The following is a 229,122-nucleotide window of genomic DNA, read 5'->3' as shown; positions in this document are numbered from 1 at the left end:
CATATTCCGAATTATCGTACAGCAAGCCTGAATGTGCCTAGGCGAAGACAACGAATCTTGTAGCATTACGGATCACACACGCAGACACGGTAATCCGTATATCACTAGCCAATGAAAATGTGTTTGTTTGTATGTCAATTAACTTTCTGTGGACGCCTTTTCCATTTAATCTCCGCGTAAAACTACTAAGTAGCCTCTGTATACGTTCGAATCATGGGATAGTTTGCCAACTGGTCCGTCCGAAGCGGACAAACCATCACTACATCAGATAAAGCTAGCATTGCCTCCAACTCATGGAAGAAGAGATCCCGCGTCAGTCCAAAGGATGAAGGTGGAACGAACCCGTCTCCCTGCTGCTTCCTATTCAAAATATGCGGGATAACAGCAGCTCTGTTTTCCCGTGTCTCATGCTCATGATGGACCGGAACCAAGCGCCTCCGTCCTTCTCCTGACGGACACAAATCTGCATCCGGGCATGCAAGTGCCACCGAAGACAAGTTTTATTTGGGTTGGAATGAGACGGCATTGACGAGCTTTAAAACAACAACAAACTTCGGAAGGAATAAGCTGGGACTCGGATGACGTGGGCAGCGTTCCACAAGACAGATGATGATACTGTCGCTTCAACCCTTGCCATACTCTATATGCCGTGCATTATAAAGAGGTATTGCTTATCAAAAAACGAATCATGTCCAGTTCGATTATTGTGCTATATGTTCGTCTGGTGGTAATTTACCAGCCGCTATTCTCAAACAATTATGATACACAGTGCCATAAAACGGCAAGTTCATCTCATCTATTTACAAGTAAATCATGCCAAATTCAAAATCACACAAGCCCTGTCTCAATTTTCCGAAGATAAGACACGTTTGCAATGAGTAGAGTTGAGTTATAGACCAAAGATAACCAAAACTTTCGGAACTACACGAATAAGAAAGAGCATGTCATTTGAGATTGTACAAACTGAGCAGACCATAAAGCCATCTACAAACGGAAGAGATTGGCAAGCATACCCCTGCGTTGCTGTGCCTAGAAATACAGCATTTTTGATCCAATCAACTGGTGACGTTTCTTAAGTGTCGGAGGCCAGCTTCGGAGTCTCAGACATCAATAAGAGCGATCTTTTATGCTCTTGGAGTTCCTCCGTGACTTTTCGAGTGTCCGAAGTCTGAGGCACCACAACACCAAAAGGCACGGCCTGTATCAGCAACAAAGACCATGAATATCGAACGATTCACCGAAAATCGCTGGACCACAGACTTGGTTCTTGTAGTCGCAGCTAAGATGCACTAGGAAGTTGAAAGCACTTCTTGTCCGGCCTGTTTATGGAGGCATCTGACAACTAGGCAGGATGTGGGCAAATGATTGAAACATGCTTAGCTCCTGCCAGATCCGGTACTCAGCTATCAGGCTCCGTCTAATTATGGCATTTCTGATCGAAGAAAAAAGTTTCCGATAGGGTCCAGACCAGCAATGTGGGCTGTTATTTCACCAACAGGTGGGGTGGTGACGATATTACAAGCCGTCCACATGTATGCAAATCATGGGGTTCTTAGGGGGGTGGTGAGCTCCGTCAAACCTTCAATCAGTAACTGAACTATGTAGCCTTGTTGATCACACTCGGAGAAAAAATTCGAATGAAAAAGTTCCTTCACACGGGGGGTCTTGTTTCGCCAACAGTCAGGAAGATGACGATATGATACTCATTCACGCGTAGGTGTGTGAACGTGGGGTCGTCAAGCAAAACGCTTGTCAAGGGGGCTGGACTCTGCACTCTGCACTGACAACTGCTAACTCTCCAATGAGGAAGGGTCGATCGTCGCTGTCAAATTTCCCCAGACGGAAACTGCGTCAGGGCCTCGTCCGTGTCGCTCTATCCACGAAACTGAAGGGCCTTTCAATCGAAGGCCATCGCAAACATCATAAGCCCCGAAAGGACGGCAGTTGGGCTTTGCGCTTCTGGCCGCCCCTAAAATCCATGCCAGCTGCTTTATTGTCGAATGGCAGAGATCCTACCAGCCCTGAAAACGACGACGGTAGCGCGGACCAACATCTCTCTCCCTTGCATACGTTACAAAACTCAACGGCCCGGAGCAAATCATAACTACACCGGGAAGGCGATCAAGGAACCACAAGCCGTTTTCCGAAATGTTTTTGGATTGCGGAAGGGCGAGGAGGCTCTCATAGAGTTGGAGATTCACTCCAGATCCGATTATAGGTTACATAGGGCGTTGGTGCTTAACTCGTATCCAAGCCTGGTGTTTGTTTGGGTCGCAACATGAGCCATGGAGTTTATTGACCGTGAACTGCCACCCTCAGGTGTGACCTCAGATCGTAGTCTAAGGTCGCTAAGCCAGACTGTGCCTCAAATCCGGTCGGGTTGGGGTGGAAGCCGCCTTTCCGGGGTTGCATCCCTCCCAGACTTGACAATTGTACGGTGCTGGCCAGCATCTTTCAAAACACTTCACAGATGTCCTGTGAACTGCCGAATAGCGTATCTGAATGCAGCTACATGGAGGGTCGCAGCATGCTGGCTGATAATCTGGGGAAACCTGGGAACAATTGAAAACATAATTTTATGATTTCATAGGTCTTTGGGGGCCTGAAAACGACAGGCATAGTGCCACGTCGCGTCGATCGATAGCTAGCAATGAGTCTGATGACTGCCTGCTTCAAGAAGTCATATTGAGGATCTCTCCATGCCAGACATAGCCACTCTAAGAAAATCATGTGTGCCAAAGTACAGAGGGACCATCAGTGTGGCAAACAGCCGCAGATCAACGGGCATCGTTTCATCAGTCACCATTTGGTCACAGCTCAATCTAAGTCAATTTAAACATGGCCATCACTTCCGACGTTGAACTCACTTGCTTCACCCCGAAAAGCAGGTGGATATCAACTCATATTACCGGTCGTATTTGATGCCGACGTTTTCGTGATGGCATCAAAACGAACTCAAGGATCCTGCGTCTCAGTGCCCAAATGTAGACTTGAAGTTGATTTGAGACTTCCATAACGGGCAGGCCAGCCGCGATCTGGCACTGCGCTGTACCAACCACTCCTAACGCAGCAATGGCACGTGGAAGTAATATACAATACTTCCTTTCTTCCGACGTGATCGACACGGGAGAGAAGCCGTCAACATGACAGCAGACAGCCATCATGTGACAGCAGCCTTTAGCTGCATGAGCCCCCTTTCTTTTAATTTTTTTTTTCGTTCCGAGGCATATCGTGATTGGTATACCCGCCAGCGCAATAGGCGTGTGTTATACGCAAGGGCTGGTGACCAGGTTCTGAGGGTCAACGGGGTATCAAAATCAGGTACCTCGCAGGCGGCACCTAGTTGACTTCGAACGGAGTTTTGGAGTGTGCAGCCGCCAGGACGTACTGCGACTGTATTCTGCCGCTTGGGGACAAAAAGGCCAGGCTCCTGGACAACGTAGCCCCCCACTGAAAACGACAATAGCAACTCATAGGTTCAGATATTTTTGTAACTGCGTAAACCCAAACTGGCTCGACCATCGAAGTGGCGTGAGTAAATCTCATCACGCTCAATTAGGAGGGAGCGGCTCCAAGACTCGACCATACTTCGGGGCGGCCAGCGCAGAAAGGTAACGTTGGTGAAAGTGAAAATTTTAAAGTGAGAATTTGGCTGACACCATATTGAATAACTTGTGCGGAAAGACCATACTAGGCTGGGTCCCATCGATACCTGGCTGAGATGAGGTGCTTGAAGTTGCTTGCCAGGGAAACTCGGTCCTCTTCCCGTTGACCGTTGCGGCGTCGATATTGGGTCGCATCCGAATCTCTTGGCAATGCCCTAGAAGTTTGTTGCCTTAACAGGGTAGAGCGAGCACGGCAATGTTAGCGACGACCCAGGGGACCAAAATTTCCTTGTCACTTCGTATCCGCCAAGGCGTCCTATCAATCCCAAACTCAATGTTACTGGCATTTGACCCGGCGGAATGGAGATTTCCGTTTCGTCGTGAGTTGCTTCGCAGTAGGCTTGCGGGGAACTGGAGCTCACCACTGCCGCTGATAGAACCACGTGGAGTGCGCATCAGACAAGATGCCGGAGCCTCCGCTTCGTAAAACCCAATAATTGTTTCCGAATGGTTCAAGAGTTTCCCAAAAACGATCTCATGTGCCCGGTGGCTACCGAACCTGGGTGGCGTCTGGGTAGATAGTTATGGTAGACTCGGTTGTTGGTGTGGCCGTAACCAGGTGACGTTACGAACAAATCGCCGTTGCCGAAAGGGAAATGTCCATCACCTGCCCCAACAAAATTGATGAAGTATTCCTCCTCTGATTTCCATATTGCCATGTTGGCGAACCGAGAACGTCAGACGCTGACATAACATAATGCCGTAGTGTTGTGCCATCTTTCACTGAGGACCTGAGGGCGTAGCACCAGATTGCTGGGCCATGAAATATGGACGGTTCCCGTGTGTGTGGTTGGGTGGTGGGTGGCAGGAGTTGGTTGGACATGGCCGAATAGGACAACACCATGGTCAGTGCGTGCTGCCTTTCATGACGGTCCCCATCCCATCCACCCGCCCGTTGTGATAGAGCGTTCTGCTTTCAACAACAGTCAAAATTTGACTGCGAAAGACTCATACATATGGTAGTTGGGCCACAAACATACTCGCGATTGGTTCGTGGATTTGGGGTTTCCTCATGCCGGAAACAAGATGCACTCAAATGCCACGAATGAGGGTTGAGGCCAGGTTCTCGACCTGTGTGAATGGGAGTTTCGGTCCGACCACCGCCATCAAGGCCAGGGAGCCACGCGAAAACAATGTTGGTGGCGCGCCAAACTCGATCCCATCTCCCACGGCCTTTGCATTGCGCGAACAAATGAAAGATGTGACTTGAAATAATGGCCCCAAAGATCCCAGTTGGTATTCGCTTGCTGGGCTTCCCAGCGGAATGCTTCGTCGCACTACAAGTTTGAATCACTGCTAAGCTCTGTGAGCGTGTAGGCTTCCGCCGGTATGAGCGTAGTGGTCTAAGAGAATCGCATGGCGTTGTGCTTTTGAGGTCTAGTCTGGCTTAGTAGAAACGCGATTCTAAATCGTGATAATTTGCAACGTCCCGGTAGTCTGTAGTCTGTCTACCCCAGAATCCAATATCACCATGTGGTATCGATAGGTCCAAGTTGCTCAGAACGCCGCGGTGGAACGACACATCCATGTGTGACCCACTATACTTCGTTGTGACATAGAAAATCTCGGGAAGTTCCGAGCTGAATCTTGAGGGGGATGTGACCTGATTCTCTATACTATGAATGGTAAATTCTGGAGCCAAGCAGAGATGACCGTGAAAATGGCCCGGAGTTGCGCAGTTAAGATGTGTATATAATACCCTAGGTTTGTCACTCGAGTTGGAGTTGGCTTCTGAGGGTGGGGTGCATCGGTCGGTACTTGGTTGTCAATGCCAAATTGCAACTCAACAATATAAGAGAGGCACGCTTTATCCGAAGTAACAAATACGACTGATGGAATTGCACAAACGTGGCCAGGCCCAAGTGGTAACCAAAGGAGGACACCGTGGTGCAATAGGGTGCGGAAGAGTTCCCTCGTTTCCAAAAAGTGACAACTGGGAACTGGTAGATGCTGGTAGATGGACGGAGAGCAAGACCAATTTCATGCGCCCGGTGGAGTATCGAATATGTTTGTTCTTTCGTCTCTCGACTTAATTTCTTTCCTCTTTGTTGCTTGGTTGGTTCGTTTCTATTTCGGCCGTTAACGCAATTTAATTAAGGCTGCTGCTGCCATGCTGCAGGCTGTGGCCGCCCTACTTTGCGCGTGGTAACACAGCGTTCTCAAGCTGCAGAAATGCTGTCCAACTCAACTGAAGCACAGCTGCCGGAGTCTTGCTGTCAGTAGCAGCGTTCCGTCATGCCGTCAGCACCACCCACATCAAGAGGTGCTGCAAGATCCAACCCGGAGCCTCGCGTAATACCATGGACGAAGTAGGGGGCCAACGATCTAGCCTGAGTTGTCGCGATATGCAATGACACGATGGTTTCCATTGCATTGGGTTTGACGCCCTCAAACAATACTTGGCCATCCAAGCTGTCTGTCTTGCCTCGATTGAGAAGTTGTAATTCGCGGTAGCGTTTACTTGGATACGACGTTGCGTATTGGCGAGGATCAATTGGGACCGTCTTCACCGGACCGTCTTGTTTCAACTTTGAATAGCAAAAGGGCAGGAAACATCTTGCAAAAGCGTCACAGACTTTGGTTAATCGAAGAGAGATAACACAGATGTACTTGCTTTGGAAGTAGGTTCCCGTTGGATAGCGTGGGAAAACTTCCTGTCAGAAACTTTGGCCACTGTGGTTGATTATGACGCTGAAACAAGCAAGTGGAATGACCAGCGTGCAGCGTAACTTCCCCGCCTTTCCGACTCGAACACGTTTTCCCCCCCCTGCTTTCCCCTCTGACCAGCCCTCACGCTGCGGAATTCGCAAATTTAACATGAACATTCTAGCAAAAGACAAGCCTCCTTACATCCCCGTACCCAACGGCAGGACTCTGCGCCCTGCAGCTCATCTTTTTATGGCATATTCATGCTTGCTCGGACCGTTAACCTGGTATGAGTTTAATCTACCAGTGCACCAGTACCCATGGGGTTCAATTGATGGCAGTGCTCATCACGCCCTCTCGCCTGTCTGCACTAATCCCCATCGATGATAGGGTTCATAAGTAATGGGACTCAAAGAGAACTATTCGACGCCGCCCGAGGGCTCTTCTCTGCAACATGCGATGAAGAAGTAGCTAATAAACTCGGGGGGCTGTCAAAGCTCCGTCCGTCTCCTCCGCTGGGGAACGCATAGGCGACGCTATAGTCACGGCACTTATCATTTTATTTTCTTCTGGGATTTTGTTCTGCCATGGCAAATTACAACGGCGTGTTCAGGTGCGTAGTCTTAACAAGAATTCTCGTGGCGGCGGGAAACGATGTGTCGCAGGCATTGCCTACAGGGGCCTGTGCCACTGCTATGGCTCGGCGACACTCAGACCGAACATGCAGAATCGGCCTGTCTTCCAGAAGATCAAGGGTAGACCGACATGCTGCCATGAATTGCTGGGGCCGGCGCAGTCCATTGACAGATGGGCATTGATTGTTGGCGCTTTACATCCACGACCCGCCTCGGGCAACCCAGCACCATCTTCTTCGAATGATGAGCCGTGTGTAAGTAAATATGCGACATGGATCGGAACTGCTCTGAAGGCACCGTTGAGCGGGTGTTGCAAGTCGCAAAGTGACGACATCGTCTTATATCATGTGGAACTATTGTCGAGAGCAACTCGGCTGGAATACCTTTGGACCACCCCGTCCTTGGTGTTTTCATAATATCTGATGTAAGATTGTGAGAACTCGTGGGTGGAAGGGCAGCAGCTCCACACAATGCCTTGTGCCAATCCGAATTCTCCAGAACTCCACTGGCAACCCAAGACAGGCTCCCCCAATGTGCAGCTCACCCATCATTCATCCCTGCGCCCTCGCAACCCCTCGGGCTTTTGACCCCATGGGCCCATGCCACTCTTGAGGAGACAGACAATGTGGGCCATATATCAGTTAAGCCCGAGTTGACTCCCCCAGACAACTACCAGAAACTTCACGCATCATATCCCCACTCGTCACTATCCTGTTTTCCCCGTTCGCCGTTCTATATTGTGTCTTCAATATACTAGCTTGACTCGATATTGCCCTCGTGAGGAGGGTTCTCTCCCCTTATCCAATTGGATATGGCCTAGCCAACAGAAGTTTAACAGGAACATCCTCTTGTACATGCATGCCAAGCCCGCAGACATTGTCTGCCTGCGCCGTGCAGGGACTCAGGAGGGAGTCTTTAGACTACCAGACATTATTTTGACCCGATCGGGACGGTTCTCTACTTCCTTTGGTCCTTGAGCTCACCTTGCTTCCGGACGGGCCACTCTCCATCCCCTGCTATAAGTTCAGAATTATAGCTTCCAGCCTGGGGAAGTCAGTGGCAAGTCTGGTTCACTCAAGGTTGCTTCGAGGAGCGTGGCAGGTCCCCTGGTACGTTCGTCTGCAATCTTCCCCATCCCTGTACCCTTCCCGTCCCCCAGTCACAAGTCTTACACCCATTCATGACCCCGCCACCCTTCTGCTTCCTCTGCCCAGAGCTGTGCCGTCCTTTCACAAAGGCGTTGATCAGTCTGCACTCTTTTGACGTCTATCATGCCTTCTCAGCCCAGCATAATGCTCATTCCCTTGTTTTGCGCAGGAAAGGCTTCCGGCCCATCCAAGTACCGTTGTACAAAGTAGCTGCCCCCGACTGTGAAGACCAGATATAGCTACACCTCCGGCAACCATATAGCTTTGAGCTACCTCGCCATCGGTTGACTTTTCGAACATATCTTACCGTCAATACGTAATCATACTTCAACCAACTGGTCTCGCTCGTTCGAATTTACGCATCAGTCATGATCATTGAGATCCAGGAAATCTCATGAATTCATAGCTCAATATCCATATCACTTACACGACAGCCCGTGTGTCATGATGCTGTCCAACCCACTGCAACGATTTTCACCGTACCATTCAATCCCCTCCACCACTCTTCTCTCCAACTCGCATGTTCCCGCGAGCCACCTTCACGGGGGAGGACTCGACTCTTTTGGTCATGCTTCCCAGTATGGTCTTCAACACTTGCAGCAACATGTCGGTATGCACGCGCCCCATCTCGCTCGTGCTCCTCCACCGAAGCACCGGCATCATCCATACGGAGGACCAACGACACGGGCAACAGGATCGGCAGGCCCAATACGGAGGAGAATTAGCAGAGCTTGCGATCAATGCAACCAATTACGAACCAAGTGCGATGGACAGCACCCTTGCGCACACTGTATAGGTATATATATCTAGGCATCAGGCGAGCCATCTCTTGTACTAAACATGTGCAGAATTCGGACTCGGTTGCGAGTACATTCGCGAGAGGAAGAAGCGAGGGAAGGCATCGCGGAAGGATCTTGCCCAGCAAGCAGCAGCACAAGCTGCAGCGGCAGCCCAGAGCGGTCAACAGTCGCCAAGTCACAGTGGTGATAACAGCTCCACTGGGGATCACAGAACCGAGACCTCCTCCTCAGTCAGGCAAGAACAGCAGTCGAACGCCAGCGAGAAAGCCCTCAACGACCTTAGTGAAGATGCTATGCAACGCAGCCAAAGGACAAGCAGCCTCGACAGCCTGGCCGAGTTGAGCTCACATCAATCCCATTTGCCCATGGACAGAGACCACCTTGACAGCCCGACCTCGTTGGACCTGAATGCCTACGCGAGTCTTCAGAACCCATATGATCGGCAAGGCATTAGCGCACACATGATGACGGGCGCTGCCCACAATCCGTACGGAGCGGGCCAAACCAATATGTCTAACTATCCCGAAATACCTTATCCGCTACAGACCCGGAGCGCCGCGACCTACCCAGCAAATGCGGCGGCATTTCGAATTGGAACCAGCCCTCTGGATGCCTATGCTATGGCCGGAGAACCCACATCGCCAGACTGGATGTCCATGTCGTCACACATACCGCAGAACAACTACCATCAACAGCTACGATACCCAGTCCTGGATCCTTTGATGCCACATCTGGGAAACATCATCCCTGCCTACTTGGCGTGCGATCTAATCGACCTGTACTTTGCGAGCTCCTCGTCGGCTCATGCCCACCCAATGTCGCCCTATGTTCTGGGTTTCGTATTTCGAAAGCGGTCTTTCTTGCACCCCAGCAAGCCAAGACAATGCCAACCCGCCTTGCTAGCGAGCATCCTGTGGGTGGCAGCACAAACGAGCGATGCCCCCTTCCTCGCCAGCATTCCGTCGGCGAGGGGCAAGATCTGTCAAAAGTTGCTGGAGCTTACCGTCACCCTGCTCAAGCCGCTGATCCATACTCAATCGGGAGAAGCTTCACCTATTTCTAGTCCTGTTATCGATGGCGTGGCCTTGGGCGGTCTCGGCGTTGCGTTACCCGGATCTACGAGCCTGGAGAACTTGACAGGAGAGTCTGGTGCATTCGGTGCCGCGGGAACCCTCGACGACGTAATAACGTACATCCACCTGGCTACTGTGGTTTCCGCGAGCGAGTACAAGGGGGCTAGCCTTAGGTGGTGGAATGCGGCGTGGTCGCTCGCTCGAGAACTGAAGCTGGGTCGCGAATTGCCCAAGAGTACGTCCGCTCCGGGACAAAGGAATGAAGAGGGCAATGGGATTGACGGTGACGGTGAAACCGAAGATTCGGATTCGGGCGTCGCCACAGAAGAAGAACGCGAAGAGCGAAGGCGCATCTGGTGGCTCACCTACATTGTCGACCGACACCTAGCGTTGTGCTACAACCGCCCGCTTTTCCTCCTCGATATTGAATGCGAAGGGCTCTTGCAGCCCATGGACGACACCGAATGGCAAAACGGAAACTTTCGCCCCGGCACCACTGACCCAGCCCTCTCGGGGGTTAGAGTACGAGGGCCTCACTTTGAATGTTCCGGCCACAGCATCTTTGGGTACTTTCTCCCCCTAATGACTATTCTAGGCGAGATAGTCGATCTTCACCACGCCCGTAATCATCCGCGATTTGGCGTGGGCTTCCGTTCCGGACGCGAATGGGATGATCAGACCGCAGAAATCACCCGCCATTTGGAGGCATACGAGCGGAGCCTGAAAATGTTCGAGCAACAGCACTTCCACGTCGAAGATAAGAACAATCAGTCAGGAAGCTTGGAGATGCCAGGGGACTTGGACCACATCAACTCGCCGTCTGTGCGCTCGGTCCATACGAGCTCCTCGCGGATGACGGAATCCGATATCCAGACTCGAATCGTTGTGGCATACGGGACGCACGTCATGCACGTACTGCACATTCTTCTCACTGGAAAATGGGACCCGATCAACCTCCTGGATGACAACGACCTCTGGATTTCATCACAGGGCTTCATTACGGCGACTGGACATGCCGTGTCTGCTGCCGAGGCAATCAACAACATACTTGAGTACGACCCCGGTTTGGAATTCATGCCCTTCTTCTTCGGCATATATCTTCTCCAGGGCTCGTTCTTGCTTCTGCTCATTGCCGACAAGCTGCAGCTCGAGGCATCGGCTAGTGTGGTTAGAGCTTGCGAGACCATTATTCGTGCTCACGAGGCATGTGTGGTCACGCTAAACACGGAGTACCAGGTAAGCCCGACAATATCTACTATTGTCTGGACAAGTCGCTAATGAATGAATAGCGCAACTTTAGCAAGGTCATGCGGAGTGCACTGGCTCAAGTCCGGGGTCGCGTACCCGAAGACCTTGGGGAACAACACCAGCGGCGTCGGGAACTTTTGTCGTTGTACCGCTGGACTGGGGATGGGACAGGACTGGCACTATAAGCTCTCTCAACGTTCAACACGGGGATAATTGGTCGTTACAACAGCCGTGGCTCGGTAAGCCTGACTGACGTTGAAGGCGATTTGCCATGTATAGGGCTATGGGTTCTTGTTTTGCGCTCGGGTGTTTAAAACAAAAATGGCTAGGAAGGCCCTGCCGGGGATCTCGGTACGGTGGTGGTCCTGTCTATTACTATGATTGGTTCTCTCTGAAAGATCTCAGACGGTGTTTTTGGATTTTCGGATTGATTGCGATGACGGATACGAACGGAGTTAAAGTCTTGTTGGAAAATTTGATGTTGGGTGACGAAGTGTTGGCATACAGACATACATATCGGCGATTGGTTGTGTGATGGGAGGCTTCTTGTCGTTCGTTTCCCTCCTCAGAGTTCTGAGTAGCTTCTACAATGGTTCAGGTCGTCAGCGCGAGACGCTGAGACTTGCTGCGCGAGGAGGCAGACAGAGGTTGGTGTGGGATTTGTTGCGAATAGTGGAATCGTGAGTGGATGAATGTGCTTGTAGATGCAAAGAGAGAATACAGATACACTCGAATTTGAAGGAAATGTCAAATCAGTTCCATGTCATTGTGTCATTGTTCGATGTCCGATCTGCTCATAGACACAACCTCGCTGTCTACCAACATGTGGCCTGCTGATTCTCGCAAATAGTGCCTTGGCTTCCCATTGAACCAAATGCTGCCAGTCGGCACTATTCCCAAATACAGGACTACCTATTCTACAAGGATTTTGGCTTGGCTGCCAGCCAGATCAAGGTTACTCGACCGTCAAATCAAGCCTGCAAGGTCTAAGCCGGGCGTACCTCACACTGGGGTGTTTGGCAACATCGGTATGTCTGTTGCCATGACGTTTTCGGCGACAATGGACATGATACGAAAGGTGGAAAGGCTAGTTGGGTACTTAGGCAACTGGGCGTAGAGAAAGTGGGTGTTCTAGTCGTATTGACACCGATATTATCCATGCAAATATCCGACTGGAAACACTGCCTACGTGCTGTCCCCATCATATATACCTTTGAGCAATGGCAGAAGCCACACGGGGCGCTTGTAACCTCGTGCCGGAACCAGTGGACGCAGTAACACCAAGTAACAGAGAGCCGGAGCGAAAGTAGGTAGAACGCACGAGTTTCACTGACAGCTTCATTAATGTCATCACGTGCCTATAAATATATACATCGGCCGTGGTGGGGAAAGAGCTCGTCCACAAAGGACCATCTATTGAGTTACGCAGAAAAGAGCAACCGCCGAACGCCAGAACCGCTCGCTGAGTGTCCATCCGAAACTACCAGAGACCTTGATCATGCAGAGTCCGAAAACAGGTATTTAGAGCCGGTGAAGTGGGGCCAAACAACTTTATGAAAAGGCAGGAGGAGCCATAGTACAGGTGAGGTACCATTACTATGCGAAAGGCCGTCAGGTAGGTTTGGTTTATATGCCTCGGAGTATTGTGACTTCATGTTGAGTTTTTCATAGTCGCAGGGACGCTTCCGAAACATGCTTCTTATGCTGCCTTAGTAGTCTCCTTGGTGTCGACCTTCTTGGCTTGAGGTCCATCGTTGGTGTCTTCTTCCCGGGGACGCTTTGCGTTCGCCTTGGGAGAGCCATTGCTTGCGTCTGCCTTCTTGGCATCGCTGGAAATTTGGATGACGGGACGTCCAGCATCGCGGGAGTCAATGGCCTTCTTCTCAACAACCTCTTCCCGGTCACGGTAACCATCGCGGTCCTCGCGGCCACGGTTGTTGCCTCCCCGTCCACGGCCACGGCCTCGGCCCCGACCCCGACCGCGCTGGTCACGCCCATTGCGACGATCGCCGTCAAAGCCATTCTTCTGGTCCTCCTCTCTGCGCTTCTTCCAATCATTGGAGTCGACGTCGCTGTTTCCTCCTCGACCACGGCCCCGAAAGTTCCCACCACGACCCCGGCCACGGAAGCTGCCCTTCTGGGGGTCAATCTGGCCATCGCGAATCAGCTCGTTCTTGGCCTTCATGTAGTCCAGCTTCCAAAGTATCAGTAGATCGTGCCCCTTCCACTGGGGCTTCGGGTCCAATGCCATGAACTTCTCGGCAGTCTCCTTGTCGGCCCACTCGACGAACACGGATCCTTTGAAACCCTTGTTGTCACCACGACGGAGTCGAACCGAGTTGAACTCTCCATGCTGGGCAAAGAAGGCCTCAATGTCGAATTGCGTCGAGGCTTCCTCGGTGCCGAAGCCCTTGGCGTAGATGCTCTGCTCATCAGCCTTTTTGCGCTTCTCGTTGTCGGGATCAAAGGGCTTCTGTCGCCGGATGGTCTCCTGGCCTTCCTCTCCTTCTATGACGAGCACCTTGCTCTCCTTGAGGGCGGCCACTACCGCAGAGTACGGCTGAAAGCGGCGCATGCGCTTGAAGGAAGTGATCTTGGACAGGGCGACGGGCTTGTTCTCGGCGCCGCCAGTGAGCTCCATCATGTAGTTATCAGTGGGAAGGTTGGTATCGCCGAAGTAGAATTGAACCTGCAATGGGGGTGCAATTAGAACGATGCTGGTAGGCCACAGCATAATCTGCATCACGTACCTGAGTGCGGATCTCGTGAGGATCGGAAGACTCGCCCTTCACAGTAGGGTCGAACTTGCTGGCTCGCTTCTCGAATTTGGAATCTCCGCGTTGTACTCTGAGCATGTTCTGGGGAGGGTTCAGAACGGACTGGGCCTTCTTCTCGTCCCCATCGTCCTTCTTCCCGTCCTTGGCTTCGTCCTTGGCCTCATCCTTGGTCTCTTCCATGACCTGGTCCTTGTCCTTGGCCTCGTCTGCAGCCTTGGTCTCGGTCACTGCAGCAGCAGCAGCGGGAGCATCTGTCATCTGGACAGCGGCTGTGGTTACAGTCTCAGCTTCTGGGGCTGGCTTGACCTTGGGAGCCTCGCCTTGGGCCGCGATGCCTTCAGCAGGCTTGGTATCTTCTGCGCTCATCTTGGCGGGCTGTTGACGCGAACGTGAGAACGTGGAATGGCGGGGCAGAGGAAAGTAGCGAAGACTGTTTGCGGTGATCAAAATACAGTTACTCACCACTTGATTGTGTCACGACAAGAAATAAACGTTGGTTCGAGCAGGCAGAAAACTTCTGCGCAAAATCACTCTTCTTGTTTCTGGCAATGTTGAAGGAGTGAGCAATTGTGAAAAGACATGAATGTTCCAAAAGTCAATGGAGCTCTCGCGAAAAAGGCTGGTAAACGGTCTGCATTTCTGCGCGCCAATTGAAGGGTTTTTCTGCTAGCCCACCCCGCAGTTTTCCAGGGTGCTGCGTGGTGGAGAAAGCTTTGTTGCATACAACCCGTGCATACAACCCGTGCATACTTACCCCTAAGGATCTCAAGTCAAGCCTGGTCGGCAAGAGCGTAGATGTCAACATGTACAAAGTAGGTTAAGACTGTACAATGGGAGGTGCGAGTGTGCCGTGAATTTTCGAGTTGGGACAAGCCTTGGAACGGCTTGATGGTTTTTATTTCCAAGTACTTATTCTCTATTTGCACCTCGGTCTCACTCAAAGCTCCCAGAGCCGGCCTGTCGAGTCATCTTTGCTCATGTGAGCAATTCCATTCAAACTTCTCGATATTGAGTAGGACCGGGTATTCGACGTAATTTTTGGGTTTCCTCGGTGATCTGCCACAAAAGTGGGCACGAAAGTGTCTCTGAGCTGCGAAGTTAGTTTGATTTTATGCTTGTGTTAGACCCATTGTGATTTGACCCACTTGCTAATTCACTCGCAGCTCGGCTTTGGCTTGTATCCTTCTCCTCCTCGAGCACTGAACATCATGTTGTGTATGTGAAATCAGTCTTGGCGAGAGCTGAAGCATAAGATACGAGACAATTGCGCCCGGCCCATGATAGCACTTGACGAGCGTACCGCTTCCGATATACCAGCCTTTTGGTTTTGTTATCCATCCCCACTGTGGGGTTACAGCAGCTTGGCCAAACTAATATAATACTATAGCGATAGTAGGCAGACTAGCTGTCACGGCTTCAACTGACAAGTCGACGTCTCTTATCTAGTTATCATGGGCTTGCCATCCGAAATCAAGGGGATTGGATCCGATGCGCCGAATGCTGGCTATCTATATAATGAGATCCTCCCGCTTTCCCACCCTTGGGAAATTGTGCTACAAGAGTTCTACGTACGATTTCTGGTTAGCAAATGCCTCTGATCTACGATGGCGAACTCCAAGATCATCTTGCTTTTAGGCGCAATTGCCTCTTGTGCTGCACATTTCACTGTCCCCAATGACGACCAGGATATGAGCGGGCTCACCGTCAACTCTCTCCCATGGGATAAGAGAGTGGAGTACATGCGCAAAACAAACCAGGCTCTATACAGCCAGAGTGGCCCGTAAGTAAACCTCTGCAACCCAGACGTCATGGCCACAGCTGGCTGAGCGTTTCATTGACTGCGTTAGATGTCCATTTGCTGCCTTTGGAGCAATAATTGTAAACCACACAGCCGATGAGGTAGTTTGCGAGGGGGCCAATTTTCGAACTGGGGATCCCACGAGTATGTTCACTTATTGCATTTGGCAGGTGGGAATCGAATCTCGGCTCACAAGAACTGCAGTCCATGGCGAAATTTCGGCCATCAATGCTTGCACTGCCAAGTTTACTGCAATGGGAATGACTCCGACGTAAGTGAGGTGTAGGGCCGGTAATGCCAGCCTTCTCCATATTAATGACGGCGGTACAGACAGATATATGCTGCTTGGGGTGAACTGTCCCTTTACACGAATGCTGAATCGTGTCCTATGGTGTGTTACAGACGTTCACGATTTAACCTACGACTTGCTGACGATGTTGCGTAATAGTGCGCAAGTGCAATCAGATGGGCAGGCTTCAAAGGTAACCACATCCCGCAACCCGCTTGACTTCGAAGGAGATTAACGTTGAGATATTGCAGAGTACATCTATGGGACCACAATTCAACATAACTACAACGTGGGATGGGGAGTTATGACACTCAGCAGCTATGACGTATTCCAACAGTCACGCCAATTGCCTGGATACCAGACCGTGATGCTTGGACAGATCCTCACGAACGAAACCGATCCTCTTTTCTCGTGGCAGTACAATGCATCCGCACCATGCCCAAATGGATGCTTCCGTATCCCAAGTGTAGCAAGGGGCGGCAGCACCTGCTCAAATACAACCGCCACAGCATGAAGGACGTAGATGCATTGAATGATACAGCAGAACATGGTTCACCTTCCCTAGCAGCAGGCTCACCCTATCACCCAGTTACATCTTCCGCGAAATTATACAAGACATATCAGAATTGTCGAAAAAGGAGGTAACAAGTCGGGGTACTTGGTCGATCTGAAGGGGAGGGGTTATCTGACCTGTCCACTCAGACAAGGTGTCGACCTTGTAACATTTCGCTGCTGTATTTGTTTCATTGAAACTCATCAAGGTAGAGAGAGGGGAGAGCAGGGGTTGGGTGGGCCGGAGACCGGAAGGGGCACTACATACCTACGCGTATTTCGCGATGGTCTGGGATTATTTGAATTAGTATACTATTGAAGATGGTTAAATTATTTGACTCAAACTGAGGATTAGAAGGTTTTCAAATCGACCAAGTTACCTGTTATTTGCCATTGTGGGAAACTCATTCAATTGTGCATTATATGGACAAGGTGAAGGCCTTGCCTGGCAACCGCCCCTGACCCGTGGTTCTGGGTTGGACCACCTGAGGCATCCATTACCAATTGCAAACGGAATCAAATAATAGTCAATTCCGACTTCTCAAGCTGTCCCAGACACAATTTGCCGGTGTTTGAAGAAGCAATATCCTGTTCTACTCCAAGCTTCTTCGTCTCCAATGTCATTATATGCCCACATCAGTGTCGGACGACATCTCACTGCAGGCCCATGGCCCTTCACACCCATGTTTCGTCAACAACGTATACCACTTCTTAGCATGTGCGAGCAAGCATCTAACGCACTACGTGTCAGGCGTCTCTTGGTCTTGCGTCTTTGAAGTGAGGAGGCCATCTGCTCTAGCACGAACTCATAACCAGCCCGACGGCTCTCCCGTCAAGCTGAGCTCCAATTGAACCCAGCGAGCTCCTGTTGGTAGGTTTCTGCTCTTACCCCACCGAGAGGTATAGTGTTGTTTGTGCTGATCACTTCAGACAGGTCCAACAAGCCTTTCCATCGACCCAACACGAATGAGCCAAGCTATGCCTAGAAGAAGATGTCCAGAGATCCAGGGCTGCCATCCCACTCTTGTTTTGCCGCCCATGTGGCTACATCACTCAACCAACTGGCCTTTTGACACCATCATAGGTCTGCTCAGCACCTCTCATGTTACCAGTGCGTTCGAAAGCACACAGTAACAGCCACCACCCATTGCCGTACTCGAAGAGGTCCGGGGAAGAACTTGGGAGCCATTCCTGTAGCCCATCTCATCATGTGTGCTCTCCTTAGGCAATGCCAAATTGGGAGCCCCGCATCATACAGCTTACATTCATCCTATGTGTGCCTAACATAGGACTTGAGGCTTGATCACGGCTATATGCAATACTGGCTTCAGGGGTGATTCAAAAGATTCATGCCCATTGAAACTAACCCAAGATCCAGACCAGGATCATTCAGAACCCGACAACCGCCTGCACTGTAGCCCATAGCAACCACACGCCAAACAGCGTCAACACAGCAGACGACGCGAACCACTAATTCCTCATAATCCAACACCCGGCGCTTTCGTCCGGTCTCCGTCCCCGGGACCGAAGGCATATACTCCTTTCCATACGCCTCAAGACTACTGCTCGGATACTTGTCAACCAGGGATCTCATGGCATCCCTGCAACTAACCGCACTTAGAATTCACGGATGATCAAGCGCTGAGGCTAGGCGGGGATGTATTTCTGCCGGTACCGCAGCCTCTCGAGCCATAAAGCCGAAGCCGACATTTCTATGCACTGTGTTAAGTTAGACATGTAGCAGGAAACGTTTACACAGTTATGGATGGCGACTTACACTTCGCAAAGCTTGAGCCGTTTGTCAAAATCCTCCACCGGCGCCGCTGGTGGGAAGCATCGCAGGTACGCCTGGATATACTCTTCGGTGTGATGATAGCGTTCGATACGCCAGTACCAAGGTCGTCTTACCTGAATCAGTCCTTGCATGAAAAATAGCGGGCCGCATGTCACTTGAATTCGTTACGTCTATAAGAACACCCAGCATAGAAATAACAGGCCCCCGGTCTTCGCATCTGTAGCACAGTTGTCACACCACATATTCCCGTGAATTAGGGCAGGTCTGGTGGACCTGAGCCAGGTCAGAAGCCGAGGAAGTCCTTGACATTGTTGAAGATAGATGCCGTCAGGTTGCTGAACTCACCGCTTGCTGTGCGGGTCTTGAGCGTACTGGCAAGAAGCTCCTCCCAAGTGTCCCGCCACCTATTGTCCATTTGGCTGGCGCCAACGAGGGCGTCGATGGAGAACCGATATTTCACATTTGTCGACGTGTTATTTTGGTGAAGCTCGGCCAGCTGCATGGTATACTCTTCCATGTCCGGGAGCCGCCCATCGACCAGATCGCTTGCAGGCAGCCAAGAGTCAACAGCGGGCCTATGTTTTCATTTCATCCTGCCCTAGAACTTGCTGGAAATCACAGGGAAAGCAGTGCGTGTTTTATGTATTTTGGAAAGGTTTCTATGCAATCGGTCTTGGGATGAAATCGGACTCGGCAAGTTAGAGCGTCTTCATGCTGATGAACTCGGCTCTGGCCATGTCGCATTGAAACCAACTACTGTACAAATGCCGTTGTTCGGTGCTATGACGATCTGATTTGCCAACATCCATACGGAAGTGGTGAACCTGGGAGGTATGACCAACAATGCCGAGAAAACAAAGAACAGACGACCATCCTGGAGTAGCTAACACTCGTTGGCTCTGGTCGATGTCCAAAAGCGTCTGTTAGGATTGTGTTGGTTCTAGACGACGCTGGGAAAATGCAATGGAGAACTTTGAATCTGAATAATATACAAACCCGAAACCATACAGAGAGCGTGATGTCGAATCAGACAGCAGCTGGTGTCATAGAAACATTGGGACAAGCCGAAGCCAGGCGTTCGGAATGGGTTAACTAAGTGACGTTGGAGTTTCCCCCGTCTTGTGGCTTGCACGTGGCTGACGCGACAATGCAACAATTGAAGCAAGACCAATTGAATTTCAAGGCCCTAGTTGCCAATTGGACTTGCTCGGCATCTTCCATTAACACAACTTTAGAACTCCTTCTGGGCTCTAGCTGATCGGTCTGAGCCAAGAGCAGCTGGCAGCAGCTGAACGTGCAACGTCACTGGAAATTTTCTGGTAGACGGCCCTCCTCGTCGCCGAAGCTCTTGGACAGGCGAAGCTGCGATTGGGCACCTCTTCAAAAGCAGCCGACACCATGAGGGGAAAGAGATTGCACGCCCTCAAACGGCCGGTGAGCAATGCCTACTACCAATACCGAATTGCTGCACCCAATTGCTGACAAGTCAACGGCCAGAAACTCCGGCAGAGCTGGAACAAGTACAACTTGTACAACTTCTGGCGCCAACGCGACCCCAAGATCGGCCTCAAGGATGACGAAACCTTCTTCCAGCAGAAATGGCGCGCCAAGGGTCTGCTGCGATCCTATCACGGTGAACATGTGCGCGAGCGCGACTGGGAGCGCATGTTCAGCCGCCGGTTGCTCTCCGTCGCCAACATGGATGCCCGCTACATGGCCGAGTGGGACGGATCTGAGCAGGCGGCCGGGCGCGGAAGCGGCCAGGACAAGCGGCCCAACTGGAACGCCCCCGACGTCAAGCCCATGACCCTGACGCCCTACATGAACATGGCATTTGCGCCGCTCGAACGACGCCTCGACGTGGCCGTCTTCCGCGCCCTGTTCGCCAGCAGTGCGCGCCAGGCACGCGGTATGTGTGTCCATGGCCACGTCAAGGTCAACGGCAAGGTGACGCCCCATCCGACGTACAAGCTCAACCCCGGCGACATGATCAGTGTCAACCCGGACATTGTCATGTTCGCCACGGGCCGTCCCAAGGGCAAAGCCTACGTTGAACCGACACCCAGCGGCACTGCCAGTGCTGCTAAGAACAAAAAGCTGCGAGAATTGTACGAGAGAGGGGTGTGTTACGCTTGCAGGAAGCCAGGGCATTTAGCCGCCCACTGCCCAGGAGCGGGAGCATCAGAGCAGGAGCTGTCAGTCGCCGAAGCCGAGTCAGACGCGACCGTGTCGGCACAACAAGCAGCAGCAGAGCAAGATCCCGACACAACCGACGCGCCTGAGGCCCCGGTAGAAGATATGAAGCCCACCCGCGAAGCCATCCAATCCCTCATGTCCCAAGCCAAGTTGGTCCTGGCTGCCGAGGCACCCACCCTCAAAGTCAAGCAAAAGCGCGACCTGCGCTCCTTCATCAAACAAGCCAAGCCCCTTTTGTCCAGAGCCGGTCGCCCCTCCGCCACCCCCAGCGACATCGCCTCAGAGCTGACCAAGATGGTGTCGGAACTCAACCTAGTCGACATCTCTAACGACACCCAAGAAGCCGCTGCTCAAGAAGCCGCCTCGTCATCCGAGACACGCGAGCCCCCCAAGTCGATAGACGACCTGACGACCGACGAGCGCAAGGCGCTTGAGCGCCTCATTCGCGAGGAAGAGGAGAACCCCATCGACCCTTCTAAGCCGTATGCCACGCCATGGCGGCCTCGGTCTTATATGGCGCCTTTTGCCTTTATTCCCAAATACCTTGAGGTGAACCAGAACGTGTGCTCGGCTGTGTACCTGCGGCACCCCGTGGCGAGGGTTGGCAGGGCCGAGGTACCGACCCCGTATGGTTACCGCATCAACCAACTGGCTTTCAACTGGTACTTGAGGAGACGTTAAGGGGGCCCCTTTGTGTTTCAAGATGAAGCAGCAGGAGGGAGGGGCAAGGAGTCGGTGGCGGTGTCGGTGGCGGTGTATCAAAGTACCAAGAAAAGTGCTTGTACTATGCCATGTTAGGCCATCTACTTTGCGTATAGGCAGAAAGGGGGCCTTGAGGATGTGTCGCAGTCAAGCGAAGCCAAGCGCGGCAAGAGCTGGTCCAAGGAACGAACACCTAACCAAAATGAAATGTGTATAGAGATGTATATTACAAGAACAATATGTATCACCACCACTACCACCAGTGTTTGTCCCTACGGCTCTTCATTCACAATGGCGTAAACTCTTCTCCCTAAACTACAGTCCCGCACTTGCAAATCCTCAAGCCCCCGATTTTATGAGTTGGCTCAGTGGATGCGTCGACACTGTAGGGTTCTAACCTTGAGTCCTCAACTGCCATCTCACCCTTGATAATGCGCAGTATTTACTCTCAGGCGTGCAATTAGAATCACCCAATGTCAAAGCAAGTCAAATCATTTGCAAATGCAATGGTGAAACACAATGGTCGCGAGCGGAACGCCTCAGAGAGTCTAAAAACATCATCCTTTTGATTCAGACGACCTAAACTAGAAAAACACATCGAGCTGAAAACGAAGCAAGGAAAATCAGACGTTTTGTCGACGTAAGGAAACCAGAGTGCGGACCACAGTTCGTGGCCAGATGTGAGTATGATGCGAAACCCCCCCCCCAATCGTCAGATGGCGCGAGCCAGCTGAGACTCGTTGGACCATGTTCCACCGCGTCAAAGATACCACCCTCTCCTAAAGTACATGCATCTCGTTGACTTGGGAGGGGGGCTCTGGGCGATTCCCTACAGACGTGACCCTTTACTTCCAGCACAAACATGCCGAGCATTATTGTCCCCACTCCAATTTCGGGTATACGGCCGTAATGAACAAAGAGGAAAACGAATGGTTGGGCGGTGGAGTCCGAGTGCTGCGTGATGCGAAGTATGCCGTCGAAGCCTGGAGTTTTCACCCATCAGGGTATTATATGCCTCTTGTGCCTATTCGCCAAATGTCATGCCTGCACCTTCTCTCCAAATCTCTTAGGATGTCGGGGTAGTGTGATGGACCATGAGATGGCAATATAGTATGGGATGTTGGGGGAAGGGGATGGATGCAGCTTGTCAAAACCCGGAAAACCAAGCATGTGTCGTGCATGTGTTCAAGACAATGAAGCCTGCTTCTTGGAGCGTTGCCCTTGGCCACGGAGACGAAGACCACCGTGTGACAGTGTCCCGCTTGCGACCGAACTGAGAGCCGACAACCTTTGCACCGGCCGAGGACTGTCTTGAGAGTAGTGGTGTGTATATTAGAGTGATTAAAAGAAGAGAGTGTAAATAGGCAGAGCAAGAAGCGAAGGAACGCGGCAGGCTGGTATTGTGTGGGCATCATCAAGGCTCGGGCATGAGTCGTAGAGAAGGGAGATGAGGGAACAAGGCATTCGTGACTGCTTAACGCAGCGAGAATCCCTTTCGCTTGCCCTCCTTCTCGATTGGCCGTCCGCTTTCGACTCTGGCCTTCTTCTCCTCGAGCTCTAACCGTTGTCGCTCCAGTTGCTCCTTCATCTCGCGATGGCGGGCGTACAGCTCTTCTTCACTCTGCTTCAGCTTGCTCTCCTTCTCGGCAACCTTCTGCTGGAAGACCATCTTCATCTCGGCCTCCATCTTGGCGAGCTTCTGCTCATGCAAGGTGCGCTCCTCCTCTTGCTTGACAGCGGGGTTGACCTCCTTGAAGACGCTTGGGTCCTGGGCAACGCCCATAGCAGTGAGCTTGTCGGTTCTGTAGTTCTCGTACAGCAGATTGTTGGTGTGCTCCTTGAGTTCCTCCATGTGGGTTCGGATAAGCATCTGTCGAAGCTTGACGAAATCGCAGTGTTCCTCGTTGTCAACTTCAATCACACCCCAAGGGTAGCGGCGGCCACGGACTTTGCGTCCATCGGCGTTGGTAATTTCGTTAGTGGCACCAACAACGGCGAAGGGAACCTTGGACATGATCTCGTTGTTCTCGGCAATGGTTTCCTCATCGTCGAGCTCGTAACGAGGGCCCTCGAAGATCTGGATACCATGGTGCTTGATGTCGGCAAGGATCTGGGTGGCATGTCAGTGTACTGCAAGTTGATTACGATCTCAGTGGAGTACGTACTCTGGCTTTGAAGCTGGCAATTTCTTCGTCGGTGAGAGTATCGGACTTGGCAATGACAGGGATCAAGTTGACCTTGGTGTGGAGACGTCTCATGACCTCAATATCGAGAGGCTTGAGAGCATGGCCAGTGGGCTGAATAAAAAAGACACAAGCATGGATGCGGTTGTCGACAATGTTCATGCGGTTCACCTTGTTCTCAGCATCTAAGTAGGCGTCATATCGCTGCTCGATGTTGTCAACAATGGGTCTCCACGACTCGTCGTTGTTCACAAAATCGCCGAAGCCAGGAGTGTCAACCACAGTCAGGCGTAGACGAACACCCGCCTCCTCAATGTCTGCACTGATGGACTGGATGGTAACCGTCTTGGGAATGATGTCGAGGCTAGGGCCCTTGCGCTCCTTGGGCGGGTACAATGATGTGTTGAAGAGGGTGTTGACAAGAGTCGATTTACCCAAGCCGGATTCACCTGCGAGCAGAGTCGTCAGTCAGGTGGGTTGATTAGTCTGGAATGCAGAGTTCACGTACCGACAACCATCACGTTGAAGTTGAAGCCTTTACGAACACTCTTTCGGTGCCATTGATTCGGCAGGTTAGCAAAGCCGACATAGCCAGTCAGCTTCCTTCGAACGATGTTTTTGCTTTCGTTCACTGATGAAGTCAACCCGGCTGACGCTGTAGCTCTCGAGTCAGACGTAGTCGGTGGAGGAGACGTTGGCAGCGGCGTTTGATCGCCGTTGGCCGGAGCAGGGGACCCACTGGCCGGGGGAGAAGCACTACCGTTCGTAGCTGGGAAAGAGATAGGTCAGCATATGAAATCCATAAGAACAGTCAATTTGGATTAGCAAGGTAGTAAGTAGTAAGATGCTGAGGAGCAAGCGGGTGCAAGAGACGCCTGGATTGTTGGCTACCATTGGACAGAGGTTGAGGCTCTCCCTGCGAGTACTCTCTCGGTGGTTGAGCATAGAGGCCTTCGTAGTCCATAGGTTTGAGAGGTGCAATGGAGGGAGCATCAACAACAAGCATGCTTCGGTAATGCCGAATAGCCTGGGCCTGGTTCTCCTGCTGCTCGGGCAAGCTGCTGTGCCTGGACGATGGTACCGGAGGTGTACAAACGGATTCCCGTGACTTCAGCGCCTCAGCAGCCACGGCGTCCGCGGCAAGGGACCTGTCCAGTTGCACACTACGGGCTCGTGCTTTAGAGTGTTTGCCAGAGAACATGTTGTTGTAGTTGTGAGATTTTGTGGTGTTCTGTACTTCTGGTGGTGTGGCAAGGGAGGCGGATGTTCCTAACAATGGCCAAATATTCCAAAGAACCAAAAAAGGAGCAGACCCAAGAAGTGATAGATCAACCAAAAACGAGCGTCGGGGGATGGTAACGAGCGAAAGTGGTGATGTGATGTTGTGGCGATGAGTTGGAGGAGAGGCGAGGACAAGAGTCGGGTTGGGCCAGGTAAAACACGTCGATACGGGGTCGAAACGTTGTGGACAACGAGGAAGGTGCGCCGGGTCGTTGGTATACATTCGTGGCAACAACAGCCCAGGCGTCTCTCGCACTCGCACTTGCTCTTGCTTGTTCTCTTGCAGTGCTTGCTCCTCGGAGCCGTCGACAGCGATGACGGTATCGACGAAGATGGTACTTACCCATGTTGAATGTTTCAAGATATTGCAGTATCTATGAAGGTGAGATGCCGAATCGAAAGAGGAAAGCCCGAGTCTGCCAATGTGGAAAGGTTAGTCGCGAACTTTGAATGCGATGCCCGTCAAATCGTCGTGGAGAGCGCGAAGATGTACCCGAAGGGAGCACTCCTGAGCCCAATCCAATGATGCAGCCGAGGTGGAGAGTCAACGTGTTGTAGATGCTACTGGCAACGCGATTGGAAGGGAGGGCAGGAAGCTTAAACTTGTCTAGACGGCTGAAGAAGAAAAAAAAAAGTCGGTCGTAAAGATGGAATCAGGGGGTCAGGTGTCGGCAAGCAGTGGTCAAGGAGATTCCAATGTTCTGTTCACATACCCAAAGTCGCTTTCTTGCGGAGCAGAACTTGATCTTCGAAGTCGCGTGTCAATAGGGTCGCAGGACTGGCCGTGATTGATGATGAGATAGTGACTGGGGGCGGCGCAACAACAAAGTAACTGGGTGAAGGTCTAGCGAATGCACGATCAGAAGAAGAGACGACAGAGAAACGGGGCTGATGTTGATGCCAGCGGAAGGTTTGATGATGCGGGACCGTAATGAAAGATTAAAACTGTGTGACCCGGCCTGCCATTTACTTTTTTTTGGGGTGCTCTCAATTTTGGCTGGGCATGGAGAAGCAAAAGGGGCTCGTCCTAAATTTTGGGCTGGTGGCATTACAGGCAAATACGCATGGGGGAGCGAGCACAGCGCAGATTGATGTGCGGGTGGTGGGTAGAAGTGCCAACGTGTGGTCGGGCCAGCCAGGAGAGCAGTACAGAAGGGAGGTGCTAGACAGGGGGTCTTAGAGTGCTAACGGGACAAAACGGCAGGGGGTTTATGCCCAGTGGAGCTTCTGATTGGCTGGGTGCTTTCCAATTGGCAGGGGACATGATCAAAATGACGCTTGACCTCAAGTTACCTGCTTGTTTGCCATCTCTCCCCAAATTGTTGTTGCTTGACGTCGCGCGACTGGAAGCTGGCAACACCAGACTCTGACCAATTCAAACATGCTCGAACTCTTATCGCTGGTCTCGAGAGATTCATTCAAGAATGCCAAGAGGCTTGCATGGATGAATCCGTTGATTTCAGTTGCCCAATTCCACGACTTGCGCAGCCACCTCATCAGCTTCTATCACGTTGTCTGCCGTTGGGCTCCACTGCTTCAAATTATGGGCAAGTAGCGGCCCGGCTAGAGCCTGGAGACTACGCCAATTGGCACTCTGATGCATTGACAACAAGTTGAGACCCTGAGTTTCAACATCGATAAAACAACGGATGATGTCTGTTTCTTTCGACGGCTGACCATGAAAGGTGATGAGACGTCACGATGCGCGATAGGCTCAATGGAAAGCGCAGAAGGACGTCGTGCTGCTATGCGAGCTCCAACACTCCACATGGCCAAAAATTAAGGGGTCTCGTGTTGGCAAGATGCAAATGCAACTTGTTGAACTTGCAGCTTTCCAGACGTGCTTCCATCAAGTCGCATCCAGAGCAAGCACGTCGCCCAAGCAGGCATAGTGCCTGTGGCTGTTGTGGGGAAACCCCCAATGTGCCTGCAGCCAATTTGGCCGGGGACCTGTTCCTAATTTTCCGTGGTCCTGGCCAATCAACTCGAGTTTGGAGCCCAATGGCCTTTCCTTTCGACTCCATGGCTTTTACTGAAGCGGATGAAGTCAAGCATCAAGTAGACAATGAGGTCGCCGTGATGTTCAGGTTGGGGTCTGAGGGATATTAGGCCTTTCACGATGGACTCATATGAACAAATTCTCATCCACAGAGCCGCAAGAGGCAGTTTTTGCTGCTCAATCAAGATCTCGTGTTTACGAAGTGGCAGCAAGCGATCAAAACTTCGCTGATGCCTCAGGGGTAAAACAACACGGTGACTAAGCTTTGCCATACCATGTCGACACCAGGGCACGCCCATTGCCTCTGGGTCCTGCGATGTATCGAATGAAACGATGAGGTCGCTGATATTTACTAGCATTGAATGTCAACAAGCGTGATAGTGTGGGCCGCTTCGGATCGAGGTGCATCAGTGCCAAGCTTGATATGTATAGACAGAACACGGTGAAACATAGCACCGCTTTCCGTCTCACCCAACGGTCTGATATGTTCACTTTGAACCGGATCCATTCACAGTACTGTCTCAGAGGCTTGCAACATCGCATGTTGAGACCTGGAGGCTCGTGAGATATATGCTGCTTTCCGCGGTGCAACGGGATCTCGTGGGTGATTTCATGTGCCCCATGTTGTGCACTCGGCTTGTGACAATAGCATAATATCCATGCCAAATTTTTACGCAACAGAAGTCATCAGGACATTATCCTCCTTAACTGGCCAAGAAATGTGAATCCGGGCAGACTATATACCTGATTATCCCGAATCTCTAGGAGCTTGAATAAGATGACTTGGCGTGGCTGACCAAGTCTCAGGAGATTGGAAACGAGTTTCCTCACATGGTCTCAGAGTTACAACATCGTGTCCTCATCAAGTCGATGACGGCTTTGCCGTGATGTCCAAATCATATGAAAACCGACGTCAGCGGCTGAAGACTTGGGCTTTGTCCAGCCTTCGAGTTGATTGCAGCATTAGGTAGCTTCGGGCCAACAACAACCATAGAAAGCCCATCAGTGTGCCTTTCTTGAACTTGCCGAATGCTGCTGTCAGAAGCATCAAACACAACACTTCGTGGCCTCAAGCCCCTGGGTGAGATTGCAAATAGATACGTCACGTACATTTCGCAACTGCTTAGATGGGGCATGTGGAACGAAGGAAGCTCGTCAATATCAGACGACTGGGTGGCACTTTTGTGTAAGATGGAGCCAAATGTACAAACGTTAGATAATTGGGTTGACTGTTTGCAGTTTTGTCTTTCATGAGGTGTGATATGAGGTGCGCAGCTCATCTTGAATCTGAAAGCTAACGCCTGCGGCACACCTTTGCCTACAATAAACCCCACAAAGTCACTACACAAACAAGCAAGTACTTATGTTCAGTACAGAGCACCCAGAGAAACAAAGTTCTGTGATGTAATCCTAATACTAAGTACCTTGATTGCTCAATGGTCTGAATCGACAATTCCCTCCGTAGAATAACATTGCTACTCCAATTTAATGCATATATCTCTCGGAGTGGTACATGATCAAAGATACACAGGCGGTCCTTGAAGAATAACACTGTTGGCTATCGATCAAAATCTGGCATCGCAGTGTCTTTAGTAGTCTTTTCGTCATCTTTGATTAGTCCTTCTCCCTTGAACTGCGACTCCAACCACGCTAACTCAATAACTTCATAGAAATTTTCTGTTTGTCAAGCTGACGATAGATCACCGAGAGACTTCTGGTTGTAACCATGTGTTCAAAATGTGCGTCTGATGAGTTTCTTTGGTCCAGCACCTCTGAATAGCTTGAATACAGAGTCCAGAACTCCTGTCTTTCGAAAGGCTCGGCCGAGGTTGCTCAACGCTGATAAAGTGCCCATTTCCAAGCATCCTCTTCCGATGAGCCGAAACTTCGTAAAACCGCTCTCAAGCGTCAACGAAACACTCTTGATGGTAATGTCCGGTGGCAATACTGCTCAATATTAGGAGCGTTGTATAAGTCTCATATCCAACTAGTTCCATGCTAATCAAAATTTCGTAGAATATGCTCTCTGCTTCGGAGAGCAGGCCAGTGTCGGCCAATAAAGCCGCAATGTTCTGACCAAGATGGTCTCTTGAGCCTTATTGCTGAGCATACGTATCATCGACGTTACTTACAAGCCTGGTTCCTTGGACCGCTAACTAACCAAGTTATCTCTAACCCCTAGCGGTAGTATGTTACCTAGAAGTCCTGCGCTCAGGATTGAGTCGCTAAATTCCGTAGTTCTCGGAAGATAACTGTGGAGTATTATAATCTAGTTGCGCTTATGATTAAAGAACAGTGGGAATTTCTCGTTATAAGGAGTGTATACATCGGGGTAGTTCCTATGATAGAGTATTCGTAGCTTCGTCGATCTAAAGACTGATATCGGTGTGTAAACGTTTAAAAGAGGAAGATAGTTCTACGGAGATAGTGTTACTAGCGACATAATACTCCGTAAACAAGGCCCTAACTAAGTTAATACGTCGGCGAAGATAATAACCTATCTTCGGAATAAACCATGTTGAGACCTGGTTTACCGGAGAGTCTAGGCTTTAGTTAGATAAGAAGGTGCACGAGGTGTTTAGGGCGACGATTACTATTTAGGCCCCTAGAGGTTTAGGGGCTATTGATTAGCGTACTATTGGTATTCCTGGAATCTATTATCATTGGTAATACTGTGTAAGCTTCTAGCGGTAGGTCGTTACATTCTTGAGTTCTTCCTAGTAGCTAATAGCTAGTAGGTAGTCTTTCTATTTAATATGGTACGCTCTTTAGCTATCCAGATTCTATAATTCTTCAACTTCATTCTCGCATTAGTCTATATACACGAGCGATGTCTATAGTGAACTACGTTTAGGTTGTCCCAACATCCTTTATCGTTTCCGGCGGCCCTTCTTCCACAAGTATATACTGCAATGACATCGCTATAACCCTCTTCAAGGACAAGTTTGGCTGGCTTGCGGCGGCATTAGTTTACATGTCTACTGTCCTGGCAGCGATGCAGATTGGCCTAGCGACGTCTCTGGGGGCCAATGGTGCCTTCCAGCCTACATCCTTGGAATTTGCTGTTTTATCAATGTTTTCCCCTTTCATTGTTATAGAACCTCGCTTTCTTATATTCTTTAGTTTTTTTTCAGTAATCACATCTCAACTATGGCTTACAAAAAGAGGGAACATCATTGATAAAGAGGTTCAGGGAAATCACAATCTCTACATGACACGATTGCTCGACAAAGGTTATTGCCTTTACTATAAACAAGTAGTCCTAGAACTTCCATTCCAAATTCGCACTTTCACTTTTGAATGACAGTGATAACCTACCGTTTCCAGCAATTGGTGTAGCAGGCGCGTTATATAACCTTTATCCATTGCCACTAATTTCGAGACGTTATAAATTTAAAATCTATGTGTTTCTCCATATTAAGTAATTAAACTAAGGATTACTTGATACTCTTCATTACGTGTAATACGTATCGGTTACAGATAGCAAGACATTACGTGACCTTGTAGAACCATGCCACATATCTTACATAAATCTATAACGCACATTTACTAACTTAGTCGTTAGAACATGTAACTCAGGCGAAAATAAGACTTCCTATGATATACATATAAGTCCCTTTTCAACCAAATATCAACCCCACTACCTTCCTGCGTGTCTCGTAAGCGAGGAACTGGAATTTCCTTAATAGTTGTTCGCGGAGTAGCTGCCTCACGGCATTGAGCCAAGTAGCGGATTTCTATTCTCTTAATGATTCCATCGTTGAGGGCCAAGTTGATGTCAGAATTGAGAGGCTGGCGTACCAGTTCTCGCAATAAACGCAGTAATGATAGTTGCGCTTCCCAGCACCGACTTGACTAGGGCTTGACTTGTTCAACTCGACTCCCCTACTTTTCGAGGGCGGGCTTGTTGACTGCGGCCGAAGGGATCAAGCTGATCGGTTCGATGAGATCGAATTTGGTGTGGACTCGGCAACGACCCTTCTGCAATCTACTCGGCAGAAACAGCAAACTTACTCATGCTCCTTAACCTAGCCCCAGTAAAATACAGAATCCAGATACCAACAATGCCAATAGTGCTCAAGCCTCCCAGCAAACTAGTTCCTCTAGCCACGCCAAGGTTATCAAACAGAGGCTTGGCAAACAAGATGCTAGCAAAAGCAAGGGCACTGCGGAAGAAATCGTTACCGGCAAACAGGCTGGCGGCGTATTGAGGGTAGCTAAGAGGCACGTATACAAAGATACACTGCATTACGACGAACACCGTGGCACCGTAGATGGTGATACCGATAGTGGGAGCAATCCAGTGGATATCAGGCCGTGCCGTCCATGCGAAGATGAAGAGGCCGATGGTTGGACCGAAAGCGGCGCCAAGTGCAGGGATCAGTCGGGTCTCCTGGATGGGGAATCCTTTGGCAACGATTCGGGGGTTCATGTAGAAGTACAAATACGACACATAAACAACGACTCCGATCAGACACGCCACAAGGACACAGAGGAAAACGAGGCCAACTTGACCATATCCCATGCCGTAGTATACGGGGTAGACAAGCGGGAAGACCTCAAAAAAGCTGTAATAGATGCCGTAAATTATAGCGGTATAAAGCTGGACGAAGAGGATAGCAGGGTCCTTGATAGTGATCTCCAGCGGCTTGATGAGGGCGTCCACGATGACGGCTCGGCGATCAAGGTCCCGCTGGTCGATCTCGGACTGCGACATGAAGCGGTTTGAACCCGTGAGCTTGCGCAGACGCTCGGCCCGGCGGAGGAGAAGGTTAGGGGTTGATGTCTCGGGGAGGAAAAGAAACATGACGATGAAGATAGGGATTGATGCCCACAGCACCTCGAGAAGAGACCATCGCCAGCCCTTAACAGGCACCGAGAATCCGGAAAGCAAAGGACCCAAGGCAGGGCCATTGTATGCGGCAGTAACCCAGCTCACAAGCGCGTAGGGAAGGCTCATCATCGAGTACATATCCCCCAACGAGGCTGCCCCATTCGCCAGACAGGGAGAGCCAAACAGCCCCTGAAGGAAGCGTAAGACCATGAGCCCGGGGAAGTTGGTCGCCAGCGCCGCAGGGATCGAAACGATAACAAAGAGAAACATGGTGTAAATATAGATCGGGTTCCTTCCCACGCTGGGCAACTCACTCAGGGGACTGAAGAGCAACGGCCCGATACCATAACCCAGTACGAAAAGCGCCAAGCCGAGCGAGGCCTGTGTGAGACCCACCCCGAACTCTTTCATCACGCCTTCCACGGACGTGACGTAGATAGCCGACGATGTGTACACGACGAACGTGTACAGACAGATAATCAGTGCCACCATGCCCCGGCGCAGATTGGACCAATTATGCGGGTTCTCGGGGTCGTCGGTGTAGTACCAGTCAACTAGAATGGCCCCGTCTTTGGTTCGGCGCGGAACGACGGGGATGGATCTCGTCTTTTCTATTTCGTGCTGCTGGTCGCCTTCATACCGGTCTGATGTGTTGGGAAGGGTCTCGGCGCGGCTGCGGGTCCGGGTTAGGGAGATGCCGTAGGTGGATGGGTCGGCGATGGTTTCTCTCTTTTGGCTTTCCTCGTCCTTTGGACCACCTGTATCTGAGGACTTCGAGGAGGCGGCGCCTTCTGCTTCTAGGATTGTGGAGTCCGTGGGCTCGTCTAGGTTGAGCATACGCTGCCATGGCTCCGGCAGTTGGAACTCGGGCTTCTCTTCCGGGTATTGCAGCATGCGGTTTCGGGTGACGAAGCGGATTATAGCCCCTACCGGAGCATCGCGAATGATATGGGACATTATGTTGAGTGTTGGGGGATTTTTGGAGTGGTTGACGAGTTAGGATTGAGATGAGTGGTATGGGATTTATTAGATGATGTATACAGACTGAACTTTGCAATCTTCCACTAGCAGTTCGAAGGCGATAGAAGAAGCTCTTCTTCAGTCCTGTACACTGTCACTACTTTATACTGAACCAAATGGTGATCATCAAACCTGGATGTCATGTCAACTTATACATCTCACACCCAGAACTTCCTTCCGCGTCAATACGGAATTAGTAGCTTGTCTCCTTGTTTACATCCACCTAGCAAGCCACTATATCATTTATTACTCAACACGCACATTAAAAATCCAGCCAATATGTTTCAGAGTTTCACGGGAAGGCCCAAATCTCAAATCGGGGATTACCAAGCACGGAAGTTGAACCTGCAAGGAATCATGGAAAAGAGTCATGTATCATACCTACTACGCGCGGGTGCCGGAATTTAGATGTGTGAATCTTGCAGTAGGTGCTCGATCCGGCGTTATGTTGCCATAGCCACTGGCTATGCACATGGTGAGATTTTGGTCAACGGGCATAAGTACCGAGAATGAGACGAGGAGATACCGATGTACCCCTTGGTAGTCGATGTTAACAGAAAATCGGTCTCATCCAGCAGTTTTGACCAAGAGTCTAATCATTGACCATCTGATCCTATCACCAGAAACCCATGAACTCCATTTTAAGCCCCTATCAGAGCAGAGGATGAACAGTCAGCAAATAGCGGCTGCCAAGACTGTCCCTGTTTGGTCCGAAGTTTATCTAGAGGCTCAACTAGCCTTTCCTGGGGCCAGCAGGATTTATCAGCGATATCTCCTTTTTCCTTTTCTTTAGAGTGCCAGAATTGTCTTCACCAATGAAGGTTAATATCTTCTCGTAGCATCATGCTTGGGCTATCTGGGAAATCTGTCTTCCCATTGTGACGCAATTCATCCGCGCTTATAAATACGGGTTGTCCTACAGAGACAATTTGCATAAATGGGGAATACAGCTGGAACTCATTCTTCGAGCTTTGAGCTAAGGGCCATGTACAAGTAGTAAATGACACACGTCATACTAAATGGTTTATTTTAAGATCCGCAAAATTGTGATAGCACTCATCATTGAGATTCGTCATACTAGCTACAAGAGTGATTGTCGTTGTCGCATTTAGATGACCAAAATCCCTGATACGGGCGGTCTTCCTCAGCTGAGAATAATTACGAATACCGGCGGACGTCCCCGATAACTCGGGCGATGGACTCGTGCCAATAGCCAAGGCCGGCAGATCCAGAAATGACTGTCATGTGTCTGATGTGCGACTGAGCGAAACGGTCCATACTATGTGGATGATGGCGAAGGCAGCATGCGCGAACAAAACCGTGGAGGTTAAATAGGCAGCACGCGAGTTTGTGGCATAAACTCGTCCAGAGATGAAGATGTCCCAGCGAAGCTAAGTAAGGAGGCCGTTAGCCGTGGTGGATACAGCTACAAGTGACGGCAAGACAAGTTGGACGGCCAGGATGGCATCGAATTGTCCCAGACCTTTGCGGACGGACGAGACGGCTGAAACGAGGCCATAATATCGTAATCCACGGGGTTACCTCCGTGTTCAACGTAGCCGGTATGGGCCATACCGTCGGCCACAGTCGCCGCCACCGCACCCTCTACCACGGTGCTCACGTCGGACCAATTTACTACTCGGCCGGTACCATTATCGACGCGCAAAGTGTGGAGGATCCACGCTAGATTGGTAAATTCTGGAACGCCTTCGCCGTCCCGCACCGGGTCCAGGGCGTGCATCCAGTCGAGGTCGAGCATTATGCTCTGTTCGAGGCCGGGGCACGCTGGAGACTGGGAGCCGAGCCGGGGAATTCGAAGCCGCCAGCCTTGGCAGTTGTGGTGTACAATCGTTTTCCGAGCCACTGTCCTAGATTGGCTCCGGCAGTCGTGCCAGTGGCCCACCTGGCACCTATCGAGCAGCCCAGAAGAACTCCGGCCGTCGAGGGGTTGGGTTAAGGAACTTGCATGTTAATATACCCACCGGAGACCCCATGGAGACCCCCTAATATGTCCTGGGCCGTGTCTATGATCTCGTTTTCCGGGACTGCGGGTGCTTCTTTGAGATGGATGGGCCATAGGGTGCCGTCATCTGCAACTAGGTGGAAAGTTGCCCCTCCCGCCGGCCAATCCGCGAAGTTCTGTGGTAACAAGAGCAAGGCGGAGGACAGGCCAGAGAATATGGCTATAATCTTGGCTCGTTAAGCCAGCCCCAAGAGTCCCGCTTGGCCAAACCAGAAGTCGGGAGAAACCAGAACGAGACCTCTGGGTACCGGATTGTGGCGGAGAGAAGGCCCAGTGGCAAGCCTTCAGACCCAAACAAGAGTTCACTGCGGAGAATATCCTAGACTATGACGGTTACAGATGCTACAATAACCAGCTCCTATTTCGCAGATTATGCCAATTAGAAAACACAAGGCTCGGGGGTTGGAGAGTAGCTAAGTAGGCTTTCTCACGGATAGCTTGGCCACGATTTGTAGTAGAAGTAGGTCGATAGACTGAGTCGTTGGGTCACTCAACCCTATATACTGGACGCCGATGAAGTATTCTCGGAGGGTGAGGGCTACCTGCACGCTGGTTGCGCACAAAGGTACGATGTGGACAGTAGTTTGCTCAGTGCTGCCGACAACTCTTCTCTCAAAACAGCGCTGCCTTTGGTCTTGTTATGCTTGTCTAGTAGCCACGTATATGTTTGAACGACCGATCGAGTCGCAGAAGAGCTACACGATTTGATCCGCACACGGACTGTGTGCAGCTTCCACTTCCAGCCCTGCAGCTTCCTTTGCCATCGTTCACCGAGAGTAATTCGATGTCTCCTCGCGGCTGAATTTGACATCAGCCGTCCTGATTCATGGATGGATATTTTGTAAGATAGACCCTTGTGGTAGTACGAAATCTGGATTCTAAATAAAAGGGCGATTTATTCGTCTCGGGTCTGGGAATCGGAAACAAAGACAATGATTTCGTGCCATGGGGCTTTAAAAGCATCTCATATGCTGACGATGAGGCTTCCCATAAAATTTCTACCTTTACAGTATAGCCTGAACTTCAGCTTTCGGCCACGGTGGTGGCGCAGCCTCATGATGGTCTCGTGGGGGCCGTGTTATTGCAGGTCCGTACAGGCTATAGTGCAGATAAAGCTCCACCTACGAACTGGCGCTCATAATAAGCAGCATCACAAGCAGCAGGCTGATGAGCTCACTAAATGCCGTTTTGCCAAAATTCCTTTTTCATCTCTGGGAGCCTGGGGACTTAGCTCAAGCAAATGCAGTGCGCAAGCACCGTTGAAACGGTCAGGATACATACACATGGTGTCGAGCAAGCCGAAAACGAAAACGGCCTGGAGCGATGCCCATGTGTTCGATTGCAGCCGTTTCACATACACTCCAGAACGCGAGGAGGAGGTATGAACCGCTTTTCACATGCGCCCTATTGTTGGGCAACGTTTATCTGCACAACTTGTGCATAAATAGGATTCCGAAGTCCGCTATCTGCCACTAGGCTGAGTAGCACATGATTAAGTTGATGCCCCTACTTCGCAGACCGGATCTTGCTTGCGCCATGTAAAGAGGAAATCGTGGAAGTCTCTCATGGGTATCGAATTCTACCTAAAACGCGGATGGTCCGGCTGAACGCAGTTGCGCAGCGCCAATAAAGATTTGTTATACAGTCAGATGTGACGTTATCCCGATCCCCACCACCTTCGAAGCTATGCTGGGTTACACCCAGAGCCCATGAAGATTTGATCAGGAATAGCTGCCCCCGCCGTGGCTCGAAGCAAAGGAATCATTACTCATTTGGCAGCCCTACCCATACATCGACTCAAGGTCTTCAAAAGAGTTTGTAGAGCTCGGAATGGGAGGTTCCACAGAGCGATCCACCCAGGGTTCCACCAACGGTCTTACCTGAGGCTTTGACTTGGGCTCACTTGGAGGCGCGGCTTTGTCAACTATAGCCGCTTTGTGTTGTTCCTCTTGAACTGCTTTCTTGGCTTTGTCGCTTTGCAGTTTCGCTGCGATCAGGACTCGAACTTCTTCGTCGACGTCCAGGCCTCTCTTCTTGCAGCCATCGAGAAGAATTTGGACCCGAGCATCTTCAGCAAAGATGCAGCCCCTAATGAATGCCAACGCTGTGCCTTTGTTTAACCACCACCCTCCTGATTCTGCTGCCGGGTCGTTCTGCATTTGTTCGAGGTATGAGAATGCATGATCGCGTAGCTTTTGCAGAAAGCAGACCCTTATGGCGTGGTCGTAAGTGGACTGATTCATCTTGATGGATAAAGTCTGCATCTCGGCCATAACGAATTTCAGGGACTTGTATACTGAGCAATGACTCAATAGTAAGTTGAATGTTGTGGTGTCTGGTCCGGCTGTACAGATCCTGCGCACGCTGCGATAGACATCTAGCCCATGTTTGAAGCCGTGTTGTTGGAGAGCTGCCTCGAGCACAACGTTGAATGCAGCAACGGGGACCCGATGTTCCAGCTGGAGGTTGCGTAGGCAAAACAAGGCGGGTTCTATCTCTGAGGGCGACTCCCGTAGCAATCGGTAGATGACACGAGTACTGGATAAGTCCGGCTGTAGGCCAGCTTTGTCGATGAGGCAAAGAGTGATGAAGGCTTTGCGTAGGTCGCCTTGCCCGGCGTGAATTTCCAGCAGAGGTTCGAAGTGATGCAGGTCTAACTTTCGTCCGCGCATCGAAAATATCTTCAGGGCACTCGAGGCCATGACGACATCCCCATTCCGTGAAGCAATGTTCAGCACGTTGAGAACAACACCATCTGAAGGAGTAAGCTTTCCTGGCCCCACCATTCGAGTCCAGATATAATGGACGCCTTCATAGAATGAATCTCTGCTGAAGGAGTCTAATAGAACGAGCCAGAGGTTCTCTCCCGTGTCGCTGGCTTCTGGATCCCTGAGCCTATGTTGCATGATCATGAGGGCTTCTTCACTGAAGCCCAGCTCGCCGAACGTATAGATGAACGTGTCGTAAGCCCATATTGGAATGGGAACACCACTTTGATACATTTCTTCCAGCTTTTCGAGCGCCATCTCATACTGTCCATCTCTTAGGAGGCCGATGGCAACGGATACGTGGGCGTTGAAGGTCGGTGTCAGCCAAGCTTGTCTCATGTCCTTGAGCACCTTGTTTCGAAGAACGTAATCTGGGTGTATAGCGAGAACCTTGGCTCGTCAGTGACTATAGGCAACGCGACTTCCAAGATTCAAAACTGACATCCAAAATAGCATTGTAGACACCAGCAGTGGGCAATACGCCTGTTGTCTCCATCTCCTTCAGTAAATCGGCAACGATCTGGGCGGAACCATGTTTGTAGTCCGTGTTGGCCCTGATGATGCACTCGTATAAGAAGGCGGTGGGCTTCTCACGGCGCTTTGTAATGAGATAATGGACAATCTTGGCAATGGAGTGGTACTGCTGCTCGAGAGTCTGTAGCTCTCGAAGGGTATCGAGCATGGTCTGAGTGCCGATGGAGTCAAGCATAGCATCGTCGAAGTTGTGCGCGCCTCTGAAGAGTGTGCGAGGAAGTTCACGGTTACGCTTCCATGCGCGGTGCATATATTGAGAGAACTCATCTTCGCCACTTGCTTTGTGCCGTTTGTTAAGTATGAATGAGCCGGATGGAGTGGCATTTACATGTCGAAAGACTAGCCCGCATTTCTCTAGAATGTGTGCCTTTCCGTTGTCTTGAGATGCTGCAGTCGAGACCGAGGGCGAGCGTGCCATCGCAGGCGCAGAGGTGGTATATCTACGTCGGCATGGCAGGTGCAAATGTCGTGGCCGCCGTAGAGGAGTGGTGGGCTTTTGCAGCGCCCTGGAGAGGGTAATTGCGTCCAAGGAAGGGCATAAGCAACGCCAGAGGCCATCTATCACAATGCACTCCCCAGGCATTGGCGTTGACGGCAAATTTGCGTCTCTACGTGTTATCGCATCGTGATATCCTTTATAGTAGATGGGTAACATTACTTGGCTCCGATAAAGTAGCTTTTGAAGCTCGGTCGGGTCGTTGGGTCCAGCCGACGCGGTTTCATCATCACGTGATCTGGCTACAACAGCGACTTCGGTCACGGGGAAAACACGGATAAAGGGACAGAATCACATATTTGTGCGGAAATTCGTAGAGTCAGATTATTTATGTAGGCTATCCCCTTCTTCGCTGGCTTCTCCTCCTGTGGGAGCTGTTGCCACAGCTGCCGACTGCAAGGACCAAACCTCTCCCGGTCTGGTGTCCCGGGTCTGTGTTTGGGACTCCAACACACCTCCAAGTCCTAGCCAAGCTGGATATCCTTGGGTATCTTCTCTTTATCTCAGTGATGCCTCATGCCGAATATGTCGTTCGAAAGTCCTGTCGACGTCTGACTGTTAGCCTCATTATGAGACAAACGCCATGTCTCGTGTCCTGAATCTCTCTTAGCATACCACAACCCCATCTTCATTCTCTACTCATGCACCGCGGCCTCGGCCTCTTCCCCTGCCCTGGCCACGTCCACGACCACCTCTGTCTCCCCGTCCACTGTGGTCTCCACGCTGGCCACCGCGTCCGCCTCTGAAGTTGCCTTGCTGTCCATGTTGCTGGTCTTTCACTTGGTCGATGATATCGTCGGGCACTCTTAGATATTTGATCTGGAGGACACGTTAGCCTCTGTCGCCCATTCCCATGTTGGTGATTCCTGGTGGCAACCCACGTTGTTGCCTTTGACGTAGACTTCGGGCAGACGGACGAACTTATCCGCTTCCTGCATCATTTCTCAGCCATTTGTGATCCCTAAATTGGTGTCCGAAGCGCCTCTCATACCGGATTCGATTGAACGACCTCCTTTAATGTCAAATTCATCCATGTGTCGCATTGTATCAGATGCCCGTTGAGCGTCTCTCCATTCTTGAGTTCCACCAGCATAGGATGGCCTTGCGCCGCGTTCAAGAGGCCGAGGGGCAACTGCGACGAGACTCGTTAGTGTCGGTAAATTTTGCAATACGATCAGTCGGTGCCTTGCCATCCTGTACAGCTAGTGCTAGTTGCCGGGTCAGTGTCAATGAAATATACGCAAGAGCGCACTTGCGAACGAGGATTTCGTAGCTGATGCCAACCTTAAAGCTCGGGTTCCAGTCAACGTAACGTGGGGCAGTGAGGCTCGTACTCTGTTTTCGGAGCGCAAGCTGAGCCACACAAACCGAGTCCTGTGTGCACAGACCAGGTCAAATAGAAAAGATGAATATGTCAAACTTGCATACAGTATTGGACAATTCGACTTCGCATCGAGAAATGGCTTCCATGGTTACACCCTGAATGCTAGGTAAATCCCATTTGTTACCGAACATACTTTTGGCTTTGAGGTACTCGCGCATCTGGCACTTATCAATCAATATGTCACGCATCTCTGCAATCTCTGCAACTCGAGCTGCGATTAAAAGACTGCGCAGCCTTTCGCTTGGAGCTTGGGAGCAGTCCCATCTTCAGGCTCTTAGCAATGCCGGAAGATTTGAAGCAACCCAATAACTCTCTATCAATTCGTTTATTTTAATAGGTATACGAGTTTCTCAGGGCTCAAGGATATCGCTGCGACAAAAGCGCAACTTACGGTGTAACCTCTGGTTGATGTCTATCGACGAAGCAAACCCGTTTCGAAGAACGTCACATGGGTCCTGGCTTCCCGTGCGGCGTCGGGGCCCTCGACTCAGCCCACTTCCAGATGGGTTAGAGGACTCGTCAGCTCGTTGACCTTCATTGGTCAGTTCCCGTTATTACCCTGGTTCTTGCTGGAGATGGGCTTGCGCAGCGTCAGGACAGCGGGTTCTCATTTCTGTCGCTTCATGAATCGAGTGATTTCATGAATTTCCTGTTTAATTGTGTTTCTATCCTTTGAACACCTCGGTCGACGAATTGCCCTTGCTCAATCGCAAGTGGATTGGCGGATTTACAGTAATTTCGAACGGGGCTGTTAGTCCACGTAACGCACCCCACGAATCGCGCATACATAGGACTCGGCCGCAACTGTTAATGACCCCCCCTTCCCGCACACTTTAGGCAGCCGTTTTGTTATACTTTTTTCTTACCTGTCAACCACACTTTCACTTTGCCATCATCAAACCAGTTTCTAGGTAGTCGTTGGCTGCCTATGCGATGATGCGCGGCCTTCTGAAGGCTGCGCTGTGGCTGACGCCGGCGCTTGCGAGAGCTTTCCAAGACAACCCACCTTCTGCCTTTATCCGACTTGACCTTGCCACTAAAGAGGATGATTCTCCAAGGGAAACCGTAGGTCATCTGAGCCGCCCCAATTCAATCCAGTCAATTTAACTTTGGCATCTAGTCACTTCGACTGAGTGTACTCGAGTCGGCAGAATCATGTGGTTACGGAAATGTTACTCTTAATGGCCACTCTTTGATCCAGGATGACGCCGGAATCGGCTCGGGATCTATCACAACGGATCAAGGTAACATCATTGTTGCCAGCTGGACATTTTCCTGCGTAGACTCGGAGACGAACCATCAAGAGCAGGCGTTGAGCCTCAAAGTGGACTTCATCGATAGCAAGCAAGTCGAAGGATTGGGATTTACCGTCCAGTTCCAGCAAACGAGTCCCACTTGGGTCACATATATCGAGGGAGCTGAGTCGGTCATCAAAGCTCCGAAGCTCGTTTTCCCATCCAAGGACTTTAAGAACAAGGACGTCAACAATGACCTGGAGAACGAGATTGCTGAACTTGAGTACATGAAGATGCAACTTGTCGAACTGGAGCAGGCGATATTCATGAAGGAACAGTTTTTGGCTGAGGCTTTTGGCTTCCATGACAAGATTTCCAAGGTCACCGACTGCGATAATCTCAAGTGTATTTTCCTGTCCGTCTACGACAGTGTGAAGGGCGCCGCCAGTAAGGTATACGGAGAAGGATTCGACTTTGGCGACCGACATCACAGGCATCACGGCCCGTACAGAGGTTTCGGTAAGGGGAAGCATGGCAAGAAGCCTCACGGGTTCTCTCAGGATCATAATAACCGCATGCACGGGAACGAAACCTCCCCGCATCCTCCGCACCACGGCAAGGCTCCCCCGTTCTGCCACTGCCCGCCACCACCGCATCACGGGTTTGAACACGGTGGACCGCCTTTTGACCATCATCATGGACCTCCAGACGAGAGATTCCCATTCCATCATCCTCATCATGGCCCGCCGGGTGAAGAACCCCCCTTCGGTCACCCTCATCATGGCCCGCCGGGCGAAGAACCCCCCTTCGATCACCCTCACCATGGCCCGCCGGGTGAAGAATCGCCCTTCGGCCACCCTCACCATGGTCCGCCAGGTGAAGAACCGCCCTTCGGTCACCCTCACCATGACCCGCCAGGTGAAGAGCCTCCATTCGACCACCAAGGCCCGCCAGGCGGGGAACCTGATTTCAACCATCCCCCGCCGGCGGATTACGAAGCAAGACCAGAGGGTCCTTATGGCAACATACCCCCACCGCCTCCGCCAAGAGAGAGTGAAAGGGAGCACCCGTTGCACCTCACTCAAGCAGGTGACCATCCTCCTCCTCCGCCTCCACCTGGCGGCGAACACCCGCCGCCTCCGCCCCCGCCAGATGGACGACATGGGCCTCCTCACCATGTTCATGGGCACCCCCACGGCCCTCCACCCGTAAGTACCATCTGATCCCTGTCCCTGAAACCTTCTAACCGATGCCAGCCATTTGACCTCCACCAATTCGCTGCGAGCGTCTCGGTCTTCCGAGTCCTCGCGACAGTAATAGTCCTCGGTTTCCTCCTCAGCATCCTGCACACCCGCTGCATTACGAGCAGAAGAAATTGTGCCCGCCGCCAAGAACGCTATGAACAGCGCATCGTACAGAAGACGAGGCTGATGAAGCTACTAAAGAGCCTCAAGAACTTGCTTGCAGGCCGCAACGCCGAAGATGAAGAGAAAGACGCCATCATGCGCCAAATCGGCCAGGAGAGCGACGAGGACAGCTTGCCCACAACTATGGAGGAGGAAATCGCCCAGTTCAGGAGTGCGGCCGGAGTGGTCGGCGACATGGTTGCCGCCGAGGAAGGCCGCGCCAGAGAAATGTTGCAGTGCCAACGCCAACATGCCATGCCCAGGGCCATTCCTTCGAGCCCCATATCCCCATTTCTGGACTACATGTCGGTCGATGAAGCGCTCCCAGCATACGATGACACAACGGAGGACTCGAGTTATGTGGCAGATGGCATGCGGGGTGGCTCCAGGTATACGCCGAGCGACAGTTCCGTTGCTGGGTCGCTGGATGATGTCCTGGGCCGAAAGGATTAAATTTAATATGATAGACACATGTGAGGAAAGAGGCAGAGCTCCCCGAGATGTTGGGATGAGATTACACGAACGCCGTGTACCAAATTTTCTTATGTTCCGAGTTCATTAACTTTGGGTCTGACCAGTCTAGCACGCCGTCGCAAGTAGACAGACGGTACTATCATTGGGTTGCGGGAGAGACCATACATGCTGTTGGCAATAATGTCTTCCCACCACTGTCGGGTTCTTTGGCGGTTTCTACATGTAGCGTTTAATACTACGCAACGTTGAAGCACTTTTCCTATGATGTGACATTGTAACCTTGCAACACTCTGAAATTTGCCCATTACTCCGTGGTTTATTTCAATTTTGAGTCAAGGAAGAATAATATTGTCCAATTACTCACCGCGTCCCCCGAGTATTTTATGGGGGTCGAGGTCCATCTTTTTCTGGTCTACATATATAGTTGCATCTGCAGTTGCATCTGTTCCTGCGGTAAATGTTAATCAAATGTTATTTTGATATGGTTGCAGTGTTGGCGGAACCATGCTATTTTGTACACGTGTAGTACTTGCAAATCCCAATGCTTTGACGACGCATGCCAGGCCAAACTAGTATAAGAATCCAACCCACGAATCCCCACATTCTCTCAGACCGAAAATCTCACGATAATCGTCTGACTATTATGAGATAACTTGAACACTGCCGAAAGGGCATAGTGTGGCCCACAATCCATTTACATTTACGATATATCTGTCAACTAAACCGGATTTTCACCAAGCGGGTTTAACTCAGTTGGGAGAGTGTCAGACTGAAGTCAAACTTCATCATGTAAATCTGAAAGTCGTGTGTTCAATCCACACAAGCCGCAATCTTTTGCCGATCTACCAGACAAGCTTCAATTTTGCGAGTTGGTTGGGGGTGCCCAGGTGACCGAAGCTCGGCTTGAGAATTGAGATCATAAATAAGAACGTCATGTTCTTATATTCTGTGTTGATTTTTCCCTCACGAAGTACAGGAATGATTTGTCCCCTTTGCATGTGTCCATCGAAGGAGTTTTTGGTCATTTAGGCAAGGTCTCACGATCATAAGACACAGAATGAAGTTAAATAGCACTACGCTGCAACAAGATGATGACTGAACAACATGATTTAACAAGAATAGATTCGACCATATCTCACTCCAGCACGTGTCTCCCACTCTCGGACATATTTATGTATGTACAATTTCAAGGCACTGTTACTACAAGGGGCTTCGAGCATGACATGTGCATGCATGCTGTGGTTGTGGATCTATCAGTTTGCTGTGTGCATGCACCTTCGATCACAACCGGATATGTAGATAAATAAAGCAAAGTACCTAAGGATCAGCGAACTACCTTTACTTTGACCTTTAGCTCTTGGGAGGGAAATAGAAAAAAACCTGCGTTCTCTGGGATATCCTGACCTGAAAAGCTGATAGAATGATGGAAGGGCGCGAGTCTGCGCCTCCCCCATTCCCCCCGACTGTCCTACATTGAGGCGCAACATAAAGGTCTTGCTTGGACCAGGATACCGAGTTTGCTCAGCCTAATTGAGACCGGTATATATTTGTACTACGTGCTATGGCAGGATATATTGTGTGTGACTGCATTGACAGTTCTGCCCCCATTTGGCGACTTTCGGGTTTCTGGTACGTTTAACTGAGCAAGGGTTCATCGTCTGTTCCATTCAGGCCTCAATAATCCTGACTTTCTCGGAGAGTTTTTGTCAAATTCTACAATGCGTCGTTCCATATTAGCTCCCTGTCCTTACCGAAGCTGCCTTACAATAATTGATGACAGGTCCTCATTGGGCGTCAGCATTTGTGCGCCCCAGGTGCGACAGTTAGGCAGTAAGCAATGTGCCAAATTTCGCAGAGATAACTTCATTTGTGTTGGAGGTTGAGATGAACCAGAGATACAGATATCCAAACCTCGGTAATCCACTGCATGTGGTCAATTATAAGGCTAACAACTGACGAAGCCCGTATATCTACGACACGGAGGCGCTTGCAAAGCCTCCAGTCCCAAAGGGCAAAGCATAAAACAGCATACGTCAGTTCAGGATAACATGCCGTACGTAAATACTAAAATAAAGATCAAGTAGCGTTTCTACAAGATAATCGAAGGTGTTGGCCAGTACCATCCAGCGGGACTTCAACAGTTAATCAACACAGGTGCTCAAGCGATGTTACTTGTTCTAATATAACTAAACTTTCGACGTTCAGTTTCAATGTTGGAAGTAAAATACATTCTTCGTTTCAATCAAGAAGTTCAAAACTAACCGATGCAGAAAAATAGCCCAGAGACAAACACCCGCTCCGGTCCCAACGCCAGGAGAATGGTGGATACGCAACATCGCCCAAACCAGCACACCTAGCGCACAAAGGAAAAACCAAAGATCTCAAATCGCCACTCCATCGCTATTTAGGAACTGCCAGAGAGCTCAGTGAAAGACCAGGAATTATTATATTGCTGTCGGCTGGTGTAGTTGGTCACTTCGCTGGTAGATAAGTCCCGATTTGAGCCTCGCCCACTTGGGTCGGTGACGAGTCGCGGGTTCGAATCCCGCAGCTGACACACAAGGGGGTTTAGTCAACCCTTACGGCGCGCTGCCCACCTTGTTGACTTCGCCTACCTAGCGATAATAGGGAGATTGGTGCAGTTTAGGATTACGAGCATCCTAGCCAGTCGACCGTCAAGCACTACGTCGGCGGAATATAACTCGACAGCCGGTCCAGAATTCGAATCGTTAATCCGACCCCTTATCGGACCTCGCCTATCCGACAACGCTCGTCGGCGAACCCGTCCCCTCACGATAGAAGGCGCGCAGCACGCCCCCTCGCCGCGATTCTTGCGAGCGTCTAGACCACGTTACGGTCTATCCACTTGAGCGTATGGTTGAGATGTATACGCTCGACGAGAACCCCAATTAGCAGATACTACGACTTGTCGCGACAAAAAAATAGTCGAGCATCTTCTGCACATCAGCAGCATCCCACCCCTGAGAACGAATTTAAGTGCCACATTACCACACTTATCGGTAGTTCAGGCAGGGGTTGTAGCACAGACTTAGGGAGGGACAGGAGGTTTAGTAGTCGTTTGGCTACAAGTTTACCTGTATAACCGCCCGACGCGGCTTAAGGGCTCGCTATATCATCTATAGCCCCTTAAGGGAGTACTTGTAGAGGTACCGAGGGTTAACACCTACGGCGTATTTAATATTTTTTTTATTATATTGCTATCTCTCAATGAAACTGATGCTGGTTTCAATGGTGCAATCATCTGGCTGGCACTCAGAAGCCAGCGACCTGTGTGGGGGGAAACCTGGGTTTGGGTCATCCAATTCAACGGGAAATTAATGTGATACTAAAAATGATGAGGCCTTGAAGATTTGGGAAGAGGATAAAGCCAACTTCTGCTAGGTACTGTAGCTCGCCTCGTCTTTGTTGACATTTGCACTTGTTGCTGCGCCAGTGCTCCTTGAGGTAAGTACTGGGATGACATACATGCTCGGGCGTAGAGATTCAGATAATTCACTGCTTCACCGAAAAGGACAATCGGCCTCGTCTAGCCAGCTAATAAACCCAGATTCGCATATCCTCTATTTATAGAAGTCCTCAGAAGATCTTATAAGTACATGCCAAAGCGCGTAATTCACGGGGGTTACACAACCCCGACCATGTCCCGATAAAAGTTTTGATCCACAAATTTAACAGAGTTACAATACTCGCGCTTGCCTTGCCAAGGTTGCGCCTAGGGTTTACGCTGATGAGTCCTTGTCCATCTAAGCTCTGTCATGACTGAGGCCAATGCTATTCTCGGATCGGTGGATGATCAAATTTCAGAGCAGGATAGCAAAATGCGTCCGATCTGCTAATGTTCCCAAAGATATAGAGTACTATGCTTTGCAGTAAGATGTGTCCCTCAATTCCGAGGTCATAAGGAGCGAGCATTTGAAATACTAGAACCTCTCGCTTGCGGTTGGCGATTGTTTGACCATCAACTTCCCTCCGAGTCAACCATACTGCCTTATCGAGTCTTTTTGTTATGTTCATTTCCATTACCACTGCTGGCTCATATGCTCGTGAGAACTATGACGTGGATTATGACGTGGATTATGACGTGGATAAAACACACGACAAGAGTGTCTTTGATAGTCTCCTACATGCGCTGTATGGGCAAGCTCATGCTTAAAACTCCCCGAGCCTTGATACGGCCAGTTCTGGCGGCGACACCACTACATGTGAGTAGGTTTCACAACCTCTTGGTGGTCAGAGTCGGCCCCATTATACCGTAGGTATCTTGAATGCCTTAAGGTGGCCATGGGCCTTTTCGTTGGTGGCGCTCACTTCCCTAATTATGCCTCGAAAGGGCAGCTTTTCGTTGATCATGCCAGCCACAGGAACGACGATGCCAGGAGGTTGTCTCCCGCCGGCCCGCCGAGTTGCTGAACGTATTGCCAAGTTCGTGACAACTTGCGTCGATTGTAAGCATCTTCAAACTTAGTTGCCTTCACTCGGTAGCATATTGAATCATCCCCTATTAAGTTGGTGGTCAATTACATTACAATTTCAAAGCGTAGGCATCAGGAGGTTACTTTCATACTCTCAGAACTTCAACAAGAGTGAATAACGGCTGGGACGCTAGATTTGTCTTCGAGCACGCAGGCAAAAACCTAGCTCGCCCAACCCGGTCCCTGGTATTTTTCTCGTCATACTGTAAATGCCAGCCTCGCCCATTCTTGTCACTCCGGCTCCACCTCCATTTGCTTTTTTGTCGCCTACGTGACGCATACCAGACCGCTCAGTTGATTTATTCCTCCAAGCAGAAGATACCACGAGTACTAGTATTAATAATGACAGCGCATTACAAGGAGAAGTGCCCGTACAGGTCTCTATATTTAGTATCCACGTTTCCGCCTAGCTTAGCCCCTTTCTTCTCTTAGCCGGATTCGGTCCTGAATTGCGATCTACCACTCACTTGTACATGTGGACTGTCAGGCATGTTGCCTGCAGTGGAATGAGGGTGTTATTTGGGCCGTGCATCTGTTGTACATGGTTTCTGAAGCGAATTGTTGAAGCCAACGTCACTATATACAACTTCTGGTTTTTGCAATCAATGCACTTTGTGACAGTTATTGTGGTTTGGCGTTAGGTTCGAATATAATATGACCTTGAAGAAGATGAGAACACTACTGGGGAGGAAATTCGGGTTGCGTTCGCTGCGCTACTGACAGATGTGCTGAATCTTCGAAAAGAAGTGAACAAACTCTGGAAACATATGAGGCGGGGACGTTTGGACTGCCGCTTGTGGCAATATTTCCAACAACACAGAGGCTCATGGGCCACGTTGCAGGGTCAGCATCACCCTGCCGATACTTCTGTGTGTCTGTACTACTCACAAGCTTTGCAACCCGTATCCGGTCATGCAATTGTAGAGTTCTCCTCCCGCCTAGCAGATGTGGCTTGTATTTTTAAAGTTCATCTCGGGATATGGTTTGATATCGTGGATGAATCTGACCGCGTCTGGTGCGCCCATTGCATTATTTACACGGAATCATTCAGAGACCAGTATGGACAGGCTGTGGGAAGGACTATATACGGAGGCTATGAGGGAAGTGCCCAGCAATCCGGAAAAGCCGGGGAGGAGGAAATGGAGACCATGAGCCACCACGCCAATCCGCTCATACGTCTTAGGAATTTGTCTGGCAGCTATTATCGCAATCAGTCCGGCCATAATTTGGCTTGATTGTCGCTGTATTTCTTAATTTCTCAATTTCAAAGTCTGAGGCGACAGTGCCATCTTCTTACCCATGCAAAAAATTGGCCCCTGAACGCCGTATTATCAACGGCGGGAAACTATCCTACAAGAGTTGTCATTATATTCTCCTTCGTTAATCTCGAATGCTACCGGCTCTTAAGCATGGCAGTCAGCACAGCTTTTATATATGGGTTCCTTTACACCTACAAGGAGGGCTTAACAGTACCCTTAAGTGTACATTTGAAGGTCATGTTGATTGACGCCATATTGATCTTCAGCTGCAGAGCGGTGGCCGAGGATGATGAGGGATATTAGGAGTGCGCAGAATGCTTTGATGGATCTTTCAGAGTGATCACGCAGTCTCGCTTTCCGATGAGAAACAAATCAGCGATGATGCCCACGATAAATCTAAGAACATGCCACCAGGGTCAGAATTATCAGCAGATGAAGGTAATGAAAGCGCTGGTGTTATTTTCTGCGTGCTTTCCCGATATTCGAGAAATGCTTTGTGATGGACGGCACCCCCGTATAAATATATGTTTTATTTGAAAGATATAATGACGTCTTACGATGCCGAATGTTACCATACGATGGGTCCAATTAGAGATGCCCTCCTCAATGTCATGTCAACACGTAGTAGCCCAGGAGCAACTAACCAAGTAAAATTATCATTGAGAGGTCATAGGTTGAAGCCTGACGCTCATTCGAGATCATTGTGGCCGAACCGCGATTTATTTTGAGGAACTGTCGGCAGATTCGGATCGTGAAGCCGGCATTTTCTCAAAATAAATCGGGGCAGCCAATACGGAATGGGAAGTATGAAAGAAGTTAAGGAATCTAGCTTGGATCGTTGAGCCAAATTTGGAGGGGTAGGCGTTGGTGGGGAGAGTAAGATGGTGTAGCGACTGCTTTGGCAGGAAATGGAATAGTCTTACTGCAAAATGAGGGTTTGAATCTAGACCTCTAGAATCAACTTCACTGGTATCCCGGCTGTAGCATGAGAGGCGAACCGATTCTAGATAAACAGTACTGAAATTATTGGAAATACAACTAGGCAGGTGTAATTCCCGGTGACCTCACTCACAAGGAACTCAAGGATTGTTTCCAAATACAAACCATTTCCAGTTCTTTGCCAATTTTCCAATGCCATCTCGCAATTCCCATCCTTTGATGCTGCAAATTTTCCGACAAACATCCTCAAGAGCCTGATCCATTTGCTCACCTGCGATGTGCAGATCACTCTCGATCAGTATCCTATCGTCAGGGACTGCGCGTATGACATCTTTTAACTTGTCGGAGCTACTGTTCCAGTTAACAGCGGTAGAGAAGGAAAAGTAGACCTGTGCCGGCACCGAAGGGTGAGTATACTGTTTTAGTATATTCACTGGGCCACTGAATGAGTGAAGACATATCCGGGGCGGATATGGTCTTTTTTTATCATGGGTGCCTGAATTTGAGGGGCCAGACTTGATTGGTTTTTGTTGAGTTGCCTCTCTCAATTCATCACCCTCTTCATCTGACATATCTGAAAAATCCTCAGCGTTCTTAGCAATGCGTCTTTTCTCTCGTCGAGACAAGACCTCTTTCTCGTGACCTTTCCAACAATCTGCGATAGCATTATACAAAGCTCCATGAACCTGAACACCATGCACACTGACTGCACGGTTCATCTCACCCGCAAGACGGAGCTGAGCTTGAAGTATTATCGTCTGATGTTCGGTTGATATACGAAACGGGCTCAGACGTCGGTCTTCTCGTCCACCTGGAGTAAGCCCATGGTCTCGTTTACTCTGCTCGACGGGAGCCCAATTGACCGGGAGTTTGAAGGCTTTATCGAGACCGATCTCGCCTACGAGAGCAAGTGAGTGCTTCTCCAGACGTTTTCGGGTCTCGTTGATGAACTCCGACAGCGGTCGGGGCTCCTCAAGGCCGGCACTAAAAGATGGGTCTCTCGAAGAAGGAGTCGGTGCTAAGACCTTGTCGTAATGTGCCTGTTTGCTTGCCTCTGAGCCATCATATGCAGCGGTCGAATCGTCGTAAAGCTGATGCGAGAACCAAGGATGCCACCCAAAGGAAGGGATGATGCGTTGGTTTGAAGAAGCCTGAGGTGAAAATAAGGTGTCACCATCCTTGACCCCGAGGTCCTGCGCGATACTAGAGACCAGGTCCTGGTCTTGTGAACGAGTGGACATGACGGTTAACGCGCGGACATTCATGCCAGGGACCAAGGCTATGGAGCCCATAGTGTCGGTTGGGTGACAGTGGGCATCAAAAACACCTGCGTCCCAGGGGAAAGGCTGAGTGTCTGAAACACTCTGGACGCCTCGAGCATGTGGAGGGAACTCCGCTGGTCCCTCGGAGTGATGCTGTTGACACATTGTGGAGTGCAGAATGTGAGGGCACATGGAAGTTCAGGGGCTCAAACTCTCTTGGTCGTTAGGCGCAACTATGGGAGGCTCTGAGCGCTGCTTGAGGTCGAAATGATGTCGGAGCCCAATGTCACAAGCCACCCTGTCAAACTGCGCAACTACCAAATGTTCGTAAGTCTACAGTGGGTTGTAGAGTGTTCCTCTGATAATGCGACTGGATCAACAGCGGTCGGTTTCGGACAGTAATTCCAACGTCCTAACAGTCAGACAATTGCTTCTAAGCAAGGAGCTTTTGCGTAATTGCCAATGACAAGACAGAGTATCCCAGTCTAGTCGTCTGGGCTTTTCGTTGCGCCGGTCCCCCAAGGTTCAACGCGGCGACACGCCGTCTGCGGACTATTAACTCTCAGCCTCTACAATGGCAACCTGATCATTACCAATGAGCCACGTTCTATTGATCTGGACACTATGATCAGCACTCGAATTTGAGTGGGCTAGAGGTTAAGTGGCGCTGTTCAGGAACCGTTCCATTCGGTTGCCAATACTGCCAAATGCTGAAGGCTTGTAAGGATTGTAGAAGAGTCCGATGAAGACAGAAGTCAAACCAGTCAGCATGTAGAGTATGTTTGGCGAATACGAACAAAACGCGTCAACAGAGTGTTGAAGAGGATGCAACTTAATATGTGCTTGGTAACAATTGCGTGACTCAACCGGCCAGGTTGATGTCTCCGGATCAACGTTGCGTTGCATGCAGCCTGAAAATTCCGATTGTTCAAACCATTCTTTCCCGGAATTGACCGCAAGCGCGCCGGGGTGGCAATGAGAGCACCTCTACCTGGCTGTCCAAGGGAGATGATCCAATCACCCAACGCCCTGGCAACTACGAGCTCAAGGTGCTACTTGAGTCCAAGCTGTCCAGGCTTGGCGATCCCCGCCTCTAGCCGCATTGCTAGTCCCAGATTAACCCCAGCTTTTGCTGAACCCTTCTTGCCTTCCACCAACAATGTTGCATGTCCCAGTCGACTGCCAATCGGGGGTGGGGGGAACGGAGAGAGGGGGACGGACGCCAAAACGCACGATGACTGCGCAACCAAACGCAGACGCCGCGTCGACATGTGAAAACTTACTTGGCTTCCACGGCCCACGCCAGCAAAATCTCAAGTACAGCTTTTACATATTTGTGCAGCCCTCCTTGAACTCTACACGGTAGGCATAGCAGGATCAAAAGATCTCTAAATGGAAGAGGCTATGGAAGGTTGAAGTTTGCTCACCACCATCGCGATCTTGACGGCATCTACGCATCCACACCACCCTCCATCTTCTGGAAGCATTCACCCATCATGCATTAAGCTTCGAGTCTCCCACGTCTACGGGAAAGCGTCACTGTTTATTCTTTTCCTCCATGCACCTATCTTGCTCTCATTTCTCCGCTTTGGTGTCACGCTTGGCGTAAACTGCCTATTTTCATCGGCCGATCCTATCTTTTCTTTACTCGCAATTTTCTTTGGACAATACTCTTCCTCAACTGAGACATTCGATGGTTTCGACAACGATGTGTGAAAGTTCGATCTGAACAACCTGTATCACATCAATTCCTCAACCGTTTCTACGCCTCGGGTTTACTCTCTTCGAACGATACCACTCGAGGCGTCCGGCTGTTAGGCACAATGGCACTCGTCAATCCACTCCAGATATTCATCTTGCCCTTCGTTTTCTTGGTCGCCTTACCACTCGCACTCTGCGCTGGTTTTACCACTATCCTCGCCTTTCTCGTTTTGTTCTTGCGGCTTTTCTTGGTCTATTTCGATGTAGGGCTCGAATGGCTTCGGTTTGTGGTCCTAGGCCAGGGCCATGGCCGTTACATACAGTCACCATCCGTCAGCCGTCGGCACAGCCCGTTAATATCTCCGGTCTCATCACCTCCATCGTCACCTGAAGCATCCTCATCCCGGAGTAAGAGGAGGAGAAAACGCGCGGGCAGTCAAGGTAGTGGGTCTACTACGCCATTAGGTGGACTTGATGGCCTTGCTCTGACGCCCAGCCGCTCACTCGATCGCGACTTCGAGGGAATCGGTGGTTGGAGGTTGGGGGATAGCACAGACACGACCGAGGAAAAGGCGTGGGAAAGTTTGAATTCTAGGCTTGAAATGCCCGACCATCACCAACGCAACCATTTTCGCTCACACAGCGGCGGTACGGTTCTGTCGAGCACCGGCGGAGTGGGACTTCACATGAAACCGGGATCACGCGTTGGGTCAAGCAGTCCAGAAGGGCTACGTATTGCGAACAACTCAAGCCCGAAAAGTCCGAACACCTCGAGAAGTCGGACCCCGACACGGACACGATTTGAACCCTTCACGACTCTCGACTACGAGTCTTATTTTCCGCCGTTTACTGCTCAACCAAAGAAGATTGGAGCATAGACGAGAAATGTCATTCACCAACATCATTTCAATCTAATCGAAGCCAATGTATTTTTACTCTCTTTCATCCAGGTTCACCTCTTCAGTTTTACATCGTGCTTTGCGTCTATACAAGTTGATTTGTCACCATGATGCTCGCTCTTTAATGGAGCTGTTGGGCCCGGTACCTCTTTCAAGAAAAGGGTACTAAGACGGAATGTCATATTTATCCATCTGTACTATTTGTCAACATACAAAAGCTGGCGCACTTGGCTCAATAGAGAGATATGGTTAGGGATAGGTAGGGAAGTAACTGGGTTGGGGCATAAATTTGCGCACCATAACTATTCTAGTCCATTCAATGGATACTGAACGTATAGACAGCCTAGAAATCAAACTGCCACGACACTATAAAATAAATGCCCCCCGACGCCGTCTGAATGTCTTAAATCATAACCGTATGCACCGCTCCGCGTGTCCAACTGTCGACATCATATTGAGTTGCTGCCCTTATTTTCAAGTCCTCCACTACACTGTCTGCCAAAAGTAATTGGCATAAAAGAAACGCGAGAACTTTTTATCCATGTTTACTACATGTACGTCTCCCTTCCGATCATTCCGTATCACCGCTTTCGCAAACTCTCCATCCTTGCCATCCCTCTCGATATCAATCCCCAAACTCCGGTACACCTTCAACCGCAACAACACCTCATCCTCAACAGGATCACGCCGCCTGGCCGCCTCATCGGCGGGGCCCTCGACCCCTTGCATCTCGAGCTCCTGCAGCCGCGCTGCCAGGTCGGCCTGCGTGCTCCCCAGGCGCTCGGCCTCCATCTCGAGGTCGCTGCACGCCTTGGCGATACGAAATTTCTGAGTGTCGAGGCGCGAGATCTCGGACGCGTGCGTTGTGGACGAGTGGGAGGAGGCGAGTTCTTCGTGTTGCGATTGGATTGTGGAGAGGTGCCGGGAGAGTTTTTTCAGGGAGGACTCGGCGTCGCGGACCCGCAGGTCGCGCGCTTGGCTTAGGGTCGAGAGGGAGTCGTGGATGCGCGAGATTGCAGTTTTGTCTGGGGCGATGTTGAAGTTGTTTATGGTGTGGTGGATGAGCTAAGGCTGTTATGTTAGATGTGTGTGAAACATTGGGGCCTGGAGATAGATTGGGACGCATACCGTTGCGGGATCTTCGTCGAGCAGCATCTTGGTGATATGGCCTCAGGTCGGTGTTTTGAGTGGCTGTCTGGGGTGCTCTTGGTTGGATTTCAGTTGAATAGCATAACTATGGATGACTATGAGTATCTAGGGTGTCCTAGACTTGTTGCAAGTTGGATCGCAAAATTCTATAATATGTAAACGAAGTTTTACATCGAAGGTCGCGATCATCGTCTAGACGGGTATGCGCAAAACAGCCTGTATCACCGGGACGACTATCGTGGCTTATCAGCTGGAGCGGATTGATCTGTGTGGGAGTTTGCGTCATTGCCGCCACAAAGAAGGACCACATGCTCCAGCAGGCTGCAACCTTCCATGGACCCGCCTTGCAGCCGACAGCTTCCGCCACAATTTACCGATACCACCCGCAACACTGTGACTTGTATCCCGTCGTCACAAAGACATTTACAACCCGACATCTTCGACTCGTCGAGGCTTTATTGTACTTACGTTTCTACGACATTATACGAACAAACGAGCTGAGTTTTGATTTTCTCACGAAGTTACTAGCAAGAGTATCCCAATCCGTTTATTGCATAATACCAGCAGGATGACAGCCCTACCTCGTTAGTTCTCCACGACATCCAGCTGCCTACCCCACGAGGAGACGAAGAGAACAAGGCTAACACAACGATGGCTCCAGATGCTGTCGATGCGGAAACGCCACTCAAACCCTCCGAACTTGCAGTTCTACGAGCCCAGTATGAGAAAGAAGGCGAAATGGTCGGTGTGCAGACAAAATTTAATTACGCATGGGTCCGTCTTTCCCAGCTCTCTTTACTTCGGTCTTCTTGAGGGCATTTGTACTAACGCCGACCACAGGGCCTGGTAAAGTCCGACTCGCGCAACGAACAACAACTAGGCGTCCGCCTCCTCTCAGACATATTTCGCGTTTCCCCCGAGCGCCGCCGCGAATGTCTATACTACCTGGCGCTGGGTAATTACAAGCTTGGCAACTATGCCGAGGCACGAAGATACAATGACCTGCTGTTGGACAAGGAGCCCGCGAACCTCCAAGCGGCGGATCTGCGTAGGTTGATCGACGACAAGGTGGCCAAGGAGGGCTTGATGGGCGTTGCCATTATAAGTGGTGTTGCGATTGCCGCGGGAGTGGTAGGCGGTTTCTTGTTCAGAGGACGAAGGAGATGAGGTCTTTTTGGACGACTTGATGTGGTAATTGTTTGGATGGGTATGAAGTAATAATACGGTCCGTCGAGAGCCCACGATGCATGCTTTCTAAGAGAAGACCGGCGTTGGAGGCTGCTTGTGTATATTTCTTTCTGCAAGGTGCTCATTGTATGTACAGGCGGTCAGGGCACATTACAGCCGATGGACGGATTCATGATACTAACGTATCAAATCCTACTTCCATTCCGACTTCGCATACACTCGTAGATTCTTGCATATGCTGATTGGCACTACATACCTCACTCATCTAGTATGTGGAATACTGGGGGCGGGTAATTGAAATTTTTTCCTGTCCATCACTAAATGACTGGCCGCTCCGAAACAACTGCGATAACATATATTTGACTACTGTGTAATAGAAGCGCATGTGTTGGTTGATTTTTGTTGGGTGCGTAAACTTCATATTTCCTGCGACAATTTGTTTCGGCGTGGCGGTGCATAGCCGGTTGATATGACGGACGCTGCTGCTTGATTGGATCTCAATTCACCAGCTCAAAGATGACCCCGCGGAAACATGACGAAAGCAGTCGAACATCAAGCCGAAAAGCGCTTTGGTGACTTATGACCCAATGAATCATACAATTTTTACCATGGTTGGCTGCACCAAAAGGAATAATTTGTCTTCTTTCTCTACTTAGTGGCTAAATTTTGATTCCCTAGCGTTTTCTCGTGGCATTTAATGGAAATACACATCTCCCTGCTACCTGCACCTTGGTTAATGGTACAGTTTGGGGAAACAACACCAAGATCGATCCTTGCGTGGTGAGGTACGCCCAGTCCCACCGGCTCTGCTCCGAATCTAAGGACACCAAATCGGTAGATCGCTATTGATATTCAGCTGCGCCCATCCTAGGTAACCCTCTCCATTTGAATTGCCAGATATCCTTTCCTACTCTCGCCTTCGTGTTCCGGCACTGGGACAATTGCCACTAGCCAGTCATCTATGGCTGGAGTTATTTATTGCAGCCATCGTTGCTATCGGCTAGAAGCTGCACAGTCACTGACCACATCATGAAGGCAGAGTAAGTAACGCTGTTAAATCACTCCACAACCCGATGCGCTGTCTGACCGGTCGACGGCAACTTACACTTCCGTTACCCATCAAACCGCCGTCGTATTTTCCTTATCTACTCTAGAAGTCTCGGGTTGGCATTTCTCTACGAACAGAAATTTCATCGGTTTTTGTCTCCTGCTAGACGCAGCAGTACAATACACCGTGACTGCCCCGCCTGACGCAGTGACGCACCTCGATTGGCCCAAAGCCCCCGACCCTACCTACAGCAGCACGAGAGCGCTTCCCTTTGGTTGTTCGATTCAACAAAGGACCTCATTGACCAGGGTTCTGCAGCAATACACTCTACAGTTTATACTTAAAAAGAAACCGTCATTCTGGCTTCCCGCGCACTCCGTCTCGGCGGCCTAGCTCTTGGCCTCGGTCTTTCCGCCCTCGCCGCGACTCAACGACAAAGGCAGGGTCAAATGGAGTCGAATTCCTCCGATAGAGGCGGCCGTCACCTGGACGCCTCTGCTGACCGCGAGGTTGTTTACTGTCACCAGTGCGAACATGAGTGGTATCGCGATCAAGGTGGTTTGATCTGCCCTAACTGTGACGGCGAGGCCACCGAAATCGTACGTTGCGAATAGCTCTCTCTTTCTATGCAAGGCTCTAGGGCATGACTGACTAAGGTGCTGCAGGTAACTCCCGAGAATGATCCCCGCAATATGGAAGATGACTTCGCATTACCAGGCTTTGACCATCACCACCGCCACTTGCACGATACTGATTCGGATCCCGAGGAGGATGACATCGAGGAACACCTCGCACATGGCCCCGGCGGCTTCTTCGGTCGTCGCACTCTCTTCCGTGCTCCGGGAGATCCAGAAGCAGTTTACAGATCACGCGCGCACCCCGAGAACAGCGATGACATAATCAGAAGATTCACCGAGATGTTGGGAGACATTGGAGGTCCGAATTTGGGACCACCTGCTGTGACTGGTCGTTCTGGTCCGGCCACGCTCTTCAGTGGACCTGGTGGTCAAGGTGGACCTGGACTTGGCGAGCCCCGTGTCAGCTACACCACCTTCCATGGTCCTGGATTTACTGGCAATGTCAGTAGTTATACAATTACCAGTTCAAGCGGAGGCCAATCGAGAACGATCCGCGGTGGTAATCGGCTCGGTGGCGCTGAAGACCCCTTCCAATCGTACGACCCCCTTGCTTCCCCCGGTCGCGGTCCTCGCAGGCTCACCTTGTTATTACTGTCGTCCAACGCTAACCTCGATCACAGGATCTTTGGCAACATATTCGGCCATGTTGGTCCACCTCCCGGGGCAAGGAATGATCCGACGAGTCCCGATGCGCCTGGCGGTCCCGGAGCTCCTCAAGAAGGCCGTGTGGATCTTGCCGCAGCCTTGAATCAGCTCTTTGCGTCAGTACTTAACCCCACTGCCGTGCATGGTGACGCCGTATACTCTCAAGAGGCTTTGGATCGCATTATCACCAATCTCATGGAGGCGAACCCTCAGTCGAATGCACCTCCCCCAGCGTCACCCGAGACCATCGCCAAACTACCGAGAAAGAAGCTGGATGAGCAGATGCTAGGTCCCGAGTTAAAAGGTGAATGCACCATCTGTATCGATGAAATGCATGTCGAAGACGAGGTTATAGTGTTGCCTTGTAAGCACTGGTTTCACGAGGCCTGCGTAACGTTATGGCTTAAGGAACACAACACTTGTCCCATCTGCCGTACGGCTATCGATGGGTCTGTGGCTAGCGAATCTGGAGCTACGCCTTCCAGCGCCCGTCCCCAAGTATCATCTTCATCGTCGTCGAGGGTCAATATGAGTTCGGACCGATCAGAAAGGTTGAGATCAAATCTGCAACAACGAGGTGAAGCTAGATTAAATTCTATTCGTGACATGGCTTCGCCATATGATCGAGGAGGATCTTCCCGAGGCAACTCAAATTCCCCTCCCCTGAACTCGGCATTCGCGCAGAGCTCGCGAGATAGAAGCCCGTCGCCCGCGACGCGCCGATCGACACAGAGTGACCAAACCCGAGAATCTAGTGGATCTGGCAGCGGCGGCCCACTGCATTGGCTAAGAGATCAATTCAGTCGAGGGGAGAGAAGACGCTCTTAGCCAGGTCGTCGAAGCTCTTGATTAGGAAGGCGATGAGCCACGTTTGACGGTGGCTCAGCATCTACCGGGTAGATGCTGATAATTCGCCAAGTAGTCCACACACTGGCCAGGCTGATATCGCGATTATTATTCCACGAAAGCCTCAAGAAAGGAAGCTTGAAACGGTGAACTTTCTCATATCCAAGTTCCAAACCAGCTTTGGAACTTGGAACAACTGGAAAAACCCCACTACGCAATTAAATTGGAGGACGGGGTTCTTGCATGGATTAGTTTCGGTAGATGCGATGGCTTTCTACATGGATCGGCTCTCGAGAACACTGAGCCGACCACAAATGGGAAAAGGGGAAGGGCAAGTATTTTGGAGTCTGCATCCCTTGGGGTTGGGGAAGTAGCGAGCGAGTCGACAGATAGACATACGGCTTGACTTGAGACCGACGACTGCGATGAATTCATTAATTACGATATAATTCTTGTAACTTTGGTTGTGTTATCTTGTGAACGAGAGTAATTGCAAATTGCCGCATAGATACTGCGAACCTGCTCAATGTGAAGACTACCGCGGGTATCGCAGACGGAGTTTCCCTGCCCACCCCACCTATCTCTATTGCTGGAGTAGCTTCCGAGGTAGGAGGCCGAAACAAACCCCCGCCCCCGGTCTGCCAGTTACACGGGCCAGACCAGGTCCAGATACATAACTTTTGACCTGCTAGCTGCCAGTTCTCCAGGTACTGAATTTGGACCGGAGGGATTATCTCGGCCCATCGGACGTTGTAAACGAAGCAAGCTCTTCGATAAAACTATTTTACGCAGCTGTCCCGGCTTTACTTCTCTGGACATGGGTCTAGTTTGTATCTATAGTGGAGCGGGCGATTAGGAACGTCGTGGAGCTGGGTGGGGGGATGGGGAAGCTAGAGCCTAGCAGTCTAGAACCCGGGGTATCTCTGGACTTCCCGCGCCTTATTTCCAAGCGAATTCCGAATTTCCCTCAAGCCGTTTGTTTTCACTTCCCACCCGTTCGCCTCTCCATCTATTCCCGGTATTTCCAGCGCGCCAGACCCAACCAAACGGCCAAAACGCAAGAAATCAAGCTTAGTTACTGACCGAAACGAACGGCCTTTGCACCTTTATTCCCGGCGCCGTTGTCTCATTCGGCCTCGGCCTTTCTTCAATCGTCAATTCAACATCAGTCGCTCGGGTCATACTACAGCATTCCCTCCCTGTGTCCCGACGCGGGAAGCATGGCGTTATCTCAAGTCGGTGCGACGGCCGACCACAGACACGCGTCGGGGCCGTTCGCAGCAGCAGCAGCACCGCCGCCGCCGCCGCCGACGATGCCGAATCTGGCCGGTCGCAGTATCTTCTCGTCGTCCGAGGAGTTAACGATTAAGATTGAGCCTGGTGATGGCCGTGTGGACCCGGACTATGGAGGTAGAGGTAGTAGCAGCAGCAGCAGCGCTACCGCAACGAAGGAGCACGCCAGGAAGAAGCAGAAGCGCAATAAGCCTACGCTATCTTGTTTGGAGTGTGTTGAGCGCAAGACGAAAGTATAATTGCCCTTTTTCTTCTGGCTTATGCCTATTCTGCGTGTTGCGGGATGTTTAACCAGCATATTCATCATTGAATTTGAAGACGCAGCAACGGGTAGTACCTCCGTACCCCAGCTTGTTGGCACTTGTTTTTCCCGGCCTTTTTCATATCCTCATCTCACTGCTTTTATTGGTGCAACTCGGGATTTGCATCTATTAACCATTGTATTTGTGTACAGTGTGACAGAGGGAGACCGCATTGTCTTGCTTGTAAGCACGGCTTCTCACATAGAGACTGAGACGAGCAACGTATTCATGATCAATAGGCATAAAACGACAAACCGATTGCCGCTATGCCCACGTCGCCAATCTACTCGAGTAAGTTCTCTCCTAAACATGACGCAAAAATGACTAAAATCAGGGGTAGAGAGACGACTCGGTCCGCCACAAACGGTCGCAGGATGACCAAGCCGCCAAAGAAGCGGTTATCAACTGGGCCGACTGAGGCCAAGTCACCTGCAGCCAGTGTCGCAGACCGAGCCATTCTTACCTGCCGTGCCGCCTCTCGGGGGTCCATTGCCCTTTCAACCGGACTTCTCTCCCACGTCCCCTACTCCCTACCCACGGCCTCCAATGTTTTTGGCATAGGGGCTGAGCATCCATTTGCCAACTACTGGACTTGCCAAGGAGGACTGCCCGAGGTGAACGACGTGCTGCCAGACAAGCTCCAAGCCGACGTTCTGGTGAACCAGTACTTTGAGTGCGTCGACCCGGTTTATCCCATGATCCACCGCCAAACCTTCTTCGCCGACTACGAGCACTTCTGGTCACTGCCGAGGGAGGACAAGGATCGTACCGATGCTTCTCTGGTTGCCTTGATTTTCGTCATGTTGGCTTTGGGCACCCAGTTCGTCACGACGGCGGAGCCAAATAATGCAAAACGGGGTGCAGAGTTCTACGCCTCGGCCTCGAATCAATCCTTACGGGTCGGCTCGTATCTGAGCTCGGCCTCCGTAAGGTCTTTGCAGGCCATGGTGCTGATTGTTTACTTTCTCATTAATGACAACCATGCCTCGGATGGGTGGGCATTCGCTGGCATCCTCATCAGGCAAGCCTATGCTATGGGTTTGCATCGAGATCCAAATATCGGTAGGTCACCTCTGTGTCCCACTATCATATCGAGTATTGACATGACAACAGTGGCTCCTCATGCCAGCATCTTTGAGAAACAGCAACGGCGCAAATTGTGGCAAGCCGTGCTTCTACAGGACACCTTCATGGTCGTCCTGCTTTCCCTACCGCCGAGCGCAACCCATACCGACGTAAATGTCGACGACCTAACGGACGACTCGTCAAGCATAGCTTGTTCCGACCCCACCGACATGGCGTACATCCGCGGGTCGTGGACGCTCGCCAACTTAGTCCAAGAAACCATCTGCAGCCCGCGCTCCCTCGATATGCCCATCTGCTCCACCCAGCGCCAAAAATCAAAGCTCATCGCCGACTTCCGCGCCGTCTACCGCTCCTTCCCGGACATCTTCCGGTCTTGGGACACGGACAGTCTGACGCAACTAGCGGCTAACAACAAGCGTGTCGTCCGGCAGACGTTGTTTCTCACGAGCAATTATTATCATAACTTGATGCTGGTACATGCGTCTGAGAGCGCGGATGTGCCGATCAATATCAGGGGTGCGCTGGAGGCGGCGCATGAGGCTATAAGTGCCTTCTTCATGCTGAACATGTTATTTGAGCACGAGGCGAGGGTTTGGTGGGTATTTAATCACAGGGCGTTCCTAGAGGCGCTGTGTATTGGGAGTATATTGCGCGAGGCGCTCAAGGAGGCTCCTGAGGGGGAGTATGATAGGTTTGACCGGGATCCAGTTTTGGCGAGGGCGAAGAAGGACATTGGTAAGTTGGCTTTGCTCGGTTCTGCCACTCTCGTTTGGCTGGGAGAAAAATTTTGAAATTTGATCTCGATGCTGACGTATGTGGCATCAGCGAAAATGATTCAGATCCTGAGGGTCATGGGCGAAGGCGAACAAGGGTCTGAGGTCGCGAGGACGAGGGTCACGGTGTTGAGCGAGTTCCTATGATTCTATGGCACGGAGGGTGTTGGGGTGTATATAATAATGATGTACATCCGTGGGGATGGCTTCATGTGGCATAATGTGTGTGAATGGTGACTTAAGGTGAGTTGGGTGTCTCGAGAAAGTAAGGTCCACATACTAGACTCGGGGATGTTTACAAACTAGCGACCGCAACTAGCATAGAGGTTCTGAGATATTAACGTACCCCACAAGCAAGTTAGCCACTTTGTCTTGACACCGTACGAATAACTTCAATAACTTGACTATAATAAAAAATCAATTCAAACAATCGGAATCCTCTTCTTCTACGCATCTTTATCATTCTAACAAGTACGAGCATTATGTTCAGGCTCTCCGTAGATTCTATAGCGTTTTCGGCGCAGTTCGGCCGTTCTCGTACGACGACGACTTGCACGTAAATTATCCTATAGCTACTACTTAACCCCCCGTTAACACTAGAGGCCCTAAGCCTCTCGTAAACTAAGACATCCTCTATCTTATAGATATCGGGTTTTGGTGCTTCGACGACAGCTTAGCTCTTAATTAGCGTTTCGAAGTATAGTAACCTTACCCTTAAATAAACCAACCAGTATATAATAGCCGTCATACTACGGAAAAACTGGTTAATAGCCATAAGAATTGTGACGGGCTCACTGCGAAACTATACAGCTCAACATGGCCAAATACTGTTAATTATCTAACTGAGGAGGAAAGTAAAATAAGCGAGTTTTCCGAGAACACAAACTATGTTTTCATATGCCCTCGATGGTTCCTTTGTTGGATCTGGACGCAAGGTTCTTGCAGCTCCAGATCCCATTTCAGGCACAGCCTGTCACAAGAATAATCGTTAGGGAGCTATTATAATGCTCTATAATTCTGGGTTTAAAGTATTTAGACTAGGATTTTACCTTGATTAGGTTAGTTAGAGTCTTCACCTCTTAGATACTATGCTTCGTAATTATATTTCTGTAAGGGAATACAGAGCTATAAGCAGGGTTAAGCCTCAATCCTGTCACTAAGTGACAGGATTTTAGATCTTTTGGTCTATGTGACGTGATGGTCTAGGCTTGCTGTCACCTTACAATTTCGTACGAGCGTAAACTACGCGCGATACGCGTTAAGGTCTTCGTAGTAGGCTCGTTAGTAGTCGATTCTTCGATTAAAATACGTACGAAGGTCGAGGCCTAGTTAACGCCAACACGTCCAGCGCCACGGACGCGGAGCAGTCGGTTACGTCACCGAGCCGGGGAGGAAATAATCGCGAATCTAGGTCAAGTACTTATCGTGCAACCGCTAACTCTTCTAATTCCGTGAGCTTATACCTGGATTATCGAGTATCGCGTCGAGGTACTATTCCGGTTAGCTAGAGTTGTACGGGGGATATTGTAGGGTTAGGCAGCGCGTCGGATGAAGAAAGATGACTTTTGTGGAATGACGGTGCCAAGTGCTGACGGGGCGAGGACTGAGACATTAAGACAAAATTTAGTGAGTCATAAACCGTGGAACAATAATACTATTTTTTTGATATTCATTTCATCTGTTTATATTAAAAGCTCAAGGCTTTAATGTATCTCTTGTTTCTGTGTAAGTGTTGCCATAATCATTACTTCCCAGAAACGAACGCCAGATTGCATATACAGCTGAGCGAACGAGTGGAGGAAGAAACATCATCCATATCCGTTATGTAAAGAGCGAATGCGCCTCATGGATTTGTGCCAGTCAGTCCCAATAATTCATTTCCCCAATCCTGCACGTAGAATCTCTTTTCCAATATGGATGTCTAATCAAGTTGAATCCCGTCTATCCCAACACCTAAGCTAGAAATAAACATTATGTACTGCATCATTCCGTGTTCATAACATCTCGACCATACGATCCTTATTATCTTTTCTCCGGCGAGAGATGTGCGTGGGGTTTATCTACCACGCAAACACCATCAACGCAGGATTCAGCACGACCGGCAACAAAAAGTGGCACACGGTCGTCATCCCGAGGGGCCAGATGGACGCGAACGTCTTGATCTTCCACTCCTCGGGGAAAACAAAGAACCCACAAATCATGAGTGCCGTCATGAGCACAACAAAAATGAAGGTACCCTTGAAGCGACGAAACAGGCGCGGGATTTCCTCAACGAAGTTGACGTCCTCGAGTTCTTTCGCCGTAGCACCCCACGTCATGTCGATGGAGAGAAAATGGCAGAGCAGGGCCTGCGAGACGTGCAGAGAGATGCCGCCGAGGAAAATGGTCATCAAGGGGATCCATTGCATGTTGTTCCAGACTGTGTGTGTAGAATGTCAGTGATTCAGTAATGAAGGAATCCTAAAGTAGAGGGAGGGAATATTCTTCCCTCCTTGAAAAAGGAAGAGAAGAACAAAATACTTACGTGCAGCGAGGAGCGACTGCTGATTTAGACGATAACGCAAAATGGCGAGAGAGAAGTTTCCAAAGAGGGTAAATACAACGACGATGGACACGTAAATACCAAACGAATCGATATAGTACTTGTCGTACAGACCAAAGTACCAACCCGTGAGGAAGTAGTTCATGAGCACGAAACCCCAGGCGGCGCCAATGGCGTAGTAAGTTCCGATGTAAGTGCAGATAGTGATCTTCTTGGGTAGATGAATGCTTGAAGTCATGAACTTCCTGAACAGGGGGGTGATGGGGCCGCGGGTGAGCCAGTATCGGAGGGGATGGAACATCAGCTCATTGCAACCGTAAGCGTATTTTTCCCAGCGGGCCAACTCGTCGTAGACAGTGAGTGAGACACCCTCCTCGAACCCTTCGCCCGAGTACGAGGCAAAACGCAGGATGTAGCCGGCGCACTGGAGACGAAGGGCCATGTCGAAGTCTTCGGATACGTGGGACTCAGACCAGAACTTCTCGTAGCCGTCATCGTCGTGGTACGAGGCGGCGTCTTGGATGGCGGACCAGCGGAGGATAGCGTTGTGACCCACGAAGGGGCAAGCGTCACCGTTTGCTACAACGAAAGTAATAGCCGAGTAAATCAGGTTGGTGAACCAGGTAACGCCACCTTCAAAGAAAGATGTGGTGACGCGCATGACGCCCGACGTGTACTGCAGGATGGCCACTTCGGGAGACTGTTCCATTTCACTGACGGCGTCCAAAAGGCAGTCGACGGGCACACGCGTGTCCGAGTCGATGATGAGGATGTAGTCACCAATACGGATGTTGCCCTCGGCCCAGGTCCGGCCTTCATCCTCCTGCAACACCTCGGCAAGGCACTGCTCGTAGGCGCCGTACTCGTCCGCCTGGGTCCAGTTGGACGATCGAGGTACCTGCACAAGTTTGTCTTCGACGCGGTTGCTAACCATCATGGCGTAATTCATGTTCGACGCTTTCTTGAACTTGCCTCGACGCAGGAAAGGGCGCTCGCCATTTTCGGGCTTAGGATTATGCTTCGGACGCGAGACCCAGCCGATGTTGCTCTCTTCGTAGAATTCGCGACGGGCCTGCGAATCTTCCTCAGGAATCAACTGTATACCGTCATCGTTGACAAAAATGTTGGCAGACCCGCCCTGCATCTCATATGTCGAAATAGCTTGCTTCAATGAGTGGATTGTTGGCCGGATGACACCATTCAAGCCCTCCTTGTACACGGGCATCTGGATAGTGACGTGCGGAAGATTGTGGAAGTTCCGATCAAGGCGTTTCGGTGCCTTGCCAGAGTAGAACTTTGAGTTCTTGTCCACAGCGGAAATGGGACCAAGCACCTCGAAAATGTTGACGATGATGGTTTGGAAGAAGAACATGGCCACTAGGATTTGCGCGGGGATACACACCATAAGAGCCAGTCGCGTGTACGAACCGTCCGTCTTGACCTCGAAGGCAAGATTCCTCAGACCTAAGCCGGTACACGAAATGCATAAGGCCAACGTCAAGCCCACGGTCAGCGGACTCGTGAGTTTTGTTTTTCGTACTTCGCTTTGAAGAGCGGCTTCGAGGTCAACTACCGACACGCCTACCTCGATCACACCTTTCTCTCCGCTTTTCTCGTCTTCCTCGGTCTCCTCATCATCCTCTCCAGTTCCCCAGATCATTTTCATCAACTGTCGTTCCAGCATGTCGGCTCTAGCAAGCACCTTCTTGGGCTCATCGTCCCATACGACGAGAATCTGGGCATCCTGGATAAACGCAGCAAAGTGGTGTTTTTGGCAGTGAGGGAGCTCGCGCATGGTAGGTAGTACCTGCAGTCGCAAACCATCGGGGAGCGGGATGTACTCGTAAGTCGTCCTCCTTGAATTCAGGATGACATTAATTACTCTGGTATTGACTGTCATCGCGCACTAAGGCAACTGTTTCAGTCCATGTCAAAAGGCGAGCTTGTGAGTTGATACGTACTCTGACGTTCAGTTCCATTGCCATGTCGTACAGACTGTTTGGCATCTCTTGAAGTTGTGGCGGACAACAGGAATAATTGCCCTTTGCTTTCTTGAGCACCACGCCCTCCCCAGGCAGCATGCCAGTCGCATATTGTTTCTCTAGTTGCTGCTGGTACAGCCAACTGCACATGACATCTGCCTTCACATCGAGCAGACTTTCTTGGTGGTTTCGGAAGTCGCCGGTGGGATAAAACGATGCTCGGCGAGTCGAGTACATCGACGCCGGACGGGAAGCATTAGGATTTCCCGGTGCTGCTGAAGTAGACGCACCATTGGCCCCAGCGGGTATCGCTTTGCCGGCAGGTGTGAGGTTCTTGAGGGTTGTCTCGCTGACAACCGTCTTGGAGCCCTTCTTGCTGTGTCCTTTCTTCTCATCCACCGTCTCCTTGCCCGGAGCAAAGTACGATTTGAGCAAACCCATATTAGCAAGTGTTGTGGAGTATAACGAAAGACAACCACACTTGCGTGCAAGAATCCCCAAGCGTGGGGTTGGCAAAAGCGAAAGAATGGTTCACCAAGAAGATGGTGCAGAAAAGAAGGAAGGATGGGAAGCTCAAAGTACTGGGATCAACCCGAAGGAGCGAACAAGTTGACTTGCTGCAGTGTTTCCAGGATTAGAGCACCATGCCGCCCAGGTAGGATATCAGCCGCACAGCAGGTTTATTGACAAGCCTGATGAGCTGGCTGGCAATGGCGACAGTGGTCTAGACGAGGACAGAGGCTAGCGACATACGCATCCGGCTGCTGTGGCCGCGAAGAGGAAAGCAACACCATCACTCAAGCCACCTACTAATGTATGATAACGCATGGTGACCTGGGAAACGCACCATCCCATCCCGGCGTCAGACCAAAGAATTGAACCTAGGGTCTAAAGAACAATACTAACCCCACTTACGGAATGCTTGGGTTATTGATCACCTTCGTACTGGTACCAAAGATCCCAGGGGCCGGAGCGCTGGGTGAAAGTGCCAACGGCTTTTCCTTGGTTGGAATCGCATCACTGGATGTCACGGGACCTTGCCCCTGCACTCGAAGACTTGCCTTCCGGTCTGGGCACTACCAATAATGGAAAAATGTGCAAATTACATGGCGGCCCTACAGCTGGCTGCAACAAGCTGCAGCGCTTGGGAACCAGGGGCCCTGGGAGCCCTCTTCTAACTCAGTTGGTGAATAGGGAACGGACTAGGATGTTGGGAGATGATCTCAGAGCAGACGCTTACTCAAGAGCTTAGTTCAAGATACGACACTTCGTTCCGTACGAAGTTGAGTGTAATATTTGTCGATCACCAGTTGCCATGGCGTCAGGGTTTTACACAGGCGATGAAGAACATGAAGCTATGGGTAGAAGCCTAGTTCGTTTTGTCGTGACAGCAGGGCTGGGCAGCCAAGTCTTGGTGGGCTTTCTGGTACGAAGTATGCAGCAAGGGCCTGGCTCGCCACCGATGCGACTACAGCCTAGAGATCCAGCCATAATAGGCTGATTGTTAGGTAGTTCAGCTCCCGACAATCCAGCCCAGGCGGCCCACTCGTAAGTAGATACTTGCGATAATGACCATGGTCCACAGCAGTGAAACAGCCTGTGAAATAAAGGTTGACGATAAACTCGGGGCCAATCATTTGATGGCGAGGAAATAATCCCTGGTGGACTTGTGGAACGTCCTGGCTGTCAGAATCGCATTCAGGTATCAATATCGATAAACGTCCGAGATGTTCTCCTGCAATCGAGTTCGTTCAGGTGCCAGTGTCAATACGAGATTTGCGGCCGGGCTACGATCAATGAGCGATAAGCTTAAGGAAATCCCGCCGAACGAGGGTGTGTGGGCCATCTGTGTTCCTTGCTAGTACTCTGTAGCCAGCCCTAGCACATGTACGCCACGAAGCTAGCTTGCCTATGGTGTCCAATTGTAAAGAAAGCCGGCTAATGATCTCTGCAGCCATGATTGCCTGAGAAACAAGCCAGATCAGCGCTTCTTGGAATTGGGTTTGCGCCGTTGCTCTAAATGTCCTTTGGTGCTGACTCTGATGGGTCTCATCCAATGCTTCATCAAACTTTAGGATCAGTATTTACGGATAGCTCGCAAGGATCTCCCAACAACCGGCCTCACCGGTCTGTGTTCCTCGGTGGTTGGTGATGGTCTGGGCACAATTCCAAGGGCCGCTTATCTCCGTTCTATAGATTGTTGTAGTCTTCCAAAAGCCCACTGCATCAGTCTTGGGTGTCGGGACTTCCGGGATGGGACTGGAAAGATGGCGATGTGTACAGAGCTTGTGGACGCAGGGATGGGCTCGTCCAGCTTTGCTTTTCCTGAATATGCACATGTCGTGCATTACGTATTGCATCCAGCTTCCAGATTGGGAACCAATACTAGTCAATATATTCTTCGGGAACGGTTGCAAGCGAGCGTAACTTCGGTTCGAGTCAAGTTGGCTGCTGTCTATTTTGGGGTCCAGGCCTAGGCCCGCTTTGTCGGTTCAGGCTTCAGCTCGTCACCACACTCTTGTGGCCTAGTGGCTTTCTGTGGCTGGACATAGTATGAAGATTTGGGACCAATGCGTGGCTGTACAAGTAATCGAATGGAGGAGCTCGGAAACTCAATACTTTATACGATGTGAGATCTGCGGAAATTGTCTCTCGGCCCTAATAATAATACACTCAACCGGCGGCATAATCACTGATCATGATACCCAGATTAGGACTCTTGGATAACGCCAACCCCGAGTACCGGAACCAGATAAGCGCAGGCGTCCAAGTGAGATACTTATAGAGAGGCCGGATAGCTGGGTTATACATCGAGCGATCTGGTGCCCATCGGATACGGAATTATCCAAATAAACTGAGTAAGATCCAGACTCGAGTCCGTGGGATTCCATGTGGCCGATCCAGAGATTCCCACAATCGTCGTAGGACTGTGTTGTTGATTCGGACCTGGGCCGCTGCTTTCCAGATTTAAGGCTGATACCCAGTTATGATCATTTGATATGAATAACACCTCCGGCTTGTACAAAATGCCATGAATGTGTAGCATGGTGATCATTTGACACTGTCTGGAATGTTGACTTGCCTCCAGGATTAGCAGGGTCGAGTCTGACATGCTACAGTGCGGGAATCGCGGGGTAGGACGTTGCGTTTCGACATGTCGATTGCCTCGAGATGTCACACGGCTGCGGTGTCAGGTAGATTCAGGATATGCTTCCGAATTTCCGTACCAACATTCGTGCCTCAAACATATGTTGCCGGTCGTCCTTTCTCCGGACTCGTGAAAGTCGATGCAAATCAAACCCTGAGCAAGTCTTGTCTCAACGGCCCTGGTGGTGTTGAAGGGACAAAATGCGACCGTTAGATCGACTTCAAAATAGTTCCGCTCAAAGTGAGGTTACATATCATTGCCCACACTGTACATAGTTGGAAAAAAGAGCTTCGATATCTTTGACGAACCAAAATGATATGAGATGGATTTGAGAGTCTGATGCGAGTCAGGGGAACTTCGGTAAGCCCGCCTCCGTCGGTGAATCAACTTTGACAGATCATGAGCCCATATGATTGAATAATTGTTCAGAGCAATGTGGCAAGCCCCAAGATGTAAACGTAGCTGCATGATAATAAGTTGATGAGAAAGGTGATACACGAGCTATAATCAAGATAAGAATATGAGAAATAATGCCCCCTGCTTCGCACACTTGCAATGTGAATGCCAACCCCGCAATTAGCGACAATTGGTGGATGCGACCTGGGATGCAGCTACTCCTTCCTTCTCGAAGCTGCAAAACTCAATTTGATGATATCATCGCCTCGAATTGCGGGCTGCTACTACTATCTTGAGCTCAAAGGTAATTCCCCGAGAGCAATTGCATTCGACCACTTGTGAACAAGTCCTCGCAAACCTGACCGTCTCATCTTTACCACTTGAAGCGGCCTACATTACATCTGTGCCCCTGCTTGCCCTCCACAAAATCAAGGAAACAAGGGTCTCTCCCCTTAAGTACCTTATCGTGCCCCTCCGGCAGGCGGCACTAGGGTTGTTTCTGACCTTAGAAACATCTGTCAGCAATTGGCCTCTCAAGAGCTTCCTTTTCTCTGTATCTTATCAGAACCTATGTGTCTTTCGTGACAGCAACATCCCGCGGTCAAATATTGAGCAAGACCTGGAGACTGAGATGGGAGCTTCACCGCAAGTTGCAGTCTTATCATATCTCCCGACCTAACGAGCCCATTGCCTACCCACGACGAACGAAGTCCACACAGACAACCTCATTGAGTGCCTGCGTAAACAGCTCTGTGACCCAATATACGATTAAGAAGTCCTAGCTTTCACTGGGGGTGAGAGTTTACAACAACAGTCGAATAGACATAAACGATAAAAATTCTTTGCCGCGACGAGACTTCCTACTCGGGACTTTCTCATGGCAAGCTCAACAGACCCGGTGGCGGCGAGACCTCGCCAACAAGAAGGGAGCTTCGGTTCCAATGATGATCTTGGTATTTATGATGATGCAAAAACCTATTATACCTCAGACGAGCGGCACACGAACCGATTCCACAATCGCTCGCGTACATTCTCCCAGGCAAGCCAAACACTGCCCGGCTAGCAAAGCTGAGCACTAATATTGGTAAACAGAATGGCTTGGTTCAACAGTTCGAGCGCATGGGACTGGTAGAGCCGCATAGACGAGGGAGTCATGGTATGCAACCGAGAACTGCTGCAACAAGCCACATAGTATATCCTGCTGACCCCTTCTTTCGCCAGATGAGTCAAGCAGACCCCACTCACGCCAATTCCTCGTCGATGTGGACCACACGCTTGATAGTTTGGCAAAGCAGGAGGATACCGATGGAAACATGCAGATTACCATCGAGGATGCGGGCCCCAAGGTCATCTCGCTGCGAACAGCAGGGTCTGGTGGCTATAATCGTTTCGACATCCGGGGAACATACATGCTGTCGAACCTACTGCAAGAGCTATTCATGGCGAAGGAATTTGGCCGGAAACAAGTCATCCTTGATATTGGTCGACTAAACGAGAATCCCGTCAACAGGTTATCTCGCTTGATCAAGGACCAGTTCTGGGATGGGTTGACGAGACGGATTGATGCTTCTTCCATCGAGATCGCCGCAAAAGACCCCAAAGACTGGACTGATGATCCGCGTCCGAGAATCTATATTCCCCCTGGCGCTCCCGAGCAATTCGAGTTTTACCGGAAAGTGGCACAAGAGCGACCCGAGCTTCGATTGGATGTCCTTATGTTACCTGAGAAGATAACTCCCGAGATAGTAAGAAACATGAACGCCAAACCCGGACTTCTTGCTGTAGAGATGGAAGAGATCGTGGATCCCCAGACAGGCCAAAAGATACTCCGTGGGCTCCCTTTTGTAGTTCCAGGCGGCCGCTTCAATGAGCTTTACGGCTGGGACAGCTACATGGAGTCGTTGGGACTTCTTGTCAACGACAAAGTGCATCTAGCAAAGTCTATGGTCCGGAATTTCTGCTTCTGTATCAGGCACTACGGAAAGATTCTCAACGCAACGAGATCGTACTACCTTTGCCGATCACAGCCGCCTTTTCTGACTGATATGGCGTTGCGGGTTTACGAAAAGATTAAACACGAGCCAGGAGCATTGGAGTTTCTCCGCATCGCGTTCTTGGCAGCGATCAAGGAGTACTATTGCGTTTGGATGTCCGAGCCCAGGTTGGACCCGAAGACTGGGCTGTCCAGATACCGTCCTGAAGGACTAGGCGTGCCTCCTGAGACCGAAGCCTCTCATTTTGTCCACATCCTAGCACCTTATGCGAAGAAGCACGGCATGACCTTTGAGCAATTTGTGCGAGCTTACAATTATGGAGAGGTGAAAGAACCGGAGTTGGACGACTACTTTCTCCACGATCGTGGCGTCCGAGAATCCGGCCATGACACATCATACCGACTGGAAGGAGTCTGTGCCGATCTCGCTACCATCGACCTGAACTCCCTGGTCTACAAATACGAGATGGACATCTCCCGAACCATCCGCAACGTTTTTGGCGACAAACTGGAAATTCCGGCTGAGTGGTGTAGCGGGGCAATGAAACCAGGTCAGATTGAGACGTCAGCAATCTGGGACCGCCGCTGGAAGAGACGCCGGGCTGTCATACACAAATACATGTGGAATGAAGAGAAGGGCATGTACTTTGATTACAACACTGTTAAGCAACAACAGTGCATCTACGAAAGCTGTACCACGTTTTGGCCCCTTTGGGCTGGAGTTCCTGACCCGGAGAAGGCTGCCAGAGTTGTCAAGAAGGCCGTGCCTATGTTTGAGGCAGCTGGCGGACTCCTATCTGGTACTGAGGAATCTCGGGGTCAAACAAGTCTAGAAAGGCCCAACCGGCAGTGGGATTATCCATACGGCTGGGCGCCTCAACAGATGCTTGCTTGGACCGGTCTCTACCGCTACGGCTACCAGGATCTCGCCCAGAGGCTAGCATACCGGTGGCTTTTTATGGTCACAAAGGCCTTCTTTGACTTCAACGGGGTTGTAGTCGAGAAATACGACGTGACACGTCCTGTCGACCCGCACCGAGTGGACGCTGAGTACGGAAATCAGGGGCTTGATTTTAAGGGCGTCGCCAAGGAAGGGTAAGTGCTGTTTTTCTTGATAATATCAGTGAGCGGAACTAATTTTACAACCGTAGTTTTGGTTGGGTCAATGCCAGTTATGTGTATGGCCTCCAATTTGTCAATACTGAGATGAAACGAGCCCTGGGCACGTTGACCCCATGGGAGACATTTGAGAAAGCACAACAGCTTAAGGAGGACAAGTTTCTCCAGAGCCTGGCATAGATTCTCTGACGCACAACTTCATGGTACTGCGTCACAGATGGCCACTGGTAGTTTTCGCTGTTTGGGCCGTTAGTATGCCCCTCACAGGTTTGTAGTCACGATCCAGCCGGGACCAAGCGCAACGCAGGAACTCCAAGGCCGACCGTTGCGGGCTGGTACTTCCGAGAAAAAGAAAGCTTTGAGGATAACATCGGAGCTGCGTGAAGTTGGCGTCAACTTGCTAACATTATTGGCCCTGGTTCAACAAAATTGGCAGCATGCGAAGTTCTTTCAGGGGGGGGGGGGGATAACATACAACTCACTAAATGACGGAGGTTATGAATGTGTAAAAGGTTGGGTTCTTCTAGGATTCCAATCGACATTACATTCTAGGCAAGATGGCAGCATGGCTTCGTCTGTTTGATGTAAAAGTAAACCACCCTTGGATTCTGATCAGGCCTGATCAGACCATCAACTGGAAGCAATGCTACATCTCTAGGTTAGAGCTGGCTTTCAAATACCTAGACTACACATGTATATGTTGGAATAACTCACCGAAGTTGCCTATAGACTTTAAGCCGCGTCATGTGACAGTAACTTGACCAAACAGCAGACCCGGAGCCGAGGCATAGCGGCATCCAATGACGAACTAGAATCATCGCCATACTGTAAGGCGCACTGATGAAGGCCAACGACGCTAATGCGATGTCGAGGTGTCAAAGACTGTCTCGTGATCCAAATACTGTGAACCGATCATCTTCACATGTCAAGGTTTGGCGATGTCACAGAGTAGATCAGACCACATGCAACGACGTGACGACCGGACGGAGTCAATTCTCATACCCTCAGTATTACAAAAGATCAACTGCTCGGCTATCCTCAACTAGATCATCAGATAAAGTAGTGTCCACCCGAATTGGTCCATAGGAAAGGCAGGCGAGGTAATTGTGTCGAAGAGCCGACCTACAAGGAACGGAATTCCATTCAGCAGCACGCGTCATTGTCAAATGTCAATACGAAAGTCAATGCCATGCACGTTCATCCTTGCCTCTGTGGGCCTCGACTTATCCCCCAATGCGGGGGAGTGGGTGGCATGTAAGTTTTTTGTTCGGCAACTCGGCCAATGACGGCATTCGCTAGCGCTCCAACTACACCCTTTGAACCGAATCCGGGTCCCCGTAACACCTCCACCACAGAGATGCCGCCTCGGCGCGGCGGTTACTTGAGTCAAAGGTTCTGCCATGGCAAGCTGGGCAGGGAGAGGTTAGCGGACTTTGTCACAAGTTTGGTGGACCAGGGTGTAACTTGGTCGATAAACTACCCAGAGCCGCTCGACCGATCGTTCCCGAGAAGCATAGCTCCCGCCAGGCTTCTGGTGTAAGTGAAACTTGTACTTGTTAGTCCGGGATCTCTGTTTCTTTCACCTTTCCACAACTTTCCAGGTTCTCTTTTCCTGTTCTCATCTGATTTTTTTTTCGTGTACTTGGTTTGTACAAAGTGTCGAAACAAACCAGCACGCCAACTAGTGTCCGGGTTTACATTCCTCTGAGCCATACCTAGTTTCAGATTCCTCGAGCGCACATCATTACCTCTCACTGGTATCTAACGAGTTGCCCAATATGGCGTTCAACAACATGATCAACAACGGGGTGGATCCGAATATCGAAGATGACTTGTTCGCCAAAGAGGTCGAGGAGGTCAAGAAGTGGTGGAGTGACTCGAGATGGAGATACACCAAGAGGCCCTTCACGGCCGAGCAAATCGTTTCCAAGCGGGGACATCTAAAGGTCGAATACCCGAGCAATGCCCAGTCGAAGAAGCTGTGGAAGATCCTCGAGGGTCGATTCAAGGTAGGTAACCCCTTGTATATACAGAGCCGGAGGATTGAAGGTGCTGAACGGACAACAGAGTCGTGATGCTAGTTACACTTATGGCTGCCTAGAACCGACCATGGTGACGCAAATGGCCAAGTATTTGGACACTGTCTACGTTTCTGGCTGGCAATCATCGTCGACTGCCTCTTCATCCGACGAGCCCGGTCCCGATCTGGCAGATTACCCATACGTGAGTTCTGTTTGCTCCAAGTATCAGCTAGCAAACCCGAGACTAACACGGAGCAGACCACGGTCCCGAATAAAGTGAAGCATCTCTTCATGGCACAACTTTTCCACGACCGCAAGCAAAGAAACGAACGTCTGAGCGTGCCCAAATCAGCCCGAGCCAAAATGCAGAACATTGACTACCTCCGCCCCATCATCGCCGACGCCGACACGGGCCATGGCGGCCTGACGGCCGTCATGAAGCTGACCAAGCTCTTTATTGAGCACGGCGCGGCGGGCATCCATATCGAAGACCAAGCCCCCGGAACGAAGAAATGCGGACACATGGCGGGCAAAGTGCTGGTGCCCATCAGTGAGCACATCAACCGACTGGTGGCAATCCGGGCACAGGCAGACATCATGGGCACCGACCTGGTGGCCGTGGCCAGAACCGACGCCGAGGCGGCTACCCTCATTACCACCACCATCGACCCCCGCGACCATGCCTTCATTATGGGCAGCACCAATCCTAAGCTACAGCCCCTCAACGACCTCATGGTGGCAGCGGAGGGAGCAGGCAAGTCCGGCGAGGAATTGCAGACCGTCGAGGATGCATGGTTGAAGGACGCCGGGCTCAAGCGTTTTCACGATGCCGTCATCGAGACCATCAACGCGGGTTCGTACGCCAACAAGAAGGAGTTAGTGAGCCAGTACCTGGCCCAATCCAAGGGTAAGAGTCACACAGAGGCGAAGGCCATTGCGCATGGCATCACCAAGGTCGATATCTTCTTTGACTGGGATGCGCCCCGGACTCGCGAGGGGTACTACAGGTTGAAGGGCGGGTGCGATTGTGCTATCAACCGTGCCGTTGCGTATGCACCGTACTGTGACGCCATATGGATGGAGAGCAAGCTGCCGGACTTCAAGCAGGCGCAGGAGTTTGCTAGTGGGGTTCACGCGGTTTGGCCGGAGCAGAAGTGAGTTTTACCCCCCTTTCCCTCCGGAAGTCGAACAACAAACCAATTCGATTCAACCCTCATTCAAAGAACTTGAGCAATTACTGACAACCTACTAAAGACTGGCTTACAATCTATCCCCCTCCTTCAATTGGAAAGCCGCCATGCCCCGCAACGAGCAGGAGACGTACATCCAGCGCCTGGCAAGGCTGGGCTACTGCTGGCAGTTCATCACTTTGGCCGGCCTGCACACCACGGCCCTCATCAGCGACCAATTCGCCCGGGCCTACACCGCCCAGGGCATGCGCGCTTATGGCGAACTGGTTCAGGAGCCAGAGATGGATGGTGAGGTGGATGTCGTCAAGCACCAGAAGTGGTCCGGCGCCACGTATAGTGATGAGATGCTTAAGATGGTTACTGGCGGGATCTCTAGTACGAGTGCGATGGGGAAGGGAGTTACCGAGGATCAGTTTCACTAGGTCGTGGCTGGGGACTAAGTGTACAAGAAAGTATACTCGGTAATGAGACCGTATGTTGAAACACTAGTTTCTTGATATATTGAGTTGCTTGTGGCTGTTTTGTGCTCGTGCCAGATCTCCCAAATCAACGGAGGCAATAGACCCGCGTTGAAATCAAAATCCAAGGTGATTCGCAGCAAATAGGTTCGATATGTCCATACGACGGAGTCATACACGAAGTGGTGCAGCGTCAGCGGATCATTCCAGATGTCCTCGCGAAGACAACGGGCAATCGGTCCCTGCTTGTAGCCTTTCATCATGAGTTTGATGGACCAATAGTTAGCGAAGTTCCAGGTAAATGTGCGTGCATGAGAGAAACTATATTGTGTAAGAATAATACGGTGTTCAGGTTTAACAGGGATACAGTTCTCAACCTGTAAGTACAACACAACGAGCTGTTAAGATAGGTAACTTGAAGTCATGTCATTCCTTGCCATATGACGGGAAAGTACTATCGTACGGTTGTATACCATGGCATACTCCTTTAGAAATTATGTCTTAAGTATTACGTATCATAATTTCCAAGTTGAGTGCCAACTCAATGCTCACCCTGGAACCAGTAACGACGGCAAAACATTTAGAAATAACTTTCCCTTTACTATGAACATCCTGGAAGACTTGGTTTTGATTCGTCACATGCCTAATAAGACAATAGAATACGAAATTCTCGCGAGGGATCTTCAATGGTTACTATGTTCCAATGTGACTGGATCATGGTCAAAGTAATTGCGGCTCAGAAAAACCAGAAAGTCTTTATTCTCCGTACCGAAGTCGTCAAAGGTGAGCTGATGACAGCGGTGAGAAGGTAGTGGGTCCAGACACTCTCCACTGGAATGAGGACGAGCCGTGTATGAGGAACTGGGACATTTTTTCTTTCTTGGTTACGAAAGCGAAGACTCGGGAACAGTGCTATTTCGTCCTTTCATTACTGCAAAGCGTAATACAGTACAATAGACATTGTAGATAGTATTGCTCAGATGCCGGTGGTGTTTCGAAGAGGCCTATATTTAAGGCAACTCCATTGACTCTATTGGAATTGCGGGAAGGAGTCTTGTCTTTATACATGGGAAACTGGTATGTAGGGAAGTCCGCAAGTAGGAAACCTGCCATGGATATGTGGTACTCCAATGCAGTCTAGAGGTTCCCATGCCAACGAAGCCTCTTGCGTGGTTTGTTGGTTAGCATTGTTCTAAAAACATGCGATATCCTGGCAGAAGCTTCCGTGGCCCCAGTCGACTGACTATGCCTGTGTAAATGACCGGTGCTCTCATGATGTACCATGAGACTCCAAGTGTGTGGAGTGTTACTCAGCTTGACACCGAGACAACCACACGAGGTTTATTCCTTGTTTGGACACGCATAATACCCCATACCCAGACGTATCTGGACCTACTGGCCGTCGGCCATGAGGCTCTACTGTGCATACATCATAAATGAAGCTCATCTGGGCAGGGGGAAAGCACGATCAAATTGCAACTCGACCCCGTCTTCTCCCCAAATTCCCCGCATAAGCTCAACCCATCCAACTCCAACCCCCGGATTTGCACGTCTTTCGGGCCTATCTACTAGGGATACTACTAGTTCCCATTGGAGCGCGTATAGAAACCCTGTCCGGGGAGCATTGGCAATCGCCAATTCCACCAATGGAACCTCGGCCAGAACGGCAAAGTCGTAAACTTCTCCAACACTTTTGATCTCTCTAGAAATTCCATATGACCTTAGCGTCTCAAGGTGAAGGAATGGGTCGATGCAGCATAGGCAGCATCGACCATGGGACTGGGCCCTCGGTGGTTCTCGATCCCGGGCTGCCGACTCCTAACCATATAACACGCTGTTGCTCTGCTCTGCGTGGTGGTTTCTGAGCCAAGCATACTTATTTTGTTTTACTCTGCACTGCACCAGTGCTGCTTCAGCCAAGATGCCGCTCAACCCGCATACGTACCAGGTACGTAACTCAAAGTCCAGGGTGGAAGCAGGCTACTCTTTACAGCAACGGAAGACTAACAAGAGACGCCCAGTTCCTCGTAGGCGTGTTTGCATCCTTCGGGTCGGTCCTCTATGGCTACGACCTGGGTGTTATCGCCGGCGTGGTGGGGAGCTCGTCCTACCACGAACTCTTCAAACCGCTGGCGGCGCAAAACGGGGCCGTCGTGTCGCTCTTTACAGGCGGTGCTTTCTTCGGCGCCGCGTTCGCGGGACCCGCAGGCGACTACCTGGGCCGCCGGAAAACCATCCTCACCGGTGCCTTACTATTCCTCCTGGGAGGTGCCCTTCAGACTGCCGCGCAAAGCATCAACTATCTGTACGCCGGCCGCGCCATTGCGGGACTGGGAGTCGGGTTCCTGACTATGATTATCCCCGTGTATCAGGGTGAGATCGCCCACCCATCCATCCGTGGCCGTGTGACGGGGTTGCAGCAGTTCATGTTAGGCATTGGAGCCCTGATGGCAGGGTGGATTTCGTGGGGTTGTTTCACCAACTATACCGACTCCAGACAGTGGCGCATTCCACTCGGGATCCAGATGATGCCGGCTGTGATACTCGCTGCGCTTATTCTGTTGTTCCCCGAGAGTCCGCGTTGGTTAATCGACCACGATCGCGTCGAGGATGGGTTGCGGACCCTGGCTAGTCTGCATGCGCACGGAAATACGCAGGACCCTTGGGTTCAGGCTGAGTTCTCTCTGATTCAGGTAAGCCCTTCGTTCATCTTATCGTGCCAATAGGCAATGAGATGCGTATACTGACATCGAGGTCAAAAATAGGAAACCATTGCCTTCGAGCACCAGCACGAGGCCAAGAGCTACCAGGAGCTCTTCACCAGCCGCTCCTCCTTCCGCCGCCTCTTCCTCGCCTGCGCCCTTCAGGCCTCGATCCAGATGACGGGCGTCTCCGCCATCCAGTACTTCTCCGTCAATATCTTCGCCCAGATCGGCATTTCCGCCGACGATGCCCTGAAATACCAAGCTATCAACTCCATCTTGGCTCTGATCGCCCAGGCCATCTGTATCCTGACCATCGACAAGTTCGGCCGTCGCTGGCCCCTCATCATCGGCAACCTGGTCAACTGCGTTACCTTCATCATTGTCAGCATCCTGATTGGTTCGTAACCCGCTCGTCTCTCCCTATTCAATCTGAACCAAAGCCAAATGACCCCCCAAACTGACGTATATTCTTTCTCGCAGCCAAGTTCCCCCCTTCGGAAAACGCCTCGGGCACCGCTGGCTGGGGCTTCATCATCGTCACCTGGCTCTTCAATATCTCCTTCTCGTATGCCTGCGGGCCCCTATCCTGGATCATCCCCGCCGAGATCTTCGACACCCACACGCGGTCCAAGGGCGTCTCCATCGCCACTATGATCTCCTTCGCCTTCAATACTATGATCGGCCAGGTGACGGACCCTGCCATTGAAGGCGTGGGGTGGCGCTACTTCCTCGTATTTGTCGTCTGCAATTTCACCAATGCCATCTTTTTCTGGGCCTTGCTTCCGGAGACTAAGCAGTTACCGCTGGAGGAGATGAATTACTTGTTCTCCAATGCGCCTTGGATTGTACCGGGCAGTGACAAAAGTACGTACAGGGCGAACTTGGGTGTCGATCTTGAGAGGAGAGCCGCCGAGGTTAGGGAGAAAGGGGCGGTCGGAGGACATCATGAGAGGATGAGTGAGTCGAAGGAGACTGCTGCCTGATTGCAAGTGGATGCTGGGTGGCTCAGCCTTCTGACGGAGTGTTCTGTTGAAGTCGAATCACCAATTTGTGACTGGAGTAGTCCGATTTGAACAAGGCATGTACTAGATGTTGCTTGGTTCAAGAGGCCTACATCGTTGAGTGTCTATACTCTTGATACTAAGATTACAATTCTCACCGAATATTTTGCCATAGTAATGAAGAGCGATAATTGCAACTAGTCGATGGTGATCATTAGAAAAGCTAGTCATGCACGCGGTGTGCTATGTTCTTAAACACCGCAGAAATTGGCGTAGTTAGAGTAGGAACGTGGAAATGGGCTTCACATGAGTTTTGAGGAGGCGTAGTTACGTGTCAGACATATTCGGTCTCGGCCAGTATAAGTCAAACTTCAGATGAATATCGTTAACTCGGTAGTTTTCACAATTTCCGCACACCTGGTGTTGAAGATTGTAAGGTTCTGCTTTTGATATTGTACAGCAGTGATGCGAAGCCGAATGCAAATGTCCACGTCAACTGACCTACTTTACAGTGACATGTTGGTTGTAAATATGCACCATTAGTGACGACGTCTTGCAAAATGATGCAAGGAAGAACACTGTGACTTGTAGACTAGGGCCCACCTGGCACAAGTTTCTCTGGGCTGACAAATGCTACCCTAACCCCAGCTTCACCCTTAAACCCTTATCCTAACGCTGTCTAGACTGCTACGTCATTAAAATCTGAACAGCGCGAATCCTCAATCTTCTCCGGCCACGAAGCATCATTCATTCTATTAAATGACAAGCATGGCTCTCTGATAGTGCGATCGCGCAAATGCTGCACCAGTTTCAAACAATTCAATGATGTGGTGCTGGGCTACATATTGAGTGGTTCGTTCCTGCCCAGGTGTGACAGTCAACCTACCATGATCATGCGGGAGGGGCAGGTGACTGCACGATAAGATGGTACTTCTATGATGCCGCTGACAGTGGCCAGAATAATGTACCTGCTAACAAGCAGTTTACGACGTACCTGACTATCCCTCCCCACCGCCGCCCTCGGAGCTGACACCGTCGCAACGATGCATTCCCATTTGCGCTAGAATTCCAGACCTTGCACTTTCTAGCCCAGATGGCGCAACCATGACTTGATTCTAGACCTCCTCCTCTCTTATTCTCTTCAAGATTTGCTTCATTCCCTTCTACCATGCATATGCATTCCTGGCTGCGAAGTCCCTCCTTTGCCGCTCTTAACATTTTGAAATCTGATCTAGTCGTTCACGACGCTCCTTAGACAGGGTCTGCTGACCGTTCCGCAACTGAGACCGCTCTTTTGTACTGCCTCGAAAACCATCGCTATCAATGTACCACGTTCGCCGCCTCGCCTCCGCTGTCGCCTCGATCGCAGCCGTCGTCTTCCTCCTCTGGTTCCTGCCCCGCGTCCTCAACCCTACGCCGCCGAACAAGGAACAGCGCGAGGCCAACAAGCGCTGGGTCGACACCTCGCCGTACTGGCTCGACCGGCAGTCGTGTCGCTGGCTCGGTCTGTGTGGTGTTTTCCATCTCCGGTCGGATCCGCCGGCACGCCAGGACGAAGACGATGACAATGAGGGAGACTTGAAAAGGTTGGAGTTGCGGTCGTGGGAGGCGCATACGGAAAACAAATGGGATAATGCCGCAGAAGGCGATAAGGCGGATGGGAAGAGACAGCTGAGGGAGATACCGGACTATGTGCTCAAGTTTGCACCGCTGGTCCATCTCTATTCGGGCGAAAACTTCTGGCCCACCGACATCGCCGATCACATTAGACACATGTCGCCCTATGCAGATGATGAGAAAATCAACGCTTCAGCACCGTTGGCTCTGCAAAACCTCCACTGGCTGGACTCCGAGGCTGGCTCTGTATACTTGAAGAGTAACGATGACGTAGAGTTGCGGCCCGAATGGCTCCATAGCCATTTCAACGTCCCATCACCCTTCCCAGAAAGCGATGACCCCATTAAGGCGCCCGCACCAGACAGCGGTGATGAAGAACCCTTGTTGAGCGAAGACACGACCTGGTACGAGGTCGATAGAGAACACCCTTTGCACAGGATAGCCGATCCCCGGAAGCGTCCTGGTGGCGGGTCATATCCCGAGGATCGCAGACGGAAGAGGCGCTCGTCCGAGGCCCAATATCCCATCGTTGAGACGCCTCATTACAAGCCCGACAATTCCGGGTATTCTAAAGCTCCAGCGACCCTGGTCCTCGTGGACAAGGGCTCGGGCATCGTCGACGCCTTCTGGTTCTTCTTCTACGCTTACAACCTGGGGCAGACCGTATTGGGGATCCGCTTTGGCAACCACGTCGGTGACTGGGAGCACTGCATGATCCGCTTCGAAGTTGGCATCCCGCGTGCCGTCTTCTTCAGCGAGCACGAGGGCGGGCAAGCGTACGCCTGGCGTGCCGTGGAGAAGCGTGGCAACGACACGCTGACCCAGCGGCCGGTTATCTACAGCGCCGTCGGCAGTCACGCCATGTACGCCGCGCCGGGGTATCACCCGTATGTGCTGCCCTTCAAGATGCTGAAGGACGTGACGGACCGGGGCCCGCTCTGGGACCCGGCTAAGAATTTGAGGGGGTATTGGTATGATTACATGTCCACAGGCGATGCGGGCGGGCTTGAGCCGGTAAGGGAAAATCCGGACGAGCCGACAGACTGGTTTCATTACGAGGGGCCTTGGGGAGACAGGCTGTACGGTCTAGACGATCGGAGGCAGTGGAGGTTGTTTGGACAGTATCATTATGTTACGGGTCCTGTAGGACCTAAGTTCAAGAACCTGGGGAGGGAGAGGGTGTGCCAGACTTGGAGGTGCAGGATTTTGCATAGCATCGCGGAGGGCAAGAAGGGTAGTTGGAATTCCTGATCGTATACGCAATAGAACAGATAAGAAATATAAAGACGATTTCCAGTTCACATGATTGAACATAGTGGGTATCTGTTGTAGAGAAGTAGGCATTACTGGCACCGGCAATCGCTTCCAGTTGAAGGGGGCGGGAGACATCACATCACCGAGAAGTCCAGAAAACTTGTTTTCTTTGGCTGACGACAACCAACCAAGTTGACCCAATCTAGACATGACCATGCTCAAGGCCGGCTGTCCAGCTTGCTACCAAAGTGCGATCCAACGCACAACCGACAGGCCGATGAGACTCGGATTACACTTAATAGGTACTTGAGGATCCAATGGATTTTGAACGTATCCCATGAGATCAGAACAGGTCGTCGATACTCTTATCGGCATCCTTCTTGATCAAATCCACCATGCCCTATTCAACCCAGTTAATTCAGCCTTTCCACAAGGTCACTACGATGAAGTACACTGCTTGAAGAGAAAACAGAGCTTACCTCGGGCATAATGGGCTTCCCATCATCCCCCTTGACATAGCGGAATGGCATTTGCGTGCTCTCGTGCTCATTGAACTTGAGCTCGGGCATGTCAAGGTAAGGGATCATGCTGAGGGTGTCTTGTAGATGTAATTAGTAAGGCGTACGTATCAAGCGGCTTTAGCATTCCGGCTTATTCCATATTCCTGCTACACGGGCAGGTGGATAACTCACATTGCTCGTCCACTACCATGCGCGTCACCCGGACAGCTGTGTCGGTCGTCATCTGTACGGGGCCCAGCCTGCGCCCCTGGAAGCCTTTGTTGCGCAGCTCTGAGGTGCGGTCTGCGTCGTCTACTTTTCAGCTACCTTGCTTTATAGAAAATCGACAACTGAAAATCTATGACTGGCAAGTGAGAATCGGCTTCACGTACCTCGCGGCGGATCATCCCCTATAACGAGTTCAGTCAGCATTTGGCCCTTCCTCGCGCATATCTTCCCGTTTTCTCTCCCATTCTCCCCTTATCGCTTCTCTGCCCCTTACCTCATCCCCCCTAACCCAACACAGCACATCTGTAAACTTACCCAAGATCCCCCCAAACAGAAAAACATCAAACTCCCTCTTATCCTCAGGATTTAAATCCTTCTCTGCGGACGGGTCCAGCAAACACACCCTCTCCTTCCCGTTGCCCGCAGGATACATTTCCTCGACGCCCCTCTGCTCGGCCTTGAACGCCGGCTCCTCGGCCAGCTTCGCAGGTACCTGGAAACCCGACGGCAGCGACGAGAGCACGAATGCCCCACCTGCTTGTTGCGTTTCTTTCGCGATGGTGAGATACTCGAGCTCGGACCAGGGGCCTAGCTCGGGGTCGAGGTGCTCGACTATGTAGGTTTTGCGCTCGGGCATGGTGTGGGTGGATGGGGGGAGAATGAGTGACTGATCAGGGTGAGGAGGGCAAGAAAGGAAGGAAGAAAAAATTGATGATATTTTTGCCTATTCGCTTAATGATAGGTAAGCGAAAATTAATTGACGAAGGGAGGAGGGAGGTAAGTTGCCTAAGGATTAGATCAAGTGTGTTAGCTGAGGTAGTGAGGGGGTAAAAGAGCCTGAGTCGCCCACCACAATGATTTTGAATTAGGCAAGTGCTTTTGTTTTGCCAATATATACAAATAGACGACCACTTTCCGGTACATATGACCATAGGCTGCAGAGAACTCGGGATCCCGTCCGCTCTCCCATAGATAAGCTGCAAACCGCTAGATTAGTAGTTGGGTGGGTGACCACCAGCGAATCCCTGGTGTTGTATGTTTTTGACTTCTTCACTTTTGAACTTATCAGTTGAACCTAGTATATAATACTCTTTTACACCAGTCACTATCACATTCGATCATACGCTGCAGAGAACTCGGGATCCCGTCCGCTCTCCCATAGATAAGCTGTAAACCAGAGGTTTGGCTAGAAGGGAGCCCCAGTACCCCTGGTCCGGCACCAAAAATGGAGATTCGCCCTACCGTTCCCGACCTTAGCTTACCATTCCACGCGACCGTTCTGTACTCCGTAAACGGCCTATCTATCCGTCCATCCCTCCTAGCGCATCTCAACCGGTCCAACATCGAGTGATCGGAAAAGGGCTTAGAAGTTGCGAGCTCGCAGTAAGCCCACGAGGCGTTATTATCGATGAGTACAGTCTTGACAAGGAGAACCTTATGAAATTGTCGGATCGCCTACAGTCTTTAGTTATCTCCATTTCCTTTGACACTTGAATTGGCCGGTATCCTACGTCAGATTCAGGACAGGGGATTGGTAAAAAAAAAAAAAAAAAAAAAAAAAAAGGCCAAGAAGCTGGCGGGTCCCTCCGCGACATAATCTGACAACTCGATCCAAAGAGCACACCCCAAGTGGACTTGATGGGCTGCTCTACATTCCAAGAGGTACTGCAGCAAAAGCGAATGTCTACGGGGCTGCAGCCGGTACGTACTTCCGTTAGATCCCACCTCTGGATGAGGGGATGCAGCAGATAAAGGCATTGTTTGGACCGGACGCAAGTCATCGAGAAAGGAACTGGTAAAATGGCTTCGTCCAGCCGTTTGTGTGGTTTGTTCCGACTCTGAAGATGGCGGCGAATTAGGAATATATAAGACATATAGGAGCGGTATTTGCAGAAGTTGCATCTCTTTATATCGGCAAAACCATATTAACGGAAACTGTAATAGTCCTATTCTATTAACGCTAAGTGCAAGCCAATCACATTGTCCTCATATTAATCGTAGGGAAAGCTGATTGGCTAGTATAGAGAAGCTAACGTGAATGTACACCGAGCTGGCCACCCTTACATAACCTCGCATAGAAATTTTACGATAGTAAAACCACAACGCCGTAAATCAATTGAAACTACTCTGAATCTTCCTCTCCAGAAGATGGCAATGCGATGTTACAAGTTCGCGCATTATGCCCAGTCCCGTTGCAAATACCACAGCGCCTCGGGCGCGTTTTTACGCGTTTGGAGGGTGCTTCGGGGGACTTGGTACGTTTTTGCCGCTTGTCGGAGACTAAGTTTTGGTCATTTTTGAGAGCTTGAAGGGCTAGCATTAAGTCTGCTTCGTTGTATGACTTTGCCATAATTGGTTGTTGAGAAAATCAAACATTAAGTTGGCCGGTCGCGTTGGCGCATGAAAGTGGCCAGCTCGGTGTCATGGCCAGCTCGGTGTACATTCACGTTATACATACATACATATAAATAATTGCAACACACCTTACCACTTCAACCCCATTACAACACTTTTAAGGAAACCTAGAATAATTACATCTTGGACTGAAAGAGCGATCTAAGGAAAATGGTATTCCAACATGCCTCACCATTGACTTATAGGCATAAGCATGCATAGATCGGCACTACAATAACCGCAAGCCTTGAAATGTTCGAAATTAAGCGTAGCGAGACGACAAATACCTTCCGAGAGCTATACGTGTGGCTTATGCGATACAAGCGAAATTTTCGAAGTGATCCAGGCGGATTTAGGACGCCGAGCAAAATCTGAAGCTGAATTGGGAGGAGAACGTAATATGCTTATATAGATAGATAGATTTAAACCGGTTTACAAAATATGTCTCCTTGCCTCTGGAAGCTCTGATTGTCGTCGGTCTTGCCGTCACAGCCTCTGAATTGAAAATACCTTAGATTCACACAAAGGGAGCAATGTCAAACATCCATCGAACCTGATGACTTCCGACATTTCCTGCGAATTTCATCATTATACAGGTTTGTTGCTCTTCATTGTAGGCGGTGAAAATAAAGAATTGGTTATAAAAAGAGAACTCCCTGTTGTGGGGGTGGAAAACGAGTCTGATACGAACTGTCCCTTTAGGCACGATTGGGTACGAGATTGCGTAGGCATTCATGTTAGCTATAGCCAAATGGAAGAACAAGTAATGCTCCTGAAGTGGGAATTGTGAGAGCGCAGCTTCCAATTCTCAGCGAGCGGTACTAAGATGAGACCCTCATCCACGGCACCATCATCCATGGCCTCTTCCTAGACGGGGTTCTCTATGATTGACTTGAAAAAGTATTTCACGATGTTAGCAGGCCCACCAACTTCTGAAACAGTGATAAGTGACAAAAAGACCAATAACTTGCCTCCGGTCGCCCTTAATGCCTTACTACACACATAAACTCATATAGCGATCTCTTTCTAAAGCCCAAGCAACTGGACCATACCATGGATAGTACGGAGGTTCATATGATATAATAAATATGTCCAGATCAATTCAATCGTAGCTTCGGCGAAATTTAATAAAGGACGAAGATCCAGAGATACACTAAGCCATAAGCCATAAACGGAAACCCCATAATTTATTTTTACCGTAAAAGTCGGTTCGTTACGCCAGTTATTTGTGCATAATTCCTTTATGTATACTTGTCTGTTTTTGGATGCGTTCATTGGGGGCCAAGCTCAGGCCAAGCTCCGACCAGGCTCAGGCTTAAAGCAGCACGGCTCAGGTCCCGATGTGGCACCCAGACCCCCCCCATGGACATTCTACTTGTGCGGTAGCTTGCTCGCGGCATTTGGCGGCGCGGATTTTTAACATCTCCGATCATGCTTTTACACAGTCAAATGCATTTACCGGACACTGAGTCAATTCAAAAAATTCCCACGGCCATGGAGGGGCACCAGCTTCACACCCCCCAAGCACCCCGCTAAACTGCTCACCTACTGAACAAGTAGGTCAATCGTAGCCAAACTGTCAATCCATAGTCTCGCCCGCCCTGCTTTGAGGAGCATTTCATTTTTACGCTCCGTCGCAATGGCTGCCATCTCGTCCCAGAAGTACTCGTCGATCGAGGAGACCGAGATCCAGCAATGGATCACCACCTCGGACCGCCTCAAGTCCTCGCCCGCTGACTCGTCTATTCTGGAAGCGCTGAACTCTCACCTCTCCACCCGAACAACCCTACTCGGTACCAAGCCATCCAAGGCTGATATCTCAATTTACGAGACCCTCGCACCTGTTGTCGCAAAATGGACCTCCGAGCAGCGAACGGGCCAGCAAGGCCACCCTTACATTGTGCGCCATCTCGACTTCGTCCAGAACTCGGCCGTCTTCGGCCTCGATGTCAAGGATACCGAGAAGATTAAGGTCGACTCGGAGGAGATTCTCTACGTCACCCCGCCCGTCGATGCGAAAGCCGAGAAGGAGCGGTTGAAGAAGGAAAAGGCTGCTGCAGCCGCAGCAGCGGCTGGAGGAAGTGGTGCTGATGCCACGCTGGCTGACCGCACCAAGGCGGCCGCTGAGACGGTCATGAAGAAGGCAGTTGATGCTAAGGATGCCGTCGTCGCAGCTGGTGGGGCCGGCGGCGAGGCAAAGCCAAAGAAAGAGAAGAAGGAGAAGGCCCCCAAGCAACCCAAACCCCCTGCCGCCACGGCTGCGGCACCGACGCCTGCCCTTATTGATCTCAGGGTTGGCCACATATTGAAGGCTATCAAGCACCCCGAAGCCGACAGCTTGTATGTATCTACCGTTGCCATGGGTGACAAGGAGGTTACGGAGGATTACACCGAGTACGAGGGCCAGATCTGCCGTACCGTCTGCTCAGGGCTCAATGGACTGATCCCATTGGAGGAGATGCAAGGACGCAAAGTCGTCGTGGTCGCCAACTTGAAGCCCGTGAAGATGCGCGGTGTCAAGTCCTGCGCCATGGTCTTGGCTGCATCGCCGAAACTGAAGGAGGGTGAGGTTGACGACCACAAGGGTCCGATTGAACTGGTTTCACCTCCCGCCGACGCGAAAGCAGGCGAGCGAGTCAACTTCGAGGGATGGGAAGGCGAGCCCGAGGGTGTCCTCAACCCTAAGAAGAAGGTCTGGGAAATGTTCCAGCCTGGTTTCACCACAAACGACTCGTTCGAAGTTGTCTTTGATGCAGGTGAGGTTAAGGAGACGGGCAAGCAAGGCTTGGGCAAGCTTGTCACCAAGAGCGGGGGGCATTGCATTGTGAAGTCGTTGAAGGGAGCTACTGTGCGATAATCATATGGCCATTTGACGGGGTCGAGAATACCAAAACTATAGACGAGACAAATGGCAATAGATTTGGAACCTGATACGAACTCCTTTTATCTCTGCGTCTAGCCCCAGTCCGAGTCGCATTGCGACGCACTTTCATATCTTGTTTACTCACTCCAACATCCTCCGAAGTGCTCAAGGCTTTGCAGAAGGAGCACAGCCCGTGGTCGAGGTTATGTATTCCGTAGAGACCGGGCATGGCACACTCGTCGAGCAAGAGGCCTCGGTGACGTACGTCGTGCCTGTCGTCGGGCAACAGTCTGTCGCGCAAGGGACGTCGATTGTGGATACTTGGATGTACAACGGGCAGATGGCCGAAGGATCCCGGGAGTAGGTTGGACACGACGCTATTTTACCATCATCAGTACTCCGTTACTCTCTCGGTTGGGAAGACTCTCATGAGGTCAGTGTACGTACAGGCCTGTGTGGTTGAAGTGTATGTATAGCAACTGTGCGTGGTCACCCAGCCGGTCATGTGCTCGAAGTCGTCAATGGTGGTCGAGCAGTGAGCGGGCTGGGTGGGCGTAGGCGCGTCGGTTTCTGCTAATTGGGCGGTGCTGATGTCGTGGTTAGCTTTCATTACCGACACAATATGCGCATAAGTGGGAGTTATACTCACCAGGACCAGATGGCCAAGAAGCCAACGGCCAATGACGGGATAGACTTGGTTGAGAACAACATCGTGAAGTTTCGGTCTGCGTTACTAATTACCTTTGCTTGGTGGTAGTTGAGGGTCTGAAAATTGGAACAATGTCTCTGGATGGAGTTGCAGCTCTAAGAAACAAGGCGAGAGTCAAGGGCAGGTTAATATACCGACATACACACATGAACCTCCCTTTAGTATCCATCACACCAAGCAGCCTCCCGCTCGTTGAATCCTTCGAAAAGTATCCACTCTTCTGGAAGTCGCTTGCATTGTGGTGCAAGCTACCGTACATACATGGTGCAGCAAACCAAGGCTGGGCGGCAGCGGGCTTGCTCATTACAGTTTAATGAGAATGGTGATGGACATACACACCAAGCCAATTCGTAAAATGTAAAAGATTATCCGAGACCTCACTTCCCCCTTCGGAAGTTGAATGTTTCGGACAGGCTAGGAACCGTCCTTCCGTCCAGTAACACTGAAATCGTCTAATCCCAATGTCCAGCCAATAATGCGAAATGGCCACTTACAGCCAAGGTTGACGTCTGTGGTGGAACTTGATTCAGCTACCTTGCGTCAGATCATAGCGAGAAGCTCGGGACGTTGTACAAACGTGGCTGCAGGGTGGTTGAGCAGACAGGACGTCATCCACAGCTGAAAGCCATGCGATACGTACAGTCATCCTTACTATTCTCATCAACATCTGACGTTCTCAATAACGACAGCAACAACGCAGACAGGCAAAATCTGTTGCTCACAATGGATGATTTTAACCCGACTTCTCTGCAACCCCCATCGAAAAATATAACTGCAACCAAGGTATTTGACCAATATAGCCGGCCTGTTCCGGTCAAATATTTTCTTTGATGTACTTCCCCTCCAAACTAATCAATGCCAACGTGGCAAATACCCTTCTTAATCCATCCGAACAGCTAAGCGGATTCCGGGATGCACAAACAACCAGACTAAAGGAAGAACATGGTTATATCGGTTCGGCTACAGTAGTATTGACGGGGATCTGCACGGCCCATCCGCTTAATAGAATAGTCTGAAGTTGGAACTTACTATGTTAGTTGAAGGGGTCAGACTGGGCTGGAATGATTAGTATGGCCTCTCTATCCCCTCAAAGATTCTCATAATCACAACGTATTACTCTTGGGCTGGCGAAGATGATCATTTGTTCAAGTGATCATCAATTCCGTCTTGGCGTTTGTCAAAGAATCTCTGCAAGGAGACGTCTCAAATCAGCACTTATGTGTGTAAGCAACGAAGTCTTGTCCACTGGTCGCAACGGTCTTCTCAAGAACGCCTAGATGATGCCTCGTATTGACTAACAAGTGGCGTTAGTGGCTTTGCTGACAGGACTGGCTCTGGTCGAAGTTACTCATGGATTTTCCACCAAACATGTCGATCGACGCCAGAGCTGTGGAGTAGGTACAAAAATGAGCTTGAATAAAAGTGGTTTTGTCTTCTTGTCTGATATGTGCATAGATGGAGAGGGTTCGTCTTCCTGTCTAATATAGTACAGTTATACACGATCCCAAATTTGCGCCCGACAAAGATTCTAGCCCACCCCCTATCTGCCCATGAGGACCTCCAGGCTGTAATATACATTGCTTGTGTACAAATCTCTCCCACATTTACCATACACCCCACCTTTTTGTCCTTTGAACCGCCCATGTCCTATATGAAAACGCCAGCTATGCAGATGCCTTTTAGTGTCGTCAATCGGATTCTATTTATTTTTTTGGGGGGAAGGATGTTGTGTGTTTTCGTTCATGTTCTTCCGCAACTGAGCGAAAAAGCGTTGCGGCTTCTGCCGTCTATGCTTATGAGAAGAAATATTGGCTGTCCTTCAGCCTCGTAACATCCCAGTCACCCTGCGACTTCATTAGTACCCTTCTTCATCTCTAGGAGGGTTAGAATTACTGACCTTTTTCGGTAGCTCTGGGAAAGTTAGGGGGAGCCAAACATAGCTCGCCCTCGCACCTGTCGGAACCGTAGCTTTTTTCCCCTTCATGAGTGATTCAAAGGCCGTCATACCCATAAGCTCTCTGACGTGCGCGGCCTCGTCAGGGATATCGGAATTTGGCGGCAAGGCTTTGGACTTTGCTGCTTTACGCTTTGGCTTGGGTTCTGTTTCGTATGTTTCCTCGTCGCCGTCGTGGTTGGATGCCGCATCCGCCATGGCGATTGCTTCGGAAGAAGGAATATGCCCTAGACCTATCTCGGCCATATCTTCGTCGATATCACCAGAAGCACTATGGGATCCAGCATAGGCCTGGGCAATGGTGGTAGGAGTTTCCATCTCTCGTCCCCTCTGCACCTCTTTTGGATCTTGTGATTTCAAAAGTCGCAGCCTTTCTGTCTCCTGTACCAACTCGTCTTTCATGTTTTGTTTGGACTTCTTCCGGTATTGTTGCAGGATGTTTTCAAGCTCACCTCCGGACTCCAGTTTAGCTAGGTAGTACGAGCCTTTGTGTCGCGCCTCGAACTCGGTCGCTAACCGTTTGATGACGTCTTCCTTGTGTATGCGAATAAAAGAGTCACGCAGGACTCGATTCATGACATCGATGTCGGCTGCGTGGGTCCAGAAAGAGTCATGTACAGCGGCAAAGTCTAACCCCAGGTCGCTGCATTCAAGCGCTGACAAAAGCATGTGACTGGCATCTAGAGAGTGGATGAAGTTCGGGGGGAACGCTTGCAACTGCTTTCTCCTGTCTACAGGATCGAATCGGTCGGGAACCCTAAGGTTCAACTCTTGCAAACAAGTCTGTATTTGACGGATGGCTGCCTGGCGATACGGCTGCACGACCGGCATGCGGAGTGGTGTCGTCCACACAATGGTCGACCTAAACTGGGCATTGACTTGGTCCATGGCTTTCTTCCTTCTCTGCTGGGCTGTCTCTTTGGGCTCCTTGGACTCCTTGGGCCCGCTCAGCTGGGTGCGGGATCTCTTTCCGGTCTTCCTTTCCTGTAGATCGGCAGAGCTATTTATTTGTTCGAGCTGCTCTGCCGTCAGCGCCCGGCAAACCCGGCCTGCACATTCACCGAGCCAGTATTGGATGTCATGGGCGCCACGAAACATGGTACCGAGAGCTTTAAAGATCTTGCCGGCAACATATTGAGCAAGCAGTCGTGACGGAATACCGGTCTCCTCCATAATATGGGGATACGCAGCGTCAAGCTGCTTCTGAACTTGTGCGCGAGCTCCGATGAACGTAACTCCGTACACATTGGTCATGACAGTTTGCTTAACCACCTTGCGGCTGATCTTGCCATCTACCGCTTTGGCGAGAAAACTGTCCTCTTTGAGATCCGCTGCAACGCTTTCCTTAACCAGCTCCGCGACGGCCGAATACACATCTGCAGGGCGGTCTCCAGGTTCCAGGTTGACTTGCTGGGCGCCCCATAGATCACCTCCGAGCGCGGCATAATGTTGGAGACCATTACAGGTCCCGTCTTGGTGAACGGGCAAGTGCGATACGTACTTTGTCGGGTCCGGTGATTGCAATGCTGCCTTCACCTCAAAGCAGGCTGCTAAGCACTGCCAAGGATCTTCTGCTGTTAACCACCACCGTTTGCCGTGCAGCGGATTGTCGGTTGAGTCGAATATGTTGTCAAGGTTGTTCATGGTGAAAGCCTCTCTTTCCTTCAGGCTGGCCTTGTCATATCCGAACACATTGGCCAAATGCACCTTCAGCCACCGAAGACCGCTCTCACCGAGCTCCTTACCCTTTGCGAATATAAGAATCGCACGTGCATGGTCGGCGCCCATGTGGTTGAGATAGGTTGGAATTGGATAGGCGCGGCCCCGGAAGTCCATGTTGTGAGGAAAGTAGAAGACCTGGTCCTTGAATGCTCGCCCAATCTCAAGTTGGAAATTCATGAAACACCTCTCCGAATGGAGGCCCGACTTCTCGTTCTCGATGGCTTTGACCTCTTTAAGCCACTGCCGTCGTTCGGTTGGATCTCCGCAGGACTCCGGCTCTGCGGGGATGGTGAGGCTGGGGTTTGCAGGCGGAATATTTGCTATCTCCTCCCCGGTGTTCCAGGCCTCGAGCAGAACCTGAAACACAGGCTGGTTGATCCTCCACGCAGTTCGCCCAAGTACGTCGAGCCCTTTGCTGACTTGCTCCATGTCGCCCCTGCCCACAGCCGCCTCGGTGTATATCTTCTGGTCCTTCTCTCCGTTCTTGATTCGGACAAGACTAGCAGGAAACTCGATGAATCCCCCTTTGTCGAATTTGGTCCAGGGTTGTGGCACTACAAGCATGGGCAAATGTCGCGCCAGGAAATCCGCACGGGGCTCGGTTTTGATGAGGTCTACCAAGTACTTGTTCGGCATAATCATTCCGATTTTCTTGCCTTTCTTGGTCACATTGGTATGGGCGAACGCAGGCTGAACTTGCGTGATGTGTTCTTGGGTGTCGGGGTGCTCGCGGCCTACCACAACCTTGGCTGTGTCTATGAACGCGGATAGAAGCGTAGCGCCAATTTTAGTCCTGATCAGAACAGGCCAGGTCTTTGGGTCAAATTGCGTAACTTCAACCACGTTGCTGCTTGCCTCAGAAAGAATCGCGTCAGGAGGAGTGACGGAGCTTGATGGCGTCTCCATGGCCTGACGAGTGCGGGTTTTCCATGCGGCCTTGCGCGCGGCAGATTCCTCATCTCTGGCTTGGGTCTTCACGTCCTCCTCCACTGCCCGTGCCAAGTAGTTGAGGCAGGTCGACAGGGCGACGCCATTATCCACGCCGTGTTGTGTCAGAGTGTTCAGCACACTCATGACGGTAACAGCGGCAAGCCGGTCAGGCTTACTCTGCCTCATGAACGGGGCCACAAGGCATCGGTCCTGATCCTCTGCCGTCTTGGAAGTTCGCTCTTCCGATTCCTCGAAGAGGTCGAACTCTTCCTTGATTTTGGTCTCCAAGGTGCAATGCCACTCATAAAGCTGAGCATTCAGAGCAGGAGCAGAAATCGCCGCATTCTTGCCGATCTTCTTCAGTGCTTCGTTCTCCTCCCTCCAACGACGTATTGCCGCATCTACACAGTCACGTTCGAGCTGGGACTGGAATTCGCGGCGTTCGGATAGAGACAGTTTCGAAAGATCTTGACCCTGAAGTTCGGAAAAAAAAGACAGAACGCTGCGCAGGGTATTAAGACCAAAGCCCTTCTGGTTGACGGCCCTGACCTCGGGCATGTCTGGCAAAGCTGTGGTATTGGTCGCAGACTCGAGTAGGGATTCATCGGTGCTCTCCAGTGGCTGACAATCGACGGCTTCAGATTCATCAAAGGTAATCTTGTACTCGGGGCAAAACTCGGTGATTTTGGAGACATCTTGAGGCGTCAATATGACGTTCATGTACTGTTGAAGCATCTCGGTGCCAGCATCAGGCACCATCTCCATGTATCGATGCACGAGGCGCTCCAGCCTGTCGGATTCGTTGGTAGATAACAATGCGATCTTCAACATGCAAGCGATGGTCTCAGTCGTTTCGGGAAGGCGCGGGCCTCGGATGCGACATTCGTACCATCTCTGCATTGAGTCGGCCCATTTGATGCTGGGTTGACCGATGAATCTATCGATGTTGGCGCGCAGATAACGGTTGTGAAGGGTAAGCATGTCATCTGGCAGCAACCCATGCTGCAGAGCCTCCAGTCTTTTGAGGACTATCGCTGCCCTCTCGAGCTGGTCGACTTGCAAGCAAGCATCGAAGACGGAGAGGGCTGCCTCGACGTCACCAGGGACAGCGTTGGGCGTCATTCTCGTCCGAGGAAGCGGATCTTGTTTGTATTTAATCAGTAGAGGAGCCGACGGGTCGAAGTATCGTATGTCGAAGGATCGAGGGGGAACCATCGGCGGCAGCGTTGACGAATATGGGTACAGGGTCTCGTCCATGGCGGTGGCCAGAGATCTCTCGTGTAAAGGACCATGACCGGCGAGTGCACTCGTCCTCTGCCGTGGCCGCGCCTCTGATCGTGTGACGAGTAACCTCCGAGTCGCTTGGAACGAAGGGCATCTCGAGGGTAGCTGATGTCGCGTCAAGCTGTTCTCCCTGGGGAAAGCCAGGGGGAGGCTCCGTCGAGCCGCCGGTCGTATCAACATGACCACAAGTCGACACTGGGCGCAAGCCCGAATGAGGCAGGAGGAATAAATATAGTGATGAGGTTCTCAACAGATCAACTTGCTGCTAGGGAGAGTAAAAGTAATTAACACATTAAATACGATATAAATCACGGGAAGAGCTTAGAACACAATCTGATAGATCCAAAGCAAGTTCTGCGACTGCTGCTTGGCTCCGTTGGAGGCGATATAACAAAATGGGTGCATGGAGAATTTCGAAGTCAATCGATAGCAGGCTCAAAGTAATGACGGGGCCAAATTTTTACAGCTCCAGCTCCATCTATAGATTTTGCCTTACCAAACGGCAGCCCTGCCACGGGTAAGCTTTCCCATTGGTTCGGCCTCTTTTCGCTTTGACCCGAGCGACGTGTGGCGCACCAGTGGTGCACGTCCTAGCGTGCTAGCGATGCATGAGCTCCAACAGTTTTTCCACCTGACGTCTCTTGTGTCTTTGAGCTCATTGTTTGAAGTACCTGTATAAAGTATTGACAATAACTCACCTCGAGTCAACTCAGGTCCACCATGCTCGTGTCCAGGTCCAATTGAAGACAATATGGTAGCGAGACGGGCAATATCAGCAGCGGGCTGCACCCACTGCCGTTTGGCTGTTCTCAAGCTTTTCGTCGCATCCTCCACCCCCACCCCATTCATTCGCGCCCGGTCATCTGCATCATGGCATCCCACCCTCGCAAGTCGGACGTCGCGCGCCTTTTCATCTGCGCCCAAACCCATCGATGTCAACGAGGCCAAAGATGCCGCCCATGACTCCCAATTGCAGCTTGAGGACCAGCTTCTTACGCCAGACAGCCAAGACGTTGTCGAGCAGCCTCCGCAGTCAAATGATGGGGATACTCCCTGGTATCTCCAGGTCGAGCCTCCGCGACACACAGCAGCCACCGAACCGCCACCGCTTCCGGATATCCCCCCAAACTCACCAGCCCTCTTGGATCCGCTGGTCAAGTATGCGTCAGAAGAGATGGGACTCGACGAGCTAACTCTTCTTGACCTAAGAGAGCTTAACCCCCCGCCCGCACTAGGCGCCAACCTATTCATGTTGTTTGGCACTGCCCGCAGCGAGCGTCACCTAAACGTATCTGCTGGCCGTCTCGTTCGGTGGCTGCGAGTGCAACATCGTGTATATGCCGACGCCGACGGCCTGCTGGGCCCCAACGAGCGTAAGACGAAGCTGAGGCGGAAGGCCAAGAAGGCGAAATTGCTAGGTACAATGGGCACCGATGATGCCGACGACGGCATCACGACCGGTTGGATATGTGTCAACCTTGGTTCCATAGATCGCGGTGGCGAACAGGCCGCCGTTGTCAGCGATGATGGTCGCGTCGCCGGGTTTGGAGTATCCCAGAAGGGCTATACCGTCGTTTTCCAAATAATGACGGAATCTCGCCGGGCTGAACTGGGGCTGGAGACCCTATGGCAACGAACCCTTTTGCGCCAGTTAAACAAGTCTGACCCGGCAGAACACTCAGAGATGAGCGTCGAGAGCGAAGTGCACCCTCTGGAGCAAGCCATCCACTCTAAAGCCCCTAGCCATCAATCTATTGATCCTAGGGACAATAATGGGTGTCCAGGCCAGTCGCGATCTTTCTCTACTTCTACGCGTTTGGCTTCCTCTGCGTATATGCAGAATATCTTCAGGGACGACAAATTACTGGACCCTCTGCTCTTGGACCCTGTCGCTCTGTCGCAGACACTCTTGTACGACGGACATGCTAAGTTACGTCTCACTAAGATCTTGCGTGTTTATCTCGAGAATCTTCCTGCTAGGGAGGCTTTGAGGACGCTAAAATCTGAGGTATTTCAGAAGTTATCTTCCCTAGCTACTAGGAACCTCCTCGCAGAGCACACTTGGGCGTTTCGGCTTGCGTCCGAGGCAGTCAAGGCCCGTCAGTTTGCTACAATGGATCTCTCAGATGGGCATCTGTTACTTGGAAACACACGACAATTGATCAGTGAAATGCGCATTCATGGCATTTCGCCGTCTCGACAACAATATCTTCAGCTCATCTCATGCATTTATTCACCACTTGGACCCCCACTCAACGAGCAGACCAACCTAGCTCTTGAACTGTTGGAGTCGCTACACTTGCGGGGCGAGCCAATCATTGCCAACGACATTGTCGTTACAATAATAGAGGCTATTTCCCGGTGTAACAAGCCACGCGAGGAGGCCGAGGATCTTCAGCAGAGGTTGGAGGAACTGATGGTGCAAGTCAAGCTACCCTGCATGGATGAACCCCTACTCGTACGACTGATGGATGCGTATGCCCGCCAGGAGAACTGGGGCAAGTTTTGGGAAACGTGGCGCATACCTGCTCGGTTTCTTCGCCCACGCTCCGCAGCCATGTACATCCACATCTACCGACTAATGGCAGCTACGAAGTCACGTTCGTTGTGCATAGATGCCCTGCGACGGTGTTTCCAAGAGATGGTCATCGAGAACCCTCCAGTTCGTCCCATTGGTAACGTTCGCGATGCCATGCTCGATTGCATTCGTGTGGCGGACCCCCGCGCTGAGGAAGATGCGGAGAGGATACCGGCCAACGCCGTCGGGCCTATGCAACGAGTCGCAAACCGGGAGTTTGTCAAGTTGGTCAGAACTATCAAGAGTCTGGGTTAGTCTTGCACTGCGATGGACGGAATCGGCTAAGCTATTGTCGCTGTTGAAAGTCAGCTGCTTAACGTGTTCCTGGATGACCCTACACCAGTATGGCGGTCCTCGACAGAATCCGGCGTGGGGCTTCGGAAGCTGAGTGAGTGCTGCACACCAAACTTACAGTGCCATATGTACATTATTACGCGTGAAGAGGCGTATTTGCTGTTTTTGTGTACAAATCAGCTGCGAGAGTATCAGTAGCCACTGTACTATACTGAAAAAATTCATCGAATAATAGCGTGAGACCTTGAACGCTTACACGGTCAATCATAGGCACTGGCGATACCTCCCTTTTCGGGCAGACCACCGGCGTGAAAAGCTATTGTGACATTGCACATAATATATATGCTAATTCTAACGCGGAGGTTTGGAATGGATGAGGATGATAGACTCCGACCAGTCTTTGCAGTTTACCTTCCGAGGTCGTCATCCAGAATTTCTAGATCGTTATCATGGCCTGGTTTGGAGCCGATACTTCGAGCTTAACCTAAGCCACGGGTTCGAATTCTATCAAATATACCCACCCTAGCCTATCGCTCTTCAGCTTATTGGTCTTTTGACATTTCAATTTAGAGTAGCTACTTCGAGAAAACCTTATAGTCTTTTAGAAACTACTTCAGATAGTAATCAACAAGTTATGCAACCCGAAAGTCGCTGAAGGATAATCTATACGAAGACCGATAAAGGTAACTTAGTTATCGTACTCGAAAGAGAGAAAAAGGCTTGAACGCTGTTTTCCATAGCTATGTTATCAAAGGTCTTTATCAAATATACTTGAAGGTACTAAAAATATCACCTCTTATTAGTATATATATAACCTCTCCCCTAAGACACTCCTCTGCAAAGTGAATAAAAATAATAGTGTATAAACGATACCAAGATTTCGCCTAACCATAATCCCGAACCTATCCTCATGAAAAACGCATAATACTAACCCTGCCTGAACCACACCCAATAGCCACGGTCGACTGAAATATAAAAAATAATATTAAATACGCCGTAGGTGTTAACCCTCGGTACCTCTACAAGTACTCCCTTAAGGGGCTATAGATGATATAGCGGGCCCTTAAGCCGCGTCGGGCGGTTATACAGGTAAACTTGTAGCCAAACGACTACTAAACCTCCTGTCCCTCCCTAAGTCTGTGCTACAACCCCTGCCTGAACTACCGATAAGTGTGGTAATGTGGCACTTAAATTCGTCCTCAGGGGTGGGATGCTGCTGATGTGCAGAAGATGCTCGACTATTTTTTTGTCGCGACAAGTCGTAGTATCTGCTAATTAGGGTTCTCGTCGAGCGTATACATCTCAACCATACGCTCAAGTGGATAGACCGTAACGTGGTCAGACGCTCGCAAGAATCGCGGCGAGAGGGCGTGCTGCGCGCCTTCTATCGTGAGGGGACGGGTTCGCCGACGAGCGTTATCGGAAAGGCGAGGTCCGATAAGGGGTCGGATTAACGATTCGAATTCTGGACCGGCTGTCGAGTTATATTCCGCCGACGTAGTGCTTGACGGTCGACTGGCTAGGATGCTCGTAATCCTAAACTGCACCAATCTCCCTATTATCGCTAGGTAGGCGAAGTCAACAAGGTGGGCAGCGCGCCGTAAGGGTTGACTAAACCCCCTTGTGTGTCAGCTGCGGGATTCGAACCCGCGACTCGTCACCGACCCAAGTGGGCGAGGCTCAAATCGGGACTTATCTACCAGCGAAGTGACCAACTACACCAGCCGACTGAGGGGCTACATTGGAGGATTTTGGGGGACAGGGGGGAGCACTGAAATATACATGAGCATAATGGCCGGAAGTCTGGTGCCAGCCAGAGAATCCTCTGTCCATGGAGTGTGATCCAGATCTGGTCTGTACTGAGACCATATCCGAGGCGGTGGCCTTGAATAGAATGAGGTAAAACCTCGTTCAGTGGAGATGAGTTAGTAATATCACTAATCAAACCAGACTCTTGCGAGGCGTAAACAGCGAAGGCACCAACTTCAGTGAAGACATACTGGCTATTGCTATCGAATGCGAGAGTTCGTGATGCAGAACCCATATCGACTGTTTTCTGTAGCGCGCCCGTGTCGGCCGCCCAGAGCTTGACCGTGTTGTCGTCCGAGCCCGAGGCCACGAGCCGGTCGTCGGGCGAGAAGGCCACCGACCAGACCGTACCGCTATGGCCCTCGAGCGTCTGCTGCAGCGCGCCCGTGTCGGCCGCCCAGAGCTTGACCGTGTTGTCGTCCGAGCCCGAGGCCACGAGCCGGCCGTCGGGCGAGAAGGCCACCGAGCTGACCGTACCGCTATGGCCCTCGAGCGTCTGTAAACAGGCACTCCAATAATCTTCCACTATTGGTTTTCTGATTATCCATTTGGGCTCTTCCCCTCGAAATGAATTCCGTACAACACTACAGTTGGGGCTGAGAACCAGTGCCGACACATATACTTGGAGTGGGTTGCCAGTAATCACAACGCTGTGAGATTGGATGAATCGTAGCGCATCATATACTACTTCAGCTAACCCTGCTGCGCTCTCTTTACCCTAAACTCTATTAGAGTTCGAAATGGTATATTGCGAGTAAGTACGTACCTTAAGTAAGCGCCGTAGTTTGGACATAGAAGAGACCCCTTTCGGTATATCTCTAAGGAGACCGAGAGACTCTAACCAATGTAGATAGCTTTTTTCGAAGAACTTTTGGATTGCGCCACCGTCTTGAACGTATTCTTCGAATTGTAGGTTCGCAGAGCCCCCTTCGGCTAGATGATCGACCCAATAGATACAAGAGTATCGTAAAGGGGATAACGGATCGGGATTTGGAACTTGAATTTGGTCGACAGAGATGCCGTCCTCACGTAGATCGTATATATCACGTCGAAGGCCCTTGGATAGAGCGTCAGTCGATCTTGAAAAGATGGAGGAGTGTTTCCGGCCGACACCATCAGGGAAAATTGTATGGGCCGCATTTGTGACTAGAAAGTCTTTCGCCGACTGATCCACCCAGAAGTATTGGAGGCCATCGCAGACAGCCTGCTCGCCGCAAAACAAGATCTTCTCGTAGCCAATCTTATTCCTTCCAGTACCCTCCATAATATCCTTGAAGGTCACCTCTTCGTTATCGTCCCCCCAGGTATGTGAAAGGACGGCGTATCGGGGAATGTTACGGATGAAGTTGGTAAGAGTCAACTCGCCACCAGCCGAGAGCTGAAGGAGACGCATCGTCGGGATGGGAAAATTTGGAACACTATTAAGGTCGATCAGTTTGCATCACATCTGACAGGCTCGAACAGGACTGTTGGCTTCTTACCATTGTCGAACGACGAGGCTGGGCTAATCACGAGACCTGCAAGTCCCCCCAATCATATGTAATAGATAGCCGGCGCCGCCTTAGGACGCGGGGTCGTCGACGTACTGGTAAACTTGACGCCATTTTACGGCTGCCTTCTTTGCGCTGTTTGAGGTCGCTGGTAATCATCAATATTTGGGATTCGGTTTTGACGGATTGGGTACATGAACAGCAAGTTCCGAAGAAGAGTTTGGGAAGGATCAGGACTGACAGGTGGGGCTTTAGCGTCAAAACACGCCTTTTATTAACGATGCTAACGCTCATATTACGTGATAATACCCAGTTTAGCATAATTCTATATAAGGACCATTGCCGCAAGTTGATCGTTATCGACAAATGATAATTCTACAATCTATTTCGCGTCTACTTGTCAACGGGTCCAATAAGGATTCAATAGAGGTGGACACCTAAACTCGGCCACGAAGGCAGTTTTGAGAATACAGTCCGCAGGGACCGTACGGTCTAGCCTTACGACGTTTATCCATCACCGCTATTGGGACAGTCATGAGTTGATAAGCAATAAACGGCGCGGCATTATAAGCATCAGAGCCAACCTGATCTTTTCCTCCGATTAGACCTTGATCGGTTTGCCGAGCAACTCTCAAACAGCATCACACTGTCTTTGGCACGGAAAAACAACCGGCGAGATCGCCTTATCGTAGAGAGCAGCACTCAACAGCCCATCAGTCCGAATTCCAAGAATATGGAAACCTCTCCCCCTCCTACGCCGCCGTCACGTGCTCCAAATGATCACGAATGGCGATTTAAACAGATGACCTCGCCTTGTGAATGGATCGAGGATTATCGGCCGGGAGGCTACCACCCGGTTCATCTGGGTGACCTTTTCAAAAATGGCGAGTACAAGATCCTGCGGAAGCTTGGCGAGGGCTCCTACTCAACGGTTTGGCTGGCCCGAGATCTGAGGTAAATTGATTTCCGTTTGCGATCTGCCGGTGACACTGTCGATCCACTTTGCTAAAGCCCCTAAGGAATAGTAAATACGTCGCAATAAAGATATTGGTCGGAAGCTCGGAAACGACTTCAGAGCTGCAAATCTTGCGCCACATCACGCAAAATGCACCAACAGACGGTGCCCGATACATCACACAGCTTTTAGATCATTTTGAACACCACGGTCCTAATGGCGTCCATAAATGTCTGGTGTTCGAGCCTATGGGTCCAAGTGTGAATACTATGGTCGAAGAGCTGCCTCAGTTCAAACCTCGCAAGTGGGGAATGAAGATACGCTACCCGCCCCAGATGGCAAAGAACATCCTCAAGCAATCTCTTCAGGCCCTGAAATTTTTACATGAGCATGGTATAGCTCATGGAGATTTCCAGCCGGGGAACATATTCTTCGCTCTTGACAATATTGACTCGAAGCCTGAAGTTGAGTTGCGGCAGAAAGAAGATGTACAAGCCAAGTCAATCTCTGCGCCCGTACAAAGACTGGATGGTAAGCAAGACCGATGGGCTCCTCGGTATCTCTGCATCGCGGAACCCTTAGTGCCTTCCGCGCCTTGCGACGAAGGTTTTAAGATTAAACTCGCCGATATGGGTGGAGGTTAGTATATCCCGGTGCGAGCACTTTACGTAAATGTCTTCATAGTATGTTTACTTACGTCTGTTTCGAATAGCGTTTTTCTTCACTGACCTTCCGAAGAAGCTGGTCACTCCACTCGGGCTTCGACCTCCTGAGTTGGTTCTGACCGGAGAGGTTCACAAAACCATTGATATATGGAGTTTCGGTTGCCTCACTTTCCAGCTTATTACCGGACAGCCCCTTATTTGCGTACCGTGGTATGAATCGGAATCCGACCAAGATGACGATCACCTGCTTTCCCTCACAGCCTGTCTTGGTGCCCTCCCCAACAAACTCTATCGGGAGTGGAAGAATTCATCATTGTACTTCACCCCCGAAGGGAAACATTTCAATTGTGCGCTCGGAGGGGTGGCAGAAGGGGCAGAGCCATTTATGGTTGAGCAGATGTCAATGGAGGAGTTGTTTGATCAGGCTGGTCCAGATCTAGGAGAGCAAGAAGCTTGCCAAGTAAAGACACTTATTCGATGGATCTTACAGTACGATCCTGCGGAGAGACCCACGCCTACGGAAGTTCTGCTACATCCGTGGTTCTCTCAGGACGAGACGAAGAGTGGTACATTCAAATAACAGTCTCTATATTGTCTTAGGCATCCACTGTGGCCTTAGGCCACAACACCTGTACCTAGAGTGATTCCATAGATCTGGGAGCTCACAAGCTCCCCACCTTAATACATCACACTTCTCACAAAGTCCACCTGAGAGATATTGTACTGCCAATGGATGAGCACAGAGGATCGCCGTAAAGGAAGTCACAAAATAGGAGGAGTAAGAAGTATATCGAGGCTGGAGAGATCTCATATGATGATGGAGATCAGTTGGTCAATAATGGGAGAAAACATGAGGTCCAAGAACCATACAAGAAATGCAACTTGTACAAGTGAGATCAAATTAAAAACTGCGCCGATATACTACGTGCTCCTTGGAGCTTTTCTTTCCTATCGCCAAATCCATTCATTATTACTGTTTCCTAGGGTAATTTAGTTGTCCAAAATGTACGCCCAGATTTGGGACTTTGCCAGTAAAAGCATCGAGCACCACCACCCAGTCCTTGCTCTACCCAGGCTTCCCGGTCAGTTTTGACTTCTTGCTCCTGCAGATTCTTGAAGCAGATACGAGTTTTACATCGATAGGTTTCTATTCAGAGAGACTCGCCTGCTTCCGTTTGTTGAGAGCTTGTGCCGGGCAGGGACTCATCTTCGGCTCTTTCGAAGGTGTTAGGAGGCACTCTACTTTTTCCTGATTGGCCCTGCCTTGGGCGAGTCTTTAGAGTCGGAAATATATGCAGGAAAGGCTAGAAGCCTCGTTGCAACACATGGGCAGCATTTCATTCTCGGCACAGGTGTATGGCTTGCTATCCTCGATAGCTGGCTTGGAAAGAATGGTCGGCCACCGATCACGACAGGTCAAACGTAGGTCCATACAACGGAATAATCATTTCAAATCCTACTTATTTTATGCATAGTAGACTGCATCACCATCTGTCCGTCGATGCCCAATCTTTTCAGTGCCTTATCATCGCGCCCATAACACGTCAGTCGACCTCGCAAGGAAGCTATCTCTGATGTCGCCATATCCAGTATTTCTGATCTGGTAACTGTTTTGGCGTCCTCCTCAGAGCTGTCCGTGCCGTCTGAGAGAATATTGTACAGTCTTTCGAATGCTTTAGTCAACCTATCTCGGTACTTCATCTCGGCTTGATGATGGACCTTTCGCTTCTTGCGCTCTTCTTCGTTTGCAGCTGGCTTTGCATTCTTAGACTGTCGGGAGGCGGATCGTAATCTGGAGACCGTCGGTAATAGCCGCGCTGATGGGTTGTCTGGCTGAATAAGACCGATATGCTGAGGACTGACGCTCATATCTGTTGAGCTCCATGGGTAGTCCCACGGTCGATCGGGCTCTGGCGGAAAGCACCCCGGCGTTGCAGTCGGCCACGACGACATAAAGGTAATAGAGTCTCGAGCTACGGTTGGTTGAACAAACTCGGAAAGATTGACCTAAACAGTGTAAATAGGTTAGTATAGGACTCTCCAGAGTGAAACTGTAGATAAACAAGGTAAATGTACCATATGAGAGTGCGGTATGGTCTCGGCGGAATCCAAGCTGCTGTGCGCCATCTCGACGGCATGTAATTGTGTGATATCGACTGACCGACCTCAAGTTTAATGTTTCCCTCTTATTCTAGACTCCCAACGCCCAAGTCAGCCTCACGGATGCCCGACGGTTCCCAGTGGAATCACCTTGCAGGCCTCAGTGTGAAAGCATCAGTCACCAAAGTCGCATTAGCCGCTATATATGGCGCAGTTGCCCTCAGATATGCCGAAACAGGGATGGCCACTTGTTCATGCGGTCGTTGCCCAGAACTCAGGCACGGCCACGCAGGGTCTTAAGGACCATGCATCAATTAGATGCAAGGCTAATGTGCAGTCACAGGCGTATCACTAGGCTCACCTCGGACTTGATCCAATCGTTTTTCACTCTGATATGACATGATCTTTAGCTAGAACATGGGGAGTATAACTACGCGATTTGGTACGAGGCTGTGGCAGACGAGACCGCCAGAGTAACCCCCTGGAATGGCCTTGACTATGATGTTCGCAGGCGAGGAGACCTGATAGTTCGTTGGCCGCCAGCATAAGACAACCAATAACTCAAGATGAATCATAAAAGTCACCGATTTAATGGCACTAGACACTGCTCCACCATAACCACAATAAGTCAAGAAGATCAGCAGGTTTGGGCTAGCTAAGAAACACGACCACAATTTACACACATGTATTTACTTAATCCTTGTCCATTCTTCATAGTTTGATTCTGAAGCAACTGGTGAACCAAGACCATATTGAGTCGTCGTTGGCATGCTCCCCATCTCGGGATCTTTCCTTCACGAAGAACCTGATGGTGACTAGTGACGGACGCATGCTTGAATGGGGTGGTCCAGCGGGACGTTGTGCGAGCAGGCGAGTCTCGATGGTAGGAGGAATGGTTGAATAGGGAGGCGGGCCAGTGGTGGATCTTCCAGGGAGCCGAGGCTGTCTATCCGCCCAACTGATCCAAGACTTGATGAAATGGTTGCTATACTCCGTTCGCTTCTGAGCAACCGAGTAGCCTAATTGGCATGTATATCTTGCAAGAAGATAGATGATCCAAAAGCGCTCTTGCTCTCCCGGGCAATCGTGAGGATATTCAACAGACGTGAGTTGTCTAAGGAGGCGGTCAAGCTGGCCTAGAGTCGGCTCTTCCTCCTCCAGCTGTTCTCGGAAGTCGGCCGCTTTATGGGAAACTCGGTCAAGAAGCATGTCGCTGCGATCACGCAAGTTGTTGACAGTGGGCTCATCCTCTAGATTCTCCGGTCGTATATCCAATGGGCGTTCAAGATCTTGGACGCGTGCGTTGATGTCCAGAAGGTGACGTAACGTCTTTGGTCGCGGTATATCGTTGATATGATGGAGTGCACCAAGATTAGATATGAGTTGATCCATTATGGCCGTGATGCGGATGGTGAGTGAGTTCGAAATTCCAAGCTTTGAGTCTCTATTTAAGTAAGAGGCCTTACCAATCATGCAAGGGGCCCCATTCCTAGCGCCTGAACAGCGTTGAATAGGGGATCAGGTACCCGAAATGTGGCATCGGCGATCTCTAGGGATGAAGGCGTGACCATAACCTATGGCTGGCCTTTCTTTGGACCGCTGACCTCCCGGTCTCCAGTTACATGAGGTTGTATTTTCCGTCCCACCTCATAGAGGTTAGGGTTCATCCTGACAGCCGATACGGAGAGACTTGGTCTATACAAGTTGCCAATAGTCTCGTGATAATGCTTTCATGTACCACGCCGCGTTACAACGCATTAGGGGCGATGGAGAATGGTCGCCACCGCTGCCAATATTAGCAAGGATAATGCAGAATGGTATTCCACTTATCATGCCTTGCGCTTGAATCGACAGAAGGCTGAGGCTCCATGTAATCTTCTGTCTCTGTACATCCAGCAAACCCCGCATTGTTTTGCTATTCATGTCCAAATACCTTTCAGGACTATTGTTACATTCTGACCTTCGTGTTTCCAAAGCGTTATGTCGAACCTAGATGTGACCATGATACAGAGTCTTAAGGACCACGCAGAAACCAGATGCCAGGTCAATCTCTGGTTACAGGCATATCCACAGGCTTACCACATACTTGAACCAATCATTCTACGCTCTATGAAAGAAGCCGAAACACAGTTCAGCGTTTAGATTATTAACTACGCGAGGTGGGGTGACGTTGTGGCTGACCAAGCACTTGGAGTCGCCCCTGAATCGGCCCCTAACCGCAGCATGTGAGGAAAGGGTGTGTCGATCACGAGGATATTCTCCAGCAAGTTCATTGTGTGTTATTTTATCTGGGCTACAATCACGCTTCTGCATTCTTCGTTTGCGATAAAAGCGTATTCTAACGCATCAAAAGCATCACAGCTGGTCAGAAAGACGAGAATGAATACAATGCGTATCGGTCATATGTTATCAGCTTCAGTTAAAGAGTCCAGTAAGGACAGTGTTCCTCTGGCCTTAACCCTGTACGTGGAAGATGCCTTCCCAGCTGTTTTCTAGTGCTGAATATTCCCAGACCTGAGCCGGTATATGGACCGACAAATAGCGTCGGTGTCGAATTGAATCGACTATGGGCTTTGCGAACGCTTCACAATGCTTCAGCACTACGGCCACGAGGGACGACTGACCTTATCTTACCCTCGGAGTACCAGACTGGTCAGAAAAGACGAGCTTTATTGCCACCTGAAGAAAGGCCTTCTCCAGCATCGAAATATATGAAGGCTCTCCAGGACTCTACTTCTCCCGCCTCGTTATCCGGCTGTATTGGTGTATCTGAAGACAGAGCCAAGAGCAAAAGCTCCATCGATGGCGAGTCTTTCGAAGGCTTTCCGTCTGGTGTTGCGTCAAGTACATCCGTCATTGCACAACCCATCAAAGCCGACAGGAAGCAAGAGCTGCTTTGCATATGTTGTAGCAAGACTAGAAGATTTGATACAGAGGAGAAGCTCAAGTAAGTTGTCGCATTTAACCCAACCAGGATGTTTCATATTAACAAGCGGACTTAGCGAACATATCGCAGAAAGACCATATCATTGCACATTTTGCGACCTCAGGTTCACGAGCAGAAACGACGCACGAAGGCATAAGGATAGCATACATGTCCGAAAAGTCAGCTGGTCATGTTCGGCTCTCTCCAATGACTTAGTCGCGTTCCGTGAGACTCATCCAGGAAGATTTCAGTGCGGCTATTGCGGGCTAGAATTAGAGTTGGTCTATGACGGCACTGATGGCAGCCTTCAATTGACCGAACAGCACATTTCCAACCTGCTACAACACCTCAAGGACACCCACCGACATCGACTTTGCCCTCTCAACAAGAATTTTTTTCGGCTAGATCACTTTCAACAACATATCAAGCACAGCCATGCCGCGAAACCTGGGAATTGGTTATACACCGTTGAGAGAGCTTGTCTAGTACCCCCTGAATGAGGAAACATCTAGCAAGAGTGAGAATCGAGGGAGCTGGAGTTGTCAGTGGAAGGTCGACTTGTGGCGTTCAGCCGCATGAACGGTTGTCCACATAGTAGGGGTTCTGTCGGTATCTAGCATCTCTCCACCTCCGAAAGTATCCTAGGCTTTGCACCCTGATCTCTTTACATCCAGTAATGAGTACGTGGATAAGCCTTAGACCGCCAGAATTGAGGGCCATTTCTGGGCTCAATTCGGGCCTGCTTGACTCTGGCAAAAGGTTACCGCTTTGGTTATTGTGCAGCATGGGCATACCCAAGTCCTGGGCAGTGAGGATATCCGCCGGTCCATGCATACATTCCCGATGGGTGAGACCGGCTCGGGCTTGAAAAACCGTTCACAAAATATGATAAAGCAAAACGTCAGGACCAACTGACAATATAAGTACCCTCACGCCTCGACGTAGCTGGCAAATATAACGATGTTACACTTAGGTCTTAATTACAAGCCACAAGAAAGTCTTTGTCAAGTGGTAACCCTCGGATAAATCATAATGAACCACGTCCAAAGTCATCGGACTGCTGTACCCCTCCTCCATTGAGCTTAGCCTTGTAAAACCACGACGACTCAATCTTACACAGTGTTTTCTCAACCGACATTTCATCCGTTAAGTCCAGCCGTTCTTCTTCGGTCGTGTCAAGTGCGTGGGTGACGAATCAGCTTCGGCTTTCAGGGGGGGTGATATCGCCAAGTCGATCTTTCGACTCTACATGGTGATGGAGATAGGGAATCGGAACGTCGTCAATATATGTGTGGGTTGCCATGTTGAGAATGGTTTAAAGGATTTGAAACTATTTTGTGAAGAATGTTCATAGAATAATTCGATATCCGCTATAACGAAGTGTGGTTTAATGAGTAGAACGTGATGGGTTGAACACACTCGTATTATTATATACTTACAGTTTGGCCATTGGGAACGGGCTCTATTGAGTGCCGCAATATGTCCAAATCGTTATTTATAGATTGATAACAGCAGACTCTTTTCGTCCTGCTCTGTATCTCTCTAGTGTGACTCGGTATGCCGAAATTAGCCTGTTATATTGACGGCTGGCGGGGCTTCCGGCACTGGAAGCGACGTTGTGAGCCGACTACAGTAAGGCAGTGCTTTTGGGTTTTAATGTGCCTTATACTCGATGTAATAACGGCCTAGTCATGCGGATGCTCCATCCACAGCCACATGTTAGGAGCTTGAGGCAGTTTATATTTACCATTCTTATTAGTATATAAGTGGCTATTTACAATCAACCCAAAATGGTTTATATTTATCACTTTAAATGACTCCTCGCTATTTAGAAAGTTTTAGCAAGATTTATATGCTTTTCTCGATATTAAAATAATAATTAAGGGTGGCCTACACCAAAATTTCAGTATTTCTTATAAGTCTCGATGATGAGCAGGTTCAACAGGATCCCAGTCACCGAGACAACGTGGATAAAAACCCCTTAAGGTTAGATACTCTCTAAAAATCCGGCATAAGCCCAGACACGAGGCGGACACTTGCCCTGGGGGTTAATCGCTTTTATAAGTCACAAGGTTGATGCTAACATCCGATATAAGTTATTGCTGCCAATACTTATTAAGACATAATTTCTTAGATTCTGAAGAAAAGAGTATGATAAAGGTCTAGATCACCTGACCTCCAGTAGTAGATAGGTTGATTAACATTTCCTAGCTAGCAGCCAGGACACAACACTTTTATATCACTTTTAAGATGTCCATCAGAGTGAGCTTGGCCGCTTACGACACCATAAGAAATCCAAGGTCTATCTTGTGTTTATTATCCACTATATGTCATGCCATTCCAAACATAACTATAATCAGAGTGAATACCTCAGGACCATAACTCTTATAAATTGCTTAACAGTATAGCACCAGCGCACAGCTTTGGGGCCCAATTAGATTTACCAATCCCCTTAAATGATCTTAATCATATCATATTATCTGCTACGCTCCTCGGCTTCGTCGTCTGAATCCCAGTTATCTTCAAGATAACAGTCAGGTTCTCCGTCCGATAAATCTGAGTAGGAGCTAGACGAATCATGCGCAACTTGAGAGCGTTAGTCTGTTCCGGTTAAGTCGACGGTACTGACTCACTATTGAAGCCGTTAAAAGCACTTTCCAACACGTTTATATTGTTATTTGCGGGATTGACTGTCGCGGACCCTGCCGAGACAGTGTTCTAATTGACTAGCATCGAAGCGTCTTCAGTGAATTGCCTGTAAGCGGGCATAATAATCGTCTGAAACCAAACATTATTATTGGAAAGATCATTCCGAACAATGTCGGCCGATGTCACTTTCCACAGGCAAACTAAATGGTTTCCGTTGAAAAAAGGCCTCAGTAAGCCTTGGGGGCCATACGCGCTCCAGCCTCCACACCTAATGCAGGAATAACAGCTCCTCGCCATCTGATTGGATCAATAGTTTCCGGCTGCCTGAAGCGCTAATTGAGTTCCTGCATTGTAGTCAGTCTCTCTCCATCGTGGACCTCCCTCTCACACTCTTCCTTCGATACACCCCTTTTTGCTTTCCACACGTCAGGCCTACATTCGCTATCTTGACCAGTCTTGATTTACTGCCGGGTTGATCTGGCCTTGGGACCGAAGTGTCTCGTCCAAGTGTCATTCTTAAGCTGTAGCCTACGATTGATCTACCCCCCCACGTGTTATCCATCCTCTTCCGATATCTACAAGCCAGACTCATGTCCGGTGCCGAAGCCACAGCCGTTCTAGGTGTCATATCTTCGGTGATTGCAATTGTCGAAGGGATCAAAAAAGTCTACGATGCAGCTTCGAGTGCAAATGGCCTTCCGGAGGCCTTCCGCGAGGTCGCAGGACGTCTCCCAATAATCACGGGTATTCTCGAGTCCGCAGAACAACATATACGTGATGGACAATTGGATACAGCCTTGTATGAGAAGACGAAGCTTCTGATTGAGAAGTGCAAAGAGAGAGCGATGATACTGGATGGCATTTTCCAAAAGGTCCTCCCAGCAGGTGATGCCTCACGTTGGGCTCGGTACATTGGTGCTGTAAAGGCACTAGGCAAAGAAGGGAAAGTGGAAACGTTGATGAAAGGATTATTGGATGATTTGCTACTCCTAGCGAGCAGGAATGGACTGGAAACCGCCACGGCTGACCAGGTCGATCAGCTCGGGAAGGCTATCGAGGATTTATCAGGCATCGAACCCTCGATCCCCGATTCTGAGTTTCGGGAGACCGCATTCGCGAACAACAATTTTGGCACAGGGCCTATGACAGCCAACAATGTCGTGGGGAATCAAAAGTTCCAGGCCAACTACGGAACTGGAAAACAATTCCAAGCCGAAACCCAAACCTTCCACATGGGTAAGGACGATTAGATAGTCCAAAAAACGTGTACAATTGTTAATACAAGGTAGAAAATCAACGTGTCGACCGTCAAGCATTCGAATCAAATGTGCAGAATTTTATCTCCCAATCCTTTGCTCTGAGTAAGTCCCTAAGAAGCGTCATTCCCGCCGTCTTCCGACCAATACGCTAATACCGGGTTCAACCCAGAACGACCAGAAACCCCACCAAACCCATCAGCCATCATCCCCTTCGGCCGCGACCTAGACTTCGTCCAGCGAGGAAAATTCCTTGATCAGATCCACCAAGCATGTACCGAACCAGATTCGCGGATAGCGCTCGTCGGCTTGGGTGGTGTCGGGTACCTATCAACGTGCACCCTGACAAACAAGAATAAGGAGCTGATTACCAAGCAGCAAGTCACAAATCGCTATCGAATACGCGTATCAAGTCCGAGAGCGATCGCCCGAGACGTGGGTCTTCTGGGTCCACGCAAGCAACGCAGCCCGTTATGAGCAGAGTTTCCGCGAAATTGCAGACTACCTAAAAATACCCGGGAGGCAGAAGCCCAAGAGTAATATCTTCCAACTTCTGGGCAGCTGGTTACGTAACGAGGCGAAGGGCAAGTGGATTCTCGTTCTTGATAATGTCGATGAGCCCAGCTTCCTTCTCGAGGATCCAACCGCGGCCCAGAATGGCCAAGCGAGTGGCCTGGATAGTCGGAATGCACAACCACTTCTGTCGTATCTTCCACACTGCCCAAACGGATCCATTCTTATCACAACCCGAAGCCGAGATGCCGCGCTTAAGCTCGTCGAATCGCGGGACATAATCGCAGTTGAGCCTATGGACCAGGCAGATGCCTCGGCACTTGCCCGAAAAAAGCTTGAGAAGGACGAGGATAAGGAGGGTGCAACAGCGCTCGCTGTAGCGCTCGAATGTATGCCGCTTGCTATTGTTCAAGCAACGGCTTACATCTCCCAGAGGGCGCCACGTTGTACCGTGCAAGATTACCTCGAAAAGTTTCAGAACAGCGATCATAAAAAAGCTAGTCTTCTCAAATATGAAGGCGGACAGATCCGGCGAGATTACGAGGCAAAGAATTCGATCATCATTACGTGGCAGATATCTTTTGACCATATCCGTCAATTCAGACCGTCAGCAGCTGACCTGCTATCACTGATGAGCTTTTTTGATCGTCAGGGCATTCCAGAATCTCTACTTCGAAGTCGTAGCGAGGAGAGGCGTGTTGTGCACGATCACGACAGTCCCAGTACGGATGACACAGATATCGAAGATATCGAATCAAATTCCAGTGACGGAGATGGATTTGAAAACGATGTGGTTACATTGCGAGACTACTCGTTCATTTCTATCAATAAGGACAAAACCAGCTTTGAAATGCACAGCTTGGTACAAATAGCTACGCGAATATGCCGGTGGGAGGCGGCCGAGAAATTATTTATAAAAGTAATAAAAAGGAACAAACAAAAGCTGGGCGCGGACCATCCAGATACACTGACCAGCATGGCCAACCTAGCATCGACATATCAGAAACAAGGCCGTTGGAAGGAGGCTGAAAAGCTGGAGGTGGAAGTGATGGAGACTCGCAAACAGAAGCTGGGCGCGGATCATCCCTCTACGCTGACCAGCATGAATAACCTTGCATTGACGTTACATGGTCTCGGTCAGCACGCAAAAGCAATATCACTCATGAAGCGTTGCCTACAGATAGGAACACAAAACTTTGGGGATCAACACCCAAATATGTCGTCTTCTACCAGGATATTAGCCCGATGGGAGGCTGAGGCTAGTTTGAATGATATTGGTCTTGGTATGGACGAGTAAAAATGATTTTGGCAGATTGCAGAGAATCGCCAGAATCAAGTATTGCCTGGAGGCTCGTTGGAGACGGGTTTTTACTGTTGTGTATAATATGACGATCATTGTTCATCCGTATAATTAAAATCATCTTTCAATTTAGCCTCTATCATAACGTTTACGGATATCCCTCACTATACAATGCGTGCGGTCAGTCCTATATAAAACGATCCAAGCTAAGAGCTGATTACGACCTATTGTTAAGGGTTCCATTGAAGCATTGCTAGGGTAAGATATGTCAGAAGCCTGCTCCTAAGTTAAAGAAAAGACTATGATTATGGAACTACGTAATTGATCTATGGCATCTTATTGGCAAGCATCTGCTCCTGAATGCCAGCGAAGTTCAAATCCTGACCATTTTCGAATAATACCATTCCATTTTGAATGCCTGGCTGAATCTGAATATCTATACAAGTCGTATAAACCTCCATACGGCCCTGAGGGACCATACCAGTCGGGATAGTCGGCCATTCCCAAACCCAGTAGAGCGTATAGTTATCATGTATGTTGGTGGGGAGTCGCAAATCGTTCTGGCACCACAGATCGGCCCCTTGAGGGTCCGTGGGAACCTTGCTATAGATCTTCTGGCGAGCCAAAGAGATCGACCCGTTGTTGATCTGATAGCATTGGCCATCATCGAAAGACCGGGTGGCCAATAGAACCCCCCTTTGATCCCCTCCAGTTCCACATGCGTTCCAGACGCGGTGGATAGAAAGAAGACGATCATCCTTAGAAGGCGATGAAGTACCGTAAATGAATATGGTAGAGTTCCTAGGTTTGTGTGGCGTGTTCTCAGGAAGAGTAACATGCCCGTTCTCCTGATACTGCAGGGCGATAAAATCACCGGGCGACGCCTGTAATGGGGGGAAGATTGCGTTGGATTGCCCGGCCATCTGTTGGGAGTCCCGGCAAATAGGATCAGAAGCCAGGATTCCTAGGTTGGCATCCCGGCCAGGAGGCGGGAGTAGGTATTGTTGTTTTAGGTCATTGAATGCTGGGTCAAGTCGGGACATGGCGCCACGGATGAACCCCGGATCTCCGACCATGGTCCCGTGCAGACCGAGACGCCTCACTCGTTCAACCCACGAATGGGCGATCGCAAGCGGTAGAACCAAGAAAAGTGATTTCACAAGCATGGTTAAATATGCTTTCTTACGACGCTACTCTACCTTACGAATATTTTCAAGATCATTCACTTTATATATGCGCTGGACAATAGAAGAAGCAGGCCGGATCTAGACGAAGCCAAAAGCTGCACTGTTCAATTATGTCTGTTGAGCAAGCCACATTAGTCGGGGCTGCACTCATACCGTTTTTCCCTCCGTTTTCTCTGCATAACTGTTCATAATTTCTTACGACTCCGACTGATCGGGGCACGTGCCTGACAATTGACTGAGCCGAGCCTGAGTAAAAGCGGCATCGGCGCTAGGCCCGATCTGGCCGAAAAAAGCTGCCATGGACATTCAACTACCAGATTGAAACCGCAAGCTGCCTGCTCGTTACATCGCGTACTACGGAGTATTTCCTTGAGCTTCCCAGCTACACAAAAGCAGCCAACTCTCCTCGAACCACCTCCACAACTTCACAGGCCAATCCGTCAAGATGGGTGGCTTTACTTATGGCGTCGGAAGCGCCACGACAGCTTTATTGATCGTTGCACTTTGTAAGCCATTCTGGAGGCTTCTTGAGGAAGAAGAAGAGCAAGGGAATGCCGATGATTGACTGACTGCCAATAGACATGCTCTTTACCGGCAGTGGTGAAGCCTTCAATGTACGTCGCGACTATATCTCGATGCCCATTTTCCGAATACGCATCTGATTATTGTCCAGGTTGGAGCTTTCCTCGAGTCAGTATCACCATACGCTTGGGCAGATCTCGGTATCGCCCTTTGCATTGGTCTCTCAGTCGTCGGAGCAGCATGGTACGGATCAATCGAATCCGATCTTCGCCAGCTATTCATTCTAATAATATTGTCACAGGGGGATCTTTATCACCGGCTCGTCCATTCTTGGCGCAGGTGTCAAGGCGCCACGAATCCGAACCAAGAATTTGATTTCCATCATCTTCTGCGAAGTCGTCGCCATCTATGGTGTCATCATGGCCATCGTCTTCTCGAGTAAAGTCAGCTACGTTGACCAGGCCGGACTTGCCCACGGCGATAGCTTCTACACCGGCTTCGCGCTGTTCTGGGCAGGCTTGACTGTAGGAGGATGCAACTTGATATGTGGTGTTGCTGTTGGTATTAACGGCAGTGGTGCTGCTTTAGCAGATGCCGCCGACGCCTCGCTGTAAGTTGCATGAATAAGGGGTTCTAAGCGCAATTCCATATCCTGACATGCACGCAGCTTCGTCAAAATCCTCGTTATCGAAATCTTCAGCTCTGTGCTGGGCCTGTTCGGCTTGATCATCGGCCTTCTTGTCTCGGGCAAGGCACTCGAATTCGGCCACGCGTAAGGAACCTTCGAACCGAAAACTCGAATAAATGGGAAAGGGCACCCGCTGTAGGTACTTATGCATACAAATCCAACTGGGATTTCTTGGCGTTCGGAAGAGGTTCAACGAATCGGACAGTGCATTGTACCGGGGTAATATATCATGGCCGCTGTATCAATGTATCAATATGACGACAGTTCAAATTCCAGAAAGTTGTCTTGGTTATTTGGACTGCAGGAGGTGATAGCGAAAGCCTACAATACAAGTTGTCCTAGTTCAAGTATACTGTGAACCGGCAATTCTGTCATTGACGTGTTTAGACACTCCCCTATTTCCATGCCCATCTTTAGAGATGAGTCGCATGCACTCCATCGCTCGGCCTTATTTATAGTGAATCAGTCCTTGTCTACAACACCAACAGTTCCTTCTTGTAATATCTGATGAGAAACACAAAGCCCATGCGGCTTATTGCAACACAATGGTCATATCCAACAGTCATATTATTTCTACTATCAGTCCCTGTACTCTAGTCCTACCAATCTTATCCAACCACAGTTCCCATTATCTGACATATCAACTTTGACTCGCATGCCTCAAACTAAAGTTTCCACAGCATCGCCACAAAAGCAAAATCTTACGAAGCATACTTCCCTAGTGCCACGTCTCTACCACCCTCTTCCTACGGCAGAGCTAGCTGGCTCAGACATCAAGTACTGGAATAACTGATCAACCTTCCAACGGAGGGTACCAAAGGCCGTGTAGTGTATGGTATGCACGCCCGATGGCTTCCATGTCAAGTTGCTGCAGGTTCAGAGCCGTGCCTCTTGGTCATGATGACAGCCGCGGGAGGTGGCGGGTTCGAATCTCGCCATGGCTAGCACAATATATATACCCTTTCCCTTTTGTATTTGTTTTCAGTTGTTACAAATTACTTTTCTTCGTCTTCAACCTCTCTATACGGTAGAAGTGAAATATTTTTGTGTTGTATGTATGTAGCACATGGGTATCTAAGTTATAAGTTGTTGTTTTTCACTGTTTTACCCAACCAACTCTAGGCGGAATCGCCCTCGAGGTGTTGAAAATATTGAGTCATCCATATGATGTTATATTGTATTATTATTATTATTAAATACGCCGTAGGCTCGAAGCCCCCGGTACCTCTACTAGTACTCCCGTATGTCAAACCGTGCCCTAATGGCTGGACTAAATACATACGCTGCGTCGTCGGTTCGCCCTATTGGCGACTGCGTTGCGTTCACTACCATACTACGTTGGTTCTCAACCTACCAACAAAGTCCCCCCTGAGAAGATCGATGCTATCTGGGCCTTGAAGCTGTCCGACCCGTCCCTAGCAGCCATCTTACAATAGTCCCACTAACTACTGGTTCTCCTGTTGCCGTTGCGAGGTCTCTGCGAGAGTATAGTGGCCGTGGTGCGATGGCGGCCCGTAATCGTTCCCTCGGTCCTTCCAACAGCCCGCAAAAGAGGATTACGTGCTCTGCCGTCTCAGGGGCATCGCCACAGCGGCATAGCGGCGAGTACACGCCAAAAGCCCCTGTCTTGAATAAGAAGGCTGCTAGTCCTATTTTTTCCGTCCTGATCTGGCACAGCGTAGACGCCTCCAGTCGGTTCAGGCCGAAATACTTGCCCCCTTTCGGTATCTGCATCGAAGGGCCCTCCGGTTCCTCAGCGATAGCGCGTCGCTGGCGATCGTGATGCTCTGCTCCGGTGAGCCATCTCTTCCTCCAGTGGTCGAGGAGGGCAGCCGGGACCTCCTTTTCCTCACTCATCCACTCGGAGCCCCGGGCCTCCTTCTCCATAGTGTACCCTGCCGGTCGGAGTAGCTGCGACGCCTGCTTCCTCTTCGCCGGCCTATCCTGCCGGAGTATATGTGACGCTTTAGCGCTCGCGCTGCGAAGCAGATTTCTCTTCCCGCTAAGCCGTAGCCGTTCTTCAAACTTAGCAGCCCGGGCACTAAGATAGAGGTCTAGTGGCGGGATTGCTGCTTCTGCTTCCAGGTGGCGAACCGGCGTCGCTTTGTGGGCACCACAGACTACCCGGAGGCACTCGTTCTGTATCCCCATCAGGCTCTTAGCTGGCCCTGCCGGTTCCTCACTTATAGTATGCCACGCAGTCGCCCCGAAGGCGATTGCGCTACGGACAACCACCGTATATAACAGCCTCGCCCGTATAAGATCGCAGCCCCACGACATATTGACTAGCTTTGTCAGGGCTAGCTTTTGAGTTGCCATTTTTGTTTTAACACGCTCAACATGGGCGTGCCACGTCAGTTTGCGGTCGAACCAGACTCCTAGGAACCTGGCTGAGACTACCGGCGACACTGTGGCGTCCCCAAGGCGAATACTTTGCGGCAAGGGCTCTCGGGCCCTAGTAAAGTGCATTAGCTCACTCTTGTCAGGAGCGAACTCCATCCCGTGCCTCACTGCCCACCGCTGACACGTAGCCCATGCGCTCTCCAACCGGCGGCAGGTCGTGTCTGGATCGGTGCCGACGCTTAGCAGGTTCGTGTCGTCCGCGAACCCGACTACTAAAAGTAGTGGATGCTGCTCCGCTAGCTCCTCGTACAGCGTTGAAATGTATAATATAAACAGTATCGGGGATAGCGGTGACCCCTGGGGGACGCCAGCTCGTAGGGGGATTGGCTCTGACTCCTTGCCATCGAACCGGAGGCGTACCGTTCTATCCTCCACGAAGCTGCGTACCCACTCCTGAACCCACTCCGGGTAGCCTTTCCGGGCTAATATGGAAATCAGCCGTCTGTAATTGACCGTATCGAATGCCCCCTTGATGTCTAGCTGTAGCAGCGAGGCGATGCCCCCGCGTCTCCACGCCGTATAGACCACGTCCTCAACTATACGTATTGCCAGTTCGGTGGACCTCCCAGCGCGGTTACCCATTTGGCCGTTTGGTAGTAGGCCGGCCGCCTCAGCTACTTTGGTGATACGCTGGCTCATCGCCGTCTCTATTACCTTCCCTACCGTGCTAAGCAGGGCAATGGGGCGCCAGCCGCCAGGGGTCTGCTTCTGAGCTGTCGTTTTATTAGGCTTAGGGATAATAACCACCCTCGCTGAGCGGAAGCGCTCCGGGTAGTACCCCAGCCTAAAGCTAGCTGTTGCCAGATCCGCTAGGATCTCCCATAGGGGTTCACCGCAGGCCTTTAGCAGGCCAGTGGGGATCAGGTCGTCGCCGGGAGCCTTCCGAGCAGCCGTTCCTTTGATGATAGACTCGATATCCATTGTGGTCACCTCCCTAGGGACGTTCAGCTCTGGTCTCGTCTGTAATAGGCCGCGATCGAGGTCCGATAGATCTATATACGGGTCTGGGAAGAACCTCTCAGCTAGTAATTTTGCCTTCTCATCATGTGTACGTGCTGTAAGCGTGTCGCCGGCGTCCCTCCGGAGATCTGGCAAGCCGTGGGCCTCAGGGGGGGCCCAGCTCCGTAGCCTAGCCCACCTCTGCAGTGCCCACAGGCTTTTGTGATCCTTCGCCGTCCCCTCGAGCTTCTCGTGCCAGCTACGCGTCTGCGCTTCGCTGATTTCGAGCCGTTGTTTTTGGCCGGCTCTTGTATATTCGTCCCAGTTGGTATGCGACCTTGCCTGGAGGTAGTCCCGCCGTCGTCTCTTCGTCTCAGCGCAAGCCTTGCTAACCTGCGGGCACCACCACGGGACCCCAGCGCCTCGGCCAACGGTGCGTCTCGGGACCGCCACGTCGGCGATCTCTTGGAGGTTCCGGATAACCCAGTCAACAGCCTGGTCCAACTCCGTTATCGTCTCAACCGGCAAATAATTCATAAATCTCTGGCTTGATTCGGCTACGATGAGCCACTTATCCGCCATCGCCCAGTTCCACCCTTCGACACTGCGGCGGCCCTCCTTGACTGCTTCCCCGTTGGATATTACCCTAATCACTTGCGCTCTGTGGTCTGAGCCCTCTAGGCCCGGGTCCCCATCGTAATCAATCCTAGCCCCTTTCGTCACCCAGGCTAGGTCGATAGTTGAGTCTCGTTGTTTGTGCCTTTGCCGTGTGATTTCCCCGAACGGCGTAACGAGCTCTAATCGCCAGCGTCGCGCAAACTCCACTACGTTGTCGCTGCCCCGTGACGACCGTCCGTGGACGTCCCACAGCGGGTGATGTGTATTGAAGTCCCCTACGAGGACCTGTGTCCCCTCCGGCGCCCCATTAGGGAGGTCTTGGAGCGGGCTGACCCAGCGGCTCCCGGTTTGGTTTGGTGAATAGATAGACCAGATTGTAAGGGCGTCCGGGCCTGCCCCGAACGTAATACTGCTCCAGTCCATCCCGGTACGGGGTCGCAACGTAGCCACGTCGTATCGTTTATGGACGTATAGCGCAGCTCTGCCGCTGCTGTACACTACTTCGTACCTGGACGACTTCGGGCAATAAATCGCCTTCGTCCGCCGGTTGATCCATGGCTCTTGAACCGCTATTATATCATAGTCACCCCCCTTATCCAGCGCTAGCGTTGCGTTCGCCTTTGAATCTGCGATATTCCAGTAGAGAATAGAGACTACCATTAAGCTGTCGATGGTATATCTTCGTTCGTACGTCCCTTAGTGAGGAAGCTACGCATTGCTGACGCAGACCGTTCGGTTCGCTCCTGCTCCACTCGCGATCCGCCCAGGGGGCGGCCCCGGGGTCGTACAACTGTAAACCCGTCGCTGGTCAATGAGCTAGGTGGTGTGAGCCTGCCCTCACTAGATAACCCGTCCGAGTAGCTGCGGACCTCAAATTGTCGGGGGCGGTGAGCGTACGCCTCGCGTACGCGTAGCCGCTGCTGTTCTGCCGTAGGGCAGTCCCTGTCCCACGCCGTGTGCTTCCCTTTGCAGTTCACACAACGTTTTTTGCCGCTAGGTGCCTTCTCGGGGCAGTCTTTTTCACCCCCTGGGTGTGCCGTTGCAGCGCAGACGCCGCAACGCGCCGTCTTCTTGCAGTGTTTCGCGATATGGCCGTATTCGTAGCACTGGTAGCACTGCCGAACCCGAAGATTGCCGTCGTACGGCTCGCAATCGAATATCTGGGCCTCCCAAATAAGCCCTTCGGAGCATAGTTCCATCGCCGCCTCCACGCTATCCACGTGTAGTATCAGGGCCGCATACGGTGCTTGCGGCGCCCGGGGGAGGTTTCTTTTAGCCTTAGAGAGGTGCTTTGTATTGTCCCGCTTCAGGTCTTTAAGTAGCTGGCTCTCGTCGTGGACCTCTCGCAGCCGTTTCGCAGGCAGCCCCTTCGCGATCACTGCAACTTCTCTGCGGTTGAGAAGTGCCTTATCGCCGAAGGCACTACGCACCCACCTGCTGTCCGTGGTCGCCGCTGAGGCCGACTGCTTAAACGTCACTACGGTATCGCCACTGCGCAGCCTGCGGGCCGCCACTGCATCGGTGCTGCCGCGTGCACTGTTCACCGCTTTTACGACCTCAGCCGCCGATCTGTTCTTCATATTAGGGTCCTCTGTCCCCCGGATCACTACCTCTCTCTCCCTTCGCTGGGGCACTACAACCCGCTGCTGCCACACTGGGGCTTCACCGGGTCCCCGTCCCTGGGCCGATCCTGAGGCGATTGAGGCCCAGGATCGAGTTGTAGGCAAGGCCACGTTCTTCACCGTATCCTGCATGGTCTTCTCAACCATCGTCTGGATCGCCGCAGGAATTTCGGCAAGGGCCAGAGTCACTGCCAGTACGTCGGCATGTGTGGCGGGTCTGTCGCCCCCCTCCTCCAGCGTCCTGCCGGCTAGTTTCAACCCCAGCCAACGCTCCATCAAACCCCCCATGACCTCAATCTTCTCACGTGGGACCAAGTCGGCAATCTCTTGTTCTACCTTTTGTAGTTCTCTTCCGATCCCTTCCCTCTCTGCGTTCTTTCTGCTGGTGCGCTCCACGTTCGGTGCGTGGGCACTTTCGTTGGCGTGGGGGTGGTGAAAACTCTGTTCGAGTCCCGCCCGTCCCCCGTCGATCACCATCGGCGCCGCCATCGCTTGCGTCCTCGCTTCGCGTGCGATGCGAGGTCACTGTCCGACGTAAACGGTCGTTAGGAATCGAATGCCGCAATCGGTTTGATGATTTGACGCTGTTCGAAGAAGTTATCGATGAAAGTCAGAAATCTCTTCTTATTAATTGTTCTCTGTTATATTGATATAGCTGGAAGAATGGAGGTATATAACCTCATATCATAATGAGGTGCCTATTCTTTGAGTGTGGCAGTACCAATCTGATTTCACCTTCAGTGATTTCGAACAGCCAGCCAGCTGTTCAGAGAGACTCCGCCTCCTGTTGAGTTGATTCACCTAAAACACCTCAATCCACTTGATGACTTCCATCCCGAGCAGGTCTAGAGTTATGTAAATGACGTCGGGCGAGAAGTCCAAGATAGTTATCGTTTGCCGCACTGATCCAAACGCCTCGGATGCTGTTGACCCCTTTTACTCGACGCGGATTGTCACTTCGACATACCGAGAAGGGTTGATACTTCAGCAACTCGGGCTCTGAATTCAAGAATTTGTGGTTGTATACCTATGTCTACGACTCGATAGCTGTAGGTGTTCTGTTTGTCGGTGAAGATAAGATGATGCTACTTGGTTATGCAGCTTCCTTCGACAACATAACTCCCGAGATCACTGTAGTTTTATTGAGTATAGATAAAGGGAGGATGTCTTGTCTGTTTGTTCTGTCTGTTTGTTCTGTGTGCTTACAATACCTGCCTAGTTCTCTAAGGCTCGATGATCAACTACCGGTATTCTCACTGGTAGGATACTTATAAATCCTCCAGCACCGCATAATCATACGTCGGCCAGTATCAAAGATCACATGTAGATCAATTTGGTGTTGACTGACTTTCCGTGGCTACTTTCATGATTATGTAGAATTCCGTATTTACCACGCAAGATGAAATGATACCTAGAAATTTCCACTTTGCCTTGCTTATTTTCTTGTTCAAGGTTTCATATTTTGGCTCCATTGACTCAATGAGTTGACCACTTTTGATAGTCGAAGTTATCTGACACAGGAACTAACACTGTACGCCATATCATCAGCATGGAAATGCTGGATATGCCCTGCCAAACAGTAAAAGCACAGGAAAATACCACGAGGAAATTTGATACCCAAAACTCTTGAACAGTGTTTATCATGCTGGTCTTTTCCGAGATTGGGCCTTGCCAGGGTCAGTTCAAAACCTCATGGCGAATTGTGTTTCTAGTTGGGAGATAACCCTGAATGAAGCTTGGTAATGAGTAACTGAACTGAGTGCCATGTTAAGTTGAAATGCAAGTTTACTGGGGACTTGGGAATCAGTTGATGATATTATGACTCGGATACGAAGACAAGTCACTAATTAATTTCGCATCTCTCACAAGGCTTGCATTGAACCGCATATTGCTGGCACCCCATAGCAGTTCGGCATAGTCTCTGCTGATCATTACCCCAGACTCCTCACCCCACCCATCAGCAGCGCATCAACCCTCTCCCCCTCCCTCAACGGTCCCGTCCCGGGCGGCATACACAACAAAGCATTTGCCCCCTTCAAACTCCCCACTTTTGAACTGCGCTGCCCGCCCGTACTCGCCGCTTCGAGCCTCCCATCCCTGGTCACGGAAACAATAGCACGATGATACTCTGGTCTGATCTTATCCAGACTGAAATCGTGCGCCAGCACAACCGAGACCTTCGTCAGCCCCACGGGAGAAACACCGCTCATCTTGTGCAACGAAGGCAGCACGAACAGGTGGAACGTGACGACGGCCGAGGCCGGGTTGCCAGGGAGCGAGAAGATGACCTTAGAAACGCGCTCGCCGGCGTTATTCTTGACGGGCACGGTGGCGAAGGTAGTAGGCTTGCCGGGCTTCATGGCCACGCGGCCGAAGTGGATGGTGCCGCCGAGGGATCTCTCGATGGTCGGTTTCAGGAGGTCGAGCTCGCCCATGGAGACGCCTCCCGTAGTGATGATAAGATCCACTTTGCGCAGGGCGTCCCTGAGGGTCTCCTCCAGGCTTCCCGGCTTGTCTGCTGCGATGCCCAGGTCCACGACGTCGTAGCCCCATTCCTTCGCTGCCGACATGAGGGTTATGCGATTGGTGTCGCGGACCTCGCCGAGTCGCAGGTCACCCGGTCGGTCGTGCTCGACGATCTCGTCTCCCGTGGATAAAACGCCGATAACGGGGCGGCGGTAGGTTTTCACTTCGCCCACGCCCACTGCTGCGAGAAGACCGATTTCGCCTCCAACGGCTGAGATATTCTCTCCTTTGCTGAGGATCTGAGTGTCAGCCTTGATATCGCTCCCAACTTCGCGGATGTTCTCCCCGTCCTTGACATTTTCAGCCAGAATCTCAACCTCTTTCTCCTCCTTTCCGTCGTCGGTCATTGTCTTTAACACCGTGTCTTCGACCATGATGACCGAGGTAGCGCCCAGCGGCAGTGGCGCACCGGTTGTGATTCTAGCGATCTCGCCTTCCTTTAAAGCCTTTGCTTCTCCAGGTGCGGCGTGAGACACTGAGACCACAGGGAAGACACCCTTCATGTTGCCATCCTTGGGCACCACAACGGCATATCCGTCGACAATACTGGCTCGGAAAGCCGGTACGTTTGCCTTGGCTTTCACATCCTCGGCTAGGACGGATCCGGGAAGGCTCCTATCGACTTTGGAGGTGGTTAATTCTGGATCAGGGGTATGCTCTTGAATTTGTGCGAGAGCGTCGTCGACCGAAAGCATCGGGTATGGCGACTCCCGATTCCTCCTGCTCGGCCCCAGACTTGGGTCGTTCGACATGGGGTTCGCACCAGGTGCTGTATGCCTTACGAGACCCCCGTGGCCGTGGGAGTGGCCATGATCATGGTTGTGATCGTGGGAGCGGGAGTGAGATCCGCCAGGGGTTTGTCCGGACTTGATCCCAGCATCGGCCTCGAGCTTCTTGACGCCGCCGGCATGCATAACTCTAGAATCCATGCCAGCAGCCTGGAGACATGCATGAGGCAACGTCTTGAGCACAGCCTGCAAGTTCTCTTTTGCGCCTTTAGGTGACCCTGGCAGGGTAATGATGACAGATTTGTTCCTTATCCCCGCTACTGGCCGAGACATCATGGCGACTGCCTCATATCAGTTTACACATCTTAGAGATATTGAAGTGTTGGTTACTCACAAGGCGTTACACCGAGGGACGCCGCTAGCATGCCGTGAACCAATCCGGGTGCTTGTTTATGAAGCAGTGCCGCGATGGCCTGCTTTCTGTCAGCTTGCCTAGCTGTCTGAAATAATATGAATCTTGAAACGTACCTCAGGGGTGTTATCCGAAGTTGCAAATCCAGTGCCACCAGTAGTCAGGATTAAGTGGATGTTCTCGGCCGCGAGATCGGCCCATAGCATGATCTGGCGTTGTATTTGGACAACGATGTCAGGCACGATCTTGGTGTCCACGAGTTGCCATTTTCCACCGCCTTCCTGCTCGAGCACGTCTCTCAGTATACTCTGTGAGGCATCTGTGCTGGGGTCCTTTGCTGCTGTCGTGGAGACGATGAGGAGGGCAACTCTTAGTGTCGACGAAGCCATCCTGGTTCGCTCTCGGCTGAATTTACTCGGAAAACAATCAGAACACCGATATTGATTTGATTTGTGAGATGAGACTCATAAAATGTCGCACGATAAGCTATCGAGGCTGTACTGATGAGACCAACAGGCTGTTGAATGACAAGGTTCATTCATGCAAGTTAGAGGGGTTTGTTCATCCACTGGAGGTTCTGGATAATACAATGCGGGGATAGCTAAACTAACAACGCATCTTGCTGACGACAGCGCCTGTTTCGAAGCCCATGTAATTTTCAAGTCAACCGACTGAGAGCGTATTTCAAAATAAAAGTACTCTGCTGTTACAGTGTACCCTTGGTTTGTCCATACATTCTTGTATTACTTGTGAGTTTGGAGCTGGGTTCTGATTCGAACTCCGCGGAAAGATGCGAGCCGGTACCAGGAAATACACTCTGGATTCTTCCACAACGATTGTTTCAACCAAAAGCTGTAGAAACATCCAAGATCTGCCCCTTCAACATATGATATCTTCAGCAAAACATATATGATGTGACCTGGTGGGATAAGCTTATAATTGGTGAGTCAGTCCAACCGGAACTGGACGTCCGGTCAGAATCCCATGAAGTAACGTGTTACTGCAGACTTACATAGCTCGTGCACACATGATGTGGCTTCTTGAGGATTACAGCAACACTTGAAGCTCGAAGCTCGAAGCCGCCATGAATGACATGTATTGATAAAAAGCGGACTTGTCGCGCGGCTCAGCTACGTACATAATGCCAAGAGTTTTGGCGATAAGATAAAGCTCCAATAGAATCTATCATGGAAATTTACCAAAGCCGCCCTGCTGCCCTGCGTCTCACCATTCCACCACATAACGTTGCAACGAGGTGCAGTCTATTGACAGTACACCTGCGATGACTGCCAATATTTGCTCACAATATACAATACCTCATTGACACATCCCTCTGCACGATAACTCAGCCCCTCACGGACGCACCGCGACACCATGGTCCGAATCAAAGAGCGTTACCTGCTCGTGAACATCCTCTACCCGAGCGATCTCGGCACCAAGCCCAATCTGCCGGACCTTGTCGTCCTCAACCCGCCAACGAGCGACAGCCTCAACCCGCAAACCCTTCTCCGGGCCTTGCGCGCTCAGATAGCCAGTCTGTTTGGCGATTACGGCTCTGGCGCATGTGCGGGTGGCGGTCTCATGGGTTAGTTCACGCCTTGGAGATCGGGATGGTGCAAACTGCTTTTGCAACGGATGCTGACCACGTTTTGGTACGACAGTAAAATACCTGTCCCAAGCGACCTCGACGTTCATATTGCGCATTTCGAGAGCTCATTTTCGACTCGTTTGGGCAGCGTTGACTACGATGGACCGAGTTCCCGTGAAAGACGGCAAGCCGTGCACATTTCGCGTCGTGCATGTCAGCGGGACCATCCGCAAGGCCGAGGAAGAGGCCATCCGTCGTGCTCGAGATATGATGCTGGCGGTCAAAGATCAGAAAGCAGTGAAGGGCAATCCGGCGTTGGAGAGCCTGCTGGGTAATGCGCCGCAGAGGCAAACCCGCGCCGCTGTCAATCCCGCCTTGGGTGTGGAGGACGAATCGGATCAGGACGAAGAGATGGAAGACATCAGCGACGGTTGAGTCGGGTATCATTGCTTCTTTCTCACTATCTTTATGCCACTGCCAGTCGCAGGCGGGGGAGGCATGCCGTCAAATTCGTCATCGTCGTCGGGTATCAAGTCAGGGGTTGCTGTCCCATCCGCACCCTCGCCGAATTTGGCCTGCTGCTGCGCATCTTCCTTGCTCTCCGCAGCATCGTACTCCTCTTTGGCATCAACCCAACGCTCCTGGATATCCTGGACTTCCATCATCGAGGTCTCATTCCGCATTGCTACCTGCCAGACAGAGTCGTTCGCGCCCTCCGCCCCTCCGAAGATGTACCCACCTGCTCGATCTATAACCCGGAGCAACTGCATCATACTTTTCTTGTTTTCCACGGCCAAGACCTCAAACCGGACGAGCGCGAAGTTCTCCACGAGGTCCGCGACCGCTTGGTTCAAGCGTGTGAACTTCCCATTCACCGAGGGTGACTCTTCGTCGAGATATGGCAGCAGGTACGACAGGTCCTGGACTTCTGTGTAGAATTCTAAGTTAAATGGTAGCGGATCATAGGATGTGACTTTATCGATCTTTGTAAGGACGTTGATATGTGGAAGGTCCATTTGGAGCATGGCTCGAAGTGTGAGGAGAAGGTTGGAGACGTATAAGGAAGGCTGCGTCAAGCAGAATGAATCGGAGAGGTGGACGACGACAAGCTATTTTTGGTCAGCCATTGTGCGACTTAGCATTCCCATGCGCACATACTCTGTAACCCATCTTCTGCAGCTTGAAGAATATATTTCGCAGCGAGTTATGATGCGTGTAGAGCTCGACTTGTCCCGGACAATCAAATATAACGTAGGACTCATCCAGCTTCTTCAGCCCCTTTTCCAACCATTCCATGTTTTGCTCCAGCTCCTCAAATGCGTAAAGAACCCCTCCGTTCGGACCGAGCTCGTCATCGGCCATGATATCTTCTAATGTGACAAGATCTCGTATATCTAGCGCTTTCGGGTAGTTCGTCTGGTCGTTGGCGGGGTCCAGGTTCACAACGGAGCACTCGCGCCCGATTGCGCTCATGAACTGATGCACTATAGCTCATCAGCCATCTAGATCCGGGAAGCTGGACGAGATGGTGGGGTAGCTTACTACCATCGCAGTAGGTGCTCTTGCCCGCACCGGGACTGCCAAGTACGAGCTGCGCGAAAGGCATCGAGGAGTCTGCAAATGGTGTAGTGTTACAGGCTAAGTCTCAGCAAGGAAAATTGGGATTCATCAATTTGGATGTCTCGGGGAACGGATCAGCTTGGATGGAGAACATCGACGCTCATCTCGCAGGTTGCCCCTCCATGTGCCAAGGCTGGGCCAAATTTAGGCGGTGACAACCGGCAGAGCCGTCTTAAGCTCCGGGTTGTTGTTTATCGATTCGACATCCATTGATTGAGCAATTGCGTCTTGATTAAACAGTCAAAATACAGTCGAAGAGAAACTAAAAGTCCTCGCTCAGCGCAAACTTCACAATGGCGCCAGGTAAGCTCCTCGTCACCCCTTCCGCACCAATCACCAAAATCACCACATCTAATCATGAAAGCAGCAACACAATTCGAGCTCGCGCAACCGCCTAACGACGCCATTTCGTCGCTCGTCTTCGCGCCGCAACGGTCAACACGGCTATTAGTCTCGTCCTGGGACAAAAATGTCTACCTGTACGACACGCACACCGATGGAGCCGACGGCCACGGCACACTGGTCAAATCGTACGAGTACCGCGCACCAGTCATGGACGTGTGCTTCGGCGCCGACGACAACGAGGCCTTCACGGCGGGCATGGACTGGCAGGTGTTGAGGGTTGATCTCGACAGCGGCGCACAGATGGTCATCAGCAAGCACAAGGCGCCCGTACGGAGGGTGGTCTACAGTCGAGAACATTGTGTGTTTTCCCCCATCATCCCCAACTCAACCGAAATTCGGAATCATAAACGCTAACAGAACCCAACCAAAAGCGCTCCTCATTTCCGCCTCCTGGGACAGCACCCTTCACGTCTGCAACCCCTCGCAGCCCTCCCTCAACCCCCTCATCATCACCCTCCCCGGCAAACCTCACGCTATGGCCGCCTCGCCCTCCAAAGTAATAATAGCCATGACCTCGCGCCTAGTGCACATCTACGACCTCTCGACCCTCGCCTCGTCACTATCCACCCAATCCTCCGAACCGCCGCAGCCCTGGCAGCAACGCGAGAGCTCCCTCAAATTCCTCACCCGCGCCGTGGCCGCCATGCCCTCCGACGCGGGTTACGCCACGTCATCTATCGAGGGCCGCGTGGCGGTGGAGTGGTTCGACGCCTCGGCCGAATCGCAGGCCCGCAAATACGCCTTCAAGTGCCACCGCCAGACCTCGGCCGACGGCACGGATGTCGTCTACCCTGTCAACGCGCTGGCATTCCACCCTACCTTCGGCACCTTCGCCAGCGGCGGCGGCGACACCACTGTTGCCTTGTGGGACGCCGAGGCCAAGCGCAGGATGAAGGTATACCAGAAGTTTGCCGACAGCGTTGCGGCGCTCGCGTTCTCGTCTGATGGGCGGTATTTGGCCGTGGGTGTGTGTCCTGGGTTCGAGACAGGTATGGAGGATTACAGTGGTGAGGGGAGGACCAAGATCATCATTAGGGAATTAGGCGAGACGGAGGCGAAGGGAAAGGGTCCGAAATAATTGGATGATTCTGGTACGAGCGAATGAAGCAAGATTAATCTCTGTATATCTTGGCGAATTGGCGTTGCTGGGTAAAAGTATACCGGGCCTGATTGAATGACATGCGGACAGTCATTTTACGGACCCTTTGTGCAATTCGTTAAGCGTACGCACTTCACCAGGTGAACAGATCCGTATATTGCCACTGCAGAGTACAGTTATGCCTCTAAGGATCTTGTGTGATAAATGTATTTTGTCTGTAATCAAGCAAATATAGTGCTAACTTTCCCCGTTCTATGTTTTCTAACAAAATCCCAGTTGGTAAGCTCCAGTTCCCCATTGTTTTAATAAACCTCTCAATCTTTGTTCCCAAGCAAATGTGAGCACCGTGGCAGCATATCTCATTAGATGTAATCCAGCAACATGAGTGCGCCCCTGCAATGATGACTAGCCCTGCGTGCTGAATGAAAGCCGCAGCTGTCACTCACACAGAGACTTGCCCTCAATCCACGTCCCATTCTCCTACCCCTCTTATTCCTCTTCGGAATCTTGTGAGAGACCGTCAAGTGCACTCTGGGAAAATTCCAGGTCTCCACGGAAGACATGGTTTCCATCCGCGTCCCACCACGAAGTGTCAGTAGAATTGAGGGAACTTGAACGTGACGTTCCCGATGAGTTCTCTGCAGCACCGACGGGCCCTTCGTCATCTGTAGTGCGACCAAAATCTGTTTCGGCGGCCTGGGACCCTTCATCTGAATATTCAGCCTCTTCCGCCTCGTCAGACTCTACGTTGCGCCATGCGCGGACGCGGGCGAGTTGCGCGATGATCTCATCATTTCCGCGTGAGAAGCCGAAATCCAGCACACCTCTTTCCCGTCTTCGTAGTGGGATGTACTTCATTGTGTTTATGGGTTCCAGCTGAGTCTCCTTTACCACTCGCCTTGAAAATACAACCGAGTTCCCATCATCGTTCTCTGCTCTGTTACTCAGGCGTTTCGCTCGATCCGGCAACGTGCTCTCAACGAAGTCATCGAGTGTCGGCCAAATATCTTTTTTCTCACCACGGCACACTCCTCGGCGTTGGTGCTGAGGGAACTCGTCAACTCTTCGGCGCTTCCCAAATGCGCGAATGCACGAGCTAGGCCTGGATGTTTCATTCATGCTCAAGGTCGGCATTCCTAGCATGAACTTGGATCTTCTCTTGCGTTTGTGTTTGCCAGTTACGAAGAAAATGAAGTCGGGGTTGGCCTCGTCACCCGAGAACCCATCACCAGCACGCCACGATGGCTCAGGCTGGCTCTGAAATTTGGGGAAGTTGAACTCACCCTCTTGATCTTTCTTGACGAGGAAAGCACCTTTAGCCACATACTCGGGCTTTCTTTCTCGACGCTCTTGATTCGTCTGCATATCAAGGGGAGTTTCGTCTAGTGGCGCAATGCTAGAGTACTGTGTCGCAGGTGACTCAATTTCTTCATGTCGGTGAACCCTAGATAGCCCCGAAACCCTGCTGATGCTCCTTTTCTCATGGCCAGTTGATGCTCTCGGATTGCTAATGTTCGATGTTACTCGTTTGACAGACCGACCCCGGGACTGGGATCGGTGACTGGAACCGCACGACTGTTGTGACGATTGACTTGATCCAAGAATCTCTACGGATTCTTCTATTTCTGGCTTCCGTGGAAGTTGAACAAGGGGCCCACTTATCAAATCGAGTGGCGGAAAGACATCTTCGCTGGCAGATTGCCTTGCGTCCATAGACCTGTTCAAGGTCAGATACTAGACCACAAGAGGTAGAATGAGAATCAAGTGGGTCTTCTTTGACGTTGAATACGCAGTCGAGGTTCCTTACTTTCGTCGCTGGGATTTACCAGTCCGGCCCCCTCGTCCAGCTGAGGCTGCAGAAGACCTCCGGCGCCGAGGCCTGGCCTGAGCGGCGTTGGCAGAATCGCTCCTATCATCAGCAGCTGTGTTTGGGTCAAGTCCATCTTCGCGGTTGACTTGGTTCCCATGCGACATAGACTTGCATTTGCGCAGCCTTGCGACAGTCCTTGGTTTGGGTGGCTGCGGGTTCACCGGCGAACTCGAATGGACGGGGTCCAGAAAAGGTGGGATGTTGGGAATACGAAGGATTGTACTCGACTTTGATCTTCGCAGGCCTGCAACAGGTCGTGGCCTGGGTTGTTGGGAATTCACTGGCAAAGTCGAGCATACAGGATCCAAAAACGACTGGATGTTGGGTATTTGGGCAATGGTATTTGACTTTGATCTTCGTGGTCTCGCAATGGGTCGTGACTTAGGCAACTGTGAATTTACCGGCGAACTCGAGGAGACAGGGTCCAGAGAAGGGGGGATGTTGGGAAGCTGGATGATCGGGTTTGATTTTGATCTTTCCATGTTTGCAGACTGACCTCCTTGAGGCTTGGGTGTGTCAACGAGTTCTCACGATGTTGAATAGAAGAGAATATGGGCATCTGTCACCACTACTTCAAGTACACATTTCAATCCTGAATGCTCAGATACGACGGTTTTCTTGTTAGTTTGAGGGATTGGGGCTGGTACTAACATTTAACCACGGAAAGAACTTGAGGGATTTGGCAGAAATGTACTTTACTCATGTCGGGAAGCCGCAACTCGCGGGTGTATAAGTACTCGAGTACTCGTGGAAGGCTCGTTGAAGCTGGGCTCGGTTCCAAGTTGCTCCTTCCAAATTTGGCTGAGCCAGCCAATCACAGTTGAAGTCTTGCCCAACCAACCAGGTAATCTTTTCCCAGCTCATGTGCCTGAAAACCGTTATGAAGGGATAAATTCATGAAGCTCATCTCATCTCATATGTTGACTGATTTATCTCGAATATTCGTGGTCTTGCTTTTCTGTGGCCGGGCTTTCCAATATCTCATGTATGAAACTGAAGAGAGGAAGCAAAGTCACTTCCTAGCTGTGCTCGCGAATTATAAGGCAGTCTAAATTCAATCAAAAAAAACCTATGTATTGTGTCATCAACGGTCTTTCGTAATCAAGCGACTTCGGCCGTTGAGAAGGATCGAAAGTCTGACTGACGCTACCAAATCACGGCACAAGGATGAACGTCAATGTACCTTGATCACTGCTGTAAATTCATGAGGATTACAAATGGGCAGCGGTGCTTTAGCAACGTGGTACGAATTTCATATGAACATATTTGGGTCCCGTAACGTCCATAGAAGAGCAGAGGCTCGGGGCAACGAGGGCAACGATGTTATCATAATGGAGAACAAGTGATACATGACTCTTCGTGATTCAGATCTGGGCTACTTCACGACCGCAAGCAATATCGGTGCCATAGACCGATGGAATTCCGATGTGAGACCTTATCGTGTCATTATGTCGCCCAATATAAGAAAATTTGGTTGGATATCACCATCACTTTATAACGTTTAAACGAGCAACATGCGCAAATTCTCTAGCACAGGAATGATGATGGACAGCAGTACGTTGTATGTCTGAGGAACATCACTAAGCTGAAACCTCTCGCCGCAAGGTTCGCCTCACAACGCTAGATTCACATCTTGAAAAAGCCCCTCTCTCCCCTAACCTTGCCGATCTCGTCACCAAAAGAGTTTACGTCAAATACTTGTATAGATCACATTATCAAGTTTCGAAATCGCCGTGATCACTCTTTTACCCAAGACTTATCATACGGAGGCATGATAACTAACTATGTTAAAGTGCACTATACCTCACCGTACTTGGTGTGTTTCGATACAACCGCTAGGTAGTCACCATGTCAGTCATATATGTCCGCAGTCACCCCGTCACCCCAGAACTCAGTACCCAGTTTGCTTCTTCCAATTGTGCGCGGCACTAGGTCCACGCTTCGTGTTGTACCACACCCATTGCCATCCTCTCGAGAAGCCCCGGCGGACCTACTCGCCGCCCCGAGGGGTAATAGGCTAAGTACGATCATGTTAGCTTTCATTCCCATGACATGTGAGGTTTCAGATGACTTGAGCAACTCAAATGACAAGTTTGGGTATAATGTCACAGGTAATGGAATAGGCTTACCTTGCTCGGAGCAACATAGTCGTAGTGACCACCCAGGTTCAGAAGCCAAACGTCCCCGGGGTGCTCAGGCTTTCCTTTCCAGAGGAAGTTGAGCGGGAACCCGATATCGAACGGCACGGCGCCCTCAATCTCATCAATATCCTCCTGCGACAGCGACAACGTCAGCGCCTCGATATTAGCCTTAAGGTGATCGATGTTCCGTCCGCCAATAATGGGAAACACGTAAGGCGCCTTGTGCATGACGTATGCCTGTGCGACCGAAGTAATAATAGTCCCCTTGCGGTTGGCAACAGTCTCGAGAGCCTGGCTGACTTTAATGTCCGTCTCTGAGGCCTCGACCTTTCGGCCTTCCTGCGCCTTGCGCTGCGCCTCCGTCTTAAATTTGCCGCCACCGAGCGCGCTCCAGGGCGCAAGGCCCATGCCCTCTTCCCGACACATGGGGAGGATCTCGCGCTCGAGGTCGCGGTTCGCGGCTGACCACTTGCCCTGGTAGACGCTGAACTGGCAGAAGCCGTGGTCGCGGGCGTACTGGTTTGCTTTGGACACGATGTAGGCGGGAGAGTCGCTGATGCCGAGGTAAAGGACCTTTCCCGACACCACGAGGGCATTTAGGGCTTGCATCAGCTCCGGGATCGAGGTGCTGAAGTCCCACCAGTGGATGTAGAGCTAAGTTGTATGTAAGTCGGGATTTGATCTCCAATAGTATCTGTCCAGCCAACTTACCAGGTCAATATAATCGGTCTTCAACTTGCGCAAGCTGGCCTCGACCGAAGTGCGGAGACTCTTTGATCCGTTGCCAGTCGAATTGGCCATGATCTCAGTCTCTCCTCTCCCAGCACGGAAGTTTGTAGTGTACTTGGTTGCGATGACTGATTTGTTCATTTAGCAGGTTGCACCTTCTTTCCACAATCAAGGCTTTCGCAGGATACGTCCATAGGGACTTACCCATCTGATCACGAATACCACGCTGCTTCATCCAATCTCCAATCCACTCCTCGGACTCCTCGGCCTGGCTGAACAATTACATTTAGTAATTGCTTCCTGGATCTGTATGACAAACCCTTTGCAATTCAATGCCACATGCACAAACATCATACGCAAACGATGCTCCGAGTGCAACGTACTTGGGCGTATTTGCCCTCATCGCGGGCCATGGACGAAGAAACAACGCTCACAGACTACTTACTAGTTGTTTGCAGTGTCGATGAAGTTACCACCCTGCTGGTAGTAGAAATCCAGAATGGCCTCCGTCGTAGGTTTGTCGCAAGCTCCCATCCACTGCTTCCACGCATCGCCGAAGTTCATTGCGCCCAGGCAGAGAGGACTGACGCGGACCGATGCCGTCGGCGAAAGCAGGCGGTAGCGAGCCAAGGGACTCTTGGGGGGAAGGGCCATAGGCAAAGCCATCTTAAATGATATTTACGAGGCAGCTGAAAAAAAAGAGCAGTGCAAGTGCAAGTTGAGGATTGCTAATATCCAAGTTCCTGCTTTGTGAAGTTAAGTTATTCCAGTGCTGTTCGTGACGTCAATGGCTCGAAAAGGGCAGTTGCAACGTAGACTGTAACCAATTTTATGTTAGCCATTATAAAGAGAAAGGTAGTATAAGGTAGTATGTATGGACACAGATAAGAATAGCCGGATGAAACAGTGAATCATTACTGGACAAACCCTAGTGGATAACTGGATGGAATAATGTTAGAATAATAAAATTCCGGGAATCGAAAGCGGGATTTTTTGGTTGGACTGTCAACAGGATAGATAGGCTTTGTTCAGTGTTCATAGGAAAGGAATTTAAACATGTTGCAAAGTGTTACTGAATGGAAAATTTCCCATGTTTCTTTCCCATGTTTCGAAGATAACTGTAGAGGCACTTGCATACACGTAAACTAAACTTCTAGTTGTCAATTTCAAGGAGTCTCGAATGCCGAGAAAACTGTCCGACGTTCGATGAACGCTGTCGAAATTGGCAACTATCTGACATTGGGAACACCATCAGACTCCCTGTGGGCATCACATGGGAAGCTCAAAATGGTATAGATATATGTGGGAAAATGCAATCGGAAAGTTTACCATACCTTCTTCACAGGCTATGCCTTCGCCAGCACTAAAATCAAAACCAAGAGAGTTGACTCACCTTGAGATTGCCGGGGCAGCAAAGGAAGGTACTGTGATGTTGTTAGTGTTGACGCGACAACCCGTATATAGGAGGATGTAGCACAAAGATGAACTCGTGGCGGTGGTTGGGGGAGTTGTATTGGGCAGATAGATATATTGGCTGGGGGAAGAGCAAGAATATGGCCGAGTTAGAGCTCATGTACCGTCTGGTTGGGCAGAAAGTAGTGACTAACAGACGTATTTCTTCCATCGACTCATGACTCATATGAAAACTTGTGTCAAAGTCAAAGAAGTACTTACAAGGGGGAATCGGTCAATTCGTGATGTGAAATCAAGTTGATAGCGACGTATATGATAAAATGCAAAGAAGCACTTACGTGTTTTTATAGCCAGATGCCAGCAGTGTGGGGTTGATGTAACTTCAGGCGCCGAGCAACCTCCTCCCCACTAGTGAGACGGAGCAGCTCGAGGTTGGAATCAAGATAGATAGGCGCACGCTTAATGATGCACTGGTAACCTGGGATGTTTGACAATGTAGCATCTCGTCATTGGTTGTCAGGAAGGTTATTTCCGATCAGACCTTGCATCCGCAGGCCTGGATGATCTCATCGATTTACTGTAGATTGATGTCGACGGGCAGAGCGGTAACAACCAACCGAGCTAGTCTTGGAGAGTCTCAAACTTGAGGAGTTAGAATGGGAACATTCTTCAATCAGGCCACTTTGGATAGTCTAAATTCCTAAGTCCGGATCTCCTCGAGTAAGTTACCAGCCAATGGGCCCTGCCTTGGAAGCCTTAACGTTGGTCCAAGTTCAAAGAAGACGCATAGGCAGGGGAGACACGGAAGCTGCGGGATCCACAAGGCCCGTTGAACTCAAGATGAGTCAAAAGTGGGATGCAGACGGGACTTGCACTGGTAACCAGCCTCCAGACAGCTCCGGGCGGATATACAGTCGCGTATCAACAGGAAGGGCCGAAAGCCACAGGGTCCACAGCTTCCATGAGACTGTCATGTAATTACTTAGAGGTAAATATAATTATACCATACTCTACTGGTGTGGGTATTTCCATATCAGGATCTTGGGACCACTAACAGTTGGCTTGTGCAACCGTGATGAAAATATGTGTGGCTCCTTGGATTACACCTACAGTCCGCAATATGCTTACGGTAGAGATACGCGCTAAACCTAGAACCCGGAATCGAGACTCATCTTCCAGGTGATTGGTTGGCAGATATTGCTTCATGCACAAGCATAGCGCAGACAGAGTTAGCAGACCAAGACACCCCGAAGCTATACATGTCTGACTGAACTCCCGTGCCTCTCTCTTTTGCCATCCCGTACGACAATCACCGACCGACTATGCCGAAACCACGTGCACCCCAGTACTGTGCTTCGTTCATACGTTTCATTCGTTGGATCTCTATATTTCTTTTGGTTGTTATACAAAGCCCAGTCACCTAGCAGGTCCACACACCGACTATGCCGTCTTGGCGTCCCTCCACCATGTACCCGTCCTTGATGCGGACGCGCTCGACAATAGCCGGAGTCTTGTTTTCCTCCGCCTCGGTGATGCCTGCGCCAACCTCCCATTGCCGTGACTCTAGCTTATCGTATACTTTGACCACGTCCTCCTGGGCGGCGCAGACGATGCGTCTGTCGTCAAACATCATGCTCGTGATGGGGTTATCATACGCGTATGCGTCGAAAATCGACCCTGTTCGTAGGTCCCATATCTGTGGTATGTTAGAATTATCGACACAGGTTGCGGGAGATGGCAGGAAGTGAATGAGCTGCTATAGTAACTCACCCGAATGCTTCGATCCAAGCTTCCCGTCACCAGATGCACATCGTCGAACTGAAGACAAGTCACAGGACCCGTATGGCCGACCAAACTCCGGTGGACCTGGCCACTGCGCAAATCCCATAATCGAACCATACCGTCAGCGGTACCGCAGGCAAGTGCAGAGTCAAAGACTTGCAAAGCACCAACAAAATCAGCTGACCCTGAGGACGATCGGCTTGTTTGTCTCCATTGTCCTTCAACAGAGCCCATCGACGCGGATGCTTGTGCGGCTGCCCACATTACATCCAGAGTCTGTACGCAACGGCCCTTCTCAAGATCCCAGTGTCGAAGGGTCTTATCGGCCGATCCAGACACAAGAACGTCGCCCCTGAAGTGCAGTGCAGTGATCTCATTCATGTGAGCTTCGAGAGTGAAAAGATGGCAGTCGGCCAGACTACCCTCCGGCGGGTCAACGGGTTGGTCATCGGGATTCTCAAACGCCATCCCATCTTCGTCCTCGTCGTCTCTTCCAAATTGGCCGCCTTGAGGGTCGTAGCGTGCTTTGCTCAGATCCCATAACCGGATAGTCGCATCCACGCCTCCTGTGGCAACGAAGTTGTCCTCGACCTGCAGTGCTCTCACTGATGCGGTGTGACCCTCAAGCGTACCTATGCAACGTCCTGCGTTAAGATCCCATACTTTAACCATGTCATCCATTCCCGACGTCACCATGGTTCCGAAGGGCACGTCGAAATCGTGCGAGTTAATAGTGTCCGCATGAGCCTTGATCTGACGTATCATGGTCCCGGGCTCGAAGTGTTCGTGTAAGATGGGCATGGATTTGCGACGAATGACCTTATGCCTCTTTGATCGTGAAGGGCCGTTTGAGGCAGGAGGCAGCTTCTCATAGACGGATTTTGACATGAACTCGTCGACATCCTGATCCGTAACTAGATCATCATCATCATCATCATCATCTCGTGTCGGCGTATCCGCTGCTATAGATTCGGCCTCGTCAACAAGCAGTTGAGCGTCATCTATACGGCCTTCCATGTCCACAACTGCTCCGGTTAGTTTTGAACTAGGCACAAATCCCGCGGGGGACCTTACTGTCGTGCTCTAGCAAAGCCTCTTCTTGTTCCAGACAAGCCAGCCTTTCGAGGATTATCCTGCGCATACCACTGAGGTTGGCGATTTTGTTATCGATCTCCCGTATCTCAACACTGGCCATGTTCTTGCGGATGCCAAGCATTTCGAGCTCGTGCATCAGCGATCCCCTTTCTTTCTTGAGTTTGAGCAAATGATGCGGACTGTCAGGCGTCGAGGGTGTCTCTTCTATCATCTTTCGCCCTCTCGAGACTCTTCTTCGATGTTTTTTGCCTTCTTCGGTCAACTCCGGGAAGCTCGCCTGAAAGCCTTGAAATAACGAGTACGTATTGTCATCCTCAGGTATATTTTGGAGCATGTCATCTGACAGGTACGATAAAGCGCGGTATTGGATCTCCGAAGTAGAGAACTTGGAACGGACGAGGTCGGTCGGGGTCGTTTTTGCCATGGAGAACATACTCCTCTGCACGCCTGGCCTTTTGAGCTGTTTGTGGACTTCGGCCATGGCGCTGTGATAATGATTGTTGGATCCCCCATCTGACCTTGGTCCAACCAAATGGGTTGCCGTCGTCGTAACCTTCCGCGTGAAGCCCCTCAATCCACCCGGCTAAAATATGCATCAGTTGCTTGGAACTGTTGACATTCAGAAGGACGGGAGCCAGTACTACCGATAGAATGGAGCCCTCGTCGTCCATGGGGGCTTCATCGTGGAAAGCATTGTGCAAATCCGAATCATCCATACGATAGCGGGGTATCTTGCGCTGCAAAGTCCTTGGAGTGGTCGGTACTCAAGTAATCAAGTCGGACGGCAAGCGTTGTCGTGGCGCATTGAAGCAGGGCAGAAATTTGGTCGCTATGGGTCGCTATGAAAGCTTCGCGATAATGAAGTCAAAAGTTCAAGCTTGTGTGCCAGGATTCCGCGACATGGAATTCCGTGGCACGAGCCACACGACCATCCCAGCGCTAGAAAGAAGCTGCACAGTTGCGACATCCTGCAGGGGTTTTGCTCGGATGTGACTATTCTGCGTCGTAATTCGTCAATTCCCAGCTTCCCCGGTGGCAGCCCATGGAAAGCCCAAGTACCGGCATCATCACAAACCAAATAAACAGGAAAGTCAGTTGCATCATTTCGCATTGTTCCTCTCGGGCTTGGCTGGTACAACATTGTTTACTAAGCTTATCCTGGAGAGGTTCGCTGTTATCACTCAGTGCTACGGCTATGTAAGTAAAGTACAGCTGGAGTAAGAGGGTCGTTTTCAGCCTAACTAGAGGGTACACCGATCGGGTCGGCCCCGAACCCCGGAAATCGGAAGCAGGGCCGCAACTAGACTGGCAACCGTAGCTGACTCTTGGTTTGCTCACGTCAACCCCGCCATGTTACTGATTTGCGATTGCGATGAAGCCAGATTGACTATCTCAAAACTCCAAGTCTCAAACCCCTTTGAGAATATCTCTTAACCTGACCCTACAGTCGAACGTCCACTGCCCGCCACATCGTCGCCCTTCTTCTCACTACGACGCGAGAACGAGACCATGGATACCATTATCGATCTCTCGGATGCCTCCAAGGCATTGGATCTCAACAATATCCGCTTCCAGCTGATGTAAGCACTGGATCGTCAGTCCGATTTAAATGGAATTGTGCCACCTTTGGGGCCAGAGGACACCCGTTTGCACATTGCTCTGCCATGACTGTCTCTGACTTACAACCTGGACAGCCGTTTAGAAGACACAATCACCTTCCACCTCATCGAACGCGTCCAGTTCCCGCTCAACAAATCCATCTACATCCCTGGTGCGGTACACATAGAGCCAGTCGAAGGCTCGGGCCTAAGCTTCATGGACTGGTACCTTCGCGAGCAAGAGAAGTTACAATCGCTGATCCGCCGCTTCGAATCCCCCGACGAGTATGCCTTCTTCCCGGACGCCCTGCCCAAGCCGATACTGAAGCCGCTGAACTACCCCCGAATCCTGCACGACAACACCGTCGTAGTCAACGATAAGATCAAGGCGTTCTTCATCAACGAGTTTCTGCCGGCCGTCTGCCCCGACTTTGGGCGCGAAGACCGCGGCGAATCGGCCGAGAACTACGGCTCGGCCGCGACTTGCGATATTGCCTGCCTCCAGGCCCTGTCGCGAAGAATCCACTTTGGCAAGTTCGTGGCTGAGAGCAAGTTTAGGTCGGATCCGGAGAAGTACACCAAACTGATCAAGGCTGGGGACCGTGAGGGGATTGCCGCCGCCATTACGAACACTGCGGTCGAGGAACAGGTGCTGAAGAGACTGGCCTTGAAGGTACAAACGTACGGCACCGATCCTTCGATGAATGGATCCTCCGAGAACGCGGGCAAAATCAACGTGGAAAAGGTGGTCTCCATGTACAAGGACTTTGTAATCCCGATAACGAAAGAGGTGGAGGTCGAATACCTTATGCAACGGTTGAGTTAAGTGTCTACACCGCATGTAAACGGTAAATCTAAGGAAGCAGTGAAGTGGTACTAAGGGGGGTTGTTGCTTGTGGCAGTTGGCGCCTCCATGGAAAGTCGGAAAGGGTCCAAAGATGGTCGTGATACCTTTCGCTCTTGATGGGATTGGACTGGTAGCCCAAGCCGCGGAGAAACCATCAAGTGGTGCGTATGAGTGGAATATTCAGGTCAAACTAGTGTTTATGCCTGCTTACTGTGTTGGGATACCAGGCAATCCAACACTGTTCCGCTCAGTGCGCCGTCATTTTGTCATTCGCCTGAGTCCAGCTGCATGGTGCTGGTTTACAGCGACTTCCGTGCCTCGTAGACAAGACATCTAGATTATTGCGTTAATGATCACCAGAGGATAGACTGAATATACAGCAGACCAACTGAAGCTGCATACACAATTCCCGCCGCCCCCAAGGAGTGCCTGTGGATTGCGTTGATTACATCTGCAGCATACATGATGTCACTAAATGATCCCAGGGTTGTTCCTCAAGCATTTGTATCATTTCTTTACCGCCTATGATGGCGGACTCAAATACTCCCCAACAGCCTTCGCCGCCTCCGCGAACTTGCTAGCCTCAATCAGAATCATAAACCCGCTCGGCATAACACCCAACTCCTGGAATGCCCGCTTGCTATCCGCCACAGCCTCATCATGATTCGTGAACGTGTAGCTCCCATACGCCACCGCATATTTCTGCAGCACCTCGTCCTCAGGGTGGAAATAGAACATGGCGGCCTCCTGCCTGCCCTTCTTCTTTTTCCGCTCGCCCATGTCGAGCGTCGACTCGACCTCTTGGTACGTCTTGGACAGGATCAGGTAGTGCGAGAACTCGTATGGCTCCTTGTCCTCGACGGCCGCCTCCACCTCGTCGATCAGCATCCCGTACATGGGCGGCGCGATCTCGGACGGCATGTTAATGAGTCGCTCTGAAAGAACAAGGCCCACGTGGTTCCCCGCCGAGAGCACGCCCGGTATTGATGAAAGTGACTCCGTCGTCTGAGCCTTTTGGGTCAGGTACTTGGTCAGGTCTGCGAGGGGTTTCTTCTTCCGGTGCTCCTGCAGGTTTAGCACCGTGAACATAGCGTAAGGGTCCGTTTCCTTCCCATCGACCTTGACGGTTGAGCCGATGGTCGGCTGGGAGAGAACCAGGTCCGCTAGGCCCGAGATGTCGAATAGGGAGTGGTCTACATCTAGTAGCTGGCGCAGCAGCGACTTGGTGCCGTGGAAGTCAATCTCGGGCTCGAAGTTGAACCACTCGAAATCGACGTTCACCATGTCGAAGTCCTAGAGTTTTTGGTTAATTCGTTCCAGTTTTGTGATGGCACGGGCGGCGACTAGTGCCAACCCGTCGTGTGAGTTGCTCACTCACCTCGTCGTCTGAGCTATCATCACCGTCCACGGCCATTTTGTCGGCCGCTTCTGTCGCACCGTCGGCTTCTCTCGCTCTCTTTTTTGCCATTTTGAAAAGCAGAAACGATGTGAGAAGAGTCTTCGATTTGGGTACTCGAAAGCGAACGCTGCCTTTCTTTAGATACCTTCAGGCGCACTGTAGTCCTCTGCTCTGATGAACCAAGGCCGAAATCCAACTTTTTTCGACAAGCCCCGCCGTCTTGTCTTATCGATAAGAAGTGGTTCGCGGGACAATTGAATTTATTTCGAATCTCACTCATCATTGTCAGTCATCCCAAACTGAGAACGGACGTTCGGATATGGCCTGATGTTTATGAAAATCACTGTCTCGAAGCTACCACAACTTGGAGAGGCTGCAGAAAGAATGGGAAAAACCACAGCATAAGCTCGAACACAAACCCCAAACCGGATATTCCTCCGGGCACCGTCCTACGTCAATGCAATGGCATACATTTTCTCCACGAAGACACTGCCCATGATAGTAAATCTATTGACAGAATCGAAATTCACCCCTGAGTAGGTACACAAGTACCCAGGTAACGCACATACGCAGAAGCCAAACTTGCTAGGAGAACCAAGCCCTTGCGATACACGGGTGTCTTCCGTCCGGAGATGGTGAACATCTCGCGAACAAGAAACATATTTTCACGCAATAGCTCGTCAAATCCAATATCGATGTCGCGATCCCCTGATGTATGATATATGACAAGAATTCCCCTCCTCCCGTTTATACGTACGCGTACGCAGGCATCATTCGTGAATACTACCTGTTCAGAGTGTTCCGGCAGTTGTTGTATGTTTGGTGAGGTCCGTCCGGCCCCCAAGTCTGAAGACACGACTTTTGTGTGGCCCGCCGCTGATGTGGTTCCGGTGTAAGTCAGACTTGGTTGAAGGCTTCACTACCTTATTTAGTCCAGACCTCCATCTAGAGCTGGGGCGAGAGCTTTATGGGTGTGTATCATTAGATTGCCTAGGTAGATTTGCGGGCGAGAAGCGATGTGACATGACAGGGGCAGCGATACTTCATTTCAGCCTGTTCAAGGGAAGATCCGGGGAAGCTTGCCGCGTAGTCATTCGTCAGGAGAGCGTCCCATCTGATCGGACAGGTATCGGCACGCCTGTGGGGATATTTTTGGAAGGTTGTCAGAGGCTTCAGGGTCTCGAACAATGAATACAATAAATATTACTTCTCGGTAGTGGGTATCCATAGAGTTATCGATTGCGTTCCGAAATCAAATGACCGCCCTTCCGAAGGAAACCAGTCCTGTCGTGACCTTGAGTACAACCATGAGTCCCCCCTTCCCAACCAACTCCCTTGATCCGACCCTTTCGGTAAAGCAAAAACCCTCTGGCTCAAAGATAAATGTGACCATAATCCGGACAATACAGATCCAACCGAGCGCCAAACGACCAACCGCTATGCAGATGACATTAAGAGACTAGCCTCCATGCGCAGTCATTAACATGGCTCAGCCATTTTGTACAATCAAGGGTGCCTGGCCTCGTTTGGCAAATGCAGGTAGTCTGGAGGCACGGCCCTGGCGGTGCTGAACGCCTCTCGAGTTTCCTGATCGTATTGGCCGGCCGTTAATTGAGACTTCGGCGTCTCTGCAGGTGTGAGCTGAAGACCCAAACCGACGACTGCTTCTCCGGAGCTCATCGGCCTGTTGCTGCAGAGCTCGTAGTCTCTTGCCTCGGGTGCCATCCCACTTGTTTCGTCCATCAGCTCTCGGCGAACGAGCTCAATATCATGGCGTACCTCCTTGATGATTTGAGCGTCCCATAGCGGTAGAATGCGATATCCCAGAGCCTCCATTATGCAGCGTTCGGTGAAGTTGATCTGCTCGCAAGACCAGATATCCATTCCCCACCTGCTCGCGTAATAACTTGTCGGCTCCTGCAGGTCGGCTACAAACTTGTCGGCAATCATCAGGGCTGCAAGAACTGCGACCTCGGGTAACACTGTATCGGCCTGTGCGTCATGTTCCAGCTGAATCGGAGTCGATGGGAGAGTGTGCCGCTTGCATACTGGCGAGGTCCGCCGCGACCTGGGATAGGACATACGCCAGCTGTGGCGGAATCTCGAGGGAAGGGCATCTAGAATGCAGGCTGCTAAGGCGATGAGATCCATGGGTAAATCGGCGTGGCTGAGCATAAACTGAACTGTAGCAGTAGATGGCTCTTCCCGTGAGAGTCCTGGGGGAATCATCTGAGTGAGATGGATTGCAGGGGCTGGATGACGGCATGTTAGCATGGTAAGGAAGTCGGAGGGGGAGGGACGACATACCTAGAAGGTCTGAGTTTGGAGTTTCGCCCTCGGCAAGAATGCGGGGACTCTGAGCGGCTGAAGAGTTTCGGGACGAAGGAGGAGGTGTTGGAAGATTTGATAACGGTTTGTAAAACCTTCTGAAGCATGCCTCGTCAAACTCAAAGCCATCATCCACCGAGAAGCTCTTGCTGTGGCCCATCTTGAACAGAATCAAAGAGAATTCAACCAAATACCGCAAGACGTTGAGGGGCTGTTGTTCATGGTCCAGCGGACGCAAGAAAAGGCGAGATCCGGGATCGTGTTATGAACTTGAGGGGTATCACGCAACCAGGTCCAAAGCGACAGTTAAATCTTAGGGGTCGTTCGATTTGAGGCGGTGGGGAAGACAGGACGGGTCCGGGTTATATACCTCGAGCTGGGAGGAGAAGCGAAGGACCCAAGCCAGCTGCAGCGTAGTAAATGGACTGATGAGCGAGTGCAATCAATTCTCGGAAGAGAGAATAATACAGATGAGTAGACGAGTGTGTGTGTGTGTGTGAGTATATCAGGATTGGCTACCGTCAGGAGCTTTATGCAGGTCGCACGGTTCAATAATAAGCAAGTAACCTGCAAAGACGCAACTAGAAGCTGCGACTCGTGTAGACTCCTTATTTAGTACTGCACCGCACACTACAGTAGATGTGCCAGAACAGCGTCCGCAATTGGAAGCAGTGCTGTAGCTCACAAAGTTGGGGTTAATCTGGACTGAAATGGAGATGCAGAGAAACTAGAACCGGTGAAGGGGGATATGAGGCTTTGAAGAAGGGTGGATGGAGAGTTGTTGGCGAACCCGTGCAACCTTTAAACGAGCAACCGCGCGAGACTGCTAGGATACAAGTAAGATGGATCCCTGTCCTTGAACAGAGCACGATTTCAGCAGGAGCCCAAGCAACGACCGAGTACTTAGGTACTTCTTTACACAAGTCTTTTTAGTGTCCACGCAGTAACTCATGCCCTGTGTCGTCCTGCATTTGACTTCAATTATGCAATTTGTGTCTTACAACTGCTTGTTTGTTTGGGTCAGGCACAAGAGACAGAAAGGTGGGACTAGGTTCTGGCCCCGTCGTCAGGCATCTCTCAAACGGGAAACTCGACATCCTAGAACCATCTACAGATAGTTGGAGACAACGGGGTCGTCAACCGGAGCATAATCAAGACAATGGCAACATCGTGCCATTTTGCCCCATCCGGCCATTTGGGCACATCTGGCAAGGCGTACGATGGCGAACAAGGGGCTTATGCTTCACTACCCTGCTTGTTAGTGGGTAGAATCTGGATTCACTGAGATTTTGGCGGTGGGGCAAGGGCCGGAGGCTCAGATGAAATCCGAAAGTAGCCCAAGCAGCCAAGCCGAAGCCGTCTGGCTAGCGGCGAGAGCCGTTGCCAGAATTCAGATGACGGAACTTTGCCCACGTTCACGCGGCAACACCAAGCTTTCGATAAGGTCGATAGCGGGCACACAAGGCTCGTAATCGGCGCCGTCCGAGCTTATTAAAGACCGTCTTTGGACTTGACGATAATAACCCCCTCGCATCAATGTGCCACTTGGCGGAATAGGGGCTTGAAGAACCAACTGTTTTTGGCACAGCCACAGATCCTCGTTCACCGCTTCCAGGGACCGCTGAATCCGCTGAGAAACGAGGACAGTGCTTAACGGGCCAAGTGACGTGTGGCCGCAGCGCTGGAACCACCAGACGAGCAATGCACACATACATTGATCGCCAGATCGTCCATCGTATTCTTGCCAGCACGGACGCTTTGGGTCACCAGCATCATGATCATTAGTGACATCGACGCTCCAACAAAACCACTTAGCCCTTGATTACCCTGAAACATTATTTTTAGTGGTTGTGCCCATTTTGCTGTCCGGCGCTTTCCCACTTGCATCGCCAATTCTGGCCTCACCATCTCCGATCTTCATACGAGTCCCGCTGAGGCCGAGTTGTATCACCCTGCCATTTTCAATTTCGCCCTCAAGCGGAAAACTTTTACCCATTCCATTGAACAGCAGCGCGACCACCGAACCGGCTCTGACGATGTGGTGCCACTTTTTTTCTTACATATAAAATGCTGAGCATGCATATATAGTCACACGTCACACAACGTGGGAAAACCTCTCGCGCTGGTCACGCAATATCGACTGGCTATAGCCGCCTGGACTGGATTGGTCCTTCAAGCAACGGAAAAGACAAAGCCGATCGTATATTGCTACGCCACATCACATAATAAAGCCATGCAAGCTATGCAATGTATGTAATCCATAACTTGATCCTTAACTTGCCAAGCCAACCCACCAACTCTTGGTGTGCACAGCCTCGGCAATGGAACCGGAGGCCGAGCTCATGTCAATGGAAATAGCACATAATAAAAAAACACATCAAGCACTTCTAACAAGAAAACAACTTAGGATAACTGAGTAAAACTTATAGCTTTGTATATGATTGGCTGCTCTCTGATGCTATGGTTTCTTTTTAGATGAAAAGGCTTTTGTTGTAGTATGAACGGCTATCACAGAGATGATATGAGATTCGGCCGGCCGTTGTATGCATTTCGTCTTGACATGGGCTGCTTCAGAGACAATAAACTTTCAATTGATCGTCACGGCCGTAATCGCAAGGCCCGAGAAATAGGTTATGTACTGCCGTCGATCTGGGGAGATAGATCTCGACGGGCATCAGACAACGGAATATCCCTCGGGAAGAAAACGACACAATATTTGTTCCTGCATAAACCTTTTGATTCATGGCCCACATAGTACACCGCTGATCCTTCACTGACGGGGCCATTACGAACCTTGTGGTAATGAGGCTCGGCAAATGTAACTTGCTTCAGGTGAAGCTTCTTCCGCTTTGCTGATAAAGAGTGATGACAATTCGAAGCCGTGAGACTCGCTCGACGAAGGTATTACAGAACCCCGTGTGCCTTTGGAAAGTTTCGGCACGGCGCGAGTGTCAATTTGCCCAGGTGCTTTGTTGGTTTGGTATTTTCTCCGTCACCTTGGAATCGACGGACTAAGCAGCTTGTTTAACCAACGACAAGAACCCGAACAACTTGGCACATATATGCAGATAAAAGTTTCCCTTGGCTTCAATGGAAGAAACCTAGTTGGGTACATTCAATGCGGTATGCAAGATGATCGGCATCTCCAGAGCGATCCGAACCCGTCAAAGCAGCAACATCCGCGTAATCCTTCGGTCTGTCGGTAGTCGTCTAATGTCACAATACGCTGCAGCCAAAAGCATCACCAGCAGTGATACTCAGAGTATCCTCGAGCGCGCATAGGTGGTTAGTCTCCGTATGCATTGACGTTAATATTGCTTTGTCTTTACGGTTTCTCGGCAGACTGATCTATTCAACTCAAAACGTAGAATGACACATCTAAGCCCTGTTGTTCGGAGTATACCAAACTATAATCCTCCCCTGCATTTGCTTTGGCTCCAAGTTGTGGATGACAAGAGCAGCTTCTGAATCCATAGGGATCAAGATAGAGAAGCCAGCCAGTCTCGTAAATACGACTCGTAAATACGACATGTGTCGAGGTTTCTAGATGAATATTCCGTGCTTGATTTCTGCTTGGAATGCTCAGGTCACACTGGTCATCCACTAAAATAACCGCTGAGTTACACGCTACTCGGGAGGCCCTACTGCTGACAGACAGCCCAACGCCTCAGCTCACCCAGCTCCCAAGGTCGAGTTATTTTTACCTCTCGGAGAGCTACTGAGGTGGCCATCAGAGCTGAATGGAGGCTGACGATTGAAACAGGTAGATGGGAATTCCTAGCAAATAAACTCCTACATGTTACTCTTGTGGGTTTCATGAAACGTTGTCTTGAAATTGGAAACTCCAAGACAACCACTCTTCACCCATCACATGTTTGCTTGTTGTGTTGAGAGAGCTAGACGAGGCGTCCAAGTTAGAGAGTTGCTCTCCTTGCTGCCGCATTTGAGTGAGACATGATATACTGCAGAACATAGCAGTTTCATTTCCGTTGTTGCCCTTCTGCGTGACGACTTTATCGTGTCTGTGACCAGGTATGCACTTTTGATGAAGCTTTCAGGATTGCAATATTTGGGCCTTTGCTGATGAATTGTACTTGGGCCCAAATTATGTTAACTCACATGTCGCGATCATACAGCCCTGCGTTGTAGTACAACCCGACATTATTGTGAAGATGTCCTTAATGGCAACCCCTTTGAAGTTGGGCATACCGGCCCTTGGATCGACCATGGAATTCAGCGGACATCTAATGAAGTAATTTTACTCGACACGTCTCAGATGAAGCCTAAGAGACTTTGTTTGGCATAAGAGATAGCCTCGAGCCACACTCAAGTGTATGTTGTCACTCAACCGTTGCCACTGGATATCTTTCAGTTGTACTAGAATGAGCATGAAACGTTTCACTCAGATTCATTTACGTCAAGATTCGATATGGATAGTCCAGCCGTTGACGGGTTGAGGAATATTCCACGACCACCATCTCATTGATTATCTTAGATTCACAGTTGCTTGGGTTTGATCAAATCCTGTCAGCGAGAAAATTGACCACTGGGAATCTCAGTAGATGGACCTAATCATATCTAGAACTTACGGTCATAGCGAGGGTAGACAACGTATGCCTGCCGTTGAAAACTTCCAATGGAGATGGCCAATGAATTCATCGTGGCCGACGCAACTCACCCTGACAACACATCAATAGTGCCAGTATTTGAGGAAGAAGCATAACGATCGATCATCATACCAGCCAGTTAAAAATGCGGTGGTCCCATGAAGAATCCAGTATACAAAGTACGCAACCCGTTTTCGGTGATGGTGATGTTGCAGGTTGCGCACACCAGCAGGATGATTGGTTACTTGTTTCCATAGAAGACTGCCGATCAAAACTTGACATTGACGTTTGGCAACATCGGGACAATTTGCTCCTATCTGCAGTTGAACTGGCGAATTGAATTTCGGCCTGTTGTCTTCAGCGAACGTTCGCTTACTGGCAAACGAAGGCGGTGTCGTCATCATGTGCTAACAAGCAGCAGAGGCTGCGTATGAGTTGTCGTACTTTCCCCAGTTGGCCCCCAACAAACGCGTTGCACGACCGATGACGCATGTTTCTGGATGTTATAAGAGGCCGATGAGAAATATCTTCAGCGCTCAGCTCAAATTTCCATCCCAGCTGTCTCACACCATCAACCACCACCGGCGAAGAAACTTTCAGTAACAAAGATGTCTGACGGAAACGGAAATACCAACTGCACTAATTGCAAGGACTGTGGGTTGAAATATCATTGTTTTTGAGGACAAACTGACGATTTTTGGTTTCCTAGGCAAGAACTGTTCGAACTGCACGAACTGTGAGATACCCTCAATTGACGAATTGGGTATTTTCAATGAGGTTCTAACAATTGTTCCCAGGTACCAGTTGCACTGATTGCTCTAATTGCAAGTTACGGAACCCCTTGCAGTCGTCGGATTTTCTAACAGATGTTCAGGCACTGATTGTGAGGACTGTTCCAGCTGTGAATCACTTCCCCATGCGCCTGTCTCAAGAGTACCGTGCTGACATGATCAGCTTCCAATTGCAAGGACTGCAACGACTGTAAGTTATTGGCTTCTCTGTTTATTAGCAGCGCCAGGAGTCCTCGGCTAACATTCGAACTAGGTTTGAACTGTAGTAATTGCACCGACTGTTCGGGCCTGAGCAATGCCTCGAACCAGCACGGCGTTCATCAGAAGGACGAGCTGAAATGAGCAAGGGCTCGTGGATCTCAGGTCATAAGGCTGTTGGAGAGAATCGAAATGGAAAGCGGGGATAATCCACATGACACGGCATAGGGCATATTGGTCCAAACCAGTAGCGTCTTCCTCTATTCCATACGGTCATTGCTCCTAGGGATCTCACTTGCGACTGATTCAGAGGGGATAACGTGCATAGTCTACAGCTTCCATGTTTTAGGTAAATGATAATACGGATTATAGTATCTTGACTAGGTCGTTTAGCAACATGGACGTGGCCGAAGTTAACGTCATTAACGACTCACCTTCAGCTATGGCAGGGCACCATCAATATGATTATCGGTAAAAGTGATATAATAAACGCCAGGATGTTCCAAAAGCTTACATCCCATACGACGATAATATATATGTGCGGTCAGTCATAAGAAAAAACATGAAGAACGCCAAGATTAGTATTATTGGGCAGATGGGAATTTGAAGATAGGTGATGTTCCTCATAGGCCAGCCACCTCTGCGTAGGGTTACACTGTTTCTCAAAGACGGTGATAATTCTTAATACAGACCCAATTTTCAACTAAGGCCTCCATTTTGGACACGAATCGCTGCTACTACCCAAACATCTCCCTCCTCCCCATGTCGTCCTTGGGAACGCATTTATAACAAACCCGCTGCGAAACAAATTTCATCAAATCAGCTCAACAATCTGATCAACACCGAGAAAAAGATTTCACCCGGATCTAGAGTCTAAGCTTGTGTCCAACAGACCCTGACATGCCAGGTGAACTGCTGGGCGTGAAGTCGTCCCAGCCTGCCGAATGGCCGGACACCAGGGACAACAGTTCATTGACAGACTAGGGAAAGAGGCAACCAAAATGTATCATGCGAAATATTGCACCCGAAGCGCAGCCTCAAGAGAATTTCGAGGGTTTAGGTTGGGGATAGTAGTTCAGAGTGGTGCGACGGAATAGGTATATGCAGACGAGATGCAGTGCGCAGACACACCTCCTGGGCACTGATCATTATAAACCCAAATCGTATTTGTTTATGAAGAATATGGACGGCATTCCTGTTTATAGTTTCATTTTACTGTCTCGCCTACTGACCTTTGTTAATACTACATGACGATATTATATTAGCGTGCTGATCACTTAAGTAAGGTATGTAATAAGCATGACCGTCAAAGTCCCATGATTGATGATGGCAAGCTACGCGTTAGACTCTACTGTGAGTGTGACGTGTCCTGTTGATTAATCCACGCATTGAAGCTGCAGGTTCAATCTCAGGGTTCTTACCTGTGGTCAAGCAGGGGGTGAAGTAAACGAAGCGCGATCTAACCTTGAGGATGTACGTCATAGACAGCACGAGACATCAAGACGCTGCACATGTGGCCCGACTGCGGCTCATGCGTACATGGGTATATTGGCCCCGGAAGCGAGCATATGCAAAATGCAAGATGCAAAGTGCCTTATTTTGGAACACCCTGTCTACGTAACTACAGCTGGAGCTTGAAGTGGGTTACCAAAGTCGTGAAACGCCCAATTGAGAAGTCGATGATCTCCAGGCAGTTTTTCCTACTTGAGCATTCATGCATAGCATCCACCTATTGTGACTGAAAACAACGCCGACAGTTTTGTTTCGAAGCTTTTGGATGAGGAGCATATCGCACTTCCCATCAAGACATTTAATGACTCCCTTCCATTCCACAGCAACAAGCCAGCCAATGTTCCTATCGCAGTCTCCTTCTCTCTGTCACCGACCGCCGGCAGCCCCAGAAAGATCACCACATCCATCCATCCGACCAAGACCCTTTCTACCAACCCTTATACGAATGAAGCGCGACAAAACGTACCCACCTACAGGTCCCTCTCCGTGGTCTCAACCTATCGATCCCAAACCGAGCCCTATACGCCGCAACGGTAGGCGCCGCGCAGTGAATCGGTAGGGCAGTGATTCCCTGTTGTGGGTAGAGTGAGGTAGAAAGAAAGTTTGGGGAAAGGGAACCAAAGTCTGAGAGATCTTGGATGACCCCCGGCATTTGGGGAATCTCGGCTGCCTCATTGCAAGTGCCGAGTGGAAACACATAATGAAGAAGCCACGAGCCGATATGCCAAATATCGGTCGTAGGAATATGTTCACGGAGTCAAGTATAAAGACGCACCTTGAAGGAAGGAAGTCGATAAAGCACAGTAAAAGTCCCCCTGCAGGAAGTATATCCACATGTTTCACAACCACAGATGTTCGAATTGGCACGGGAAAGAATGCGGGGTGGGTAAGGGTAGTTAGAAGCCGCCTGTCTTGCTAAGTTCGCATCGTGCCTTTCCCCAGCGCCTGGATCCGAATCCATTCCTTATAGTAAACTGATGTATTTACCGTCCGAGTTAACAAACGATGGCAGCTCGCGTCAAGTCATGATATGTCCCTCAGGAAGGTGGTTCGCCCACTGTCCATACCCTCGCGAGGTAGCAGACGATGTTGAGTTTGCTCATCCCGATTACGAGTATTGGAAACCCTGCATTGTATACCTTCACACATGGTATATTTGGAAATGAAGGATCATGATTCTAGGGTCCAAGCCCGGAGCCGCTAGTCATGGTTTGATGTATGTGATCAATCTCGCAGTGGCAGTGCTCTATACAACAATGCTGTCCATTCCCTGGTATCTAAGAAAGCATTCAAGTACGGTTGATGCTGCGTGGCCTGTTGAGACCGGTCATAATTAAGGCAGTCAACTCTGTCCCGTTTCTTATTTGAGCTTGCGAGTTATCTGTTGACCATGACCAGCGTAGAGTACTGTACAAGTCCTGTTGTACGTAGCGCAAACCACATAAATCAAGGTGGTATCATACACCATGCGCCGATGTTCATCGGAAGTCCCGACAGGCCAAAGGCGTGACCTATCAGGCTCTCCAGGGTAGAATCCCCTACCGCAAGCAAGTGAAAATCCGTCCATACAGCTGTGTCCATGACATAGAAAGTGACTGACTATCGAAGCCCACCTCGATTGACCAATAGCATCGTAACGTACGTGATGTCCAATTCCTCCTCTTCTCAGTTTTATTTAACTTTTGTGAGGTGACTTGGAGGAGTCCAATTTCAGCAGCCTCTCATGCAAGACATACTAAATGGTGCATCCAGGAGCAATGATCGAATTATTCCAGCGATTGATGGAAGGTCCCAGTGGTTGCTTGTGCTCCGCTTACCCCCAGTCCGGTTTGGGCAATCGCAGTCGGTCCTAATTGGTGGAGGGGATTCTTGCGGAAAAGCGGGCCGTCTAGCCTGGGGTACCACGATGTCCCGCCAACCACACGCTACCAATCTCCCCTTCGGGCCCTTCGGGTGCACCAAGCAGGTGGTGCAACCCCAGCTGCAAAGATCCTGCAGCAAAAATCACCGCAAGAAAGTGCACAAACTAGGCTTGGAGGCTTGCTTTCACCTTGCTTGCGTCCGGCCTGAGGGGATGAGTGACCACTGCCGCAATCAGACAATCAGGCAATACGGGATTCGATGAGGCTGAAAGGTCTCGGTTCGGAAGAATAACTGCAACCGAGAGCTGCGCAATCGTCATGGTTATGCCAGCGTGGGCTCTTTGGAATCGTATGGGTGTCAACGCAATGCGCACCTCCTCACTCGTCCTGTTTGGACGCCTGGCCATACCGTTTTCTCGTTACGCCGGTAGACTGTCTATAGGCATGAAAAGCAAGGGAGTGGAAAACGGGTGAGATGGCCTTGGAGTGAAATGACGTCACTAGATGCGTTCGGTGATGAGGAAGGACTCGGAATGAGAACCAGGAATGGTGGCGCCCAGGAACTAGGGGCTAGTGTTGCTGTTGGGTCAACCATGTTTTTGCGTGTAGCAGTCAGCCACTGAGGAAGGTGCGGCGTCTGACTTCAGCTTCCTTGATGATCTCAGCCGCCAAGCTTAGACTAGGGGCCAGTACTGCCATTCTCTCGATGTCCATAATCACGTCGTTGATAATCTGATCGATAGCCTCACGATGAGGCACGAGGGTGAGAAGAATGTTGGAAAGGGATGGTGACATGGTTGCGCCCATAATGAGGAGTGTTTGTGAGACGATGGATAATGCGCCTTGCCATAGGTAGGGGATGTGGCCCATGTGACTGCGGTCGATTTGTTAGGTAAAACGTGAACGTATAGACAAGAAAATAACCTGGGGGATGTCTACTTACTGTGCGGGTATATGCTCCAGCTGCCTGATGGAGGCCTCGAGACACTTGTGACAGCTTTCCCGTACTGAAGGATCTAGGGCGGCTTGTTCATTGTCAAGTACAGCTAAGATGTACGGGCGGTATATAATCGTTCGGCAGGCAAAGAAGCGCAATCGCAGCACCGTCTGAATCGGATCTGGTAGGGGCGCGCGAGTAAAAGGAAATTGTAATGCTGATGGTAGACTTTCATACCACTGAGTCAACTGGAAGTCAAGCTCAGCTACGACTGGTTCCAGGCTGGTTGTGGAGGCCATGGAATCTTTGGAGTAAATAAGCTGGCTGACGCGATTGAGCAACCTCCGGAGTGCGATTTCGGCTAGAAAATACCACAGGTCGTCTCGGCCGACGGCTTCCGACTCTTCGCCCTGGAAGCCTCCCGGAAGCCCAACGTTCTCTTCCAATTGTACGACGCCAGAATGCGGCAGATCCAACTCGGCCAGTAGATCACTTTCGAAAAGCAGCGCGTTCCAATATATTCTCTCAGACAACTCCCTCTGGTCCTCAGGTATCCGCGTCGGGGTCATGAGGAGAAGTTGCAGCTTACTACTTGTTGTGAAGAGCAAGTTCCAGGCTTCGAGAGGGCGCACGAGATAGAAGAGATATGCGGCGGCCAGAAGGTGGCACTGTGCGGCAAGAACACTGTTGGAAGTCATCATGCCGGGTAACAGAGACCAGGCAGCTGTGAAATACTGTAGACCTGGAGGATCCTCATGCGGCACAATGCGAGATATGCTTCCACGCAGACTCGCCTGCCCAAGCGCAAGGACTAGCAAAACGATGCAGCTCTCCGGACCCTCGCGGAAGCCGTTGGTGAGGGCAGTCCGGTAGTGGCTCCGCCAAGTGTAAGGATTAACACAGGCATACCAGATGTTGACTCGGTCAAAGTAGGCCTCGATGTAGGCGTTCGTGTTGGACAAATCGACGCACGGGGTTTTGGCGAGGGAAGGCAACGGTTCCCGAGCCATTTCGAGTTGGAGGAGGATTTGAGGGTCGTACGGCCGTTGAACGAGATCGCGGATCAGAGGCCACTGTAGTAGATGCAGTGCCGCATTCGTATGGACCTTGGGCATGGTCGATATGTTGGTTGGGCTCGTCCATGTGCCCAGACCGGCGCTGGGGATGATGGAGAGGAAGCTGCTTGCACCGTGAACCCCAGCTTGGCCCATCAGATTCTCACCGCTGAGGGCGGTTCCGTTGCTCATGGGCGGCGAGTCGCCCGATAGTTGCATCCCGTTTGGATGATTGCCGCTTAAACCCATCTGAAGAAGGCTTTCTATGCGGTTAAGTCTTTCGAGGATGAGCTTGTCGCCGGCGTCAAGCTTGATCCCAGGCTCTCGGTAGATGCATTCCGCTCCGAGTTCCGTGCAGAGCTTACACTTTGGTTTGGTGCCGTCGCAGCGAGATTTGCGAGACCGACATACTTCACACTAAGTCTTCTGGTCAGTAACCCACTCAAGCGTGGATCCGCTGAACGACCTACAGCTATCGTAGCCCTTCTCCGGGGATAGTCGACCGTTGCGTCCGTGTTGCGTCTCTTGAGCGGATTTGAGCTCTCGTCGCTCGACATCTTCTGCAGACCGTTGATTACCTGATCAGGACGGGCTTCGGACGACTGTGACAAGTTGCGCGTCTTCTGTGCTGATCCCAGTATACCGTCGCGGCTGAAACTGGTCCTCGGTGCTTTAAGAGAGATGGGAGACTTTATTGCGGAACCATTGGGAATCGAACTGAGCTGCGGAGACGACACTTCAATGGAGAAGTTCTCTCTGGAAGGAAGCGGGAATGCCCTGCCTGAGGTGCTCGCGCCTCCAACAGAAAGAGGGGAGTCGCCCGTCGAGGACGGTGACATGTCGTGGGTTTGCAGACCGACCGTACTCAACGCCGTGATGGGCACCCTTAGGATAGGAACAAGCCGGTCGAGATAGTAATCCTATGCGACGCCCAGCCGGAAGTAAATGGCCTCTGCTTCAGCAACGCATTTATCCACGACGTTCCACGTGGAAAAGCAACATCGAAGATATGACGAAGGGAAGGAAGCAGCGCCAGAAAAAGCGTGGCCTGCAAGGCACCTCGTTATGTTTAAACGGACTCTGAAAACCCGGAGCATTGCAGTCCACCTCCTTGAATTACAGATTTCTAGGGCGAGGCAGAGGCGGCACATAGCGCACCTCCCACCCTTGTAGACCCCAACTCGTCACCTGGGGCATGAGTTCGTCAAACCCCAGAATAACTTCCCATCCCGGTATGGATGCACCCACTTGAAGGTCACCGAGTACAGGGGCCCTCGAAAGTAACCTCGTCTAATTGGAGCTCCAGGTGCTGAGGACCAGCGGTCGATTCTGAAGACGTACGGGGGACTTGTGACGACAGTAGGTTGTACTTCCTACTCGAGACGAATTTTCTGCTCCTGTGAGTTTTTCATCAGCAGACCGGCGGTGACTTGTCAGATGGCCAGTACAAAGTACAAATTGGCGGTGGGTCAAGACTCCGTATGATGGAGTAGTAACTAGGTGGGGGAGGGGTTGGAAATCCTCGTACGAAGCGAAGATCCGTTAGCTTTGGGATAGCGGGGAAATCGTATTCGCGCGTGTATTCGCGAAGACACTGGGGATCTTTGCTGTGAGCTCTCACTAGAGAGCACGCTTCTGTCTTTGGGAGGGCGCAAGTAAAGGCTCTAGTCTCTGGATAAGCCGCTACTTCAAGCTGAATTAATTGAAGTCCCAGATACCACAGGCGGATAGGATGGATCTGCGGTTCCTCAAGGCAGGACGGACAGGCCCCCCGGCTTCCGGATGAAAGGTAATATGAATCGTATGGTTCAGAGGCGTTCCTCAATCCTCAATGAGGCTAGGGCGACACGGGAAGTGATTACGTGGTGGGTATCTGGGCATGCAAATTCCAGAAATGGTGGTTGAAGTTACAGCGAAACTGCATGTTGAGGATGTATGAGTACTCGAGCTCAGACCCTTGCTTCCGCAGCAAATCTTTTTCGTCTTTGTTTTTGGGACACACTATAACTGTGCTGCGGACGTGGATATTGCTGACCTTGCGAATCTAATAGTGCTGTTGAGGTGTATTGTGGCGGCCGTTTATGGGGCCTCGCTACCGCCCAGTTGTGTCGCTGACGCTCTATGTAGGTAAGAGCATGTACGTACGAGCAACGCAAGTAGACTGCTTTTGAGCGGGGTGCATTATTGGGATCGCATAGAATCATTTGACAAATTTGGAGGTGGTGGTGAACTTTGACGAAGTCTGCTCACAATGCTCACAAGAGCCAGCCGGCGATCCTAGAGCCGAGTCCAGGTCCCCCGCAACAAATTGCACCCAAGAACTTCACAGCGACCTGAGAAAGCGTGGGCTTCTGGTGGGGAGATCGGACGTGGCCTGGGCCGAAGAGATCCGAAATGAAGACATGCCTTGTTGGCGTCCAGCAGAGTGGAAGCGAGAGTGTAAGAGAGCAGCAATTTCAAATTTTCTATATCTTGTTTGGCATAGCAAGCATTTGATCGCAGCATGGTTTGTGTTGGGGCAGAATCTGGCACTTGCCATCCGAACTCTGCACCCCACGTAAGATGAGCACCTGTGCGTTGCGGCTTCCTCGTAGTTGCTCGTGGGTCTTCGATCTCCAGACCTTCCCCAGTCTGGGGTTAGTGAAAGGTGGATTTATTGGCACTCCGCTGCTCATCACATCAACTTGGTCTTGTGTTAGCGAGCCGAACCGGTTTATCTGATCCGTGATTGACTTGCGAGTGTTCATCTTTCGACACCTTCCCTCTGGGCTTCAATATATAAGCCGTCAATCTTTCTGTCGCTTACTTGTTCCACCTTCCTATCTTGATATGAAGAATTGATACCAAGTCCTCTTGTTGTCATCACAGAACGCAAGCTGATGACAAGACACTCCGCAGTATCGTGCTTAAGGCGTAGATATTACAAAAACGGGGCCAAGTGTCTCGGTCCTTTCTTTCAGTCAGCACCTTGCAAGCAATCAGAGAGCTCTTTACCCACAAAGTGAGCCCGTTCCACGTTTCCGGCATGCCAGTAAGATTCAAAGGGGTGAAATATCCAAAATACATCATGCAGGTTGTCAACTTCCAACTGGATCTACCAACGTTCTGGGTCAGAACGCGGTCAGAGGGTATTTGCATGAAAGGGGGTTCTAACGGGCCGAATACTGGGTGAATGTGATTCGAAAACGTGGCAGCCCTGTGCGTTGCCTGCGTTTTGTAGGCCCGTAACAGACACCACCATTATATGAACCGGTATTACTACTTTTCTTCTCCGATGATCGACCACGAAGATCGCTTCTCAAACGTCTTTCCGGCCTTAGCACCGTCCTTAGCACCGTCCTGAGCTGGGGAAGGCTTTTTCTGCAGGGAAAGCTGGACTTGTCAGAAGGTTAATGAAACCTACTTGTTGATTTCACAGGGTCCAATTGAATTCTTCTTTACTCCTACCGGAATGAAGAATGGGGTCCTCATTTCGGAAATCCTGACATGAGACTGATAATTGCTGGGTTTTAGCGCTGGTGCAAATGGCCTGATCAACACGAGATAGTTGGCTGCACTATTCTTCATTTCTGGAGGGATAGGTAGGTTGCATACCAACCTAATAACTCCATAATCACTCGAGACCAGAGTGGAACCTGCTTACCTTTTGGGTTGACGGCACGTTTAATTACTCGTCAATGCCGTTCCAAACTTACAAGTAATACGGCTTGTCTGACAATATTCTGTGCCGTCCCAAATGTTGCTATCCATAGGTAGTGGGAATCGAATCCCGCGGTAACTTATTAATAATCAGGCATTTGGTGACCGGCGGGTCCATTAAGGACCTCGCTACAGGTGTTTGGGCCTCTTCCTTCGCCAGAATGACTTTAATCCCTATCAGACGAAGCCCGAATACGGTCAATTTATCTAGTTTGTGCCATATCCGAGAACTGATCCTTATTCACACTATCCGGATGGTTGACCAAGAGACAGGACTTGTTGGCACCGAGCACATCCCCTTTGAAAAGCCTACACGGAATTATAACACCTGAGACAGCCCGTAAGGCTTTAGACACGGTGCCCCAGAAATTCAGGTCAGAGTTCAGACACTGGCACCGCGCCTCAAGAGAACCTAACTACGGTCGAACTCCACAACCAACAACAGGTAACACACTCCCTTATGGATCGTGACCAGAGTCAGTTAGCATAGTGAACTGATATATGACAAGATGACGGCCATTCATAGGTCCGCTTTGATCTGAAAGCGGCACAGCCGCGCTATACCCATCAAGGCCAGTCCCAGAAATCAAATATGCCCATGGCATGACCAAAGTCCACAGAAGCAGCAGCATACGAATAAAGGGATCCCTTTCTGGGACCGGCCGCGCGAGCTCCTTCTCTGTATGCGTAGCACTAAAGCAGCCTTGGTGGGTTTTCTCCCTTCCGTACCCTAGGATCCAGGGTTTCCACTAGCAGCAAAATGGCAACACGGCTCGTGGTTACTTGTCTCTAAGGGGACCAATATTGGCACTCGGTACTGGAGAGAAGACCCCCAGCGCTCAGCTCGTCAACAGGCAGTTAGCTGCTGTATCGGTCTGGCCGCCTGGAGCAAGCGACTATCTGATTGGGATGCTGAAATCCAGTAACTTGAACGAATAATATTGAGGCAACCTTACTCTTACGACAGTGCTTGACGTCAACAAGACCTTGGTTCCGTTCGAAGTTCTCGACATCATCACGCACTAAGAACATGACAAGAACAGGACGCAATATAAATTTTTGGCACAGTCCAGCGGCCGCAGTCGATCTCCCAATCCGCACGCTTCTGTTATGGGGCAGGCAACGACCAGCGCACGCAATACTGCCGTCACTACCCTACCATCAATCCTCACTCGCCCAACATTCGGGATGTTTTTTGGAAAATCATGCAGAAACTCGCATAGCGTAACCTGAGCTAGATCAGGAGTAGAAACTATGAATGCCGATGAATGGGATCTCGTACTGGGTTAGGCCAGACTGCAAAGCTTCTTTCTATATTGAACTAATTGGCCACTATTGAGCGGCAGATCAAGGTCACACTACGCTCCGTTTGTTTTCTGGCTTACGGACATATTCCATACATATCCACAAGGAGGAATTCGCCAATTGAACACGAACAAAAATACTCACTTCAGGTTACAGCATCCCATCTTCCCCGAGAAGAATTCTATTTTCGTCATATTAACTACGCTGTGGCACCTCTCCATATTGCGCCGCGCAGCTGTCATCCCTCTCTTCGGCCTATGAGAGCTTGATGCTGTGTTCCTCGCTTCTGCAAACAACATAATTCCTCTGCAATTTATATAGACAAGGCAATATCGCAGAACCCCGCAAGCATGACCAAACATCCCGTCGCAGGCTGAAGGGTTACCAAGATTTGCGCCAGCTGATCAGGTTGAGGCTCTGGGCGTTGGAGTCGTCAGGGTTGTGATTATGCAACAGGTCAAATGAGTATGTCTTGATATACGAGCCCGTCTCTGGAACTGTTTTCCTCAGGACCTCGCTCGCTTATCCAAAAATATGGACATGTGCAGCAAAATGCCCTTTCGTTATCTTGTTTTTCTGCGATGTCGCAGGCCGAATAAAAGGCCCCCACCCCCCCTCCCCCGGTCAGGTAATTGCAAGGGCTAAATACGTCGATTTTGGCCTGGCAGCTGCCAGGCTCACCGTGCTGAAGACTTGACAGTGGGTCATTTCATTTCCTTTCAGACCTTGCATTTTCATCTCAAGTCTAAAATATGGGGTACATAGGTCCAGAACTTGGTATCCTGGTTCTACTCATCGAAGATTACGGCAGTCACCTCCCCCGCAATGTCAGCACTGGCCAAGAAGTTGCCGAGCAACCCAGTTTGGACATCTCGCTTGACCACCACGACGCGGCCATCCGACTGCAGGCCAATGGCAACCATATCACCAGCCTTGTTGATGGAGAATTGGCGGGGAATCCGCCCTCCAGATGGTGCTGTCTGCACGTGGGTCAGCCCCCCCGTCGCATGATCTAATGAGAATGATATGATGGCATCTGAAATGATCTCTGTGCTGTTGGTGGGATCGAAGTTGGGAATGGTGAAGGAGTTTTCCCCGCGGGAAGACACAACGAGAAATTTCTCATCCGGCTGCAATGACTGGTTAGTAGAGCGGCCTACGCACGGGTCTGAGGGGATTCTTCTCGAGGTCACTCACTGATAACTCGATCTCGGCGGCGGTAGTGCCCTTGGGAACAGTTTCCCCTTCACCGTGTGTGTTGATGGCAAAAAGTTCAACAAAGCTCAAGGTCGAGTTGCTATTGTACACAACTTCGTAACCAGTGATGGTATTGGCCAGTTCACCGACAAGATACATGAACGTCTTCTCGTCCGTAGCAAGGAAAGCGGCATGTCTCGGTCCAGTTCCGGGAACTGTGACAAGGGGGTCGACCGATGTCCATTCGAGGCCGCCTTCCTCGACCTTGAAGATGCGGACAAGATCAGCCCCCAAGTCTGGTACCAAAATGTAGTCGCCGGTGGGGTCCAAAAGGGCTTCATGCGGATGGGAAGCCTCTTGGCGCGAGGGGTTAGACCCTGGTTGCGAAAGCTTGTACGTCTCGCTTTGCAATACAGTCAAAGCTGCTGCGTCCGCGATCGAGAGGGTGGTGAAGGAGGAGCCTCCACTAATCATATTAGTCAGATATGGTCAATCGTAGTGAATCCCCCTGAGAGTTGTTGACCGGTCTAGTTGAACATAGCCACAGATGTGTCAAATGTTCACCTAACCGCTATCTCGTGTAAGAGTAATCCCAGATGGTCAGCTCAGACTTACTATTGCGCCAAAGCCAATCCGTCTCCACCCTCGCCGTAAATAACAGCACTAACAGGGCCAGAAATCACGTCAATCTTGTCCAGCTGGACCAGACTTCCATCGTCACTGGTTTGGAAAGACGAGACGGTACCGTTGGGTGTCGTCAACCCCTCATCTGTGCAGTAAAGACGCGAGTTGGGGTAGTCGAGGGTGAGCCACGCGGGACTGGGGGCGCAGCCATCCGACGTTGAAATGGCTTCGAGTGTGGCAGACGATGCGTTGCCGCTAGGAATCGTCAGGCTTAGCGTGGTGATGGTACCGGCATAGGAAGACACGTAAAGGAGGGCGGCAGAGGACGGTACTACTGCCAAGGAGAGTGACAACAGCCCTACTGGGATCATGTCTTTCAACATCGTGACTCGATTACCAGACGACGGCAGAATAACACCTCGATGGAAAAAGATCGAAATAAGGAAGAGGAAGAAGAAGAGGCTCCCGGTGACAGTTGTTAAAACAAATCCCGCTGATCTATTTCGAAAGCCCAGAAACGCCATACTGAACTGCTTCTCCGTCGGCCGGGATCATGATCATCACAGTTTACTTGGCACCACTTTAGCAGACACTTGCCCAGCACCGAATTAGGAAAGCAGCTCCCCTAGTATGACTTTAACCGGTGTTGCGATGATTTGCTTCGCACCCTAGTCCGGTACTTTTCGAGAGATGTGGAGGGAGGCACTTGGAGCGATGTCGCTTGTTCAGCTTGCAGCTCTGCCAGGCGTGCTTTTTGATCCCTTCGTCTGATGTCAGTTTCTGCCGCTGATAGCGAAGGTGGTGAAGGGGGATTCTTTTCCTACAGCCCACTCCAGGCCATGTTCTGGCTCCGAGACCACGCTGTTAATCACGCAGGTGTGTAGCACCGTTGATTACACCTCCGATGATGGAGTGATTGGGCAGATGACGAGCTGTACCGTAGGAAAACGTTGGGTGGTGAAACAGTTGCAGATGCAAAATTGGCAGACGAGTTCCCATCCCAAGCAGTGAGGCGGGGTGGAAACGTTGGAGCTCTAGCTCGCGACGACAGGGGTGTGCAATTGGGGTACAGAATGCATAATCGCTTACCCTCTTTCATCATCAGTTGCCGTTCTTTTAATTTTTTTACGCCAAATGGTTGTGTCAGATACATACACTTCCAAGTATGCAAGTCTTGGCCACGGGAATAACTCCTCATTTGGTGCGAACTACTGATTCGGTGGGTATCAAGAACCTTTGCGACAATCGCACGCTCCGATACGGCGCCGAGATTCTCGCAACGAGGGAGCAAACCAGAGCGATAATTTGATGCTCAGGGGGTCACAGAACGGCGGGCCGAATCACCAACGTGCGTTCGTGCATACCATATTCGCACGTTCTGGTGTTGAGATCGCCTGCTACAAATCGAGGCCTCGGACCCGAAGGCACGTTGCGAGAAATTGATCATTTCGGGAAACCCATCTGTTGGAGCGCCGCTACTTAACCTCCGATGCTGGAGTCAACTGGCTTCACTAGCATTCTACTTCTGGGTTCAGTATATTCAAGATGGATTCACAGAATCCATCTTAAGAAGCAACTGAGCCTCATTTAGCCGAGGGACTAATGAAACCTTAGTCGTCTCTCCACTTAAAGGCATTATAAGTCGTATGGAAGAGTGACGAAAACATAATATCCACGTCTACTCCGACCAAAGCCAGTTCGACGAGCCCGTTTTTCTACCCCCAAATACCGTGTACTCGCGACTTGTGTACAGGATCACGCCCCCTCATTCATAATTACTCCAGTAGAAAAGAATAATTGTGATCCGGTCAGGAGTAGATTGCAACTTGACCGGATCACCAAGGTTAGAGTATTTCTCACACGTGGAGTGGAGACGTCTAACCGCATTGACCACCTTTTTGCATGCACCCCCATTTTGCAGGGAATTTCTACGCCTCAACAACACGACGTCTCTCAATTTACCTCGCAATTGCTCCCTATCTACGTACAAAATGGCTAATCCAGTGGAGAATAGTCTGGACGATTTTGAGCAGCGAATCGAACGCGCTAAAGAGCTTGTCCGTCAGGGCTCTTCCCAGGCCGTAGCAGCTCATCGGTACGGTATCAAGGGGACTACACTGTCCTACCGTATTCGTCACGGTAATTCGCATCGCGACGCCGCCTCCAGGCAACAAAAGTTGACTCCAGAGCAAGAGGAGGTTATCGTGAACTGGATCCTCACGAAGAAGTGTGTGTACGGGCTCCTAGCAAGCGTTATGTGGCCGACTTCGCTGCCGAAATCCTCCTTGCTCAAGGGGATAATACACTCGGCCAACACTGGGTGGATCACTTCGTTAGCCGCCATCCACAGATACGTACCAAAATTGGGCGCGTCATAGATGCTAGCCGAGTTAGAGCGTCCGATTCGAACAAGATCCGAGACTTCTACACCCTCCTCGAACGCTTACGTACGAAGTTAGATCAGGTTTTTCTCCCCGAGACGAAGCCTAGGGGTACCGAATGGCGACTCCTTATCCTCGACGGCCACCAGACATATATTCATGCCGAATTTATGTGGAAAGCCTACTCGAATAGAGTCGCCGTGCTGTATTTACCCTCACACTGCAGTGACGATCTCCAGCCGTGCGATGTCGGGCCGTTCTCACCTTTGAAGACCTACTACCGCCAAGAGCTCAGGGCTTACGCTTCCTACAAGGCTACAGCCCCAATTTACAAGCAACGTATGCTAGAAGCATATCTACGTGCCTCGGAGAGAGCCTTTACTACGGAAAATATTAAATTTGGCTGGCGGAAGACTGGTATATGGCCCCTAGGCTCCGAAGGACTAGTCGACATATCTTGTGATCCTCCGCCTCATATATCACCACCTTTAGTTGCTTTTACTCCTCAGAAAGCGCAGCAACTATCTAGCCAACTACAGTCGATAGAGAAAGCCGAGGGCGGGGTATCTCGTAAGATTCGTACCCTAGTAGGCAAGGCGGGCAAGGCCCTTACACTCCAGGCCGCCGAGAATGCCAAATTACGTATCGAAAACGAGCAACTATATAAGGAACTCGATAAATACGCTCCAGATATACGCCAGCCCGTCGAGCCAGACCCGAATAAAGTATTCGTTAACTTATCAGCGATCCGAACAGCCCAGGACAAGCGAAATAAGCGAATACGGCCTATTTTACCGGATAAGCAGTTAGAAATTGATACTTTTCTCGAAGGGAGGGTCCCTCCTAAAAAGAGAACTCGAAAGAATATATCTAAGTCTTCGGACACTTAAATTAAGTATGTTCTCTAAATAAATAATATGGACGAAGTATTTAGGTTGATTCAGTTAGACCCTGCAAAATGGGGGTGCATGCAAAAAGGTGGTCAATGCGGTTAGAATCTATGTGAGACCTCCTGACAACTCCTGCTTCTGCACGCCAACAAGTACCTGCACTCGAACCTGGCCTTCCTAGGAAACAAGGCTATTGTGTGAGCATCCTCTTTCAGTGTGCAACCGGGGCACCGCTCTTGTCTCTGCCATAAGCGTCCGCTATTCTCCTCGCGACTAATTCGCCACTCCAGTAGGCCCCGGTTGCCGTTCCCAATGCCACAAACGGCGCCGTATGTTCGCCCGCCATCCAGAGACCCCGGTCTGGAAGTCCTTCTCGCATCGTCTCAATGTCCTTGTCTCCTTCCTCTAGTCCGACTTGAAAATTACCATAACTCCCATTCCCGGCCAACTCGTCGTGTAACCAGTCGGTTGAGAAGCAACCGGTGGGCTGGCAGTCAGATGAAAATTCATCATAGTTTGGAAGGCGTGAGTAGTACGGTCGAAACCAGTCGTACAGAAAGGCGTCCTTCTTCTCCTTGGTAAGCAGCTTCGCAACCTCGTCAGTGAGGTAACGAGATTGGTCGCCGTAAATGTAGAAGAGCAAGGTAGGATGAGATACTGATGGATGCAGCGAAGCGAGTTCTACAATTTCCTGGTGCCATCCCTTAGGGTTTGACTGCGGGGCGTATTTGGGTGCAATCCATTGACAGAACCCCTGGATGGTGCGGTCCCGGGCATCCGGAACGGTCCAAAATGCCCTGGGGAAGCTGATGTAGACCTGGACACCATGAGAAAAAAAAACAAGAAAAAAGAAGAGGGCAGAATGGAATCATGAGATTGGCACCTACCTTCTCGAGACAGCCATAGCTAATGCTGTTGATTGCTTTGGTCAGCCTTGTTGTCAGCGGTGGACTGAATGCTTCGGGGTGCCGCTTCAGCCAGCCTAAAGGTGCTGTCATGACCACTTCATCAAACTCTAGTGTCTCGCCGCTATCGGTGAGGACCGTAAGTTTGTTATCATCGGCGGTGGCCTTGACCTTGTTGACCTTCGTTGAGTATTTGATGTTTGCGCTGTCAACTGCTGGTTTTGCGATCAATTGAAGGATTTTCTGGTATGTTCCGGCGCAAAAAAGATTCTCTAGGTAAGTCGATCAGTACATATTTGGCTGATGTTGAATATTGGGCAATTGTAGGCACTTTGGTGAATTGAGTACGGTGGGAGACCATCGCATCTAGATTTCAGCACTAAGATGCGCAGATGAAAACTGACCTCCTTCAATGCACTCCTCTAGCCAAAAGAACTTGAGGCTTTGGTTGCGAATCGGGCTGCCGACAAAAGCTCCCCACATTTCAGCCATCTGAAACACGACTTCGCGCTTCTTCTCGAAGTCCGGCTGGGTGCTTGGAATTCTCCCTGGGACTTCTCTTTGGAAGAAGTCCCAGAGACTCTCATCGGGGGATATTGTGGCACAGTTCTTGTTGCTGTGTCTGAAAGCATCCTGGACGACATTCCACATGATGGTCGAATGTGTCTCCGCTTCTGGCACGTCAAGGAGCCTCCCTGACTGATCGAAGACATCTGCCTTGTCGTCCCAGGTACCGACGACCGTATCGGTCTGTTTCGCAAGGTCCAAAATAGGATTATCATTCGTGCCATGAATCCAATTTGGGCCAACATCAATAAGATGACCTTAAGTCTCCAAGTCAGCAAGCTATCCCAACACTCATGCCTTCATTGGGCAACGATCTTCTGCGTCGATGATACGTTCCGGCGCTGATCTACCGTACGACCCCCAATTCGTCAAATGCGCTGATGCGCATGTGGTTTTGTGAATGGGTGCAATACCCGGAAACAGGCTTGGATAGGGAGGGCACTGACCACAAGGTAGCTTTTCTTGATGCACTCGGCCACCTAACCGATTCCTGGCCTCCAACAGCGTTACTATAAATCCGCGCTGGAGGAGCACGTCTGCACAGCGCAGCCCCGCGAGCCCTGCCCCGACAATGGCGACATGAGGTCTATGGCTGAAGTCTCTTGATCGGCACTATGATGTAGTCAGCACAGACGGATACTCGACTAAAGCCGCCAAAGAAACTGCTCGTTTGACCGATAAGGTCAAGATGAATATAAGGTGTCCCTCGGATTGAAACCGGTTACAAGTATGGCTTATCAAGCAAAGCGGCGGGGAGATAGTGGAGTCCATACCTTTCTAGGTGCCAAGCTGAGATGCCCGGACATTGAGTCAGAGTTCAACTCCACAACACTATGATGAAGTCGACAGCTCTTGAGGTCTTGCCATATGCGAGATGTACTGCGGTGCGAGGTGCTAACGGATATTGAGTAAGCGTCCATTCTGATGTTTTAGGTTTCTACGGTTCTCAAGGAATAGGTGGTAATTTCAAGCGTGTAAGCTATGGATAAAGTATGAATTCGGGAAATGAGCGTCTTATGGACAATGGCCAATGCTTCCGGGGTGTCTCTTGAGAGTAGTTTTGACAAATCAGATATCGCCCATGTGAGTAGTAGAATTGTGAATAGAGGATAACGAAGTGGCTCCAAGCCAAGGGTAATTATAAGTCGGGTGAAGTCGAATCAAGGTAATTTATCACCGGCACTTGTCAGGTGGACGGGGGTAAATGATCCAGATTACAAACAACGTCGGTTCGAGGAATAGCAACCAGTGAGTATAGGGAAGTGACGTTCTGATGATAAATGCCCATTGCTGCCGTCTTGATGAACATACATATACGGGATAGATCCGGACAGGGAATACAATAAAATGTAATAATAAAAAGAAAGGGCCGATGAACTCAGTTCCTCAGACTAGGAAGGTGTAAAGAGCATCTGGGCCGGATCCTGTGGAATGGGAAGCCTTACGTCTGTTGCGCCTGTCAGTTGGAGAGGCAATATGGACATGCCCAAGGTTCTGACCGATAAAGATAGCGCTGCTGCCACGAGACGAAATCATTGGTTGCGCACGATTCAGGCTCTCTCTCTTCAGTGACTCTCAGGTCTAGCCCCCCGCTGAGTGGAATGTGGGACACGAGCTTGAGCTAGAGCGATGTTCATGATATGGGAAATATTTCACTTACCACGAGTATGTTGTGCTGGTGACGAATAGGAAATTCCGAGGCATTAGACACGACACTGCCAAGAGCCAGCGTCGAGACAGTGAGAATAAGAGTCTCTACTCGGCCAAAGCCATTACACTTGGGGTAGGTAGTTTGCGTTATTGCAAGTCCTACCCCACTCCGAAGACACAATCGCACTACCCGTGCCACGCCCCACCTTTTTTGATTTCGCCGAAGCTCACCAACTAAAGTTGGTGCTGGACACCAAGTTCGCCAGGACACCAAGTACGCCAGATTTCGCAAACATCCATCATTACACTACCATTTAACCACCAAAACGACGAAATTTTCGAGCTCGCGATGGCTTCACGTCTGTACGATGCCGTTCAATACGCCCTAGAACATCCGGAAGCCCCAAAAACGAGGGTGGCAGCTGCTTTCAAAGTCAAACGCGAAACCCTCCGCGATCGCGTCAATCGCCCTACAGACACCAAACAGCACGGCGGCAACAACAAGACCTTTACCAAAGCCGAAGAAAAGGCTCTTTGCAACTACATTGATCGGCTTGATCGAATCAATCTGGCTGTTCGCCCGGAGTTTGTTACAGAAGCTGCCAATCTGATCCTTTTGAAGCGGCTTCGGGCAACGGATAGCGAAGGCCGGCCGATTGAAATCCCTACAGTCGGTACGAAATGGACCACGCGCTTTCTAAAGCGTCATGGATACTTCCATCGAACGCAAAAACAGCTTCAAGCTGAACGTCAATCTGCTGAGGACGTCGAGTCTATAACGCTCTATTACGAACGGCTTCGGACGGTTATTCTAGAAAACGGGATTGGCCCTAATGATACCTGGAATATGGATGGAACTGGGTTCCGGATCGGAGTAGGCAAGAATCAGCTAATCGTAACCAAGCGGAAACGCGCTCACTACTTCGGCTTGCCAGAAAATAGGGAATCTGCTACTATTATCGAAACTATCTCTGCTGGCGGCGCTTCTATCCCGGCATTTATCATCCTTCAAGCAACTGTTCATATGGCTCAATGGTACCAACAGCCTCCACCCCGAAACGAAGATATGCCCAGTCGATACTGGGTATCCAAATGATGAGGTCTGCTTAGAGTGGTTAAAGCATTTCGAATACCAATCCAGAAAGTCGCAAAAGGGCCGTCGCCGTTTATTAATTATAGATGGCCACGGTTCACATCATACGAAGCAATTCATCCAGTTCTGCGAAGATCACGATATTATCCCCTTTGGATTGCCACCTCACCTTACCCATCTTTTGCAACCGCTAGACGTAGTGGTTTTTCAACCGTACAAACACTACCACGCAAAAGCGCTAGATCTGCTGGTTCGTGATGGCGTTCAGAACATCTCCAAACTGGAGTTTTTGTCAATTATCGAAAACGTACGCAAGTCTACTTTCAAGAGAAGTACTATCGAATCGGCCTTCCGAAAAACTGGCATCTATCCATTCAATCCTACCCTAGTTTTGCAGGAGGTCTATGAACGGCAAGCCAAAACACCTACACCATCACCACCACCTCATTCTTCCTCTATCGATAATACTCCGACTACTCTACGACAAATTCACAAAGTAGCTGTACATATCGAGAACTCCCTTTCGGACCCTGAGCTTGGTCTTAGCCCCGAATTCGCCACCAAGCTAAATCGGTTTATCAAAGGGTCCCTGATCAACGCTACGGAGCTGGTCCAAGTTAAACGGGATCTTGGCCGCACCAAATACGCCGAACGAGTTGCAAAACAGCGCCGATCAATGAAGAACTATCAACTTCAATCCGGAGGAGTTTTATCTGTTTCAGAAGGCCGGGAAATGGTCAAAAAAAAGGTTGAAAGTGAAGTCGTCAAGGCACAACGGATTTTGGATAGCCATAACGAACGTATAAAAAAGACCGCCAAGAAGGCCTTTTCAGAAGCAGCCAAAAAGTCCAGGCAATGGCGAAAAGATGGCAATTTGAAGCCAGCAGAGATTGTAACTACAGGTGGTGTGGTTAAGCAGCTACGTCGATTTTAGTTAATAGCAGCTATTTTTGCGAAATCTGGCGTACTTGGTGTCCTGGCGAACTTGGTGTCCAGCACCAACTTTAGTTGGTGAGCTTCGGCGAAATCAAAAAAGGTGGGGCGTGGCACAGGTAAGCCAAATCGCGCTGAGGGCCCTTCGGGTGTTGCCGAGTGTGCCTTCTAGTTGCACAACTCGAACATTCATTATTTGAACCTATTCACACACAACACTTGCAAAATGGCTCCTTGCGAGTCTTCTCATCCTGTTGATGCGGGATTCCTTGGGCGCTTGTGGATGTTTAGATCCACATCACCAGATCCCCTGTCCAGATTCCCCGATCCCCAGATTCCCCGATCCCCAGATTCATGATGGACCGGAGTGCCGCGCTTGGCAGCCAAGGCCCATGGCGGCCACTGGAGAGCAACGACAGGTGTTTATCTCGACAAATACCTGTGACAGAATCTGGCATACTGCTGATTGTAACTGATATCTTCCGCTGTATGTGCAGTCCTGGCCAGGTGATCATGAATTCAGCGTGCGTTAGTAATATATGGATGCGGGACGATGTTGAGGACTTCAAGACGGAACAATCAACACCTGTTTTTCGAACCCCTTTCTACTAGTATACAAGCTCGATAGCACCCTTATCAATAAGTCACAGGCAACTTTTATAGGCAGACCTTCGAGCCTCGAAATGGGTTTCCAACTTTACTTAAAAGAGCGGATGCTTGCCCCTGTTTCCGGGGGCACGTGTCGTGTCCCCTTCCCAGAGCTTCACATGCGAAAGCCGTCACTCGAACCCAGCCAATCAGAGCGAATGACATGTAATCTAGTCCACTAGGGGGCTGGATTTCCCCACATCGACGAGCCGAGGCAACCACTGAAATCCACTGTAATTGGTGCTGACGGTATTGGGATGGTAACCCCAAGAGCCGGCTTTGAGCTCTCAAGCTCAAACAGGCTACCGGTGTACTTATTCTCCAGCATCTAATCCCGATGTTAGCTTACTCGTGTGTCACGCGCCAGTGTCGCAAGCTTCCACGGTTCCATAAGAGCTGATGTCTGCTGCTTTTGCTGAAGTAGCGGTTGTTTACCACTGTACTTCTCCATCGTGTAGTTCTTGACAGAGTAGAGGAGCTTCTGTTCGGTCTTTGTATTGACTAGCCTCTTGACGATCCGATACCAGTCCAAACACCAACTAAACAAGTACCGCTCTCTTCGTAAACATGACGCAGACGTTCTCCCGCGATGATGTCGCTAAGCATAACACTGAAGACTCTCTGTGGTTCGTCATCGATGCCAAGGTCTACGATGTCAGCGAGTTCGTTGACGCCCATCCCGGAGGAGAGGCGGTTCTTCGTCAAGTTGCTGGTAAGTGCTCACTAGTGACGTAAAGAGAAATCGAATCTCTATCCCCACATGGAAGATGGAAGATGGATGGTCGCTGAACCCGTAGCAAAGGCACCGATGCGACTGTTGCATTCTACAACCTCCACCGACACGAGGTCCTCACCAAATATGAAGACCTCTGCATAGGGACGCTCCAAGGCGAGAAGTCCCAGGTCATTACGCCGCAGCCCGGCGATCTCTCCACTGTCCCATACGCAGAGCCCCTGTGGCTTACACCCCCGTTCAAGAATCCGTACTACAACGACAGCCATCGTCGTCTGCAAAAGGCTATGCGCGTGTTCACGGACAAGTACATCACGCCCGAAGCTCAGGCTCGCGAGAAGGATGGCCAATACATCAGCCAGGAGCTCATCGACCGCATGTCAAAAGAGGGCATCCTGCATATGCGCATGGGGCCCGGCAAGCACCTCCACGGGGTCGAGTTGCTGGGTGACGCCGTGAAAGGAGAGGAGTTTGACTACTTCCATGACTTGATCATGGGCCAGGAGGGGGTACGAGCCAACGCTCGTGGTTTCCAAGACGGCAACATGGCAGGCATGGTCATAGGCTTGTCGGCGGTTATGAATTTTATGAAGGACCAAAAGCGGAAGAAGGCAATCATGGACGAGGTGTTTAGTGGCAAGAAGAAGATATGTTTGGCCATCACCGAGGCCTTTGCTGGCTCTGATGTGGCGGGTCTGCGAACAACGGCCACAAAAACCGCTGATGGCAAGCACTACATCGTCAACGGCACCAAAAAGGTACCCTGCTTCACTTCATTCTGAAAATTTGTCAATGGCATTACTAACTCACATGGATTTTCTTCAGTGGATCACGAACGGTGTCTTCAGCGATTACTTCGTCACTGGGGTCAAGACAGACAAGGGTCTCAGTGTGCTGCTCATTGAAAGGGGGGAAGGCGTCGAGACCAAGCCTATCAAGACCTCATACTCCCCGGCGGCCGGAACGACGTATATCACCTACGATAACGTTAAAGTACCTGTTGAAAACCTCCTGGGCGAAGAAAATCGCGGTATCTACGTTATCTTGTCGAACTTCAATCATGAGCGATGGACCATGGTTTGTAAGTTTTTGCCCGTCCTGTAATGCGGCCTGTTGCCATGCCCGGGTGCTGATAATTCATTGACAGGCGGAACCACGCGGATGATGAGAACTGTAGTTGAGGAGTGAGTTACTCTCTGAGTCCTATTTCCCCTTATTTGTCGTGTTTCAGGGGTAGTTCAACAACCTACGAAAGGCTGTCTCACCTCTTAAAATATGATGCTACCCTTCGAAGACGATACTCGAGTAGCAATTACTGACTCGGAGGGTTGAAAGGTGTCTGAAATGGTGCCACCAGCGTATAGTCTTCGGCAAGCGGCTTATTGACCAGCCCGTCATAAGACAGAAGCTGGCCAAGATGATTGCCCTCACTGAATCTCACCAGTCGTGGCTCGAGACCATCACATATCAAATGTGCAATATGGCATACAAGGATCAGGCCACCTACCTGGGCGGACCAATTGGCCTCCTGAAGATGAGCGCCACCCGGGCCGCTCATGAGGTTGCGGACGAGTCGGTGCAGATCTTTGGAGGTAGGGGACTGACCCAATCGGGTATGGGCAGTGTCATTGAGATGTTCCATCGCACGTACAAGTTTGACGCCATCCTTGGAGGCGCTGAGGAAGTCCTTGGCGATTTGGGGGTGAGACAGGCGATGAGGATGATGCCGAAGGCTATGTTGTAGAACCTGCGTGTAGAATCGTATGTACATGGAAATTCTGTATAGAAAGAATTGATGAAGTCCTCGGGATAGGTTCACACCAGCAACTAATGGCTCCTCATCTGACCCCAAGTGTTACCAAAATGGGGTTCTTGGATTTCTAGTTCAAGCGCTATGGGCTATGGGTGAAGATAAATGGCATGTCCGCATTCGTAAGTCATCCATATGAGGTATGCACTCGCAACGTTCATTGATTATCACCGATTATCAGAGACGGGAGCTCATACAGAGTAGGATAAATAACGCGCTCTGAGAAAAGGGAAATTGGGTTTTCCATATAACGTGGTTTAACACCGAGTCGCGCATATCACCGAGTCACGCACTTTTTCAACTTTTCCAACCTTTTGACTTCAACACTTATTTCCTCAACAACAACACCATGTCAGTTCAAACCCAAGAAGCCAAAATCAACCTTGCCATCGAAGCTATCCGATCGACCAAAAATATGAGCCAACATCGAGCAGCAAAGCTATACGGTGTACCCGAGTCCTCACTCCGTGACAGAATCCACGGTCGCACCCCACGTACCGAAATCTGGCCGAATAGCGCACTACTCGCCAAGATAGAGGAAAGAGCTATTGTTCAGCATGTACTTGACCTAGATTTTAGAGGGTTTCCTCCCCGGCTAGAGGGTGTGGAAGATATGGCCAATTCCATTCTTGCGACGCGGGGTACCCGACGCGTCGGCAAGCTCTGGGCGCATCGCTTTGTAAAGCGAACCCCAGAGTTACAGACGCGTTTTTCTCGCTCGTATGACTTCCAGAGGGCCCTCTGCGAGGATCCAAAGATTATTGAGGACTGGTTCTGGCTTGTATCGAATATGAGGGCCAAATACGGGATCCAGGACTGCGATATGTGGAACTTCGACGAGACGGGCTTTATGATGGGCGTTATTCAACGCTCGATGGTCGTTACCTCGTCTGAACGTAATGGTAGAGGCAAGAAGGTCCAGCCAGGTAACCGGGAATGGGCCACGACGATTACCTGTGTCCATTCGGAGGGTCGCGACATCCCGCCATTTCTGGTAATTCAAGGGAACTATCACCTTGCTAATTGGTATACTGAGGGGGACCTACCAGCCGATTGGGTAGTCAAACCGACCGAAAACGGGTGGACGAACAACTAGACTGGTCTAGACTGGATCAAACATTTCAACAAGCACACTATCTCGACCAAAAGAGGCGTGTATCGGCTGTTAGTATTGGACGGGCATGAGAGTCATACATCGGCCGATTTCGAGTCTTATTGCAAGTCTAACGGCATTATTACTATCAGTCTGCCCCCGCACTCGTCTCATCTAACCCAGCCACTTGATGTCGGGTGCTTTGGGGTCTTGAAACGTATATACGGTCGAGAGATTGATATATTTATCAAGTCCCATATTAACCACATTACTAAGGTCGAGTTCTTTATCGCCTTTAAGGAGGCTTATTTAAAGGCAATAACCGACAAAAACATCAAGGCAGGGTTTCGAGGGGCCGGCCTAGTCCCCCACGACCCTGAAGCCGTTATCTCGAAGCTGGATGTTAGGATTCGGTCGCCTACACCCGTTAGCCCCTCTCTTCTAGATGCTGACCCTTGGGTTTCGCAAACGCCAAATAACCCGACAGAGGCTCTCTCGCAGTCCTATTTTGTCAATCGCCGAATCGCCAGACATTAGGGAAGCTCTCCGACCCCAACTTTTGATGCTGTTGGCCACCTTGCGAAGGGTATAACTCGATTAGCCCATGAGAATACCCTCTTGAAGGCTGAGTGCTCCACCCTTCGCAAGGCAAATGAGGCACTAAGCAAGCGTCGGAGGGCAAAAAGATCGCGTGTCCGGCAAGGAGGTGCACTTACTGTCGAGGATGCCCTGGACATTTTGGCCCGGAAGGACGCGGAGGCCCAGGTAAAGGAGGACAAGCGCTCTAGGGGGGGTAAAGAAAAGGCTGGTCCGTCGACTGTACGACGATGTAGTAAGTGTAAGAAGACCGGACATAATGTAAATAATTGTCAGGTCGAACTATAATTGTCAGACGTATGTAGCTCTGAATAAATTTCAATAAACTTTAGTCTGTTGTGGCTTTTTAATTGAACTTGAAATTATAGTGTGGTAAAAGTGCGCGACTCGGTGATATGCGCGACTCGGTGTTAAACCACGTTATAGCTTTTTCATCATGACATAATTTGCAGGTCCGATGTCGTTACTCACTACGCGCCTTTTATTTCCATCGTCACTCAGAGCGCAAAGAATATCGAGCTACTCAAAAGCTGAGCTCTTGTATGGTTTCTATATAGAGAGTGATTCACACACCGTGTGTTCTCAGTGCTGATTATTTCTCAAACATAAAGAACCTGTGGCAAAGTAAATAGCAGCAAAATATCCATGTCGCTGAGAAATCAAGTAGCGAAACTGCAGTGTGCTCTGTTTACGACCGTATACTTTCAATATGATGTACTTGGGTTTATGGACTTTACGGTCCTTACAACTATGGAAGAGAGTGACGAGAACATTTTAAGCCTCCGGTTCTGACTTAGGTTGCTGATTCATGAGGTTTCGGGAGAGTGCACATTGCAGATGCCCACATTCGCAGTTAGTGGTGTAACTCGGTCCCAGCGTACTGGCGACGAGATGACTACCGTCAACTAGTAGTGGACTGATGATGAAGATCTGCACTGCTCATAAATATCAGAAATGCATAACCATTTGCGATTTTCCATAACCTAAATACATTATCAACCTGGGTACAATGTATAGCGCATCTTGGCTTATGTTGACGCATCCAGCAACCAATAGATACCACTACTCATCAATCCGTAAGAAAAAACGATCCCCCAATTCATGTAATGTGCCAAGACATCAATTCAAGACTTGCCAATAAGGGAAGGCTGTTGCAGGAATGAGCACCAAAAACTCTCCAGTCTAGAAACGAATCATTTAGACCCCTATATTCCGGTTCTTGACCAAAGGAAATCGACGTCGTCCATTCACGATCATATCATGATTCTGCTTTATCGGCATCTGGGGCACTCCGCACTCTATGTCGTTGAAGTATCGCGTCGGGTCTCCCACAGGGTGCGTATTTCGCCGACTCCCGCCACACTCCTCGCAAACAAACCAAACCACTTCTTCGGCTGGAGCTCGTGGACTTGGTCGTTTTGCAATTGGTGATCTGGATGCGGCTGTTGCATCCGATAACAGAGAAAACGATATGCCCTGTGTTCTTTCACTACCAGCCGCCATTGACCGGGGAGAAAGCGCGTCCACAATGGACCAACGCTTGCTCGGATGTCCGGGTCTGGCAGATGGGATTTGCTTGGTGTATCCTTGCTTGCCGATGCAGATCAATGGCGTAAGGAGCAGTGAAAAGCCAGCAAAAGCTGTTGTGGCTGTGAATGTCTTAGAGTATGCAAGCTCATATTGAGTATAAGAAGACCAAACTGCAGTGGTGATGGCCAATCCAAGAGGGATACCTAGCCGGGTCGTCTGTAGAAGCGATGCGCCGATCGAGTGATGTTTCAGTGGAAGGGCGGAGAGAATATAAAGCTGGCTAGTGTTGAGCGTCCAATCCATGCCAATGGCTGTTAAGAGGATCGATGGGAAGATCCAAGTAAAGTAACTGTTTCCTTGACGCAAGAATACGAGAAGGAGGTTGCCGGTGACAGAGCACAGGCCAGCGATACCAACCAGAACAGTTCCGGGAACTTTATGCATTATCAGACCGACAAGAGGGCTGATGAATAACCCAACCAGAGCCTGTGGTAGCAGTCGAACAGCAACATTGAAGGGTGAAAGATTCTCTATCTCCTGTAGAAACATAGAAACCCAGAAGATAGATGATGAGGATGCCATAGTACAGCTCAGTGTTCCGAGAAATATCTGGCCTTTGGGTTAGCATCGGCTCTGAAGTATCAGTGGATATGCTTTTGCTTACTAATGACACGGTGTAGTCTTCCCAGATGACGGGAGGTATCATTGGTGTCTTTGTGAAGTATTCCCAGAGAATGAAACACCCCAGTGATAGAAGTCCAATAGTCAGGAGAAGAATCACAACGGGAGTCTTCCAACTGGAATTATGAAGTCAGCACATGCTATACAAAGAAAAAGTTTATAGGATTCGTTTTCGAAGAGCAAAATCCAGTTGCACATAGAAACAGTAGAATTATAAACGACGCGCGAATGAGAAACATGGCGAGAGAAGTGACAACCCAAAGCTATCATGTCACGAAGGGGAGACGAGAGAAAAGGTACAGATTAGGGAAATGCTTACGGTAGATAACCCTCGGGTCCGATTGTCAAGGCGACGGTGAACAGTAGTACGCCAGCGAGTAGTAAGAAAAGTCCAGTCCAGTCGAAGCGCCAGAGTGCTCCTAAAAGAAGGAAAAAGGAGTGGCTCAACTCATCGGAATCTGTGCTCTTTTGGTCTTGTGGATGCGGCTCATTGGGAATGACTAGCCAGGCCAATACAGTAATAGAAGCATAAAGAAGTCCGAGGCATATGAAAGGTGCCTTCCAACTGTAGAGCGAGGCCAGCCCTCCTGAGCTGACGCCGCCGATGATGGTAGCTGCTGGGTTGCCCTAAAATAAGAGTTAGAACGCTGTTAGTGGTGAGATTTGCAAGGTTTCAGAAGAGAAGTGTCTTCATGAAAGTTCTAGATTGAGCTTGATGAAGGAGCGTGAATGCCCTCTGCAGATACCCATCTGTGGGACAATATTTTGCGCAACGGTGACCAACTCAGTTCTCCTTCAGGACAGAGTAAGAGGATGATACAGAATATTTCTTACCATCAAAAAAGATGAGAACACCAAGTTCTTCCTGCGAGAAGATACGGGGTATGCCAGACTCAAGATGCCCACCGCAATCGGGATGTTGGCCGCACAAGCAACACCTGCCAGGCCAGACATGATATCAACCACCACACCGCTTTGCGCGAATGAAGTGAACGTCACGAACAAGGAGAATGCCGTGAGGCTGAGCAGCAACAGAGTCTTGCGTGTCAGAATCGGTGGGCAAACATCCGCAACATGTCCAAAGGGGATCAGAAATGCCGCTGTTGTCAATCTGTGTAATGCTAGTACCGAGAGCGGCAGGATACCTCCTGAATCATATCATAGGTATTGGTTTTAGGGACTTACCCAGCAGCAGCAGTTTCCCAAGCGACCTCGGCTGGACTCATCACCAGGTCGTCGCCTATCTGCGCGGCAATGACCATGACGGATCGTTGCAGGAATATAGACGAAGCGGCCGAGAATGCGATGACGGCGACGAAGAGGCATTCATGGAGGGTGTTCTTGAGGACTTCAGGACGTTGGCCTACTGGGATAGGTGGCGTGGCCTTTCCGTCTGTCAGGCACACCTCCTCGAGGTCGATTGGTTGTTTCTCTAGCGCCATGGCAAGATATTGTGAGAGTTTCGAGGCTTCTACAACGTCAAGTGCTCAAATAGCGAACGACAAGTTTAGTTTGAAGGTTACAAGTCGTGAGGTTGGTTGGTCGTCTGAAACGGCCCCATTCAGAATCAAGCACAACACGGCTGACGTAGGTCGACTGAATGCAGGAAGGGGCAATCTTCCATAGAGTTGATCACAACATGATCTCTGTCTGGTAGGGAAGACTGAGAAACTAGCTCAGTTGCTTCAACCAGCGAAGGTGGAAAGGGGAAGGTGCTGCCTAACAGCCCGATGGTAACCTCAAAGTGCAATTACATACCCATGTACCTAAGTATTTAGATAAGTCGTTAGGTAATACACTGTACTGCAAGGTCAAACTAGCCGGAGGCATTGACTCAAGTCTATGCCCTAAATTTGTCATAGCCCTCAAGAATCAATATGAAGATGGAGATGGAGATAAAACTGACCACGAATATGGCGGAGCCAATTAATTATCAGGGAAAAGTTCAAATGATTTGCGGAAACCCATTGTATTTCTCAAAGTTATATACAGTAAGAACGTATTGTAAAACTGTTCGTCGAATGAGTGAAATTCCACCATAAGCGCAGCGTTCCTTTCCTTTCTATTTACACCAACGACCGCAGCGTGCGCAACCTCATGCCATGCTACCTTATGCAACCACCACCGTCACCATCACCCCGACCAACTATTCCTCAATTTTTCAGCCCGAGAAGACGGATGGATGAGGTAAGAAGGCAGACAGCTTAGAATGCTGGGCTAGCATTCTTAAGCAACATCTCGAAGTACGCCTGGTTCCACGTCCCGGCCTCAGGGGACGGCTTGAACGCATCATCCTTCCCACAGAACGAATCATATCGAGTAGCGCCCGTGTCACTAGTCCCATCTGACTCACCACCGGGCTTACCCCAAACGAAAGCATCAGCCTGGGGCTCTCCCGTGGTGGCAGTAGGGCGGACACCAAAGCCGGCACCGTCGACGTTGCACCAGTCGCCCCACTCAGCGCGGAGACCCGTGACGGCATTGCGGCCCGTGTCGACGATGGCGTAGTTGGGCATGCCCGCCGTTTTGAGTGCGGCGCTGAACTTCTGCACGTATATCTTCTCGTTCTGGCACGAGTTGTACTTGGCGTCGGATGCCGTGGAGAACTCGCCTGGCGACAGGTCCCAGGCGTTCCAGCCGGCGATGTTGGTCGAGAAGCCACGCACTTGCTTGGGGCTGTCGGCTGCCTTGTAGGCCTTGGCCAGTTCTTCGGCACCTTTTTGGAATCGTTAATAGGCTGTCCAAGGCTTTTTTGTCTCTTTTTGTTTGACAGGGGCTAAACTGATCTAGGGGTTGGTGTAAGAAGGGGGCTCACCTGGCTTGAGGTTGGCGTCCCAGCCGAGCCATCCGCCGTGGCCGGCATCGATGTACATGACGACGTTGGGAAGGTTGAGGCTCTTCAGGGCGTACGCAACACCGTCGCGGTAGCTGCTAGCGCTGTCCTTGCATGTCTGCAGGTCTGCGTTGGTGACCAGGTTGGGCAGAGAGTCGGGCTCGATCAATAGGGCAAAGGCAGTGTTTGGCGCGCCCTGTAGGAGCTTGACAATGGCTGCATTTCAACCTGTTAGCAACGCTATCTCTCATTCACATGAGCCTCGTAGGAGTCTTCTCACGGTCAATATACTGCGTCTTGTACTTGTCGAGCTCGTTGTACTTCAACTCGCCATTGGAGGCCTTGGCGGCGCAGTCACGGCCCGGCAAGTCGTAGATGACGAGGCCGAGGATATCACTGCAAGGGGTGTCGTCGATGGCGGGCTGCACCTTGGCGATGTTCTCAATGGTGTCACTGACGTTTTTATTAGCCATTTCGATCTTATCTTGACCCTTGCCATATAACACCACCAGACCGACTTACATCCACAGGAAGCTACCAACATCGGCAACCTTGGCTGCAGAGGCCTTCAGGCTTGAGTCGGAGATGGCATCGACGGCCTTGTTGACCTCATCACGGTAGAACGGGTTTGCGTGCAGCTTGTAATTCTGCCACACATTGGTCGACGCGTCAAGCGTAACCGCCGACGAGCAAGCAGCCGCAGGAGCACGGGGTGACTTTTCCGCCTTGGGAGCGGCCAGGGCGCTACCCGCGAGGGCTGCAATCGTGTAAGTGACCTTCATCTTCCTATGACTAACTCTTCAGTTTAGTGGTGAGTGAGTTGAGGTAGTAAGGAGCGGGCCAGACCAGCGGCGGAGACGACGCTTTTTATAACATCTTGACGACAGCGTGACCAGGCCCGGTGGCACCTCGAGATTAACGTTGCCTTCCTTCTGGAACCCCGTCTATCTTGCAATCAGGAACCCAGGCCCGCCCATCGCGAACGTACTCGGTAGCTAGACTCCGAGTAGGTCAGTGCCGACTGAGGCGGCAGAGGCAGACAGAATGCGGGGATCCTCTGGAGGTTGTGGTAACAATTCATGCGATACGTATAACAGCTCAACCACAAGTGGAGATCATAATTTGTGTATACAACCGCCCCTTCGGGCCTATTGCGGTAGGGTGGGGGATAACGTCTTGGGAGTAGCGTTAATATAAGCTTATACCTCACGCGTTCGTCGATACTGGTATCCAGGGTTTACCAAGGATCTAGCCCCGGAGCCTGACTCTTTCAGACAACTTTGGAGAATATGGGGTAGAAGTAGCTTGTAGTGTTAGCCCCTTGTACCACCTACAAGACACACATATTGGGAACCGATCGTATTCCACACCATCCGGTGTTCACCAGAAAAGCAAGCGTCTTGGGGCAGATCCCGATGGAGGGTCAACTTTGCTTTGACCTCACCGTTTGGGGTCATGTGGAGCATAGCATACCCTTCCCAATAGGAGCACGTAAAACCCTGAACGGTACTGAGACACACCTTGGCTAAGAACTGTAAGGTACCATTTGGCGGGGGAGACACCAAGGACAAAGCTGCGGTTTGGATAAACCCTTTGGAAACTTTAATCAGGTGAAATAAATCGTATAACGTGGCGAAGCAACAAGACGTCGATTTAGCCGCACGGGAACATTCTGGCGCAACAAATTAAGTCCTCGGCTAAATCTCCCAGCATCCCAGGAGTGCCACTATGGCTCCCATATTGGCATGCGAGTAGTGGTCAGGCGCGACGGGCATCTCGGAACGGGGAAGTAGATTCACATCTGCCGTAATTTGAGAGCCTCACCACTCAACGTCCACGCCAGGGTAGCGCTATTCGGAGCTATGCTCCGTGGTTTCGCAGAAAACCAGCTATCTAGGTCAGTTTTGTCTTATGCTTGAATATCACCCTGCCCATGCACAGCTTCCTCGTAGGACCAAAACAGGTCGGTCATAGGCCAAACTTCGGGTGATCATCCGATCCAACCAACTCTGATCACCATCCAGACCACCTTCGGTTCAGATGGATGGATGAGATGGGCCAACTGGTGGATATTCCCAGGCTCCTGGCTCGGTACAATCAAACATGAGGCCCATTGGTGATATCGAGACAGATCAAAACGAGGTCGTTGGGGTTTTTTATCATTTCGTTCTCTATCGGACCTTTTCCTCGTGACCTTCGCAGAGATCGCACGTACATCCCTGAGCCCCAACGTGTCGCCACACTTGGGTCTAATGATCTCCAGGCGATCCAATTGTCTTGTCTCTATAATGATGCCCTACCTTAAAGGCCAGACAAGGCTTCTCACATGAAGGGAGGCAGCGAGAAGGGGTACCCGCCATTCTTGACGCGGAAGATGGAGAGAAGCAACCCGTAAACGAGGAAAATGACGGCACTCCAGATGATAACGGTGACCTGCTGGAGCTTTGAATCGACTATCCTCGGAGCCTTGATGATGAGGGAGATCACAGCGAATGAGAGTATTCCATCTGACATTATTAGTAGTCTAGTATAATCGAAATTGGGATCATTCTTGACTGAGGACTTACAAACGCCGGCAACGATCTGAGTCTCCATGCCTAGTTGGTTTTGGAAACCACCAGAGAAGTAACTGATGCCTCCACGTCCATCGGAAGCGACATAGGGCACTTTGCGAATCACGTTGAACATCTGGCCACCAGTGAACAAAAGGATGGCCATCAGGCTGATGCCCGCCCAGACGTTGCGGTTTGTGATGACGGGGAGGATCCAGGGCCACAACTTGAAGAGGACACCAGCACCACCAAGCATGCTGACAATGGTGACCACCCATAGAACGTAGTTGACTGGGCGGCTGACTGCAGGGTGGGGTCTATCAGGGAGGTGACGCGCAACCCATGCATGCACCTGTTCTGCAACTTGGGGACTGAAACACTTATTAGCGTTAAACGAACGACAGATACGCGATTCTGGTTCGCTTACCCGTTGGTGAAGTCGTAGCGAATCGGTTCGGCCGAGGACACGGCATGAGGACCCGTGGTGGGCTGGAAGAGAAGGAGGACAGGAGCTGTTTGGAGACCCAACTACGAAAATCGCAAGTGATTAACAACGGCTGCCAGGCAAAGTGTAGATGGCGATCATGTTTCACTTACCGACATGAACGTGTCTCGTCCATCAGAGAAGTCCAATGTAGCGAAGACAGTTCGGGACTCGCCCTTCTTGTCGCCCTTGATCCAGCTCTTAGACAAGATATCCCATTCAGGCTGGAACTCGCGACACAGCTGACATCCGAATCGATTGTCCAGTGCGGTCAAGAGAACTGCTGCCGTGTAGTTTCGAGGGGTCGAGGTCAACTTCTTGTAGGAAGTATCGGACAGCTTCACTGGGTTCGAAACGAGCGCCTTGTTATGAAACTCGGTGAATCGGTCGACATCCAGCGACTTCTTGGCAGCGAGAGACCCCAATGGCAGGGCCAAAGACAGTAGAATCGAAAGCCAGCGCATTGTAAATGCGTTGATGAAATTGAACAGTCGAAAAGAGTGGTATGGTCCCACGGCAATTGAGAGGTGTGCTGTGTCTGCACACTTATAGTTAGCCGAAGAATTGAAATCGGCGTCCTGCGTTGAACATCGAGGCTATGATCTCGAAATGTCGTCGGGTCAAGATTCAAGGTGGCCTTAATAGAAGCTCCAGCTCTTGCCAGCTGGATCCACAGCTGCAGCTACTGAGTACTCTTGCCCAGACGCCATTACGTAGCAGGCGGCCCGACCAGAGCTCCGACACAGCCATTTGACCCTAGTCTATTTCTGGTAATCTGTTTTGTCGGAGCTGCAACCTCGAAACCGACCCGTGACTTCACTTGACACGATCTACACGGGTCATACCACACCGCAACTGGCACCAATATCCCAACTCTGAACTCGCTCAAAGTATGAGCTTTACACATTAAGTAGAGCTACTCTGCGTTTCTTCCTAAGACTTGATCGCGACTTCCCTAAATGGCTAGACCAGCAAAGCCCACCAAGGGCCGCGAAGAACATGTAAACATGGCCGCTGAAAAGGTACCCATTGATAGACTTCGGTCGCACATCGCATACGACTAATCTGGTATTCACAGCAAACCCAACTGCTCCACGAGCTTGAAATGAAGCACCAGCTCGGTGGAAGCCGATCCGACCTTCTGGTCAAAGATGAGGATGTTCGCCGACTGAAACTTCGCATCCTCATGCTGCGCGACGAGAACATCTCCCTCCGCGATGAGATCACTCAAAACACCGATGAGCATGCCAAACTCGCCGCCAAATGTGAAGGGCTGAGCTCACAGCTCGAGGCCAAGATTGAAGTGGTTCGCTTGCAGGAAAAGCAACTACGGAAACAGGAACGCGAGTTCTCCAGTGTAAAGGTAATGGCCACAACCACCGCCTGTTGCTCGCTTACTAGGATCAGTAATGCTAATCTCTTGGCATCCAACAGGCTGAACTCCAGCTCATGAATAACCTCAGCCAAGACTCAACCAACATCCTTTCCGAGAAACTAGCTCTGACGCGCGAGCTTGCCGTTCTCAAGCCAGAGCTCGAGCATCTCAGATCGCAACTGACACAACAACAAGCCACTCTAGCTGAGAAGCTGGCTTTAGAGCGCCAAGTCAACACGCTGGAAGTCGAACTCGCCAATGAGAAGAAAGTAATCAAGCGAGCAATGCAGAAGCGCGAAAGCAACGACCGTGTCGAAGATGAGTTGCGGCAGAAGCTTCGTGAGGTAGAGAAGAATTTGGCTGCTGAGCGATCACAGCGCGAACGTTTGGAAGACCAGCTTGCACAGGAGAAGCAGACACGTCAGTTAGCCCTGCAAGATCAGGACAGCATCCGGGAGCTGGAGTCTGACCTGCGCAAGAAGCTGAATGACGCACAAAAACAGCTTCGTGAGGAGAGGGAAGACAAGGAAAGACTAGAAGAGGAGCTCCGGGCTGAGAAGCAGTTAGCGAAGAAGGCGTTTAAGAAGCAAGCTTCCAACAGCGACGAGGAGGAGCTGCGCAACAGGCTGGATGAAGTTGAGAGCAAGCTGGCCGCCGAGCAAAATGAGAAAGAGAAGGTCCGCAATCAGGCACAAACCTCCCTTTCCGAGGCAGAAACCCGGAACGACTCGCTGGAGAAGAAACTCGAGAAACTGAAGACCAAGCTGCGGGAGACACAGGATCAGCTCAAGCAGTGCCAAGCAGATCTCAAAAAGGCTCAACAGACCAAACCCTCAGTGTCGGAAGAAGTGACCAAAAAGACGGTCGCCGGACGCCAGGTGTTTAAGAAACGCAAGGGTAGCGAATTCGCCACGGATGACATTACTCAGATCACCATTGGGACACCCGGCGCTGAGGAAAGACCGCGCCGGGGCGCCAAGAAGCGGTCCTTCGAGACTACGCTGGTTGGGGAGAAATCGACATTCTCCATTACCCCGTTCCTGAACCGCGGGAAGTTGGTTGGCGAGGAGACAGTGAACCCCGATGAATCCATGGAAGACTCAATACTTGGGCCCTCCGAGACAACCCGAGCGGTCGAGGTCACTACAACCACAGTGCTCACCGCTGCGGCAGATGACTCTACGAGCTCAAACGTACCGCCGTCAGAAATTAGCGGAACAGTCTCGCCAGATGAAGAACAGCCCGCAGCTGAGCCTAAGCCACAGCTGAAGAAGCCTCGCGGCCGACCGAAGAAGGTACTCGGCGACGCGCCATCAGCAAAGAAGAATGCCCAGCCAGCCCCCAAGGTGGCACTCAAGAAGAAGACTCCCAAAGCCAGCAGTACCCTGGACAAAGTGACCGAGGAGACCGAGGAGACCGAAGAGAACGAGCCGAATGAACCGTCGGGTAACGAAGAGAATAAGAACGAGAAGACGCAAATGGTCAAATCCAACTCCACTGCGCCACAGGACGACAACACCGTCTCGGCCACCTCCGCAAAGACCGAGGAGCCCAAGAAGAAGAAGCGCAAGGTGCTAGGCGTGGCCAAGCCGACGCTCTTCGAAGACGAGGAAGTCGAGCCGGCGCAGCCGATGCGCAAACCAGCGAAAACAGCAGTCAGCGGTGTAAAGCGAGCGGCCCTTGGAGGCAAGGGGACGTCGAATGCGTTCGTGGGCGGGGCGAGCTTCTCGCCGCTCAAAAAGGACCGTAGAGGGGTTGGAGCTAGCTTTCTTGCGTGAGTGATTGTTGCGGAATAACCAGCATTGGGAGAGTCATGGTATAAGTGAATATACATGGACGGGGTTATGCATTGTAGGCAGGCGTTGGGGCATTTCGGTTTGGTATGGTTCCAGGTTGGATGGCCTGGATGGGCTGCAGGATTAGGACTGGCTGCACTGTTGTAAAGTGCAAGTATGAAGCACTTGGTGGTGAAACCCATGATTCCTTTACTTGGCTGGTGACTTATGCGAGTAACTCCCTAGCCTAAAAACTTACAGATATATCATACCAATGTTCGTAAGATACTTCAGGAAAGTCTGACTGTCCTGCATGCAATGCCACTGGAGTGCAAGTATCGCTGAAGTTTTAAGCCTGACAATCTACTCCAGTAGACATTTGTTCACCCTCTCACTCTATGAATTCATGGTCTTCTTGTCAGTTGATGGGTCTTGTTGTGACCGTTTCTAATACCGGTATTTGCATAACCCCGGTACAACGGTCGCCACGATTTTCCGACTCGCCTAGGATCTTGGCCGGATCGAGCGCCGCATCTCAAGATCTCTGAGAAGTCGCAATCTGACACCACATACGTTCGTTTTTCTTAAACTGAACAGATGCGGGAGAGCGCAGATTCGCCAATCCCAAGAAGTATTTTGGATGAAGGGGCTGTCGAGGATAGCGGGTCCTCTCAATGGAGGGCTCTTGAGAGTTGCCTCATTCGCTGCTGCGGCTTGCTCAATTCCCATACCCGCAACCTACGTACAGGCGCGTTGGTCGTCGTCGAACTCGAGATGGAAGCAGCGACAGGGCAGCGACTTCTACGCCCGCGAGGCTAAAGTGCAGGGTTTGAAGAGCAGGGCGGCGTTCAAGCTGCTTGAGGTTGGTTCTTGATGATGGATGGACCTTGAGCGTGTCTCGTTCTTGGAACTGATGATGTACAACTGCAGATGGATTCAAAATACCACTTATTCAAGAAAGGCCAGACGGTGATCGACCTTGTAAGTTGTTGTTCTCATGCTAGTGGGATAGCACACTCATCTGCAACACAGGGATACGCGCCAGGAAGCTGGTCGCAGGTGAGACCTTGTATCTCACTGAGTCTGAACGGTGCAAAATACTGAAATCATAACCCGTAGGTCGCCCTAGAGCGCACCAAACCCACAGGACGCGTCGTCGGCATCGACATCATCCCCGCGCAGCCACCAAAGGGTGTGTCCACCATCCAAGGCAACTTCCTGTCTCCCAGCGTGCAAAACCTCGTCAAGGAATACCTACATGAATTTGCAAGTCAGAAGCCGGCCGCCCGCGCCACCGGTTACCGTATGTCCAAGGAGGACTTTGACGAGAATGATGACATTGCGGCCCTGATCCGGGAGAAAAGCTACATCGACACGGAACGCGCCGACTCGGCGCACGAGGATGATTGGGGGACTATGGCGGAGAAGGATGAGAGATTGGTAGATGTAAGACCTTGCATGAGCCTGGATCTGCTGCGCCTTGGTGTATGTTGTGATGTTGGGTATCTTGGCTAATTTCTTCGAGCAGGTGGTGTTGAGCGACATGTCAGCCCCCTGGAGCCAAACCGCTGGGTTTTCATGTAACACGTTGAGTAACCCGCATATTAGGATGATGAACACGAGCGGCATGAATGTCCGAGATCACATTGGAAGCATGGTAAGAGTCTTTCTCTAAATCTATTTAGCCCCGTTTTCTCCCGCTCCAACTCTACGATGCTAATAAAAGTATACTGACAGGACCTCTGTGCGGCCGCTCTTCAATTCGCCAGCGACACACTAGCCACTGGCGGTCATTTTGTGGCCAAATTCTATCAAGGATCCGAGGACAAACAGTTTGAGATGAAGCTCAAAAAGATGTTTGGAAGGGTGCACCGCGAGAAGCCTGAATCATCCCGAACCGTGAGTTCTCTCTATTTGATATTTCAGTGAAGTACGTATGCTTACTCTAGATAGGAATCGAGAGAAGCGTACTTTGTGGCGTTGAAAAGAAAAGGAAATGTCACGCTAGCAGATATCGAGAAGTAGTGGAATGGTGATACATAGGTTGTAATATGGACTATGCCGATTGTCCCGACCAAAGACATGATGAACGCAAATCATGGAGCATATGGCCGCAAAGATTAGTACCACAACTGTTTTCCCAACAAACCGAAATCATCGAGCCAGCGACGTACCGAAAACGACGCATTACCGGAAAATGCACGAACTTTCTGCCCTTCCCAGAATCGCCGAGGAACTCAATTAGAGGTGGCTCCCGTTCAACTAAGATTGCTATGTCCTCCTTGAAAGCGGCTTGGTTCTTATTTTCTTCAAGGAAGTGACATGAGAACAATGAGCTGCTCACCAAAATGAACATGAAGAGCCTTCCCCGCACCTTTAAGGTAGAACAATCTACCTGACATTGGATTGAATTTAATTTAGCGGATGTCCGACAAAATCATACTCATCCCCAACACGATACAAATGTGCCTCCCAACCCCCTTTAAGGGCAGTCGCCGCTATACCAGCGAACGTAAACACCGGCGCCGCATTCACGGTGCCCAGAGACGCCACGCGCAGCACCGAATCGATATCCCCCTCTCCCAAACAATAGCCCGTAAAACTGTCAATCCAGATCTGGCCTTCTTCCAAGACGATATCAGTTGCATTATTATTCGCAAATCTAGATGCCAGGCCGAACGCCCCCTCCGACCCGGTTTTGATGGGCAAGACCCACCGCCCGGCTGTCTCACACATGAACAAGTCGCCCAGCTCACCGGGGGTGGATGTGTACTTGCCACAAACGGTCAACCTCGTCTCGATGGAGCTGATGACCATGATGACCACCATGAACGCCATGAGGAGGAGCGTGTAGGCCTTGTACCACGGGGACGAGACGCATGGGATGATGGTCGTCGTCGTGCGGCCGCGGAGGAAGTAGTACGCGTAGAGCAGTACGCTGACGGTCAACCCGAATAGGTACAATAAACCCAAAGCGAAGGTCGATGTGGTATAAAAGTAGATGATGCTGGTCGTGGTTCTCCACGGTATCACGATCAGACCGCAGATGATCCAGATACCGATGCATGGAACAAGGTAGAGAATGCGGAACATTCTGCTAGGCCAGTACGAGATGGGCTTGAATGGACCTTGAGGGGGGACGTGGATGTGTTGAGAATCAACAAGGTCGTCTATCGATAACCAAGACCGATCCAACATACTTCTTCTCGCCATCGGGTTCAAGGGTACCGACACCGACACCGTCACCGTCTGCGAGGTGAAGTCTTTGGCCTCATACATATAATCATCCGTTAGCCAAGCGGCAGCGCATAACCGTAGAAGCCCGAGAACCGCCAGAGGAAAGAAGACCTGATCAAGTCCTATGTTTCCGCCCGGATTAAGTCTCCCAGCGACTGCTCCGAAGAGTGCATATACAGCCTGGGTACCCTGCAACGTAATGATGAGGGTCTTGATGGCTTCCGTGGAGAATATGCTGAAGTTTTCGGGCAGGCGAGTGCAGAACGGCAGGCTTGCCGTTACCATTTCCTCAGACCCATCCCACCCCTGGGAGGTCCAGAATACCGCGTTACTGGCTGCTCTTTCCGCGGGACCCCATGAGCGACAACGAATGCGTCGATCTGCTATAGCAATGTAGCGCCAGATGATAGATGTCGGATTGTAGAGACATATACGATCGAGCAGTCCAGGCCGGCTGGAAGTCAAATACGAAAGTCGAGGGGGCACACCAGACACAATGTGAATGATCAGGGGCGACAAACAAAGTGTGGATAGGGATACCCAATCAGAAAAGGAAAGATTCTGGCTTTGGTAAGAGAGCGGTAGAACGTTGGCGAACATCTCCCTAGACGGCAACGTGCCAGCAGTAGTCATGCTGCTTTATGCGGTGTAAGCGAAGTTTCTCAAGCGTCGGGCGCCTTTGACCGACGGCCACGATGTTGTTGCGAGTGAACGAGGCTGAAATGCAATCCATGATCCTTATCAATGTGGAATGGTCTGAACATAAAACCTGATGGGGTGAAGGACCCAAACCCTTGACTGTAGGTGGGCCAAGATCATTTCCAGTTAGAGGTATACTGAGATCAGCCTTACAGCTGTCAACCAGCTGAGGTGGATCCTGGCCCTGGCCTTTGCGGCTCTGAGTAGAATCAGACCACTTTCATCAACTGAACTTGATGAGGCTCTGCAAGGTCTGCTGGAATGTATTCCACAGCATAAGAGACTCCATTCCCCGTATAATTCGAAGACGCGCTTTGAGGAGCCAAGTCTCTGATGGGAGAGTGACTGGGTTGCCCCCCCAAAAGTCCATAAAGTCGCGTCCTTCACTAAAGTCAAGTCGCCATGACTCCCAGAGGGAACCTCACGCCGAAGGTAAGATTCCGGCCTCCACTCAACCCCCGGCAAGCAGATTACTGACCCATATGAACAGACGGTCATGGCTCCTTTGGCCGCCTTCTCGATGGCCTGCATTCTTTTCGCGTATGCGGCATACACTTCCGAAGGACTTGCTCAATGGAGTTAGGTGCTGACCTGACCAGATACACGCGGTCTTCGATCCAGGCGGCGCGGCGAAACGCGGTAGGTACTGACCACTTGTTTCCGTGGCCTCAACTCATAGAATGCAGAAATTAGAGCGCCAGAAGCGGACTGGCCAATTCCCACCTCGGAATGAAGGTCAGAAATGACCGGCGACTTGAGGCGTGGTTGCCAAAGACACGACCCTGGAAGTAATTCGGACTCGGCAAGCCGGTCAATAACTCGCATCGGAGGGAAGTCAAGGCCACAGATCCCATATTTCGTCATTTCGTCTTTGTGGCCTCGGGTAAACAACCTTGACTTGTCCCAGAGTCTCTTGTAGAACTCGGCAATTTTAGCTGTGAGTGGATGCATCAATGAGCTCTCGACAAAAACCCGACAACAGGGGATTCACAAGGGACCTTAAATGGTCTGGTGTGGGCAAAAACACGCCAATAACTCGACTTCGAGTCAGAGAATTCATAGAAAACAATCCCATCATTTCAAAGTTGACTAGATTTAGGTGTTTGCGCAAGTGAAGTCAAGAAGTGTTCAGTGTTGGCTCATAGCCGTGGGTACAGTCAGAAGTCGGTTCTAAAAGTTATCAAATATGAGAGGTACCAGCTGGCAGAGGGGACCCCTGCAACCCCAAATCCAGGGTCCAAATAAACACCTGTCCAACCGCGGCAGCCACGAAGTCGGATCCCGGAAAGTCGACGATCACTTCTACCATTCAGTCACTCGCTACATAGCACTTTCCTGTCTCTCGGCTTGTGCATTCCACCTACTCAACAATGATAGTGGCGGCCTATCTACCACTACCACAATAATGTCTAACAACCTCCTATCCCTAATAGGGTGGTCCTTCCTCCCCAGCGTACGCACATCTCTCCCGTTTCCCGTCCTAACTCTCAACTGAAGCATCGTAAAACTAACAACATCTCCAGCTCGTAACCGGTTGGGCACATACCATATACTACAGCCTCACCATCCGCGCTGGCCAGCCGAAACCCACTCCCGGCACACCACGCTTCCTCGAGCACCGCCGGCGCATCCACATTTTCGTGGTATCCCTCTACCTTCTCTACACCATCTACGAAGCCGACTACGAACTGCAACGCTCCTCCTCCTACTACGCCGACCTAGGCGTACCCTTCAGCGCCACCGCGTCCGAAATCAAGTCCCGCTTCCGACGTCTGGCCGCGCTGCACCACCCCGACAAGGCTGGTTCCGGTAACGGTGTTGACAATAATAATGGCGATTTCTTCATGCATCTCAAAACGGCTTCAGACGTCCTCATCGACCCAGCCAAACGGTTCGCGTACGAGCGCTTCGGGCCGGACGTGGTGGATTGGAGGCACTGCGTGACGATCCGCGACTTCGTGCTGCGCGGGTGGCAGATCCTCGTGCCGTACTATGGCATGGCCGCCGCCGTCATGTACGTCCTGGGGATGCTTGGATACCTCGAGTGGGGGCGGTACTGGCGGTGGCTGACGGTCGCGGCGCTTTGTCTGTTTGAGCTGCACACCGTCACGCGGCCAGGCTTCCCGGAGTTTCTGAGCAATATTGTGAATCCGATCTTGACTACGTTCACGAATCATGCGCCGTACTTGCCGTTTCAGGTCATTCTGCTAGCGAGGAAGTGCAGCGTAACGCTGTACATTGCGTTTAGCCAGATCGGGCCGCTGCTGCAGCCGCTGGGGCAGCTAGGGGCGAAGCCGGGAGATGCGTCGGAGAAGGCGCTTAGTCAGGGGCTGGAGAGGCTGGAGCAGACGGCAAGGGTCATGGATACGGATGCAAGTCGGCTGATGGAGCTAGAGATGGCGCCGTTCGCAGGGGATCCTGAGGTTTTGTCGACGATGCGGACGAAGCTCCAGGAGTGGTTGGTCCAGAATACGATTCGCTCGGATCCGATGGTGCGAGACGCGCTTGGCAGATCATTCAAGAAGAGGAGAGTGGATGCGCCTGCTGGTGCCAAGGGCAACAGATGATTGCAAATAGTTTAGAGCAAGAAAACAGACATAGACTATTATATACCCCAAGGATGTACCTGACCAGTTTGATGCAATCTTATAGCCCGACAGCCGTCCTGTTGTATGATCCCTTTCAGCCGTATGAAGTTGACGACGCTATGCATAACATACGAATTTGCAAGATCACTCCACGATATATCTTTGTATCAACCGAGACCTCCTTTCCCCTCTTTTACAAGCTCTGCCTACCCCTCGTCTCTATCGGCATCAAACACATCCCCACAAAAGCCGCAAATATCAACACGGCCGACAGATATATCGGCAGCTTGGTCCCATCACCCGGGATATTCGCCGCTAGCACGGGTGCGATCAACCCCGCGAACCTATTCAAGAAGCTAGCGACCCCCGTCCCCGCGCCTCGTACAGGAGCCGGGAATATCTCCGGCGTGAAGGCATACAAAACGCCATACATGATATTCTGCGTAAACGCCTCGATGCAGGTAAAGAACAGCTGCGAGTTAGGCGTGTTGCCAAAAGTGACGAAGAAGAAGAGGAAAACGGCCGATACCAGCGCCGAGATGGCCAGCGTCCCCTTGCGTCCGAGCCAGGGTGACTTGTGGTCCACTGTGTACGCGGCTACCAGACTGCCTGGCACGCCCACCATGGAGATGATGGCGTAGTTGCGGTAGGTTTCCGCTGTGGCGGCTTCTGCTGCTCTGGTGGCGATTCCGTCGGTGGCTTCGACGACAGAGCCGCCGTGCGACAGGTACTGCGGCAGGAAGGCATTGAAGAGCGGGTAGCCCATGCCGATGGTAGTCCAGCAAAACCACATGAGCATGGTTGCTTGCCCGAGTTTGCGGGTGCTGAAGAGAGGTTTGAGGTGAGCGACGGAGAAGGATGATAGATTCCGCTTAATGATGTTTGCTGTCGAGAGCCTCGTCATCGAATGTTGGACAATCTCTCCATCAACGACGGCGTCTAGAATTTCCTCCGTAAGCCAGGTCTTAGCGTGGTTGCGGTGGGCGATGCCATGTACGACGGCGACAGCTTCGGCTTGTCGGCCTTGTGACAAAAGGTACTTCGGAGACTCGAAGAGATGAAAGACGAAGAACCGTACGAGAAACATGATGAAGGTAGCTAAACCAATCGCCGTAATGAAAGACCGCCATCCTACTTCGACCGGTCGGGTTGTGATGAAGTACCATGCAGCGAGCGACGAGGCCAGTTGGCCGACCGGCCACCATACGGATAGCAGTGTCAGCAAGGCACTCGACGCATCCGGGAGGAACTCGAGAAAGAGAGCACCGTCGACTGGCAAGTTTCCCCCCACCCCAGTCCCCATGCACGCCAACAGGAAACAGACGCTGCCCCAGCTCCCTGCGTATGCGGCCGCTATTCCGAATATGCTCGTGATCAGCAGCGTCATATTGAAAGCAATGCGACGGCCAAGTATATCTGCCCCTATTCCCCAAAAGAAACTCCCTATGCACAAACCGACGTACACGGAGCTGGTCGTGTACCTGACGGTCTTTTCCGATATATCAAATTCTTGCGAGAGAGATGGAAGTATTAAAGAGAGGCCCTATCACAAGTCAGAGATGACCATCCCCAGACTGAATCCGATTCATCAGGTCGCGGCTTACCTGCATCCAAAGACTGCCGCCAGGTCAGTTTAAACGTTCCATTCTCGATGTCAGAGTGACTTACTTATCCGCAAACCATCCAAAACCACACAAAACAAACAACTGCCAGTTGTATCTCCCCATGCCAATATCCTGAATGGCCTTATTGATGAGTCTCGATTTCACTGTATGCCGAACGTCAGCCAGTCTTCCCCCACGTCTTCGGCTCACCCATCATATCACCAGCGAAAACTCACTCTCATACTCAGTCCACCCTTTCCCCCATATCTCCCCCGTCCTGATCTCCCTCCTCAACCCCTCAACCGTATACTCCGCCGCGCACATCTGCAGCATCCCCGTGTCCTCATTCTCGCCATCCTTGCCCGCCTCGGCCTCGCGCTCATCATCCAATGGATTCTCCTCCTCACGAATGCCGCCATCCCGGACCTCCTCAAATTCGCACCGCCCCGATCGCGCCGAATGGCTGTACAGATGTGCCTCCTCGAGCGGGACCAAGACGCCGACGTAATCGTGCACCGATTCGCCGCGCCCGAGTTTCCATGACAGCAGCTTCATCTCTGTAGGGCTCCTCCTGGCTGTGGTGAAATGGCTATCGCTCTCAATGACGAACAGTTCGCGTGAAACGCTCCTTCCCTCCAAATCCCGGGTTTATCTTGTGGCTGATTATCTCTCTCCGAGTTTTGTAATGGTTCATCAACTTCGAATGAAACTACAAAAGTAGGTCGGTTCTCTTTCTAGTTTATATAAAATCAACCTGAAAACGGCAAATGTTTAGGACTTCCCCACGTGATGGCTGAAGTGAGACAGCCTGGCCCTCGCGCCCCAGTGTCCCTCCTTTCCCCGGATTTCCAATGTCGCTTTGTCAGGGATTTGATTGCAGCTCGGCAAAGTACAAATTGCGGGGAGGCGATTGAAAGGACGGAGTACAGCGCCTTCCTCCAGTTTAACAGTTTCGAGAAACTGATCCGATTCTCTACATTGGTGTTATTTGAGAAAGTTGAGGTTGGAAAATTGGTCAGCAAAGTACTTGCCAGATGTTCCCATGTTTCGTAAAGTTTCGTGAAGACCAGGCCATAGCACGTCAGCCGTTAGTGCTAGCCTACTAGGCCACCTGTGCCCCCAAACATCGGATCCCTGGCGTCGTGATCATCTCTAATCCCAGTCACAGCTGTCACGGGCCGGCAACATGCACACCCTAGGATTCGTGGACTTGAGCAGTCATGCACTACGAAGTAGGTCTATAACATGACGATAGTCTGTTACCAGACAGCACCGCCCTGTTATACGCAGTGAAAACTGGCGTTGAATTCAACCAGCGATGGTGCAACATACGTATGTGTTGTTACTTAAGTTGGTGCTCGCCACAGAATGGGGTTTCTCCATGTACTCTTGTTGTTCGCTGCTGAGCTGCTGAGCAGTTATGTGTTGAGTGCATTAGCCTACTTCGTAAATCGCAATGCGTCACGTTGGCCCTTTCTAATACGCCTAGACAATTCCAATTCCAGAGTGTGCTCGGTTGACCTGCTACCCTGAACGTCATGATACGCCGATTGTTGAAAGCTGGCCGCATTGTGCGATGAGACCAAGAGATACCAAATGTTCATCATCTATCTTATCGTCTACTGCCATATATGCCCAAGTACGCAGAAAACCCTACAACCTAACACCACTAACCCCTGATGCTATTCGAGAGAAGAGAACACCTCGAGCAGGAAATCTCAAGCTCCACCGACCAATCACCCAAATCAACCCCTAGACACGCCTTTTCCCTTCCAAACTCCACCGTTCCACCTGCGCTCACAACTAAATGCTTTGATACTGCCCTCATTCAAGGAACCTCGTCTCCCGTTCGATGATGTAGCTAGCGTGGCCGAAAAATGAGAAAGGCAATTCATGAACTCCTAAATGATTACCGCCTCATCATCGCCACCGTTCTCGCCCTCTTCTTCTTCGTCCCAGTCCATTTCATCGTCTCGAGCATCACCTTGCCGCCGGACTTCAGCCAGGCCACTGAGTTCAGTGACATATTCTTTGTCCTCAAGCGCACGCTGCAAGAAGGTCCACCCGTCTGATTTGTACGCCGAAAGAATCGGGTTGCTGCAGGCACTACAGGATGAGTATGATTCACCCTTGATTATGATGTTCCTGAATTCGGCCAGGAAGCCACGGACTTGATGGGGCACTAAGCCTAGAGCATGGTCGGGTGGATCCCTCTCGTAGGATGCGCCGGACTTGCCAGTAGCCACTGGTGCTGGGGCATGCGCTTTGAGAGGGTGTTGCAGTAGGCTCACTAGGAGCTCGACAATCAGTGCAGATGCAATAGCAGCTATGCCGGGCCGTGTGACCGTACATTGCTGGTCAAGTGTCAAGTCTTTCTGTGACTGATCGATAGGTTAGCAAGCCATGCCGCAGCCAGATAGTCTTGGCACTTACATCGCCCGGTGCGAACACATCGTTGCAGAAATAGCAACCCAGGGTTTTCTCACTGCTATCCGTGGGTTCTACTCCATGTCTCATGACGACGTACGTATCGAAACCAAGTGCGGCATTCATGACGATCTTGCCTGCTGCCTTACCCATGACCGTGGGCAGCCACCTTGATTCTCGACTGTCCATGAGGAGGAATATAGCGTCGTGGTCGTCAATCAGCGCTTTGAGTCTCTCGAAATCGGCTTGTGTCTTATCCGAGACTGGGTGTCCGAGCATGGGCACTGATAGGACGTGACCCTCGCTCTCAACTCCCGGAAATATCTCCTTAAGTGCCTGCGCAGCTTGCGTAGCCTTTGGCGCACCTCCATTCAAGCAATCCTTGTATGTGAAGAGTGGCTGCCTCACCGGGTTCGAGAAGGATACTGCCCCATAATCCACGAATGTGATTTTGCGTACCCCCCACCCCATCAAATTTCTAGACACGTAGCTGCCAAGTGTACCGGCACCTAGGAGCAGGCACTTCGTGTCCTTGATGGCTTCAAGATTGAGGTCCGGTGCGATTCGCCATTTCATCAACTTCAAGTTCAGATCCACTGACTGGTCTGCTATGCGCGCCGGGTCCATGGACTCTGCTAGGCTGACAGATCTTGGGGAGAGCTTGCCTGCAGGGTTCCGTTCCCAGCCAACAACCTTGGGCATCTCTGATGTTTCGAGGTTGTCTACGGGGTCAATTGAAAGCGGTAGGATGATGCTACGCGCCTCATGTCTGCGCGCCTGTATCTCTCGGTAGCATAGAACCTGCACTTTGGTGAGATGAAATCGCTGTCTCACGAGAACGAGCAGATTCCTTAGAGGCCAGGCAGGATGCTCCTCGTACGTTGAAGGGTCTACGAATGCCACGTATCTGTCCTCATCAGGCACGCCATCGAAGAAGCCGGTTTCAAAATCTCGGAGCGATCCAACATCCCACCTGAAGCCAGTATCTTCTTCACTGGGCATGTCCAACGAGGAGCTCGCCATCTCTGCTTCTTTGCCGCGCAGCTTCTTGGCGAGGAAGAATCCATACTGCCTATCGTCCACGCTGTATCGCCATGTTCCTACTCGGTCGACCAAATCTGTACTCTCGGAGGCGGTAAGACGGCCGATTTCGCCGGTGCGTTTCCATTGCGGATCAGAATGTAATGTTGCGAAACAGAACCAATAGGTCATTCGGTATTTCTTGAGGTCGGCATACGAGAATAGGATGAAATGGGAGAGAAGAGAAGGGATTTCGTAGATGGTGCCATCTTTAATCGCCTCCCAAATCTGAGAAAGTCAGTATACGGCAGACAGGAGGTTTAACCAAAGGAAAGAGCGCGTACTGTTCGAGCAGCAGTTCGGAGCATTTCATTCCTGTCCGCATTCTTAAAAGCGTCCAAAGTGTTCATGTTCCTAATTGTACCTTCACCTCTAACAGCGTTCGCAGGCACCCTGAATTTGTTACAGTCAGTCTCCAGAGCTCTAATGCGCCGTCCGCAAACAAGCAACCTTAGCTGCGCGTCAGCGCAGGAGGTACTCACTGTCGGCTGGTAAGGGCGTTAGCCAGTACCTGCATCTTGACACTATCATCTGGAGCTGCGCCCGGCCGCGGCTGATAAACCCCAAGAACCGGTCGTGCAGAGTCGCTCAGCTTGTCGTGTTCGAGCTTTGAAGCAAACAAGGCCGAATAGAAGGGCAGTTCGATCTCTGAAGAGAACGTCGCAAACTTGAGGGCTGCCATGTTCCGTAGATCTTCCTCGGTAAAGTCAGGCGACAGATCTTGGTCGCCGACCGTTATGCGACTCAGAATTTGGACACTTGGTTCTTTTGGTTCTTTTGGTCAACCCGTTGTGTTCGATTAAGGTGGTGTTTCCAGCAATGTGAACGACTCTGAGTTATGCTTGCTAAGCTTCGTCGAGGAGGGGTGAAGTGGGAAACGGCGAAGTGGGGCAACTACTTTAACAGTTGCGACTACGGGGGATGCGGGAAGGATTGCCTAATGTGGTTGCCACTTGTGCTTTGAAACTAGTATCACAAAACCTACAGAGAGTGGACAAGATAAGGTCTGTATAAATGTAGAGGAATAGCAGGACAGCCGTGCCGTTGCCAGCACAAACTCTTTGACAGTATCACATGGTGCTCGGTGAGATATTGGAGACATCTGAAAGTGTCATACCACCAGGGGGAGGGATATTACGGATCTGATCTACCTTATTCTAGCCTTCTTTAAGGCTAGGAGATCCAAACTGCGCATGAGCAGCTCCGTCATCTCACATCCGACCGCAGCGCGACTTGCCGAGGGATAGCGGGAAGCCTTCAGAGCTAATACCGCATCTGGTTAGGGGTGTTAGCTAAATCCGTTCCGCTTAGGGAGGACCGCAACGGTTGAAGTTCGGAAGGTTAGTGGTTGCTTTAACGCAAAACGACGCGTTCGCGACTTGCAGCATGACATGGGAGTTTTCTCTTCAGTGCGAGCTTCACTGAAACGCAACGTGCTGAGAAACTGATAAGCAACTAACCCAAAACTAAAGGCAAACTCATCATTTCTGAGGCCTCTCAAACAACCAGCTGCTGTCTTTGCATCTGAACCATGCTGATTGGTATTTGTGGCGGTAAGTCCCCAAACCCAATATCCGTCTTACCACCAGCCACTTACATGAGTTGCAGCAAAATGCGCCGGTAAGAGCGCCGTAGCTCAATACCTCATAGATCACCACGGCTTCACAAAACTGTACCTGGAGCAAAAAAAGGAATCCCAAACTGGTGTACCAGAACAACCGTCAAACTCCGAAGCAATCCCAACAACACTTTCAATACACCAACCCTCGGCCACTCCAGCATCTCACACCTTCCCCACCGCCACGGCCCTCCTAGACTTCGTCACCAAATCCTGGCGCTCCCGCTGGGTAACAACCGAGATCCACACCGAAGCCGTACTCGATGCTCTCTCCCGGCGCCCCTTCTTCATCCTTATCAGCGTCGACGCGCCCCTCACCCTCCGCTGGCGCCGTCACCAACAACGCTCCTCCTCCCTCTCCTCCCCTTCCTCCACCACCACCGCAGCATCCCCCCCCATCTCCCTGGAAGACTTCGTAACCCAATCCGACACACACCTCTACTCCCCTTACACAGGTGCCCAATCCCTCATCTCACGCGCCACCATCCGCCTCCTCAACACGTCCTCCTCCCTAGCACACCTCTACGCCACTCTCGGCAAACTGGACCTCACCAACCCCGACCGCCTGCGCCCGAGCTGGGACAGCTACTTCATGTCTCTCGCCTCCTTAGCCGCGCAGCGCAGCAACTGCATGAAACGAGCCGTGGGGTGCGTGCTCGTTGGGCGCGAACGCCGCGTTATCAGCACAGGTTACAACGGCACACCTCGAAACCTGGTAAACTGTGGGGAGGGTGGTTGCGCGCGGTGCAATAGTGGCGAGGGGAGCGGGGTGAGCTTGGGGACGTGTCTGTGTCTGCACGCCGAGGAGAATGCGTTGTTGGAGGCGGGGAGGGAGAGGATCAGGGAGGGGAGCGTGCTGTATTGTAATACATGCCCGTGCTTGACGTGTAGTATCAAGATCGTGCAGGTGGGTATCAGTGAGGTGGTGTATAGTCAGGGGTATAGTATGGATGGGGAGACGGCGGAGGTTTTCAAGACGGCAGGGATTAGGCTGAGGCAATTTTCGCCGCCCGCGAATGGGTTGATACACCTGGAGAGGTTAGAGTGACACTCCAGAATAGATGTGTACACCGATTTCCTGCTGCGATGAACCGACAGCTCAAGAACTCAAGAGCGAAAGCAGTAAAACGTAGATGAGCCACCACGAAGAACAACAATAGCTCCTGTCATGTGGGCCATACAGGAGGCGCCTTTCGCTAAAATAGACTTCTTCAAACCACGCACTTATCCGGAACATGGCCATAAGTGTGTTGTACTTCTTAACAAAGTTTGGAATTAGAGAAATTAGAGTACAGCATAAAGAGCATTGATCGACAGTGGTCCAACCTCCTCCACCAACGGAACTCAACGAGATATTGGTGACTGTAACCCAAATCAACCAAGCCTCGAGCCCTAGATGCCAGTAATGGGTCGGTCCAAATCTCTCAAGCTAGGTTTTCCCACGTGTCTCGACCGGGTATCGTAACTTCATTTCCCGGAAAATGTTTGATCGTCGTTGTGAACGTAGACAAATCGTCTTTCCTCCCGTCGCATTCGTTCATCCACTCCACTCCACTCCACCCAACCAAGTCCATGTCTAGTTGTTTGTCGAACGCTTGGCCTTGCGAGCAGAGATGCATTTCGAGATCCAAAGTCCTATCAGACCGACGGCGACAACGAAGACAATGCAGAAAACGACGACGACTCCGGTCTCCTTCTGGGCCCAGTTCTCGCGCTTTGCGATGTGGCTGAGAGTGTTGCGGGCGACGAGGGCGGTGTTGATGGCAGGCATGATGGGAGGACTAGAGGTAGAAATTTAGCTTTCGTACTTTCGATAATGTGGTAGAGTATAATGAGAGAAGCTGTAGTGCATCCAATGGATGGACTGCAAGGCGGGATTTATCGCCCAAATCTTTTGATGGGAGCAATTCGCGTAATAAAAGGCGCATCGAGCTTGCAGGCATCTGCATCGTGAAGCGATGATCAACAGCAACGTGACTCCGGCGTCTCCGGCGGGTGCTACTCTCGGCAATTGCATAGAGGTAATTGCAGACCAGAGGCAATCGACCGATGGCAGGCGGACTGAATTTGAGGAGAAATTTCGCGGCATACCTTGGGGTGAAATAGACTCGAACGTCTGGTTCAAAGGGTCGTCGTGAGGGTGATGGGCGGCGACTAGTGGAGCTGAGCTCTGTTTGTTGTTGTTTTGATTAGGCTTGGAGTCGAACAGCGCACGCCTTAGACAGGACCTGTAGAATCGGGCAAGAGCGGGATGGATGCCGGGCGCAATTGAGATTTGTACAGGACGGGCGAGTTGAAGGAAGAAGTAAGAAAGCAGACAGCAGGTATATTGCGGCGACGGGGAGAGGAAACAATATGTAAGAGCTACGGACCGAGTAGCTGCGAGTCAAGACCTCAGGAAACAAAAAAAGCTTGGCCATACGGGAGACGGCACTGCGGAAGCAAACAAGGCTTTCGCTGCGCGAATTTTCACAGCGGACGATGCTCAGTGCTCCCCTAGCAAGGATATGCTTAGAACGGTGGATAAGGTCCGCTGGGAAATTGACATGACAATGTGGACGGCATAGCAACCGTCGTGGGCCGGCTGATGGATCAAGTAGGCGATATGAGCGAAATACCGAACCGGAGACTTACCGAGATCAATGCTTGACGTCCAAAGTACCAGTGTTCGATGGATAGACAGTCTCCCTTTTCAGTCGGCAAGGTTGACCGAAAAGGTAGCTTTGGAATCAAACTACGAAGTCGAGTCACGAGTCGAGTGGATGTGAGTCGGTCTCTTGTCTTCTTGCCTTGAGAAAGCGGAACCCCAATTGTTTATGGCGACGATCCAATGGCCAAAAGCCAATGTCCGAGCTCCATCAGTCTGAGCAAGGATGACACTAAAGCAATACCTTGTCTCCCTTCAGCTTCGTGCTTATCGTTTGTGTATTATTATTTTACCTGCCGACAAGTTGAATGTCCGGTCGATAAGATTTTTCATGGGGATATGAGTGAAGCGGTCTCACGAGTCAATTAGTGAACATGTAAGAAGAGCGGATGGTAACAAAAAGCTAGGGCATTGCACATGTTATCCTCACTTTAAGGCCTAATTTGATAAGCCTGGCGGCAAGTGGATGACAAGTAAACGGCGCACTCGGATGGAATAAGTACCAACGTTGTTCCAGTGTACTTCAGTGGAACATCGGGCTAATCCAATATCAATCCATCTTTCGATGCGCCGTTTATTTGTCCGAGGTTTTCTGGGGTCCTCATCCTGCTGCGCTGAAAGCTCCCAGGCGGCTTCGCCAAAAGCCGGCACGCCAACGTCACCGACAAAAGAACCCCACTCTACCCACTCGGCAAGCAGCAAGCGAGGCGCGAGCGCACTGATCAGCTGAGCCTTGGCCTGGTCGCCGTCTTGAGCCAATGGTTGGCCATGGGCCTTCTGACCTTTACCGCCCCGACGATTCGTTCAGGCGCAGCAGCTCTTCCCCAGACTTGGCGAATACTGGAGAGAGTGAACCAACCCCCCATGTTTCCTTATGTCGGCATTCAAGGGCTCTTTTCTCATCAATCATACTATTAACGCGCTGGCATAAGAGAGATGTTTCTCTCATTGGACAGAACTTAAAAACCTTCAGTTGGGAGGAGGGGAGAAGCTGCTTTTGGCATTCCCGAGGTTCAACTTCGGACTTGGACATATGCATTGTGACGCGTGATCCGAAGTCTGGGGAAACCACTGGAGAGGACACGCAAGACTGCAGGAAACTTATCTTCAAAGTTGACCCAGAGAAACAGACAAGCTTCGTCAGGATAAGGCAAACCAGTTGGATATGGGCATTTGCAAAATAGTATATTCCCATGGTTATCATCACATCGTCTATCACAGCTATCTCGCCGCTGTCCACCGGCTGCGTCCCCTCGCACCACGCCCATCTGACTGCCTCACAACTTGGCACTCTCCGCGACTGACCCAATCTTCAGCTTCTCGCCGTATTTATCCATGACCTTTTGTCCGTGGTACTTCCAAAACTGTTTCGTCGAATCTTTGCCAGCCATACGCTTCAAGATCTTTGGGCCACCGGGGTGTTCGTCGATGAACTCTATCGGAAGGGGGCAAACTGTCAGCGAGAGCGCATCTTCACACGACGCAGTCGCTGATGGGTTCGCGCTTCGAGTTCTACGATAGAGCCGTAGGAGACGCAGCGCTGTCAAACTCACTTGTGACATCGTATACACCGTTATCAATAATGATCCAGATGCCCGCAGCGTCCGTCTTGTGTTCCGCAACGTCCTTTGTGGTGTATGTTTTAGACATTGTCGGAAATGGATGCGCCAATCTACGATGGTGTCTTGTGCGGGTCGTTCGGCAGGTCGAGGTAATGGCTCTCTCTGTTAAGCAGTGCAAAAGTGATATTATCGCCGGCAAGCTTAGGTATAGTATTCACTGGTGAAATGCAGAAGTAATTACTCTTCTGTTCGACCGAAGTCGACCGCCACGAATGTCAGGAGTACAATGCGATTGACATGGACCTCGGCACGCATGGCCCAAGCAGGGATCTATGGCATTTGGATGTTAATTGGGTGCTCAGGTGCGCGGCGCCAAGGTTAACAGCTACGAATGTACCTCGGCCACTATTTGCCCAATTGTCCGATCAGAGAAGCAGCAACTGACCACAATTGTAAGGTACTGAAGTCGAATGACATACTGCCCATATTATTGATCTCTCGTAGTAATAGGTATGTGAATAAGTGGGGGTTTCTTAAGTCTCAAGACTCAGGAGGACTATAAGTGCGACTCATACAAAAATCCCGAACGTCTTCCCAACGGTAAAGTCCGACCCTTTATATAAATCTAAGACTTTGCTTTCGACATTATGACTGTGAACTTGGATCTATGTAAACTGATCTTACCAATTGGAAGAGTCAGTTTCCATCACGTGGCCACGCTCCATGGCTCTTTTGAAAGCATCAGCAAACGAAGAGATGCCTCGGCAATCACTCAACTGTCTCTTGTCTAACGCCTTGGACATCCACCGCTGGATATCCTCTATGCGACTACGGTTCTGCATCATGTTAGCACGGCAGTCTCCTGCTAGAAATCTGTTGCCGAGCAATTATGTTTTACGTACCGAAGGATGTGTGCTCATCCATTGCGGTGGGGCTTGTTGGGTCAAACGCTCCATCCTCTCCCAGAAATGCAGTGCTTCTTCCGGATCATAGCACGCCTCGGCCATCATCATCAGACCGATGTAATCAGCCTCTGACTCCTGCTTCCTCCCCATGGGCAGCGAGAAAGTCAGACCTAGTACGGTTCCACCGATCAATTGCGTGAGGAATGTCGAACCTCCAAGGGCCATCTCTATGATGCCCATGCTGCCCAATAGAATGTTCACCCCAATATTTCCCGACATGCGCTCTGCGATGTGCTGCGCGAGGTTGTGTGCGATTTCGTGTCCAAGTACCGCCGCAAGGCCGTGTTCATTCCGTGCAACCTTTAGAATACCACTATACACGAAAACCTTCCCGCCCGGCAACACAAATGCGTTGACCTGACTATCGTCGTTGATGACTCTGACCTCCCACTCCGCATTCGCCATGCCGCTGACGGGAATCAACCTCTTCATAACCCTCTTAACCATGCGCGTGCGCGGGTCGCCCTCGGACAGGAACCCGCCTTGCTGTTCAGCATTATGTATTACTAGCTTGGCCTCCCTCTGCGTGAGTTTCTCGACTCTCTCCTGACTATAGCAGTTGAAGCGCTGCCGCCCGCTCACGGGGACCGTCTCGATGTTGCTGAAGTAGAAAGCAAGGGCGCCGGCGAAGGAGAGCACCGCGATGGTGTGGGTGCGTGGCGAGCGGGCCATGCGGCCGAAGCTGCCGTCTTCGATGAACGGTTTCGCATTGCGCAGTTCCTCGTGAGGGTCTTTCTTTGGCCATGGCTTGCGGAGCAGGAGACTCGTGTGGGAGAATGTTCGGACTTGGATGCGGCTCAGGATCGGGGATGGAGAAGAAGCGGTTCGCGGTGTGCGAGGAATGTTCGGGGTTGGCCGCCGTGGCACCCGTAGTGAAGGCGCCCTTCGTGCAGCAGGAAATGCAGAAGAGAGGAGCCTGGAAGGGCCGAGCATTCGAAATGTCGACATCCTGCTCATGCTTGTTGCGGAAGTGCCGGTAATAGCCTTACGAGGCTACCTGGAGAATATTCCAGATAGTGTCAAAAAGGTGCAAAAGCGCTGCATCGCCTGCCTCGGCATCAGAAGACCTCCATCGGCAACAAGAACTCGAAGTCATTCGAGTCTTCGTCAAAGCAGGATCGCATGCTAGACTAAATATTCGGCACGTCGCCGTCACTGCTGACAATATGCAAGTCACTATCGCGAAGTAACACCCTGAGTTGTCGGGGTCATCCCTGCAAGTTTTATGTAAGACGAGACCTTGAGGCTTGGCACTACACCGTTGTCGAGTTGAAGTAAATAAGCCCGTACTACAGTACTCCCCTCTTGAGATGAACGATCAGAGGCACAGTTGAATTGATCACTATGCTCATTTTTGATGTACCCTTTCTCTTTCAAAACTCCATTATCAGCCTTGAAAAGTCGTATAACGATTCTCAAGTACATAGCTTACATATTGAATGGGGTCTCTTGAGTTTACAATTCAACTTGCTCAAGCTGCAACAATCCATATCTCAGATCTACGATTCCTAATATAATTCCGTACCCTGCACAAACTACATCAACTTCCCTTCTTCCCTTTCACAATCACCAGATCTCGCTTCCAACGAAATCTGGCCATGGCAATACCCAAATAGCACCTGCATAGACGTCATATTAAGCTTTACTATTCCTTGGCCTTCGAGGGAAATTGCAAGCGCATTTAGCCTAGCGTGCGCCCGTTCTATGCTGTAGCCGCCCGTGTATTACAACCGGCTGATGCTTAGCAACTAGGCTGCGACGTTGATGTTTAGGGGTTGCCTCGACCATTTACGTGAGCATTGCGTCTTTGTAGATGCCTTTATTATGTTCATTCCAAATGTCGATCTCGAATGCCATCATTTTTTTCTCCAACGACTTACATGGGTAGTCGCTGAGACAACACAGAATGATGAGGACAACTTCCCTCGGGCTTCTCGCCTGCTGAATCTCGTCTTCATCAGCACTCAACGTCTCAGTCCCAAAAACCATACAAGCCGGCGTCGAGACAGAAGTATCCGTCGGCTGACTTCTGGCGCGATCCCTACAAATGGGAGGACAACAAACCCGTATGCTACAATCCAACGACAGATAAATGCTCACTTGACTCTATATATGAGCACTACCGGCTCTACCTCTGCAACTATAATTGGTTGCTTTTCTGTAATTATAGAGACTTGTCATTTGGATAGCTCCAGATGCTGACACTAGTCCAGGCGTCCTAACCGACTACCTACCCACCGGCAACACACACCCCAGCATATACGACCTTTACCACCCTCGTCCACATCACATATATAGGAAACGCCACAGAGCCCACGGGCCCCGATCCTCATTATCCACATAATACCAAATGGTATCATCCAAGCTCAAGCCGCCTTCGCCGGCGGCGGCGTCACAACCGGAATCGCGTTCGGGCTCCCCGAAGCCAAGGTATCATCGCTCTTCTCCGTGTACAACTTCCCCCTGTTCTCCGAACCCGACCCGACTCTAGTCTCCTCACTAATCTCGCGCTGAGGGTGTCCCCGCTCCTCCGTGATGGGTGCCAGGAGCTCATCGGCCCCTTTCCTCACCATCCCTAAAGACCTGGGGCCACCTGTGAGCGACTACGCCGTGACCGCCATCGAATTCAACGGGACGCAAATGTACCTGCCCGACGACGGCATGGCGCGATCGTCCTACTTCAGTCTAACCGACACGTCGAGAACGAACTGGACCTCTGGGAGGAATGGGGCGGCTGGATGAAACCACTGACGGTGCCGTGCTTTGCGGATCCGTACGGAAACACGATCAAAGGGTCTACGCCGAAAATGTTCGAATGCTGGAATGCATGTCCCGGGATCAAGGCGGATCCGGTGGATCCGGACCTTGATGGGTGGGATTGGTATGTTTCTGGGGATGCCGATTTCGCTCCTCATCTGTGGTGATTCAGAGTACGACGTCCGGGAGGGCTACGGCGACGGGCACGGCGACGGATTCACTCATAGGCGGCGAGAGTCCAAATGAAACTTGATCGCCAGCAACTAGAACGGCGACCTCAGCGATTCCGGCAACGACCACTTCGTCATCCGCAGCTTCAGCCCGTTTAGTTCACTTCCAGAGACCGATCTTGGACATGCTAGGGCTGGTGGGACTGGCCATGGCCGGAAATCACTAGATAGGCTTCTTTGGAAGGGGGCAAAACTCTCAATTCCTGATCTGAGCTATCTAGAAGGGGTATGTGACAAAAATTAATAATCCTGACGTATGCAACAACGCTCCCTAATCCTCAAAGAACTTCACAATCTGCTTCAGGTCTTGCACGCCGACGCCGCGGCGCGGGTAGCAAATGTACACCTGCTCGCCAAGGGTCCCAAACTTTTCTCTGAACGCCGACTTCCTGTCCAGTCTAAGACTCTTGACAACAACCTCGTACGTGTTGGCCAGGAACTTGGCACGCACGCCGTGCAGGTATGCGCCGCGGGTCAACTTCTCAGACGCGCCCACGCCAAAGGTGACGGGTCCGTTGACACACGACATTGCATTCTCGACGAGCACTTCGATCGTGCCGTTGGGGGCGGCAGGGAAGTCGAGAGCCCATTTCAACTGCCAGCCGTTGCGCCGCGCCAGCTGGGCCAACACTACCATACCGAATACCTCGCCGTCACGCTGGGCGGCAAAGTAGCGCCGGTGCTCCTGGTCGACCCAGGGGCGGACCTCGGTCAAGTGGACTTGCTTCTTACCCTGGCGGGCGGCCTTCCATTCTTCAATGGCTTTGTCAGTGCGCAGCATGAAGTCGTCGTCGGGATGGACTTCATCAATGTCGATGCCCTCACGCTCAATTCGGTTCAAGTCGTGCTTGCTGGGCTCGATGCGGTTGTCCGGGTCGACGCGTTGCTCCTCCGTGCAACTTAGCGTGCGCCATTTGTGGTTGCGCCCAAGAATGTGTTGCACGGTGTCTGATACCAACATCCACACAGGGATCCGTTCCAGGGTGCTGTAAATATAATCGATAAATGCAGCAATGACCTCTTCATACTGGCTTTGGTCACAGAGAGGGTCACCTGTGATCATGACAAACTTTTTGTTTTGCATGGCATATCCGACAGCGGCGCCTGAATGGTGACGCCAGATCTGGAAACGTTCATCAAGCCAAGAAGTGTTCGAGGCGTCTCCGTAATTGGCAATGAGCTTCTCGACGGGAGGTTCTTCGTGGCAGTGTTTTGTCGTATCGGCTTCGGGGTGGGGAAGACTCGGAGCTTTTGCGGGGAGGGACTTTGGATCGCGGTGGAACAACGAGGCGTGCCTGATGTCCCCGAGCTCCAGCAGCAGCAAAAGAATCCGCTCCAAGCCAATGCCAGCGCCGCCGTGTGGGGGTGGGCCCAAGTCGAATGCTGCCAAGTACTCCTCCATTTCGTTCTCATATATTTTCGCTGCTCTCATGCTCTCACGAAGCAAGGCAGCGTCGTGGATACGTTGCCCTCCTGTGCATATCTCTTGGCCCCGGAGGAAGATGTCAAATGAGTTGGTCCATTGGGGGTCTTCCGCTTTGTGAGTGTAAAACGGTCGAGCATTGGCTGGGAATTTGTCGAGGATGTATAAGTCCGTGTTATACTTCTCCTTGATGAGTTCTCCGAGACGGATCTCGTCACGGGTTGACAGGTCCTCCATAGCAACGTCTCTTCCATCGTCCCGAAGCATCTGGATACCCTCGGAAAATGGAATGACCGGGGTTTCTTCAAGGAAAACCACATCCTCGCTGGGCCAGCGCTGGCGCACAACGTGGATCTCAGGCATGGACTGGGCTGCAGAAATAATTGCCTTCAAGACTTTGTCGACAACAACAATCAGCTCCGCGTAGGAGTGCTCAAGTGCCATCTCAAGGTCGAGACCAGTGTATTCCGTCAGATGCCGATGGGTGTTGGAGTTTTCGGCACGAAATACAGGCCCGATCTATTCAATTAATGGGTTAGCATCAACTACTCGCATGGTACGCAGTGGGGTCGCTCACCTCAAAGACTCTCCCCAGATCGGCGGCAATGGCTTGCTGTTTCGCCAACTGAGGACTCTGGGCCAAGAAAGCGGTACGTCCAAAGTAGTTAACCTTGAAAACCGAAGAGCCGCTTTCTGTCGCCGCTGGCTGCAACTTCGGCGTGTGAATCTCGATGAAGCCTTGGTCGTCTAGCACGTCACGAAACTGACGGGTGATCATGGAGCGTATACGCAGGAGGGCCTGGTTGGAGGGGTGGCGAATATCGAGCACACGCGCAGAAAGTCGTGTATGCATTGAATCCGGGGGCTCGTAATTGGTCCACCCCAGGTTGTTTGCTGAGTTTACCAAGTGAATGGAGTAGATATCGACCTCGACATCAGAGTGTGTAGCTGAGCGGACCGGCTCTACTGGCTTTTTGAGCGTGCCCGTCACATAGACAAGAGACTCGGGGTGAAGACGTTGAGCCCAGCGTACCATGTGCGGCGTAGTGTGAGCAAGAACGCCCTGGATCGAGTGGGTTTGGTCGCGAAACAGAATGAAGTCGAGCTTGCTTGAAACACGGCGCTGGGTGAATATCCTGGCACGAAACTCGACTTCCTGGCCCACAGACATCTCGCCAATTTCGGCAATCGTGGAGAGGTCGTGGGCTTCCACCAGTTCTCCATAGCGTGCCCGCGTCTCTTCGCTTTCGCTGGCCCTGGCGCTTTCATCTTCGATGCGCCATCGTTTCTCGATCTCTGCCTGCTCATAGCTACGTCGTTCCTCTTTCTCCTGCTTTTCCAGTCGCCTGAGTTCGTTGCGCCGTGCTGCCTTCCCTTTCTCTGAGAGGGCGTCTGTGCTACCATTCGTGCCGTTTGGCTTGAGGGATTGCGCAATGCGCGAAAATGCTTTTGGCATTGAGGGCGACATGGTGATGAGCCCAGCGACGAGCCTTCAACACCTTGGGAGCCTCGGGACTACACTGGACAAGGTAATAAACACAGAAAAAAGATATCGAAATCTGTAAAGCCCAGCACGGCAATTCTGAAGGCAGGTGCTGGCTCATACATAAATAAAGCCAAGGCAAATACCTGATCCTTTTCCGCTTCCGCGGTTGTGCCCGCTTCCACGGTTGTGCCTGCAGCGTGGCGCCATGGCGAAATGTCAGTAGCGAATACACCTGAATTTTTCGAGTATGCTGTACGGATTTCGTCATAGTTGTCAACGTCACATATTAACGTCACTATTAGATTCGTACAGTGGAACCTGAGGATCTGGTCAACAAGTGGAGCTGAACGGAGGTGTTGGTCCTGAACTATGCCCAAGAGAAGCAGGGATCCGCTGACTCCCATGACAACCCATGAACCTGCACACCTTTGGGACAACCAAGACATTCCAAGACGATACCCGTCTGCCGGGGTTCTGCTGCCAAGGCAGTTGCAAATTGGAGTAGCCCGTGGCGTTGTGGCGCTTACATATGGGCACGGAGTCGTCATATGCGCTGTGACGTCGCTACTGTGGCTCAGTTATACTTGGAAACTGCTCATTGTCCAGACTGATAATAGGGTTTCCCCGTCTGAGGAGTGAGTGTCACTTATCTTCATATTAGAATGATGCGCTGATGCAGACATGGTGTGAATCATACTCTTTTGAACCCAACACCACCGCCAAAACAACATGTCAAGTTACGCCCCAAGTGCTCTGGGAAGCGCAATACCCGCCCCTCCAATAGATGAATCTGCCCCCGGGGAAGACTATGCGAACCCATTGCAAAACGGTCCGCGATGGGCTCTTTCCGCTCGCGCCTATGCCCTCCGTTCGGGGGCTACTCTCGCATTTGGTATGATGAACTTATCATCCCCATCTCCAAACAAAACGATATGGCTTGATTCAACTCTCGGGGAATGGAAAGGCAAGGACAAGATCCGAGTAGATATTTGGGACCCCGAGCCCCCTAAGCGGGCAAAACTTCAAAGGTTGAGTTCCAAGGCTTCGATGTCGTCCAGAATGAGTACAAGATCAGCACGGTCTAAATCGAGCTTGCAGTCATTGCGGTCAAAGTCGAGCTTGAAGTCGCTCGGGTCAAAGTCAAGCTTGACATTGTCACAATCACAATCGAGCCTGAAATCAGACAATGGCTCTACTTCTGCGGCGAAAATGGCCAGCTCGTCAACCCCAGCAACACCAGCGACAGAAACGCCAGAAACGCCGTTTCCTTCAATAACCCCAACGAGCCCCAAGCGGCCCGCAATCATCAACTTCCATGGAGGTGGTTTCATTCTCGGCAACGGGACTGACGATCAGCTTTGGGCTGCCACCGTCATGAAAGCCTGCGGTGCTGTCGTTCTCTCTGTAAATTACCGGCTCGCCCCAGAATACCCCTATCCAACCCCAGTCGAGGACTGCGCCGACGCCATCCTCCAGATCTGCCGGCGGTCAGAGGAACTAGGCATTGACCCTGATCAAATTATTCTCTCTGGATTCTCAGCCGGTGCAACCCTGTCTTTGGCGAGCTGGGTTCTCCTCCAGACTCCTCAAAGATGGGGATACCAGTTCTTGGGCGTCCCACCAAAACTCCTCGGATTTGCACTCTTCTATCCCTCCCTCGACTGGACCGTCACTCGGCCCAACAAGCGTCTCGCTTGTGCGAACCCGGACAACACCCTGCCGAAAGGTATGACGGACTTGTTTGACGCTTCCTACATCTGGCCCCCTATCCCCAGATCCGAGCGTTCTGACCCTCGGCTTTCGCCCGGCCTCATGACTGATGACCTTCTCCACCGGTTACCGCCTGTCAATCTGTGCTTGTGTGAGTATGACATGCTGCTTGCCGAGGGACAGCGATTCGCGGAACGACTAAAGGCACAAGGCAAGGAGGTCTCGGTGCGTGTAGTAGAGAAGGAGAAGCATGGGTGGGACAAAACGCCTACACTGTTCGCGAAGCAGAATATTAAGGTGGAATACGCACACGCAATTAATGTCTTGACAGGTTGGCTTGATCGAGAGAAGAGCTCACGATTGAACGTCAAGCTATAAGAGGAACTGCATTCAATCCAGGCTGGACCTGGGAGTTTTTGTATGGATATGTTAGAGTTTCTGGGCAGTTGGCGTTGATAATGTATGAATATTTTGGGTTTATCGCGTCTTCTGACTTTAATGTGACTTCAATGGGGTGAGCCAAATTTCTACGGTTAATACGAATATCCAGAGTATCAGGGTAATAATTTGGCGGATGTGCCATAACCGCACATGAACGTACTCGACTATGGCACGGTGGTGGCGTGCAACAATACGCTGACAAATTGCGAAAATGATAACATGCCTCCCTATAACGACATCATGTCAGTAGGTTTATGTAGTAAAGCATATCGTGAATACCGTTGATGTCAGCTTGCCATGGTCCAATGAAGCGACTGCGCCTAGGGTCTTCCCAGAGTGGCCCAATAGAGGACCTCAACTCAAGCATACAATGCCGAAGACGGGATGACACACTGTTAACTTCCTACGTTTGTCTAGGTCTACAGAATCTCAGCCCAATGACTTATGCGACTACTATTGTGGAACCCGAACGTTTAGTTTTACTGGAATACGTCAGGATATCTCAGAAGTCGTGGATCAGTTTTAGCATTCCAAACATAATTACGGGCATTGAGTTTTAGAGAGGGACTAATTATTCGCGCTTTCTCTACAGGTATGTTATTATCCATTTTACTCGTGCCCAGTGACCCCTTTATAGATATCGGAGACGTAATTGGCCTTTGAATGATCACCCATACAGTTAGTTTCACTTAGGAGTCAATACCGCACGTGTAGGGAACTAATACCTCTATCAACCCCTGTCTGCTTTTGCATCGTAAGTATTTGCACATGTAAAATATCCTATTGGCTATTTACATGATTTTTGTGAAATTGCAACTTCTCTCCACTATAGTAGATTGTGAGCCAGCACCTTTTTGCACCTGGAGAAAAAGTGCCTCAAGCTTCCCTTTATAAATAATTTTTCACTGCCGGTCTAACGTAAAATTCTGGCTCCTTCGTCTCGAAGCCCGCCATAGTCCCGTAGATACAGTCTTTCATCCGCTGCTCATCCTGCTCTTTCACCATAGCAGCATTGTATGGCTTGTCTGAAAATGTAACAAGGCGGTTGCCCGCCTCGGTGGTCTCGCTCAGATATATCTGGCTTCGTGCTCGAAGCAGCCCTTGGTCTGTCGTGTTTCGACGGATACTAGCAGTGACGCCATCGAGTATTCTCTGGGTCTTGAAGATCAGTTGCTTCCACTGCAAATCAGGTCAACTGATGGAACCGCAACCCCGTATCAACGATGAAGTCGTTGGACGTGATTGGACCATTTTGGGCGTCCGAGGCTCAGGGTGGATCAAAGTCAAAGGGTACGATCGAAATATTCGTATGTGCAATTTTTCAACTCTTGCTCGTAAGTGAAGTATTTCACATGAGTGTTTAGGTTCTTGTTGTCAGAAATATGGCTGGACAACATGATTGTCCTTATACAACAGGCGGGGGCAAATCTGCCAGACATCTAGCTAGCTGTTGAACAACTGGCACGTTGGCGCTGACTTCCACTGCTTTCAATCATCTTTATGAGGAGCAATCATGCCATCAGCCTTGATCAGTCGACAGCGTATGATCGAAGGAGGCGGTGGCAAATTACTTGATATAATAGACAGTAATCTCCAAGAGGAAATGCTCGGGGCTCTTTCGACCCGCTACGGGCTGTTAATGACCTCGCAACTCATGCAGTGACCATGCCATCATCTGTAACTAGGCAGGAACAGACACTCAGCCGGCAATTGATGTGATGTAGCATAACTGAGTATAACTCATCGCCCAAGTTCCTGTTCGCGGACATGCATGCGATCTCTAAAGTGTTAGTAAGGCGTTCCAAAGACAGGCCATAATCGAAGGTTGGTATTAGTGGAAGTAAATGTAAACCTGGCATATCAATTTCCCTGTGCTTTCTGTCCATTTTCCCGACTTGTCCGTGAATGGCAGATTGGGTCTTGGTTGAGTTTGCCTCTGTGGCGACCACGGCAACTCGCACACCGAAAATCGGTTGTACCACAGTCAAAGGGAGAATTCGGGTCGTAAAATGAAGGCTTTTCGTTCCTCTTCTCATTCCATCTGCATGGAATGAGATATTTAGGCTGTGTTAGGTGTTTCTATCACGGTCAGCCGTTTCTGATTGTGGGCCTCTACTATATGTTCCGATTCTAGCGGGCTTCTGTGGATAAAGAAGCGAGAGGCTGCGCGCGAGTATTTGAGTTCTCCTTGACTTAAAGCCTTGCTTGGTCAAGGTGACAGGACCGTCAAGTATATAGTGATAATATAAGCATCATTTCGGTGAGGTTGGAGGTTTGTGCCACCAGATACATATGATTTGTTCATTAAATGAGGGAATTGGCAGGTGGCAAAGTTCATATGGCGTGGAGCGACACTACAATTACGCATCAAAGTAAAGGTTCAATATGATTTTGATGATGCCGATATGCGGGACTGTTTCCGACCAGAGACATGCTTCACATGAGCAATCCGCCGGTGCGATAAAATGGCCTTTGAAGCCCTTGGGGGTGAATTTTGGAAAGCAACCCACAAAGCCGGAAAGGGGAAGACCAATTATATGGATTCCTAAGCAGCATTCTTCAACAAGCGTGCTGTTATCACTATTGTCCCACGTCAAGAAAGGCGTAGACGACATAAAAGATGATAGGTCTGACGAAGAACCAAATTCTGTCGCTGCTAATCAAAGCCAACAGACGGAGCCGGCACGGAAAATAAGACTAAAATGGTACACGAGGGACGAAATAAAAACAGAACCAAGAGTCGGAAACAACAACGAAGGCACACAGACTTGAGGAGGTTATACTGGAAAGCCATCGTAGTATTGAAGACGTAGATGGACTCATCAGCGACTATCTGATGGCTGTCAGTGCACTAGTACAGAAACTCGGGAGTAGATATAGTTAATACCCAAAAGAAGCCACTTGAATAACTGTAAATGTTATGGCAATAAAATCTGAGTTATGTTAAATGAGCCCAACCAGCGTATGAGACCATAACCATCTGAGGGATGAGATGCAGGGTGGTGGTATAGGTCACTGTTGAGCGAACCTACCCTGTGCGAGCCCCCTGTAATGCACAGACCATACATAATGAAGAATACCTTCGTCTCCCAAATCTGCTCTATCCTGTTCGCAAATGATTTCATTCAGCCTTTTCCTGCAATAGAGCTGACAGCCCTTTTTGCATGAAATCGAAGTATTTGATCTCGGAATAATGAACGCTTCATATAGCGTTTTTGAACCAGTTTTATTCAACATTGGCCAGGACTTGGACCATGGGAAAGCTTCTCAGCACCGCTAACGTAACTCCTGAGTCACCCCGCATGAATCATAATGTATCACTGCATCCACCGAGTATTCACACCTGCAAAAAGGGCTGAAACTACCCACACAATGCTCTGCCACCATCCGCCGAGTGGACTCAGCTCCAGAATTGTCTGGGTTCGAGCATTGGTGATCTTTTATTGGTCCAAGTTGACTCTAAATAGTAGCTGAAGAAGTCCAAGCGTTGGAGCTGTGCTCGATTCTACTATAAACCTCTGCAATACCCGTCAAGTATTGTCTTTCATCAACTGTCACACCAGCCAAGCTCCTCTTTCTGTGAGCAGCAGATTTCCCAGTTGACATTTCATCGTTATTTCCACCACGTTTTCAACAACAGGACGGCTATATTTATTTCCCCCATTATGGCGGCCGCGGAAGCTTCACCACGGACGAAGAGCGTCTCATTCGGCTCACATGACACAGCGTTATGTATATTCCCCCCACGACACCTGTGGGGCTCGATTGACAGGCTGCGGATGCTGTATGACAAGGCGTTCGAAAAGTGGCCGCCTCATGTGAATCTCATCTATCCCTTTGTGGGAGTGGAGAGCCTACCAGCAGCGTCAGATTTAATCATCTCACACTTCCAATCGAAAAGGGCCGCAGCGGACTATGAGGAATTGCGTGTCCGTCTAGACTGTGTAGGTGTATTCCCTCATCGACAGGACAACACCATTTCCATCTGTGAAAAAGAGGAGGAGAACCAGACAATGCTGGAAGAAACGAGGAAGGGCATTATGGAGGCTTTAGGACAAAAGCCAACCCCTTGTCGCATGCATATGACCCTGGGCCAAAGCCAAGATCACAACTCCTTCCCGCACAAATCTCTCTTACACAAGGCGTCTTTGCTGCCTGCCATTGAATGGGAGGTCAACGAGCTCTGCATTTTGGTACGGGAGAGGACGCACATCAACGACAACGCTTCGAGCGAGATGAAACTTTGGGGAACGATCGAGCTCAAGAACCTAAGTATCTCTCGGATCACGACACCCGTGGGGCTTTATCCCGCGGACAAGGAGCAAATACATCGCCACAATGACGACGAAATGGGGACAGAAAGCTGTTCTCTGAGCTGGAGGCCGTACGTATTCTCGAATGAATCTTTTCGCTTGTATACGACGCCAGATCAACGCAAACCATCTCCGGATTCACTGAAGTTGGCAAGCTACAATGTGCTGGCTGAGTTCCATCATCCCCCTTCTCAATCACGATATGCCCTCATTCTCAAGAACCTGCAAGAACATTCTGCGTTATCAGATGTTCTGGTTCTGCAGGAAGTTACCGACGACTTTTTGTGCTATCTTCTGAGAGATGGCAATATTCGAGGATTATATCCCTTCGTATCGAATGGACCGCCTGATCAGTCAGATGTGGACCCGCTGCCTAGTCACTTGAATGTGGTCGTGCTGAGCAAATGGTCTTTTAGTTGGGATTGGGTCTCCTTTCGACGACACAAGGGATTCATTGTGATCAAATTTGACGACATTGGCAAGGCCGAAGGCGATTCCTTCATTCCCTTGATCCTGGCAGCGGCGCATCTTGCATGTGGACTTACTGACGGCTCAGTCGCGGCGAAGAAGACGGAACTCCAGTCTATTCTCAGCTATCTGTCCAATAATTACCCACAGAATCCATGGGTACTGGCAGGCGACCTCAACATTACCACGAGCGCCTACACAATCGAAGCAGCGCTGAAGAAGAAGGCAATCACACCACAAACAGCCAAGTATCTTGTCGATCTGGAGGAGATGTTGACTGAGTCGGGACTGGAGGATTCGTGGGTCGTAGCTCGACTTGACAATCTCGACTCCACGGAGCTCGAAGAAAGCCGGCAACACCTCCAAGAGGCCTTCGAGGGTGAACAAGGGGCTACTTTCGACCCGACTGTAAACGAACTTGCCGCGAGGATTGTTGGGAGTAGGTTCAACAACCGGCCACAGCGGTATGATAGGATTTTGGTCAAGGCACCCGATCTATTCTTTGTGGGCGGCTTCAATATGTTTGGATTCTCCCGTTGTGAAGAAGACGAAACTGCGCCAGAGAATACTTATGCCAGCGACCATTGGGGGGTCAGGTGTTCGCTGAAGTGCACGGCTGGAACTTCGGAACTGGCAGAGGAAACGAGCAAGTTACTTGTTCCAGTGCACCTCAAATCAGCTTCAGAAAGTCTCTCGGACATGTCCAATCTGAAGTCATGTTTGGTTGATTGCAATGTCTTTCCTTCCAACGCCGATATTACGAAGGGGCAGCAAGCTCTCCAGATACTGCAAGATGCAATCATGGGGACTGACCGGGACAGAGCTGCTAGCCAAGCCCGGTCCAAGCTATCCCTTGTCTTCGTACCAGTCGGTTCCTATGGCCTTGGTGTATGGACTTCCTCATCTGACATCGACTGTCTCTGCATCGGCCCCGTCAGCTCCAAAACATTTTTTTCTCTCGCCGTCCAACGACTCCGCAAGGCTGCTTCAAAGGGCGTCGGCATCCGTGTCCTGCGCCGCGTCAACGCACATTCGGGAAGCATGCTTGAGCTCGAAATTCAGGGTATCAAGATGGACCTGCAGTACTGTCCCTCAGCCTGGATAGCCGAGACCTGGCCACAAGCCTTGCGAATACCCGCCAACAACCCAGCATGGATCCTCCCGACCCAGATTCTGTCGAAACTGAAGCCTACCCGCGACTTGCACTACCTGCGCCGCACTCTCCCTGACCTCGCAGCCTTTCGCATTGTATACCACCTGATCAAGACGTGGGCCAAGCGTCGCGGCATCTACGAAGCTCGGTTTGGGTACCTGGGCGGGATCCACATATCGATTATGCTGTCTCGGGTCTGCAAGCTTCTCGCTCGCGACGCCAGGTCCGTTTCTGTGCCGGACATCATTTCGACGTTCTTCAACCATTACGCCCAGTTCGACTGGAAAAAAGACATGGTGTTCGATCCTTTTTTCCATAAGCGCCTTCGCTATGTGAGGACGGCGAGGGAGCCCATGATTATTCTCGGGATTCACGCGCCAGGTTTGAATGTGGCGCATAGTGCCTCTTTGCCGTCTGTTAGGACTATTAATGAGGAATTTCGACGAGCGGACAGGCTTCTGTCGGATGATGGGATGACTTGGTCTCGATTCCTTGGAGATATTGACAACTCGACTGCACATAGGCTTGAAGATGGAGCCTCCGACTTCTTGAAAGCCTACAAGAGCTACGTCAGGATTGATGTCCAATTCTGGGGCACATCCCTGGGAAAGGGAAGCCAATTCGTCGGCTGGCTGGAGTCCAGGTGCGTCATGCTGCTCGTCGGTAAGTAAATTCTTGCCCCCACCACAATCTTCACCGACCTGAATTTCCATGCTGTAGATCTCAACCGCCGACTTCCGAAAATCCACGCCAGAATCTGGCCTGTACGGTTCGTTGGCCAGGAATCCTCCTCCTATCAGGAAGAAAAGGAATACCAAGGCTACTACCTCATCGGCCTGGATGAGTGGGAGACGGCCAATGGCCAGGAAATGACGAAGGACGACCTCAAACTCGCCCTCGGCTCGCTGCAGACCGTCTTGCAAATTTTCGAGGGCCAGATCCGGGGAGATGAAAAATACTTCGATTCTAAAACGTCATGGATGAGCGCATCAGTGGTCAAGCAATCCGAGCTGGGTAGCCTACGACTTGACGGTCGGGAATGGGGTGAATACACTATCGGCCAAGACGAGTCTGAAAGCGATGATGATTCAGATGAAGACCATACCACTCGGGACGACGACAGTGAAGCAGAAACTTCAACGACCAAGAATTCCAAGAAGGTCCCTAAGAATGCAGTCATCAGTCCGGTCTACGAAGGCAAGCTCCGAACGTCGGCAGATGTGATGAATCGCCTGCGCTGGGATCCCAGCTTGAATAGTAGTGATTACCTCGTAGGGTATCTGGACCGGTTTTTGGGCGTGAAGGAGAGATCGTTGGATTCGTGGAAGACTGAGCAGTCGGACGAGGAGTTCATCCCACAGCATCGAATACTCTATTTCAAGCAACGTAGTGATGGCGTGGTTGTTTGGGATAGGAAGGCGAGGAGGGACGATATCTTTGGGAGTGGCGTGAAGGATTGAATGCAGGTTTAGTCGGTCCACCCAATGTTCATTAGTTACCTGTAGGGCGTTACGGGACTGCAGTGTAATTGTCGCATGTCGAAGAATCTCTCGCAGGTTTCACACTCGAATTCTGACCAGTGCCTACGAGCATTCATGTGCTGCTCGACTTCACGCTGGCTGTTGAAGTACCGCTCACATATGTCGCACTCGAAGAGAGGGATGTCGTGGCTCGTGGCTCGTGGCATTGAGAGGCTTCTTGTGGGAGTAGAAGCTGTTAAACCAGCCACCGCAGGTATCGCACATGAGGAAAGACCCCATCTGTAGGAGTGCATCTGATGGGCACCCGGGAATTAGCTGGATCATATACCGGTTCACAGAACTGATTCAACGAAGAGATTGGGATTTGGACGAGACGATTTCCAAAATTTAGGTTTCCCAGAACGGATGATGACTTCAGGGTGGACGACGCCGCTGCCCCCAAACCAGACTGCATTGCATCTTCTCAAACTGAACCTCTTCTAAGTCACGCAAACTTTAGAACTCAAAATAGGAAGACAACAACCAACTGTAGTCGTCCACGACAAACGCCACATATTGTGAACGGTTGGCCTCACTCCAATCCTCTCATCGAGATAAAGCGCTCTTTCCGCTGTTTCACAGGACACCCTGCTTCGATTTGACTAATGCTCGAAGTTTGAAGCGCCTGGATTCTATAACAAATGGTGAATAAATGGCTCAATTGAAGCAATACGTCTAGAAAAATACTTGGATGTTTGGGGCATGACAATTAAGTACGCATTGATGGGCACCAGGAATGCAGTTCTGTCTGATCTATGATATATAAGATACAAGTTGGATGGCCATGCTTCCCATTTTCTTATTCGAAGGTGAGGCAATATTAATCCTCCATTGCCGCTTTTTCATGTGCTGTTATAGCAGGTATTCTCAGGAGGTGGCGTGAATTATATGCCAATGGCAACTGACTGTACGTGGATAGAACCAAGAGTCAAACAAGTAGGGCTGTCACCAGAGGGACAGGCTAGGCAGAGCATCGTTTCTCGCAGGCAACATCTCAGTCAGAGGCTCCGTAGACGGAAGGAAAGCTCAGCGTCGTTCGACGAAGAACAGCACACGGTGCAGCTCGGTGGACTCTTGATGACTGCCGTCTCCATCGTAATGGAATAGACTTGCACTCAGGGCCTTGGAAACCATGAAAGTACAAGAGCAGCGTCGACGACATGTGGTATGTTATCGAATAGCCCCACGTGCACTGATGATGTCGTAAAAAGATGGAGCCCTTGCGATGTTAGGCCTGTAAGTTGAGCTAAGAGAAAAAACATAATTTCAACGACAAAACCTCCTTGCCTTCAACCATTCCAACTACACCAATAAGAAGCTGAATAGAGGCTGCAGCATCCATACTTTTATGCAGGGGACTGGACTTACACCAAATATCATTAACCCTGGCGGATGCATTGCCAGTGACATCCGTCGATAAAAAAGCTCGGTGGGACCACAGATGCACCCATCTCAACCGATTCCTTGAGCCAAGGGTGGTCTCATTCGCATCCACCTCCTACCCAAAGGCAGCGTTGCAAGCTAGACAGCACCGTATCAACTCCATATATCCGGGCCTCTCTGATCAACTGTGGTCGTCACGGATTTATCCTCTCCTATGGAAGGCAAGCTCGTGCGTGGGCAACGGGTACGACGGAATCCCTTACCCAGTGTTGCTTCGCAGCGTTACTTCCCGGTGCAAGGTCGTGGGGGGTTGCATACTAAAGGACGCTCAGGGGGACGGTTAGTATTGAATGGGGAATAACAGGAGAAGCAAGCAGATTATAGAGTTCCCGTCGTCGCTCAACGCGGCAAATATTATAATAATTGCTCTTCCTACTGGATCAAAAAAAGCTTTGTCCTTGCTTGTAAACATGACTGCCGGAGGCATGGGATCTCCATCCCACACTAATTTGTGGATTATACCATTGGATCGCCACGAGCGGGAGAGCTTATTGCTCGCTTGCGGGAGGGTGGGCCGATAGAGACAGCCAACGGCCTCTCCCCTCTCCTTCCCTGTCTCCTTGATACTGATCTCCAGATCATACAGTTGGTCGCCTTGTCGTCGGGTACATAAGTGGAGTCCATATGGTGGTGAGCGGCGGGTGGTCACTATGGGCAATCGGATAATGCCTCGGTTGAAGACGTGCCCTATCAGGGGACGACACGATGGCGGTGAGTAGTTCTAAGACGAAGCTTCGAGAAGCCATTTCTTGGGACTGAGATGCACCTGTCGAAGCTGGTCGTAGATGGGGACAATGCACATTTTTCGATATCTGCTGTTGAGGCGTGTGGACCTTCCAGTCACGGCCCAGACAGAACGCCGTCTTGTGATAAGAACGTTACAACATATGCCGCCGTGTCAGATCTTCCTCCAGAGGATTGGACGGGTTGTAACGTCCCGTTGACGTACCGTTACTATGTTATGGGGCACTGGATTGAGATGGTTCTATTATGATGTCACGGAACGGCACGGAAAAATGGGTGCCGTTGGTGAGAGAAGTTTCATCTCTTGGCAGCATTTGGGGGCCCCAATTGACATTGAAGAACTTTATGCTGTGGGAAATTCACCTGCTCTGAAAGGGCAGGGAAGTACTGCCTCGAGGATCAACGCGCCAGATAGACATTGGACCTGGGATCCTATTCCATGGGTGGCTGTGAGCAAGGAATATTCTTTGATATGAGAAGGGCTTATTCTTTGTGCTGTCAAGAATACTAATACTGTATTCAGGGTCAGAACAACTAGTCCGAACTGCCGTAATTTGACCCGACCTCTCCAGTGGCTACATGTATTGTCGGACCCCAAATTTGAAGACCCACAATCATGGTCTGTCACAAACCTACGAAGGTCGATGTCTCCATGCTTATCGACCAACGTCTATTGTGCCTGGGGTGGGAAACTAGGTCCGGCCATGCGAGAGTACTTAATTACTCTATTAGGAGAGTCGCTGGGTGTCACATGTGACGCCATCCCGAAAGCCATGACAGTAGGGAGAAGTTCGGGGAGACGCTCCACAGTATTGGCTTCTCTGAAACAACGGCGACTACTGAAGACTTGGGATGAACACTACCCAGCACCCCTCGAGCGGGGCCGTTGTGGGAGACTCGGAGAACTGTTAAAGTAGGCTCATGCCATTGTAGTCGGACGATCTTGCGTCAAGACTCACGACTAAGTTTGATGTTGAGTTGAGTTCCTCAAGTTAAGCCGAGTACCATCAACACGCGGTATGCCAATCTTAGGCGACAACCTGTGTCAACTAACGGACACCCGGAGATTTATCAGAGTCAGTTAGCTTTTACGTGTCAGCAGTAACAGTACAATCGTGCGTTGTGAGTAGTTTTGACTTGACCCTGTTGGATGGACCGTGTCCGCAGAGGGTCCGCCGGTGCAGGGTCCAGTGGATTTGGCCGTGCCACTACATGACATCTGAATTCAGTTGCATCGTTGGTGTCCACCTCGAAAGTTTTGATCCGCGCAATTGGAAATCCTGGGCATTGGGTAGCTGTTGGCAGAGGGCTTGGTGTCCGCTTCCGCTTCGGGAAGGAGGCTCAAATGGTAGCCAAACGACGAGCAACGCCAGATTACGCAAGAGATACGACAAGTCATGAGGTCTCCTGACATCAGATTAGCATATGCAAGGAGATCGGAGTGCGATTACTTACATACGGCAAGCCAGAGGTGCAGTGCAGATGGTGAGGCAAGGTATCAACCAAGGCATTAAACAAGGCAAAGCGGCAGCAGTCAAGCTGCAAGTAGGGCTTAACGGGGCTCGTCAGCCCAACCACGGCTAATGGCTTGGGAAATGCCGGCCAAGCAGCAATTTTTATCTCGGCTCAAAATTCCAACTAACGTATCAAACAATGGATACTGTCGAAGCGACGATTCATTGCTGTGATGACACTGCATATAGCAATGGCGAGTCGCGATGATGCGCCATGGTTCACGATGCATGATGGTCCGTCCAATGAATACCTCGCAACTTGGTGGGAAAAGCGATTTCTCTTGGCTTGCCGGATGGCACTGTTCCTCTGGAAAGACCCAATCTGGCATTCCATCAATGTTCACCGCCTCGAAAAACGATTGTGTTGACTCCCTGGCATCGGCTGTAAGTGGACCTTCAGAATTTGGTAATGCCTCTGGGCGAAGATAGTTGACTGCGACCCATCGTCCATGACATTGTGGGCAGGCAAGGACAGGCTCGAGATCCAGTTGCACGGGTCTGGGACCTCATCTGCCTTGGAAACGGCCTGAAGATCATGACGGCACACGACCAGTCATCGTCGACTCTCGGGACGAGGAGTCCATCACGAGTCCCAAATGCTTGCGCAATTGTGCTGATCTCAGTGTTTTGAGGTCAATCAATTCCTGTTTCACTCGGTGCCATGTTTCAGGAACTTATGGAACTTGAGAAGACTCTTGTAGAAGTTAGAAACACGGACCAACTGCGCGATCTGCTGCAGCAATGGCAGTCGCCCGAAGAGGAATACCAGATCCGCTCACATTCCCCCCTCCCCCCACTTGGAATTGGAGTTGAGCACCTGCACAAATAAAACTCCACCAGGTTTGGATAATTATCAATCATCGTTGTAATTCCTCATTTTCTCTTATTAACCCCACGTGCACAAGCCTTGGCCGCCTGGCACGCGGCTGGAACGGGACGAACAGCGCCGTCCCGTATTTTATTTTGCTCAATGCGGCGGCGACCATTTTTGACGGCTTAACCACACGGTATGATGAGTCTTCGCTTGACAACCGATTTCGCTGCGAACTTGAATCGCAGTGATGGGGATGGCGGCTTGACATATCCAATCACGTTACGAATCAGCCCCCAGATCCTTCAAGTATGGTGCCATCAAATTTGGGCAAGCAAAGACGGGTTAAGGGAACTCGAGGATTGGTTGGTGCGAGGGAACCGGGCCAAGCCAACTAGAATGAAGATTACCGCCATCGAATATTCCAAAAGGGCAGAGCTTACCATCATCGTGCAGCGGCCGACTGCTGACAATCCCCACTACTCACGTGTTGGTAGTATGTAACGATGCTTCCTGAAGCACCCGAGGAGAGTCCGTCGCAAGGACGAAAGGGAGTCTGTCTGACTGAAATTACCTCGACTGATGACACTCCGCCTGTCGTCTTCTCGCATGCTGATGACCCATCGCCAGTCCTACGATGACTTCCTTCCTTTCGCTTCCCGAGAATGGTGACTCAAGCAGGATCAGCTCAGCTGGCTTTGCTGCGCTTATTGCCAGCTCATCGGCGGCTGCTTCTTGATGGCTCAGTGCATGCATACAGCGAGGTTGCCTTACGGCCGCCTTCTTAGCCTTCAAATTTGAAACCATTCATGAAAGAGTATTCGCACGTCTACTACGTACGCGTCAAGTATTGGTTTCGGACACCCAGTAAATGGTCTACGTTCCTTATTTACAGGGCCCGGCATTGTAGGGTAGGGCAGACGACAAACCCCGCGAGTGTATCGTCCGAATGACAGACAACCCCAAGAACTCCCCAGTCTCTCCAAATTCCCCTTGTACCCATTGACGGCGGCTTCACCGGAATCCTGACTTCTCGATGGGGAGTGCAGCTTGGGGATAGGTTGCACCGTTGCACGCACCTAATAAGGCGGAGTCCTTCTACTCCTGATGAAGCAGGCGGTCGGCCTATCTGCAAGGACAATATCCAACATTGAAAATTGCGCTATGCAGGAGTTTAAGCAACCCTCGTCCAAGACAGGGGCTAAGAACACCAAGAACATCGTCGCTTCTCTCGTACCTGTACACCTGCAACGCGAGCAATATGTCGCATGGATGGCATCACTAATACCTGCAGCCACAACAAACCTCACCTTATTTCCTTCTCCCGCACGTCCTCCACCCTAGTCCAGTGTCTGTTTGGCCACATTTCCCCTCGTCCTGGTCCAAACCCCTCACCCGCGCTCAGCGGTCCCTCCTTTCGACCATTGGTATTAGTGGCAGATTTTTGGGGAAAAAGGCACAAGTCACACAACAAAGGAGAAAGGGATATCTCCAGTCTGATCAGCCCAGCCGTGACTGTGATACATGGTGGCTCCACGTCGTTGTATTTCAATGTCCTGTCTCTCGTGACCCATTCGTTGGTTCCACACCGCATTTCCCCATCGTTGACGCCCGACTTGGTGACATTACCTATCGCATGCCCTGTGCTTGGTGAGATTGCCATTTGTAAGATTTCTCAATTTTTTTTCTTCTCTGCCTCCCAGGCGCCTTGTCCAATCAAAGTTCCGTGCCACGTCTATACGCCTGGCATATAAAGTTGGTCTCATCCCAGAGGCTCTG

The 229,122-nt window shown here is 50.7% G+C and overlaps 67 protein-coding genes and 3 non-coding genes across 70 annotated transcripts; 33 read left to right on the top strand and 37 right to left on the bottom strand.

Moving 5' to 3' along the window:
- Positions 1-8,436: 8,436 nt before the first annotated feature.
- BCR38DRAFT_189656 (transcriptional activator xlnR) lies at positions 8,437-11,470 on the top strand. Its single transcript, XM_040853994.1, has 3 exons — positions 8,437-8,890; positions 8,943-11,203; positions 11,257-11,470. The coding sequence occupies exons 1-3, from the start codon at positions 8,539-8,541 to the stop codon at positions 11,398-11,400; spliced, it is 2,757 nt and encodes a 918-aa protein (XP_040716181.1). The 5' UTR covers positions 8,437-8,538; the 3' UTR covers positions 11,401-11,470.
- Positions 11,471-12,914: 1,444 nt separating this feature from the next.
- On the bottom strand, positions 12,915-14,358 carry BCR38DRAFT_457295 (uncharacterized protein; the record flags this gene model as incomplete). The annotated part of the gene is made up of 2 exons (XM_040862024.1): positions 12,915-13,904; positions 13,966-14,358. The coding sequence occupies 2 exons, from the start codon at positions 14,356-14,358 to the stop codon at positions 12,915-12,917; spliced, it is 1,383 nt and encodes a 460-aa protein (XP_040716180.1).
- A 1,238-nt stretch (positions 14,359-15,596) lies between these two features.
- BCR38DRAFT_341257 (cytidine deaminase-like protein) lies at positions 15,597-16,593 on the top strand (the record flags this gene model as incomplete). The annotated part of the gene is made up of 6 exons (XM_040855857.1): positions 15,597-15,772; positions 15,840-15,934; positions 15,995-16,061; positions 16,121-16,181; positions 16,239-16,272; positions 16,331-16,593. The coding sequence occupies 6 exons, from the start codon at positions 15,597-15,599 to the stop codon at positions 16,591-16,593; spliced, it is 696 nt and encodes a 231-aa protein (XP_040716179.1).
- Positions 16,594-18,679: 2,086 nt separating this feature from the next.
- On the bottom strand, positions 18,680-18,943 carry BCR38DRAFT_484500 (uncharacterized protein; the record flags this gene model as incomplete). Its single annotated transcript, XM_040863757.1, has 2 exons — positions 18,680-18,699; positions 18,772-18,943. 2 exons carry the CDS (start codon positions 18,941-18,943, stop codon positions 18,680-18,682), a joined length of 192 nt encoding a protein of 63 aa, XP_040716178.1.
- A 648-nt stretch (positions 18,944-19,591) lies between these two features.
- On the top strand, positions 19,592-21,568 carry BCR38DRAFT_431668 (putative 30S ribosomal subunit S4). Its single transcript, XM_040860118.1, has 2 exons — positions 19,592-19,860; positions 19,924-21,568. Exons 1-2 carry the CDS (start codon positions 19,825-19,827, stop codon positions 21,301-21,303), a joined length of 1,416 nt encoding a protein of 471 aa, XP_040716177.1. The 5' UTR covers positions 19,592-19,824; the 3' UTR covers positions 21,304-21,568.
- A 1,131-nt stretch (positions 21,569-22,699) lies between these two features.
- BCR38DRAFT_189545 (Septin-domain-containing protein) lies at positions 22,700-25,555 on the bottom strand. Its single transcript, XM_040853992.1, has 5 exons — positions 25,502-25,555; positions 25,132-25,204; positions 24,016-24,276; positions 23,490-23,956; positions 22,700-23,434 (listed from the first exon to the last, which is right to left on the bottom strand). The coding sequence occupies exons 2-5, from the start codon at positions 25,133-25,135 to the stop codon at positions 22,799-22,801; spliced, it is 1,368 nt and encodes a 455-aa protein (XP_040716176.1). The 5' UTR covers positions 25,136-25,204; positions 25,502-25,555; the 3' UTR covers positions 22,700-22,798.
- Positions 25,556-30,775: 5,220 nt separating this feature from the next.
- Positions 30,776-32,578, bottom strand: BCR38DRAFT_342054 (major facilitator superfamily domain-containing protein; the record flags this gene model as incomplete). Its single annotated transcript, XM_040855924.1, has 1 exon — positions 30,776-32,578. One exon carries the CDS (start codon positions 32,576-32,578, stop codon positions 30,776-30,778), a length of 1,803 nt encoding a protein of 600 aa, XP_040716175.1.
- Positions 32,579-35,484: 2,906 nt separating this feature from the next.
- BCR38DRAFT_189501 (uncharacterized protein) lies at positions 35,485-36,247 on the top strand. Its single transcript, XM_040853991.1, has one exon. It carries the CDS (start codon positions 35,597-35,599, stop codon positions 36,047-36,049), a length of 453 nt encoding a protein of 150 aa, XP_040716174.1. The 5' UTR covers positions 35,485-35,596; the 3' UTR covers positions 36,050-36,247.
- A 405-nt stretch (positions 36,248-36,652) lies between these two features.
- Positions 36,653-38,549, bottom strand: BCR38DRAFT_314822 (uncharacterized protein; the record flags this gene model as incomplete). The annotated part of the gene is made up of 3 exons (XM_040854690.1): positions 36,653-37,822; positions 37,875-38,228; positions 38,367-38,549. Coding segments are annotated over 3 exons (1,707 nt in total), but the record flags the coding sequence as incomplete, so codon positions are not given.
- Positions 38,550-38,763: 214 nt separating this feature from the next.
- Positions 38,764-39,775, bottom strand: BCR38DRAFT_431656 (uncharacterized protein). Its single transcript, XM_040860117.1, has 5 exons — positions 39,653-39,775; positions 39,454-39,594; positions 39,344-39,394; positions 39,078-39,281; positions 38,764-39,003 (listed from the first exon to the last, which is right to left on the bottom strand). Exons 1-4 carry the CDS (start codon positions 39,653-39,655, stop codon positions 39,102-39,104), a joined length of 375 nt encoding a protein of 124 aa, XP_040716172.1. The 5' UTR covers positions 39,656-39,775; the 3' UTR covers positions 38,764-39,003; positions 39,078-39,101.
- A 670-nt stretch (positions 39,776-40,445) lies between these two features.
- On the top strand, positions 40,446-43,215 carry BCR38DRAFT_189494 (uncharacterized protein). Its single transcript, XM_040853990.1, has 3 exons — positions 40,446-40,911; positions 40,967-42,289; positions 42,338-43,215. Exons 1-3 carry the CDS (start codon positions 40,780-40,782, stop codon positions 42,938-42,940), a joined length of 2,058 nt encoding a protein of 685 aa, XP_040716171.1. The 5' UTR covers positions 40,446-40,779; the 3' UTR covers positions 42,941-43,215.
- Positions 43,216-45,415: 2,200 nt separating this feature from the next.
- Positions 45,416-45,518, top strand: BCR38DRAFT_t173. The gene has a single exon. It is a non-coding gene; the product is annotated as a tRNA-Thr (tRNA).
- Positions 45,519-49,792: 4,274 nt separating this feature from the next.
- On the bottom strand, positions 49,793-51,079 carry BCR38DRAFT_341878 (Cut9-interacting protein scn1; the record flags this gene model as incomplete). Its single annotated transcript, XM_040855904.1, has 1 exon — positions 49,793-51,079. One exon carries the CDS (start codon positions 51,077-51,079, stop codon positions 49,793-49,795), a length of 1,287 nt encoding a protein of 428 aa, XP_040716170.1.
- Positions 51,080-52,737: 1,658 nt separating this feature from the next.
- On the top strand, positions 52,738-53,493 carry BCR38DRAFT_408762 (uncharacterized protein; the record flags this gene model as incomplete). The annotated part of the gene is made up of 1 exon (XM_040858300.1): positions 52,738-53,493. One exon carries the CDS (start codon positions 52,738-52,740, stop codon positions 53,491-53,493), a length of 756 nt encoding a protein of 251 aa, XP_040716169.1.
- A 507-nt stretch (positions 53,494-54,000) lies between these two features.
- Positions 54,001-54,669, bottom strand: BCR38DRAFT_341691 (Spc24 subunit of Ndc80-domain-containing protein; the record flags this gene model as incomplete). The annotated part of the gene is made up of 2 exons (XM_040855886.1): positions 54,001-54,579; positions 54,643-54,669. The coding sequence occupies 2 exons, from the start codon at positions 54,667-54,669 to the stop codon at positions 54,001-54,003; spliced, it is 606 nt and encodes a 201-aa protein (XP_040716168.1).
- Positions 54,670-54,990: 321 nt separating this feature from the next.
- On the top strand, positions 54,991-56,271 carry BCR38DRAFT_431639 (mitochondria fission 1 protein). Its single transcript, XM_040860116.1, has 3 exons — positions 54,991-55,247; positions 55,325-55,437; positions 55,504-56,271. Exons 1-3 carry the CDS (start codon positions 55,232-55,234, stop codon positions 55,828-55,830), a joined length of 456 nt encoding a protein of 151 aa, XP_040716167.1. The 5' UTR covers positions 54,991-55,231; the 3' UTR covers positions 55,831-56,271.
- A 1,077-nt stretch (positions 56,272-57,348) lies between these two features.
- Positions 57,349-59,010, top strand: BCR38DRAFT_408759 (uncharacterized protein; the record flags this gene model as incomplete). Its single annotated transcript, XM_040858299.1, has 3 exons — positions 57,349-57,498; positions 57,565-58,073; positions 58,158-59,010. 3 exons carry the CDS (start codon positions 57,349-57,351, stop codon positions 59,008-59,010), a joined length of 1,512 nt encoding a protein of 503 aa, XP_040716166.1.
- A 914-nt stretch (positions 59,011-59,924) lies between these two features.
- BCR38DRAFT_431634 (fungal-specific transcription factor domain-containing protein) lies at positions 59,925-62,910 on the top strand. Its single transcript, XM_040860115.1, has 6 exons — positions 59,925-60,554; positions 60,776-60,806; positions 60,863-60,914; positions 60,964-61,685; positions 61,737-62,444; positions 62,535-62,910. Exons 1-6 carry the CDS (start codon positions 60,249-60,251, stop codon positions 62,627-62,629), a joined length of 1,914 nt encoding a protein of 637 aa, XP_040716165.1. The 5' UTR covers positions 59,925-60,248; the 3' UTR covers positions 62,630-62,910.
- Positions 62,911-64,542: 1,632 nt separating this feature from the next.
- BCR38DRAFT_341102 (glycosyl transferase family group 2-domain-containing protein) lies at positions 64,543-67,243 on the bottom strand (the record flags this gene model as incomplete). The annotated part of the gene is made up of 3 exons (XM_040855841.1): positions 64,543-64,901; positions 65,007-66,930; positions 66,986-67,243. 3 exons carry the CDS (start codon positions 67,241-67,243, stop codon positions 64,543-64,545), a joined length of 2,541 nt encoding a protein of 846 aa, XP_040716164.1.
- A 4,184-nt stretch (positions 67,244-71,427) lies between these two features.
- Positions 71,428-73,842, top strand: BCR38DRAFT_457283 (neutral trehalase; the record flags this gene model as incomplete). The annotated part of the gene is made up of 4 exons (XM_040862023.1): positions 71,428-71,589; positions 71,643-71,706; positions 71,772-73,638; positions 73,695-73,842. The coding sequence occupies 4 exons, from the start codon at positions 71,428-71,430 to the stop codon at positions 73,840-73,842; spliced, it is 2,241 nt and encodes a 746-aa protein (XP_040716163.1).
- Positions 73,843-75,440: 1,598 nt separating this feature from the next.
- On the top strand, positions 75,441-77,295 carry BCR38DRAFT_457282 (isocitrate lyase; the record flags this gene model as incomplete). Its single annotated transcript, XM_040862022.1, has 4 exons — positions 75,441-75,671; positions 75,730-75,885; positions 75,942-76,837; positions 76,938-77,295. The coding sequence occupies 4 exons, from the start codon at positions 75,441-75,443 to the stop codon at positions 77,293-77,295; spliced, it is 1,641 nt and encodes a 546-aa protein (XP_040716162.1).
- A 1,957-nt stretch (positions 77,296-79,252) lies between these two features.
- Positions 79,253-81,019, top strand: BCR38DRAFT_484484 (MFS sugar transporter-like protein; the record flags this gene model as incomplete). Its single annotated transcript, XM_040863756.1, has 4 exons — positions 79,253-79,279; positions 79,353-80,024; positions 80,097-80,433; positions 80,517-81,019. 4 exons carry the CDS (start codon positions 79,253-79,255, stop codon positions 81,017-81,019), a joined length of 1,539 nt encoding a protein of 512 aa, XP_040716161.1.
- A 1,341-nt stretch (positions 81,020-82,360) lies between these two features.
- BCR38DRAFT_408753 (vacuolar protein sorting-associated protein) lies at positions 82,361-83,905 on the top strand (the record flags this gene model as incomplete). Its single annotated transcript, XM_040858298.1, has 1 exon — positions 82,361-83,905. The coding sequence occupies one exon, from the start codon at positions 82,361-82,363 to the stop codon at positions 83,903-83,905; it is 1,545 nt and encodes a 514-aa protein (XP_040716160.1).
- Positions 83,906-83,940: 35 nt separating this feature from the next.
- On the bottom strand, positions 83,941-85,518 carry BCR38DRAFT_431619 (SAM-dependent RNA methyltransferase). The gene is made up of 5 exons (XM_040860114.1): positions 84,952-85,518; positions 84,801-84,818; positions 84,601-84,711; positions 84,388-84,506; positions 83,941-84,308 (listed from the first exon to the last, which is right to left on the bottom strand). Exons 1-5 carry the CDS (start codon positions 85,271-85,273, stop codon positions 84,252-84,254), a joined length of 627 nt encoding a protein of 208 aa, XP_040716159.1. The 5' UTR covers positions 85,274-85,518; the 3' UTR covers positions 83,941-84,251.
- A 3,151-nt stretch (positions 85,519-88,669) lies between these two features.
- On the top strand, positions 88,670-89,887 carry BCR38DRAFT_340909 (uncharacterized protein; the record flags this gene model as incomplete). Its single annotated transcript, XM_040855819.1, has 1 exon — positions 88,670-89,887. One exon carries the CDS (start codon positions 88,670-88,672, stop codon positions 89,885-89,887), a length of 1,218 nt encoding a protein of 405 aa, XP_040716158.1.
- Positions 89,888-89,972: 85 nt separating this feature from the next.
- On the bottom strand, positions 89,973-91,045 carry BCR38DRAFT_189108 (uncharacterized protein). The gene is made up of 4 exons (XM_040853988.1): positions 90,745-91,045; positions 90,543-90,618; positions 90,341-90,480; positions 89,973-90,270 (listed from the first exon to the last, which is right to left on the bottom strand). The coding sequence occupies exons 2-4, from the start codon at positions 90,602-90,604 to the stop codon at positions 90,059-90,061; spliced, it is 414 nt and encodes a 137-aa protein (XP_040716157.1). The 5' UTR covers positions 90,605-90,618; positions 90,745-91,045; the 3' UTR covers positions 89,973-90,058.
- Positions 91,046-92,395: 1,350 nt separating this feature from the next.
- Positions 92,396-96,672, bottom strand: BCR38DRAFT_340806 (DNA-dependent RNA polymerase; the record flags this gene model as incomplete). The annotated part of the gene is made up of 2 exons (XM_040855814.1): positions 92,396-92,446; positions 92,500-96,672. 2 exons carry the CDS (start codon positions 96,670-96,672, stop codon positions 92,396-92,398), a joined length of 4,224 nt encoding a protein of 1,407 aa, XP_040716156.1.
- A 571-nt stretch (positions 96,673-97,243) lies between these two features.
- On the top strand, positions 97,244-99,325 carry BCR38DRAFT_457276 (uncharacterized protein; the record flags this gene model as incomplete). The annotated part of the gene is made up of 2 exons (XM_040862021.1): positions 97,244-98,306; positions 98,547-99,325. The coding sequence occupies 2 exons, from the start codon at positions 97,244-97,246 to the stop codon at positions 99,323-99,325; spliced, it is 1,842 nt and encodes a 613-aa protein (XP_040716155.1).
- Positions 99,326-100,990: 1,665 nt separating this feature from the next.
- On the bottom strand, positions 100,991-101,093 carry BCR38DRAFT_t163. The gene has a single exon. It is a non-coding gene; the product is annotated as a tRNA-Thr (tRNA).
- A 375-nt stretch (positions 101,094-101,468) lies between these two features.
- On the bottom strand, positions 101,469-102,314 carry BCR38DRAFT_310417 (uncharacterized protein; the record flags this gene model as incomplete). The annotated part of the gene is made up of 2 exons (XM_040854648.1): positions 101,469-101,891; positions 101,940-102,314. Coding segments are annotated over 2 exons (798 nt in total), but the record flags the coding sequence as incomplete, so codon positions are not given.
- A 1,082-nt stretch (positions 102,315-103,396) lies between these two features.
- On the top strand, positions 103,397-104,863 carry BCR38DRAFT_341091 (serine protein kinase; the record flags this gene model as incomplete). Its single annotated transcript, XM_040855838.1, has 3 exons — positions 103,397-103,617; positions 103,683-104,257; positions 104,331-104,863. The coding sequence occupies 3 exons, from the start codon at positions 103,397-103,399 to the stop codon at positions 104,861-104,863; spliced, it is 1,329 nt and encodes a 442-aa protein (XP_040716153.1).
- Positions 104,864-105,717: 854 nt separating this feature from the next.
- Positions 105,718-106,318, bottom strand: BCR38DRAFT_431598 (uncharacterized protein). The gene has a single exon (XM_040860113.1). It carries the CDS (start codon positions 106,234-106,236, stop codon positions 105,733-105,735), a length of 504 nt encoding a protein of 167 aa, XP_040716152.1. The 5' UTR covers positions 106,237-106,318; the 3' UTR covers positions 105,718-105,732.
- Positions 106,319-106,863: 545 nt separating this feature from the next.
- On the bottom strand, positions 106,864-107,791 carry BCR38DRAFT_431596 (uncharacterized protein). The gene has a single exon (XM_040860112.1). It carries the CDS (start codon positions 107,773-107,775, stop codon positions 107,095-107,097), a length of 681 nt encoding a protein of 226 aa, XP_040716151.1. The 5' UTR covers positions 107,776-107,791; the 3' UTR covers positions 106,864-107,094.
- Positions 107,792-109,094: 1,303 nt separating this feature from the next.
- Positions 109,095-109,809, top strand: BCR38DRAFT_341998 (uncharacterized protein; the record flags this gene model as incomplete). Its single annotated transcript, XM_040855916.1, has 2 exons — positions 109,095-109,330; positions 109,386-109,809. The coding sequence occupies 2 exons, from the start codon at positions 109,095-109,097 to the stop codon at positions 109,807-109,809; spliced, it is 660 nt and encodes a 219-aa protein (XP_040716150.1).
- A 2,529-nt stretch (positions 109,810-112,338) lies between these two features.
- On the top strand, positions 112,339-113,269 carry BCR38DRAFT_431594 (uncharacterized protein). The gene has a single exon (XM_040860111.1). It carries the CDS (start codon positions 112,549-112,551, stop codon positions 113,206-113,208), a length of 660 nt encoding a protein of 219 aa, XP_040716149.1. The 5' UTR covers positions 112,339-112,548; the 3' UTR covers positions 113,209-113,269.
- Positions 113,270-113,385: 116 nt separating this feature from the next.
- On the top strand, positions 113,386-115,024 carry BCR38DRAFT_342332 (P-loop containing nucleoside triphosphate hydrolase protein; the record flags this gene model as incomplete). Its single annotated transcript, XM_040855936.1, has 2 exons — positions 113,386-113,537; positions 113,593-115,024. Coding segments are annotated over 2 exons (1,584 nt in total), but the record flags the coding sequence as incomplete, so codon positions are not given.
- Positions 115,025-115,161: 137 nt separating this feature from the next.
- BCR38DRAFT_431590 (uncharacterized protein) lies at positions 115,162-116,098 on the bottom strand. Its single transcript, XM_040860110.1, has one exon. It carries the CDS (start codon positions 116,068-116,070, stop codon positions 115,354-115,356), a length of 717 nt encoding a protein of 238 aa, XP_040716147.1. The 5' UTR covers positions 116,071-116,098; the 3' UTR covers positions 115,162-115,353.
- Positions 116,099-116,459: 361 nt separating this feature from the next.
- BCR38DRAFT_431589 (ATP synthase subunit C-domain-containing protein) lies at positions 116,460-117,873 on the top strand. Its single transcript, XM_040860109.1, has 5 exons — positions 116,460-116,720; positions 116,794-116,828; positions 116,888-116,979; positions 117,038-117,346; positions 117,404-117,873. The coding sequence occupies exons 1-5, from the start codon at positions 116,660-116,662 to the stop codon at positions 117,510-117,512; spliced, it is 606 nt and encodes a 201-aa protein (XP_040716146.1). The 5' UTR covers positions 116,460-116,659; the 3' UTR covers positions 117,513-117,873.
- Positions 117,874-118,243: 370 nt separating this feature from the next.
- BCR38DRAFT_t174 lies at positions 118,244-118,368 on the top strand. The gene has a single exon. It is a non-coding gene; the product is annotated as a tRNA-Gly (tRNA).
- Positions 118,369-124,650: 6,282 nt separating this feature from the next.
- On the bottom strand, positions 124,651-126,677 carry BCR38DRAFT_431580 (gephyrin). Its single transcript, XM_040860108.1, has one exon. It carries the CDS (start codon positions 126,594-126,596, stop codon positions 124,938-124,940), a length of 1,659 nt encoding a protein of 552 aa, XP_040716145.1. The 5' UTR covers positions 126,597-126,677; the 3' UTR covers positions 124,651-124,937.
- A 79-nt stretch (positions 126,678-126,756) lies between these two features.
- Positions 126,757-127,236, top strand: BCR38DRAFT_188916 (uncharacterized protein). Its single transcript, XM_040853986.1, has one exon. It carries the CDS (start codon positions 126,847-126,849, stop codon positions 127,114-127,116), a length of 270 nt encoding a protein of 89 aa, XP_040716144.1. The 5' UTR covers positions 126,757-126,846; the 3' UTR covers positions 127,117-127,236.
- An 810-nt stretch (positions 127,237-128,046) lies between these two features.
- On the top strand, positions 128,047-128,581 carry BCR38DRAFT_316402 (ribonuclease P/MRP protein subunit; the record flags this gene model as incomplete). The annotated part of the gene is made up of 2 exons (XM_040854706.1): positions 128,047-128,257; positions 128,334-128,581. Coding segments are annotated over 2 exons (459 nt in total), but the record flags the coding sequence as incomplete, so codon positions are not given.
- On the bottom strand, positions 128,540-129,921 carry BCR38DRAFT_188943 (uncharacterized protein). The gene is made up of 3 exons (XM_040853987.1): positions 129,803-129,921; positions 129,419-129,736; positions 128,540-129,369 (listed from the first exon to the last, which is right to left on the bottom strand). The coding sequence occupies exons 1-3, from the start codon at positions 129,806-129,808 to the stop codon at positions 128,704-128,706; spliced, it is 990 nt and encodes a 329-aa protein (XP_040716142.1). The 5' UTR covers positions 129,809-129,921; the 3' UTR covers positions 128,540-128,703.
- Positions 129,922-130,091: 170 nt separating this feature from the next.
- BCR38DRAFT_367873 (mitotic checkpoint protein BUB3) lies at positions 130,092-131,636 on the top strand. Its single transcript, XM_040857250.1, has 3 exons — positions 130,092-130,183; positions 130,248-130,583; positions 130,657-131,636. The coding sequence occupies exons 1-3, from the start codon at positions 130,174-130,176 to the stop codon at positions 131,361-131,363; spliced, it is 1,053 nt and encodes a 350-aa protein (XP_040716141.1). The 5' UTR covers positions 130,092-130,173; the 3' UTR covers positions 131,364-131,636.
- Positions 131,637-131,873: 237 nt separating this feature from the next.
- BCR38DRAFT_523538 (uncharacterized protein) lies at positions 131,874-133,327 on the bottom strand (the record flags this gene model as incomplete). The annotated part of the gene is made up of 2 exons (XM_040865265.1): positions 131,874-132,811; positions 133,192-133,327. 2 exons carry the CDS (start codon positions 133,325-133,327, stop codon positions 131,874-131,876), a joined length of 1,074 nt encoding a protein of 357 aa, XP_040716140.1.
- Positions 133,328-135,117: 1,790 nt separating this feature from the next.
- On the bottom strand, positions 135,118-136,939 carry BCR38DRAFT_188869 (aldo/keto reductase). The gene is made up of 5 exons (XM_040853985.1): positions 136,570-136,939; positions 136,329-136,396; positions 136,107-136,252; positions 135,384-136,049; positions 135,118-135,271 (listed from the first exon to the last, which is right to left on the bottom strand). Exons 1-5 carry the CDS (start codon positions 136,788-136,790, stop codon positions 135,245-135,247), a joined length of 1,128 nt encoding a protein of 375 aa, XP_040716139.1. The 5' UTR covers positions 136,791-136,939; the 3' UTR covers positions 135,118-135,244.
- A 1,784-nt stretch (positions 136,940-138,723) lies between these two features.
- BCR38DRAFT_431546 (putative mitochondrial fission protein) lies at positions 138,724-141,299 on the bottom strand. Its single transcript, XM_040860107.1, has 4 exons — positions 141,056-141,299; positions 140,394-140,997; positions 139,308-140,344; positions 138,724-139,233 (listed from the first exon to the last, which is right to left on the bottom strand). The coding sequence occupies exons 1-4, from the start codon at positions 141,128-141,130 to the stop codon at positions 138,958-138,960; spliced, it is 1,992 nt and encodes a 663-aa protein (XP_040716138.1). The 5' UTR covers positions 141,131-141,299; the 3' UTR covers positions 138,724-138,957.
- Positions 141,300-141,779: 480 nt separating this feature from the next.
- BCR38DRAFT_188826 (chorismate mutase) lies at positions 141,780-143,143 on the top strand. The gene is made up of 3 exons (XM_040853984.1): positions 141,780-141,994; positions 142,109-143,020; positions 143,087-143,143. Exons 1-2 carry the CDS (start codon positions 141,924-141,926, stop codon positions 142,836-142,838), a joined length of 801 nt encoding a protein of 266 aa, XP_040716137.1. The 5' UTR covers positions 141,780-141,923; the 3' UTR covers positions 142,839-143,020; positions 143,087-143,143.
- Positions 143,144-143,381: 238 nt separating this feature from the next.
- BCR38DRAFT_484461 (p21-C-terminal region-binding protein-domain-containing protein) lies at positions 143,382-144,327 on the bottom strand (the record flags this gene model as incomplete). Its single annotated transcript, XM_040863755.1, has 2 exons — positions 143,382-144,152; positions 144,238-144,327. The coding sequence occupies 2 exons, from the start codon at positions 144,325-144,327 to the stop codon at positions 143,382-143,384; spliced, it is 861 nt and encodes a 286-aa protein (XP_040716136.1).
- Positions 144,328-145,764: 1,437 nt separating this feature from the next.
- BCR38DRAFT_484460 (uncharacterized protein) lies at positions 145,765-146,746 on the bottom strand (the record flags this gene model as incomplete). The annotated part of the gene is made up of 2 exons (XM_040863754.1): positions 145,765-146,510; positions 146,566-146,746. 2 exons carry the CDS (start codon positions 146,744-146,746, stop codon positions 145,765-145,767), a joined length of 927 nt encoding a protein of 308 aa, XP_040716135.1.
- A 4,964-nt stretch (positions 146,747-151,710) lies between these two features.
- Positions 151,711-152,633, bottom strand: BCR38DRAFT_431538 (uncharacterized protein). Its single transcript, XM_040860106.1, has 5 exons — positions 152,238-152,633; positions 152,148-152,174; positions 152,068-152,094; positions 151,991-152,017; positions 151,711-151,929 (listed from the first exon to the last, which is right to left on the bottom strand). The coding sequence occupies exons 1-5, from the start codon at positions 152,396-152,398 to the stop codon at positions 151,899-151,901; spliced, it is 273 nt and encodes a 90-aa protein (XP_040716134.1). The 5' UTR covers positions 152,399-152,633; the 3' UTR covers positions 151,711-151,898.
- Positions 152,634-153,771: 1,138 nt separating this feature from the next.
- On the top strand, positions 153,772-154,352 carry BCR38DRAFT_188675 (uncharacterized protein). The gene has a single exon (XM_040853983.1). The coding sequence runs from the start codon at positions 153,960-153,962 to the stop codon at positions 154,251-154,253; it is 294 nt and encodes a 97-aa protein (XP_040716133.1). The 5' UTR covers positions 153,772-153,959; the 3' UTR covers positions 154,254-154,352.
- Positions 154,353-156,168: 1,816 nt separating this feature from the next.
- Positions 156,169-158,387, bottom strand: BCR38DRAFT_408731 (uncharacterized protein; the record flags this gene model as incomplete). The annotated part of the gene is made up of 3 exons (XM_040858297.1): positions 156,169-156,430; positions 156,500-157,965; positions 158,019-158,387. The coding sequence occupies 3 exons, from the start codon at positions 158,385-158,387 to the stop codon at positions 156,169-156,171; spliced, it is 2,097 nt and encodes a 698-aa protein (XP_040716132.1).
- A 4,953-nt stretch (positions 158,388-163,340) lies between these two features.
- BCR38DRAFT_408730 (Lactonase, 7-bladed beta-propeller-domain-containing protein) lies at positions 163,341-164,744 on the bottom strand (the record flags this gene model as incomplete). Its single annotated transcript, XM_040858296.1, has 3 exons — positions 163,341-163,682; positions 163,750-164,215; positions 164,365-164,744. The coding sequence occupies 3 exons, from the start codon at positions 164,742-164,744 to the stop codon at positions 163,341-163,343; spliced, it is 1,188 nt and encodes a 395-aa protein (XP_040716131.1).
- Positions 164,745-167,666: 2,922 nt separating this feature from the next.
- BCR38DRAFT_431509 (flavin-containing amine oxidoreductase) lies at positions 167,667-170,894 on the bottom strand. The gene is made up of 6 exons (XM_040860105.1): positions 170,777-170,894; positions 169,890-170,010; positions 169,563-169,728; positions 168,954-169,373; positions 168,532-168,821; positions 167,667-168,461 (listed from the first exon to the last, which is right to left on the bottom strand). The coding sequence occupies exons 1-6, from the start codon at positions 170,818-170,820 to the stop codon at positions 167,856-167,858; spliced, it is 1,647 nt and encodes a 548-aa protein (XP_040716130.1). The 5' UTR covers positions 170,821-170,894; the 3' UTR covers positions 167,667-167,855.
- A 2,629-nt stretch (positions 170,895-173,523) lies between these two features.
- On the top strand, positions 173,524-176,051 carry BCR38DRAFT_473968 (acyl-CoA dehydrogenase/oxidase). The gene is made up of 5 exons (XM_040862953.1): positions 173,524-174,152; positions 174,243-174,931; positions 174,999-175,254; positions 175,321-175,357; positions 175,509-176,051. The coding sequence occupies exons 1-5, from the start codon at positions 174,008-174,010 to the stop codon at positions 175,915-175,917; spliced, it is 1,536 nt and encodes a 511-aa protein (XP_040716129.1). The 5' UTR covers positions 173,524-174,007; the 3' UTR covers positions 175,918-176,051.
- A 3,311-nt stretch (positions 176,052-179,362) lies between these two features.
- Positions 179,363-181,242, bottom strand: BCR38DRAFT_301762 (major facilitator superfamily domain-containing protein; the record flags this gene model as incomplete). Its single annotated transcript, XM_040854567.1, has 5 exons — positions 179,363-179,812; positions 179,868-180,000; positions 180,204-180,511; positions 180,719-180,995; positions 181,070-181,242. Coding segments are annotated over 5 exons (1,341 nt in total), but the record flags the coding sequence as incomplete, so codon positions are not given.
- An 846-nt stretch (positions 181,243-182,088) lies between these two features.
- Positions 182,089-183,499, bottom strand: BCR38DRAFT_408726 (1, 4-beta cellobiohydrolase; the record flags this gene model as incomplete). The annotated part of the gene is made up of 4 exons (XM_040858295.1): positions 182,089-182,600; positions 182,700-182,933; positions 182,998-183,170; positions 183,240-183,499. 4 exons carry the CDS (start codon positions 183,497-183,499, stop codon positions 182,089-182,091), a joined length of 1,179 nt encoding a protein of 392 aa, XP_040716127.1.
- A 1,540-nt stretch (positions 183,500-185,039) lies between these two features.
- Positions 185,040-186,217, bottom strand: BCR38DRAFT_408725 (dolichyl-diphosphooligosaccharide-protein glycotransferase; the record flags this gene model as incomplete). Its single annotated transcript, XM_040858294.1, has 4 exons — positions 185,040-185,224; positions 185,285-185,640; positions 185,697-185,797; positions 185,867-186,217. 4 exons carry the CDS (start codon positions 186,215-186,217, stop codon positions 185,040-185,042), a joined length of 993 nt encoding a protein of 330 aa, XP_040716126.1.
- A 495-nt stretch (positions 186,218-186,712) lies between these two features.
- Positions 186,713-190,928, top strand: BCR38DRAFT_484449 (FtsJ-like methyltransferase-domain-containing protein; the record flags this gene model as incomplete). The annotated part of the gene is made up of 10 exons (XM_040863753.1): positions 186,713-186,775; positions 186,832-187,116; positions 187,188-188,902; positions 189,501-189,765; positions 189,834-189,884; positions 189,936-189,962; positions 190,023-190,349; positions 190,432-190,560; positions 190,641-190,802; positions 190,857-190,928. The coding sequence occupies 10 exons, from the start codon at positions 186,713-186,715 to the stop codon at positions 190,926-190,928; spliced, it is 3,096 nt and encodes a 1,031-aa protein (XP_040716125.1).
- Positions 190,929-191,315: 387 nt separating this feature from the next.
- On the bottom strand, positions 191,316-192,740 carry BCR38DRAFT_342363 (uncharacterized protein; the record flags this gene model as incomplete). Its single annotated transcript, XM_040855940.1, has 2 exons — positions 191,316-192,073; positions 192,104-192,740. The coding sequence occupies 2 exons, from the start codon at positions 192,738-192,740 to the stop codon at positions 191,316-191,318; spliced, it is 1,395 nt and encodes a 464-aa protein (XP_040716124.1).
- A 1,504-nt stretch (positions 192,741-194,244) lies between these two features.
- On the top strand, positions 194,245-195,406 carry BCR38DRAFT_342083 (uncharacterized protein; the record flags this gene model as incomplete). The annotated part of the gene is made up of 2 exons (XM_040855925.1): positions 194,245-194,292; positions 194,363-195,406. The coding sequence occupies 2 exons, from the start codon at positions 194,245-194,247 to the stop codon at positions 195,404-195,406; spliced, it is 1,092 nt and encodes a 363-aa protein (XP_040716123.1).
- A 44-nt stretch (positions 195,407-195,450) lies between these two features.
- Positions 195,451-198,065, bottom strand: BCR38DRAFT_523524 (major facilitator superfamily domain-containing protein). The gene is made up of 4 exons (XM_040865264.1): positions 197,268-198,065; positions 197,096-197,195; positions 197,032-197,044; positions 195,451-196,970 (listed from the first exon to the last, which is right to left on the bottom strand). The coding sequence occupies exons 1-4, from the start codon at positions 197,584-197,586 to the stop codon at positions 195,621-195,623; spliced, it is 1,782 nt and encodes a 593-aa protein (XP_040716122.1). The 5' UTR covers positions 197,587-198,065; the 3' UTR covers positions 195,451-195,620.
- A 434-nt stretch (positions 198,066-198,499) lies between these two features.
- On the bottom strand, positions 198,500-201,700 carry BCR38DRAFT_390917 (E1-like activating enzyme). The gene is made up of 4 exons (XM_040857565.1): positions 201,021-201,700; positions 200,823-200,931; positions 199,465-200,766; positions 198,500-199,412 (listed from the first exon to the last, which is right to left on the bottom strand). The coding sequence occupies exons 1-4, from the start codon at positions 201,218-201,220 to the stop codon at positions 198,933-198,935; spliced, it is 2,091 nt and encodes a 696-aa protein (XP_040716121.1). The 5' UTR covers positions 201,221-201,700; the 3' UTR covers positions 198,500-198,932.
- Positions 201,701-202,069: 369 nt separating this feature from the next.
- BCR38DRAFT_457251 (cytidine deaminase-like protein) lies at positions 202,070-203,204 on the top strand (the record flags this gene model as incomplete). The annotated part of the gene is made up of 2 exons (XM_040862020.1): positions 202,070-202,091; positions 202,147-203,204. The coding sequence occupies 2 exons, from the start codon at positions 202,070-202,072 to the stop codon at positions 203,202-203,204; spliced, it is 1,080 nt and encodes a 359-aa protein (XP_040716120.1).
- A 2,876-nt stretch (positions 203,205-206,080) lies between these two features.
- Positions 206,081-206,453, bottom strand: BCR38DRAFT_457250 (putative cytochrome b5 protein; the record flags this gene model as incomplete). Its single annotated transcript, XM_040862019.1, has 2 exons — positions 206,081-206,238; positions 206,357-206,453. 2 exons carry the CDS (start codon positions 206,451-206,453, stop codon positions 206,081-206,083), a joined length of 255 nt encoding a protein of 84 aa, XP_040716119.1.
- A 323-nt stretch (positions 206,454-206,776) lies between these two features.
- BCR38DRAFT_431468 (peptidase family M48-domain-containing protein) lies at positions 206,777-208,562 on the bottom strand. Its single transcript, XM_040860104.1, has 2 exons — positions 207,268-208,562; positions 206,777-207,201 (listed from the first exon to the last, which is right to left on the bottom strand). Exons 1-2 carry the CDS (start codon positions 208,285-208,287, stop codon positions 207,046-207,048), a joined length of 1,176 nt encoding a protein of 391 aa, XP_040716118.1. The 5' UTR covers positions 208,288-208,562; the 3' UTR covers positions 206,777-207,045.
- A 2,026-nt stretch (positions 208,563-210,588) lies between these two features.
- Positions 210,589-213,208, bottom strand: BCR38DRAFT_484440 (uncharacterized protein; the record flags this gene model as incomplete). The annotated part of the gene is made up of 2 exons (XM_040863752.1): positions 210,589-212,259; positions 212,318-213,208. 2 exons carry the CDS (start codon positions 213,206-213,208, stop codon positions 210,589-210,591), a joined length of 2,562 nt encoding a protein of 853 aa, XP_040716117.1.
- A 747-nt stretch (positions 213,209-213,955) lies between these two features.
- On the top strand, positions 213,956-215,314 carry BCR38DRAFT_457247 (Alpha/Beta hydrolase protein; the record flags this gene model as incomplete). Its single annotated transcript, XM_040862018.1, has 2 exons — positions 213,956-214,259; positions 214,482-215,314. The coding sequence occupies 2 exons, from the start codon at positions 213,956-213,958 to the stop codon at positions 215,312-215,314; spliced, it is 1,137 nt and encodes a 378-aa protein (XP_040716116.1).
- A 3,441-nt stretch (positions 215,315-218,755) lies between these two features.
- Positions 218,756-222,827, top strand: BCR38DRAFT_367805 (uncharacterized protein). Its single transcript, XM_040857249.1, has 2 exons — positions 218,756-221,974; positions 222,032-222,827. The coding sequence occupies exons 1-2, from the start codon at positions 219,043-219,045 to the stop codon at positions 222,769-222,771; spliced, it is 3,672 nt and encodes a 1,223-aa protein (XP_040716115.1). The 5' UTR covers positions 218,756-219,042; the 3' UTR covers positions 222,772-222,827.
- The last annotated feature ends 6,295 nt before the right edge of the window (positions 222,828-229,122 follow it).

The sequence above is a fragment of the Pseudomassariella vexata genome (genome assembly GCF_002105095.1).
Source record: "Pseudomassariella vexata strain CBS 129021 chromosome Unknown BCR38scaffold_6, whole genome shotgun sequence".
Lineage (NCBI taxonomy): Eukaryota > Fungi > Ascomycota > Sordariomycetes > Amphisphaeriales > Pseudomassariaceae > Pseudomassariella > Pseudomassariella vexata.
The sequence above is the reverse complement of the archived record's forward strand: the minus strand, read 5'-3'. Positions and strand labels throughout refer to the sequence as shown.

Excerpts from the sequence above, each read along its gene's own strand:
- BCR38DRAFT_189656 (XM_040853994.1), top strand. The coding sequence starts at position 8,539 with ATGATGCTGTCCAACCCACTGCAACGATTTTCACCGTACCATTCAATC. Across the intron at positions 8,891-8,942 it reads CCCTTGCGCACACTGTATAG|AATTCGGACTCGGTTGCGAG; the intron begins GTATATATATCT and ends AAACATGTGCAG. Across the intron at positions 11,204-11,256 it reads CGCTAAACACGGAGTACCAG|CGCAACTTTAGCAAGGTCAT; the intron begins GTAAGCCCGACA and ends ATGAATGAATAG.
- BCR38DRAFT_431668 (XM_040860118.1), top strand. The coding sequence starts at position 19,825 with ATGAGGGGAAAGAGATTGCACGCCCTCAAACGGCCG. Across the intron at positions 19,861-19,923 it reads TGCACGCCCTCAAACGGCCG|AAACTCCGGCAGAGCTGGAA; the intron begins GTGAGCAATGCC and ends GTCAACGGCCAG.
- BCR38DRAFT_189545 (XM_040853992.1), bottom strand. Across the intron at positions 23,957-24,015 it reads CTTCAACGTGATGGTTGTCG|GTGAATCCGGCTTGGGTAAA; the intron begins GTACGTGAACTC and ends CTCTGCTCGCAG. Across the intron at positions 23,435-23,489 it reads TTGCCAGCTTCAAAGCCAGA|ATCCTTGCCGACATCAAGCA; the intron begins GTACGTACTCCA and ends CATGCCACCCAG.
- BCR38DRAFT_189501 (XM_040853991.1), top strand. The coding sequence starts at position 35,597 with ATGATTTCGTGCCATGGGGCTTTAAAAGCATCTCATATGCTGACGATG.
- BCR38DRAFT_431656 (XM_040860117.1), bottom strand. Across the intron at positions 39,395-39,453 it reads AGGTCGTTCAATCGAATCCG|GAAGCGGATAAGTTCGTCCG; the intron begins GTATGAGAGGCG and ends GAAATGATGCAG. Across the intron at positions 39,282-39,343 it reads TCTACGTCAAAGGCAACAAC|ATCAAATATCTAAGAGTGCC; the intron begins GTGGGTTGCCAC and ends CGTGTCCTCCAG.
- BCR38DRAFT_189494 (XM_040853990.1), top strand. The coding sequence starts at position 40,780 with ATGATGCGCGGCCTTCTGAAGGCTGCGCTGTGGCTGACGCCGGCGCTT. Across the intron at positions 40,912-40,966 it reads ATGATTCTCCAAGGGAAACC|TCACTTCGACTGAGTGTACT; the intron begins GTAGGTCATCTG and ends TTTGGCATCTAG. Across the intron at positions 42,290-42,337 it reads ACCCCCACGGCCCTCCACCC|CCATTTGACCTCCACCAATT; the intron begins GTAAGTACCATC and ends AACCGATGCCAG.
- BCR38DRAFT_431639 (XM_040860116.1), top strand. Across the intron at positions 55,438-55,503 it reads CAAAATTTAATTACGCATGG|GGCCTGGTAAAGTCCGACTC; the intron begins GTCCGTCTTTCC and ends CGCCGACCACAG.
- BCR38DRAFT_431634 (XM_040860115.1), top strand. The coding sequence starts at position 60,249 with ATGGCGTTATCTCAAGTCGGTGCGACGGCCGACCACAGACACGCGTCG. Across the intron at positions 60,807-60,862 it reads GAGACCGCATTGTCTTGCTT|GCATAAAACGACAAACCGAT; the intron begins GTAAGCACGGCT and ends CATGATCAATAG. Across the intron at positions 60,915-60,963 it reads CACGTCGCCAATCTACTCGA|AGAGACGACTCGGTCCGCCA; the intron begins GTAAGTTCTCTC and ends AATCAGGGGTAG.
- BCR38DRAFT_431619 (XM_040860114.1), bottom strand. The coding sequence starts at position 85,273 with ATGCCCGAGCGCAAAACCTACATAGTCGAGCACCTCGACCCCGAGCTA. Across the intron at positions 84,507-84,600 it reads CATGGTAGTGGACGAGCAAT|ACACCCTCAGCATGATCCCT; the intron begins GTGAGTTATCCA and ends TACATCTACAAG. Across the intron at positions 84,309-84,387 it reads GGAAGCCCATTATGCCCGAG|GGCATGGTGGATTTGATCAA; the intron begins GTAAGCTCTGTT and ends TGGGTTGAATAG.
- BCR38DRAFT_189108 (XM_040853988.1), bottom strand. The coding sequence starts at position 90,604 with ATGTTGTTCTCAACCAAGTCTATCCCGTCATTGGCCGTTGGCTTCTTG. Across the intron at positions 90,481-90,542 it reads TTCTTGGCCATCTGGTCCTG|CACCGCCCAATTAGCAGAAA; the intron begins GTGAGTATAACT and ends CCACGACATCAG. Across the intron at positions 90,271-90,340 it reads CACTTCAACCACACAGGCCT|CGTCGTGTCCAACCTACTCC; the intron begins GTACGTACACTG and ends ATGGTAAAATAG.
- BCR38DRAFT_431598 (XM_040860113.1), bottom strand. The coding sequence starts at position 106,236 with ATGTCGTCGTGGCCGACTGCAACGCCGGGGTGCTTTCCGCCAGAGCCC.
- BCR38DRAFT_431596 (XM_040860112.1), bottom strand. The coding sequence starts at position 107,775 with ATGGATCAACTCATATCTAATCTTGGTGCACTCCATCATATCAACGAT.
- BCR38DRAFT_431594 (XM_040860111.1), top strand. The coding sequence starts at position 112,549 with ATGTCCGGTGCCGAAGCCACAGCCGTTCTAGGTGTCATATCTTCGGTG.
- BCR38DRAFT_431590 (XM_040860110.1), bottom strand. The coding sequence starts at position 116,070 with ATGTCCCGACTTGACCCAGCATTCAATGACCTAAAACAACAATACCTA.
- BCR38DRAFT_431589 (XM_040860109.1), top strand. The coding sequence starts at position 116,660 with ATGGGTGGCTTTACTTATGGCGTCGGAAGCGCCACGACAGCTTTATTG. Across the intron at positions 116,721-116,793 it reads TTTATTGATCGTTGCACTTT|ACATGCTCTTTACCGGCAGT; the intron begins GTAAGCCATTCT and ends GACTGCCAATAG. Across the intron at positions 116,829-116,887 it reads GCAGTGGTGAAGCCTTCAAT|GTTGGAGCTTTCCTCGAGTC; the intron begins GTACGTCGCGAC and ends ATTATTGTCCAG.
- BCR38DRAFT_431580 (XM_040860108.1), bottom strand. The coding sequence starts at position 126,596 with ATGATGTCTCGGCCAGTAGCGGGGATAAGGAACAAATCTGTCATCATT.
- BCR38DRAFT_188916 (XM_040853986.1), top strand. The coding sequence starts at position 126,847 with ATGTTCTCGGCCGCGAGATCGGCCCATAGCATGATCTGGCGTTGTATT.
- BCR38DRAFT_188943 (XM_040853987.1), bottom strand. Across the intron at positions 129,370-129,418 it reads TGCAGAAGATGGGTTACAGA|CTTGTCGTCGTCCACCTCTC; the intron begins GTATGTGCGCAT and ends GACCAAAAATAG.
- BCR38DRAFT_367873 (XM_040857250.1), top strand. Across the intron at positions 130,584-130,656 it reads GGTCTACAGTCGAGAACATT|CGCTCCTCATTTCCGCCTCC; the intron begins GTGTGTTTTCCC and ends CCCAACCAAAAG.
- BCR38DRAFT_188869 (XM_040853985.1), bottom strand. The coding sequence starts at position 136,790 with ATGGCTTTGCCTATGGCCCTTCCCCCCAAGAGTCCCTTGGCTCGCTAC. Across the intron at positions 136,050-136,106 it reads AGACCGATTATATTGACCTG|CTCTACATCCACTGGTGGGA; the intron begins GTAAGTTGGCTG and ends CATACAACTTAG. Across the intron at positions 135,272-135,383 it reads ACTATGTTGCTCCGAGCAAG|CCTATTACCCCTCGGGGCGG; the intron begins GTAAGCCTATTC and ends GATCGTACTTAG.
- BCR38DRAFT_431546 (XM_040860107.1), bottom strand. The coding sequence starts at position 141,130 with ATGGATGATTCGGATTTGCACAATGCTTTCCACGATGAAGCCCCCATG. Across the intron at positions 140,345-140,393 it reads GGCTTTGCTAGAGCACGACA|TTGTGGACATGGAAGGCCGT; the intron begins GTAAGGTCCCCC and ends TAACCGGAGCAG. Across the intron at positions 139,234-139,307 it reads GCTTGGATCGAAGCATTCGG|ATATGGGACCTACGAACAGG; the intron begins GTGAGTTACTAT and ends AACATACCACAG.
- BCR38DRAFT_188826 (XM_040853984.1), top strand. The coding sequence starts at position 141,924 with ATGGATACCATTATCGATCTCTCGGATGCCTCCAAGGCATTGGATCTC. Across the intron at positions 141,995-142,108 it reads AATATCCGCTTCCAGCTGAT|CCGTTTAGAAGACACAATCA; the intron begins GTAAGCACTGGA and ends CAACCTGGACAG.
- BCR38DRAFT_431538 (XM_040860106.1), bottom strand. The coding sequence starts at position 152,398 with ATGTGGATTATCCCCGCTTTCCATTTCGATTCTCTCCAACAGCCTTAT. Across the intron at positions 152,018-152,067 it reads ACAGTCCTCACAATCAGTGC|AATTAGAGCAATCAGTGCAA; the intron begins CTGAACATCTGT and ends TCCGTAACTTGC. Across the intron at positions 151,930-151,990 it reads GCAATCAGTGCAACTGGTAC|AGTTCGTGCAGTTCGAACAG; the intron begins CTGGGAACAATT and ends AGGGTATCTCAC.
- BCR38DRAFT_188675 (XM_040853983.1), top strand. The coding sequence starts at position 153,960 with ATGAGGAGCATATCGCACTTCCCATCAAGACATTTAATGACTCCCTTC.
- BCR38DRAFT_431509 (XM_040860105.1), bottom strand. The coding sequence starts at position 170,820 with ATGCCTCGGAATTTCCTATTCGTCACCAGCACAACATACTCGTG. Across the intron at positions 168,822-168,953 it reads AGAGGAGTGCATTGAAGGAG|AGAATCTTTTTTGCGCCGGA; the intron begins GTCAGTTTTCAT and ends CGACTTACCTAG. Across the intron at positions 168,462-168,531 it reads GCTATGGCTGTCTCGAGAAG|GTCTACATCAGCTTCCCCAG; the intron begins GTAGGTGCCAAT and ends CATGGTGTCCAG.
- BCR38DRAFT_473968 (XM_040862953.1), top strand. The coding sequence starts at position 174,008 with ATGACGCAGACGTTCTCCCGCGATGATGTCGCTAAGCATAACACTGAA. Across the intron at positions 174,153-174,242 it reads GGTTCTTCGTCAAGTTGCTG|GCACCGATGCGACTGTTGCA; the intron begins GTAAGTGCTCAC and ends CCCGTAGCAAAG. Across the intron at positions 175,358-175,508 it reads ATGAGAACTGTAGTTGAGGA|GTGTCTGAAATGGTGCCACC; the intron begins GTGAGTTACTCT and ends GAGGGTTGAAAG.
- BCR38DRAFT_523524 (XM_040865264.1), bottom strand. The coding sequence starts at position 197,586 with ATGAAGCTGCTGTCATGGAAACTCGGGCGCGGCGAATCGGTGCACGAT. Across the intron at positions 197,196-197,267 it reads AGGGTGGACTGAGTATGAGA|TGAAATCGAGACTCATCAAT; the intron begins GTGAGTTTTCGC and ends TTCGGCATACAG.
- BCR38DRAFT_390917 (XM_040857565.1), bottom strand. The coding sequence starts at position 201,220 with ATGGCAGCCCTCAAGTTTGCGACGTTCTCTTCAGAGATCGAACTGCCC. Across the intron at positions 200,932-201,020 it reads AACGCCCTTACCAGCCGACA|GGTGCCTGCGAACGCTGTTA; the intron begins GTGAGTACCTCC and ends TAACAAATTCAG. Across the intron at positions 199,413-199,464 it reads ATGTGTTCGCACCGGGCGAT|TCACAGAAAGACTTGACACT; the intron begins GTAAGTGCCAAG and ends CCTATCGATCAG.
- BCR38DRAFT_431468 (XM_040860104.1), bottom strand. The coding sequence starts at position 208,287 with ATGAGCAGGATGTCGACATTTCGAATGCTCGGCCCTTCCAGGCTCCTC. Across the intron at positions 207,202-207,267 it reads GGATGAGCACACATCCTTCG|AACCGTAGTCGCATAGAGGA; the intron begins GTACGTAAAACA and ends AACATGATGCAG.
- BCR38DRAFT_367805 (XM_040857249.1), top strand. The coding sequence starts at position 219,043 with ATGGCGGCCGCGGAAGCTTCACCACGGACGAAGAGCGTCTCATTCGGC. Across the intron at positions 221,975-222,031 it reads GTGCGTCATGCTGCTCGTCG|ATCTCAACCGCCGACTTCCG; the intron begins GTAAGTAAATTC and ends TCCATGCTGTAG.